The sequence below is a fragment of the Cupressus sempervirens genome, chromosome 8 (genome assembly GCF_028749045.1).
Source record: "Cupressus sempervirens isolate cs-2001-9-10 chromosome 8, ASM2874904v1, whole genome shotgun sequence".
NCBI lineage: Eukaryota > Viridiplantae > Streptophyta > Pinopsida > Cupressales > Cupressaceae > Cupressus > Cupressus sempervirens.
Window position 1 is genome coordinate 202,591,926 of NC_143125.1, and position 288,358 is coordinate 202,880,283.

The window sequence follows — 288,358 nt, forward strand, 5'->3', positions numbered from 1 at the left end:
CACAAAAGAACAATCACTTAAGGATCATCTCTTGTGAGATCCCTCAAAGGTCCAAAGGGAATGTATTCCCATCAAAGCATGAATGCATCTTGTTATATACTAAACTTAGGTTTCTATATGACATGTACAAGATATTATCTCTCTCGATTGGGGGGAGACTTTAGTGGCAAGACATGTGGAATAGTCTAAGGAAATGTAGAGATTATTGAGAATAATGGTTCACTTATGACATGATCAATGACCCTCGATTAGTATTTTGGTCAGGTCCTTCTTGTGCAATGGGTATGAATGTGAGCTTATGGGGGGATACATCTCTCTAGATGTAGGATGTACATGGGTTATACTAAGGTTGACTTGAATGATTATAGAGGATGTTTATATTGGGTGAGCTATAGCATAGGGGCCTTTAACACTAGAAAATTTATATATGATTTGTACATAGTTTTTTATCATGAAGGTCAGAACATAGGTCATAGTTTGGGGTTCATCACACTTGTATAGATATGGTAATGGGAACATATCATTTGCATACATCGAGTCAAAGACATGATAATTTGTTAGAGAAACTAGTGTAAATTTTGGAAGGATCTCTTTATTATGTGCATATAGATGATGTTAACCATTAGACATTGGACAATTTGAGAGGCAATGTTACCCAAAGTCCATACAAGGAGATGATGGGATGGGTGAAGGGTGTTAGGAATACTACATTATGATCACTCTGATTTACATTGGTGGAGAGATAAAATTTTATATTGATGAGGTGGTTTGATTTCATTTAGGACATCCCTAGCCTTAAGCACAAGTTTAGAGGGTTATGCGAGAGAGAGGGAGTTTGGTCTAGCTTTGCACATGGCTAAGATATCAGAATAGTGGGGAGTAATCCCTCTAGTACACTAGAATGCTTGGAAAAGTACAGCAAATATAGGTGTCAGTAATGAATATATAGTATGGTTCAAGATTCCTAGAGGATTGGATAGATTAGGAGTATCTCCTTTGAGTGTCATAAAGAGGGAGGTAGCAATATAGTGGAGGAAAGTGGGGGTGTATTATCTTGCATAAATGAGAGTGATAGAAACCATTATGTAAGGGATAGGGATATTATACGAGCTAGAGAAGGATTGGGGGTGAAATCTAGATATACGATTGTCAAAGGTGTACAGGGATGAGCTAGAGGAGCAGGGAAAGGGTCTCTAAGAAAAAGGATGAGAAGAGTGGATACAATAGCTACAAGGCCAAAAAAAGGAAGGTAAAGATGATCAATATCAATGATGGGGTGTAAGGATGTGGGGATGGATCATATAGAAGATAGGAAGGAGGGGTTGTACATGATATTTGTGTGTAGAGCATAAGGGCTCAATTGACAATACTAAATGTGAGGGTGTTGGAATTGCACCAACATCCCTCTCAGGGTTCATCACATGGTTTTAATGTCACTTATGAATTATATAGGTCTAGTGGTTGCATATAACATTGACAATTTGATCTTTTAGTGAAACAACCCTACTTGTAACAAGTGGTATCAAAGCTTAGTTACATGTTCACATCTCCTCCATGACAAACACAAGCTTATATGGAGTGGCATTGGGGGTATTTTTGGTAGTATGCTAGTGTTCCTCATGGGATTTGTGGCATTGTTTAACCACCTCCTATGGATTTTATAAGTCTAGAGGTTGTATCAATATTAATAGGTTGATCTTTTGAAACAACGAAAACCACACTTGTAACAGGGGGCACATGTACCACCCCCAACATAATGTGAGGAAGAAGGACACCCACATAGGGGAGAGGTACTACAACATTCCAAATGGTATTATCACATGTGTCAATGAAGAGATATGAATAGGTCTATGAGAGAGGATGAGTAAGAGATATTATTTGCTTTGACAATGATACATGTTGTAATAAGACAAAGATTTTATGGATAGGTACATAACTTATTGATAATATATGTATATGTATATGTAGAGAGGTGGAGGGCGGGGGAGGGGGGGCGGGGCAGGGGGGGAGCTATGACAACAAGAAGATATTGTACAAATAAAGAGGGATAATTTGTAAAGGGGGAGACTTTTTATAGTGTAAGAGGGTTCTGACCTAGTGTAGGAAATAGGAGATATTTGGTGTCAAAATGATGACTTATCATAGGAGGGGAGTACTCATCTACAAGAGATGGAGGTGATGAAGAGAAACTTAGATAAGGTTTGTAAAGAGGTGGATGAGCTCTGGATAGTTAAATATGTTATGGACTCATCCAAATGGAAGAATGTAGAGAGATATAACTTTATAGTATAGAGGTAGAGGAGACTTAGAGAGAAAGTGGAGGACGAGGGATATAAGGATAAGGATGATGGAGGAGATCCTAGATTTGAAATGGGTGGGATTTTACAATAGAGCATATTGGTTTGTTGTACCATCATACAAGAGGGAGATGTATGCATCTTATTAGAGGCCTACTAGTTCCATGCATGAGGGATTAAGAAGATACATAGGTAGCTCAACTAGGATCACCCACTCATACTAAATAGGGAACAACCATAGGCCAACTTAGCTAGTGGGATTCACATAGGGTACACAAGGTCAAGTTTAGGGATAGGTTCCAAGATAAACATGTGGAAAGAGGGATACATGTACCTCAAGTTTTTGGGTGTTCCATTTGAATATCTCACATATTCAACTAGACAAGGAGAGGACTTGCTAGGAACTAGTTGACATCCCAAAGATTTATGTATTGATCATTTTTATTCTTATTATTCTTTTGATGTAATATACACATATATTTTATTGATTCATTGATAGATATTATGGACTGTGGATTTTGTTTTTCACACATCTTTGTGAGATTGTTATATATATGGATGGAGAGTTAATGGGGGATCATGTGCATGTGTACTTTTTTAATGTTTTAGGTATGATGTGTGGATGCATAGATATGTGTTGATGCAATGATATATTTTTTATGAAGGATGTATCAAGCATATAGTATGACATATATTATGTGTCATGCACATGAACCATTCATGATACATGAGTAAATGATACAAGAGTTGATTGACAAAATTACACTTCATTGAACCTTCAAAGTATGACAAATAGAAGCTCCCTTTTTGTGGGGTTGATGCCTCTTGGAGATGAAGCCCAAGTAGCCTTATGCCTATATTAGGGAAAACACATATGGTGAATATCTTCAAATAGGCCTTATGTTCTCTTGTACCATGAATAATGTACCAAGGATAATGGGGTGGCTTGCTATAATTAGTTTTTAATAACATCGGTGGCATCCTCCCAATTACTAGTTTGATATCATTCTCTAATGAGGAACTACTCTTAAAAGAAAAGTCTCTCTAGAAGTTCTCCTAAAGTTGTTGTGAATGGCCTCGTTAACAACTTTTTGATGTGCACGTCATGTCATTAAATGGATCTGTTTGCAAGAAAATAAATGAACCCATAGAAGTTTTGACAAACACTCCTTTAAATACACCAAAATGAGTTCATTTCTAAATTGATGATTAATTAATCCTAAATTTTTTCTAGTTTATGACCGCAAACACTCGTGATTAGCTTATAAAATTCTTTCATGAAAAATGAAATTGCACGTTCTTGGAAAGGGAAAGTCTGTTTATAAAAAATAAAAAGTGCTACTCCCTTATCATTCAAGATTTGATGAGTTCATTTTAATCTCCAATAAAAGATTTGATCATTGCATTATTTGTGATCCTTTAGCATTCAAGACATTGTTTTGATTGATTTTAAACCCAATTTTGAAGTGTGATGTGAGTGCATACAATGTTCTTTTTAATGCCCAAAATTTGAGTGTGACAAAATGTGTGCCATGAAAACTAGTAATGAAGAATACAAGGATAAACCAAGAATTCACAAAACTAATGTCAAAATAAATAAATATGGAAAGACCTACAAACTAGAAAACAACAAAGGCAAAGAATATGCAAACCTTGTCCTCTGAAATAGTCCCAATGTGTAGATGATTTTTCTGAGATGTATGTGTGCTCAATAATTTTTCTTCAAGCTTCAAATGTGGATGCAATGATGGAAAATGAATGTAAATTTGGGTATATAAATGGTGTTTTGATAGTTGTTGGCTCTCAACACAACATAATAACTTCACTCAAATGATGGATGATTTGTGAAGGATGCAAGGTTCAATTTATAGGCCAAGGGTAAGGTAAACAGACGGCTAAGATGCAAAGTAGAAAGATTATGAGTCAGGGTTAGTATGCAAGGAAAAATTAGAACATGGATTGTGCTTTCTCAAATCCATAGCCTCATGATAAGTGTTGCAAGGAGCATGAGTGTGAGGGGATAGGGATTCTGGAGGGATAGTTGAGTATAAGAGGTGTGAGATGGACTTCAGTGCTCTTCAGCGAGAGGGGAAAATGTGGCATGAGAGTGGACTTAGACTTGAGTCAGAAAGACTTAATTTGTGCTTATAATTATGAGAGTAACCTGAAGGAGGTGATTAGTCCAAAACAAAGGGGGTGATGTAGCTAAGGTAAGAGGGTGATGTGGCTTAGATAAAATGGGTGATGTGGCTAGTGAGTGGGTTTGTTAGAGAAATGTAAGTGGAAAGATTAGTTAACTAACTTGAGTTATTTAATTAGTTAGGCTAATTACTGGTGCATGGGTTGGATTAAGGTAATTGTTGGGTTGAGGGTTAATTAACATTTAAGGGATTTTAGGCAAGAACCTACAACACAATGATAAATCATGAGCCTCTTATGTGGGAGGTCTTGGGTTTGAGTCTAGTCAAGCTTAATAAATAATAATAATAATTAATCACAATACATAATAATAATTAATCTTCACTTTGGCCTCTTACCATTTTAATTAGTTGAATTAATTAATTAGATAGGGACAATTTAGAATTAAATCAAATTTTTTGTACAATATATTTAATTTAATAGAGGAATGGGGATTTAATTAATAAATTAGACCATTGGTTGTCGTTTGATTATTCATTGGACTTTAGTTAATTAATTAAATTAATTAACCAAGGGATAACATTAATTAATTAAAGATTAAATATTTAATTAATAATACCTTAGAAGAATAAAGCAAAAATGTGGACTGTCATTTCTCTCATGGTTGATACCTAGATGTATAATGAAGTGAACTCTTTGAAAAGAATGGTTGGGGATTTATAGGTGAGTCTAGACGCAAAGAAAAATAAAATGATGGAGTTGGAGGCCAAGGTTGGTGACATTCTAGGTAAACTTCTAGATTATGAGGCCAAACTTCACCAACTTGTTAAGAATAATGAGGAAAATATGAACATGGTGACATTTAGTATTTGTGCTTATGCGACCAGACATCTAGGCAAGGGAAGTGTAAAGGAAATTGTGTCCCCTATTGTTGTTGCTTTAAGTGGAGGACCAAGCAAGTGTACCAGGTTAAGTACAAAGAAGGCAATTGAGGCATCTCCTAGCTCCTAGTTTGGTTCTTTACTTCTTTTTTGGCTTTTTGGTTACTGATCATCTGGTTTTTGGTCATTTGTCCTAGTCTTTGGTCCTGGTTGTGTTTGTTGGTCCCTTTCACTTCCAACAGTTTCTTTTGTCCCTTTCCGTGGGATTTTGTTCTGTGTTTTTATATATTATTTATTGAGGTTCCTGGCCCTTGTAAAACTTGGTTTTATCTGTTGCCTTGATACTATGAACTGAATCTGTATTTCATGGTATTTTTTTGTATGGGGTTTTAGGTCCCCTCAAAACCCATTTTAACATGAATCCAAAAAATAATACCTTAGAAGATGACTAAATATGATTACATAATTGTGTGATCAGATTTAGGTGTCTACAAAAGCATTTAAGGTTGACAAGTGGATTAGTTAACTTTTATTAACTAGGTTCAATCAAAAGCATGGGTTAATTACTAAAGTTAGATTAGGTGAGGGTTAAAGTTAGGAGCCATGTGCTCAAATATAATTAAACATATTATTTAATTTTAGGTGGGAGATTTGGGATAAAATAACTTATATACAAGTAACTGTATTTATTAAAATTAATAGAGGAAAGGGGATTAATTAATTTAAATGGCTATAGGTTTTCATTTAATTGATTGAATTAGAGCTTAAATAATTGAACCATTTTAGCTAGAAGACTAAAATAAATTAATGAAATAATGTATAATATTTAATTAATAATGTGCATGAGAGAATTAAATTTAATTAGAATTAGTTAATAAAATTTAGGTTTGTATAATAATAATATAATCTATACATATAAATAAAATGATTAATACTTATTATTCAAAATATATAATTATTTATAATATATATTAGAATTATTACTATGAATACTAACATGTGGTATTAATAACTAATGATATAAGAAGTTATTATATGTCTATTGTCACTATTATCATACAATCAGTTATTACATGTATAATAATACACTATACTAGTTATCATCATCATTATTATTATTATATTTAATTAGTTACCAAATATCCAATTGAATCATTCATACAATTTTTATTAATAAAAATATTATTTGATTATCAATTTCAAGATTTAGCCAACCCTGAAAAGGCAACCACTTCCCAAATCCTTTTGTTTAGGATGAAGTCCAAAATTAGCCAATCTCATAGACCTCTCTCTTGGCTCCATCTTTAGAGCGTGAACAAAGTGTTATATCAAAGGTTCTACCCTATTTCGATTTATTTTCCTTCTTTCCTTAAAAAATATGTCATCCTTCCTCAAACTTAGCCATATCCTTTTGCCATTGCACCAAAGCTTCACCTATGTTTCTCCCATCCATTTCATGATGAAGAAAGTCACCTTTCATAGTTCTCGTAGTATCAAAACTAGATCCACCAGTGGCATGAACTTTACTACAATTTTACATTCCTCCTTTAGCTATATAAGAAGCATCAAACTTACCTTCTTGTATCAAAATGTGGGTTGCATCTCAGTTCATTTTATCTCCCATATCTCAAACCTAAAAATAATTTGTTAATCTTTTCATGGATTTTGATCTATAGACCTTGATGACCAATTCTAGACATCTATCCTAAAGCATATTTTGAGACAATTTGAACAATATTTTCTATACTCATCTCAAGGGTATATTTCCCACTCTCAATATTTATTATCTCCTTATATACATATGAGAGGAACATTCTTTTTGCCATGTTGTTTGTTTATGAAAGATCCTTTTTTTGTAGTTGGCTATAACATGATTGGTCTACAAACATTTTGTACAACTAAATGCTATTCCTTCATAATCTATAAGTTGTACCCAAACCTCTTTGGTCAATTTTAAAGAGAGACCAGTTAGAGGATGTTTTTATAAATCCATCTCGACAAAAATATGAGAAAAATTAATATGTGATAAATCTTGTGAACCCTCATCAACCCTTAAAAATCTAAGCAAAGTATTCCTAACAACCTTAAAATATGAATCTTACCAAAACTGAAGTGGGAGATTTGGGTACCAAGGCTTCAACAAGAACGCATTTTTTTCTTGATAAATAGGAGATAATTTCCACATCAAGTAAAATTGTGATATTGCTATCAGGATTTAACTGTGTGATTTTTGAGTCAAACTCATTGAACCATGTTTCATGAGTAGTGATTCAACATGAATCCATCTCTCATGAGAATAAATGGAACACTTAGCACTCATTGGATCCAGGTGATGCTCGTAGGGGTGAAGCATCGAGACTTCTTGGGAGGTCACCCATCCTAGTACTACTCCAACTTGAGCACGCTTAACTACGTAGTTTCCTCCATAGTTAAACCCAAAGCTTGCAACCCTATTTGCAAAACCTTCACCAAGTGTTGTGCCATATGAACCATTCATTAGAAAGCCCCTTAAGCTCATCAATTGATAAGTAGGAGATAATTTCCACAGCAAGTCAAATTGTGATATTGCTCTCAAGATTTAACTATGTGATTTTGAGTCAAACTCATTGACCCATGTTTCATGAGTAGTGATTCAACATGAATCCATATCTCATGAGAACAAATGGAACACTTAGCACTCATTGGATCTAGGTGATGCTCACAGGGGTGAAACACTAGGACTTCCAAGGGGGTCACCCATCCCAATACTACTCCAACTTGAGTGCACTTAACTACAAAGTTTCCTCCATGATTAAACCCAAAGCTTGCAATCCCATTTGCAAAACCTTCACCAAGTTTTGTGCCTTGTAAACCATTCATTAGAAAGCCCCTTAAGCTCATCAATTGATAAGTAGGAGATAATTTCCACAACAAGTCAAATTGTGATATTGCTATCAAGATTTAATTGTGTGATTTTTGAGTCAAACTCATTGACCCATGTTTTGTGGGTAGTGATTCCACATGAATCCATCTCTCATGAGAATAAATGGAACACTTAGCACTTATTGGATCTAGGTGATGCTAATAGGGGTGAAGCACCGAGACTTCTTGGGAGGTCACCCATCCCAGTATCCATGGTTAAACACAAGGCTTGCAACCCCATTTGTAAAACCTTTTCTCCCAACACTAGTAAGATTCACAAAGGATTTTCTTTCTTTCTAATATGTTGTAAAAAACTACTACGAAAAATCCTCACACCCAAGGATATATTTGCACATCTTTATTCGTAATGGGGCTTCATTTTATCGATATTCATTTACACAACTCACAATGACTCAAGCGAAAATATTTTAATATTTGAACCAAGCATTTCTCTCTGAAAAAAAAACCATTTTTGGCCACCTGTTCTTCAGTCTCTCCTTCTAGTAATACCATTGGTCTCTTTTCAAGTTGTTCAATCCACTCATTACCCCAATCACGAGTGCCTTTTTTTGTGTAACATCCACATTTGGCAGAGATCTAGTACAACTTTCCTTATCCCTAAAATAATATTTTCTTGACTTCTCATTAAACCAAAAAAACATTATGTTCCCCTAATATAAGTTTCACCCTTTTCAAATCCCTTAAAACTATTCCTCTACATTCCATTATTGAGAAGAGGATCCTTGAAACTACCATTTTCATTATTTGGAATTCATTCAAACCCTATGAAATCAATGAACAAGATCCTTTTGGAAAGCATTTTCTTGACTACATTACATGACACACCACCCTCTATCATTCTTGACACCCAACTATGTAGATTGGGGGAAGCATAGTCATGCAAAAGAGTCCCTTGTCCTTCCAAAAAAGTTACCATCACATTGATGAACAAGATCAGATGTATAATTGTATTGCTAAAACCTCAAAAATGACATCATGTAATAGCAAAGGGTCAACTCCAATGATGATCATGATGTTAAAGTGGGGTTGTTGTTGCACCAAAAGACTGATCTATCAATGCCCGATACAACCACTCAACTTATAGTACATAAGAGGCGGTTAAGCCCTTGTTATGAATCCTAAGGGGAGTACTAAACAAATTTCCAAAAATCTCCCCCTTAGTGTTACCCTAGGGTTTGAGGATTCGAACCTATGACCAAGCTCTGATACCACTTGTTAAAGTGAGGTTGTTGTTGCACCAAAAGACTGATCTATCAATGCCTGATACAACCACTCAAATTATAGTACATAGGAGGCAGTTAAGCCTTTGTCACAAATCCCAAGGGGAGTGCTAAACAAATTTCCAACACTTGACCCCTTCCAATTGCTATAAAAATCGTAGTTGCAATAAGAATCAACATCATAGCTCAAAATCAGGGATAACTTTAAGAAACCCCTCCCGAAAAAAAAGCCTAAAATGCTGGCGAATCCAACATCTTGGGGGCAAGAAAATTTTAATATCAAGGGCGATTTTTTTGTTCCATATAGGGAAATAAAATATTATATGTTGGAAATTTGTTTCTTGCCCTAGCAAAAGTCATTTTAAATGTGGCAAATTAATTTTTTTTTTCACTGACGGATATATAAATGATGGCTATTTTTCCCTTGCCAAAAATAAATTAATAATGTCAAAGGCGAATTACTTGTTTTGTAAAAAAATGAATAATAATGGTCTTGGCTAATCTTCAGTGGTAAACTGAAAAATTGTTTAATCTGGAAGCGAAATTTGCACATGTATTGGTTAGTGACTGTACTGACTGCTCAGTAGTCACTTTCAAGTTTCAACTTGTGTACTGTGTTAAGTGTGTTATTAATAATGTCGTAACATCGTTACATCAGTGTCACAATTACCAAGTCGACTATCGTCACTTTTGTTACGTTAATAGTAAATACAATAGTTTTATTGACCGTTGATTAGTTAGAGATCAATGATAGTAGATGCATCTCAGGGCCACTCGCTTGAAAAGACTTGGAGTCCCACGTAATTTTCCAAAATGGAGACACGTGGAAAAGTTTACATGGAAATCATTAATCATGTCAGGCACTATTGACTGTCCGACATTAATGTCAACACATTTCGGCGTTTTACACACTTGAAAATTAATAGGAATACGAAAAGATAAGATATGGAAGATCGCGAAGGCCGAAGAATTAGATGCAACTAGGGTCTGCCATTAAATAGGCTCTTCAATTCCTCTTTCAATATCATTTCTCATATTCTAATTTCTTCAGTCTGAATTTGGTTTGTAGTTGCACTTTGCAAAGTTTTCAGTTTCTTGAATCATAGTCATGGATACGCCAATTTGCCTAAAATGCACTAATATGGCTCTGCAAAAGCCCTTTCTGGGCAAAATTCCTAATGATGTCCTTGCCATGGTTTACAAGGTAGATGGTCGAAGTCCTTTTATCTGCCATGCTATATGCATGGTACTCAGCGATGAATTCTTGAGAAATGATAAGAGGTACCATGTGTCCACGGATATTACCTCCCGCTTCCTCGTGTCTCTTCTCGACGTTGGAGGCAGGCAAATAGACATGTTGATGCTTCTGCGTAATGTTTTTAAGGAAACATTTTTAGAAGATGATGTCAAAATTATTGTATTGGCCAAGCAGGTACTGGGGCCAGGTATTGGCATCCCTTTTGCAGATGTAGCAGACAAGTGCTGGGAGGAAGGCATAGGGTGCATTATACATAAGCATCCTTTCTTGCTCGGCATGAACAAACGGCAACTGACTCGCCATCGGAAGTGGGCGCAGCTCGGAAGGGATTTTCTACAGAAATGGTTGTTGTTGGATGATGACGTCAGCGAGACGAACTTCACATGGCTGGACGAGTTCACTGACAGCATCTTCTCCAATAGATTCCTCGCAAATGGAATTGAAGACCTTTCTGATTAAAGGCTTCAATCCCTCGGCCCTTCAGCCCGCTCATGCTTCCAGCCTCCTTGGTTCCCTGTTCAATGTTCCCTATTCCCTTGGCCCTTTAGGGCAAAACAAATGTTTTGATTAGGGCAAAAGTTTGCCAAAAAAATGATTTCAAGATATCTGTATTTTTCTTTGGATTGGGCCCTGCCCTTTTTTGTAAATTACGAAATAGTAAAACCAGGCTGATTAGTGATTTAATAAGCTATTTTGAATATGTAAGCTATGAATCAATATTATGTACATTGTACAGTCTAAAATATTATCAATGAAAATAATAGTTTTTGGCTTCTCAAATCGTTGTTCTTCTTAGTCTACGACTTTGTAAGTTTGTTTCAGATTTATGTGTCAAATTTTTATTTCATACCTATCTTGTCACCTATTCCTAACTTTGTTTTCATTATGAAATCTTTTAAATGATGAATAATAGTTTATAAACAATTATCAGAATTTTCAATATATGTTCAATTTTAATAATTTATAGATATTATAACTATATTATATTTTAATTTTGAAACTAAATAATAAATATGAATAAAAATAGAGCATTTGCAATTATATTTTTAAATTGTAATTATAAACATATCATATACATATAATATAATTAATTATACTATACTATAATATAATTATAATTTATAACCATATAATATTTATATAATATAATAATAATAACAATGAGTATGACCATCTCAGATAATCGTAGATTTCGCGACACGTGTCACGATTCCGGATGAATCTGGGTAGATGGGAAAAGATTTTCCAAATCGCTCAAAATTCATCCTGGGCCGTTGATCTATCAAACTGAGTCTACTGTCTAAGATGGTCATTATATATTTTATTAAATTGATTATTATTATTATATTATATTATATTATTATATTATATTACATGGTTATATTTATATTTTATTATATGATTAAGATTATATCATATGGCTATAATTATATTATTTTATATTATAGTATAAATAATTATAGTATATGTTCTATTATATAATAAATAACTATAACATATAATATTTATATAATATAATAATAATAATAATAATAATATACCATATAATATTTATATAATGTAATAAAAATAATGACTCGAGTCATCGACGAAATTATTATTATTATTATTTATATAATATAATGATATTCTTATTAATAATATTTATATAATAATAATATTTATTATTATAATAATAATAATATTTATAAATATTATAATAATAATATTTATAAATATTATAATAATAATAATAATAATAATAATATAATATTATTCTTATTATTATACCATATCATATTTATATAATGTAATAATAATAATAATAATAATGACTCAAGTCATCGACAGAATTATTATTATTATTATTATTAACATTTATATAATATTATGTGATTATTAATATTTATATAATATAAATATTATTATTATTATTATTATTTATATAATATTAATATTATATTAATAATATTATTATTAATATTAATATTTATATAATATTATGTCCAATAATTCCATCGATGAGTCGAGTCATTAATATTATTATTATTATTACATTATATAAATATTATATGGTATAATAATATTATTATTATTATAATAAATATTATTATTATATTATATTATATAAATATTAATAATAATAATAAGAACCATCGAGTCATCGATGGCCCGGGAGGAATTTTGGGCCGATTTGGGGAATCTTTTCCCATCTGCCCAGATTCATCCGAAATCGTGACACGTGTCACGATTTCGGATGAATCTGGGCAGATGGGAAAAGATTCCCCAAATCGGCCCGAAATTCCTCCCGGGCCGTCGATGACTCGAGTCAATAATTATTATATAAATAATAATAAATTAATAATAATAATAATTTCGTCGATGACTCTAGTCATTATAATAATAATAATATTATATTATATTATACAAATATTATATGGTATTTAATAAATAATATTATATATAATATTATATTAAATAATATAATATAATAACAATAATAAATTAAAAAATTTAATAACCATTTGATAGTCTATAGATTGACGGCCCAAGATGAATTTCGGGCCGATTTGGGGAATGCTTTCCCATCTGCCAAAATGCATTCGGAATTGTGACACGTGTAACTTATGTACATCAGTACATTATTTAATATTGATTGTGAGTCTTGACAATTTATTATGGTTAGATGTACATTGTACATAAAAGTTAACACCATTAATTTCTTATTACTTTCATTTTAACTAATAAACTTCAAGTATTACCTTTTTAAAGTATGAAGTTGAGGAACTTAAGATGAGAGTTTGATTATCGATAGAATAGCCATAGGGTTTTCAAATTTTAAATTTTCAAAGACTGGTAGTTGTGTTCTAGTTTCTGAAGATTGAAAGTGTGAAACTTGGGTATCAGACGACAACACCAATTATCCAATCTCAATTCCAGGTATTTAATTTTTTTCAAAAAAATTCCATTGTGATTTGCAGCAATAGAAATCTTGATTTTAATTGTATTAGGTTTACACTTTACAATTATTTTGAATAGGGTTTGAAGTCTAATAACCAGTAGCAACTAGGCATGGGCAAAACAAAGTCAAAAACCTCCCAAACGAGTGCACCCATAAAGGAAAAGAACACCATTATAGAACTCGGACAAGTGCTACAAACTCCAGGTTTCACCGATGAATGTCATGATATTTTTGATCCTGTTATCCATGGAGATTCTGGAATCATGGCAATTAGACATTCATTGTTTAGTAAGTGGAAAGATCCCCAGAAGGGGAGAATTTATTACAAATATAACAACAGTATTGGTGCATATACAAATAAACTAGCTGCTCTGGTTACTAGATTAGCAAACCTTGCTCTACCTGAAGTATTCCCTTGCCCTGAAATTGTAATGCTATGCGCTCAGAATTATGATGAAAATAGAAAGGCAATTGTAAACCAAAACACTCGGGAGGAAATTTTATCAATAACTGAGAGTGAATTTTTCACTCTGTTAGACCTAGGGTTAGGGTTTAGAACAGAAAGCTCTAATGAGCGCATTGACTTGGATAAACTAGCTCAAGCTTATGACAAGCTGGAAAGAAGTTTTCAAGATTCATATATTAAGGGTTTAATACCCTCAGCGTCCACTAGTAGTGTTACTGTTACACTGGACAAAGACCATAAGCCTCCTTATTAGTATGATATTTTTGTGCCATGGGTTCAGAATACTATTTCTTTGTTATCATTTTGCCTGGGATTGGACAGTAACAAGGAAGTGGGGGCCAGTGTTCTTGAAATGATTTATAATATCCATTGTCGAGGTTAGCCAGTTGACAATGTAGAAGTAAGATATGATTTTGTTCGGTACATTGTTGAATCTATGCAACAACAATTAGTAATAATCAAACAAAGTACAGCTACAAGCAAGATGAAGACATTTAAGTTCACAAGTTACTTGTGCTACCTTCTTTTAGCAAAGCATCACCCAATATTTGAGACAGAGAACAACAAGCTTGATATTGAGGTCTATACGTTTGATGAGAAAACCCAAAAGAAATCACAGACACCAAGTCTAGTATATGAGTGGACACATAAGATGAGGATGACTGCTAACAATAAAAACTACAACCATTTTGTAGACTTCTTTTTGGCACCTATTTACCAAAAAATCACAGGCACTACAATGCCTAGATTGTCTGTGTCTTGTAAAGATTGCATTCAATTGGGAAGTCAGATTCAATTGGCTGACTGGTTCTTCATGGAAGAGTACACTGTCTTAAGGTTTTACGGTTTAGTGGTTGAACCCTGCAAACTTCCAATGCATGTTACAGAAAGGGTTTTTGCACTAGAATATGTAAGGCAGATGGAGAGCGTAGATGAACTTTTCAGTGGACAAGAAAAGAAAACGATATTTCCTTCCTTGCCTTTCGCAATTGGAGGCCTCACATTTGAGAGAAAGGCTTTCAAAGTGGCAAATGAATTGTTAACTTTTTTGGCTTTCATTTTGTTAGTCATTGGAATTATGATCCACTGAACATAATAAAAATATGACTTATTGCCAATGGGAACTCTGCAAGCAAATATCAACACCAGGAGATGCCATTGATAGAAAAGTTAAAAAAACAAGGGTTCGTGGGATGAGGTTAAGAAAGAGATGGAGAAACATGCAGCAGAGAATAATATTTCAATGCAACAATTGTCATCCCATATTACGACATTGCACATATTGGAGTCACACAAATCAGGGCCTCTGACATACTTAAATTTCTAGGAGAAAGCACCTGAACCTTCTAAGAAGTCTATGCCGAAAGCAATTAAAGAGGCATGCATATATGAAATGTGGTGTCAAACCAAGATAACTGAGTTTTGGAAAATGAGGCAAAATTTGGGTGAACTAAAGACATCAACAAATTTTGAGGAAATTGATGAGGATGACCTTTTCAACACTTATTGGGATAAAGAGCATCCAACTGTACTATATCAACTTGAGAGTTGCAGTGACACTGATATTCAAAGACAGGAGGACCTCCAGTCTAATGCTGACATTCAAGGTATTGAGGATTTCGGGTCAACCAGGGGCAGAGATATTATTAAACTTCAAATGAGTGATTATACTAAACAAACATATGGTAAAGGAGCAACTATGATACAAAAAATGGGTTATGCAAGTATAGGGCCCATTGGTGCAAGTGGTGATGGGATTTGGAATCCAGTTCCAGTACCAGACCCACCCAAAAGAGGAAGTAAACCAATCATTGGAAGCTCCGAGATTGAAGATGATTCATCTAAAAAGGGCAAAAAACATTATACTTCTGCTTCTAAAGGTCATCCCAAAACATTATTTATTAAATCTTCAAATCCAGTTGTAGTTGATCCCACTGGCACTAGCATGGATGAACCTTGTGCAAAAAAGAAAAAACTTATGACAATTACACCGCAAGAAATGTCAGTGGTTACTTCAGCAATGTATGCACCAGTGGCTTCTGTACAAAACCCTGAAAATAGTCCTAAAACGCCAGGATTTGGAATGGACCATCTTCAGTATGTTGGCAATCCTCAAAATATAGTTGTAGGTGGAGTAAGTTTAGCTGGAGATGGAGGAGCATCAACATTCAACAATACAGTTGATAATTCACCTTTCAAACACTCAATTGTGTTAGAAAACGCGGATTTTAGTTTGAACGAGTTTGCATCAAAGTTTGAATAGACAAGCAAAAGAAATAGGCAAATTATGAAGACTTTGAAAAGTGATGCAGTTGCCAAATGTTAGGGATCTACTAACAGAATATTTCCAACATATGATCCAAACAATGAAATGATGAACTTCATGGCTGTTATGCCCCTGGGTAGAGATAATAATCCACCACAAAATTTAATAAATCATAACGATATATAAGTTACCAGTCTTCAAATGGATTTGTCAAAAGTGAAAAATATTGACAAAATCAATATATCAAAAGAGAACAACAAAATGGTCTACTCTACACTTTTGAAAGCGGAGAGGGAAAACAAAAGGCTTACAAAGCAAATAGAAAAGTTACAAGCAGACCTTGATAATGTGAAGGTGAAGGAGAAAGCAGCAGACAATAGGTTCAAAGAATTGCAAAACAGGATAAAGAAATCTTCTCCTATAGAGGCAATTGTCCAGCAAGAAAAGATGAATGAACAAGTGCAACATTTGACTAAAGAATTGGATGAGTGCCAAAAAAGACTTAAGAATGAACAAGCGTCTACTACACAATTGTTCAAGTCTGTAGAGAGTAGTGCACAGGTCATGAATCAATTGAAAATTGAGCTGGAATCTGCTGCCAAGGAAAATAAAAATTTGAAGGATGAATGGGAGAAGGAAAAGAAAAAAATGGAGTCTAGGGCAAGTATGATTTTTAATTTGCAAAAGGAATTGGGGAATGAGAAGAAAAAAGAGGAGTCTACTGCAAAAACAATCCATAATTTGAATAACCAATTGGAGAATATGAAACAAACAGAGTTGTCAACTGCAAAAACTATCAGTGATTTGAAGGAGGAACTGGAGAATGCAAAGAAAATAGAGTCTAGTGTTACTGCAAGCACTAACACAATCCAAAAATTGAGGAGGGAATTGGAGAATGCAAAGAAAAAAGAGGAGTCAGTTGCAAAGCAAAACCTTGATTTGAGAAAGGAATTGGAGAACACGAAGAAAGAGGAGTCTACTCAAAGTCTCCATGATTTGAAGAAGGAATTGGACAGTGTGAAGAAAAAGGAGTCCACTTCAAAGACAATCCATGATTTGAAAAGGGAACTCGAGGAAAACAAGAAAAAAGAGGTAACTACTACATATAAAATCCAAGATTTGAAGAAGAAATTGGAGGATGAGAGGAACTAATTGGCAAAGGCAACTAGAGGAAATGCAAAAAAAGAGTGAAAAAGAGATGTCTGAAATGAAGAAAAAAGTGGAGAATGTAATAGCATAAAATAGAACGACCTCTTCCGAAGACCATCATGTGAAGGATACTATAATAAACATAGTTAAGCTTATGAAACAAGAAATTTGGGACAAAATAACGACGATCAGTGATGGTTTGGTTGAATGGCTTGATTTAAATAGCAATCTCAGAGTTGTCTTTGAAAATGCAAAAATTGATTTTCAGGGTAAAAGACAAATCTTCACCAGTTCCTTGAAAGATCTTTCTGACCAAGTTCTCAATAAACTAAAGAGATCCAGTGACAGGGATTTGGCAAACCATGGAATAAACAAGCGCTTGGATGCCTGTGTAATGGTCATTAATGTCTCTCAACATTGTGAAGAAGTAACGTGAATTGGTGAATCGCTCAATTCTGCTTCCAAAGAGTTGATGAAGATGAATAACACCATAGTGAACTTGTTGAATGTTGGATTACCAAATCTTGCTAACTCAGAAAGCACATTAATTGGAAACGAAAATTACATAAAAAAGTTGCAGGACAGGATGAATTCTCATTTAGGGGAATTGCCTAAGGAATTCACTCCGGAGGGAATTGCAAGTTGCATCAAACCACTGTCAACAATGAGTGATGCTATAGATAGATTCCTCCTATCATATGATTCTATCTCTCAGAAGTATTTTTTGTTGACAAGACTACAACCTCAAAAAAATGGGGCTTCCAAATGATGTAGAATGGAGCGCCCTAAAGAAATTCAGTGAAGCTGGGTCATCTTCTCAAACTGTTACTATTGCTATCAGTGGCAGTCATAGCTGATAGCACTAAGTAGTAACACTCTAACAACTTAGTAAGTGATAGAACTATAATTATTTTGTTACTTGTTGCTTTTTAATTTCAAATTTTGGATTTAATTTCAACTTTGTTTAATGTTAATTGTTACATATCAGGATAGTTGGGCAGCCAGGCACTAGCATAGTAGCATACTATGGCATATCAAGAATCAAGAGCTAGCATATCTGATCATATATACAATTACAAACCAACCTACAACTATTGTTGCTCCCTTGTATCTACAAAAGGGAATTCATAGTCATTGCAATTTGACATTGAGTCATTTGCAAAGGGTTGTAATTGTTTGTAATTGACAATCGTTATGTTATAGGCTGATTTGTAATTATAAATTATAATACAATTTTTTTTAAATGGAGCTTATTCTGTTAAATGCATTATGTTACAATTTCTTAAAGAAAAAATTAGAATCAATGAAAATCTCAACATTTTAAAAAAATGCAATCAATGAAAATCTCCACATGTAAGTACTAAGTTTGTAACATCAACATGTTCAAAAATAAATAAATAAAATTAAGCATCTATAAAGGGACAGTGAATGAAAGCTATAAATTAACTTCTACAAACATGTTACATAATTAATTAGTAGGTAGAGTCTTAGATCAGAGCTACTAGCCTACTACTTGACTCGTGTGGAAGGTTGAGAAGCTGCTATAGTTGCCATTCTGCCTGGACCGGCTCAGCATCACTATCATCAGAATCCTCCTCATTTATTACATATAACATTTCATTGTTTGTTGTGTTTTCTTCAGATTCACTGTCAGCGTCAGACTCACTATGCATGCCAAATTCAATATCATCTTCATTACTTTGACTTTCAATATCACGATATGAACCACTACCACCGCCACTATGACTGCCACTTGTGTTTGAAATGTTGTCAATCCCTCTTCTTTGACATTGCTTTCTCCAAATACTGATAGCCTTGTCATAAGGGAAACTTTCTACCTCATACCTAAAATTATAGAGCCTCGGACAATTGTCCAAATTTTTGTCTAATTTGTTTCTAACCTTTGACTTAAGGAAGCCCAAAGTACTGAAAACTCTCTCATCTTCCACTGAACCCAATATCATTGTCAAACATAAATTGGTAAGCTTGAAATATTCTGGTATTGCCTCTCTCAACTGATTGCTCTCACCAAGGTTTTTCCAAAGCTTTGTTACCGCTCCCTCTTCATTGGGTTCTCCATAACAACATATTGTTCCCTCATTATGTTTGCAAAAGATTATGATTGATCTCTCAGTCGAGTTTCATCTAAAATTTCATTTATGATGACTCCATTGATTACTTTAGGTGTGCAAAAATGTTGAATCAAAGTCTTCATCCTTCTTCAAAAATCAGTTGGACTGTTTAGAGACCAATATTGTGGAAAAACAATTGACATTGCTTCCAGCAGTTCCTTTGGAGGGAATCTAAATCTGATTTCTGACGACAGATTGCAGCAAACTCGCTTGACAGAGTCAAGCATAGAGTCTTTGATCTTCTTGAAGGCTTCACTTGTAACACGTGAAAGTACCTTCTCTAGTTTTGATTCAACTTCACTTCCTGCTTCGTTGGGGTTGACGTGGGCATAGTACTGCATTGGTATGTCAACTCCACGTACCCTGGCATATACCTCATTGTTTGCACCAATATGTAAAAAGTTCCTAGGATTGTTCAAATCTAAGATTTCTAACCACTTTGCAAACTTTGTTTCATCTAATGGTAATAATCGGTACAGAGTATCTAGGCTACTACATGTCATTTTACGCAGCTTATTATATTTTGCAATGTACATAGCTCTTTGTTGAACCTTTTTTATAATATTTCTCATGTCCTGTAGCATGGGGAGAATAGCTGCTAAAGTTAAGAGTACCTTAACATTAGTTAGGCTTGAATATAGCCGAGGGAATTTGTCTCGCACAGAGTGGATTAGTCCAAGCAATGACGGGTATTCAGACATTACTCGATGCGCTGGTCCATCCAAAGAGATCCATCTGGTATCATTGTCTTTAAGAAGCTTCCTCCCATCAGTAAGTCCTGCAACAAAGTGTTGAAATTCTCGGACTCATTTTGGACTTCGACAGAAGTATTGGTAAATCTCATTGATCAGAGATTCCACTTTACTTACACAACCAAAATTGCTGACAATTCCAAAAGCTAGATTCATTCGATGGGCCATGCAATGAATGGGAATAGCATAGGGTGCCAAATCATTCTTGATCTTTTTGCAAAGACTGCCTTTATGACCTTGCATAACTGAAGCACCATCCGCTCCAACACACACCAACTTTTTGACAATCTCCATGCTATTTAAACCTCCAAATTCAATTATAGTAGTCTTTAATAATTCATATAAGTTTTCAGCTGTCGCACTACGATTCAATTTAGCAACAGATAGTAGAAATGGTTGACGACAAAGATTGTTTACAGTATAAACATGCATGCACACCCAGGAAGTATTATCAATTGTTGTAACTTCATCTAGAGACAATGCAATGAAATCTGAGTTTTTTATAGATTCCTTCATATCTTCTATTTCAACCTATACAAGACATTTAGCCCATTCCCACCCGTTGTTTACTGACCAGTGACTGTTAGGATAGTTTTGAGTTTTCAAAAGATGCAATAATGCAGTCATTGTAGGGTAGTCCATCATAGGGCATCCTCTACTCAATATATAAAAGACCCCACCTAATTGAACTACTTTTCCCATATTTTGCACTTGTGTTGCTTTCCCAATGAAATCTTCAATGGAACCTTTTACTGCAGAACGCTTCTCTCGCATTTACCGGTGTAACTCGTATATTTTAGCATTCCTAATATGTAGATAGTTCTCCTTTGTTTTCCAAGTTAGCATGGATTTTTCGACTCCATCTATAATTTCCTTCTTGTAAACTTTACCGACATGCTTTTCTATGGTATCAATTTTAAGTTACACCCTCTTCTCCTTCTTTGTTATCTCTGTGCAAATCTTACATCTGCATTCTGCAGGAGGCTCACCATCATTCGGATTGGGCACTGGTTCAATGAACCATTACTTTTCCACTGATTCTAACTGAAGATTTCTTTTGGACAGATCCCAGCGAGATCGATCTTTCTTTGATTCCAGTTTTCTTTTTTTCCCCTTTTGTGCATGAACCTGATTTATGGAATCATTTTTGGTTTTCTCAACCGATTGGTTTGGGAATGACTCCAACTCTATAATCTCAGTTTGTGACTCCCTACTTGGGGGAAGTTCCTCCGGATCTTGTTCAAGTTCATCCTCAACTGAGATATCAGGTTCACCAACTTGAACTTCAATACTGTCTGAGGGTCCAACTTGTGATGAATCTCCTTTTTCAGTAACCACTGGAGATCTAACTTGTGAATCTTGTAGGTTTCCAACATTTCCACCACCAAAATATGCCACTATGGTTCTGCGTTTTGGTAATGGTGGCCTCTCTTGGATTTCAGGGATCGAACCCCTCTTGTTTGACATGGCAAATTGATAAGGCCTACAAAAAAATATCAACTTAGTTGTTGAACAAAAGACTTAACTACTTAGACTACATATAATAAAAATAATATGATTCATTCTCAAAAAAAGGGTACTTCTACTACAGTAGTCTACGGTACTACCCAATATAATTCGCAAACCTAATACTTATAGGCTATCTTACCATGTGAGATGTCCAGTCATCAGCAGACACTGGACAGTGAAACTAAAAAAATAACCAGTACCACTTACAAAATAATTTAAAAATCACTTGCCTTTTACAAAAACCAGGTCCACGAGTCAATGGCCAATGCACTCAGCACTCTGAAAGTTCGACAGCAATAAGAAATGCTAGTCTCTAGACCAAAAAATAGCGAATTGTGTAGAATAATAATTTCTTATACTCCAATATAGGTTGGCGAATTAGGCAAGATTAACAAGCGGGAATGTCAAATGCAGGCGAAATGCACCTTTTGATGCAAGCCTATAGTAGGAAACGGTTGGCTAAATGGGGTGGGTGATTGACACACATCGGTAAAATGGTTGGCGACACCCAACCCAAGGAAAAATTAATATGGTTGTAGTAATGGCGAAATAACGTCAGCCAATAAGAAACAACATGCAAAGGCTGGCGAATTGTTTAAAATAAATGTATCCAAACTATATATCGCATTGGCGATTGCACCGATATTTTTGACCAACCATGTGATAACTAATGGGCGACCACCCCGGGCATTGGACCCAAATATGATAAATATCCGATGATGCGGTTGGACCCAAATATGATAAATATTCGCCAAATGACGATTGACCCGTCAGACGGGATTGCCAAAGGGCGAAGATTTGCCGCTAAAGTAATCCCTGCTCAAAATTGTTGTGACTATAACTTTAAACATGATAGTCATTGAATAATTCATAATTATATCATATAATAATCAATAATAAGTAGAAAAATATGATTAATAATTAATATGACTGTAGAGTAAAAAATTACACACCCCAATGTGCAATGTAGGCCACACTTTTATAACCACTTTAATGTCCATTACATTAACATTTGAAGTACATCCATTTTAGCCCTGCATTATCCTTTTCCCTCTCAAGATGCTCAGCCTTATCCACATTTATATTTCAAAATCATTTTTTACATTCATCTACACGTTTCCTTCATTGCCTATCACTTTTTTAGGGTAATTCTCTAGGACACTAGAGCATCATGCAAATATCCACGCACCGCAAATTTTTCCATTGATATCTCAACATTCAAATGCTAGTCTTGTATGTGTCTTCCACTTATCACTTACTTTTGTCGATGGGAATCTTCTAGAATTTCCCACAAGCCTATTTGATAATGTCCTACTATCTCACTTGTATCTTTGAGCATCCTGTGAGTGATCACATCTCCATCTATCAATATTATTGCGTCATTTCATCTAATAAGGGTTTTCCTCCACTAGCAGTCTTTGTTTCTATTTTTCTACATCATATAATGGGGGTTCTCCTCCATCAAATGGGGTTCATTTCTATTACATTATCATTTATCAATTCGTCTTTTTGATATATCTTTCTACATGGTTGTTGTGGATGTGGAAACACCAAAGAAGAGACTTAACTAAGGCAAGTCTCCAAACAACTCCAAATATTTTTCCCTCTCTTGCATTTTCATAGGTTCATTGGAAGTGCTCAACCACATAGAGGTTTTCTTGTACTTAAAAATCTTATTTATTTATTTTTGTCTTTATTATATAGTATTTATATTCATATTTCTGATTCTATATATTTTGCAAGTTATCCAAAGCATAATCTTGAATTTTTTCCATATTTGGGGTATTTTCTATCATGGCTCATACATGACTATAAATCACCATGCAAACATCTGCACACTGCACTAGCGTCTATAGCCAAGATGCTTAGATTTGGACTAAAGACTCTTTTTTGTCTATTCCTCCCACTTTTGTAATTGAAATATTTCTTCTGTTTACTTATAAAGGGGGTGTTTCCACTAGTTTATCTAGTGTGGAAGCATCTAAAGGTGTGTTGTGAATCTGGTTCTCAAGGGAAGATAATTCTCATTTGGCAGGGTTAAATATACACCATTATAATGATTACTTTTTTTAATCCACAAATGCTTTTGATTGGAGCTATGAACTAGTGGTATCACATTAGGGGACCCCATTCTCATAGTGGTATGGACAAGTGATAAGACAATAATGCCTCTTAGATTTGTCTCATGTTGATTTCTACATTCTTCTCCTTATCAATTTGGTCAACCAAGTGCCTCATTATCTCTCCTTGACTCCTTAACCCTCCATGACCATCATCTCTCAATCACTTAGATCATTAAATTTCCTTATATATATCCTTCTCATCATCTAAAATCCTTTATATTGTCGATAATCTCCCTTATGTCTCCCAAAGCACTCCCTCCGTGATGGAAATATATCTCTTGACACTTCTTCACAACTATGTCTAAGAATTTATACATGCATTTACTACATCAGTGTTTGTGTTCAATCAGGTGCGTCAACCTAATGTTAGTGGCAACCAATATTGATACCATGTTTTTGTGTACATCATCTAACCTTTGACCATTCTCGAGTAAAAAATATTATATTTGGATCTTTTGTTTTAATATTAGACTCTATTTTTGAAAAGTCATTGCTATATATATCTAATTTTTGTACCAAGGATACATAATTATTGTTACAATGTTTTTTAACTAAGCAATATATTATATATTTTACTAATTGAGTGGAATTAGATGCAATGCATCTTTTTTTTGTTTACTAAGAAAAATATTTTGAGTTTTAATATTAAAATGTAATTGATTCAAAGTTAAACTTTTCTCATTACTAATTGTCAAAATATTTCCAATATTATTACTATGATAACTCCAACTTATGATTTAACAATGTTAAGATTCTAATATTCTTACTACAACTTACAACAGTTTCAACTTCAATACAAAAACATTATGACATGAACATGATGTAAATGTGTCAAATGCTACTCAATGTATTTTCTAGGTTTTGAGTGGAACATATTTAGCAAGGATAATTCAAGAATGATTTTTATACTTGGAGGAGATCTATATTCTTTTAAGTGATGTAAAAGAAAATGATCTTGATTGCTTGTTTTACTTTGAAATATATCTACCTCATAGTTCACATAGAAATCAAAGGAGACAAAATGTAATAAGGAAAGTGATATTTATGCAACATTCTTCCTCAATTTTTGAGTCAGTTTGAATATAATATCTTTTATGCAATTAGTGGTCTACAAGTGATTTTTCTTGCACATATTGTTGATTTATGACATTGTCCTATCCTAATCCCATTATCAATTATCTCCAAAGATTTATCTCTAATCCCAAACCTACAATTTAATTTATCTCTAATCCCAAACCTACAATTTATTTCCTAGACCACATGCACACACATTTACACACTTACTTAACGCCAATCATGTATACAATCATAGATCTAAAGCTCAAAAGTTTAAAATGCAAAAATCATAAACTTTTTCACTAGCCATTGATAGACAACCTAGCAAATGCTTCATTTTATAACATATCAAAATCATCGTTCATTTAATATGACATTAAAATAATCCCAAACAAGTTAAAAATCAATGATGACATTTTATGGAAGCATCATGTCAATATTATCAAAAAATATATCAACATACATAATTCTACATCCATTGTATGGTTTCAAGTGTTATCCTCTACACTAAATCGATCAAACTAGAGGTACAATGAAGAGAGCATAACCTTCAAAATTTTAGCAAATTATCCCAAGGTGTGTATGAACACCATTAGTCCTTAATTTAGTTACCAAAAGATCAAGGTAAGGAAGTTTCAACAATCATTTTTCAAAGTTTATTCACACATATCATATTCAACTCTACAAACTAATTCAATTTCATATATATAAAGATAAAGTCTATAGGCATAAATCGTAACCAAAGAAAACATTTAATTTATAGATTTTAACAAAGTGGTCTATATCTTAGACATACAAATCAATTGTACTAGCACACGTTTGAAACAAAGGGAAACAATCAATTTATAAACAAGACATCTAAACAAAAACTAAAAATTCAACATTGTAAAAAATCAATTTCTAACATTTAAAAAAAAAAAAATCGGTAAAAGGCCTAGGCCTTGATATCTTATTATGTAAAATTGCAAAAAAACTTCACAATATGTCCTTAGTTAGAGCACATTATCTCTTCACTCCTCTAGGACTTGTTTCCTTTTAGGAGATTACAATAACTATTTCATTATATAATCGTTCCTTGTTTATTTGATTTCTAGCTTCCATCTTATCTTTGAGTCTTTTGTGCATTCAAATTGGTGTGACCTCAATATATTGATATGTTCATTATATCTTGCAAAAACTCAATCACTTGATCAAGATCATTGTTAGTCCATTTGAAACCACTATAAATCTTTAAATGTTGTACACATGTTAATGAATGAAACTTTTTTTTGGAACACTATCCTATAAATTAATCCTTATTCCCTTTGAGAGTTAATGAGATCAAACCTTCTTCGCTATTCTATTCATTGCTTGTAATATACAAAAGAATGAAGGCAAGGAAGCATCTTTATAAAGAGGAAGAGATAACTAACAAGCAGATGAACCTATTCCATTTAAGTTTAGGGGAATAATTGAAAGTACTTAGCTTTTGGAGCGAGAAAGAGTAACTGATTTTACTTTATCATTATAATTACTAGCATCCATTTAGCCATTTAGGTTTCTTTAAGTGAATTTGATTAATTATTTAAATAAGAGTGCTTAGTTCTTTTTTAATGAGTATTTCTACTCCATCCACCCCTGCATTTGCTAGCGAGTCAGCTTCCTTCTCTATAAATGTGTTGGATTTATATGTCCTCAAATCTGTCTATTAATTTAAGTGCATGCTCTAATTTGGAATTGAGTTATAAATTAGGAGTTCCATGATTTCTAATTACGTTTAAAGTGATTTGAGACTCTCCTTCAATAACCAATTTCCTAATTCCCAACTCCAAACTAAGGTGTAAACCTTCAATTAAATTTTCCACATTATTTGAGACCTTCCCTATTAAAAATGCGTCCTAATTTCTAACATCTTCTATAACATCATACCACTTTAAAATTAAAAAAAAACTAAATGATATATATATAAATTTATTTGAAATTAAAATTTTCCAATCAAATTTAAATGGCTTCAACTATGCAATAAAGTAATATAAGAGCTAAGCATATTTAAAAAAGAAAGTCAATAGTAAACAAAAACAACAAAATAACATGTATATTTAAAAGAAATACATTTCATTATAAATTATTTTAATTTTTTTTAATATAAAATAAATACCTACAATTTTTAAATTTAAAATAACTTTATATATCTATAATCAATTTACAATTATTTCATATTCAACTTAATGTCTCTTGTTTTAATTACTATAGGCCTAACTCTCTATTTTAATTACTTTTAATTACAAACATAATTTCAGTGCCTCACTTTAAAAAATATTAAAAAAATTGTTTCTATTTATTATTATTTTAAATAAATCTTTCATTGAAAGTTTCTCGATTAAATTAATACAAAAACTTTAAATACTGTTATAATGGTTCAAGCTCTATTTATATTTTATGTAATGTATAAATACCCTTACACTAATTGATCTTTTACCGCATATGCCCTTAACCTCTAGGCAAGAAACTGGTCCGGGCCGTGTGAAAATCAGGAAAACATCAATTATTATTTCTCAGAGGGTCATGATAAATGAATATGATAAAAATTCCTTTTTAACAAATTATAGTACAGATCGCTCATCAAATTCAACTACTCTGAAAAAACCAGATACCACGAGATTCGATCCTGTGAGCTCTTCTGCACCAAAAAGTCGCAGGAAGAACTCATTTCCCCAGCCAAAACACAGTTTTTTAAAACCTCAGAGAATTTGGTCTACAGGGGAGAAAATCTAGGATCCTTAGCCACTGTAGATTACAGTAAAATCGAAGTTATTCTGAAGCTGCAAGCAAGCATTTGATTTAAAAAATACAGAGATTGGAGTTGTTTTGAAGTGAGGATATGGAGAGAAGAAGCGTAGACAGTAACCCCTTGCTGGAGACGAGAAGCAATAGTGATAATAACAATAATAACAATAGTATGAGGAGAATGGCAGCCTTACAGGGGGCGGCAAGGTTCATACGGAGGCAGAGCAGCAGAAGAATAATGAGAGAACCATCGATTATGGTGCGCGAAACGGCAGCCCAGCAATTGGAGGAAAGGCAGGCAGATTGGGCACATTCGAAGCCCGTGGTGATATTGGACCTTCTCTGGAACCTTGCATTTGTTGCTGTTTCTGTTGCGGTTTTGGCTTGCAGTGTGCATGAGAGTCCGTCTTTGCCTCTTAGGGTTTGGATTGGGGGGTATATTCTTCAGTGCTGTTTGCATATGATTTATGTGCTTTATGAGTTCAGGAGGAGGAGACGTAATCGACAACGGATCGATTCCGAGGATGAGCCGCCAACGGAAGAAACTAGCACGTAATTCTTTCACCCAATTTTAGCGTTGAATTTTAAAGATTTCTTTGTTTCGATAATAATTTTTATTATTATTTCTAAAATTTAAATTCTGATATATGGTACCTTCAGAGATGTAAATAAGGTAATTTGCCAGAAATAAAAGTTTGAGTTTGTCTGATTATATTTTTAATTACTTTTTTTTCCTTTTTAATTAATATTACTCAATTTAGCAAACAAGGCTTCTGGAGGGATCTGTGGATGAGATTGCTCATCTAGTCTCAAATCATCTACTCTGGTTTGTATTTTATCATAAATGATCCACGTCAGAGGTCTGTCCAGAAGCATTACGTCCAGAAGCCTGGTTATGCTATTGCCATTTACTCTGGGAGCTTAATTATTTAAATGTCGTTTGTTTACACTGCAAATGAAGTGATGGGGAAGAACACTGAAATGAGATTAGGGGATTGCAGAATTGGAGTGATTGATGCATGCAACTGTAGGGAATACTTGAAATTTGTGTTGACTAATTACATCTGGAGATAAATTTTAGGTTAAAACTGCAGATATAAGTGACGTGAAAGGTACATTTTCTGATCGTATATAGACCTGCCTTGTAGGTTTAATTACAGAAATAAGTTAAAAATATTGAAGAAAAAATCAAACGATAGTGATTAATTTTGAAATTAAATCTTCACGATATGCCCATGTCTTAGATGGATTGACAAGGCGTGATTAATAACAAGCTTGATCAAAGGACTGAAACCTACACGGATACAAATTTGAGCAAAATTAATAAATACGGTTTTTACAAATTTATCTAGGTCTAATCAAATAGTCAAGCAACAACTTAAATTAAATCTAAATTAACAGCACTAAGATTGGAATGTAAATGTAAAATGAGAAGAGGAAAGAGTGAGCTGAGCTCTTCTCGTTGTTTGCTGATTATGTTTTTTTGGCTGTGATCAACATTTGGAACTGGAAATCTGATTACAAATCTGTGATCTGGAGTCTATGACAAAATTTGGACTGACATCTAGTTGATACAAGACTAAGCTGCGACATGTGGCCTGGTCTTTGACACATTTTCTGTTATTCAATCTCTCTGCCACAGGTATGTATGGTATGCCTTGCACTCCTGCCTTGGATACCTCTCTATGGAAAAGAATAGTGTGCTGAAAAGAAAAGTGAGGTTTGTTATGGCAAGGGAAGATCATTTCCACCTCCTTGATAGCAGTCAAACCTCGCTGCCGATTTACAATATTGAAGACATGCCACATGCACAAATGCAACTTAGGATGCCATACTAACATAGTGGAAAGGGAATGGTTTCTAATGAGATGTTGTAAATGCTTTCTTATTATCCAATGATAACTTATCATATAGGATTGTCTATAAATGCATGATCCCAATTGTTTAACTTGAAGCATTTGACATGCAAGTCAATGTAGTAATGGTCAAATTCTGGAAGAGTTAGTTTCACAAGTGCCAGATTTGAATCTGATAGATCAGGCTGTAGTGCAGCCCAGTACGCAGAGCACAACTATGGATGTCATTGAATGGAAGGGCAAAATTCTTATGGGGTAATACTAACTTTTAACTAAGGCAGTTGTAACCAATTTTTGGTAATAGGTTTACAATTGGGGTCGGTTTGTTCACAGAAGGAGTTGGGCACCATAACCATGCAATCGTGATAGTACCCAAACTGGTGTAAAATGAAGGTACAAAAGTTTAGGGTATGCACTTTAATGTATGTTTTACCCCCAATTTAACATGCATGTGAAACTACATGTATTATTCATACAAAAGTAAGATTTGAAGAAAATGAAATGGCAAACAGATGCAATATGCAACAGTGAATTGAGACTCGCTGCAAGTCACCCTAGTCAGTCAGTCAGGTCACCCCTGCCGGGTCAAAACAACCTGAGACCCTGATCCTCCGAGTCACAATGGCTGACTCGGCTGGCTCTCCTGGCTCTCCTGGCTGACTGGGCTGACTCGCCTGATTTTAATTTTAGTTTTTAAAATATTCTTAATAGATCTAAAATTTACCTCTGTACTTACGTAATCGATGTATGTGATCAAATCATCAAACTACCGTCTATTTCATGATGTTATTGTGCCTTTAAGCTTTATTCATAATGGGTGCATGGAATGTTCTTTAAATATTAAAAAGATCTCTAAATTTCGATGGCTTTGTCACTTTGCCGAGTCACTGCTGAGTCCGAGCCGGTTCACGAGTCGAGTTACACTCACTGAGTCAGAGCGGGTCCGAGTCTGGGAACTATGACATGCAATTTGTAGATGATGTCTTGTGATTCTTTGTGTACGGACAGATCAGTATTCTCCATACTATTCATCTGCAAAGGCAGATAATGTGTAAAATGTGATGTGGAGTGAATTCCATTGTGTATAAGTCAGTGTAGAGTTGCGGCTGAGTTGGACCTTTAAAGGTCTAAAGTGCACAAGTTGTGAAAATGAATCATGAGGCATGAGGCAATTGTGTTGTTGTGACCAAGTTGGCTTCCACAAACACATGCAAGCATCAAACCTTGTAAAAATTAAGCTATAAATGGAATTGCAGTTTGTGAGGGAATCATTGACTTGTGAACTTGTTGACCACAAGACAAATACAAACATGGAGCTGAATAAATCTGAGACAAAATTGAAGTATGATGCATAAAGCAATAGTGGAGTTGTGACATGTTGTCTGCTAAGATGTACTCAAGCAGCACAAAACCATTTAAAGATGAGAATAAATCATGATGTGTAAGGCAATATCATTCAATTGTGACCGAGATGCTCCCCAAAGCACATACAAGTGAGAAATCATGTAAAATTGTGATAGCAATAAAAGTAATGTGTTTCCTCTCAAATTGAGTGCATGGCACTGTTGTGAATTAAGGAGACGTGAAAAAGTTTAAGGCTGATTTTGTCAATGTGATGGCCCGTGATGTGGTCATGAGAGATCATTTTATGGGAGACAAATGGTTGCACTTGATGTGCAGACAAGCATGGTTATAAAATGAACAGCCACATGTCAAATGTCATGTAAAATCAACATTAGTAGCAAGGTATAAGATATTATCATGTAGACACAGTATGAATGATGTAATGCAACATAATTTTACATGAGACATTTGTTGGATGGCATGATCACAAAAGCACTATAGAATATATGCTATGTAAAATAATATCTTCATTAGAAATACAATGGCAAGACATACCATGTCAAATGGAATCATGTAAGGGTGCAAAGGAGACATAAATATAAAATAAGTATACAAGGATAACAAAGGTGTATGAAGAACTAATTGTTGATGGCAAAACTTATGCAAACTATAATAAAGATCAAAGTTGTGAATATGAAAGAAGAAACAAGACATTAAAACAAATCCTAGCAAGATGTGTAAAATAAGTGAAGAATGATGAGAATGAAAGGAGAAGCATAACAAACGTGGCATAATTAGAGAGGCCAATCATTAAACCACAAAGCAAAGTGGTCTATGTTTGTGACCAATATGATAAGTGTTTTGAGGAAACTTGCATTGCTTTCCAACATCCCAATTCCATAAGGGTCTGTTTGGTTCCTAGAAGATGACAGGAATTGGCTTTTTCAAAATCCGGATTTGAATTTTTTTGCGTTTGTTTCAAAATTGGCAAAATGGAATTAGCATACCGGACTTTCAATTTTGCCTCAAAACCAGGTTTTCCAACTTCCCACTAGCAAGTAGGAATTGAAAATCAAAACCTGGTTATGTTTTTTAAGGGGTGTAAAAGCAATAGATTGGACTAATTTTTGAAATTTGCCTTCAACTCCAAGCTTACACATAAAAAAGTGTCTTCACACGCATCTTCTGAGTGAAACAAACGGTTCAAGTAAAATCCCAAAAATCGGATTGAAGATTTGCAAAACCTTGATTTGGCTAAACCAAGGTTTGTAGAAATCCCGATTTTTACAATTCCATGAACCAAACAGACTCTAAGGGAAAAGCACAAAGCCGAAAAAATATAAAGAAAGGGTGTAAAAAAAAGCAAAAGGGCGAATGAAACAAAAGAAATATTCATGACATCTTTTGTCAACGTGCATTGTAGAAAGTGGCTTTGCATCATTGACACAGTTTCAATGAACATAAGGAATAATTGACATGAATGCAAAAAGTAATAATGCATGTGAAGTTATGTCAAACGAGACATTGAGAAGTATTAGTAAATTGTAAATAGAGAAATCAACCTAAAAAATGAGTTTAGTCATCATCTCTTAAAAGGTCATCTTCTCAATCCAATGATGAGAAGCCATCTACATATTCCTTGTATAACATGGTTTGATATTTTTCTTCTTAAGTTTGTAGTTTTTGAAAATTTTATATGCATTCTAAAGGAAATGATGTTGTTGATTTGGTACCTCTTTTAGTTTATGAATGAGTGTGCCTACAGTAAAATTTCATTTTTCAATGTGGTTGATATGGACCTAATGGAATTGTAATTACTTTACTTTTATGAGTGAATTTTCACATTGATGTAATATTAAGGGAACAACAGCCATGCTATTTCTTTTAGATCTAATATTAATGGTAAATGAATTTTGTTCTCTCCTTTTGTCAATTTTCAAGATGATACACCAATCACACTTTGTGTTTTGTGCAACTTTTATTTAAGTGAGCATATGATTCTTTATGCAATTGACAATTAAATATGAACTCATTTCATGCATGCATTAAATAAGATCCTAGATCTTCCCCTGATGGGCTTTTTCCGGAGATCTCCTTTGACATAAAGATAACCATTATCACGGATTTCAGAATGTGAGAACATAATGAATGGAGAAGAACATGTATTAGATTGATCATCAATGAAAGCAATACATTCTTTGTAAGAATATGGTGGAGACTAAAGATTCATCTTTTTTTTCATCTTCCTTAATGGTCTACTTATTATTAGATTGGTTGTTTTTGTGGCAAGGGATTGGTAGAAATTTAGAGGTTTTCTAGGAAGGAGCAATAGAATATTTTCCTGCATCATTTATCTCTTCTACCTGAATCATGTTGTTATCTATTATGTCTTGGATATTTTTTCAAAGATAGCTATCATTGATTATTATGACGATTAACTGTATAATACTTATAAAAGCATGCTTGACATCCTCTACGGATATATTTGGATTTACTAATGGTCAATTTGGCAGCAAACTCATCATTTATTTAACAATTTATGAGAGAGATTTGTAGGTTCCTCACCCAAAGAAGTAAAAGATTACAAAGAGCCAACATGAAAGGCTTGAAGAAAACCAAACAAGCTAAGAAGTATGACAAAGAGAGGGCCATCATAAAAAAACAGAAGCCCGGAGCTTAAGCCTATGATCTAATATTGTGTCAACCTGAACATCTAAGATCTGAAGACCATTTGAGTGGAGGTTTGCTTTTTTGAAAGAGCATTACAATAGGAGACAATTCATCTCACATCCTTGACTGCATTCCTAGCAGAAATACTACCAAGAACAGAAGAGGAATCTCCAATATCCACAGACAAGCTTTTAACGGCACATGTATGAATCCTAGAAGGCAGACCAAAAGGAAGACCCCTAGCAGAGGGGAAGTTGACAAGAACAATATTATCTAACCAGCAATAGTGTTGAGGCAGGGGTACCTATAACAAGAGTCCACTTCACTTCTTGGGAAGAAAAATGCTCTTGCAATGCTGCTGAAGGTTGGGAAGATAAAAAACCCACAAAAGGTAGGTCTTAGTAGCAAATATGTGACCACTGCCATAGAAAACATGACAACAAATTTCATTTTCTTATAATCCAACTTTTCGATCAAAACATGTAAGAACCTCAATGATTCTACCTCTGAACTACTGTCACTGGAATGTATTTTTTTGCAAAGTTTTATGTTTTTTGTGCTTTTTTGCTTTTATTTGGATTTTTTGACAATATATGGAATTACAAAGGACGATGCTTGGAATTCAAATATTAATGATGACTTGTACACTTAACTCTTAATTCATTAAATACCCAAATTGCAGTTATTGACAATGCTATTTTTTTTGGATTGATAAAAGGAATTTGCCATTATTTTACAAACAATGCTAAATTTAAATGCATCAACAACAATTTTACTTTTATCTAAAAAACCTGGAAGTCTGTGTTCGCAGCTCTGAGAGTTGGAGCCTTTCTTGATTCCTAAGACTGGAGTCCTTAACGTTGGCACTCAAGAATAAAAAAATGAACCATAATCTTCAAAGGCTGACGCATGAATTATTAACACTGCCCTTAGAAACTGAGTGTCGTCCCTCTCTAGAAGACTAGCGGCTGCTGTTTTTAGACTCCAATGCTAGCTGTAGTGGCTGCCAATAAAAATGTATGCTGGACTTTATATCTGTTTCCCAAGTCTGAACAAAACTATAACAAAAAACTTATTAAACTCTTGGAAGTTATTTCATTCATGACCCCTGAATAGAGCTATTGCAAATTGGCGCAAACTGTTGGATGTTTCACCATTTCTGAGTGCTTTGGCAATGTAGAATTTGCAATTCCACAAGCATTCAAATACTGGAACCCTTCTCCAAATCTCCTACCTAGCTTCTCAAATGCATAATGATAGGTTCAATTTCCTCATGCTAAGCCTTTAATAATTCTCCAAAGAGAAATTGCCCATGAGGCTTCATCGTTACACTTCACATAACTTCAAAATATATTTGCTTTGACGGCAAGGCTTTTGTAATATTTGAAATATGATATACTATTAATTTTCCCACCAACATTTATGTTCCCAAAGTTAATTCACTAAAATAATAATTAAATGCAATTGTCACATTTATAATAAACTCCTATTTATTAATAAAGCATAACTTAATTAATAATTATTAAACAAATAACAAGCTTGTTAATTACTTTGTATGATCAACTCCAATTCAAGATGTACACTTCTTGAACCCGACGCCTAGATGCTTTGCCACAAAAAGCAATTGGCTATAATTGACCTACTATAAATAGCAAGTCTCAAAATGAAAGCTTTGTTGATGTCACCATGACTTACTATAAACGGCAAGTCTCAATATGAAAACTCCATGTTGTTACCAATTGTTGAAGTGCCTTGCTAAGGATAGTAACCTTGACTTCCTTGGAGTAGTTAGTTACTGTAAAAAGTAAGTGTACCAATTTGGCTCAAACAAAGAGCAATCTTGAACATCCTTGACCTCTAGAGTGGGAAAATAGCCTTTGGCTCGACCAACTGAGACCCTCTATCCAATTGATTAGCCTATGAGGATCACTGATAGGTTAATCATTGCTCTAACCCAAGGTGAGCTAAAATGGGGACATTACAAAACACAATTTTGCACTAGGAGCTTAATCTTTGCAAGTAGACCCTTGAACAAGTCTAGCTCAACCAAACCCATACAAAGGTAGGTTGAGAAAGATAATTGGTTTCAAAAGAATTGGAAATCAAAGAGTTAACAATGTTTCCAATAGCTTCCACACATTAGTCAATCTAAAATTGTGGAGGATTTGGAAATGTTACTAAAGAGGAAGAACTCAAAAATAAAATGGAAGGGGGCTGAAAGTCAGGAACAAAGAAGTAGCTTTACTGAAAAACTAAGGCCACAATCCACAGTTGCCTCTCTATTTTAAGAAAACTTGCAAAGGTGATGAAGGAACCTTGTGAACAAGGAAAAATGCCTATTTTGCTCTATAAAAAGGGTTAATGCAAGCACATGGTCAAATAGGAGTAAGAGGTACCACAAAAACTCTACTTATGACCTTCACAAACAATGTCCCAAGCAAGTTATCAAATTTTGCATGGACCATACTAACACGAATGCCAACAATTAAAGAAAGAATATTTGAAGCTGTTGTAGTTTCCTAAGAAATAGGTACTACTTTAGAGAGGGTGGCCATTGCTAAAATTTTAATCAGGCTATCAACAAACTTATCATATTGGCTACTAAGATAATTTGCAACACCACATCAAGGGTATAGTCAAGACTAGTAAAGCATCTTTTCATTTTAGGTTTGATTGTGATAATATTCAAATCCTCTTGATATTCATTGATATGATAGATCCGAGGCTTTGCTTATGGACTTTTAAAATTATCCTTCACTAATCTTTTTAAAGTTTTTTAAATTGAAACTTGGAAGGATGAGAAGGTGAAGTGTAGGTGAAGTGTCCAAGGGTATTTCATTTAATGGCAAATTCCATGTTGTAGGCACCTAGATTGCTTTGAATTCAAATCTTCAACAATAATTAAAAAAAGGTGTAGGAGAGCTGACTGATTTTTATTTCAAAAGATTGACATTCAATAACTTGGGTCCTTAGCCCCTTCCACTAGCACACAAGTCCGAAAATGATGTGTAATTGTTAAAAATCACTTCATTTTTTATGGCTGGAGAATGAACGACCTTTGTAATTCTATCAGATGGTTTGTAGTTCATTTGGCAAACAATGTTCAAAATCTAAGCATATTCTTATCGACATATTCCTTTTTAATGTCCCCATTATATAGGGTTAGCTTGGGACAAGTAATACCTATGAAATAAATGTTAGAATTAGACAGTAACAAGTCTAAATATACTATTCTACCCTCTATCTGTCATGTCCCCTATTTTCCTCTAATAGAATTTAATAATAAATGTAATAAAATAATAATAAAATGGATAAAGAATACTTTACTTCGAGAAATTAAACATTACAATATATTATTATAATATTATAAAATAATATAATAATAATAACAATAAATATGATTTTTACATTAATAATCATAATATACAATAATTAAAATAATAATATATAGTATAATTAAAGTGATTATAATAATGATTAAATAGTAAAATACTATTTAATGAATAACAATATTAAGAGATAAATCAATACATTATCTATTTTTATTATAATACCATTTGATATATAATCATAATACAATTTATTATTAATAATATAAACAAGATTGTAGAAATATATAATGATATCTAAGATTGGTATATATATTAAAGACAACTAGACTTAATACCAATTGCTAGTCTTTTATCTATTGATGGACTACTGATCTTATAATTAGCGATAGACATCAATTATCATTCACTAAACTATACAATAGGAGACACTTTAGTGAATAGACGCGTCTTTAAAGAAACCACCCTAACATCATATATATGGAGGAGGATTGGAGAACAAGGGGGATATTAATGAGGAAAATCCCAAAACCGACTCAGCTAGCGTGACATGTATAAGTTGCAGACCCAGACACAGATAAGAAACATCGATGAACCAGAATATAGACAAAACACCAGTCATGAGCAAGGAAGGAATGCATATGTAAAAAGGATAACAACTAATCTTAGTCTACAGCTGTCTAAATATACAGTGACCAGTATATCTGGAGATATTTAATTGCAGGAGATTGACTAATATTAAAGGAGACATTAATATCAGAGACTGATTAATAGTAGACATCAATTCATACTGGGGACCGATTAATAATTACAGTTGGAGTCTAGTGCAGTCATCTATGTATAGTAACTAAAATTTCCAAGGAGCAGATATTACAAGAGGATATCGATAATTATGTTATAGCCATCTATATTGTATTGAAGATGTGAATTCAAGTCTTTATAGTGGACCAAGTGTAAGTGTTTTTGGAGGGAGTATCAAACATTGTTTCGTAGAATTTGAAGGTACGTAACAAGGACTGCGACTGAGTGATAATAAGGAAAAGAGTGGAACAAAGGATTCTTGTGAATATAAGCACACCCCAGCAAATGACATCAGTCAATACATATAGTTGAGTCCTGGCCATGGAATGACATCCCTAGAATCGAACAACTTTATATCCCAATCAGAAAATAAGGAAAAGGAAAAGAAGGCACTGAAATCATGAGATAACAAATCCAAGACATCATTACTCAGCATATATATTAAGAGAAGAAAGAAATGTTTCTTAAGTTCTAAAATAGTAAGCGATTAAAATTTATAAGGGAGACAATCAGAAAGAAGAGCATCCATTCAGTACTCAGAATCTGCAATTATAGAAGCTACACGGGGAGCGATCCAGAGGAATTAGCACCACTATATAGAAACACCCAATCACTGGTTTGGTTAGATACCTGAAGGCGTGGACAATAGAAAAGAGAATAATCAACCAACTTCATAGTATCCAAAGATGGCTCAATAGCTAATACTTAACCGGCATCCTCTCAAGCAAATATAAATTATCTTTTTGGATCAGAATAACACCTTTGAGAACAAGGAGTAGTCAATGAATAAGGAAGACAAGAGGGGTGTATGGAATGGAATAGAACAAACATATGTTCATATTTGCTATACTGTTAGGAAGTCAAGCCAGATAGAATTGTATTCTTTTAATATGGAAACAATCTCTATTCCTAGGAGTGAATGAAGGAGAGATTCTATCAGTACTGATATTGTTTCTGCAATTTGGAAATGTTCACACTAAGGGGACATTACACTATCTTAACCCCAAGCCTTAAGGACGTCTCCAAATTGGGATTACTAACCCTCTTGAGGATCTCTAGGTTCTGAACAATATATCATCGATTCTAGTACCATCCTCAGTAACTTCTCTGTCTTCTCTGGAGTGCTCCATCTAAGGTTCTTCCTCAAAGAGGTAACCTCTATCCATGGCCCTTAGCACATATGCATATATTGACATCATTAGAATACTTTGGCCATTATATTAATCTTAGACATGTTAGTCAGATGGAGATTATATCAATCTCACATACCAACATTATAGAGATGATCTTAATCTTAGGCATGTCGGTCAAATGGAGATCGTCAATCACACATACTGACAATATAGAGATTCTTTAATCTCAGGAATGTTGGTCAGATGGAGATCATTGATCTCACATACTGACATTATAGAGATTTAGCAATATGGTTGTGTTATTCAGATGGAGATTATCAATGTCTCATATTGGCACGGTTAGAATTTAAATCAATCATTTTGCTTAAAGGGGCAGTGAAGTAAAACAATCCTATGACCTAGAATTATATCCACTTGTTCAAGCATTAAGAAAATGGAGGTATTACCTATAGCCTCTGATATCCCTATTTTGAAATAGAATTTAATAGTAAGTGATAGTTAAACAAAAGAACTTTATTAAACAAAGAATAATACATGTAATAATCCTTAAATTTATAATATATTATTCAAATGAAATATCATTAATAGTTACTATATGCTGAGTAAAAATAATAAAATTGAAATAAATTATATTATAATATAAGGCAAGTATACATACATAATAATAAATAATGTCATTTTATCATAGTCATAGTAAATATTCATTACTAATCAAGAAATGAAATATGTTTGCAATCAACCAATTAAAAAATATATATATCTACATATTAAACATAGACTAATTATTTGACTACAAACTATGCATTAAGTCGGCAACCCTCAACATAGGAGAGGCACGACTATTGGGAAGATACAAAAATAGGTGTTACACATTATGTAGAGGCATAAGGAGAATTATGAAGAATATGGGAGGACTATTTCAACCTTATGTTTAGGAATGCAATGAAGGGACATCCATGAATTAACTCTCCACAAATAGGGGGAATAGACACGTCGACTTCAAGCCTCAGAAAGGGTGATAACACAATCAAAAGCTTATACAGACGACAATAATAACTGAGGAATTGCGCTAAGATTTGTGGCCTGGTCGTAGACTGGTAAGATGCCGAACATGAAGACATAACAGTAATTGGTTGCCTTTGATAGGGGATATATCAACTGCCGGAAACATCAATTGCAGAGGACATCAAATCACTGTTTCAATATCTTGGAGAGTGAGCACAAATTCTTGCCAATGATAACTGTCAAAAGGGACAATGTGAGTCGTACGAATTGAGATGACCCGGGCATGGGATAAACATGGAAATGATAAGGAAGAAGCTCTACAAAGAACATAATAAAGAATGGTACTAATGATCTAAGGAAGATATTTGATAAAATCTTTGCTATCTGCTTCATTGAAGACTGCAAAGAATAGAAAATGAAAAATATTTCAAGATAGATCTTTTACTGGATATCGAAGATAAATATTATGGGGAGGCTCAAAGTAGTGATGGTACAGTCAACATCATTGGATAGCAAAGGTCTTTATCTCAATACATCATTATCTTATGAGTGTATTGCAAATTCCACTTACCGTCTGATTGCATGTAACTCCTATTGGTACTGGGAAGTTTATGTCATTGTAGCAATGTTTTAGCAAGAAGACAATGCTTCAATATTGCCAATATTGTAAGCATTTGGACTGGAAAGAGATTACATGAGAGAACCTAGAAAATCACAAACCTCTGATCAATGAGGACTTCAAATAATTCTAGCTCTATTTGCAGCATACACCAGTAAATAAATTCCTGGTCAAGGAAAGACATAATAAAACACAATACATTACTGTCAGGGGTGACTCAGGAGGTAATCGACAAAATTATAGTTAGCTTGGCAAAGGAATATGAATTGACTTTAAAAGAGTGATGCTCATCAATTATTACTTCAACTATTAAAGCCATCACTTAGCTTTCAAGTCAGCCAAACTATTAACTCCTTTGGGGAATAGATTATATTGGGGTTAGTTATGAATGACTCAACATACATAAAAGAAGGATCCTTAAATCATTGATACATAATCAGAAAAATGATTGCATCTCAAAAATAATTATATCATATGAATTGACTTTAAAAGAGTGATGCTCATCAACTATTACTTCAACTATTAAAGCCATCACTTAGCTTTCAAGTCAGCCAAACTATTAACTCCTTTGGGGAATAGATTATATTGGGGTTAGTTATGAATGACTCAACATACATAAAAGAAGGATCCTTAAATCATTGACACACAATCAGAAAAATGATTGCATCTCAAAAATAATTATATCATATAGTAGATTAATAGTTTCTTCCATGGGAGTTTAAATGATCTCCATGTTATAGGAAAATACTATTACCAACTTGAGAATAATCCTTATGGTTAATAGTAAAAATCCCTCCATTAAGGCAATAGACACGATAATTGGGTTTTCCATTTGTCCGATTTATCAAAGAATATTGATAGCAAGCTCAACTACAAAGCATATGTGATACACACATATCTAATAAATAAAGAATTTTGTGCAAGCATTTATAGAAGTAAGTCTTTTTCATTGAAGTTTAGAAATCAATCACAAAAATTGAAAGGATTACAAATAGAGACATTACATTGCCTAAGCAATTATTGTTTATACTGATAACCAAGCACTTATTTTTCTCAACTCTCAAGATAAGTTGAGTCATAGGCAGATCAAATGGATGGAGTATTTGCAGCCATATACATTCACAATTAAGCACAAGAAAGTGCAATGTAATAAAGTTGCTGATGCTTTGAGTAGAAGGCTACTGACGGTTCAAGAAGTGCAGTTGAAAAACATAGTGATTGAAAGCTTTAAGGAGCTATACAAGGAGCATGAAGACTTTGCAGAAGCCTGCAAGGTATGTCAAGAAGATTTTAACAATCATGTCCATAGTGAATATGCATACTTAACAATACAAGGACTCTTGTTTAAGGGTGGATAGTTAAGTGTTCCAAGAGGATCAATGAGGGAAAACTTGATCCAAGAAAAGCATAATGGCAGCTTGAGTGGACACCTTGAGTTGAATAAGACCTTAGAGTTGGTGCATAGATTTTATTATTGGCCTAAGATGCAAAAGGACATAAGGAGGTATGTTGAATAATGCACCATATGCCAAAAGGCTAAGGGGACTTCTTCAAATGTAGGAATTTACAAACCTTTGCCAATTCCCAACAGACCATGGAAATGTGTAAGTATGGATTTTATTGTTGGTTTGCAGAATGACTTTGATAGTATTTATGTCATTGTAGATAGGTTTAGCAAGATGAGCCATTTTATTCCTTGCAAGATGACTCATGATGCTAGTCAAATAGCCAATCTGTTTTTTAAAGAAGTGATTAGGATTCATGGATTACTAGTCAGTACAGTATCTGATATAGACACAAAGTTCATGGGACATTTCTGGAAAGGTTAGGCACAAACCTATCATTTGGGTCTTCTTACCATCCCTAAACAGATGGGTAGACGAAAGTGGTCAATAGGATGCTTGGTAACCTTATGAAGTGCTTAACAAAGGAGTATGGACAAGTTTGGCATCAAGCAATTCACCAAGCAGAATTTTCCTACAATGACACTATGAGTAGAAATACAGGGAAGAGCCCCTTTGAGGTTGTTTATAGATAGCATCCCAGAGGTGTGCTAGAGCTTAGAGACCTTGGAAGCATGAAAGGGAGTGGACATGCTGAAGACTTTGCACAATCCACGAAGGGAGTACATGAGCAAGTCAAACAAACATTGAAAGAGGATACCAAAAAGATAAGGGATAGAGTTGATGTCAAGAAGAAAGGTGTAGTATAAGGTTGGAGACGTAGTCATGATAAATCTGAACAAAGCAAGACTTCAAAAAGGAGTGCCAAGTAAGTTATAGATGAGGAGAATTGGTCCATGTAAGATACTGGCCAAATATGGAAACAATGCCTATAAGGTAAACCTACTAGAGGGCATAGCTCTTTCCCTTGTCTTCAATGTAGCAGATTTCATACACTATAAGGGTCCTAACACTGAGGAAGGTAAAGGAATTCGTGATGTTGCAGAGGTGATCACTAATCTAACCTTCCCTCCCCAACCCAAGCTACGAGCAAAGAAGTTACTTGATTCAAGAATTGCAAAGAAGGAGCATGGAACTTACATGGAGCACCTGATTAAGTGGAAGAATATGCTTGAAGCTGAGGCCACTTGGGTCTCTGAAAGTGATTTCAAAAAGTTGGGTATTGATCCCAAACTCTTGTCACCTGGTATGACTTGACTTCTTTTCTATTGGGGGAGAATGGTGCAAGAGCATCTAGGGGTTAAGTGCTATCAACCCTCAAATTTTTATGTGCAAGATCCTATAAGGGTCAAGTTGAGAATAGACTATCCAAGAGTCCAATAGGTGTGTTTGCATAGGTTGGAAGGTGTTTGTGTGTCATTGCCAAAGTTGGGCAAAGTTTGTCATTGTATTGGTCAAAAGTTGCCATGTAAGCAAAATGTGGGCATAGGAGGCAAAATGGCACAAAAGTGCACAGAATGATGTATATTGATGAACATGTTTCGGGGGTGATTTCACATCGGTGTACTCCAATAGGTGTCAAGGTTGTAAGGAAAAATGAAAAGTTGCACGAAGTTGCAAAAAATTTGTCATGACAACATTTGTAACTTTGCAATGTTGCATGACAACATTTTGCAAGAAATTGGATCTTGTTGAAAATTAGTTAGGGACACAAACCAACTGTTGGATCTCGATGAGGAAACTTATATAAGACCTTCCCTGGCAAGTTACATACTACAGAGGTTGGATGATAGTTTTAAAGATTGAATAGTAGAACATTAGTACAATTTTTGATCAATTTATCATAGTCGTATTGCATATGTTGCATTACTTGTTTAATGGATTGAATAGAGAAGTTTGTTTCCTTGCATTGTGCATTTTGATGTTTGATCTCGTACGATTTTAGTTGCTTAAATAAAATTTAAACTCTTGAACCCAATTTACTAGTTTGTACAAGGGTTGATCACTTCAAATGGCTCTACCTTGAAACTCCACTGTGAGCATTTCATGACCATTGGAGGTCTGAAAGTAGAGCCAACGTACTTTCGTTTCTCTTTTGTAGAAGGTCAGATTCTATGGCTTTCTATTTTTAAGCTCTTGCCCTAGGCGAGCTTTGTCATAGCTCGACTATAGGAGCAAAGAGCAAGAAAGGATTGAAACTTGCAGGAGCTGATTCATTTAGCCAATCTAATGGCTTCTAGGTGTGCATGAGATGTATGCAGAGCCTCGATCAAGAATTGAAGAGTTGATGAATTCATTTGGCTGGTTTTCCATTTGAAAGTTTGAAACTAGCTTATTTCCTTTGTAAATCAACACAATTAGGGTTTGGTGTTGTACAGACAAGATTGGAACCCAAGACCTCAAAAATCCTTGAGTTCATTCAAATGGGCATCTCCAATGGAGGTTTGTTTGGGGACATGTTTGGCACTTTTTCAAACCAAAGCCCCAAGACCAAGACCTATTTAGGAGGCCTAATTGAGACCTAATAGGGCCAAAAGGCCTAAAAATAAGGAATTTTGAAATCGGTAGAAAATTGATGCAAAGAACCAACATGAAGTGTTTGGTGATTAAATTGATCAGTTTCCATGCCCTAGGCTCCTGCAAGGTGATTGTGATAAGGCTAGGAATTTGGTGATTGAGCTTACCCTTGTGAGCTCAAGGTAGGAGTTGATGCGCATTGAATTGATTGTGAAGCCCTAAAAGAGAAGGAAGTGAGTTGAATCCCCCTAAGAAGGTAGAGTTTGTCACTAGGAAGAAACCCGAAGAGATCCTAGAAGTGGCCTAGAGTAGAGCCAAGAGTAGCTCATTAGAGAGCCTCCCTATCAGGCACCAAGGCAAATCGGGCTAAAGGCGTCATAGTGGAGTTTGTCGGTTCACCAAAAGACCGATCTATTAATGCCCGATACAACCACTCAACTTATAGTACATAGGAGGCGATTAAGCCCTTGTCACAAATCCTGAGGGGAGCATGAAAGATTTTTCCAACATCCCCCTCAGAGTTATTCGAGGGTCCTAAGGATTCGAACTTGTGACTAGGCTCTGATACCACTTGTTAGATTGGAGTTGTCATTGCACCAAAAGACCGATCTTTCAATGCCCAATACAACCACTCAGCCTATAGTACATAGAAGGTGATTAAGCCCTTGTCACAAATTGCGAGGGGCACGCTGAATATTTTGCCAACAAAAGCCGCAACAAAACTCACTAGAAAAGGGGACATGATAGTCCTCCCTTCCCAAAAATTGCTGCTCCTAAGCAATCTGCATTTGTAAGTTGGAACCAAATGCCTGGATCCTAGATCTGCCTCAAAGATGATACTCCGTCCAATTGTTGTGCTATTTTTGGTGCAAACACCTCTAATCCCAGAGTCATAAAACAACTCAACATGTACCCAAACATTGATCAACTGGATATCCATCATCCAAAACATCTCAAGTGTATACACAATCGAGACAACCTACCATGCAGTACTATCATAAAAGGAAGTGTTTGCTACCCAATTGAGTATCTCACTCCACTTGTAACTGCACACACCTCTAATATCATGAGGTGGTAGAAGCTCAACAATATACTTATTTCATCGAGAATGGAATGCAACAAATCATTCCTCCTAACTCCTTGATCTATAACCATCCTTGTAAAAGCTCCACCTGGATCCCAAGTGAAGACTTGTGTGATATCCCTGATATTACCCACTAACTCCTATAATACTTGTGCCCATGAAGAGGATAATATTTGTCAGACTACCTCATAAACCATACCACCATGCTGGAAGTTGTGGAGTAATCCAATAGTAGGTGTTGCAAGAGTGAACATCTCAAAAGAGAGCAACTCAGAAAGCCATCCTATCTTGCCTCCCTCAATTGTGTAAGGACATACACCATACCAACTATTTAAATTTTGCGTATAAGAAGAATCCATCAAAATCAAACATATCAAAGAAGATCATCAGACTCATGTAGCGCGACTCTAACCTCATCTTCACCATGCTAGGATTGGTGAAGCCCATATAATGGAGCCCAACCAAGCTATACTGCAAACTCTGTCAATACTCGAGTCTGAAAGAAAACCTCTGTCGCATCCATTGTCCATAAGGAGATACAAACCATTGAAGGAATCTACAATCTCACATCACAACTACATCCAACCTCTGCAAGACTCCTATAGATTTGTTGACCCTACACATAACCCAACTGGCAGCAACTGGCCCAATAACTACCCTATAAACCTGCATCTGCATGAGACCTTTGTGACATATATGTAACCAACCCCTTTAGATACAAATCACTATAGTGGAAAAATGACTGGTGCCCTTGTAAGTGATCTCTAATCATCACCTGATTCAGATACATGCAGCCTTTAATCTCAACTTGTGGAGATGGAAAACCACCATCCCACACGGATGATACCAACTCTGAGCCAATCCACATCTGCACCTCATCAAATCCTCTACGTATGGATCAAACAAAAAGTGATGAGAACTCCTCACCATATATTCACTATAAATAACTCCAACCTCTATCAATGGCTCATCAAAAATTATAATCTGCCCATTGGAAGTGGATGAATCTTGCTCAACCTGGTCAGCCCTTGTGCTATAATCCATGACAAACTTCTCAATGGTCATATCTGAATGTTGGGCTGGATTAGAGCGTGCCAAAACTGATTTCTGATTTAACTCAGCAATCTGAGTTTCTGCTTCATGAAATGCCACCAAAGTAGCCTCTAGGGTGTCCTTGGCATTTATGATATGCATCTACTTCTACTTCCTTCTTTCTGAGTGCTTCTGAGTAAATCTGTGCAAGATCAAAGAGACTATCACGATCTGAAATGTAGGTAATCTGATTTCATGGTTTTGAGCCCTTCATATTTTTGAGCTCTGATTTCATGTGCATTTGAGGTGGGAGAATGTGTTTCATCAAACATGCCCTCATCATAAATGTCACCCAACTGTGTAAAGGAACTGGGGGCAGCACTATGTTCTAAATCAAATCATCACAAGAAGAATTCATGCCACATGTAGAGACCATTAAGTCTAATTCAAAATCAGCATCAACACTCACAAAAGATGTTGTGTCCCCATCATTGGCTGATTGGATAGTCGTCTACAATGTGTTATCATCATGTTCTTCATGAATACTAGTGTAGGCAGCCCTGCAAGAAACCTCCACCTTCATACCAATCAATAAACCTGTACCAAATTTAACATCTTTTACATGATCATGAGAAGGCTGCAAATCCGTGGAATTTGGTTGGTCTTCTTTTTTCAAGAGCACCTGTGAGCTGATTTTTGTCTGCTGAAAACTTCTCATACAAATTTTGCAGCTGTCTTTTGCTAGAAGATCCTAGGCCAATTCATAATACTTATTTTTTGCCATATCATTTTTGTTTTGCAGCTTTGGATGAAAGTCCACATAATCAATGAAGTATAAATCACTCTAAACCCGTGCTCAAAATGTGTTATACATATCATATATGTTGAGTATTTCAGTTCTTGCATCGGATTGGAAATTTTGGGCTAACTGCTGTTGTATCCTTACAAGATCTTTCCTGACTTTTTCCAAACTGTGTATCTTCCCCATAGCTAGATACTACTAATCTATGCAAGTGAATGTTCAAACTGTTTGGAATGAGTTGTTTTAGTTTATTCAGGTTTCATACCATAAGTCTCAAACTGCAGTGAGCTGCGCTGTTACAAGAAGCTACCTCTTTCCCAAGGAATTAAATATGTAAAGAATGTTTCACTTCATATTCCAAAATCTGGTTTGATTGAACCGCTTGTCATACAGTTTCTCAATGGTAAATGAAAATGGGACTGTTTTGGGTAGTCTGTCAAATGAAAAAGATATTGATTTCAGTAACTTGATAGTGTGAGAATTGCACTTCTAATGATTCAGAAAATCCACAAATTCATCTAGCATCTGCTCAACATTATTTGCAAAGTCTTGATCCTGCCCTTTATCACATGCACAGGAGTGCCATTGAAGTTGAAGGATTCAAATACATTGGCAGCTACCTTTAATTCAATTAGCAAATTGAAATTGGTATTACCAGTGCTCAGAAATTGTTATACCAGTCTAAAGTAAGATAATCAGTGGTCAAGTAACAAACAGCAGCAATTATTGGTACATTCCCCTTGCATATAGTACTGGACTGTGTATTAAGCCCATGAATTGGAGAATATAAATCTGTGTTGACAAGTGTAGATATCGATCTGAATGTAATGTCCCCATTTTTAGCAGGTTCCTGTAGTTGGCCAGGTCAGTTCACCATTGCGACCCTCACGAGCTGACAGTAGGATTTGAGGGTCTTAGTTGTGTGGTTATAGGCTTTCCAATAGCCTATGGTGTGTTTTGGCTCCGTTTGAGGGACTTACTATTTATAGTAAGTCAATTTGTTGGTTCCGATGAGCTCAGTTGAGTCAGAGGAGTTGGAGGATGCTCTCAATTTTTATTTCAAGTTTCCGGTTTGGGCTCCAAGAATCTTGGAGGGAGCATCTATTTATAGTTAGTCACCCCATCATGTTCATTCATCATCTTTCATCATTAGGATCACTTTGGTGTTGTCAAATTTCAATTCTAATGCTTCTTCAATTGTTTTCGCAAGACGAGTGAATTATTATTATTATTTATTATTCATCTAAATATGCTGAGGTTGTTATTTTTGTTAGTGTTGTTGGTTGGTCACCTCAGTATCATAGCTCGTTGGAACTGAGACGAAAAGTTTTAAATCATAGGAACGAGAAACAGTGGCCTTACATGTTAGAATTTGAAGTTATGGTGGAAAAGGTCATTTTCGGAGCCAAAAACAATTAATAAATTAGTTTATAATGGCACTTTATTATGTTTTAATGTTGTGTGTGGGAAGCTTTTTAAGTGAAGTTCATTTGGGGAACTTTGTGCCATTTGGAGATTATAAATATAAGCCCATTTGATGAGTAAAGCATCTGATTGACTATACATTTGATTTTGTGCCTTTGTGGCTTTTTCCTGGGTTCTTAACTGTATGCCCTTGCTTATGTATAAGGGTCTCTGAAGTTTTTGATGTTTGAAGTCACCGCTGACGTGTGGTGATTTCACTTTCTAAATCTCCTATCTGTGTTTCCCATGTCTGGGAGATTGTTCTTGTAATATCATTGCAAATTGTGCTTTTATAAACAATTTGCCAAGTCTCCTTATTGTAATCACTGTGGCTATGGAGATTGATCTTTTGAAGGAAATCAATTGTATTATGTTGCATATTGGCAATCGATTGATGAAGTTTTGAGGAAGTTGGTGACTACTGAGGTTGGTGTTTGAGATTCCCATTAGCTAGACGTCAAGCTGAGTATTGGTTGCTGCTGGATTTATGAGGTGACAAGGATAAATAACACATAGGGGGCAATTTGCATTGTTACATGACATTCCTATACAACCTACGTTCTACAACAAGCTAGGCGTCATTCCTTTACTGGCCGTAATGTGCTATAGGGGCATTCCGCAATAGCTACAAACGGTTTGACAGTGTCTTCGGCCTACATTTGTGGATATCATTGGAGATGTGTGTTGAGGAGCTGCCATGGGACTCATATTCTGGTCTTCCCTTTCAGTTGGCAAGCACATCAAATTAAGCTATAAGGAAATCAGGTTCCTTACTCAATTAATTGGTGGAATTCGATATATGTTCTTTGTATTTCCTTTATACATAAAGTTATGAAAAATGCTGAAGTTGTGTTGTTAGCATTCCTCTTGCACTTTTAATGTATTCTGAAAATTAATTCTAATAAAAACAAGAAACCTAGCAACATTGTTCAATTGGCATTGAAATTTCTATCATAGCATACATAGAGTTTTTATAGTGGTATTAGAGCGATTTCCTGCCAGTCTGCAGGAATTGGGCTCAGTTTTTATTTTGTTCGGTGCTAACTTTGAAGATTTTCAGATCTGATTACTAGAGTAACTAGCACTTTAATTTCTCCAGTTATGGACAGACATTAGGACTGACAGTTCTAAAAATCAATGGAGTAATGAGGAAGTTAGTGTAAAAATGAATGCTTTGCAGGAGAGTATGGAGAAACTTAAGCTTCATCAACAAAGGTTGGCAGAGAGCTTGTCGGAGCCAACGATAGTTGAGAGGGCAGCGAGGTATATGGTTTCCGCCTTTAGAAGGCCGACATTGAGGTTGCAGGGAAGGAAGCTTGAGTTTTCTTTGACAGGTGTCCATGATGCTGATGTTCCTTCATTTAGTACGACACCTAGTAGTCCTATCCATAGTATTAATGATGGACTAGTTTCACAGGGACGTGGATATGCCCGTGATGGATAGCAGCACTGAGCTTCAGCAGATTGAGGCTTTCAAAGTAGTTGCTGTGGTTGGTTTAGAGGCAATTGATGATGTAGTTGTCACTGACTTGTTAGACTCATTGGAGGGAGTTGTTATTGGCGACTTATATGTCAGCTACTATTGTGTTGCTTCAGTACAAGAGGCAGTTGCTTCCTTAGGTGGGACCAAGGCACATATGGAGTCACCCAACTATGATGTTGGTAATATAGGTGTTTAGCGAAGTCGGGAGATGTGGATGCAGATGGTATGGACACATCTGATGATACTTTGAGCTGCACTGGGTATGATATCCCTTATCAAATATTAGGTGATGACTCTGAGGAGGTTTTTGATGAGTCCCAGGATCGATGTTTACATGATCTTACGATTGAGGTGGAAGCTGAGACTTGTGAGGAGATTGATATTGCGAGGGCTTCCATTTCTTTGGATGAGGAGTTGTGCGAGGATGATGGCACATGTATGAGTGATCTTGTGGTGGCCAGTTCTAATTCAGTTTTCTATCACAGTGTCATTAGTGAGATAGAGAGATTGCATAAGAGCCAGGGGTTACAAAGACATCATGTGACCAATCAATTGAAGGTGAGTGATAGTGACATTTCTTCAACTCTTGGGCATCATGATGCTGTCCATTAGATGCTAGCTACATTTGGTTGGGGTGCTCCCATGTCTGATGAGTGCGGTGATAGTACTCTCTCTAGTAGAGGTTCATGCGCTTTGGGAGGCTGTCAAGATCTTGAAGCATAATTACTTGTAGCTAGTTGCTGACCGGAATTACCTTCTGGAGTGGGGTAGCACCTGTCATGAGACATTGTTAGAGAAAGAGGAAGAGGTGGTGGAGCTCACCCAAGAGCTTGAAGTGACTGTGGACTCTCTTCATTGTACTTAGTTGGCTCTTGAGGAGTTACAGTCACGATTAGATGAGGTGATTGACTCTCTTCATTGTACTTAGTTGGTTCTTGAGGAGTCACAGTCACAATTAGATGAGGTGACTGTGGAGTTGGAGCATGATCGAACCAACCCTAGATCCAGTTCAATTGCATATTCTGTTTGCTAGTGTATTTGCTTCTACGGTTGGGGATGATGGACGTGATGATGTAGCTGACACATTCGTCCAAGATATGGGTGTCGTAGGTACGGATGAGATGAGAGTGTCAGGGGAGTTGGGCTCTCATGCTGATTTGCTTCCTTCTGCTGGAAGCAAATCTATTTCTTCATCTCATACAACTGATAGCATTGGATAGTTGGTAGTGCCACATTTTCAGAGGCATTAGCTGTGGGTCACAGGGGAGCAGGGTGATGCTTCCACATATAATTTTTACTGCACAGAGTCCTTTATGGAGTATCTGTTGGAGAGTTCGGATGTGAGGGAGGATTCTTACGGAATGTCTGAGGGTACTCTCATCCAAGGCACTCGTTCTATTCAGAGGTTGGTGGGAGAGATTGTAGAGACTCTATCTACTATGCTTCCCCACAGGGATTTTGAGGTTGGGTTTGCTCAGAGGGTTGCTCAAGATCTTGCCCGACCAATAGTTTAGAGTCAGAGATTGAAGCCATCTTCTGATTCCCAGTTTGATTATGATGAGCCCTTGATAGAGATTGGGAGTTTTTTATCGGCATTACACTGTGAGGAGTGCTCATCATTTTTCTTTTCACCCACAGGTAGAGGATTTGGTTTCATGTCGGTTTGGGTTGGCTCTAGTTTCATGCCATCCATTATGGGATGGGTTAGCACCATCTTTTGCAAATGGGATTGATAACTGCAAATTAGACCCCTTGCAGTATCTACACACCCAAGACAGTTTGGCAGAGGTTGGAGTTGGTTGTAGTGTTTCAGATACCTATGGTTGTTACCATCTACACAGTGCAGTTGGGTGAGTATCAGTTTGATGGGGACTCAGGTGTCGATAGAGTTGGTATTTCAGTTGGGTTGAGTTTCGATGAATTGCTGCCTTCATCAGCGCCTTAGGTTAGTTTAAGATGATTTTGATGTTGATGTCCGTTATTTGGGTGTTGGTGCTATAGGAGTTGTTTGTACACAGTAGGGATAGTACACAATTCTACCTTTGGAATCTAGGTGGATTGTGATGTCCATTTTGCTCCAGGATTGCTTGGGGACAAGCAATCTTAGGGAGGGAGGACTGTAATGTCCCCATTTTTAGCAGGTTCCTGTGGTTGGCCAGGTTAGTTTACCATCATGACCCTTGTGAGCTAACAGTAGGATTTGAGGGTCTTAGTTGCGTGGTTATAGGCTTTTCAGCAGCCTATGGTGTGTTTTGGCTCTATTTGAGGAACTTACTATTTATAGTAAGTGTCAATCTATTGGTTCCGATGAGCTCAGTTGAATCAGATAAGTTGGAGGATGCTCTCAGTTTTTATTTTGGGCTTCCAATGTGGGCTCCAAGAATCTTGGAGGGAGCGTCTATTTATAGTAAGTCACCCCCATTAGGTTCATTCATTGTCTTTCATCACTACGATCACTTCGGTGTTGTCAGATTTCAATTTTGATGCTTCTTTAGTTGTTTTCGCAAGATGGGTGAATTATTATTATTATTCATCTAAATACATTGAGGTTATTTTTGTTAGTGTTGTTGGTTGGTCACCTCAGTATCATAGCTCTTTGGAACTGGGACGAAAAGTTTTAAATCATGGGAATAGCAAACAACAGCCTTACATGTCAGAATTTGAAGTTATGGTGGAAAAGGTCATTTTCGGAGCCAAAAGCAATTAATAAATTAGTTTATAATTGACACTTTATCATGTTTTAATGTTGTGTGTGGGAAGCTTCTTAAGTAAGTTCATTTGGGAAACTTTGTGCCATTTGGAGATTATAAATATGAGCCCATTTGATGAGTAAAGCATTCCGATTGACTCTATATTTGATTTTGTGCCTTTGTGGCTTTTTCCTTGTCTCTTAACTGTATGCCCTTGCTGATGTATAAGGGTCTCTAAAGTTCCTGATATTTGAAGTCATTGTTGATGTATGGTGATTTCACTATCTAAATCTCCTATCCGTGTTTTCTGTGTTTGGGAGATTGTTTTGGTAATTTCATTGCAAATTGTGTTGTTATAAACAATTTGCCAAGTCTCCTTATTGTAATCATTGTGGCTAAGGAGATTGATCTTTTGAAGGAAATTGATTGTATTATGCTGCATACTAACAATCGATTTGATGAAGTTTTGAGGAAGTTGGTGACTGTTGAGGTTGGTGTTTGAGATTCCCATCAGCTAGGCGTCAAGCTGAGTATTGGTTGCTGCCGGATTTGTGAGGTGACAAGGATAAAAATGCATAGGGGGCAATCTGCATTGTTACACGACTTTCCTATACAACTTGCGTTTTGCAACAAGCTGGGCATCATTCCTTTACCGGCCACAATGTGCTATGGGGGCTTTCCGCAATAACTACAGAGGGTTTGACAGTGTCTTCGGCCTGCATTTGTGGATATCCTTGGAGATGTGTGTTGAGGAGCTGCCGTGGGACTCATATTCTGGTCTTCCCTTTCAGCCGGCAAGCACATCGAATAAAGCTATAAGGAAATCGGATTCCTTACTCAATTAATTGGTAAAATTCGATATATGGTCTTTGTATTTCCTTTCTACATAAAATTATGAAAAATTCTGAAGTTGTGTTGTTAGCATTCCTCCTGCGCTTTTAATGTATTCTGAATACTAATTTTAATAAAAACAAGAAACCTAGCAACATTGTTCAATTGGCACTGAAATTTCTATCAGAGCATACATAGAGTTTTTACACTGAAACAGCACTGTCAAGTCTTCAGCGTTAGCAACCAATAAGTTGTGATGGTGGTTTAGCATACCCTTTTCATGCACCTGTTCTCAAATAAGGATTCCGCAAACACAACTTTGAGAAAAGTCTCAAATTTGTTGTGGCATCTCCAAAATGCCCGATAAAGAAATATAAATGCTACTCACATTGAAATATAACATATGCAAAAGAAACCACACAAACACTTTGAGGCAACAATACAACCAATACTACTGTCTCATGTTGTCCTGTACTGCTTTTCTCTGATGTTTACTTCTCTTGTTTACTTCTAGACTTTTGTTATTTTGTAAAGGTTTCAAGTCCTTTAAAACCTTTTTTTACTTAATCAAAACAATACACCCGATAGCCTTAAAATATTTGTTCCCCCACTTGGCCTTTTTAACTATAGTTTGAACTAGTATATTATAAATATATATTATTCTTGCCTTGTGTTATTTGGTCCCACACCATTGTTAATCTCAGTGGGGCTCACCATATTGAAACTTTCATTCCAAATAATCAGATGAAACAGACCCAAAGTGATATACAAATGCATATATGCAGTCACCAATCTTTAGACCTTACCACAAACAAAACTCCATCCGGAGAACCCATGCCTGAAGGAGATGTTTCAGGGCAGATTCCTAACTGGAAACTCTAACGCCATGCTCAACAATATACTGATGCTCAAGCAGCAACCACAACATGCATTGATACTCCAGAATATGGCTCTCTTAACAATAGCCAGCACATTGAATTTTTATGGTACCCCAGTAAGTTGTATGCAACTGCCTGCGACTTTGGCCTGAATGCTCATACCTTCCAGTAAGTTGTATGCAACTGCCTGCAACTTTGGCCTGAATGCTCATACCTTCAAATGTATCAGTCAGGCCCACAAAAATAGTTCTCTTCTTGGATTGCAGAAGAACGGGCTCTGTCTGTGTAAATTTTGTTCAAATGCTGCTGGTAATGACCGCCCAGACGAGGAGATGAACCACTCTCAGACACTGTGAAAACTATAGAGTATCCAGATATTTCTCTGCTCGATTTTCTCACGATAATTAAAATCTATGTATTTGCAATTCAACAGTCATGGCCGAAAATATTAATAAATCCTGACTATGGTCTTCGTGAGATCATTGTCCACTTTTTTATTTTCAAATGACATTTGAGCTTTAAGTATAAGGTTGCCTTTATATTGCCCAATAACTTGGTAACTGTCGGGCATGCAAATAATTTACAGCTGCACTCTTAACAAATATTTATCAACAACAAGCTTGAGCTTGAATATTTGGTCACCCAAATAATTCAATCTCGTAGCTATTATCATATGTTGGTAATATATGGAAACAAATAAACTTTTATTTAATACCAATGCCTATAGTCCCTTAAAATAATAAAGTGGGACCTGATTAAAACATTTATGGAATACGTGGTCCTTGTCAATAAATTTTCTAATGCTCAGGTTTTAAAATAAATCAAATGGAATAAGCTGATCAATGTCATTCTTTTATCACATGACAGTCTATCAAAACACTTCCATATTAATTTAATATTTGCCACTTAACCATTCACGACAATAAATCTTTTCCGTTATAACTTCACAAGAAATCGCCCAAGGCTATAGACAACTAAAATAATATTTGGTCTGTATATCTTCTGCCAATATTATCACTAACGTCTTGTAAAATAAATATTTCTGGTATAAAACTTATTTGGTACGGAAGAAGGTAGAAATATTATTCATGCTACTAATATTTGGAATTAATTTAAAAATAATTCAAGACTTCCCAATTTCATCCGACCTGAATAATGACTACTGGCAGAATACATGGGTTTGATAAAACCCTTCTATAAATTATTAGTAATGGAACTTTAATAGCAAAGGATTTGCTCAAAATCTCATACCCAACAAGATGGCAGGTTCCATGTTCTTAACGCCACTGTAATATCCCTAAGTGGATACTTTCTCAAAACCATTAACAAAATCTCAGAAATCTTTTAACTAATATATATAGCAATGTATTTTAGATTTCACCACCAAAACCCAATAAACAACCGCATAAAAAGATGTTAAAATATTATTGTATAAAATCTCCAGCAGAAATACATTTTCAAAAATAATATTTTAATGAAGTTCTTCTGAAAAATCAGAATCAAATCCAATCGTAGATATGGAAATTACAACAAGATTGGATAACAGAAAAGATGAACCTAAAATAAAATGTGAAACACCTACGTGATGTCTCCAACCAACAATGGGTATCTGTCCACTGCCCAAGCTTGAGGGCTTCCGTCCTCTCACCTGCGGAAAGATGAAGTTTTCAAAAATAACTCTTCAAGAAAGAAAGTGAAATCCAAATCACAAAACTGATTTTGTTGGAAATGAGCTCCTGTTAAATACAAATCGGTGACCCTTCGCATTCCCTTTTTGTTTCTTTATTTCTTTTTAAAAATAATACATTTCCCTCACTTGAGGAAATAAAGTGCCCATAGACAATAAAGTGACATTATAAATATGAACTTAAATTATGATGTCACTTTATAATAAATTAGTTAAATCTTTAGGCATTAAAATCTTTAACCAAATGGACTTAGATTTCCATGTGTGATAGCTTGTCAGGAAGCTCTGGGCAAGATGCTCCTAGTCTAATCCTTCTATGCCAAGAATGCTAAGCTTTCTGACTTACTAAAAATAGTAAGTGTATGGAAACCACATTGAAGCAATCCCAATTAACCCACAACTGAAATCGCCTAGGCCAAAAACTACTCTGATCATATAGAAAACTTGGTTTGCCCATGGGACCAAGGTGCAACAAAACTCGATGGCTAGAAAAGGGGACATGACAACGAGTCATTTCATTTTTCCTTTGCATTAACCACGTATTTAAAAGCTGGAGTATCCAATGATTCCATGAATAGAGATGGATTGAACCGAGTGTTGTCAAATGGGAAAGCATTATCTTGGGAGCTGCTTTGGCATACAACTTTAAAATGGACCAAAATAAAAAGTTGAAATGACAAAAGAAAAATCTCAGACCTGAAAAATAGATGAGTAAATTCAGAAAGTATCAGATTTGGAAATATGAAAGGAAGAACAAAAACCTTGGGCAAAAGCTGTGGCATAGGATACACTGGGGTTCACAATAATGTAAAGAAATTAATTGATCCTTTACAAACCAATCTAGATTTAATCTAATACCAAGCAAAAACTGAAGTCTGACCTTATTGATAGAGCAGAACTGAAATGTAATGATAAATTGAAAAGAGGAAACAATGTGCTCGGCATTTTTGGAATTAATGTTATGCATGACGAGTCTTCTGTTTAGTTGTGATTTACTATTGAAATTGGAAATCTGATATTGAATATGTGATATGGATTCTGTGATGAATGTGGACTGAGATCTAACTAATGTGGGGCTAGGCTACATTACCAGGCCTGGTTTGGGATGCTTTTCTCCTTTGCATGATCCAGTCTTTTTGATACGGATTTTCCACTACTTGGATGACCTTGTGCGCCACATTCCTGACTTTGGTACTTCACTTCTGTAACATAAAGTTGTCCTGAAAAGCAAAGTTGATTATGTTGCATGGGACGGGGAGGACCATTAACTTCTTAGATAGCAGTCAAGACCCTTTCTCAATGTGCACTATATGAAGACATACTCCATAGTCAAAGGTAATGCTTGAGATGTCATGGTGATATGATGGTTTACTGTAATGTTTTGTAATGAGATGTTCTAAATGCTTTCCAATTATCCCACAATAACTAATGACCTAGGACTATCTGTAAATAGTAAATACATGGTCCTAGTCATTCAACTCAAGTCAATTGTTGGCAATGGGTTCAGGATAATGGTAGGCTTGTGTGCCAAACAAGTCGAGCACTATGATGCTATATCCAAAGTGATGTAAATATCCCTTACAATAAGATAAAGGCAAAACTACTCAAACTATCTCTTGTAGCCTTCTATAAGGATTTTCGTTCTACAAATTGATTTCTGTTGACAACCTAAAGAAATAGACCTTTAATTTTATATGCCATTTAAAAACAACCATCAGGTCAAGTTATGGAAACAGAAGATTGAACTCTGTTTCAAAATAATCATGTGGTAGTAAATAGTTCTATTATTAGATTTGTGCATTATGTTTTGCATCTAGATTAAAATATATTTTAATTTTTCTATCACAATTTTAGATACAAACCATAGGCTAAAATTTGAGAAGAAACTGTGAAGAACTTAGGCAATGAAATAATTGGGCAATTACATTTAGAAACAAAAAGCAGGTAAAATGTTTGAAATAGTTGTAAATACAAATACTAGTTTAGAAAATTGTAAAGGACATCAAAGTAATGAAAACTATTGGTTAAATCTGGCAAAAGATTGCCTAGCTTTCAAACGAGTTAGGGGTATTTGTAAATGTTGGCCATTTACATAGAAAATGAAGCAGTAGACAATGTTTGTGGACTTAGATTTGTACCTAATGACTTTTTAGAGTTGATTAACTTCTTATGGGGATCATGGGTGGAAACAAATAACAGGTTAATCTTGGACAAAATAGCTAAATTTTTAAAAAGATGCAGTGATAGCAAGCGATTCGCAAGTTAGGTTTAGGCACCTTTCTTGATAAGAGTGGACTCAAATAATTATGGAATTAGGGTGGTAGATTATGTCATTAGATTAGATGATTTATGCTCTGAATTTCTGAAATGAGTGTTCGACTTAAAAAGTTAAATGTAATCATATTTTTGAATCTCTCTTATTATATTCAACTACACAAGTTAGGTTTGGAAAATAGATCATGCAAACTAAAGAATGTATGATTCTTTTACTGAATTTTATTTTTCACTTTTACAAATGAATAATGGATTAGCTCTTGAAAAATTATGTTACATTAATAGAATTTGCAAGCAGTGGTAGTCATGAAAAAAAGTTAACTGCATTCAACAGTACAAAATCAGCATAATATTTACTCACATTTTTATTTGAAGAAATTAAAATTTAATTGTTCAAAAGAGGGAATAAATCCCACAATTCCACAGCCACCCAGAAAAAAGGATGCCAAGATATAAAATCTATAGCACAGGCATCACAGCTATACAAAGCATGCCAAGGTCCAGAGTCCAGAATCCTTGTATTGACAAACAAAGAAAAGCACACTAAATTGTTGTAGACAAATGCACTACAATATTTGAGAAAGTAATGCCAACACTGACAAAAGAATTACATTTTAGTCCTTTCAGCTTCACCTTGACAAGTTAGTTTTGAACTGTTAAATCAATCAGGTACATGCTTCTGTCCACCACATTAAGTGATTAAAGAAATTTCAAAAGTATGCAATATTAAGCTTGAGATGTGATCTCTATCTATATGGGTGTGTGTGCATGACTCCTCCCCTTCCTCTAATTTAAAGGTAATGAACTTGCCTTAACAATACTTTTAGAACTCGCAAATGTAGTGTAAATCTAGTTATTTGCAGGGTCTAATTTATTACACGGGAAAAAGTTGGAATCCCTTGATATGTAAGAAATGTAAGATCATATAAAAATGAATTGTTTATTTCCCCAATTATACTTCAAAATATCCTTTGATGAATTGGAATCTTCTGAGTTTTATACTATACTGTTGAATCTCATTCTGTTCAAGCTGTTTCCATTTTTTAACTTTTATATCTTCTTACATGGCAATTCAATTGTTACAGTGTAATAAAGCGGCTAGAATCTGTAAATACAATGTTTTCATTTTTTTGGTGGATTGTTGGATTTTACTGGATAATTGCTGGTGGGAAGTCTCTTTCAGAAGAAGCTCCTCGACTTTACTGGTATGTGAATCACTGTTTGCCATAATTTTCTACCAATACATTCTTGGAACTAATAGATTTTATATGCATTTACATTGCAGGCTTTGTGTTGCATTTCTAGCATTTGATGTATTTTTTGTAGTATTCTGCATTGCCCTCGCTTGTGTAATCGGGATTGCAGTCTGTTGTTGTCTACCCTGTATTATCGCAATTTTATACGCCGTTGCTGACCAGGTAGGTTACTTTCATTTATAAGCACAAATTTGAAATTAAGCAGATTCTCTTTTGATTCCAAAATTTGCAACATCTTTCTTTTCTCATATGCCCTAAAATATATAGGGATGCTAAAAGTAACACTTTTTAAAATCATCTTGAATATAATGCTGATAATTATGTTTTTCCACTGTTCTTCATCTCAAGAATGAGAGGTATACAAAAGCTTGGACTTTCTGAGTTCATTCTGTTGGTATTTTTCATTGATATTTGTGTTGTCACTATGGTTATGTTGCTGATGTGATACAAGTCTAGATTCTGTCTGTTTATATCAGAAGACAATATTCTTATAACAAGTTAGTATATCCTCTCCAATGATCTTAGTCTAGGTGGTGCTGCTGGTTGAGGGATGCTGACTTGGGCCACATGGCACAAATGTGGAATATCCCCTGTGGATAGTCTAGGTGAGCATGTTTGCAGTTTGGTCAGGCATTGTCAGTTTGCACATCAGTTATAAAATGCAAAGGAATCGTCAGGTTAGGAGCTTTATTTCATGACAACAAAACATAGTGGCATCACCATTTGTTATTGAGACAATATATCTTGAAAACAACATTTATCATTATCACTCTTCATTGTCCCCATTTTTCCCAGCATTGGAGTTTAAGAGAATTAGCCTATTATTGTGATCCTCGTAGGCTAATTATTGTGGATAGAAGGTCTTCTATGGTAGTGACTTGGCTTGGGAGGGTCTTATCTTCTTCACATCTCAGTAAGCTTAAGGTTGGTTAGACTTTGTTTGGGCATAGTTTTGTGTACTTACTATTTGTGGTAAGTTGGTGTTGATCAAGATGGACCCTTTGTATTTTTGGAAAGTGTATTTGGTCACATAGAGAAATAATAGGTACGACTCCTATTTCAAACAACATATTTAAATGATGAGTATTTTAGGAGTTAATTATATTTTTAGTGGCCAAATTATTATTAATTATCAAATGACTTATTATAAAGTTATAATTTAACTTTATAATTTCACTTGACAGTTAAGTTATCATTGGAAAGTGCCATATATTATTAGTTAAGCCAAGTGAAGTGAGAGAATTTAATGGAAGCTTCTAATTAATGTTGTGTGGTGAAGATTCTTGAGTGAAGTTGCATTTTGGCAACAAAAGAGAATTTGGAGGTTTTAAAGACAAGCCTATTTGTTGAGGGAAGCACACTTGAATATATATTTGCTTTTGTTGCCTTTGTGGCTTTTTTTGAGTTCTGATATTTTGTGGCCCTTGCTGAAGTATAAGGGTTGAGCCTGAGAAGTTCTTGGCAATTGTGATGTAGTATACAATTGGCCAACATCTCCTACTGTATTTGCTGTAGCTAAGGAGAATAATCGTGATTATTATATTCTTATTGAAGCATCTGGCTTTTGTGGCCCTTAATGAAGTATAAGGGTTGAGTTTGAGAAGTTCTTGGCAATTGTGCTGTAGTATGCAATTGGCCAACATCTCCTACTGTATTTACTGTAGCTAAGGAGAATAATCTTGATTATTATATTCTTATTGAAGCATCTGGCTAAGGGTTTTTGAGTTTTCTGAGAATTGCTTGGGATTTGTTGCAAATTGTTGTTGTGGTATAACAATTTGCCATTCTCCTACTGTCTAATCTGTGCCTGAGGAGATAGTTTTGATTAAGTAAAAACAGGTTTTAAGGACCTGAAACCTTTACATCAACAAAAGTCTAGAGATAAGCATGAAAATAGAACAATAGAAAGAAGTATCCTAAAGCAACATGAGACAGACCTCCAACAAAAACATCCAAGAGATCACAATAGACAGCATTGGGAAAAACAACAAAAGTATAGCAAAGGAACAACAACCAACCAGCTAAGAAGTCTTTATCAGGTCAACAGCCTGATCCACCAGAGTTTGCATGTTATCAGTAGTAACCTTCACCTCGTCCTTCTTACTGATCTCCTCATTCTTCTTAGAGTGAGCACGGGTACGTTTACTTGGTCCTTGAGTATCAACCCCTGGAGGGGAATCTTGGCCCTTATCAGTTTCATTCCTCTTCAAGAGAATACTCACATTGTTCACTAGTTGTTTAATCAGTTTCTCCATATTACCCATCCTAGTTTCCAATTTGGACACCTTTCCCTAAATGCTGCTAATATCCTTATCCACGACCCTTTGTTTAGCTTCGATCACTGGGAACTTATGCATGAGATTTTTCACTTCTTCAGCATTCCCTATAACCTCTAAGAGCTTGTCAATATGTTGTCCTGAAGTTCGCTCCCCTCTGGAAGTTTTGCTCGATTGTTCCATTTCCTTACCTAGCAACTGCATTTGTTGCTTGAGGATACCAATCTCCTTCAGAATAGAACTTGGGTTGCCGAATAAACCCTTAGAAAACCCTCTCCCACCTTAAGCTTTATCATCCAAATCTGACATATGCCCCTGTTCTCCGTCATCTTCATTCTCTGATTCCCCATTCTTCTTTGTATTATACCTATCCTCCTGTCGCCTTAAGGGTTTTCTTTTCCTCTCAACCGTTGAGCCAAAGGCTCATCATCAGAAGGAGGAGAAACCCGCTCATCTTGACAGCCTTTGCCCTTTCCTTTGCCACCACTCCTCTTATTGAAATGGTCTCTAACAATTTCCTCCACAAAGTCACTTTCTCGGACACGGTCAGAATCAACATCCTCAATAGTCTTTTTCTTCTTTTTTGAGCTTCCACCTGAGCCCTTTTTCGGGCTTACCATACCCCCTTCAGCTTCATCTTGCGTCTCAGAATCATAGCCCTTTTCCTCGATACTCCCGTATCTTGATCAACCCCTTTCAAAGTCCTAGGTTTTAAAACTTTTTTGGATTTTAACAAATTCATAATCAAAACCATGAGACCTGCATGGCAAACATGCTCTCCATTCGGGTCATTTTGAATGGCCTGGGTAGAAACACTAAGAGACTACAGAAGATAAAAAGGAAAATTGATCCTAACATCATGTCGGAAATGATTTGCCAACATAAAGTGATTACCATACAATTTAGTGAATCTCCCATCCAGAGTCAAGTATTCCATAATCACAAAGAGAACAAAACACCAAGGACGAGAAATAGAGGCCAGGTTATAATATGAGTTACCTATTTTAACCAGCCGATTTCTCTCCTGTTCTGTCTCAACAAAGTCATCAATGGCCTTATCCGAGAGCTTCCTTTCCCTATAAAAATTTAATCCATCCATATCCAACCCTGTAGCCTCCGCAATGACCTCTTCGGTAACTTCCATGCACTGGTTCCCGACCATCACAGAGCCGTCTTTCCATGATTTAATGAACTGGTGTTTAATTGCAGGGTTATTTCCTCTGAGCCTTTCCATGTAACCAGTGAAGTGACCATGCCTTAAAATGTCCCACACCTCTAGCTTGTTCTTCCACTCCACGCAGCTAGCTGGCTCCACCCTTTTCCTCTTTCCCCCCCATAATCACAGAGCCGAATTCATTGGTTAAATTTCTCTGTAAACCCCAAAACTCTTTGTGAACACCACAACCGAAAAAAGAGAAGGAAGAAACAACCCAGAATCCGTGCGAAATGCCCACCTTTCTAAAAATTATAACCCACCTCACACCAAAGGAGTAAATCTCATAATTCGCTGACAACGTCATAATTAACGAATTTTTGCTGAGATCTCCATTTATCATGATTGACATGATCGCGGTCATCTGGAGGTAAGGTATCATATGACTCCCAAATGATCATATGAACATTTAAACACGCCACATTCGAAGCCCAATCAGCTAAACCATTGGCTTCTCTATAGTTATGAGATATAAAGCAGTTTTGGAACGAATTAATAATGTTAAAAGCCTTGGAAATAATATTACTAATAGTCCACGAAGGTGGATTAATTTTATTTAAACAATTAATTATGTTGAGGGAGTCACCTTCAATCCATATATTCTTCAAATTCTTACCTTTGGCATAAATAAGACCATGAAGAGCAACAGGGGCTTCAACAACGTGATTAGTTTGACTCCCTAAAGGTATAGCCATACCGCCAACAAAGTCACCATTCGAATTTCTAATAACAACTCCGCATCCTACAGTGCCTGGGTTCCCTTTCGAGGCCCCGTCAAAGTTAATCTTAAACCAATTCAGCGGAGGACAATCCCATCTAGCATTATCCCTAGGGTTAGGATCCTTTATACTCGTACTCAAACTCCTTATATTCTAGTTATTAAGCATCCCATCTTCCCACTCATTACAAGGTTGCTGTCTAGGACCGCAAATTTTAATGTCTTCAATCAAAAGGACTTTGACTTTGTGGAAAACCTGAGCAGGATTGGATTCCACTCCTCTAAAGATCCTATCATTGCACTCCTTCCAGATGCCCCAACACAGGTAAGGAAGGATAAAGTCCCACAATTTAATTATCAAAGCATTCTTGGAAGGAGCCTTCCAACTAGAAAAGAACAGCTGGATGGTAGCATGGGAAACCCAATCCACATTCAGTAGACTCCAAATTTTCTCCCAAGCCTTCTTTGTAAATGGACAATGTAGCATAATATGATCCATCGATTCCCCATCATTCTTGCAAAGAGCACATCGATTAACAATGATGAAGCCTCTCTTCTTAAGATTGTCAAGAGTTAATATTTTATTTTGCAAAAGAATTCAAAAGAAGATATTAACTTTGGGGGTTAGACCTTTCACCCAAGCCCTAGCCCAGCAAGGTTCATCATGATCATCAAAAGAGTTAGCAAAGGCTGAGGCAATAGAGAACATGCCACTGGGATCAGTTTTCTAGATCACAACATCCTCTTCATGGTTAAGAAAGCAAGCATTCAAGCACTTAGCAAGCTCAACCAAATTCTTATCCACCCTCAGAAGATTCACCCACAAATCATCCTTCCAATAATCACTCACAAAAGTACCATACTAATTCTTACACTGCTCCATATACCCGTTCCACCTTGGATCATCACAAAGAGGGTAATCCAGAATCCAAATGTCTTCCCAAAAAAGAACTTTCCTTCCATTTCCCACCTTCTATTTAACCCCTCTCCTTAAAATATGTTTAAATTTCTGAGCATTCTTCCAAATCAGAGAACCCCCTTGATCAACATCAGAAGAAAGGAAGTGTTGAAAATCAAAGTGGTCCCTATTATATTTATCAGCTCAAATATTCCTCCACTCTCCCTCTTCCTTGTACCATCTCTAGAGTAATTTAGCCAGTAAGAGTTCATTCATTGTTGAAATCCTATGCAAGCCAAGCCCCCCCTTCCCCCTAGGAATACACACATTCTCCCAAGCAATAAGAGGAAGTCTATCTTTAGTCTCCATGCTAGTCCACAAGAAAGTCTTTTGAATTTTCTCAATAGCAAGGGAAAACTTTCTCGGAATTTTAAAAGCACTCATAGCATAAAGCGGGACACTTTGAAGGATAGGTTTGAAAACAATAACCTTCGCAGCCTGACTGAGGAGAGAACCCTTCCAACCAGCAAGTTTCAAATGAATTTTATCAATCAGTGAATTCCAAAAGCTGTCAAGAGGAGACTAGCCCAAAGGTAAACCCAAATAGGTTCCTGGCAAGGATCCACTCTCACAACCAATAATCCTTTTAATCTTTATTTGTCTTGCCTCACTAACATTGATAAAGTAAATCACACTTTTACTCCAATTTATAGTTTGACCAGTAGCCATACCATAATCAGTCAACGCCTTCTTTATGTTCCTAGCATTCCTCATCGAAGCCTCCCCCATGACAATAGAATCATCAACAAATTGTTGGTGCGAACACACAAGAGCAGAAGAAGGGTTGAGGCCCACAAAGTCCCCTTTCACCACCATATTATTCACAAATCTCCCCAAGCATTCAGCCAAGATAACAAAAAGAATAGGAGAGATCGGGTCCCCTTGTCTAAGGCCCCTAGAAGCCTTAAAGAAGGATGTAGGGGAACCATTAACAAGCACTGAGAAAGAAGCCAAGGAAACTAACATGAAGATAAGGTCCCCGAATCTTTTATTAAAACCAAATGCTTCCAAGCCCCTGAGAAGGAAATTCTAGTCCACTCTGTCATAGGCTTTAGAGAGATCAAGCTTAAGAAGAAACCCTTCCTTCTTAGACACCACAAGAGAATGTATATCTTCATGAACGAAGATGATGGAATCCAAGATCTGTTTGCCTGGAACAAACCCATTTTGCTACTTTGAAATAATAGCCGGAAGAAGGGAAAGAATTCTAAGAGCGAGAACTTTAGATATGATCTTATAAAAGAATTACTCAAACTGATAGGCCTAAATTGATCCATTCTATCAGCACCCAGCTTATTAGGAATAAGGGCAATAAAGGTCCCATTTACTTCTCTTAGGATATTTCTGGTGCCAAAAAATTCCTTCACACCATTACAAACATCAGTCCCAATGATATACCAATATTTATGAAAGAACAGAAGGGGAAACCCATCCGGACCAGGGGCTTTATCACCCTCAAAGGAGAAAACAGCCTTAGAAATCTCATCCGAAGAAGGAATGGAAGTAAGAGATAAGTTCTGGGCCTTTGAGGTGCAGGAAGGAATGCTCTCTAGGAACATTTTCTACTTATCTAAGTTCAAATCAGGGTCACATTGCAGCAATCGACCAAAGAATTCCACAGCCTCCCTTTTGATTATCTCTTCATTATCAGTCAAACCTTCATCCGTATTGAGTTTGGAATCCTGTTAGCCATCCTATGCTTTAAGGTTGTCAAATGAAAGAACTTGGTGTTCCGATCTCCTTCCTTCAAAAAGACCTTTCGGGAACACTGTCTCCAAAACATCTCCTTGGTAATAAGATCGTGAAGTTCAACCAATTTGCAGCTTTCCTCTTCCCTAGAGACCTCCTCATAACCATCAGCCTGAATCCTATCTTAGATGTCTTTAAGCTCTTCCACAATCTTTTTTTTGTTCTCAAAAATGTTGCCAAAGGTATTTTGATTCCATATGTTAATATTCTTCTTAACATTTTTCAATTTGGCAGCCACTCTAAACATAGCTGTACCCTCAACTTTGATATCCCACCACTCCTTAATGAGGCTCTCCAAATTAGGATGAAGAGTCCACATTTTTTCAAATTTGAAAGGAAAATTCTTATGAAAAATAATTTTGTCAACAATAAAGAAAATAGGTTAGTGAAAAGATCCTACACGAACTTGAGCATTGAGTGCACATTTGTAATTCAGAAACCAATCATTACTAATAAGAGCACGATCCAACCTGACTTGAATAAGATCCTTACCAGCTCTTCTATTCATCCATGTGTACTCAATCCCATGTAAATCAAGGTCATGGAGAAGATGAAGATCAATAAAGTTCATTAGATCTAATCTATTATCCAGATTGGTCTAATTACCTCCCCATTTTTCAGAATCTTTTAAAGGGGTATTGAAGTCCCCCTATAATCAACCAATTATCCTCAGCAAAAAGCTTTCTCTGATTAGAAATTTCTTCCCACAAAGCCTTCCTTCGCCATTTGGAACTGGGGGCATAAACATTAGTAAGGACCCAACTAAAATTATCTTTAGAATTGAAAAAAAGAACATTCATCATATTTCTGCTTTGAGAAATGAGTTCCCCCTGAATCCATTTGCTAATCCAAAAAACTGCCATACCATCTGAAGCTCCATCAGAATCACTACCAATAATCTTTCCTCCCTTAAAAATAGAAAGGCATTCCACCTTGCATCTTAGTTTCTTGAATAACAAAAATGTCCGGCCTATTATCCCTAATCATATTTTTCAGAATGTCATGTTTATGAGGGTTATTAAGCCCTCGAATATTCCAAGAGATTATCTTCATAATTAAAGAAAATGTTTTGATTCAAGGATGGTTCTCTGACTACCCTCAACAATGCTCCTGTTAGCCTTAGTTGTTCTTTGGTGCAGATTGGAAGGTCTTCCAACTGAAGATGAAGAAGACCCAACATCACCATTTTTGAAATTAGCTCCACCATTCTTAGACGAAGAACCAAGTTTACCCTTAGAAGGTTTTGAATCCCCATTTTTGGAATCAACTTTGGTTCCTTTCTTGTTATTTTTCACTGGAACAGAGTCTTCATCTTTTTTACTACCTTTCTTCCTACCTTTTGACTGTTTCCCAACTACATTCCAATTGGCCTCAGAACTATCCTCTTCCCAAACTACTTCCTCAACTTGAGAAACAGTAAGAAGGTCCTTGACTTCACCACTAACAAAGTTATGATCCTTCATCACAAGATCCAAGGTTTTTTGTACCGAAGGCAAAGGCAAACCTATCTCCTTTTGAGATCCTTCTTCAACAGAAACCCTACCCTCCTTAGAAATGTTCACCATATCTTCCTGATTCCTCTGCAAGCTGTCATTGTTAGGAATCTCCAGTAGGACCTGGGTAGAGGTGATCACACCAGACTCCTCCAAAGGTGAGACTACACCAAGATCTTGAAGGGGAGCATTATTAATCTCAAGAGGTTCACTCGAGACCTTCTCAGGAACACTACTCACCTCATCACCCTTAGAGCACTTAGATTGGTCCTTTGGGGGAGCTGACACATCAACATCCGCCCCCACACGCTTAGAGAGATCTTTCTTGACCCAAACTTTCTTAATCTTCTTATCCTTTCCTTTCAGAGAAGGACATTTCTTAGCCCAATGACCAGCTTTCTTGCAATGGTTCTCTGACTACCCTCAACAATGCTCCTGTTAGCCTTAGTTGTTCTTTGGTGCAGATTGGAAGGTCTTCCAACTGAAGATGAAGAAGACCCAACATCACCATTTTTGAAATTAGCTCCACCATTCTTAGACGAAGAACCAAGTTTACCCTTAGAAGGTTTTGAATCCCCATTTTTGGAATCAACTTTGGTTCCTTTCTTGTTATTTTTCACTGGAACAGAGTCTTCATCTTTTTTACTACCTTTCTTCCTACCTTTTGACTGTTTCCCAACTACATTCCAATTGGCCTCAGAACTATCCTCTTCCCAAACTACTTCCTCAACTTGAGAAACAGTAAGAAGGTCCTTGACTTCACCACTAACAAAGTTATGATCCTTCATCACAAGATCCAAGGTTTTTTGTACCGAAGGCAAAGGCAAACCTATCTCCTTTTGAGATCCTTCTTCAACAGAAACCCTACCCTCCTTAGAAATGTTCACCATATCTTCCTGATTCCTCTGCAAGCTGTCATTGTTAGGAATCTCCAGTAGGACCTGGGTAGAGGTGATCACACCAGACTCCTCCAAAGGTGAGACTACACCAAGATCTTGAAGGGGAGCATTATTAATCTCAAGAGGTTCACTCGAGACCTTCTCAGGAACACTACTCACCTCATCACCCTTAGAGCACTTAGATTGGTCCTTTGGGGGAGCTGACACATCAACATCCGCCCCCACACGCTTAGAGAGATCTTTCTTGACCCAAACTTTCTTAATCTTCTTATCCTTTCCTTTCAGAGAAGGACATTTCTTAGCCCAATGACCAGCTTTCTTGCAATGGTTCTCTGACTACCCTCAACAATGCTCCTGTTAGCCTTAGTTGTTCTTTGGTGCAGATTGGAAGGTCTTCCAACTGAAGATGAAGAAGACCCAACATCACCATTTTTGAAATTAGCTCCACCATTCTTAGACGAAGAACCAAGTTTACCCTTAGAAGGTTTTGAATCCCCATTTTTGGAATCAACTTTGGTTCCTTTCTTGTTATTTTTCACTGGAACAGAGTCTTCATCTTTTTTACTACCTTTCTTCCTACCTTTTGACTGTTTCCCAACTACATTCCAATTGGCCTCAGAACTATCCTCTTCCCAAACTACTTCCTCAACTTGAGAAACAGTAAGAAGGTCCTTGACTTCACCACTAACAAAGTTATGATCCTTCATCACAAGATCCAAGGTTTTTTGTACCGAAGGCAAAGGCAAACCTATCTCCTTTTGAGATCCTTCTTCAACAGAAACCCTACCCTCCTTAGAAATGTTCACCATATCTTCCTGATTCCTCTGCAAGCTGTCATTGTTAGGAATCTCCAGTAGGACCTGGGTAGAGGTGATCACACCAGACTCCTCCAAAGGTGAGACTACACCAAGATCTTGAAGGGGAGCATTATTAATCTCAAGAGGTTCACTCGAGACCTTCTCAGGAACACTACTCACCTCATCACCCTTAGAGCACTTAGATTGGTCCTTTGGGGGAGCTGACACATCAACATCCGCCCCCACACGCTTAGAGAGATCTTTCTTGACCCAAACTTTCTTAATCTTCTTATCCTTTCCTTTCAGAGAAGGACATTTCTTAGCCCAATGACCAGCTTTCTTGCAATGGAAGCATGCAAAAGGGATAGATTCATACTCAATCCTTTGGTCCCAAATACCAAGTTTAGATTTCAAAGAGATAGATTCAGGTAGATCTACACCATGGAAAACCCCAACACAGAATTTGGCATTGTTCAATCTCCTCCTAGAAACAGTCACAGGATTTAAGGAGAGGAGTTCCCCAAAAGTATTAGCAATGCCCTTGAACACATCTTCCACTCAAAACTCAAGAGGGAGGCCATGAAGTTTTACCCGGACAGGGGCTTGAATATCAGAATCATTTAGAGAGTAAAGGTCAGGGGTCCATTTCTGTAGCAGCAAGGTATGTTTCCCCATAACCCAAGGACTACTACAGAGGATATCCCGCTTATCCTCCTCACAAGAAAAGCAAAAGGAAAGACAACCTTTTGCCATCGCAAAGACATCAACTTGGCCCTTCAAACACCATTTTTCTCGAACAAAAGCTCGCACATCTTCAATATTGGGTCTAGGTCCAATGAAATGCCCAAACAAAGTAGAGTCCATACAGGAAATATTTCTATCAATAATCTGGTCAGGGATTTTGATTGAGAGCTTACCTTTATCCTTCGCAGAGATATCTTTAACCGGCGGGAAAGCAGACTTTCCGGTAGGTTGTACCCCAAAAAGACTGGACCATTTTTTATTCTGCTTGGGCCCCCCTCCCGAATCTGCCAAAAACCTGCCATCATCAGCATCCCCAGAACCAGGTACAGAGGAATTCAAATTCTGATTCCCGCCCGAACTCTCCCCTCTCCTGCTCGCCATATAGACATGCAATAATGCCAAGGAGATAGTTGTGTTGAAGGTTTTCTGTGGATTTTTGTGAAAGAATCATTGTGGAAGATTGCCAATTTGTTGTGGCATTGAAGGGTTTCGAATTTATTAATTTAACAATTGAATGGTTGCAGATTTGCATTTGGAAAGCAGCATTTGATGGTGGAGGGCTTGATTGGCATTTCCTAAGCCAAATCGATCTTCCTAGAGGCTGGACGGCTAGTGTTTTAGGGCCTGTGAATTATTCCTGCCCATGTGGAAGACCTGTTTGCAACCGCAGGTGTCTCAACAGGGCCGCCAATCATTTCTTCTCAGTCTGCAATCTGTTCTTGGGTCAAGCGATCAGCTAGAGGGGGTCTGTGTTCATCATTTCACACCTGCGAATTACCTACGGGAGGGTGCTTCTACAGACCTGGGCATTATTGTGGGTTTTGGAAGGCAATTAAAATACTTATGATTTGCAATCAGCACTTTATGTAATCAGTTCGAACACTTGATTTAGGGGCTGGAAGTCAGGGCAACTTGTTCTGTCAATTCAAGAATCAGGTTCTTAATTGCAGATCTTTATTTTCAGAAGTTCATGTAATTAGTTTTTGGCAATTAGTTTGTGTTTTAATAAATTGCAAGTTGTTTATCAAGTTGGACTGCATATATCATTTCAGAATTTGGTTTCATTGTCTATATCAAAAGAAAATCAAAGTCCATATATTGAAAGATTGTAAAGTGAGAGAGGAACACATTTACAAGAATTAATATTATCATCAAATTGAGCTGTGAGAGCCAGTTCGATTCATTCCAGTAGTAACAGTCTCCTTGCCAAGTGTTTGACTAAATGTCAAACTATTGATTTAGCAAAAGAAATTGATGTATGATTAGTCATAACCAGACAGGGTTATTACACACTCCCAGATAACCAACGCCTGGTAATTCCAGCCTGCAGTATTCTTGTTATCTACTTCACAAAGGTCGAACTATACTGATAATGTGCAAATAAAATTGTTTTTTATATGGATGGATGTGTGGATATTATGAAGGTTCCCTATGTTTTTGGAACATTCTATTAATCTGTAAAAAAATGCATTTATATGTTCTGAAGCTGAAAAATGATTATTATACACAGTGACAGCAGGAGTTATCATGAGAGAAAGACAAACAGTTTTAAAAAAGAACATGACAGATACGGAAACATAGATCAAGCTTGAAGTGGTAAAGTAATGTTGCTATGATGGTTGGTTGATCATTCAACTCTGAGAAATATGCCTGTGTGTGTTGAAATGGGCAATAGATTTTGTGGTGGATTATGAGAGCAATATGTCAGCTCTTTGTAAGTGTTGCTGTTGTGTATGACAGGTTATGAAGGTGAATGGTTAACATTCCATGAGCAAGACCTAATAAGAAGCACGGGAAATTTTGAGGTTGCTGTTCGTAGGAAGAGAGACAGATTTAAGAATGGTGTGTGGAAGAATGTTGACTTAACCATTTTAAGCGGTGCTGAAGACATTGTTTGAAGACTTACGCAGATGTTCGTTGTAGTTATGAAGACTGAGTGTGTCACCAGTCTAAAATCTCTAATATTTTATCCTTTTGTACTCTTGTGCTTGAAAGAAGTAGTTTTGAGTGTTGTTGTCTGAATGGTTGCACCCATTTATAGTTTGAATTGGAGTTCATTGGCAGGTTGGAGCCCGAGTCTGATTACTGTTGAATTGTGGAGTTGAAGCTCTTGATTGTATTGGGTTATAGCCCATTTTGATTACTAGTAGACTGGTTTTTACCCAAAAGGGTTTTCTGCATGATAAAACCTTGTGTTGCTGCCTTCATCAGTTTGTGCAATCTGTTTGAGTGTTTTTGGGGTCTCTATTGAAAATAAATTTTAAAAGACAAATTCACCCCCTCCCCCTCTTATATTTTCATTTTGTTTTCAATTGGTATCGGAGTGGGTTCTCTCTTCAAAAGCTTAAAAGCCTGAGAGTTAGTTTATCATGTGTCACCATGAGTACCTTAGAAGGTCTAGCCACAAACCATCCTCTTTTGGATGGAACAAGTTATGCCTTTTGGAGTGTTTGTATGAAAACCTACATTATGTTTCTCAGTTTTGATGTTTATATGGGTCTGCTCAATGGATATACTATTTTAGCCCAGCCCCCTACTGATGTTGATGGGAATAAGGACTTCGAAAATAATGCGAAAGCCATGAATGCTCTTTTATCATTTATGTGGTTTCTCTGAATTAGAATTAGTCAAACTAATGCATTGCAATTCAACAAAAGACATATGAGACAAGCTGTTCAATGCTTATCATGGTGATGATAAAGTTAGGAAGGCAAAAGTTTAGACACAAAGAATGATTTTTTAGGGCATTCGTATGAAAGAAGATGAGAGTGTTGCTGCCTATATTTTCTAAGAGTTGATGAAGTTGTGAATGCTTTGAAAGGACTTGGTAAGACAATTGATGAAAGGACCATTGTTCAAAAGATTCTACGCACTCTTCCTTTGAAATTTAATGCCAAAGTCTTAGATTTGGATACACTTACTATGGATAAGCTGGATGATATCTTGACTGCATATGAAATGTGGACAAATGTTGAAGGGCCTTAAAAAAGAGGAACCTCATTCAAGGCTACTAAAGGTGGAAAAGAAGAGCAAAAGCCAAGTAAAAGTTTGAAAGAAGATTCAAATGATGAAATTGCTTATCTTGTAAGGAAGTTAAAGAAAGGACTTGACAAACACAAAGTAAAGTTAGCCTTGAAATACTTTAACTGTGGTAAAATCGATCAGTTTGCTTCAAAGTGTCCTTATGAGAAAGGAGATCACGACTATGATGAAAGAGGCTCAAAGCTTTGAAGGTAAAAGAAAATTATAAAAGGGAATAGAAAATCTGATAAGTTTAAAAATCTTACTCAAAGGATGACAATATTTTTTCTAGGGATCTTAGTTACCGATTCGGGATACGAATCCGATTTGGGCACATGAATCAGATCAATGGATTTGCAATTTCTTTTTTTCCCAATTAGGATTTGTGGAGGATATATATATATATATATATATATATATATATATATATATATATATATATATATATATATATAGTTTTAGAACTAAGTATATTTCTTTCAGTTTTTAGTATATATAATATAAAAGGGTCATTTTAGGATTAGAAAGCAAAAAATATATTTAAAAAAGTAATATTAAATAACTTAGACCCACTCAAAACAGTCAATCCTTGGGGATTCGTGCAGCTTTGAGCAGGATCCTTGTTTTACACAGTGGATTCGTGGCCCGTGAATCTGGATGAATCCACTTATGTAAAACAAGGATCCTGCTCGGATCTGCACAAATCCAGGCACGCATCCAGATCCAGCCTCTAGGGCACGAATGCGGTAACTAAGACGAGGATGATAATTAGAATGATCAAATTTTGTTTATGGCTAAAGATGATTTGAATTTGAAAGACCATGCAAAATGTGGATTTCCTAAGTTTGATGGTACCAACTTCACTCATTGGAGTTATAGAATACTGACTTATATAAAATCGCTTGGTTTTGATGTTTGGAATTGTGTTAAAGCTGATTATGTCTCCTATAAAGTTCTTAGATGATGCCAAAGAGAAGAGAGCCTTCGACAATAATGCAAAGATAATGAATACAATTTTGAGTTGCTTCGCAGATTTAGAGCGTGGAAATATTTGCATTATTGTACAGCTAAAGAGATTTGGAAGCAACTACAAGCAACATATGCCAAAAATCTTCAGGATAACATTGTGTCTATTGCCAAGAAGAACGCTCAAATTGACTACCAAGACGATTTTGAATAAACTAGGCAAGGACATGATGATGTGGAAGTTGATGAAGTTGATTTAGAACTTAAATTAGTTGCAGCCCTTACTAAAATTAAGAGACTTAAGAAGAAAAACCAGAACCTTACTGAATTGTTGCAAGTTGAAAGTCAAGAAAAGATGAAGACAACTATGACCCTTTGTGAATTTGAGAGACTTCCCATTGGTTTAATAATTCAGAAGATTCAAGAGGATTTGGAGAACCAAATTAAGATGAAAGAAGAAAATATTGGTAAGTTGAAGCTGAAGTTGCCTCATTTAGGAATATTGGCAAATCCTCAACCTTGTAGGATCAAGAAGTAACAACTCAAAAGAGTTGCATGTCTTTGAATAACCTACTTGCTTCTCAAAAGCAACCAATTAGAGAAAAAGTGAAATTGCACTAGAAGCTGGTCAATGTTCTATATCACAAGGGATGGTACAATAGAATACAAATGGAGAGCAGCCTCCTACTTCTAATCAAGATTACATGAATATGTCTAACAAAACCTTCTTTTATGGATATTGTTTTGCTTGTAATTACTTTGGTCACAAAGCTACTAACTGCAGAATTTTTGCTAGAAGAAAATTCTATTTCTCTAATAGGAGCACCTTTGGATATTTTGGGAACTACAATGTTATTTGTTATAGATGCAATAACTTTGGTCATGCTGCAAAATTTTGTATGAGTAACATTGCAGGACCTAACAATGTTGAAGCTAAGAACAAACCAAATATTGTTGAAATTTGGAGAAGAAAAGATGAAGAGGTATCTCTTAAATTTTTAGTTGTCCAAACAACTCTCCTAGCACGAAATGAAAAAGATATTTGGTATGTTGATAGTGGTTGTTCTAGACATATGATTGGTGACATAATTTTTGTACTCTTAAGAAAATGAATGGTGGACAAGTTAGATTTGGAGGTACTTCATCTGCTGAAGTTGCTGGTATAGGTACTCTTCGTTGAATAGTGGTGAAACTAAAGATGAGAATGTGCTATATGTCAAAGGTTTGAGACATAATTTGCTGCTTTGAGTCAGCTTTGCGATCAAGAATATGATCTTTCTTTTAATTCAGAATTTTGCACCATAAGCAAAGGAGAAGAACTCATTGCAAATGCCACAAGAGCAGCAAATAATCTTTATATTCTTGATGGTACTAACAATGAAATTTGTTAAGTCAAGCTGATGAAGCATATAACTTTGGCATGAGAGACTTGGGCACATCAATTTTTAAAATCTGGTTAAGATAAAAAAGAAGGAAGCTGTTAGAGACATTCCTTTGTTGAGAAAAACCAACAAATATCACTTAAAAAAATTGTCCAATGGGAAAGAAAACAAGAAGAATCTTCAAACCAAAAGAACATTCCAACTCCAAATCTCTCGAGCTAGTTCATGTGGACTATGTGTTGTGAGGTTTTCACATCATCGCCCCAAAATTTTTGGGGACCCCTTTTTTCGTTTGCTTAAGCAAATTTGGAATGGTCCAGAGGTTTTCGTTTTAAAAAATTTTACACCTTGGACACCTTCGGTCTAGGAGAGGATTTGGTTTGTTTTCAACCAACGCGAAACTTGATTTTCCGGAACATGTAATTTTATCCTTAGGCCAAATAGGTTTTAGAAACAACATTTTTATCAATGGTTAAAACGATATCTGGCAGGATAAAATTGCAAATTTTTGGACTTAGACGGATTTTGAAAATTTGATATAATTCTGTAAGCTTGAGCATTTTCAAAATGAATTTGTTAGATTTAGTCATTTTCGAAAATCTTGATTTTTTTTTTGTGAAAAGAATTTTTGATAGTGAAATTGGATTTAGAGTTTGAATCTTGATTGCCAGGAAAAGGATTTATTTTTGTTAAAAATAAATAAATAAATTGCATTGCAAAATTGAAAGTGGACTAAATTGCAAAATTGCATTAATTTGATTGAAATTTTGCCTAGAAGATTTTAAAATGATAAAGGAATTTGGTGAATTGGAATTGAAAATTGATTTTAGCTTGCTAGATTCGATTTTAATCATATTTTAATTGCCAAAATATTATTAAATGAAAATTTTGACATCTCCTAGGCTTACCTTGTTTCTATTTTGCAATTTCTGATCAAAACTAGCAATTAAATGGGCCAATTTCACTATGGGCTAAGTAATTTTAATGTTGCATTTAAATCTAGGCCATTAATTAAGGAACTAATTTAATTTTGTTTTACCTCCAAGCAGGTTGGCCCACTTGGAGAGGCAAAAATGGTATAAGAGGGGTTTTCCCCCCTCTTATTTCCTCATTTCTTTTTCCTCCTCCATGGATGTGCAATTTTCTTCTAAGGGAAGCGAATTTCCAGCTGGGGTGATTTTTCTTGAGGCAGATTTTCCATTTCTTGGCAGTATTTTTCTCCTTGTTTGGGCGAATTTCTGCCCTAGGGCGATTTTGGAGCAGATCTGATTTTTTTCCAGCTTGGGCGATTTTTTTTGAAGTCTGATTTCTTCATCTTTGGCAATGATTTCTCTTCCAGCTTGGGCAATTTTATTTGGTGAAGAGCCTATATGATTTAAGGTCTGATTTTTGGCAAGTGTGGGCAATTTCAAGGAAGTCAAAATTCTAATTTTTGCTAGGGCATCATCATTTGCAAGAAAGCTTGAAATTTTTGAAATCTGATTCAAATTTGAAGAGTGCCCGGTTACTGGTAAAGTCAGAATTAAGGTAAAATTTTATTCATTTTTAGAGGTGAAGATTGGTTTTAAAGGCGGATTCTATTCATTGTTCTTGTTTGGTTCGTTTTCCTTGTTTTCTTCTTGCACAACTCATCCACCATTTCATCATTCCATTGATAGGCTGAAGTTGGGAGATATAAGTGTAGATTTCATGATAGGACACTTGGAGAGGCAAAAATAAGCTAGACTACCCTAGGTTTGAAGATGGGAGATATAAGTGTAGTCCATCCTAAGGTAACGAAGAGGCAGAAATAAGTGGTAGTCCCACCCTTAGGAAAGAGGTTTGGAGATTGATAAGTGTAGAGATAGGACTTGAAGAGGCAGAAATAAGCTAGACTCCATCGATAGAAAGGTCAGAGATTGATAAGTGTAGTCCATATCATTTAGAACGAAGGGGCAGAAATAAGTGTTTAGGATGGTAGATGTTAGTGTAAGCAAGAATCCAAAGGGAACGAATACCAAAAAAGACAGAAGACATAATGCCTAAGACCACCTTCTCGAAAGTGAGGCAAATATGTGATACCAATATCGGTATGGTGAATATGATATAGTTGAAGGACAAATTGAAGGAAGGACAATCCCTTATGGTGAAGATCTACAAGAGCGAAATTGTGCACGCGGTAGCTTTCCCTCCTACCTTGCCTTGTTTAGAATTAGTAATGGAATGTGCATCCCGGTTTGATATTGTTACTAAGTCCATTTTTGATGAAGGGAAGAGAGTGTTAGCCAACATCAACGGACAAGTGGTCGAAGAAGTATTCAATATTCCCCAGCATAACAGTGGTAATAATGGATCAGGTGGCCAAGTTATTTTCAAGTAACCAAGAGGCCTACTTCATTCATCTAAAGCAAAATTGGTTGCACGAAGGCAGGAAAGGAATTACCAAGTCATCAAAGCTCACTAAGTCAGATTTCAAACAGGATTATGGCGACCTTATTGTGCTTCTCAGCCGGATCATGGGCATGGCTCAAGGTATGCAATTTGAGAACTGGATGTACTTCTTTATTGATGAAATTGAAAATAGAAAGAGAAAATTTGATTGGGCTAGAATCATAAGTGAAAATTTAGAGTTGCAACTTAGGACAGTGCAAAATCAAAAACAATTCTACATGGGATCCTGTATTCTCTATTTGATTGCGAGACTGTGAAAATCTTGGACTTAAGGCCTTAGGAGTGATTGGCAATGGGTCGGGGCAATGTTTGGTGCATGAGTGCTATCCACAACTTCATTTGCACAACACCAAAGATTATAAGATGTGTTATGACGCCTTTTTCATGAAGACGGTAAGGATATTACAAGGGACCACTGCTAGAAGGCTCTCACCGGAAGCAGAAGTTAAGAAGTATGGGAGTTGGTTCATCCAATTTCCGCAATTCACATACATTAGAGTAGCAGGAAGTACAATTTTTCCGAAGAGACTTCCAAGGTACCCACCCAACAAGATAGTTTTGATGGAGTTGGCTATGCAACTCGAGCATTATGACAAAATGATGAAAAAGGTGAGATAGGGATTACCTTCTCAGTTGGAATAGGCATTGATACTTGCCCGAATCCTGTCGCCTTTGTAGCTGCGGAGAAAGAATTAGAATGGTATCATCTAGGATGGTACAGAGCAAGACAAGGATTCGATCCTAATGGTCTTATCAAGGCATCTCACGAAAACACATTCAAACATATTCCTACTATAGAAGATTTTTGGGCCAATGCATAGGATGATTTTCATGCGAGGAAGCTAGTTTTCTCAAGATTGTCAATGGGCATGATGAGGGCAATCAGATGGAGAGGCCTTAATATTCCTGATCAACTAGAAGATGATGAAAATGTGCTAAGAGAGGATTATGATACGTCAATGAGACAAAATTTGGGTCGAGGTTGGATGAGTTGGGGAAGGTTGCCATCAAGAAGAAACATTTGGGCACCCTTGCCTCCCTCAATGCCTTTATCAGATATGCGAAAGAATATGAGAAGGATCATGAGAAGACACTGCAAGCAACATGATTAATTCAGCTGATCTCAAGATGAAGCACACGCTTTGCCTTCCCATGATGGAAGTTAATGACGGGATAGCCAAGCTCATTGCCTTGGCTAAAATGATGAAAGAAAAGGGTAGAATTATATTAGAGGATCATTTGATGCAAGCCCAAGTGGCAAATTCTCCTTCCTCTTGGGTAGGATAGGTGTCCGATTCTGATTGGCTACCATTTTGGTGCCCTTCTCATTGGTTGCCATTTTCCTTTTTTTTTCATTGGTCCATTGATGGGTGGTGCCTTCTCATTGGCTGATGGGGTGGAAACCCTAATTAGGGTTTTTGGGATCTGATTTGGATCGTTGATTTTGCCTCTTAATCTCTACCATTGGTTGTAATTTTGGCCCCCATATAAGGCCATTTGCTCTCATTTGTAAATGGTTGAAGAAAATTATTGCTTAAGATAATACCAAAATTGCTTCTCTTTATCATTGTTGTGACTTGCATGGTGATTGAGAACATTTAGTGTTATTGCATGGTTTCTACTTCCAATAGTTAGAGTTAATTTCATTGAAGTTGTTAAAGTAGATTTTATTTCAAAAAAGTTGTTAAGCGTAAGAGTAGATAGATAGCTGCATGGTGATATTAGTGGATGTCTGATAGGGATCTATAAACTAGGCCACTAGCATCCTAGCAGCTGGTTAGGAAGCCTTGCGTGGTAATCTAGTCTTTTTCCCTTGAATTATTGTATCTATGGAGGTAGAGCTACTGGTAAGCTTTCATTAGATTCGATCCCCATCCATTTGCTAATCTTTCCATTCACAGGAGTAGGAGTAGAGCATCAAGTAGTATAGTAGTTAGGAGAAGCATCATTGGTAGACATACCCTCCATCATCATCACCATCAACATCATTTGGCACTCATATACATTGCAAAGCTAGATTCATAACCATCACTGCAAAAGTCCAAGTTATCTTCGAATGAATAATGTAAGCCCACCTACGTGATTAACCAAAAAATCACATTAATATAACTGAGTTAGTATCCATAGGTGTAAGGAATATTGGAGTTTTTCTCATGTCTTCATGAGTATTTACTTTTCAAGAGAGGGATTGAATGTTTGATGTTCCATGTTAAATATTCAATTGCTATATGTTATGTAGTGGTACAAAATTGACATCAACACTATGTGGGCCAACTAGATTAATAAGTCTACAAGGCAAAAGGTACTTTATGTTGTTGATTAATGATTTCTCACGTATGACTTCGGTTACATTTCTCAAATAAAAATCAAAAGATCTAGATAAGTTTAAAGCTTTTATGGTCTTGGTTGAAAATGAAATGAAATCAAAGATTAAATGTTTACATTTGGATAATGGTGGTGAATTTACTTTTAATGAGTTTGTAAGTTTTTGTGAGAAATATGGAATCAGAAGACAAGTTTCAGCCCCTAGAACACCACAAAAAAAGGGTGGTGGAAAGAAAGAATAGAAGAATACAATAAGTGGCTCGTTGCATGGTGAATGAAGGCAAAGTGAGTGACCTTTTGGAGGGAAGTAGTGCATACAGCAGTATATATTCAAAACAAAAGTTTACTAAGATCAAGATATATTAAGACACCTTATTTACTTTGGAAAGGTAAACCAACAACTGTTAAATACTTTAAGATCTTTAGTAGTCCTTGTTATATTAGGAGATGATAATAAACAACAAACAGCTGCTGCTTAAAATTGTTGAAAGTGTGAATGTGAAAGTTCATTAAGTTACTAATGAGTCTTGTGAGAACGTGAATGATAGCAACGATGGGCAAAAGGAAGAGACCAACATTGTTGTTCATCCCTCTTCTCCATCATCACAAGCTGGGATAGCAAACAAAGATAAGCAAAACACTCAAGAAAAGGGATTTCACAAAGTGACAATAGTTCTTCTGCCAATGTTGAAGCTGAAACTACAAACAATCCTTCAAGTATGTGCCACAAAAAGTAATTGGTACAACTTCTTCCAAGGCTCCTAGATTTGTGCAAAGAAATGACCCTGTTGAATAAGTATTACCTGAAAATTGAACTAGAGCTACTAGAAAGAAGGCCAATTACTATGAAGCTGAGAATGTTTTGAAGAGGCAGTCAAAGATAAGCATTGGAATGCTGCTATATAAGAAGAGTTAGAGCAGATTTAAAAGAGTAACAATTGGAATTTGTGCCTAGACTCGAGGATAAAAATATCATTGACACTAAATGGGTCTACCGCAATAAAGTAAATGAAGAAGGGCAACTGGCAAGAAATAAGGCATGCCTAGTTTGTAAAGGTTACGTGAAGGTTGAAGGTGTGGATTATGATGAAACATTTGCAGTTGTAGCAAGGTTAGAAGCAATTAGAATTTGCCTCATTTAAAGGATTCAAAGTTGTCAAATGAATGTTAAATTGACATTTTTAAATGGGGACTTGAATGAATAAGTATACGTTGAACAAACCTGAATGTTTTAATTTGTCTAACAACTTTGATTATGTTTGTAAGCTGAAGAAGGTATTATATGAACCTTAAACAAGCTCCACGAGCTTGTTATGACAGGCTGGACAGGTATATACAGCAAAAGGTTTCAAAAAGGGATTTGTGGACAACTTGTATGTAAAAGAAGGTAACAACATTCTTATTGTTGTTTTTTATGTGGATGATTTAATCCTTGTAAGTGGTTGAATTAACATGACAAAAGAGTTTGCTGCAAGTGTGGAACAAGAATTTGAAATGTCTATGTTTGGTGAGCTCTCTTATTTTCTTGGACTACAAATTCATCAATTAGAAAATGGAATCTTTTAATATCTCAATCGAAATATCTCAATGACAAAAGAGTTTGCTGCTAGTGTGGAACAAGAATTTGAAAATTTGAAATGTCTATGTTTGGTGAGCTCTCTTATTTTCTTGGACTACAAATTCATCAATTAGAAAATGGAATTTTTTTATATCTCAATCGAAATATATTAGAGAATTGCTGAAAAAATTCACAATGGAGGATTGTAATCCAGTTAGCATTCCAATGGAAACTGGTTGTTAACTAAGTAGAAAAAGATGAATCTCCATGTGTTGAAACATTTTACAGGTCATTGGTAGGAAGTTTATTGTTTGTTACAGCCACTAGACTTGACTTAATGCAGGCTACTGGTTATATTGCATGATTTCAAGCTAGTGTCAACATTACCTTTGGCATGGGCATGAGTTTATATTCCACTTCTGTTGCAACAGATTAAGTTCTAATTATTCCCATGGCATTCCTACTTTAGAGGAATAGTCTGTTTGATCATTGTGATAGCAGATTACTAAACTAGTTTTGGGCATCACATATGAGTCAGTTTAAATGGCAAAAATGATAGAGAGCCAATCATAGAATCTGTAGATTGAAGTCAGCCTGTAAAAAGTTCAAAAAATTTCTAACTGTGACAATTTTTCTCAGCAATTATATAAAGCATAATGACATGGGGATGTGTCCCACCCCTTTTTGCCCCATGTCTCGAAGACTGGGACACACCGAGGACTTGGGGTCTCTATTCCCCGTCCCCAGTGATGGCACTAGATTCCACCACCTCCACCGAGGATGTGGGAACCTTCCGGTGTTGACTATTTGTTGATTTAACTATTTATGTTCAATATTCGATGTTCCAATTCAATGCAGTGCTCAAGTATTTACTCTTACATCGTTATATCTTATATTGCAATACATCTTTTCATAACTAGCATTTTAAGTACCATATGTATAGTATATACAACCCTTCCCATCCCCTGCCATCGTCCCCTCTGTCCCCCTGTCCCACTGTCCCCTAGGGTGGTGTAACTATGTATAAAAGAGTTTATGTACCTTCTTGATCACAACCCAATTTATAAGATATTAGAAATAATAAAGATGTCATTAATTTTGTTATCTCATGACTCAAATATGCATTCACTTTCAGTGAAATGATTTGGTCATCAAATGTTATATAGCTCAGCTGTTAACGAACAAGAAGTAATTTTTCTCATCTTAATGTCAAAACAGAATGGTGCCTCTGAAGCAGATCTTAGCCTTCTTCCAAAGTATAGGTTCTGCAGGGCAGGTCCTTCTGAGAAGATAAGTGGTGAAAAAGCTCGAACATATGGAGGAATAATGAGTTTAACATCAGGAGAAGCTACATCTGAAAAACCTCTTGAACCAGAGGATGCTGTAAGTGCTTAAATAAAATAATTAAGGCAGTGCAAGGGAATAGGATATTTGTTTTCTTTTGTTATTGGTGGTTCTTAATTCCATTCATTGGGTTTAATTCTCATTAGTTTCTATCTTTATCTTTAATCTTTTAAGTTTTGCAGAAAGATTTGGATACATGATTGGCCTATAGTCTAACCACTGTCTTTATGATAATTGGATATCTTAATATTTTGGATGAATACTTGCAGGAATGCTGTATTTGTCTTTCTGCTTACGAAGATGGTGCCGAATTGCATGAACTTCCTTGTAGCCACCATTTTCACTGTGCATGCATCCAAAAGTGGTTGCGCATGAATGCCACATGTCCTCTCTGCAAATATGACATTGTGAAGAATAGAGAAGAATGTAACGTGTAAAATCATCACAAAAATATCACAGCTCTCAAGGATTGACAGAGCTCAAAATTGTCAACTCAGTGACCTGATGTGATTCATAAATATTTATTACTGTAAATGCATATGGGATTTTAATTTAATGTATAGTTTGTAAATTTTGAACACTGCTATGTTCCTTTCTTCATTATTTCCTTTTGGTATCAAATGATTCATGAAAGAATCACAGATATTTACAAGTATCTTGTGTTAACATCGTGTATATATTTTTATTCCTTTGTGCAAGCCATGCAACTTCTGATGCCATAATTTATAAGGATAATTATGAATGACTTAAAAAAATGTATTAAGACATTGCACCAAACTCGTTAGATGACAATATTAAGTGATGATAGCCATAAGACTTTGCTTGCTTTTTATTTGCTTAATTACATGTTAAATTCGTCTTTATCTGCAATCCGTAGTAGTCCAGACAATGCCTGTTTGTAGCTATAGATATATTGTTTAGTTGTTTCTGCGAAAGATTTAAGCTGTAAGTTTGTGGCACATTCCTACCTCTTAGGCTATCCTCATTAAATTGTGTCATGTGCAGAATAAAATGTTGTTGATGAGGGATAAAATTAATCGAGGCACACTTGTAAAAATGGGAGACTTCGCACTATCATTTATATTTTCCTGTGAAAATATAGTTTTGCAATTGGAAAGGATTTTAGTTTTTTCTTCTATTATTTTTTGATACAGATTGAAGTCTGAAGATCACAAAAACTGTTTTGTTATTTTTCTCTCGACCTTAGATTTCAAAAAAAGGTGGATGTAGTAAATCATGGGGGTTTTTAAACATTGTAAGGTTTTTGCTGATCCATAAGATCTGTAGTGGCTTTTATATATGGATGTGGCTATCCTCCACACAAAATGCATCATTGACCAAATTTCAAAAAATGGAAAAGACTGAATTTTTAACATTTGTTCTTCATGATCTGAATATTTTGTGGTAGAAAACAACCAAAAGATTGAAAAAAAATCAGTATTTCCACAAATCTGAAAAAAATAAAAAAATTTAGCTTTTGTTTGTCTTTGATACATTGTCTCAAGATTAGTCAGTGCTTATATATATGACCCAACTTTATTGACATTACAATAGGTTGTAAATTGTTTTGGTAAAGAGTAGGTTATTGCTTATATATAAGTCCACATTTTTTAGCATATGAACCTATTGATTTAGATTCCTCAATCATAATTTTTTAGGATTGCGTAAAATGTGTGACTTGTGGGCTAAATATGACTGGCTTTCAGGGAAAAGACGTTTTTGATTGTTGTTTGAAATTGACTGATAATTATTTTGAAGATTGATAGATTGTAAACTAGATGTCATAGCCTTTGGAATTAAATGTCTTCATCGAAGTGGTAAATACATACTTTTGGGAATTCTCTTTATCTATTGGAAGAACTCTTCAATCAAGATATATCTTTTATTAGTCAAGCTCTTTAGCAAAGAATTTATGCAAGTATTGTATATGTTATAGCCATTCATTGGAAAGATTCTACAAGAAACAAATATTGTTAGTCGAACACTTAATCAACCATATCACCACTTGTTGATTGAATAAAAGAGTATTCTCCCTTTTGTGGACTAGGCCACTTAGACTCATACCTTCATCCTTCCCTTTGTGTCAACAATTGTAATTACTTAATCATGCATTAGAGAACATTTTTAATCAAGGGAACCCCTCTCTTATTAGTCATTGAAAATGTCAAAAGTCTTCTCTCCTTCATGATTGGATTATTTTCACTTGTACTTACTTCCTTCCTCCTCAACACCCAAGATACTTGTCTAACAAAATTATATTTATATTTATATTTAGAAAAAGATCTCTACAAAATACAAACATTGAGTGGTCTTCTACATCATATCAAATTCAATGGAGTGGTGTTCTACATGCATATCAAATTCAATGGAGAGGATACATGCAGATCAAATTCAATGGAGAGTATACCTACATTTGTAGGACAAATTTTAAATAGTTGCATAATATAGAAAATTGTATATGGAACCCTAAAAGAGACATACCAATATTTGTGCAAGAAAAAGAAATTAAATAGTTAATTTTCTTGTGCAATGGTGTCATGCTTTCTAATAAATTTTCCATGGAATCTCTTTAAATAACATATATTATCCAATAATAACTTCAATTTTCATAACTCAATAGCTAAAACATAGTTATATTTATTAAAATTGAACTAAAGATAATTCCTTAGATAAAAAATAATTTCATATTCTAAATTATTGTTAAGGTTCGTAATATATATAATATTTTGATTATAAATAAAAAAGGAAATAAAATGATATATTAAATTTACCATATCATTACTTAAAATATAGAATTTGAACTTACTGTAAATTATCTAATTCATAATTTTAATTTATTATTAAAATGAAATAAATCAAGTGTACAACAACATCATATTTAATATTAGCATCATTAAAAACTTGCATTACGATGGTTTAGAAGGCCATATAAAACAAAACAAAACAAAACAATTGATATTATAAAGCATTTATTTGAATCCCACTTGTAATATTTTTCTTTCAAAAATTAACATAACAATAACATATTATGACTTGCCATAGCTTTGTGCCCCTTTACTTTTTTATTAGTTTTAAGCATGGACATAATATAGATTATTTTGTGAAGCAAGCTACTAATATTTAAATAATATCAAGCTTTGCTATTTTGAATAAATTACAGATAAAGATCATTAATACATTTTGATGTTAAAAATTAACATTATTGTAAAGACAATTGAAGTGCATTTGCAAATTGGGTGTGAAGCTCATGGCTTGCCTGCAAAAAAATAGACAATGGTTAATTAATAATTCAACTCCAATTTACTTCTAGCAAAATGATTACATGACTATTTGATATATCACAAAGACAAATCAATCAAGTGTACACACCTTGGTTGATTTGTTACGTTAAACATAAGAGATGTTTTATACAAGTTCATTGTCAATGTAAAAAATCAAAATATATCGTTATACTCCAAACTCTTTAGAGAAACATAGATAATGTTGTCAATCTATAAAATACACATTTTAAAGATATAATAAATAAATAAAAGATAAACTTGAAGAACGATTTTTTTCATTAACAAACTTTAACAATCATTCTAGTAACAAATGTGTAAAAATGAAATGAAGTCTTAAACAAGAATTTTCATTTCACTTCATTTGTCAATCTAAATAACTTGGAAGGGTCTTTCCTCCCTAGCCAATCTGCCTTTTAAAAAAATTTCCCCAAAATCATTTTAGACGAATAGAACAAAATCCTTCTAAGTTTTCGAAGGAGGTTACAATAGCTTTGTTTCAAATGCATCTTGATAAATCTCTAGGGTCGTGTGGGTCCCTTGCTTGCTTTTTTCCAACAATGTTGGCATTTTTTAGGAGATGAAATTTGTGAGGTTCTAGATTGTGCTAGAAATTTTGGAAGTCTCCTAAAGGAAGTTAATCATACTTTCCTAGCCCTTATCCCTAAGCAAGATTCAATGGAAAGTTTCAAGGACTTTAGACCTATAGCTCTCTACAATACTCTATATAAATTACTCTCCAAAACTTTGGCTAATCGCATTCAGAAGCTCCTCCCATCTCTCATAAGTGAGAAACAAATTGGATTTGTCCCTGACAAGTCTATTTATGATGGTATCATTCTTGCCTGAGAAGCTATATATTCTCTTCAGATAAGTGGTTTCCCATGAATGCTTATAAGACTAGATATCATAATGGTTGCTAAGTACATCGGTGAGCTCGATGTCGAGGTTGTGTAACTCATTGCAAAGATTGTTAAGATTCTATGAACATTTCATATTTTCATATGCTTTATGTAGAATAGTAGTATGAAAGCTACATGTAAAGAGCATGTATGTTGTAAGTACATGATAACATGTACATGTGTAATCAACTCATGTAGTTAAGTTGCAATCGCATTAGGCATGTAACTTTGAATAAAGTCAAAGTAGTTAGTTAGAAATAAGTCAAGGTGGTTGAGCTTGATCCACTTTTTCCTCCACCTTTCTCTCTTTGTTTTTCCTATATAAAGGAGAGAGCTCATTGTAAATAATCATTTTTTGCTTTATAGGAGAACGTTGACTTGTGACTAGAAGGCTTTGTATTTCTTATTGTAAATCTTTGAAGTGAATAAAGATGCAAGTTTTTACAAAACTTTGTGTTGTGATACTTGGAATTAATCTTTGTCTCTTGTGTTGCATTGATTGATTCATCTTTGTTACTTCTTTCTTTGTGAAGCATTTGAGTATTTGATGTTGATTGAAAGACTTTGAGCTTTCATATACAAGATCAATTTAGTTTGATAGTGACTGCAAGTACTAGATTTAAAGACTTTGAACTTTACTTCTTCGTATATTATTTCATATTTGAATTGTTGAGCAAAGACTGAGTTTGTTAGATGTTTGTCCTTTTGCTTCAAAGAGATTGCTTGTAGGAGACTTTGGATTCTTCCTCTCAATCACACAAGTTATAATTGTTGTCTTAAGGTTATTCTTATGTCAATCCTTAAGCCACTAGTATTACTATAGCAGTAGGTTCCTTTTGTTAAATTACAAATAGTTGTTGTTAGTATAAAGATCATTCCTAAAAAACGAGGAATTAATCCTGCAAACCACCTAGTTGTTAATTCTAGTTAGGTCTCTGTTGTAGCCACCTACGATAAGAAGGGAGCCTCCTTTATTGCTGAGAGGAGAGATTTGTCTCACTACACTATTGCCTCAAGTTCCCATTTCCTAAGCTGTGGTTATTGTGGCTTACAAAATATTTAGCCCACAATATTTTTTAATATTGTCATTTGCTACATGTTTGATTTTGAACAATCATTTAGATTAAACTATTGATTTATCTTTTGGTATAGGGGCAATGTCCCAAACATTGTTCTTAAGAATAGATCGATATTCTTTTGTCATAGATTATTGCAAACTTGATGTTCAAGAGCTTCCTCAACATTAGAATGTTACGACTTTATAATTTCACTCATAAGGGCAACATAGTTGGAGTATCTACGTGGTCTTTTGCCTTCCTTGAAAGTAAAATTTTGAGCGCCATAATTTTGAACCTCTTGAATCATTTTTCTTGCCCAAAAAGGGCTTTCAAAATTTACTATAGTGTTTCTAGGCTCACTAGTAGAGTCCATGGAATCATTTTGATTGTTGTCTTCCATATGTTCAAGGGTCTCCCTCTAAATCTAGTATCTTCTTCCATATTTTGAGAAGATTCTTGATCTTCGATGTCCATTTCATGAGAGTTTTTGGATCTTTTGAATGCAACATCTTTTTCAAAGATTTTATCTCTACTTAGTCCAATGAATTTTTGTCCAAGGATGTAAATCCAACTTTAGATGTTTCACTATACCTCACAAATATTCCCTTTATCACTGACGGCTCTAGCTAGGATTTGTTTTCTTTGGGTACATGAATATAAATAAGACAGCCAACTATTCTAGTGTGGCTTATATTAGGTTTTACTTTTGTAAATGCTTCTTTAGGAGTTTTGTTATCCAAATGGGAGTGAGGACATCTATTTTGAATATAGACAACAATATTAGCAACCTCAACACGAAGAGAATTGTTAAGGTTTTGGCCACGTAGCATGGCTTTGGCTACTTCTAAAATGGTCATATTCTTCCTTCCCCTTACCCCATTTTGTTAAGGATTGTAAGGAAATGTAAACTACCTGTAACTTCATGCATTATTACAGAAGATTTTTAAGTTATTAGATATGTATTCCTCCTTATTATCGGATCTTAGGATTTTTATTATTTTACCCAACATATTTTCTACTAGAGCTTTGAACTCCTTAAACCACCTAGGGACTTCATCAAACTCTTTACATTTCAAAAAATATATCCATGTTTTCCTTGAATAGTCTAAAAAAAAAAACATAGTACAAAAATCCCCCTAAAGAGGTTATTGGCATTGGTCCACATCAGTTTGAATAAACAAGTTCTAATACAACTTTTGATCTATTTTCACTACCATGAAATGTGCCTTTGGTGTTCTTTCCGAAAGCACACCCTTTGCAAGTTCCTTTATGTTGTAGTTTAAATTTAGGTAATGTTATCGATTTCTCCATTTCTTCTATGCCAAAATCTCACTTGTATTTGAGGACTCATGAGTTAATGCTTGAGAAGGAGATGCACAAAATTTGTATCAACGTTCATGTCAAACTCATATAGCATGATCTTTCTTAATGGTTGAATTTTTTGGTCAAGCTAGAACTTTATCATTCATGAAGGTAATTTGATATCCTTTGTCTTCAAGGGTTTAACTGGAGAACAAATTTTGTCCTATACTTAGTACAATAATACACGTGTTAGTTGGCAAGAGATGCCTAGGTTCAATTGTACAGTGTAAGTTTGAATTCCTTTCAAAAGATAGATAGAATCATCCACAATGGTGTCCTTGTTTGAATCTTCTACAAGCTATCTATGTGTTCTCTGAATCCTGTTATGTGACGAGATGCTCCATCATCTATGACCCACGTATTTAGACTAGCGGTTACTTGATTTGAAAAGGTTGAATAGAACACAAGTCTTTCATAGTCCTTATTTGAGCTCACTCTATTAACTTCAACTATAGTAGCTTGAGGTTTAGGTCTGTCTAGACACTTCATTGCAAGATGGGCTAAATTCTCCAAATTTAAAGCGCCATATTTTAGATAGGTCTCTCTTTCCCTTGAATAAGCATTTCCACTTGTATCTTTTCCTTTCTTCCTCTTGAAGTTAGTTTTCCTTCCTTTCTTGTGAGCATGGGAGTTTATGACTTGAATATCTTCATTTTGAGAGTTCTTTCCAATACCTCTAGTTATAAGCCTAGACTCTTCTTGAATGCGATCGGTTTTCAAATGATCAAACCTAGAAAGTTAAGATTGAGTGCTTATTCCTTGTATAAAGGATTCCCAAGATGTAGGGAGTCGATTGAAAACTAACATCATTATTTTTTTGTTATCAATTGTATGACCAATAGTGGATAATTGGTCTCTTAAGTCCATTGTTCTCATTAAGTATGATGTAATAGTTTCACCTTGTTCATCTTGACATGATGAAGTTGTTTTAGGGCAAGAGCTCTACTCACATTACTTATCTCATACACGTTCTCTAAGAATGTGAACATGTCATATGCAGTATCTAGTTTTGATTAGTTGGAACTATATGATCCTTTACAACATCCACTAATATCTTCATGACATTTTTATTGTTTTTCATCCATTGATGTTTTCCACTATCTTCACTTAGTATGGAAGTTTCTTTTTCTACAAATGATGTTTTCTTCTTTCAAGGCAAACATTATTCTAAATTTCTAGGATATTAAGTTTGATTCTCCTTCAGATTGATCTTCAACTCTGACACTATTCATCATTTTATATATTTGAAGAATTCTAGAGGCAGTTTAGTGACCTCTCTATAAATCTGATACGAAACTTCCTTAGGCTAGATCTGATATTATGTCAAATTTTAATCATATTTACATCGTAAGAAATTTTTGTTAGAAACTGATAAGATTAATAACCCAGAAAACTAGTGCAAAGAGTAAATATCTAAACTATGAATGCAAATGATACAAAATCAAAATAACATCATAGAGCTAGTCTCCAAGAGAGTAATGCAAATGCTGGAAGCAAAATAGCATTAAGAGGATGCAAAAACAAGAGATGCAAATACAAGCCAGGTAGCATGCTTATATAGGCTAGGAAGAGGGAGGAGGTGGCAACACCAACCAATGAGGAGCAACCATCTATCGGACTAAAGATAGCAAAGTATCTTCTCAAGATAGCTAATGGATGCTCACATGTAGGAAGGTGACACATCACAACCATTCACCTAATAAGACATGCTTTATTAACTTAAGCGAGATTATTAAAAGTGTAGGAAAAACCTAGCAAAATAGGAAAAATAAAAAAACTACACTAACACCCCCCATAAGCGAAGCTTAGGTGGATGCTAACCTAGCAAAGCTATGAAAGTAGGAAAATGGGTCCCGGCAATAAGGCCTGATCAGGTACCTAATACAAGAAAAAGAACTAGATGAAGGAAACTAAGCCTCCAATCTAGGAAATGTCCCAAAGAGAGGAACAAAAAAGAGCATGAAGCATCTCCGAAGCATGAAGCTGCAAACACTGTCAGAAGAAACTGCTGGAACCCCCACTGAAATAGTGCATGACCAGGTAGAGAAGACAAAGTCTGAAGAGCTGATCAATCGAAGAGGTGACCTCCAAAAGTAGGAATGAATGAGTGTCTATATAGTTGATGAACCATCTCACCGAAATGCATAGGTTCCTAGCCACTGCATCTACCTAGTACATAGGAACAAAAATTGAATACGTAGATCACTCAACCGAACCAAGGAAGCAAAAGAGCCAACAGGTGAACCCCCCCATAATGCTGAACAGGGAGAGGGGTGACAGGAACGCTGAAATGCAATGCCAAAAACATCTGCAAGAAGAAGAATTAGGAACACCAATAGTGCAATAGAAGTACAAGCATAGGATAAAGGGCGGTGTCACCGACACACTGCATGGGCTAATGTTGTGGAAGAAAAATTCACTTGACAAAGGTGGATGAGCACAAAATGGCAAAACATCATGACCCCCCATGGCACTTTATAACTGAGTGCGAGTACAAACAAACACAAGGTGTACAAGATCCCAGATATGCAAAAGCAGGCACTTTATCTCAGTGCGTTTACAAAAAAAGGAATGCAACAGAATAGAAGCATACAATGCTCAGAAGTCAGAAAGAAGAGTGAGCCAAAAGAATAGAAGAAGAGATTCCAGGACCTGTAGAATCCAAGTAATTCGCCAGAGTGCGAAAGTGAAAAACTCGAAGGAGAAAGAACCTGGAGCAAAATCTGGATAAAAGACCTCTGCAACTGAATAACTCATAGAACCAACTTTCCAACGATATCTGGCGAGCCCAGAAAAGAGTCCGAATGAGCGAGATATGACTCCTGAAAGGCAAAATAGAACATTTGGCTTTGACTGCCAAAATAGGCAACCAGACTGCAGCAAAAATCAAAAACACCTGTACCATCATCTCCGTCTCGAAACCAGCTTTTCGATGCATTTTTTAGATCGAAAAAATATGTCCGTATGCTCAAATTACGATGAGAAAACCAACAGGGCCTCCTCATGAAGAGCATATCCTAAAAATGAAACTTGAGCACAATAATCAAGGAAAAAATAGCACCACTGCGATCTACTCGAAAAATCATGCACTTTCAAAAAAAGAATCGCCTCGATACGAGGTCGTATGAGAAAGTTATGATCTTCCGAAGTTTCCAAAACGATAACTGTGCACAATCACGGTTGAGAATCTGCAATTTCTGAAGAATTAATGCATGAAAATTTAAAAAAAAACTCCACTAATGGATAGAGCACAAAAAAATAGCGAAGTTCATAACAAGAATCATCAAAATCGGAGTCCGTATGAGCAAGAATGAGACATTTGAAAATTGCGTTCAAATCTGCGACTGCCAACAGAGAGGGGTATGGCTTCATAACAAGAATCATCAAAATCGGAGTCCGTATGAGCAAGAATGAGACATTTGAAAATTGTGTTCAAATCTGCGACTGTCAACAGAGAGGGGTATGTCTGTAGCTTTGCATGCTCGATTCTGCAAAATATACAGCTTGCATGCAAAATCTAAAAGATACCTAAATAGTTTTTCGAGGCTGTGAACAAAACCTAGAAAGCGTTTTTTTTGCTGATGTACAGAAGATGTTGCTGTAGTGTAAATCAAACGCCTTTAACAATAAAAAACGGCTCCAAAAATCAAAAAATGAACCCAGCAACCAAAATATGACATGCAAATGCTGGATCAGCTTCTTAAGTCCATCAATGGCATGCTGGAATCTGCAAAACTGATTGAAAACTTGGTTGTCAGATTTGAGATTGAAACCCCAGAGAAAAACCGTTTTTGTCAAAACTTTTCTGATTTTCAGGATCATCCAAAGATGCAAAGAGAAGAGCATACTTCATTTAAAAAAAAATATAATAAAGTTTATTTGCCCCCCCCCCCCTCGAATCTCTCAATTAAGGAAACTCAAATCTACTCTTACACATAAAAAAACTCTGATACCATGTTAGAATCTGATAAGATTAATAACCCAGAAAATTAGTGCAAAGAGTAAATATCTATACTATGAATGCAAATGATACAAAATCAAAATAGCATCATAGAGTTAGTCTTCAAAAGAGTAATGCAAATGCTGGAAGCAAAATAGCATTAAGAAGATGCAAAAACAAGAGATGCAAATACAAGCCAAGTAGCATGTTTATATAGGCTAGAAAGAGGGAGGAGGTGGCAACACCAACCATCTATCGGACTAAAGATAGCAAAGTATCTTCTCAAGATAGCTAATGGATGCTCACATGTAGGAAGGTGACACCTCACAACCATTCACCTAATAAGACATGCTTTATTAACCTAAGCGAGATTATTAAAAGTGTAAGAAAAACCTAGCAAAATAGGAAAAATAAAAAAACTACACTAACAATTTTAACAATTTATTTCAATTTATATTGATCTCAATACAATAATAGGTATATAGAATAAGAGCTCAATAAGTTTTATTCTTTAATTACAAAGACACTAATATTGTAATCAATATAACGTTGCAGAACTATGATAAAAGTTCAAACTAATCTGAGTATGATAATATTTATGTCACTTGAGAAGGTAAATAAAACTGTTGTTGTATCTTGTAATTGCATTTGTATGTTTTTTTGTACTTAATATGAACGCACAGATTTCAGAATCTTTATCGATTTCACATAATCAATGCACAGTGATCATCTATCTTAATTGAGATAAATTTATACACTCTGCAAAGTGTGATATAGAAAATTGTTATGATGTACGAATATACCTTTTTCACACACACAGAGATAAATCGACAAATATTATTTATTGCATAGTAGATTAGAATGGACTGATTAAATTATAAATATGACCGACTATCTAGTTGATGCTTTAAGGCATGATTAACTTTGTCTTGAAGAGGAGTGACGTGGAAGTCACACACCCTATGGGACGTGACTCCCAACCATCCTTTTATAGAGGGGGATATGTTCTGCAATAACACAATAGAACACATACAATCCATTCAGTCTTCTTAGTGTTATTTGCAGAAATTAAAACGCTCAAATCACATATTCATGTTTAAGTTGCTCTGCTAGTTCAATATTACAATTTGCAGAGTTAACTAAAATATAAGCAAGTGCATAGATAAATATTCATCAAGAATATTAAGAGAAATATATTTCTCATAGTTCAATCTCTGAGAAAATTAGCAAAAGATAAAAACGAATAATCATTGATATTGGAGAAATCAGCGTACAGGGAAACAATAAAATTTGGTCTTACAATTTTGTGTATGATGAATGCTTTTACTCTCAGAAATTGAAAGAGTTAAAAGATTTTACAATTCATTGGGTTATTAAATTTAAAGAGCTGAAAGATTTTACAATTCGTTGGGTTATTACAACAGTTCTGCGAATACTATTTTAATTTGAAATTTTGTTTGATACGCGATGGAGCCATTGGAGTCTTCTAATGATGATATTTTTAAATATCTTGACATAGCTGAATAACATAAAAGGAAGAAGATATATTTTTTATTCTTGTCTAAACGCATGAAAGAGGAATAAGACTGGTTATTAGTACCACTCAAGCCACACGACTTTGGATAAGACAAAGACAAAAGGGAAACACACACCATGCCATCCTTGTGCCACGCAAACATAGGACAAGAAGCACAACGTCCACAGACTGAGGTAATTCAAGAGTGGCTCCATCTGTCTGGAAGAGAAGGTAACTGAGCCAAGCGTAGCCATTGGAGATAGCAGCCGAAGAGAAGCCTTGGAGTAAAAAGGGCCTCAAAGATGCGACACTCGTTCTAAAATCTTCAAGCACTAAATATCCCTTGGTGGTCTCCCTGGTGCACATGGTGCAGTACTGAGTCCAACACGTGTATCTAATGGTGATGCTATTTCATTAATGGTGCACACATTTGTGAAGGCGACTCCACTGTCATACCAATCTGTTGTCTTGAGTTTGTCAAGTTTTAGCAGATTATCAAGCACACGTAAACAACATTGCCTTCTTGCAAAGATAGTCCTACCAAGGTACCAGATGTCTAGAACACTGCCAATGAATGTTGGATACTTGTATAACCAGAATCACAATCACATCATCACAGCCATGCTTCTCGTGAATGACATTATGCATCCATGTAAAATGAGCAAGTGTATTTGACGGGAGAAATTGAATAAGTGAAAGAAACCCATTATTATGATCAATAATTTGAGATATGCGTTCATGGGGAACATCAATTGGAGTCTATCTACTCAGCTACACAGTCTACTCGGCAATACTAAAAAAAATAATTAAATGATTGTAAAGGAAGCCAAAAAATTTCATTAATACATGATTATCTACCTTAATTGAAATATTGTGATATAAAAAGGAAAGTGTAGGAAAAGCCAAGCTTTCACATATTGAGCACATATGAAAATGTTAATATTGTTGTAATAATTCAATATATACTTGCGAAAGTGATTAGAGATATTGTTTTTATTGTTTGAAGGGCTTGCATCAAATATTTGCAATGAGAGATTAAAAGATTTCAATTATTTGTGAGCACCTATTTTGACTATGATACTGCATTGTGATAATACTAAAGTTGCGGGAGGAGATAGTTTGGTATCTATCAACAGAAAGATTTAGAACCATATTGAATTAAGATTTTCTAAAGTTGGACAATATCCGAGTTCACATTGCAACATTGATCCTTTTGACATCTAGTGCTACAAGGAGACTACCGCATGATGACACAATTGCTTTGGAATAATGGAGGATGTACTACTGAAATTGATGGGCATATGTTGACAATAACAAATTGGAAGTAATATTGTGATTTTTTGCAAATTGATCAGGTCTCTAATTCATTTCAGACATTTGTGGCCTACCTCAGTGATTCCTTAAGGAAGACTGCCGATGTACTATCTCGATGATCACTACCATTACAATTTGTTCTTCAACTCATTAGACTACTAGGAATGTATATTTCACTATTGTGGGGTCTTTGCAAATAAAAGGAAACATGCAGCAATTAAAGGGGATTAGTAAGATTGGAGAGCTCATTTCTTTGGGGATTCCTAAGAGGGTCAGGTGTGGATTTCATATTATTACAAATGCCAACTAGTTTTTGCATAGCATTGAGCTGAGTTGCTAGAAAAGTCTTTCACATACATCAAAAAGAATGTTGTTGATTGTTTGCTCCAGATAAGTGAGATAAGTATTCTCTCTTTGAGTACTACGTTTTATTATTTAGTTAGCCATGTTAAGGAAGTTTAGATCTAAGATAGATTTACAATAAATTTAATTTCTTTCAATATTGATGACAATTCGGGTCTAAGTTCACATCCTTGATTCCTCAATATGAAAAACTTAAATCTAGTCCTTTACTAGATAGTATGATTATGTGATTGTATTGTTGAATATTCAATTTACTATGAATATTGTTTGATGTGTGAGATTATGTATGTGTGAGATCGCAGGAGGTACTAATATTATTCATACTGTATATATGATTGTATTGTTGAATATTCAATTTACTATGAATATTATTCGATGTGTGAGATTATGTATCTATGAGATCGCAGGAGGTACTAATATTGTTCGTACTGTATATATGTTCTCAACAGGCAATGTCCAAAACTAAATATTGGTTTGAATGGTCATATATATATATATATATATATATTTGTGTGGGGTATATGATTTATTATGCTCTTGTTCTTTTTCCTTGGTCCCCAAGGATGATTCTTTACAAACAAGAAAAAGACGAACAAAAAGAAGTCTTTTATAATTGATGTGATGCAAAATTGTTCAACGATATAAGAATGAGAATTTTACATTGGTGGGGGGGATGGGGGAATAATGAACAATGTTCTATTCCTATTTAAAGTTTAAACTATCTTTATAGGGGAGATGTCATAGAAGAGACACCATCAAGGATGTTCTTCTAGGAAAAGAAAATTGGTACACTAGACATGCTACCAAATATAGTCTAGGACTCAAATCTTAACAAAGTAGCTCCAAAGAAGTTTTGATCTAGGGTTCATTAGTCATCTGATGATCATGAGGCTATTGAAGCAAGATATCCTTGATGATTGAGATTGTGGGTATCCTTCTATATCAAGAGGGAGCCAGACATTTCATTAGAGGCAACCTTGGACAAAGAGGTATGCTTTCGTGACAGAGGGAGAAAATAGAGGATATGTTTCACTTGACTATTGAGGATCTTGATCATATTTATTTAAAGGGAGTAGACCATGTTGAGATGGATTCTCTAGTAATCAAGAAACTGTAACACTTAAAGAGGACAATGATTCATGAATTGAAGTTTCATATGTGTAGACTAAAAGGTCTTTATGTGAATGCCTAAACAATAGATGGATACTTGTTGAACCAAGGAGCATGACACAACTTACTGTCTAAAGGTTAGAAGGATGATATTAGAGTTAGAGGAAGTCTGACACTTCATCAGAGACAACCTTGTACTAAGACATCAAAGAAGTTGATATTAGATTGAGAGGGAGTTTGACTTCATGTAAACTTTTGATGTCATGTGTGTGACTACATGATTTTAATGGGCTCGCCCCCTGTGTACATCATGAGGAATTGACAACTTTCAAATGATCATCACTTGTATTTGTAGAAGTTATTGAAAGGTGACAATCTTACAATAACTTAATTTTTTTATTGTGATAGACAATCTATAACATCGAAGAAGATCATGATAGATTATATCTTGAAAATCAACAACCAAGTGATAGATGTCATTACATTGATAGTCTATGAAATGTTTGTATAGATTTGGGAGGCCATTCCTCAGAATACTTGGCGAATATCTCGTGTTTATATTTAGGAGGCCATTACTCATGATATCATACTAAATATCAAAATGGTGGATATCTTCTGATACAAGATATTCTTAAATGTTGTCATTTGTGATATTACATTGGGGTCATATCTATTCATATGTTTATCCTTCTAAACTAAGAAAGTGTTAATGTTATAGTTCAGTTGATAAAAAGTCATTGAAAAAATATATACATATATATCATATATAAATATTATTATTATTATTAGGCAGTAAAACAAATTATACATATGTATGCATGTATTATTATATGTATATACATATATATATTTTACTAATTATTATTGTGAAATATATGTATTAATTAAATGATGATTAAACCTTGGAAACGTCTCTTCAAGAGACATGTCTACTCCTCTCATATTTATATGAGATCCAAACCTTCATTTGGAACATATCAATTACAATGACCATATTCTTACATTTGCAGAAACGATCCATGTTACTTAACATGGTAGCAGAGCCTAGCTGCAAATGATTAAAATGGAATTGCAAATACGCCTCATTATTCACTATTCTAAATAGAGAGTACGAAAAACCAGTAGGAATGTCTACGTCCAGAGACATCCTAACAACCAATGCACACGATTAGAAACAATCAATATTGATTGGCAAGCTGAGGAAGAACGTTGGCAAAGGGAAATGCAAAGACGTGATTCATGGGTGGAAAATGCTACAGTCCACAGTCTGGAAAAGTATGGGGATTCATACTAGAAGACTCCTCATTGGTCTGCATACACTATTCACCAATCAGTTCCATTAGCATCAAATGCAAGAGGCCCTTATTTATATTCATCACACTTGCATTTAGAAATGGATAGGAAGGAATGTGCAAGAAGGATAAGATAGTTTCTAAAACTACCCCTTGATTTTACATTCAGCTAATGCATACAGATTATATTAGTCAAACCCATTACATTTCAAATGCAACTTGTACCATCGAATCAGGGATAACATTGGTGGAGATAGCAAACAGCAAAATCAGCATCGAAGGAATTCTGAGTAAGAATATATATATATATAGGGATCATAGATCAGAAATAAGAATATTATTCAACATAAAGCATTGAAGGACCACTCACATTTCCCTGTCAAGGAAGACAGATAATAAGATATGCTGAGAATTGAAACAAATAATAAATCTAAATTAATCACCATTATATTGGTCCAGTGTTTCATGAGGAGCACGATCTCATTAGAGAGTATTAACCAAAGTAGATGGGAGTATAAATAACAACAGAGAAGTCATCTTCAATAACATCTCCACGTAACTTGAAACCCATATTCAGAATTATTAAATATTTAAAAAATTATTCACATGTCATAGCTCCTAATCATATATATATATTCAATTCACGCCCAAGGATAGAAGCACAATATATGAGTCTAACTACAAACTATAATAGGAGGAGGATTTCAAAATTAAAATTCAGATATTACCTGATTTCAAACTAGGCAAGCAAAGGACAGCACATGAAGCAATTCACATTGCATATATGTTGATTGAATCAGACATAAAAATAAAAAATAAAAAATAAAAGATTGTGATCTCCTCAAGGCATGGGATATGTCTCGTGCATAGAAACTCTTCATGAAAGAGGAACGATATATGAAGGCTTTCCAACAATCATTCAAAGGGAGAGATAGTCACATAGAAGTATTCCATGGTCCGCCATCGAATTGACCACATTGTTTGCTGGACAAAGATAGAAAGTACAGGTTCGGACATCAGTTTGCGAAGAAAAGAAAAATAGTGCTATGTTTGTAGAATACATCACCACAAAATGTGATGGGTTTTTTAATTTTACAGATGTGTGAATTTTCTAAGTATGTTACTCGTAGGAAACTGGGCTCAATTTGGAAAACATGGAAATGATCACACATGATGTAGTTCCAGCGATCTTTTCCACAAATTGATGTCACTTTCCTTTTATATTCCGTGTTATGAGTTCAATCAAATCATCCACTATTCTTCAAGCACCTTCCATTGCATGCTCATAACAGTCACATAGAAGAAATGACAAATGAGAATATTAAAAAGGCGATTGAAAAGAATTATAAGGAGTTCTATTTCATTGGAAATGATAAAGAGGACGGGTTAGCATAGGCCAAGGGACTTTAATGTGAGAAAGGAAGATCAATATTACCACACTCACTTGAATCACCACCCATCAACTAAAAGAATTGCGGTAAGTATAGGTGATTCATTATTTAATTTTTATACTATTATGAAATGTATTATTCCTTACACTATCAATATGTTAATAAATTTAATTTTTATACTATTATGAAATGTATTATTCCTTACACTATCAATATGTTAATAAATACACTAGAACATATAAAGATAGAAAAGTAGATGAATGCTATTTTTTAATAATGGTATAATATAAAATTGTTGTGTAATAAGGATAATAATCTTCAACGATAATATTTGATAATCTAATATTATTAATCATAAAGAACTTAGTGGGTACATATCAAGATAGTAATACAACTTATCCGTATTATTGTGAGATACCAATATTATTATTGGATACAATGAGATATGAAATTTATTTATGGACAAGGAGAAGTATTAATAATGAATAAAGAAGTCATCTGAAGAGCATTATCCTTTGACTACATGAAATAAATATTTCCTTTGAGTATAATTTCCAAGTATTGCATTCTTAATACAATAAATTTGTCATTTTTACATTTGTATAAAACTTGTGCCTTAATCTTTTCCTTTGAGAACGTTATTACAAGAAGAGAGAACGAAATTTAGAGGGAGACTGACATTTGAGGCAACCTTAAAAGAGAGGGAGCATATAGAGGATATGATTCAGTCAACCTTTGGTGATCTTGATCATATTAATTCAGTGGGAGTAAACCACATTTGATAGATTCACTAATGATATATATATAGATTGCAAGATGTGCGTAATTGAGTTGTTGTGAGACGTTAATGAAGTTTTAAGAATTCATTTGAACTATTTATGGGTCTCTCTTTGATGAATAAAGCTCAACATATGAGTTGTAGATTCATTCATATGGCACAACTATACTCAATGTAGATATTGGCGTATAGTGGACGAGTCTGAGAAAATGGAAGGACATGTTTGCTTCTACTGTTAAGCTAAATGAATGTTTGGACCTTCAATGGATGAAAAGAGCAAGTTGGAACTTAGAAAGGAATTGTCATATTTGATACAAAATTGTTCAACAATATAAGAATGAGTGGAAATTTTACATTGTGGGGGGAATATTAGTCAATGTTCCTTTCCCACTTGAACTCTATTTAGAGGGGAGATGTTCCATTCTCAAATAACCTAACAACATAAGACATACAATCCATTCAATCTTCTCAGTGTTATTTGCATAAATTAAAATGCTCAAATCACATATTCATGTTTAAGTTGCTTTGCTAGTTCAGTATTACAATTTGCAGAGTTGCCTTACTTAAATGAAAGCAAGTGCATAGATATATTCATCAAGAATATAAATTAAGAGAAATATATTTCTCATAGATAAATTTGATGCATGTATGAAATTTAACAAAAATGAGTAATAGCTATTTATTTAACAATGTACATATATGTGTGTACCTAAGTGTAATCATGTATTATATTAACAACACTCAACACAAATTTTGAGTAGAATATAAATGTAGGATAGATAGGGAATACTAAAGGCTGATTTCATCAATTCAACTAGTCTGACCGAAACTACAAATCATTAACATTTTTTGCACTCATAATAAAGAATATAATTTAAACAATTGGTATATGTCTTGGAGAATGCAATTGTGGTCTCCCTATAAATTAGATATATCCTTTCCAAAAATATTCTACCAACATTTTGATATAGTCATTGTATCTTGTTGATATCCATTTGGAACAACTATTAGCCAACATTGTTATTTTATAATTGTATCAACTTTGTAATCACTTACATAGAACTATCCCTAATTTTAAGGATAGCCTTTGCACTGCCTAATACAAAGATTACCATATTTGCCTCAAGACACCTCCTTTCTTGCATTATGTCTATCTACAAGGAAACATTCCCAAGAATGAAATAGAATGTTATAAAGGCCATTATCATATAAACACAAAAGAAGGGAAAAATAATTAAAAATTGCATGCATGTTTTAATATAGAATTCAAAGTTATAAATATTTAGATAAATTTAAACTCTACCCTTGCAATAATCACACCATATGTGAAGAAACATAGTCATGGTTAAGAATCTATATGTTGATATCAATAAGGTGCTTAACCTAACTAGTCCACTAGCAGGCCTTATTCACATGCTTAACTTAGGTCTTAGGAATCATTCTAGACTATATTAATTGTCAATTAGATCTCATCTTATCTTTTGGCATCTACTTCTTGTGTCATAGGTCATTTAATAATTATCAAGCTAGTTGTGTCATTGTATAGAATTAAGACACATGTCATGACTTTCTCTGATCCTAAAAATCAACCTTTCCTATATAAGAAAGGCACCATATGTACATTTTGTGATGTAGTATCCAATTTAATCTAGTCCACTATGCCCACAATAACACATTATTTTGCTCTAGTAGCTCTCTTGTGGAAGGCATGTTTTGATTTTACAAGTGACCCTAGAGGAGGGATCAAAGTTTCAGATCTACAAGCCCCTTTTAAGATCTAGCATGTAATCAAGCTTGACTTTTTGGTTGTGTACATGATATAATTTGGACCTCACCATTGTATTTAAAGCATCTAAGAAAGTCATTTTTCACCTTTTTTCATCAAAATCCAACATAGAGGGCAAAATCCACGAGGATTTCAATGTGAGTTGATGGTTGCAAATCTAGGAGACAATTGAGATTTTAGGCATTTTAGGCTGAAACAACCTATCATCATGTCTAGAAGACCCAATAACCCTAAGATTAATTACCAAATCATTGAAATATAAGATTTCTGTCAAGGTCCATTAGCATAACTTTATGTTGTTTAGTCATTGTAGAGAATTCGTAAAATCATATTACTCCATATCATCACTAGCATTGACAAATTTTGTAGTCAACATCATGATAGAATATTCTTAGTCCATAGGCTTCTCCATGTAAAACCACCATTGTTATCCCTGTACAAGAAGGTAAAGTTAAATGCATCACACCAACTCTCTTTGTACAAGTATGATCATATCATAACACCGAGGGGCTTATTTTCACATAGCATCCAAATTTTGTTTAATGCCAATTTTATCGTTACAATGATATCAAAGCATTGAGGAGCTCATTTCCTAGTGATAGAGCACATGCGACATGACACTTGACTGTTGTTCACACACCATCGTTGCCTAGGTGGCACCATTGCACTTCGTGTTGGAGTTTTTAAAGGCCTAGCAGGGCAATCAATCACATTGGTGACCATATTTTTTGTTGAATTGGTTATTTTTAACTTTTGAAGGCCAAATAGGGCTATTATGTTTTCACCATCACTTTGCACCAGTGTCAAATTTTTGCAAATTATATGTCAACAAAAGTTTGTAGAATCACTTCACAATGGTGCAAGCCATCTTTATTGATTTTGTTTTAAGTGCATTTAATTGTTGTTTGTCAAGCTTATAAGTTTCTGCCTCAATATTCCTTTTTTGTGATTCTTTTGATATTGTAAAGTTATCAAGGAGCTCTATCAAACCACCCATGGACTTTTTCCAATTGAATCCCAACAACATTTTATTCAATTTTTTTATATTTGCATTCTAGAGGAATACTTGGACATATTGGTATATGGGAAAGTTTTATTTTTAAAAAAACTTTGTTTCAACCTTGTTTCATGTGTTAGTGTCCACTTTAATCATTTGAGTGTATTATTGATTGTAATCACTGGTTATGGAACTCATCTTTCTATAATCATTGTAAGACAGATAGTAATGAGTCTTTGCAAAAGGCCATCTACCTAATTTAATTTTGGCATGATCATCTACCAAGGACTTGGAAACACATGAGAAAATTTTAGAGACACAATCTTCATCCATTTGAGTTCTTCTTACCAATTCCTTTCAAAAATTGGAAGTGTTCTTGAGTTTAAACTTAGCCCAACTTCTTCCCACGAGGAGAAATGCGGTTGTTAAGCATTCAATCTTTTTGACAATTACACAATCTCTCATTTTCTTTCCTATGGAGGGTAATTGATTTTATTATCAAGTCAGCCATCTCATTGTACAGGATAAAGATGTTGATGTATAGCATCAGTTGAAGCAATATTGTATACATGCAAATACGATTTGATGAATTTTGTATATTCTTCTGTGAAAAATATATACATATATATATATATATATACACACACACACACATGTGTTCAAATATTCACAAAAACAGAGTTCATTCATATTGGGCTTATGCAGTGGAATTATTGGGGCTTTTGTATCTGCCTTTGAATACTAATTAAACTGCCGCCGACTGCCATTGGTTATGTTAGACAGTGATTGGTTAAGTTTAGTTAGTCATGCCTACATAGAGGCATGACCCTACGTGACCTTTGGTCACATAGAGTCATGTCTCTATGGAGATGTGACTTCTCATGATTATATAAAGATGTCAAGAAATCGCTGAGAACAATATTAATCTAAGGCATACAAGTCCCAGCAATCTACTTCTCCTCTCTGCAGATTATAACAGTTAAATTGTTGATACTCCATTGGTGAATATTCTGAAGATTATTGGACAACAGTCGGATTTGAATATTGAATTATCTGAAATGTAAAGACAAGTTTGAATCATTCCTTCTATAGTACAAAGATATCAAGTAAGGATAATTCAATTGTTACATTCTGATATAGTAGTTTACTTTGTTAGTGATACTTAAAATTAACATGTTATCAAGGCCATTCTAATAAGAAACTCTATTATTCAGAATTAAATCTATAGTCTCAAATTTATAAAATTTAAATTACATCCTTACATCAAAATGGTGAATCATGTAAGAGGATAGACTTGAGGGAGCATCAAATTTTTCATCATGGAAAATTTGAGTCATGATAATATTAAGAGAAATGGAATTCAAGGAGTACATAGAAACAAACAAATCTATGCCTGAAAATGATCTTGATAAAATGACATGAAAAAGACACAATAACAAGGCAATGAAAATTATAATAGATTCCGTGAAAGATCATATTCTTCCTTCTATATCCAGTCTTAAGACTGCATTTGAGATGTTCTCTACTAGCAAAGACACATTTGAAATCAACAATACTAGTAGACTGCTCACCCTAAAACAAGATCTATAACTATACATAAAAATGAATAATAGAGAATCTATCACATCCTATATTCTAAGAATTTTTGAATTAGAAGATCAACTTGCAACAATGGAAAATTGAGTTGATGACAAAGAACTAACATGATAGCATTAAGAGGACTTCCTCTATCTTGGGAAATATTCGAGGTCTAAGCTCCCGACCTAAGCTTCCTAAATTTGAATTACTAAAAAATGAATGCACACAAGAAGAATCAAAATTAGTCTTAAGAGGACTAAGTATAAATCAAGAGGGAGACATTCAAGCTCTTCATGCAAATTCAAACAAGAAAAGAAAATTCAAACGTAATAAAGAGGAAACTGACAAATCATATAAGAAATGTGATTGGTCCAAATTAAGATGTTTCAAATGTAATAAAATTGGTCTTTCTCATAACTTATGCCCTCAACAGAAGAGAATTCAAGTAGTTGTAGCAAAAATCAAAGGAGAGGAAGTAGAGAGAGGAAAAAGAAAACTATGCATTTTATTTAGCACTTTCAAGTGAATTAAACTCAAACCAGAACACTTGGATTATAGATAGTGGACCATCTCGACATATAACAAGTTTTAGAGACAAATTTGAAAACTTCTCAGAATACTCCTCAGAAGAATCACCATTGGAGATAATTCTACTCATCCTATCAAAGGAATTGGCTCCTGCTCAATTCACCTAAATTCAAGAATTACTCTCCAACTCAAAAATGTTTTATATGTACCTGGTATAAAAATGAATTTGGTCTCTATTTCTAGTCTTGTTGATCAAGGATTCAGAGTCACTTTTCAAGAGGACAAAGTTCTATCTTGGCCAAAGAACTCTAATATCAAGAAAACTATTTCTATTAAATTTAGAGACGAAAGTCTGTATAAACTTTGTTATAATCAAAACTTAGCCTTAAGTTATGAAACCTCAAATTTTACTGAAATTTACCATAGAAGGCTAGGTCATCTTCACTATCGTGCATTATCATCTATAGGAAAAATTGTAAAAGGTTTACCTAGTCTCAAAATTGATCACTTAATCATTTACAAAGGATGTGCACTAGGCAAAAACACAAAGCAATCATTTCCTAAAAGTGTTCACAAATCAAAATCCATACTTGAATTGATCCACATTGACCTTTGTGGTCCTATGTTTGTACCTTCACTAAAAGGGTGGTCTTTTATGTAATTTTTATTGATGACTATTCTAATAGAACTTGGATCTACTTCCTAAAACAAAAGGAATCAACTGAAGTATTATCAAAATTCATGGAATTCAAAGCTCTAGTTGAAAACTAGTCAGGACAGAAAATAAAAATACTAAGGTCAGACAATGGAGGTGAATACATCTCCGAAATTTTCAAAAACTTTTGCATTACTGTTGGGATTAAGAGGGAGTTTTCTGTATCATATAATCCTCAACTGAATGGAGTTGCATAACGAAAAAATAGATCAATTGTTGAATCAGCCAGAGCAATGATGCACGATCAAAACCTTCATACTTTCTTTTGGGCTAAAGCATCTAACACTGCAGTCTACATTCAAAACAGATGTCCACACTCAGTATTAGAGAACACCACTCCTAAAAAAGTATTTATAGATATTAAACCAGATCTAAGTCACCTAAGAATATTAGGGTGTCTTGTTTATATTCACATTTTTAAAAAGGAACAAAACTAGAACCATTCGAAAAGAAGGGTATACTCATTGGATACAGTGAAACAAACAAAAGCTACAGGGTTTTTATTCTGGGTCAAAGAACAATTGAGATTAGTAGAGATGTGAAATTTGAAGAAGATATTGCCTTCAATATTTCTAAAAATAGTGATGAATCATTTATAGAACCTGTTCCTGAAATAGATGAAAATCACACGACAAAAATTGAGAGGGAGAATGATATTGAACCATCTTCTACCACTACATCAAATCATGGAGATTCTGAAAATGTTAATAATAAAAAAAGGCCACTTTGGGCTAGGAAAATGATAGAAGAGAATTATGTTGAACCTAATGAAGTGATTCGAGAAAGTAAAAGAACAAGAAATCAGTCATGCTATGTTGCATTATTAACTGAACTTATAAAAACAAAACCTTCAAATGTTAAAGAAGCACTATCAAGCCAACCTTTGAAAGAAGCAATGATTGAAGAATATAATTCCATACTAAAAAATGATGTATGGGATGTTGTACCCAAACCTAAAAACAAATCTGTTGTTTCTTCTAAGTGGTTGTACCAGACAACAACATTGGAAAGTACAAAGCCAGATTTGTAGCACGAGGTTTTTCACAGAAAGAAAGTATCGATTATGAAAAAACATTTGCTCCAATTGTTAGATACACTTCAGTTAGAACTATCTTGACTATTGCAACATCTAGAGGATGGAAAGTTCATCAAATGGATGTTAAACAACATTCTTAAATGGAAAAATTAAAGAAGTTTATATCGAGCAACCAGAAGGGTTCTACACTCATAACAGTAAAACTCACGTATGGAAGTTAAAAAAAGCACTATATGGTCTCGAACAGGCTCCCAGTGTGCGGTATGAAAGAACAGACAACTATCTAACAAAGTGAGGATATTCTAAAAATGAAGCTGATCCTAACGTATACTTCAAGGTAAATGGTGATGATATGATTATTCTTGTGTTATATGTTGATGATTTGTTGGTAACAGGTGAAGAACATATCATAAAGAAATGCAAACTAGAACTAACAACAGAGTTTGATATGAAAGATTTAGGTCTTCTACACTACTTCCTAGGATTGGAAGTCTAGCAAAAGGGTAACTACATTTTTCTGAATCAGGGAAAATATAAAGTTGATATTTTAACAAAATTTGGGATGATGGAATGTAAACTAGCTACTACTCCTATGGAAGTCAATCTACACAAACTGAAGGATGATATGATCAAATCTGAATCTACGGATCTTACTTACTACAGGCAAATTATTGGATCCTTAATGTATTTAGTGAATATTTGTCCTGACATATATTATGCGACTAACACCTTAAGCCAGTTTATGTGTGCACTGAAGAAGATACATCTACATGCAGCTAAATACATCTTGAGATATCTAAAAGACACTATTGGCATGGGAGTTAGATATGATCAAGTAAACATCAACCTTAATGGATATTCTGATTCTAATTAGGTAGGTAGACCCACAGTTGGAAAACTCGCCAAGCCCCCCAAAAGTTTAATTGGGAAAAACTCAGCGATTTAAAAAAAAAACTTGAGAACCTAAAAAACTGCTGAAATTTAATTAAAAATACATTTATTTTGCAAAATTTAATGAGAAGATGCATCTAATAAGTTAATTAAAGACAATACAAAAGAAGCAAACAGAGTTTAGATATATATAAATGCATAATGCGTACAAAATTGCATTCTCATGCAGAATGCTCATGGTAGGAAGCAAAATAGTCAATAGTTTCAATCTATCAAACTAGAAGTAAATACTAAAAGTCTAAATACATCAATACAATGTTAATGACTCAATCACATCTTCCTCTTTCCACTTGCACTAGCAAGAAAGCGAGGGGGTCTAGTCCTAGAAGAAGTGCCTTGCACTGGGATAGGGCGTGAGTTGCATGATTGTGAACTTTGTGGCTGTGCCCCCTCGCTCGACATCCCTACTAATTGGCTCGGCGTCCTAGAAGAGGATGCATCTCCTCCTAATGGTAATGCCTGATCCTCGCCTGAATCATCATCATCCTCGTCCTCGTCCTAATCCTCAATGTCATCCATAGTGAACTGAAAATCAGCGTCAGCCTCCCCCTCCATGGCCTGCCTCTCCAAATCAACGATCTCGTCTGGTGCAAACAATGGACCTGGCTCTTGTGCTGTCCAATCAGAATAAGGATCTATCTCATCTAGATCAAGTGGATCAGGTAGTTCTAAAAGTTGTGCCTTTTTTATGCACAACTTAAGATTATAGTGCACATAAACAAGGTCATTAAGCCGTTTTTGAGTCATTCTGTTTCTTTTCTTTGTGTGGATGGACTCAAATAAGCTCCAATTGCGCTCACAATGGGATGAGCTACAAGGTTGGGATAGGACTCTGAGAGCAAATTTCCTTAAATTGGGGGTATTGCCACCCCAACTTGCCCACCAAGCATCTGCAAAACAAAATAAAAAAGTTATAAAGCAATAAAAAAAAAATCAAAAGCACAACTTATCAATTAGATAAAGTTTTAAAGTTTGACACTTTACCTGGTGCTTGAGTAGATCTTGCTCTCTTTGCTAGCATAGAAGAGAACAAAGGACCCCTCGATTCCACATAGATTTGTTGTTCGGTCACAATAAGGTCTCTCTCCTCTTCACTTGATATCATTCTCTCAATGCATTTAGAGAGACCTTCCATGACCTCTCCATTAGGATTTGAGTAGGAATCATCAGCCCTAAAACAAATAGAAAATGATATCAAGTCTTACTACACAACCTTAAAAAGTAAAGTAAAATAAAATCTTAGTAAAATCCCAACTTCAAAGACAATCAATTATCATAGTACCTGAATTTGGGATTGAGGAAGTAGCCTGCTGCATGAATAGGTTGGTGGAGCATATTGTTCCACTTCCTATCAATTATTTCCCAAATGGGGTCAAATATGAGATTATCCCCATGATAGTAACTTCTAACAGCCTCTTTCGCCCTATCCATGGCCTCATAAAGACCTCCCATTGGGGATTGCTGCCCATCACATATGTGCAAGACTAGAACCAGGGACAGAGACATATACATTTGAAATTTGAAAAATACAAATTAGTTAATAACATAGTAAGTTATGAATTGATAATGAAACTTGAATAAACTAAAAATATAATGTTTTGATTTTTGAAGTTACTTCCACAATCTCCTTAGCCTTTGCAAAAAAGCTATCATCAAAGACTATCTGTCAGCACACACAAACATTTGCTTCAAAGCCAATATGTGGTCAAGAATACTTTGCAACATCAAGAAGACCGTTGAAAACCTTGTCATAGCAGGTCTCATCAAATCTTTGCCTTTAGTGGCTTTTCTCATCAAACTGAGAACCCATGGGTGATTATAGATATATTTCATGACTCGCCTAGCATCTTCCACAAATGGACTCACCCAATCAAGTTTTCCTATGTCCTCCAAAAGAAGGTCAAGGACATGTGCTGCACAAGGTGACCAAAAAAGTGTGGGATGCCTCTCTTGGAGGATTCTACCTGAAAGATTAGCAAAAAATCAATAATCAGTAACAAACTTTCCATATTTAGTATTTACAAATTACATCAAATATAAATTGAATAATACCATAGCATTACATTCATGATTCATATTGATTCGAATATAAAAAATTAAATTTACCTGCTGCCACATATGCTGCTGCATTATCTGTTATTATTTGCACCACATTCTCTATTTCCACCTCCATGACAACATTCTCCAACAATAAAGCCAATGTGGCTGCATTTTTCACTTTGTTAGAGGCATCGACAAATTTCCAAAACACCACATCATCTTTGCAAGCAACCAAGAAATTAATAATGGTTCTACTTCTTCCATCTGTCCACCCATCAGATAAAATGGTGCAGCCATACTTCTTCTAGTCTTTCTTTTGGTCTTCTATCAATAATGTTGCCCTACCAACCGCTTTGTCAAGCAGCCTACAAAATTTAGGTGTAATATTAAATAAAGTGTAAGTGTTAGTAAAAAATAGGAAATAAGTTATAACAATTAAGATTTAAAATATAACAATGAACTAAAGTGAATCACAATTATTTACAATTACTAAAATTTAAATAGTAAAATACTAACCTTCCACTCATATCCTTGCGATTAGGCGGCTTGTACCCTTTGCCTGATATTGTTATTGCATTCACCATATTGAAATACTGTTGAAAAACCAAAAATCAGATGCTGCAATATCAGTTTTCTCATGCACCTCCTTAAACCATGCAGTGCCCTCTAATGATGGCTATGCTCCAGGTGTGTTCCTGGGCACAAAATAACCCCCTATCCCTGATGGGGATCCGGATGGTGATGAAGAAGTAGGAGATGTACAAGAAGCGAAACCGGTAAAAGAGAAATTTTGTTTGCGGATCCGTGGGCCACGAAGAGATCCTGGTATGTTCTCAAGTGCTTTTTCTTCCTCTTGCATATCAAAAGGAGCTCCTTCAGATTCAACTATGGCTGCCCTCATAGCTAATTTTGCCCTCCCCCTATTCAATTTTTTCTCTTCAGCAGCTGCAAGTAGGGCATTGATGAATCTTTTTTCTTCATCAGTTACCTTGAGACAAGGATTTGAATCATGTTTCTTTATGCCTGCAAGGTGGTATTTGAGGCGGTTTATGCCTCCAGAAATAATTCTCTCACATGGAATGCATATCACTTTCCCAACATCATTTGGAGCTTCATAGGCCAAACCGCCATGTCTTATCTCTTGCATTTTTAGGCCGAGTGCCTATATATTCAGATGGGCATGGTGTTTGTGGCCACTCTTCTTGCGGATTTGTCATTTTTTTTTATGCTTGACCGCTGCCCTACACATAAATTTATAAAAAAATGAATAAACAAAGAACTTAGAAGCTAAAAGTTTAGAACAACTAGGGTTTCAACTTTCAAATGATTTGAAATCATTTACAAACAACAAAAACAATATAAACTTTGCTTAAAAGTTAAAACTATAAAAAGTTTTCAAACAATGATAAGATGAACATACCTGGAAAGAAATTTCTCTTCTAGATCCCGTTAGAATCCTCCAAAATCCACTCCAATCTGCCTTGAATCACTTACAATCAGCTAAAACCTTCTTTGCTCCACACAAATGAAAGAAACAATGCATTTTGACCTATTTAGGCGTCACTGGCCGCGGGTTCATAGAAACGCGAGTTTTTAAAAAACACTCGCCGATTAATCGGCCAGTTTTTGGCCCATTTACTCGTTGTCCTAGAATACTCGACGAGTGTTTAAAACTCGTCGAGTAACCGACGAATCTTCCATCTATGGCAGACCTACAGAACATAAGAGTACTTTTGGATGTTGCTTTAGTCTTGGATCTGGAATGGTTTCTTGGTTCAACAAAAAATAGTCTTCAATTGCATTAAGTTCTACCGAAGCAAAATACATTGCCTCTTCTTTGGGAGCTAGAGAAGCTGTATGTCAACGAAAATTGCTAGTTGATTTGTTCAAAAGACCTTTGAAGCCCACTGTGATTCATTACGACAATCAGAGTCGTATCAAGCTCTCAACTAATCTAGTCTTCCACAATTGTTCCAAGCATATTGAAATTCCTTATCACTACATTAGAGATATGGTGGATCGAGGAGTCATTCAACTAGAGTACATCAGTACTAATGAGAAAAAAAACATATATCTTTACTAAGCCTCTTCCTAAAGTGAAGTTGGAACACTTCATAGGAAAACTTGGTATGATCAAATTGTAATATTGGATATTGAATTTAAATTTTCAATTTATACGAGCTTATGCTTCTATTGTTGTTTAGTTGCATTAGATATGTAATGAAAGGTGACGATCTTCCATAGATATATATATTCAGAAGGTAATCATTTGTGAGGTGATGATCATACAAATAATAGGCCTGTTCTCATGAAAACTCTAGATATCGTTTCAAACAATTAGAGGCCATTGCTAATGAATGCATTATGATTACTCTAGATATTCTTTCAAACAATTAGGGATCATAATATATGTTATGATAGTGTTCATAGCATGGTGATTTAAATTATTTGACAAGTCACTATTTCAGAGTGTTAAAATCAGATAATGTGTTAAGTACAGTTTTTGTACTCTGGTGACTATTACAGAGTTTTATTACTTCACCCTTGCTAAGAGGGAGTGTTGATGTATAGCATCAGTTGAAGCAATATTATATACATGCAAATATGATTTAATGAATTTTGTATATTCTTCAGTGAAAAATATATACACGTGTTCAGATATTCACAAAAATAGACTTCATTCATATCGGGCTTATGCATTGGAATTATCAGGGCTTTTGTATCTGCGTTCGATTACTAATTAAACTCCGCTGACTGCCATTGGTTATGTTAGGTAGTGATTGGATAAGTTTATGTTTAGTTAGTCATGCCTACGTAGAGGCATGACCCTACGTGATCTTTTTAGTCATGTCTCTACGAAGACGTGACTTCTCATGATTATATAAAGATGTCAAGAGATTGTTGGTAACTATATCAATCTAAGGCACACAAGCCCCAACAATCTACTTCTCCTCTCTGCAAATTATAACAGTTACATAGTTGATACTCCATTGGTGAATATTCCAGTGTTACCTCGGCGCGGGGGACAAGTTTCGGGTGCGGAAAAAAAAAGCCTCAATTTGGGGATGGCGGGGGAGTGGAGGGGGGGGGGAGGAGAGAGAGTGGGTTGCATAGTATATATATAATATTATTAATATATATGATTGAAAATGCTAATTATGAAATGATACTTCAATATATTATATAACAATGTAACATTAACATACCAAATATAGTTGACTACAATGAATAGAGAATTAAAATGCGATTCACAAACCATAAGTTCAAACTTGATTCTTGAAACTTGAAATTTCATAACCATTACTATTACTAATGACCATTTGACAAATTAACTTAGTTCAAGATGCAAGATTCAAAATTCATTGTTCAAATATGATTTTATGAATATCATATATCATAAAGATGCTCATGATGACAATGAGCCAAATAGCATGAAATAGTGAAATAATAATAATGTATCATAGCCATATCAAAGTGAGTATAATCAACAAAATGACAAAATGCCAATAATGAGAATGCACTTGAGATGATATCATGATTCCATTCTCATTATTGGCATTTTGTCATTTTGTTGATTATACTCACTTTGATATGGCTATGATACATTATTATTATTTCACTATTTCATGCTATTCGGCTCATTGTCATCATGAGCATCTTTATGATATATGATATTCATAAAATCATATTTGAACAATGAATTTTGAATCTTACATCTTGAACTAAGTTAATTTGTCAAATGGTCATTAGTAATAGTAATGGTTATGAAATTTCAAATTTCAAGTTTCAAGAATCAAGTTTGAACTTATGGTTTGTGAATCACATTTTAATTCTCTATTCATTGTAGTCAACTATATTTGGTATGTTAATGTTACATTGTTATATAATATATTGAAGTATCATTTCATAATTAGCATTTTCAATCATATATATTAATAATATTATATATATACTATGCAACCCCCTCCCCCCACTCCCTCTCCTCCCCCCCCCCCCCGAAACAGTGAACAGTTCCAAGTTCAAGATATATCATACTCGAAGTGTTCCATCATCGCCGAATATCGAGAAGCAGTGAAAATGTGAATAATAATAATTTTTTAAAAAAGTGAAAGAAAAGGAAATAAAAGGAAGAACAGTAATCGTACGGTATCTTAAATGGACCTAGAAGGCATTGTACAGTGGTTTCCATTGTCGTACGACCTTTGTTAAAAGCTCCCCATACCCAAACGGATTTTGAAGATTAAGTTCTCTGTTGGGCATGTACGGATTTTGAAGGTTGACTTCTCTGTTTGGCACTGTACAGATTTTGGAGGTCGAATCTTCTATTTGGCACTCTACGGATTTGCAGGTTGAATTTGGCAGTGTACGGATTTTGCTCAGGTAGACACCATACGGATTCAATTTCACTGTATATTTTTCATGACCGTATGGAAGCAACAAGGCATCAGTGATAGCAGTCGTACAACTTTTGAAATAGGGAGATAGTTCTGCTGCTGTGATCGTACGGATTGAAGGATCGACAGAGAGCTTTCAGAAGGTATTTCATAGTCGTATCACACATTATAACTAGACATTAGCACCGTACGACGATCTTATTCAGTGTGTGTGTTTCAAGTACCCTCACCGTATGGCTAAATGCAGGTCATTTTATACTATTTCTGGGGCACCATATGGTTTGCGTAATTTGTGTCTGAGGTCTGGATCGTGTATGATCAATACGGTTTTTCTAAATGCCTGCACATTGTCTGAGGACCCAGTCAGAAGAGGAGCTAAAAAAATAATAATAATAACCTCGCTGCCCCTCGACCCTGCTAGACCCCCAGTCGATGCAGTTATCAGTCGTGGGAAGTGTGACCAGTTGATGAGACCTGGAGTTGTTGCAGGCATAGTGTGCCAGAGGTGGAAAGATCAATAGAGCAAGCCTTTCGAGAGGGGTGATACACTTTGAGGCACTTGGAGTAGGTGTTGGATGTGAAGCTGTCTTGGTGGATGTGTAGAGAGCTCGAGAGGAGCTGATCATCCAATTGAAGGCAGTTCAGCAATACTTGGTTCAAGGCACCCGGGAGTTGGAAGCAGAGAAAGCAACATGGGTGGCTATCAAGGTCAGCTTGATTAAGGGACAGTATTGTGTTAGCAGAGGCTACTGATGTAATTTGCAGACCAATTTGGTGCAGGCATAGGACGAGTGTGAAAGTGGTGTGACAGAAAGAAATCTATTTTGTTGTAGTTAGTCAGTTGATGTATTATGTTTTGTTAATCTGTCTCAGATATTTTGTAATTGTTGTCCGGAGATGACTTTTTCTTTTGGGGGGGATGATGTCGTCGGTAAAATTGTATATCAGCCGACGGAGGCCTTCAGCAAGGTTTTTGTTATGTAGTCGATGGGCCCTTCGGTAATTGTCATGTAGCCGACGGACCCCTTCCGGAAGGTTCTTTGGAAAGTATTTATACAGCCTTCAGGATCATTGTAATCATCATCAAAAGCATAATGTAATGTCTTTTGGCATATGCAAATAATAAAAGGAGTTCTGTTGTTCTTGTTCATTGTCTATGTGCATTAATCTATTTACCCCATGCGGTAAACAGAATCTACCCTGAGAATAGAAAGATATTGGATAAAAAACTGTATTCTCCATTTTTTACTATAGTTCATAGCAGTTCTCTTGCCTTTATTTCCAATTTTGATTTCTTTTTCCATGCAAAAGATCATCTTTTTTGCATGTTTTCCAACACACCCTCTTCACTACACTTTCTAGTTTTGTGAGCTTTTTACTTGTTTCATGTAGCTTTTATGACAATAGTCCTGGTATTTATGGTGTACTTTCCAATGAAGCTTTTATTTCATGAACCTAAAATGCCTTAGATCCTTATCTTCATCTTTTAAAAGCTTTGATAAAATCAAATTAGGAGACTCTAGTAAAGATACTTATTCTTAGGTGCAGGGCCCACCACCAACTACATAGGATTAACAGGACACTGGCACAAATTATCCAGTTAAGTACATCTGACAACTTCTACATGGTGCACAATTTGTTGAAGGGACCATTGAGTTAATGAAGGTTACCAATCGTGCAAGAGTTTGAGTTGTACCTCTAGCAACATTTAAAAGTTTAAAACAAGTGTCAGCCATTAGATGAATTCTAGACTAGGTGATTGAAATGTTGCTATGTGTTTGGGTGCTCTTTAAAATAGTTTCTTTCATTCTCTAACTGCAAATCGTTTGGAGACTACACATCTCTTCACCATGGTTGTGTAGATCTTCTCATGCCATTTTTACAATATCTACGCACCATTGTTCTCTCACTCAACACTTTTCTTGGCTATGTTAGAATTTCACAACTGATAGCTATGCTATGTCTGCAAACCATGAGGCTTGAGTTTGAAACTGGACATGGATGTTTGTTTATTGTTTGAGCAACATTTAACATTGCCTGAAGCTTTGTTTATCCTTTGGCCTACACTATATTATTTGGCAACTCCCTATTTGGTTTTTTGGTGTTTTCCTTATATGACCAATTGTTTTTTTTTGGGGATACGAGATGTGGGGATTTTTTTTGGATGCGGATGCAGGAGGAAATGTATATATATATATGCAAAGAAATGCAAGAAATATAGAAAAAACAAATCATTTAATAGTATGACTATGAATCTATGATAACCTAAAATTGCAATTACAAAATGTGTTGAATGGGCAACTTTAAGTGTTTTAAAAAGTTTTTTAATGTCTTTTTTCCCTTTTCCGGCCACTGGGCCCACGAATGCTCCTGAATGCGTTTGGAAGCCCTGCAGATGCTAGCCGGAAGCCAACCACAAGCTCTCGGATACTTGGCTTTCAAATGCATCCGTTCGCATTGGATGTGGAAGCCTAGCCTGCAGGAGACGAATAAGTATCCTAGCTTTTTGGCTACATTGGCAATGAATGGTGCCACACATAGTGGCCACCCTTTCTATGATTATTATGGTACTACAAAATCTTGGTTAACATACCTTTGAAATGCATCAAACTTCCCAAGATTATTCACATTGTGAAGGAAATTTGACCTATCAATATCCATCCAACCACAATACACCTCATCATTAAAAACATGTAATTTCTGGCTATGCCTACCATCTTACTAAGTCTCTTCAGGTCTCCTTTTTGAGAAATGGTACAAGACATTTTAGACACTTGAGCTAGAAAAACTAATATTAACCTTCATATCATTGTCGATTGTTTAAAAAATACAAGCTCAACACATTTCTAGGGAGGATTTCTATCGACTCTTCTAGCTATGTTATCAATATTCAAGAAGCAATATTTTAAAAACATTAATGATGGTTTCTCTAAAAGATCTATTTCAGATCTTATAATGGTAGGTTTCCTAGTAGAGATGAGGTTTTATCAAGCTTACTACCTAATGAATTGAGAAAGGCATTGAAATGGTATAAAGTAATCCTCCATAGGATTGTAAATGTCTTGCTTAATATTGCCCTTTCCCAAAATTGAAAGTTGACTGTTCCACAATCCTATACAGTTCAAGATTGAGATTTAGCATCAAGATGAAGTTCAAAAATATTAAGAGTTGACTATTGCTCATGCCTGGACAGTCTAAGGCTGGGATTTACCATGAAGATGAGTTTGAAAATACTTATCCATCAAAGGAAGGAGAATCTCTTTTGAGAAAAGGATTCTTCTTTTGGATGTTTGAAATATTTACCATGTTCATTGCAAACCATTCGTGCTTAGCTAATGACTAAATTTTGTACTTCTGAAAACTACATTGTGTTGCTGCAATTTTTGTCTAGTATGCTTGAGCTAATTTTAGGAATTTTCCTATGTGTTTTTCTCTAGTATGGTTGAGCTAACTCTAGGAATTTGAAATTCATACTTGGCTATTTGATTGGTAGATCTTTTTTAAGAAGGCCTGGTCTATTTTGTGATATTTAGTAATCCCAAACCAAGCAACCATATTTATGACATGCTATACATTCAAATATGATAAATTCATAAGTAATTGGTTGGACCTTGTAGTATAGCAATGAAAAAAGGTTGAACTTTATCATATAAGAGTTTGGAAATTGTTACTGGAGAGGCAAAATAACGCAAGACCCAGTAAATGACAAAAATATCTGTGTGGGAGCTTAGGATGCTTTGCAAGTTACAACCAGCAAATGATGGCTAGAAATTTTGACTTATATCCGCTTCCAGTACACCTTATAATTGGATGAGTCACACACTGTTTTCTGCTACTAACATAGACAAAATAAGACAGAAAGGCAAAGCAAATATGGAACAATTATAGTTTACAATGGATGGCAGAGTCCTTTAGTGATCAAAAGCAATCAAGTGATTTGAATGAAAATAGTTTAATTTATTAAAACTACTTTATACTCTTGAGCAAAAAATCTACTTACCTCTATGAGTTTTAAAAGTCAACAAGGATACAATTACAATCCTTTCAAAGAGTATCACACACTCATTTTACAGACAATCTCAGTGTCCTATGCAAGGTAGTTTAATTTTCAAAGCCTATCAGTAAGAGGGAAGAAATCCAGGAAGATTATTTCACGACGCATGTAAACCTACAATTATCAGGATAAATTTGAGAAGAATACAACTACCATCCAATCAGAGGAAATATTCCAATCAGACTTTTCTTGAGCAGCATAAACCTACAATTAATAGTATAAATCTGAGAAGAATATAACTACCATCCTTGGGAGGCCCCTTATATTGCCTTTATTACCCTACTAAACATCCTCTCCAAAGGCATCTGATTTTGCCTGAGATAGTCAAGCCTCATAAATTTATACAAAAAGTTTCATTATTATAATTTTAATGAGAGTACCCAAGGGGGTCTTAAAGAAAATGGTTTTCAACTATTTTCTGCAATGTCCCTTCTTTGGGCACATTAGAATTACTAAGAGGAAACGAATTTACAATATTAAATTTGACTATGTAAGCTAGAGTTTTATTACTAAAGGTCAAGTTAATATGCCATGTGGTCACAAGAGGACGAGGAGGAATAAGACAATTTATCAGAAATAAGTTGAAGAGTCACAAGGAATAGGACGAAGACCAGAGGGGAGCCGAATACTCTCAGAATTGTGTATTAAAAGAGGAAAGAAGTTCATAGTTGGTATGCTTAATTTATTATTCAGATTTTGAGCTCTCTTGTGAGAGTCATTCAGAAAGCTTCAGCTTTCAACCCGTATGAGGATGTAGCCTATCGTGCAGGCAAGCAGTGGACGCAAACCCATAGCCAGCGGAGATATCAATTCAGGTGTCTCAGTTGTGCTTACAGGTTCTTCTCTTAAATTTTCCAATCTGACTGTAGAACTGTTTTTAAGATTGAATTTATAATTTGTTGGTTATTGTATTGCTATTCTATAATACAATAACGTTTTAAGAGTTATCTAAAAGTTGTTGGTTATGGTATGACTGATATCTAATGCAACAACATATTTCCAAATTGTGGGAAAGTTACTGGTTTAGTACTTTGATTTGTACTGCATTTTCATATGCTTGCAACTTTAATGCCATTTTGAAGAAGACAGAGTGATTGGAGTAAGTTCTGGCCTTTATTTGTTGTTCATGTTTCTTCTTCATGTGTATGTATTTCGGAATATTATATTTAGGAGTTGCAGAAATATCTTTCCGGGTTATCATCTGTTGTTCACCTTTGTTGGTTATTTGATTAGAGGGTTTATATTCTGGGGTTAGCATTAAGGGGAAAACAAAAAAATCTGGTTCAAACATTATAGTGTTGGTTCAGGTCATTGCAGTGGTATCAGAGCCATACATCCTGCCAACCTGTGAAATTATATTAGCAATTAAATTGTAGAAGGAATTGACACGAAATTTGATGAACTCAATATCAAGAAATTCTGGTTGCTTGAATGTGACTGGGTTGGCTCAAGGACGAAAAACCTTGGGGAATTAGAAGCTAGACATAAACCCAGACTTCTTGTGATTTCTTCTTCATTAGTTGAAGTTCGGTTGGCCCTCAAATTTTAGAACACACGAGTCAGAAAATGGTTGAGTAAACTCTTCCGATTACTTGACTCAGGAGGAATAGTTAGATACAGTCTGGAGCAGGCTGAGGTTGGTATCATACCACTAGGACAGGAGGGAAGTTTCAGTTGATTGCTACACATTAGCATAGTGATAAGTCGTGAATAGCCCAACGATTTATACGAGAGCAGTTAGGTCTGCTAACGACCTCACCATAAGATTCAACATATGGGATTTGCCACCCGTACCTGCAGATTGGAGGGTATTAAGCAACAACACGAGAAGAACGTATGTGCGTGGAGGACGGCGTGAGCTCACACAGGGAGGTAGGTACATCCGTGGCCTGCAAAACTGACTTCATTTCCGCCAATCATGCTTTGGTTTCATACGGGTTGCAGTGAGGGTTAGCATATAATATGCATCCAGAAAGGAATATTACATTGTTCATGTCATAAAGCTTAAGCAAAGTATCAAGAATCCTATAAGGATAGAAGATAGTTAAGGCTCTCCAAGCATCGATACTTAGTCATTACTTTTTTTGAATTGCCATGAATAATTTTTTTTGAGTGCTCGATCATGGATTGCTAAGGCTTGGGCAAACATTATGTTCTGCATGGGAATGGGAAATATTATGGATGTCCGCAAAGATTGAATAGTCAAGGTATACGAGATATTGGTAATGTTATCTTAAATCTTCTTATTTTAATTCAACATCCCTATGAGTTGACTAGTCTTCAAGAAGCATCTCCAAAATCATATTTTCAATTGTCCTGAACTGATTTTCCAGAGCAAAGAAATTACGAAATTGACTAGGAAAAAGAAAAAGAAAAAAGAGGATCGTAACAACGCTCTTCAGGGGAAGTTTATTAAACTGTTAATGTTTAATACAAGCAGACATTTCTTATTTCCTGTGTATTTGTAGAAGGTTATAATTGCCAAGATGACACGTTTGAGCAAGTTACAATACTTTTTCAATAATTGGACGGGTCACATTTTTGGATAACAACAGTGTCGACCAAATTCATCTTTCGGTCAGACCTCGTACACAGATACAGGTGACGTGCTCAAAGATTAAATTCTTTAGTTGAAACGGTGGAACTATCATATCCAACCCGTGTGGTAACGCCCATCATTAAAAGGATTGTCGAAGGAGGGAGTTTTATAACTTGTCGAATTTTTGCCACAGGTGTATTACATGTTGAATAACAGCCAAGGCAGATAACGTTAAGTAGAAATTTTTATTTGTTGTTGCTTTTCCTGACGGGCATAGGCAGGCCTCTACACCTAGCAATATAAACAAACTATTTGTTGCAGACACCAAGGTAATCGTGTGGTTCCCGGCCAAGGACGTTACTCATTTGATTCGATTACCAATTCGAATTAAGTGACAGGTGTCGGGAGTGCTACTTACCGAAATTGTGAGTGGATTCTAAATCATTCTATTTGGCAAAGAAGCTTGTATTTTCCATATAACACGTGAAGGAGGAAATTCGAAAAATCAATGTTTGGAGAGCATTCGGAATAGAGCTGAGATATAGTGGAGGTGATTGTCACATCAATCAAGCTTTTATGAAAAAATTGTCTCGGGGAGTTGGCTAGCGAACAACAAAATCTAAGATCTCAAGGAGTGCAATATCAAATTGGATACGTAGAGCTTAGTGATCGTCTCCAACTAAGTTAGCAAGGTTCATCGAGCAACCCAGTGACATCAAAAATATATATTTCTAGGGTGACATCAAACATCAACAATTTTCCTATATTCTGCCACCATTCAGGATTGCGATTAGGCATCTGCATATTTGTACATGCAATCACAGTATCATTGGAGGTTGTGATAGAGATTGTGAATGTCAGGCACATATATCAGAGGTCGTGGGCATATATTGTGCTCATTCATCAAGGCATCTATCATTCTCATACATCAAATATTGTAGCTTGTATCTTGGTGATATCACCTCTACAATATTCACGACACTATCTTGTCTTGGCATGATACATACATACATCTGGTTACAACATCATCAGACTGGTTGGCAACTTAGCTTCAGTCATCAAGAGATTGTAGCATAAGCATTGTGAACAGTATTTGGGAACTCTCAGCTGTGTGCATACTTGGTGGAGACTATTGAATAGCTATTTAGAGCTAAGGTGTGGCTATTTATCATTCGCAAGTGTTGTAGCTTCTATTGCAGTCTGATACGTGCATTTTTGAGCATCATTGGAACATTTGCACATTGATTTCAGTTATTAAGTCTAGCTTTGATTTCAGATTGCTATCACGTACAAACTGAGTGCAACAAACAGGTTAGGAGTAACATTGTGACTGCCATATTCTTATTGTGTGCATTATTGGTATTAAGCCTGCAACCTTGTGTGCTTTCTCTATTGTTATTATGCAATCCATTCAAAATAAAAAAAGAAATCCATATCAAACTGGAAAGCATATATATACCTGCACATTTGCAGGAAAATTGTTTGCGAAAATGTATCAGAGTTGAAATTGCAGAAAATTTAAAGAATATAGGGTGGATCACTGTATTCTAGGCCCTATGATATAACTGTGCAGAAGGGTAAAAAAAACGTTACAATCAGATAGTACCATTAAGAGTTTAGCGCTGCTAGATTGCAATTGGGTAGTTACTATCAAGTTCGAAAAGCAGATCAGACTGCCTGGATTACAAAATCAGGAAAGGAATTGGATATTATCAAGAGAGCTACTATGAAGCCACAAGAATTGTTAGTCCGAAATTTAGATTCCATTGTAAAAGTTGAGTTACTCGACATTTATGGAGAGTACAAAGGATTTCCTATCCGAATTCAGAACAATTTATCATTCAGCAACTACTTGGATTTTTATCTAGGTCAGCAAAATATGACTGATATGGAAAAAAATAAGTATCTGGAGTGGGCCTAGGATCTCTTTACAAACGACACACAGGGGTGTATGAAGAAATTCCAATAGGCCAAAATTATCATTCGGATGATCTTGAAATTGAAGAGCAGACAACGATCAGAGATGGGTAGCCTTCTCGTGATCACATAGAAGATGTTACATGAGGTACAAGTTTTATTGTTGGTGAAATGGAGGTGAGCGTTGACAAACAGGTGGATGAGGGTGGGTGCACTCGAGATTATTTATCGAGATGACCCTGCAAAACAATGAACCGCTTCAAAATAACAATCATGAAATGCACACCTTAAGGAGTTAGCTGAAGGTTAATGAAAATAGTATTTTGACTTCTCTGGTACGTTATGACAACACTCATAAGTTGGTGGAAGATCTATACAGAAGGGTTCAAAGGGGAGTGGAAGGAGATTGGCTTGTTGCTGATTTGCAGGTGATCATAACAGCTCTTGAGACCATGAAATCAGATTATTTGTATTTTCTTTCCGACAAGGATAACATTCTTAAGGTTGCTGAAATTCTTGTTGATCAGCTGGGTAAAGAAAGGAATGAGATTATGGATCTCACAAGGGAGCTTAAGGATACTCATGAGGCATTAGATGATGCTCGATTTTCTCTTCAGGAGGTAGAAAATCAGATTAGGATCATGAATCACTCTCAAAAGCAGGAGGATAGAGAGAGGCAGGAGTTTTTCCTAGAGGTAATTGATGAATATGAGAGCATTCAGCAGATGTATGATTTGGGTAGCTGCCCCAAACGGTTAAGTAGCAAAGCTTCAAAATGCTTTCAGCTTGTGACAACCCTTTGTTTGAAGTTGCTGCTGATTGGACATCCGACAATCCTCTTTTTGTGTTGCATGATGAATCTTCTCTTGTTTTCCATGAAGAGGAAGAGTTTGATTTCAGACTTTGGGATCATGGCTCAGATTCTAGTAGTGAATCTGAATCTCAGCAAGGGAATGAGGAATCAACTTCCGTTGTTTATCATTTGATCAGTCCCAACATAGTTTCTGATTTCATTTCATTCAGGAGTTGGGTGAATTTTCTTCATCAGCCTCTGAACAATTCTCGTGGAGTATTTTTTTGAGGGTTGCGGGAAGATTTTCAACATCTTTCATACTCAGAGCACCTATGCGTTTGAGAATTCTCCAGTACAAACTTTGATATCCATGGGATGATAGTTTCAGCGTTTGAGCAGTTCATTTCTTACATCATCTGCCTAGGTCAAGTCTTCACATTCTACTGGATTATACATGGACCCTGGATATATTTTTATATCATCATAGCAGTGAGGCAACATAACAGAGTTTGGGATCTAGGTGTTGGTAGATTGTATCTATGGCTGGATGAGGATTTTATTGTGGTTCTATTCAGTTTGAGGCTAATTATGGTGATGATCAGTGTTGATCAGTTTATAGGCGCAACATTTCTTCAAAGAGTAATATGGGACCCAGGAATTTGGTTGAGAGGTGTTTTGCAGAGTTGTATCATGGTTCACAACTTGCCCGTGTTTGTTGTCGGTTTGGGCTACTAGATTAACTATAGAATTATATGGGATCTTGGTACATATTGCTTGAGGGCAAGCAATCTCAAGGAGGGGAGATTTGTAATGTCCCTTCTTCGGGGGCATTAGAATTACTAAGAGGAAACAAATTTACAATATTAAATTTGACTATGTAAGCTAGAGTTTTATTATTAAAGGTCAAATTAATATGCCATGTGGTCACAAGAGGACGAGGAGGAATAAAACAATTTATCAAAGAGAAGTTGAAGAGTCACAAGGAATAGGACGAAGGCCAGAGGGGAGCCGAATAGTCAAAAAATTGTGTATTAAAAAAGGAAAGAAGTTCATTGTTGGTATGCTTAATTTATTATTCAGATTTTCAGTTCTCTCTTGTGAGAGTCATTCAAAAAGCTTCAGCTTTCAGCCCGTGTGAGGACGTAGCCCCTCGTGCAGGCAAGCAGTGGACGCAAACCCATTGTCAGTGGAGATATCAATTCAGGTGTCTCTGTTGTGCTTACAGGTTCTTTTCTTAAATTTTCCAATCTGACTGTAGAACTATGTTTAAGATTGGATTTATAGTTTTCTGGTTATTGTATTTCTATTGTATAATACAATAATGTTTAAGAGTTATCTAGAAGTTACTGGTTATGGTATGGCTGATATCTAATGCAACAATGTATTTCCGAATTGTGGGAAAGTTACTGGTTTAGTACTCTGATTTGTACGGCATTTTCATATGCTTGCACCTTTAATGCCATTTTGAAGAAGACAGAGTGATTGGAGTGAGTTTTGGCCTTTATTTGTTGTTCGTGTTTCTTTTTCATGTGTATGTATTTCTGAATATTATATTTAGGAGTTGCAGAAATATATTTTTGGGTTATCATCTATTGTTCACCTTTGCAGGTTATTTGATTAGAGGGTTTATATTCTGGGGTTAGCATTAAGGGGAAAACGGAAAAATCTGGTTCAAACATTATAGTGCTGCTTCGGGTCATTACATTTTCCAATTGCTTATGATAATAGTTATCTCAAAACCCATCAAAGATACTATATTACAATTTACACATAATATTACTTGCACATGCTAAATACTAATATAATACTAAAACACCAAGTTTCCAAAACCTAAACATAAGGGTACTAAAAGGCATATCAAAGAAGTGGTCAATATATGTACAATCTTGTGTTTGTGTGTTCAAAGTGAAAGTGTCTAAAAGAGCTACCAACCTTAAAAGCAATTATGTGGGCAACTGGAAGGCCCTGATGACCATTTCGAGCACATAGAGAAAGATCTCCAACAAGATCTAATATTTTATGTCGGCATGGCTCATCAGTAAAGCGCAATGGTGGGTTCAACCAACCTTTGGTAGCACTGCAAGCAAAAAGGGTAACTTAAATTAGCATTATACTTTTCTGCTTTTGTACAAAGGACTTTTAAAAGTAAATTTTTAACTTTTCCAATTGTATTTAGTTGCTTACAATAAATTTGACACACATATACACTTATATTCTATGTACAATCAACCTTAGAAACTATTTCATGTACTTTACAATACAAATATAATAATATTTTAAAGAAACCATAGTTCCACGGAGTTTCCTAATGGGGGGACACAGGGACAAGAGAATGGGTTTCAAGGGCCAAAATTTGGGGACACTAAGGGAACAACGTGAGCAAAGCAGAGGTGAATTAAAATCTTGTAGAAAAAATCTGCAATATAACATCTCTGCTAGTGCCTAAAACGAAAAACTAGTTTTGATTAAGTTAAAAGGACACAATCAGTATGTATGGCATTTTCCATCAAGAATTAAACCCAACAACATCCCCAATGGAGGTAGAATATAAACATATACAAAAATAAACATAATATCAAATTGTTTTATGCATAAAACCCATAAAAAGAGAACAAAGAAATAAACAAAACCTTATTTAATTTATTATAGCATAGTTCTAAGGGGAGTGCAGGTTTGGATGATAAGGGTAAATATTTGTTACAAATGCACGAGGTTGGTTAAGTTTAGGTTATGTTTTAAGTGATTCAAAATTACAGGTTCACCATTGAAGAGCAGCTCAAGCACTAGGTCCTTATTAGATATGGCTTGGAATACAAAAGAACTAAAATCCGACAAAGTATCAACCAAGATTAGTGGTTTTCCTTGCTTCAAATTGTTACTCACAAACAAAACATTGGTTTCACACCATAAGTGGCGTGAATGTGGTCCTCTTAGGATCTTGAACCAACTGACTATTTAATGCACCTCTAATTGTCAAAGCCAACCATCGAGGACTTCAACATTCAATTTTCCTCAAAACACCAAGATGTCAAGAACGACTTCTTGGAACATATGCTCTGATATATATCCCAAGGCATAGTTAGTATATTAGGAATCACTTCCTTTTCTCAATTGATTAATTATTCTATTAAACTAATTGATATATTATTTTATTTTATTTTATTTCTTATTTGTGAATGTGGGCAAAAGCTTGTTCCAATTATTTATGTATTAGAGAATAAACATCAAAATTACTACTTCAAACCCTTAACAATAGAGCATAACATTTTCAAAATGATAAGACCAACTACAACGCTAGTGAACTAAAGCCAAGAACCACCAATCTTCTATCAAGCTTAGGCACTCAAGCACCACCTAAAAGGGGAGGCGGCCTATCCAATGTCAATTGCCTACCCACCTTTCTTAACATAACTGGGGAGGGATCATTGAGCACATTGCTTTAAGCATGTTGAGGGTAGGTTTCTCCCATTTTGAAAAATCTTTTGAGCCTTCAAAAACAACATCAAGATTCATTTCCAAAGTCCTAACCAAGAAAAGGTGTTTGGCCGTAGAAAGGCAATGAGAACTATCTCACACGCTTGCTTCGTTCCATTGGCCTCCTATGCCTTTGAAATAGAATAGATTCCAACGAAAGGAGTTTGGAATCATTTAGAAAATGGTTTGGAGCAATAATTAGCCACTTAAGTCTACCCCTTTCCACCAAGTGACTCTATAATTGATTTGATCCTTGTATCCTTACGGGAATAATTTGGACAAAGATCTACTAAATGGGCCATGGAGAAACACAATCTACACCAAAGAGACAATACATTTAAATATTAACATTAGTTTTTTTAGATTTAGGGAGGAAACCTATATAGGGACCCTCACCTTGTAATGTAACAATCAAAATACAAAATACTAACAAAAACAATGAAACCCTGTTGGGTGGATATTTTGCAACTGATAGTTTTGGATAAAAATTCAGTCGCAAAATAGGATGACCAGCCAAAGCATGTGAGACAAAGTCTCTCCTTCCTTAAAGGGCAAGTTCCCCCTTCTCACTGTTTCTTGGATCAACTCAAGGTAAGCAAGAAGTCGAGAGATTTTATAAAATGGGTGTTACCAATATCCTTTCTTCTTATCTTTCAAGAAAGAATCCACTTACTCGTGGAGCGAGTAATGGGCAGGGTGAATCTCTAACTACACTTCTATCAAGAGCTAGAAACGGTGATACCGATAAGCCTTCACTAACTCAAAGGCTAGCTGAAAATGTACCGGTTTGGCTCTAAGTCCGACTGTACTTCTATAAAAGCTTTGAAATTAGGGCACAAAGACTCTTAAGAGTAAGAATAACTTAACTATTTTGCAAATTAAGAAAGAAGTATAAGCTACAGACAAAGCTTCTAGCTATATATTTCCACAACCGCTCCCAGTCAAAGCTTCGGCTCTAATTGCTTCTTAAATCAATGTGATCTATTATTGAACACACAATAATAACATGAATCAAAGACAATAGGCACAAATTACAGTCAAAGCTTCTAATTTGCTCTATCACAATTGCTTCTAGACAAAGCTTCGAATTCAATTGCTTCTTTTATTCACTTTTCTCCCATATTCATACTATACAATCAAAGTTATGCTTGCACAAATGTGGCAAAGCTTTCTTGCATACAACAAAAGATGATTTTTACAATAAGGAGGCACTTATTTATATAGGCACAGGAGTTGAGAAAACGGTGGAGGAAAAAGTGGAAGAAACTCAACCAACTTTGACCTAGTCTAACTAGAAGAGAGAAAAAAAGGTTACATGCAACTCACATTACATCTTTTCATGTACATGTAACTCGAATTAAATGTAATTACACATGTAAGTCGTATTACATGTAATTGCACATTTTCATGTAATACATTCTCACATGAAAGAAGAAGAAAGAAGTTGAAAGAGAACTGAAACAATCCTAGGGATTGTCCTTAAAGGCCTTGTACTTGATGCAATCTTGGAAGATCACAAGATCGAAAGTTCCTATATTTTGTGCCACTGCATTCACCTTGATAACTATGGTGTTGTGTCTTTTGATAACCTCTAACTCTCTTTGATGAATTGTCCGTTGTCATTTGAAATCTTGATATGATCCAGCTTTCCTTGCTCAAGTTGTCGTGAACTCTCCTTTGGTAGATTGGCACATTCTGGATTCTCTGACTCTTTGAAAACTTGCTTGACGATGTTCGGATGTAAACTCGAAATAACTTTCCATCAATATCTTTAACTTTTTTTTTCAAGCAAAGTGTTTGGCGCATGGGAATGCGTGCAAATGAGAAATTTTGACTTTTAGAAAGTGACTTGGGCTTTCAAGATGTCATTGCACAGAAAATGGATTACATGTAATGAGGAATGAAAAGTGATATGACATGCAAATGCAGATGGAGGATGCGAAAAGTGAGGAGTGAAAATGGAAGCGGAAAATGAGATTACATGCATGTGCGGATGGTGAATGAGATAAAAAACGTGTAGTCGCATTTGTCGAATGAGATGTGAGATGTTGTGGCATGGAGACGAAATATGGAACGCGATGATGCTTTCATATGAAGTGAAGCAACAAGTTCTTGGGAAAGAACTTGTGACTTCTCCAAAGTGGAGAAAATCGACAAGCAAGCACAAATCACAAAAACACAAAAGAAAAATGTACCTTTGGAAAGTGACTCAAACATGCCAAGATGCAAAGTACTTCAACACACAAATTCGAAATTTGAACTTGGGAAAGAACCAAAATCATGAAAATGAACAAATTCTTCATTTTTAAAGGAAAAATGCACTTTCTATGGCATAGATTTCAACAAGTGGCAATCATCAAGCAATTATGTACATAAAATCAACAAGATAAACACAAATTAAATAGCAAGAAAGAAGAAGTCCACTTACATGAAGATTAAGTGCCAAAAGTGAAGGAGAAATATGCTCCAATGTTAAAATATTCTCCAAAAATGCTAAGACTTTTTCCAACTTTGGAAATTTGAATGGGAGAGGGCAGCAAACAAGGAGTTCTTGTTAAAAGGTGACAAAATGTGCCCTATTCATGCTCCATAATACAACGCTTTTGGATATGCATGCTCATGGGACGTTTTTGGTAAAAAATGTGTTTCACCAAGGAGCATGAGCAAATCGATTTGGTGTTTAAACATCAATCATGCACCAATATGCAAGGCAATCACCAAATAAGACCAAATCGATTCAGATTGGAGCAAAAACATTGATAAAAAATGGATGTATTTGGAGTTTTCTTCAAAAACGTGCCCTAGAATAGAGCTTCCATAAACAATTTTTACCATAATAAATCCATTCTTGATGCAAGAAAACTCATTGCCGAGCAAAAATGCCTTCAATGGAGAGAATCTCATGCTAATCCATCAAGAAAATCTCCATCAATGATCAAAATCGAGCTCTTGGAAGGAAAATACATGCATTTCTTCAAAATCAAACTTTTTGAAGGGCAATACACATTTTAAAAGATGCTTTTAGTAAAAATTGGACCTTTTTGGGTGCATAGCATGTTTTAAAATCTTTCAACAAGGCAAATCGGACGTTTTGGAAGCAATGACATGTTTTAAAATGTGCAAGTGATCAAAATCGCACCTTTTGGAGGGAAATGCACATTTTAAGTTAAATCTCACATTTTGGATGCAAAGACATAAAAACTTACCTTTTGATGCAATGACATCAAAAAGGTCCACTTATGTTTACAAGTTGAACTTTATATGTAGTGACATCAAAAAGGTCCACTTTTGATAACTTAAAGTCATTTAATCAACTTAATTTCATAAAAAAATGTTGCTAAATGAGACATAAACAATATTTATCTATCATATTTAAAAATACAACACATAAATATCATTTACAAAGTTACATTTAAATGAGCATTTGAGTTAAAAATAAAAAATTAAACTGAAACTATATAGTTATATAGTCACTTTAAGTGAAAAATCAAAAAGTAACTTAACTTAAAATTATAACATAAAGTGCACTATGGTGACTTTAAGTGAAAAATTAAAGATAAAGTAACCTAAAAACATTTTTAAAAAGTGAATTTTAGTTATATTTTTCAAAAAGTGAAAGTGAAATTAAAAATATAACACGACACTATCATTGGACAATTTGAAAAAAAGGGACTTTTTTATCACAAACAGATGTTATCTATGCAAAGGAAAAGAGAAGAATATCTCACCTTTTCCTTGAATGCCCATATACCCTAAAGATTTGGTCGCTGGCGTCAGAGAAATTTGGACTATGTTGTGTGTTGAAGGAGAACTTAAGTCAATTCGTGGAAAATTGGGACTGTCCCTTTTATCATCCCAAGCTAGTATTCTTATGGAGAATTGTCCCACCATATATTTGCTAGCACATATGGAAACAAAGAAACAATAGAAACTTTCGAGAAGAGGAAAGACCTTATAGAAATTATGGTGAAACTGTTGAAAGAAAATATAAGGATTGCCAAATGTAAAACACCGAAGGAAGAACCAGGAAGGAAGGAATGCCAAATGGCGGAAAAGTGGGGTATTCAATGGAATTTTAACCAATTTGATAACTCTAAGGTAATAAAGAGGTAGCAAACAAGATGGAAACCACCAACAATAATACAGCTTAAGCTAAACTTCGATGGTGCTGCAAGAAAGGGAATAGAGGCGGCGAGTGGAGTGCTGAGGAATGGAAATGGTGATGCGCTGCTAGTCTACTCTGGGAATGTTCGTCGGGGAAGTAATAATTTGGCTAAAGTGATTGCTCTACTTTGGGGTCTACAATTGATCAATGAAATGCAAATAAAAGAAATAACTATAGAAGGTGACTCCAAATTAATAATTAATATGGCGAAGGGAGCTTCTCAGCCCAGCTAGAATATCCAATATATCATCACAAATATTAGTCATATCATAAACGGGATGGAAAAAGTCTAGTTGCAGCACATATACAAGGAAGGTAATTTAGTGGCAGATGTTGCGGCTGCCATGGGGTTTGAATTAAAGGAAATGACGTGTTGGAGAAGCATGGATATCCTAAAGGAGGAAATTAAGACCCTGATTTGCAAGGAAAGGGGGGAACCAAAATTAAGCATGGCTAGACAAATAAAGATCAATGCCAATTTTGGCAGTATTATATCTAGGAAGGCAAAATTTGCTAAAATTAATAGAAAGTATAAGAGAAAGATGACGAGACACCGTCATACAAACTGGATAATAAATAGATGCAATTTGAGATATGAGTTACTTCACCATTATGGTAACACAATGCGAAAGTTAAATTATTTCCTTTTTGAAAGTACGAAAGATATAATTACGGATGTTGTTAGAGATTTCAAGGATGGTAGAGTAATGATGCTAAGTACACACGAATCCCATAATGAAAATGAATGAGATTTTGAAGCGCCCCGAAAACTTGCTTGCGAGAAGTTTAAAAATCCTATAGAGGTTATTTGCATCATTGTTGTGTTGTTGATGTTTAATAATATCATTGTCGACAGAAAGATTGACGACAAGAAGGTTTAGATGCAAATTACTAAAGTTGGTAGATTAGGAATTAACAGGGAAGAAATGGGTGGAGATTTGAATTGACTGGAGCCAACAAAGATAGAAAATTTCAAAGATAGGATGGCAACTTGGTTCCTATTAAAAGAAGGGGGATTTCTTCCTTATATGCAGGCAATGGCGAGGTAATGACAAAAATTGTTATCTTCAGTTTGTGAACAGATGGAATGACCGTAGGGTTATCATAAATGGTATTACGTTCCAAGTTAATGAGGATGTTATTGCAATGGCTACTGGGTTGTCCATGAAGGGGAAGAAATGGAAGAAGGTTACAAAAATAGCAAATGAGGCCAACATGAATAGTTTTTTTGCAGAGGATGAAGAACTTGTCCACTATCGAGGAGGCTTTCGAAGGGATAAGCTACTAGCTCCGTGGGAAGATGTTTGTCTGGTGATAATGAAGTACCTCACGCTCAAAGGCAGGTTTGGAGCTTATTATTATTATCACTTCCCCCTCGTGAACCATTTTAGAAATAGAGACTTCATTTCTATTTTGTTCTTTCTGTTACATTCCCTTGACGATATGATTAGTGATGTTAGGGAGAAGAGAAGTAAGGGTAATAATTTTACCATTATACACCAGGGCCTGATTTTTAGAGTCTACCAGTTCTATCTTGCCCTTTGCCTCCCTAGGGTTGTTGTGGTTGACAATCAGCGCCACCACCATAATTCCTCGCTGAGGACCAGCATTGGTACCAGAATCCACACTCCGTGCCCTTCCCCTAGCAGAGAAAATAAGAAAAAGAAAAACCCAAAACTGGTTATTGAACAAAAGGGTAGTTAAAAAATCAAAATTGAAAAACCAGTGGAGGTGGAAATTGAGGATTCAGACGAGGAAGGAGGTTGAAAGGGTAGGAGAAGGTCAGGAAGGCTTGCAAAAACACAGGCAAAGTATAAACAAAAGGCTAATAGATTTAGGGTTGATGAGGCAGAGGAGGAGAGTTCAGAAAATAATGAAAGAGAGTTGGAGGAGGAGAAACATTCTGACTCCAAGAGAGAAAAGGGGAATGAGGAGAAAGAAAAAAGTGAAAACTTTGTTGATAATACTTAGGTGTCTTTTGGTAATGTCAATACCACCGAGACCACACGTGTCGGCGGGCTTTACCCTTTAGCCTATTACCTTCTATGAGGACAGCAGCAAAGTGAACACTTCCCCTATCACCATCTCCTCTCCAGTTAAGGAAAAAATCAATGTTTTTACCAACCCTCAGGTTTTGTAGGATGAGAACTAGCCATTGACAAAGACTAAAGAGGTGTATAAAAATGATTGAAAAGAAAACAAAGAGAAAGAGGAGGAACAAAATGAGAAGAAGGCACAGATAGAAAAAAGGGTCAAATCCTTAGAGGAGGGATTCTACTCCTCTAAATTTGCACTGAAGGTTACCCATGCTGTTGCTACCACCCTCCAATTGCTGGCGTAGGAGAAGGACGAAACGGGGCTGCACATGAAGGATAACAAGCTCCTTTATAAGTTTCTAGCTAAGGATTGGGCAAGGGTGCTCCTGGCTCGGAAAGGAAAGGAAAAGGATGAAAAATAATATGGTAGCCTTTAAGGGTTTTATGACCCTAGTTGTTTTTTTGTTTTCTGCTCCTATCTAGTTTGCTCGTTTACAGTTGTTACTCAGACTTGGGTTGGCTTGTTTATGCCAACGGTTTTATATTTTGAACTTTAATAGTATGATTAGTACTATAGTCTTCAATACTAGAATAGATGTAAATGGTAGTGTGTTGTTTCTAGGATGGGTTGGTTTGCTTATGCCAACAACTTATGCTTTGAACAATCATAGTATGGTTAGTACTATAGCTGTAAATTTAGTTTGGTTAATTCTCTGCTAGCTGGCAGTTTCTTGGTTGTTAGTGTAGTTCTCTGTTGCAGTGATGCCTCCTGCATGTTTTTGTTGGTAGTGTGTTGGTTGCCACCATTTTGTTTGTAAGGGCCGACCCCCTTGTTTTGGTCACTTTATATTTCAAAAACATGATATTTTTAATTTGTGTTGTTGCACAAACAAGGTCCACTTTTGAGGCACTAAAACGGGCATATCTCTTGACTGACAACTCCGATAGAGCTCTAGGTTAGACCGAATCAAAGGGAAAAACGAAATGCATGACATGAAAACCAAAGGACTAAAAACCAACAAACGCAAGCTCAAAAGCAAAGAAAAGGACGATGAAGGCTTTAAAAAATAAGCAAAGGCTCAACAAAAAGGAAAACAAAGAAGACTTGACGAAAGCCTTCAATAAAATGATTTGATATACAAATTGAAATTGATCGATCGATCAACATTAAACAATTGAATATCAAATTAAACTTAGAGAGACGTGAAACTAGTTTGAAAAAGTTTCGTGTTGTTACCAACATTTTGTGGTGACAAAATGCAAGACAACAAACCCAAAAAATACAAGGCATCAAAACCATCAATAACAAGAGGCTACAACATTTATATTATAATCCAAAGTCTTCACGAAATATGGTGTTATCTATAGAGAGAGGACTCCATTGCATAAGAGATTCACAACTTCCACTCAACAAGTATGTATTTGCAATGCACAAGCTTCTTCGGCATATAAGACTATGATAATAAATTCTAATAATATTTCACATAATAAATCTCTAAGCACCTCCCGACACTTTAGTCAACTAACTTCTCTCACAGAGTTGGTACATAATCGTCTCCCTATCATTCGTTCAATTGATGCTGATGGATTACTATATAAAATTATTTACTTGGTTTTATTTTTTATTATTGATTTATGACTCTTTCATTTGATTAAATCACTGACTTGTTATTTTTAATGGTAACTTTTCATACTAGAATCCGCAATCATCATATGTTCATAGAGTTATTTGTGATCTCTTGTCTCTATTTTCAACTACTTCTATTTCCCAACATAAGACATTTAATCTGTTTTTATATCATCAATCTATAAGGGAGTGAATCTTAAGTTTGATTCTATTCCTTATTTACTCAAATCCCCGTTGACTCAAGTCAATGTACTCACTTTGACTTCATTGAATTATAGCCTTGCTTTCACATGTGATCAAGCTACTGGGATGCAATTAATGTAACATTCTTTGTCATTAAACTTAGACGATAAAGTCCTTCAATAATGACTTGGCTAACATAACTTCTTTTCATTAATGACAACTAATTGTCTGTGTACCCTCACCATCAATAGCAATTTCACTTTTACCTTTGACATCAATGACAATATTCTAACAATGTCAAACACAAACCCAAGGTAAAAAAAATTACCAAACATGCATACACGAACCTATGTCAAGACTAGAATCAATAAATCAGCAATTTACATCAAGCACAAAATCAGGAGGAGTCTGCTGATCAGCATAGAACTAAGCATAGGTTTCAGTTCGAAGACATGGTGTACTTGAGATTACAACCTCATAGATAGTCCTCTCTTGAGAGGAGTGGAGAAGCTCAAATGTAAACTTTATGGGTAATTCAAAGTCATCAAGAGGATTGGAGAGGTTGCTAATGAGATTGAGTTATGTATCAGCAACAAAGTTCATAATGTATTCAATGTTTCCAAGCTCAAGAAGGCACAACGGCATAATGCAACGCCATCTTCTAAGTGACCACCATTGGATGACGAGGGAAAGTTGATTCTAATCCCTAAAGCCATTATTCATACCGAAGAAAGAGTCTCTGAAAGGATAAACATCACATTGTATCTAGTCAAATGGAAGGACTTGTTTTTTTAGGACGCAACATGGGAGAATGAGTGGGAGAATATCCCCAGTTGAGATTCCTTGAGGACAAACAATTACAGGGAGGGGATATTGGAATATCCCGTTCCTAAGCCAATTTGGGAAGGCAAGATCATTAGTCTATTCATTAGATTCTCATAGGCTAATGAGTGAGTTTGAAAAATCTGAGAGGTGACAACAAAAGCAATTTATTATTTAGATGAGTATGAATGTAACACCCTTTTTCGCAGCCTTTTCGGGCACTTTCTCATACACTTACTATGTTTAGCAAGTCAATGGTGAGCAACATAGTTCCATGACTCTCTGTGAGTCAAGTGAGTAGTCCGAGTCACCAAGCCGAGTAGACCTAGCCAAGTTTTTTTTAACTCAACCTGGGTCATGAAATATGATATATAATTTCGTATCTATAATTATAGAAGTATATAGCTTTAAAAGGTTTTTTGTTTTTCTTTTCTAGTCATAGGTGAGTCGTGAGTCAAATTGGCCTTGCTGAGTCTGAGATGAATCCGACACTGGGAACTCTAACCACTGACGTAGCCAATTATTTTTTTACTAAAGTCAATGCAGTTTGCTTTGATGTTTATCATGTGCTTTGATATAGTCTTGGGGTTTTAAATTAAGTATTGATAAGTTATTTAATTTTAATTTAACTTTATTACCTTATCAATATCTAACGCATTATATACACAAAATATTATTAGTGGTGATTTATATGAAATGGATGGGCCTTTATTATTTAGTGCTACAATGGGAGATAAAAATGGAAGGTGACTCTTATTAAATAAATGTGTAAACAATCATTCCTAAAAAAATACCAAAAAAGAAAAAGGAGTGCATTGTCAAATAGCAGCAAAATGGAGAAAAAACTTCCTTCCCTTTCCCCCCCCAAAAAAAGGGCAAAAAATTAAATCAATTTTTTTTAAAAAAGCAACCAAAAATCTATAAAAGGAGAATTTAAGCTCTTATTTACATATATGTTGAATTCGGATTTTGATATTGCTTTTGTTTTGAAGGAGATAACTTCTTTATTTTTTGTTTGTGATGTGAAAGCCCTTGTAGGTAACATTCTCTAAGTTGTTGATAGATATAGTTTGAAAAATATTTGTTAATTTAATTCAAAGGTCACATTTGGGCATATTGGAGGGGTTTTCAAGTGCTTATTGCAGAATGAATTTGAAGATAACATGTTTGGACAAGATTGAAGAGGATTTACTTTTATTCACTGGCCATAGCTTTTTCCGAGCTACTTCTACCATTTCCTACCAACCGTAGCACTTCTTGAAGGGCTACATGAGCTTTATAGGGAATCTGTTGGAGTTTCTAAAAGCAGGAATCTGCATTTAGTGGAGAGCATTGTTTATGTTTGTCATTTTAGACCTGGCCATCCATTTTGGAATCATTTTGACACCTTCAAAATGCATATTTTGTGAGCAGCTCCAATTATTTCTGGACAGCAATTCATGGGTGTGCGATTTTGATATATTATGTCATTTCAGGAATTGGGTTGCCATTGTATTTGAGAAATGTTGAAAAATCAGGCAATGAAGTAATTTGGAATTTTCAGAAGTGCCATTTTTGTGTTTTGTACATTCTTTTGAGTTTGTATAGGTGCTGTAATATTGTTTTTTTATTTGCACTATCATTGTCATTTTCTATATTGCAAAAATAATTCATTACACAGTCAAAATAAAATTAGAGCACAAATAGGGTTGCATACTACATGTATACACACCAGACATGTAAGGAATGAAGCAATATATAAAGGCACAAAACATACATGTGATACATTCCCATGAAGTAAACATGCTGAAGTCTATCAGTAATGAAGCAAACACAAGGCATATATGTGAAGATCATGCATATAAAATACACAAGGAGGAAGCATTTATATTAGACACTAAGTAGTGAAAGGCACAACATATAGAGATGCAATGTTGGCCTACTTAATTTTATTTTTGACCTACTTCTGAGGAGGTTAAATAGCTAACACTAATTAGACAGCAGTTAAAGTGGATGTTGTGTTGTAAACACCCGCCCCAATGCAAACAAGGACCCCCAATTTTTCACTTAGTTGCTTATTTTGCTTAGCAGTTTGTTACAGCTGTCTATTTTTTAATCAGTGTTTGTTATAGTTGTGTTGTCTTGGAAGCAATTTTGGCAAATCCTAGATGTGGATGAAGTAGAAAACTTGAACAATGTAGAGGTGCATGATGAGAAGAATTAAAATCTTGTGAAAAATCGGAAGCCATTAGTTCAAATGAGCACATTTTTCAAGCCGAAAATTCCTAACATAGGTCTGAACTCCAACCTACAAGAGCAAGTTGTATAAGTTAGTTACCTGGAACTTATATACATTTTTCTCAAATCATCTAAGAGTGAAGTAAATTTTGATGACATTCCTAAACAATTGCAGAATTCCAACCCAATTCCCAACAAAATTCCTAAGGAATGTCTACAACCTGACCTGTCTTGTGCAAAATCCAAATAGATGCCTGATTTCCGATTACCATTTCATGGAAAACCTAAAAACATGGTGGAAATCTGACAAGCACATGGGTGAAAGCTCTTAAGGCAAGGGTGAAATCTGGCTGTTGTTAATGAAAATTTCAAGCATTTATCAAGGATCTAACCATGTTGGGATACATTTATCCAAGCAAAAATCCTACTTCCAACCAAAAAGGTGCACTTGTCATGATCAAGGAAATAATTCCAATCTGTACTTTGTAATTATTTATAAAAGCACTTTGCGAATTCCAGAGCTGCATATTGATAAGAAAACCCCATGGCGATTTTGAAATCTGATTGATTTGGGCAAAATTCCAAATGCTCACCCAAATTTGCCCATATCTTAAGCTTTTCATAACATAGGTCTAGTTTCCAACCTAGGATAGCACAAATTCCAAACAAAGGTCCAATTTCCAACCTGATTGAGAAGAAATTCCAAACGAGCATGCAATTTCCACCCAGCAAGATGAAAATTTGAACAATGTACAACGAAATTCCAACACAAAGCAGTTTTTTTTGAAGTGAATGTCGATGAAATATCCACAATAGCTCGGAAATCTGACCCGCCTTAGAAGAAATTTACAATTTTACATGCTAGACTGGGAATCTGACCTGACTAGGAATAAATTTCCAACCATGGCCAGAATTCCAACCCTTGTTAGGACATATTCCCAAGAGCATTGTGAAACTCAACCAACCTATGGAATAAAAGTCTTGAGAGAGCTGAAATCTAGATGTTGTTATGAAGTTTCTAAACATTCTTGATCTAATCACCATGCTTAAGCTCAAACAAATTTCATGTCTTAAGAAAACACAAGAAGAATTCAAATTAAAATGATAAGCTAATTTGCATTCGGAAAAAGGAATTCAAAGAAAGGAACAAAATAAACAAAATCTGAGATTTACATGGCGAAGTTTCAAGACTTGACAGTTTGCTAAATTGACCTCAATGCAGGAGTTCTAAGAGAGGTCAGAATTCTGACATCCGTTGGAACAAGATTCCAAGAGGGATAAGAACTTTGTAATTAATTCCCAAAAGACTTCAACAATCCACCCAGCCTCAAGATAGATTTCTAAAACGCAAGATGAATCAGATGAAGGAAAAGGTGAAATCAGATGATGGAAAGAGAATTTAATTTTCCAGTGCAAAACTTTGAATCAAGAAGATGGAATTCAACATGGCTTGGAAACTTGCAATGCAATTTCAATACTTAAGACAAGAATTCAAACGCCTGAGATGAGAAATCTGAATGAGATTTGACCCTAATAAATGAAATCAAACAATTGGAAGCAGAATAAAAGCAAAATTGCCAAAAAAAACAGAAAAAAAGGACAATTTTGATTTGCATATGTAAACAATCTAGATGGAAAAAACATAGATTTTGATTTGCAAGCGTAAAAATATGAGTTGGGCAAAGTAAAATCTGACTTGTTTTTGAATTGACATAGACTTGCAAGAGTTCCAAGAGGTCACAATTCCAACCTCCCTTGTATAAAAATTAAGAAGGGTTGGAATTCCAACCACCCTTGGAATTAATTTGAATTGCCACTAACCTTAAACTTATGCGATGACTACTAGAAGCTATGCAAGATACAAACTATGTCGGCAAGTTAAGGAAGAGGTGATAAAAGGAATCTTAATGCAATAGGATCACCCAATAGATATAAATATTTTGCAACAATGAAATATCCCCTATCAATATCTGCTCCAAATTTTTCGAAATTTTCCACAAGAATTTAAGCAAACAATTTGCATGCAACTGATTTCTATTCATCCTGAAGATTATATTGAAATCATATAATATCAAACTAAAAATAGAGATCTGAAATTAAATACAAATATTGTCATCAAAAAGATAAATCATTTCAACCTTATTTTCTAAACAGATATTCATACCTCTATTCCTACAAATTTGTCTTCAGATAATATTTTCACAAAATTTTCCCAATAATGAACTCCATTGTAAATCCACCAAAGAAATGAAATGGGTTTCCATCTAATCCACCAAGAAGTCCTGAGGGTTTTTGTCCTCGTGTTTCAAAACTAAATGCCAGAAGCTCCCAAAATCTCCAAGAGAATAATAAGTCGAACATGCCCAGAGTGAGCCTCTCAATGTTTTTAGATAACACATCCCGGGAACTCTTCGTTTTCCCTCTACCTATCTCTCTGTATTCCTTTCCTTGACACTACTAATTTTCACTAAGCGCCATTAAAGTCATTTTAATACTTTATTTAATAATTAAATTGTCATTAAATATGATATAATGCAGCAATTTAATTATTTGAATGACTTTTAAAGTCCCCAAAAGGGGACATTACAATCCTCCCTTCCCAGATTTTGCTTGTCCTCAAGCAATTTGCATTTGCATGCTTAAACCAAATGCTCTAATCCCATATCAACCCCAAGAATGTTGCTCTGCCAATTTGTTGTGTTCATCTAACGTAAACATTACCATAACCAATGTTATGAAACAACTCATCCAAATCCCATTGAAATTATTTACCATATATACCACTACTAGGATGCCAAACCATTACATTGTTACAACCATCAAACATGAAGAGGTAGCAATATCTCAAGGACCTATCAACATAAAAAAACTCTCCAACTCCAAATGATTTCCCATAGAAAGTGCAAAACACCCAATATAGGCACACAAAAAAGTCATATCAACCCATCCTGGTCTCCTAATGTAAACTAGAACTCCCATCGGTTTGAAAACTACAAGAGAGCTAAAATCAATGCCACACAATATATCCTGCCAAGGTAACTCAAGAAAGACAACATCAACAAACTCCCTACCAATTATGATCCACGGTAATTGAAAGAAAATCCCATTCAACCAAAAATAAACAAACTTTGTATCTCTTCTCATGAAATCCCAAACAAGAATATGATCCTTCATTGTCAAGGGACTTGAATTGACCTCAACATAAAAAACCCTGACATCAACTAACCAAGTATTACCGTTTGCAAGCTTTGGGTTTAACCATGGAGGAAACTCCGTAGGTAAGCGCGCTCAGGCTGGAGTAGTACTGGGATGGGTGACCTCCTGGGAAGTCCTGGTGCTTCACCCCTATGAGCATCACCTAGATCCAATGAGTGCTAAGTGTTCCATTTATTCTCATGAGAGATGGATTCATGTTTAATCACTACTCATGAAACATGAGTCAATGAGTTTGACTCAAAAATCACACAGTTAAATCTTAATAGCAATATCGCAATTATAGTTATAAGTTAAATGTTTTTGTGTTATTTGTTCAATGTAACCCTAAAAAGCACTTAATTTGATTGTATTGCTAAGAAAAGAGAAGTGTGAGGTTAGAAGAAAAACAAGAGTCCAAAAAAGTGTAACCAACAAGGATGCAAAGCTAAAAAATTCAAACTTTAACAAATCACATTGGGACAATGAAATACTTCTATTTGGAGTTTCACTTTGAATTTGAAAGAAGTATCAAGATCCAAGAATTGACAAGTTTTAAAAACTATACATTTTTTTCACAAACCCTATTTTTTAGTATTAGTTTATAGAACACAATGAACAAATGTTAATTTTTTTAATAATTGTCTTATTGTAGTAGCCTTGACATTTTGAAAACCATATTTTTTCCTAATGTCTATTCCTACTACATCTAATCCTAAGGCTAAGAAAGAAATTCAAAAGGATGTAGCTTGGAAGTATATTGAATAATTTCCTAGTAGAACAAAAGGACAAGTGAAATGTAAATATTGTAAAGAAATTAGTCCTAGTGGCATCAATGAATTTAGATAACATAGTGTTCAAGATACATGGCCATCATATTGAGACATGTAAAGAAGCACCTCCCATACTGCTTGTGCATGTTATGTGGCACTAGAAATATTTAAGAAATTAAAGTTAACAAAGAAGAGGCAAAGAGAGGAGTTAGTGAGTATTTCTTTTGATCAACCTCATTTATATGTTGTATTAGAGAGGGTTCTTCCATGCTTCCATTTCATCCTAGTTATTATTGTAGTGTTAGTGATTCTACATCTCCTTATTCTGGTAGCAATGTTAGCTTTGGTCCAAGAGTTCGAAAATCTAGGTTGGACAATTATTATGTGTAACGTACTACTCTTAGGTCACAAACCTTATTTGAAAGCATTCCTTGGAATAGAGAGGTCCACAATGCTACAAAAGGAATTTGCAAATTTTGGTACTTTTTGCAACATTCCATTTGTTGTAGCCAAGTAATTCTTTTTTATTTGAATGATTTAAATTTAAAATTTATAGTTTGAACTTTGCTTTGTCTAATAATTTTTAATAATTTTCTTGCACATTCTCATTTTATCTATTTGTGGCAAGTTTCCATACTGACAAGGCATGATAGATGTAAACATTTGTGTGGGGTGGTTTAAAGTCCCGATTGATGTTAAGTGGACCCCTTTTGTTAGAAATGGTTGAAGATATAAAATTTAAATTTGATGCACCTGAACTTTCTTGCGAAGGTAATTTATCATTCTACTTTCCCTAAATTCATTAAACAATTTAAATTTAATTTAGTGATTAGAATATTTGAATTTTGTAATTCAAGATATAGTGATTGATTATTATTTTGTTTTATTTTCAAGATTTGTCATGCTTCTTAAGTCCATTGATGCTTTCTCACATGTCAAAAAATGCCACATACTTATGTGAGGCTACTGAGGAAGTCATACATGAGGTGGGGTAAGAAAATGTAGTTCAAATGATGATGGACAATGCAGCAAGTTTTGTTGTTATGAGTCTACTTTTGATGAAGAGACACTGTAATGTCCCCATTAATGGGGTTATTTAGGGACAAGTAATACCTACAAAATCAATGTTAAAATCAAAATAATAATAGAATTAACTATATTATTCTACCCTCTAAGTTAACCTCAATCTTAAGGACGTCTCCAGATTGGGCTTCTTAGCTCATAGCTACCTCGCCGTCAACCCGGAAGCGCACCCCTTAAGATTCTTCTTAGATTGGCATCCTCTATCCAAGGCCAATGACATATACATATGTTCAACATCAGAATATTTTGACACATAGATTGTTGGCCATAGCGGACAATTGAGATCTTAATATCTCCATGCTCCATGCTTCGATATTGATTTTTGGCTATGGCAGACAATGTAGATCTTAATATCTCACATGCTCCATGCTTCGAGTTCACATTGATTCTCGGCCATGGCGGAACAATGGAGATCTTAATATCTCCATGCTCCATACTTCTAGTCTCTTTAATATCCATGGTGTTAACCCCATGAGCTAACACAATACTATCCACAAGTATGATTCATAAATATAAATAAATACATAAACATAATTAAACAAATATAATCCATAAACATACCTTTCTTACCTTCTTTTCAAGAGTCACAACCTTTCATAATACAAATCCTTTGGAAAGTCACAACACTACATAGTTATAATCCTTTCGAAAAGTCACAACACTTCATAACTAAAATCTTTTGGAAAAATCTCAATACTTTATAATCACAATATTTTTGAAGAGTCACAACTATTCATAATTATGACCCTTTGGAAGGTACCCATTCTTTCAATATCATTCAAATATTTTCAAAAAGTCACTTCCTTATTTTCTTGATGATATTACTTTTCTCTTCCATTTTTCCTTTTTGAACTCCTCTCTTCTCCTCTCCCTTTTTTCCCATCTAAAATAAACTCTCCTCCCTTTTATATCTTAATTTTAAGGAGTCATGTCTATTTGTTAAATCTCTCTTGACTTTTCATTAGATTTAGTTAATTTATATTATTCTATGTTATATTATTTATTTTCTTACTTATTTGTGTTTATTATTATTTATTATGAAATTATATTTAGAAAGTTAACACACTTTCTACAATATTGTCTCTTGTATTTAATTTTATTTCTTTATTTACTTTTTGAAAATTTATTATTTTTTAATTATTTAAAATATCATACTAAATATTATTTCATTAATAATATAGATTAAATAATAATTATTTCATAGTTTTATAGATATAACTTTATTATCATTATTTATTTAATAACATTTTATTATCTAATTATTATTAAAATTATATCTTAAAATGGGGATATGACAGACACCCAAGTAATTTTATCTCCATGTGTGGCCCATTGCCTTGACCTTGTATTTGAAGATATTGGCAAACTTGAATGGGTCAAAACATGTGTTGATAAAGCCAACAATATTTGCAAGTTTATTTACAAACATGCATTGGTCCTTAAAAAATGAGGCAATATACATGGAAGAGAGAATTGGTTTGAAATGGAATCACAAGATTCGTCTCAAATTATATCACATTAAAATCATTGATGTGGTCAAAGGAAACTTTGACGCACATGTTTTTTGATAAGGATATTACAATAATAGATAGTCGTCTATTATTACTTAATGGTAATCTATTGTAAATATCTAGTTAGCTTTACTTTACTTTCACTTTTTTAGCTTTCTCTATTAGAATAGAATGTTTCTATTCTTTAGGATCGTTTCCCAAGGAAATATCGTCTTATTCTTTTGTATATAATGATCTTTCGGTCTCTGTAAATAACATACAAGTATTTTACCAGTTACTTCCGTAATATGGTATCAGAGCCAATACTTGAATTTTTTTCAAAAACTTATAGTTTCTTTTGAAATTATTTGTTCGTTAAAATTTTTTGAAATTATTTTTGAGAATTTTTCACATAAACTTGGCTAGGATTTCTATTTGTTTTTTGAAGAATTACAATCATAAAAAATCAAACCAGCATTACACTTGGCTAGGGTTTTTTCAGCGAAATATAAATGCAAAGGTTTCCTGATCAAATCGTGAGCCTAGTCTGGCCAGATATAATTTGGCAACATTTTTGCTCGGTGTTGTTTTGTCTCTGCCCTCTGCAACTCCACGCATGCAACTGACTATCTCTGATCAAGTTGTGATCACAGGGCAAGCATCCAAGCAGAGTTGTTCTTCCTTGTTATTGATTACTGCTCGTGCCTCCAGTCACTCTCTGTGGTGTCGTTTTTGGTCCTCTCAACCATTGATGACCTCAAACCGGCTTTGTGTGACCACAAATCGGGCATCTTGTTGCCTGCAAAACACCATTTTGCTGCCATTTCGATCATTAATGGCCACCAGCTAGGGTTTTCTTCAAAACCCTAATTTTTTAGCTCGAAAAAATATTTTGATTTTAGATTCTTGGTGAGTTTTTTGTGATCTCCATTGGGTTTTCATTTGATTTTTCTAGGTGCCTCATTTTTTGAGCCTCAATTCTCGAGCCAAGAGATCAAAAAATGACAACATATTCCTTCTAGTTTTTTCGAGCTCTCTTCTGGATCACTCTTCAAATTTTCTAAGTCTTCCTTTTTTTTGCCTCAAAGAATGTGTCTTTACAGCTTTGCATGTCTTTTCATTGAAAAACATGCCATGGCATCTCTGATAAGCATTCTGCTCGAGCACAACTCCAAATTCAATGGTCGAAAATATCGCACTTGGAAGCAATGGATCATCACAGTTTTTGAATATCGAAACACCCATCAACTTGTTCTAGGTGTTACAAAGCATCTGACTTCTCTTGGTCCTAATCAAGATACATGGAATCTGAATAACTGAGAGGCAGTGATGCTTCTCAAATCATCTGTGGCTGATGATCAACTTTCACAGATTCCATCTGGCAAGACAGGTGCCGAGATCTGGACACATCTCAAAGGTCTTCATGAGACTTCTAACAAAACCGAAGCTTTCTTTTTGAAAACATTGTTTTCTATTGTCATGGACTAGGATACCGATGCGTCTGGGTTTTCGTCTGGTGCAGATGCTGATGCGCGAGGATGCACGGCTGCATTAGGATGCGCAGCAAATGCTTCCAGGAAGCGTCATCCTCGCATGTGGATGTGTGCAGGGTGCTCCAGAGAGCATCTAGACACATCTCTTGAGCGTCCGACCTTTTCAACCGTCCAATCACTTAAGTGACTCAAAAAACATGTGTTTTAACTAGTTTTTTATTTTTATTTTTCCCCTCTATTTGCATTAAAACTCTAAAACGGCCCTTGAAGAGGCCATTCATTGCCCATTCTTCCCATTTTGTTTTCAGTTGGGCTCTCTTATCATTTGGTCTCCATTGTGAAATTCTGAAAGCAAGGTCATTGTTTTGAAGAGGATCATTCCTAGGGTGTCTATTGAGCTTCCACAAAGGACGAATAAGCATCTAAGGTAAGCATCCAATCCATTTCATGAGTTTTTTTAGTGATATTTTTTTAGTTCATGAATTTTTCAAGTTTTTTGAGAAATTTTTCAAGAAATTTTGTTTTTCTTTTTTTTTTAAGAAACGAAGGAGTAAGTTTTTTAAAACATTTCTAAGTTATTTTTTTCTATTTTCTTATTAGATTTATAGCTGCTATCGTGCAAGAATGGCCACTACTGATAGTCAAGGTTCAGCAACAAGGCAAGAATGAAGTGATAACTTCAAGATTGATGTGGCATCTCCATTATGGAGACACACAAGATTATCACAGGTTTCCGGAGGTGGGTCATACATTTGGAGATGCAATATATGTCATAGTAAACCATTCAACAACTCATATTCTCAGGTCAAAGCTCATTTTATGGGCCCTACTAGTAAAGGAATAGCATTGTGCAAGGGAAGTAAAGATGGAAAAAAGTTGAGCGATGCACAATTCGTCGGATTCATAAAAGAACAAGAGGCTACTAATCGTTTAGTGAGAAAATCAAAAACAAGTTTTTACAAATCTGCATCTACAAAGAGCAAAGTGAATGTACCCCCTGATCATGTTGCATCCTCCAAACATCCATTCTTCGAAGTGGAGGAGGATGATGATGAAGTAGAAGTTATTACCCGCAAAAGAGGTCAGTAGGATCAAGCATTCAAAATGGAGGCAAGAGAGATTGTTGATGAAGCAATTGCACGTTGCCTTTATGCCAATGGTCTTCCTTTTCAATTTGGTAAGATCGCTATATTGGAGGGAAATGGTTGCAGCCATCCTTAAAGCACCAGCTGATTACACTAGCCCCGGGTATGAAAAGGTGCGTACTACTCTTTTGCAAAAAGAAAAGATTTCTATAGACAAAGCTCTTCAACCAATTAGGACATCTTGGAAAACTTCCGTCATAACAATAGTATCTAATGGATGGAAAGACACAAGAAACCGACCATTGATAAATGTGATTGCAATGTCCCCCAAAGGAGCAATGTTTTTGAGGGCTATTGATTGTGAAGGACAAGTTAAGAATTCACAATTCATTTCTAGAATTCTCATTGAGGCAATAGAGATGGTGGGTAGTGAGAATGTGGTCCAGGTGGTCACAGATAATGCCACAAATTCTAGGGGTGCAGGTGCTTTGGTTGAGTCTCGATACGACCATATTTTTTGGACACCATGCACCGTACACTCTCTCAACTTGGTCATGCAACAAATTGGCACCCAAATAGATTGGGTGAAGCAAATATACCAAGAGGGAGAGGAGATACAAATGTTTGTAACAAACCACCACATGTCACAATCTATATTCAAATCATTCTCCAAGTTGGAGTTGTTGAAGGCAGATTTAAAATTGTTATTATTTAGTTTCATTTATTTATTTATTTTGAATAAGTTTTATATTCATGTTCAATATCAAGAAATGTTTCTTGTTTATAACTTCGTTTTATAATTGATCATGATGTCATATTGTCAACTTCCTTATAGGTAGCTGAGACTAGATTTGCATCTCATACTATTGTTCTGAAATGACTCCTCAAGGTGAAATCAGCATTCAGCCAAATGGTTATTTGTAACCAATGGGCTATATGGAAGGCTTCAAATTCAGAGAGAGCCTTGAAGGTTAGGGGTATGATCTTGGATGAGCACTGGTGGGCTCGTGTGCAATTTGTGTTGGATTTCACCGAGCCTATCTTGACTATGCTACGCTTTGCCAATATAGATGCACTTTGTTTGGGGGATGTGTACAATGGCATGGACACCATGGTAGAAAAGGTAAAGCTCTCCATACAAGCACATGAGTCTAACCCCACAAAATGTGAAGCCTTGTGCAAAAAGGTAGAGGATATCATTCATCATTGTTGGGAGAGGATGACTAATCCATTGCACCTTCTTGCATATGCCTTATCTCCAAGGTACTATAGCCAGAAAATACTTGCTATGCCGGATAGAATTGCACCATATGCGAATGAAGAAGTTGCTACTGGGTGCTGCACTGCATTTGCAAGACTCTTCCATGATGAGGAAATGCACAGAAAGGTGAGGCAATAATTTGGCTTATTTGCTTCAAGATCAAAACTTACTCCATATGCAATAAAGGACCAAAATGACATGGGAGGTATCACATAGTGGTACATGTATGGTCAACCATTCAAGCATCTACAGCCTCTTGCAATCAAGATCCTCTCACAAGTAAGTTTTCATTTATTTATTTATTTCTAGCAATTGTATTCTACACTTTAGTGTTTAACATTCTCTAATTTGTTTTTAAAATTTTATGAACACTATTCAGGTTGCAAGTTCTTCTGCTGCTGAACGGAATCAGAGTACATACTCCTATATCCGTTCAGTGAAGCACAACCGGTTGGGCTCAAAGAAAGCTGAGGACTTGGTTTATATACATACCAACTTGCATCTTTTGTCATGTAAGGAGGATGGGTACAAGGTCAACCAAGCTTTGGGATGTAGCCCCTGAATGTGCAAACTTGGATGCAACACTTGAGGATCTTATTGTGATGACGGATGATGATGTTGATAACATCATAGCACGTGCATCTAGCACAATTGAAAACATGCATGGTTCAAAGGAATTTGCAAGTGTTGCAGCAGCAGGAGATGATGAGAATGTGGATTTTTTTGAGAATCCTTACGATTTGAATAACTGAATGTGATTTGTGAATCTTCAGCATTGACTCTTGATTGATCAACATTGAAGTTTTGAACCATGAACTATGTTTTGATTTTGTAATTCAAACTACATTGGAATCTTGATGTTTTGATTACTATTATAATTTATAACGTATTTCAATTTGATTATGATAAATTATAATGATTCAATGAATGGGTTTATTTTTGTATTATTGTATATTTTATATTTTTTGTATTTCTTTGCATACATAGTCATAAATTATAGTTGACAACTTTACATAAATATATATGTATTAATATATATATATATATATATATATATATATATATATATATATATATATATACTCATGTACGGACGCACCCAAACGCATCCAAAATCCCAAAAAAAAATCCACGCATCAGCATCAAAATCAGAATCGGTAACTTAGGTCATGGATCAGCGCACCTTGCTCCGAGCACACCTAAATCAGATTCTAGAAATTCGTGATCAATTACTTGCCATCGGTCGCAAGATGGAAGAAGACGATATTGTGGTTATCACTCTTTGGAGATTACCAAAATCCTATGAGCATTTGATAGACTTTGAACATCACATCTTCTAGTGTTGATTTGAAATTCATTAATCTCTGCACCTCGCTGCTTCAACAAGATCTTTGGAAACAATAGTTCAGTAGCAGCTTTGGTTCCACCTCCACAGAGCAAGCCTTTGTTCCAAAATCCTTTCAGAAGGATAAAGGCAAGTTTCAGCAGCCATCTCAGTAGAAGTCTTCTGCTACTGCATCAACTGATTCTCGAAACAACATTCAATGCAACTACTGCCACATGTTTGGACACAAGAAGGTTGAATGTCGGAAATGCTTAGCTGTACAATTCAAGCAATCAGGTTCGCAGCCCAAAGCGACCAATGTAGAGCACTCTGAGCAGTCGAAATCTACCTTTTACGCCTTCATGGCTAAAAGACTTACAGATCTTGTGAAGTCATCTACTTGGTACATTGATTTAGGTGCCTCTCGTCATTTCACTCACCGCAAAGACTGGTTTACTGACTACCAACCTTATTCAGACTCTGTTACTTTCGGTCGCAAAGAAGAGTACACGGTTGTTAGCAAAGGAAACATTCAGATTAAGTCTGCTAGGAGGAATCTCATATTCCTTGATGTGTACTACGTTCTAGGGATGGAACTAAATCTACTCTCAGTCAATCAGTTGCTGCAACATTCTCCACACTTGGATGTCACCTTCGATTCACATCAGTGCACAAATACTGATCGAGTGACTAAGTTTACTATTGCAATGGGTATTGAGGATCATGGTCTTTTCAAACTCACTGATTCTAGTGATTCTCAGGACTTAGCTATGGCTACTCAGCAGTATTCTGCCAGCACACTTTGGCATCAACGATATGGTCACTTAAAGTGCATTATCTCTTACAGCTTTCTCGGGATGAGCCTGTTCATGGATTGCTAGAGATTCAGACTCAACAACTTGGAGTTTGTGATGCGTGCCAGGCTGGGAAGCAACATCAAACACCTTTCACCGGTGGCGATTCATGGCGAGCTTCTCAGGTACTTCAACTTGTTCATACCAATATCTACGGCCCTATGGCCACTCATGTTCTTGGGTCCAAGTATTTTCTGTTATTTGTTGATGATTTCAATAGAAAAATGTGGGTGTATTTCCTTAAAAAGAAATCAGATGCACTTCCTGTATTTTAGAAGTTTGCACATTTAGTTGAAAAAGAGTCTAAGAAATCTATTATTACTCTTAGATCAGACAATGGGGGGGATTTTTCTCTAATGTTTTCTCTAGCTTCTTGGATACACATGGCATCAAACAGTAGTTAACCACACCCCACATACTACAACAGAACAATGTAGTTGAACGTCGGAATAGGATAATCACCGAGATGGCTCGATCCATGCTCGAACATAGACATGTTCCGAAGAAGTTTTGGGCAGAAGCAATTAACACTGCAGCTTATCTGTTGAACAGGTCACCCCAAAGTGGCGGTCAAAGGTAAAACTTCAAAAGAGGCTTGGTCAGGTTGCAAGCCTAGAATCAATCACTTGAAAGTTTTTGGCTCCCTTGCCTTTCTTTGGATCCCTGATGCGTCACACACCAAGTTGGATGCCAAGATACAGAAACTCATGCATGCTGGATACAATAGTCTTCACAAAGCCTACTGTGTGATCAACATTAAGACATCTTGTCTCATCTACAGTCGTGATGTAGTCTTTGATGAGCAACGAGGACCTTTCATGCCTATTTCTCTTGTTCCTAATCCAACAGACCAGCCTATGAAGGCTAATGATTTGAGAGTTCGGCTTCCATTAGGTCCACCTGATGAGAGGGCTATAGTAGCTCCTGCAACTCCAGTTATACCAATGACACCTATATAGACACCTCTAGCTTCTCCTGCAGGATCGCCTCGCTTTGTAGATGCTTCACCTGAGTTTGATCCAAATTCTTCTAATGAGGAACCTGCTGATCACGCATCTACTAATGTTGGTCGTTCTCCTCTCTGGCCTAAGTGGTGGGCTAAGACACTTGCTGATCTTCTTGATGATGAGCTCATTGATGGGAGAACTGCTCGGAAAAAGAGCAAAACTACATAAGTTTGTTAACTTTGCTCTCATGGCCAACATTCATAGTGTGTTTGAGCCACAAACATATTCGGAGGCTAACGGAATTCCAAAGTAGGAACAGCCCATGACATCTGAACACCAGAACCTGCTGAAGAACAACACCAGGGTCCTTTCTGATCTTCCACAGGGAAGAAACCCATTGGCTGCAAATGGGTTTACAAAATCAAATACAAATTGGATGGTACTTTGGATAAGTACAAAGCTCGTTTAGTGACGAAGGGCTTTTCTTAGCATTACGGCATTGATTATGAGAAGACCTTTGCTCCTATGGCAAAGATGAGCACCATTAGATTAATCCTAGCCATGGCAACACAGTTTGGCTGGAAGGTCCATCAGATGGACGTCAAGAGTGCTTTCCTGAATGGTAATCTCTATGAAGAGGTCTATATGACGTGGCCTCATGGTTTCAAAGTTGCTGGTAAAGACCATCAAGTTCTCAGATTGATAAAAGCTCTCTATGGCTTGAAGTAGGTCCCTCAGGCATGGTACGTAAAAATTGATAAGTACCTCAGTGATCAATTCTTCAAGAGAAGTTCTTCAAACTCAAATCTGTACATCAAGACTACTGACAACTGACAATGACATCATCCTTCTAGTTATTTATGTGGATGATTTGATCATCACTAACAGTTCAACATTTTTGATTCAGAGAATCAAATAGAATTTATGCCAGTCTTTTGATATGATTGACCTTGGGCTCATGCACTATTGCCTACGTGTTGAAGTTTGGCAACAGTCTTCTGGTATATTCATCTCTCACTCCAAATATGCCAAGGCCCTGCTAGACAAATTTCATATGTGAGATTGCAAACCTGCATCTACACCTATGGAGAAAGGTCTCAATTTATCCACAAAGTTTGATTCTCCTTTTGTTGATGATACTACATACAGGCAACTAGTAGGCAGCCTCAGCTACCTCTCTTCTACTAGGCCTGATATCACCTTCACAGTCAACTATATTTCACGCTTTATGACAGCTCATAAGGCTGATCATTGGATTGCAGCAAAGCATGTGCTTCGTTATGTGTAGGGCACTTCAAATTATGGACTTCTGTACTCTTGAAGTTCTAATCCTAAACTCAATGGGTTCATAGATTCAAATTGGGCAGGCTCTATTGATGATAAAATATTAACTCTGGATATGTGTTCAGTTTGGGATCTGGTGCAGTCACATGGACCAGTAAAAAGCAGCAGGCAGTTTCTCTCTCCTCTATAGAGGTTGAATACAGAGGGACTGTTAAGGCAGGATGTGAAGCTATTTGGCTTCGTCGGATGCTTGGGGATATGCAGATGTCACCAACAAGACTGACTACTCTGTTTGTTGATAACTAAAGTGTTATCAAGTTAGCACAAAATCCAGTCATCCATGAACGAACCAAGCATGTGGATGTTCACTATCATTACATATGACAGCTGGTCGAAGATGGGACTATAGATTTGCAGTATGTTCCTACCACAGATCAAATTGCAGACATTCTCACCAAGCCTCTTGATCCTGATAAGCTTGTCAAATATAGAGGACAACTTGGTGTTCTAGATAAATTAACCATTAAGGGAGGGTATTACTATAATAGATAGTTGTCTATTATTAGTTAATGGTAATCTATTGTAAATATCTATTTAGCTTTAGTTTGCTTTCGCTTTTTTAACTTTCTTTGTTAGAATAGAATGTTTCTATTCTTTACGATCGTTTCCTAGGGAAACATCGTTTTATTCTTTTGTATATAATGACCTTTCGGTCTCTGTTAATAACAAGCAAGTATTTTACCAATTACTTCCGTAATAAAGCAGTGGACTTCTTCAACCTAAGATATGACCACTACAAGGGTTCATGTTGGAGATTGCATTTTTTTATGAGGCAGTTTTTGCACCTCTTATGCAAAGATTATGCAAATAATTTTCTTATAAATTCTACATTATGCTTAAGTATCTACTTCTAATTCATTTGCATATTTTTTCTTTTGTTTGCAACTTTACAATTTTTCTTATTTTCATTCACACTTAGCTATTACTGTTTCACAATGTTTATATGTTGCAAAGCCCTTGGTAGTTTTCCTATGAGTTGTTGATGGGGAGAAGCCCGCTACAGACTACATATATAAGGCCATGGATAGGGCTAAGGAGGACATTCAATCTATATATAAAGGAGATGAGAGAAAGGATTATCTCATTTGAATAATAATTGATAGAGATGGCACCTCAAACTTCACAAGCCCATAAGTGCAGAAACTTATCACCTCAATTCAGCATACCATTTCTGCCCTAATTTCAAGGCGGATGACGAGGTTCTTATAGGGCTCTATCAAATGACAAAGAAGTTATTTTCTACTGATACTAATATCAAAGCTACAACACACGAGCTAGAGGCATTTGATAACGCAAAAGGGGAGTTGTTCCATAGTCAAATATGCAAAGTGGCTTGTACATAATCGCAGCGAACTAAAAATATATGTTAATTGCATGATTTGATCTTAAAATTTAGTTTTAAAGTTGGAAATGAGGCTGCTTTTTTTTTCCTTATTTCAGATAGACGGTGGCCACTCTTTGGGCCTAATGCCCTAAACCTTCAAAAATTTGGCATTTGCATACTAAGCCAACCATGCAGTGCTTCAAAGTTAAGAGTGCAATTGGATCGTATTCAGGCATATTCACTTGAAAAGGCATAGTAGACTGTTTATGGAGAGGTTGAATGATCTAGTATCTGTTCATTACAACCTGCGTCTTAGAACAAGATAAATTATGGGTAGTGACTCTAACTTGATCATGCTAGAGGAGGTCAATCTAAAATCGTAGTGCATCATTGATCTTGTCTTTACTGATGAAGACCTTGAGTGTACTACGTAGATAGAGAAGCGGATGTTGTGGCCATGGCAAAGGAGAAGGAATAGAATAGGATTAGGAACAAGCAGAGATGCAACTGATGTTGGTCAGAGTGACGTCTCACAGGCACAAAATATGGTTGTCCGTTCATCCAAAACCTACCTTAAACACATTTGTAGGAGGGATATAGGCTACTCTAAGACTAAGGTTGAGTCATAGACTTCTTTTTGTTTTGATACATGTTTGAAACATTTGGTGATGGATTTCATATTCAATGTGTTTTATGTACATTTCAAATATTTATAATTTTAAATATGTACGCTTTCTATTTCCTGCAGCTACAATTTGTGTTTAAACTTATGTGGTCAATATATATTTATTATTTATGTGTGTGATTAAATTTGGGCCAAAAAAATTTCTCCAAGTACCCAATCCACAAGAGTTAGGAGCATCCAACCAAGACTAGGACCAAAACCATCTCTTGGAGTAACCAATTCACAAGAGGTAGGAGCGTCTAACTAGGACAAGGTCCATCTTTTGGAGTAACAAATCGACAAGAGGCATGAGCCTTGAACTAGGAGAAGATCCATCTTTCAAAGCAATTACTTCATCATAATGCCCCTCAAGCTGGCAAGAACATGCTCTAATAGCACTGGTAATGTAGCCCTTTTTGGATTTCCCTAATTAAGATTCTTCAACACAATTGCAAGAGTTAGGATTAGGAAGTTATCTTAACAAGTAGGAAATCTCTTTCATTATGCTTTAAGTTGAATATTGTAACCATGAAATAAGTACATATATATATAAATGACTAATTAAATTGTCAATATCTTGTAAATAAATCAAATATATAGAGATCAATTAGCATAATCATAATATACTTGGGCATAGGATAAAAAAAAAATCACGACATTTCAATTTTTCATGAACCATAACCATACCAAGAAATGAATAAGAAGACATGATGAGGTGCACTTTTTGTCACACCCCTAGGCCAAAGGGCGGATACAATGTCCCCCTGGGCCCCATACCTCAAGGGATAGTCTACCTAGCAACATTATTATGCCATTCTCCATCACTCTACCTTATTCCCTCCACATGGCTATGGTCCTTTAACTATCTTATAAACTCTACCATATGAATTGGGGGAAAGGTCACAATAGGGTGTCCCAACTCAACCCTAGGCCCAAGAGAAAAATATCTTGTCCCTCTTAGTCTCATACTTTATGAGGCAGTGCACCTCGTGAGGCTTCACCACTCTCCCATATTGCCTTTTTCCTCCCATCTGAATTGGTAATGGATTATGTCTACTTGATAAATATACTTTTATAACATGAAAGTGAAGATTTCAAATATGTATCCTAACTATATGTTTCTAATTACAATATGTGAATTATGTGTTCTTTTTGTACTTTATGAACACCCATATATATATGCCATCCGATTAGTATCTAGACATATGTTGGTATATATACATTTTACCTAGATTTAAATCAAACCAAATGACTTAATTTCTATGCTCCATTGAGTTTCCAGGATAGGGACGTTTTAGGGGATGATGACGTATTTTTGGTACAAGTATGGGTCGAAGCCAAAATTTAGGGGACGAGACCTCAAGGACGACAAATAAAAACAAGAGGTATTTATTATGTATAGAGACAAAATTCAATTATACATATCATACCATTGATAAACCATTCACCATACACATTTTAGAAGATCAATACATGGAATATTATCAAATGGCAAATACTATGTACTTCCATTTTAACAATATCACATACATATATAGCAAATATCAAAATGCGTAAAGACTCCAAGTATCATGCATGAAATCATAATGAAATAAAGAGAAGTTCAACTAAAATAGTTAGTAAATACTAAATGCAATCTTTCCTCACTACTGCTACTGCTCTATGTTTTTTTTCCTTTCTCTTAGCAAGAATGTCAAATCTGAAAATGAGTAGAAGAGTTAGTGTTTTAGTGTTCTAATGGACCAAATATGGTTTGCATATTTTAATTATGTCTTTAAGATGACTAGGGGCCTGCACAGACAACAAAAAATATTTAAGAAAATATTTTGGGGGGGTGTTTTGCCTTTACTAGATTGGCTGGGAAAAAGGGGAATGCCAGAAGTTTCAAGGACAAATAGGGGACGACAAAATGGTCCCCAACACTACTGGTCGTCCCCAAGTTTTTTGCCAAAAGAATCTGGTCATTTTGGGGACATTTCCAAATTTGCCAAAAGCGGGATAACACAGGGGATGATGAAATTCTATCCCCGGGATTGGTACGACCCCAAAACGATAGGGGATGCATCCACATGGAACACTGCTTAATGTATATCCAATACTTAATGATGTGCAAACCCACTATATGTACCGATAGCAAGAATGAATACCTGGTGACTGTGTACACAAATAAATAAATTGTCCTTGTCTTTGATTGTATGTTTCCTTGACTATATCTCCTCTTAGCAGTCCTGCCTTAGACTTTTTTGTCGTCCTCTTTTGATATCGTATTTGATGCTTTTCCTTGTCTTTTTTTGGATATATTATTGCTGACTCTACATACTCTGATTGGATATGTAATTTTCTTGTCTTTTATTTTCCAGCTTTTGGTGAATGAACAAGGTGACAACCTTTGGAAATCTGAGTTACACCACTTTAGCCACATAAACAGATAGATGGTTGATCATTCACCTTGAAAATTGTTTATATTTCTATTTAGATGTTTGTCTATTATAATGTATATTTTATTAATATATATTTCAGATTTATATAAAAATATAATATATCAAATAGTTATATATTAAATATATAATATTCATATTTTGACGATATATAATGTTTATATTTATATTAAAATGTATGCTAAATTAAAAAATTTATATTATTATAAATTATAATAAATGATCGAGGCAAGAGCCTACAACGCAACGGTAAATTGTGAGCCTCTTATTTGAGAGGTCTTAGGTTTGACTCCACTTGATCGTAAAAAATAATAATGATTAATCTTGGCTTTGGCCTCTTAACCATAAAAATAATAATAATACATGATAGTATATAATATATGATAAAATAATAATTTGGTAGGTTAATAGAAAGGATTTTTAGCATGGAGGCAAGGCAACAATTGGAGCGCCTTATTCCCAACCATAACAACCTAGACCCGCAAGCAAGGACACCGAACAAGGGCCTCATGCACATAGGAGTGAACGACCCTTATAGGTCCAATACGAAAACACCAAGTATGGATGACCTGCGTGGGTCGAACACAAGCCATGAGTAGAATCTGCCAAGGAGAATCTTGATCCACGAGCAACACACACCTACGAGGCACACTTATCCCACCATGCAACAACACTCTCCCTCTTACGTATGATCTAGTTACCATACAATTGTTTGGCAAGATACTTTGTATGATGCTGTATGGTATATGATATCCTTCTCTAACACCTGTACACTCCACTATACTTGTCGTACAATGTATGATTTAGCGTACAAAAAAAGACATTCGCTTCAAGATGGAAATGCAATGATATTTCCCACCAAAAAAAGGTATTATGCAAGCCTAGGTTGGATCACTTAATTGAGGAAAAATCTATATTCTCAAAATAAGAAGAAATTAGATATGAAGAGTCAAACATGTAGGCAATTAATATTCAATAATGTAGCACTTCAAATTACAAAACCTCAGAACTGTTAATGTTGTAGCTTTAGTCAGATTGAATTGTCTTGGAGATAAATCTTTTATGGTTATTGATAAATCATCATTTAGAAAATACTCTCATGTCTACTTATATATATTATATATAGATATAGTTATATACATATGTGTGTGTGTGTGTGTGTGTGTGTGTGTGTGTTATTGTTAATATATTATTTAATGATGATTAGCATATGACATGTCTCCTCCTCTCATATTAATAAGTCAGTCAAATCTGCATTTTGAGCATATCAATATGATGATAATGTTATTACATTTGCAGAAATGATCCTCTTTACACAACATGGCATTAGAGCCAAGTTGTAAATGAATGAAAGTGATTCATATTGCGAAGAATAGAATCCCACTCCGCTAGCATCTGAGGAACTTGTATTCGAAATCTACAAATATATCGTTTCCGAAACCAATCTTCATGCTACATCATTTCCTTTGATCAAGTTCATCAAAATAGATGTTTATTTGGATGAGTGAAACATGGATTTAAGAGAGGATACATTGTGCAAAGTATAACCACGCAAGATGGACCTTCATTCGAATTTTAGGTATCCTCGAATTTCTCTATCCCGTGATGATAGAAGCTCCAAGAACAGAAATGTGAAGTAGATGGTGGTAGTCATGTTTCACATAAAAAGACGGAATGAAATCACATTGAATCAGGCACATGGCTTACCATCTTTCAGGATTAAAAAGAGCAATGATTCCATATTATAAGATGACTATTGCATATTGGTTTGGCATGTCTTTGATAGTGCATCCTGTTCGTACCTTTGCAATCAAAGACTTGCCCAAATGATAAACTAACATTAAATTCTATACAATACATCTTACAAATATCCGTGGAAATGAATTTGAATGAATGCCATTTCAAATTCCCATAGGACAAATACATCATTGTACTTGTGTTGAGCAGACAACATCTCGGATGTCAGAAGGAAGACATCTAGGTTCTAAAATTGCGTAGAAGAAACCATAATTGTCTCTCGTAGATAATACTTGGAAGCAAAATGTAGCAGAACAAGGAAAGAACCTGGAGGAGTTCTGATAGCTCATTGAAAGAACCATTCCTTGAATCAGAGATTGTGGAGATAAAAATAGAGGACAATAGAATTTGTCAGTGTATACACTAATCTAATGTGCTAGAAATACTAATCTAATGAAAGCATTTACACATTAAACTAACATAACATATAAGAGAGACAAAGAGAAGACAAACTCAAATGAGAATGTGAGCCATGGATAGGCTCTCTCAATGAGATTTGTTCTCTTGTTTTTGAGATGTGTCTATGCGTAGATTGGGGATGTATGCTCAAATGCTCAAAGTTGCTTCAATGGTGGAGATGGATAATAGCAAATTGGTAGCTTTGTGAGCTCTCAATTTGGCATTATAAGGGTATGGGTATGGCTTTTGGCTCTCAAAAGGGCATGGTAACTTTAGCTCAAAGATTGTTGATGAAATGGCTTGGGATGGGATTCAATTTATAGGCTAAGGGGTAGAGGGATGGAGGGCTTAGATGCAAGTATGGATGAAGGCTTAAGGAGGGCTAGGATGCACTCAAAGGAGAGCACATGGATTGTGCTTGTTTAGCACCAAAGGGAAGGTGACACTTGTCACAAGGAGGATGAGTGTGAGAGGGTAGGGTAAAGGGTTGGTTAAAGGCATGATGAGTGGGGTTGAGATTGTTGACTTTCCTTGGCTTAAGAAAGTCTTAAGCTTGTTTAGGGAATGTGACAACATTAGGGGGTGGATTAGGCTTGGGTTTAGGATTAGATTAGGGATGTTAGAGATTTGCAAGTGGATGGCATACATGAGGGTGGGTGAGTTAGTGACTAAGCTTAGTTAGTATGGGTGGATGGGGTGGATTAAGCTAAAAGGAGGGTTTAGGAATAAGTTAAGGGTTATTAGATTTGAGGGTTTCATTTATCAAATAGGTTTATTTAATAAATGGGGATTTTGGAATTAGATAGAAGAATAGGATTTAATTGATAAATAATAGGTTATTTGATTTATCAATTAGGACTATAGATGATTAATTAAAATAATCAGCTAGGGGATGGCAAAGGATTAATTAAATAAGCATTTAATTAATGATGCCTTTAGATATAACTAAATAGGATTACCGAAGCAATGTAATCAAATTTAGGTGTCTACAGTCGGTTGGAGTCATTTTTGAATTCCATATTGATCTTGTTGTTTCTACTCTCGGTTCATTGTTGTTACTTAAGACTAGGGAGGGCTTGTAATTTAAAATTGACTTTAGAAGTTGTTGTGTTGCACTTGATCAATTCAGGAATTCTAGAATTTAGCGTGGGCATTGCTAAATCTAGCATGTTGTAAGGAGTTGTACAATATAGTTGCATTGTTCCTGAACAATTGATTTCTATCTAAGTGTCACATTGTGTATTGCCTTGTGGACACCCAATATTTCTATAAATGATTTCACTGCCATGTTCAAAGATATGGTGGATTTTGAAATATCCCCGATGGATATTTACCCAATTTCTTTCTCAGAATAATATTCAGAACATAAACATATGAAGATGTATTATAAATCAACAATATAAAACCGTAGATTCTAATAAAATCCCTTGAAAAATGCTATTGCATTATACATCAACAATACAATAACCAACATTAAAATCCAATCTTAAACACAATTTTACAATCCAATTGGAATAATAAGAAAAGAACCTGTAAGCACATGCAACACACCTAATGTGATGTCTCTACGAACAATGGGTTTGCGTCCATTGTCTACTGGCACAAAGGTTTACGTCCTCCCACTGGATGAAAGTTGAAGCTTTCTGAGTAGCTCTCACAAGAGAGAAACTTTGAAAGTTGAAGCTTTCTAAGTAGCTCTCACAAGAGAGAAACTTAAATTTGAATCACAAACCAAGCATCCCCCGAATGAATGAGTCTCTCTCCTTTTTAATCCTCAAAGTTGTGACTCTTCAACTCCCTTCTTGTCTTTTCATCTTATCTCTCCTTGTCATATTTAGCCCACTTTATAATACTAAATTGACCTTTTATAATTTTAATCCACGCTCTTATAGTCAATTTTAATATTATATGAATATGTCTTTAAATTTTCTAATGTCCCAAAAAGGTGACATTAAAAATCTTCCCTCCTTGAGATTGCTTGTCCTCAAGCAATCAGTACCAAGATCCCATATGAATCTGAAGGTAGCTCGAGAGCCCAATTTGAAAACAAATCCTGCCACACTGCGAAGCAAGGTGTCAAAATGCAACCCATCCATCAACCAAATCACTGGATCCCATGTTAATCCATGAGGTATTGTTGCATATGTAGGTTGTACAACTTTGGTCATCATTGCATCTAGTCTCAAACTGTGTAGAATTACAACAAAATCCTCAAAGTGTCATAGATACATATGCTCAACACTTGGATCCCAAACCATCCCGTGTGCATGTTCAGCCAGCATAACTTGACGTGTGCTACCATCATATACAAGAAGATCCTAAATCCATCTGAGAATCTTACTCCAATTGAGATCACTAGCACCACTGTGGTCGAATAATCGTGGGAACTCGACTATGTTGAAACCTACTCCTAGAAACATTACTAACCATGGGAATGTTCCCTCCAGGATCCCACAAACAAAAGGGCCATCCATCTTCCCAACTATCTGTAATATATTGCTACTTTGTGCCCATAGTAAGTGGAGTACTCCAACTGCTCAACTATCACAATGCTACCCCTCTCACTGTTTCCACTCTAACTATACTACTCACCACATCACTCTCCGTTTGTCAAGGCAGCAACCTCTTGGTTGCAACAATTGTCAATCCAGAACTCCTAACCAAAATCAATGGGTATACCATCATCACACTCGAATAGCGGGTTCTCCATTATCCAATCAGCATCTACTTCAAACAAAGGGTTGTCTACAAATTGAATGTGATATTGAGTTTTGGTACTTGGTCTTTTGGGACAACTATCCAAGTCATAAGTCTGTTGAATCTATCAAGTTCATTAATTATTTCTTGGAAAAACTCCTGCCTCTCTTTACTCTCATGCTTTTGACAATGATTTGTGATCCTACATCCTACCCTGATTTTTTGCCTCCCGAAGAGCAATTTGTGTATTATCCAATGCCTCATGAGCATACTTAAGCTCCTTGTTGAACTCCATAATCTCATTCTTTCCTTTACTCAACTGATCAAAATAAATTTCAGCAACCTTAAGAATGTAGTCCCTGTCAGAAAGCAAACATAAATAATTTGATTTCGTAGATTCAAGGGTTGTTTTGAGTCTTGACTACCTGCAAATCAGCAACAAACAAATCTCCTTCTACTCCCTTTTGAGCCTTCCAATGGAGATCCTCCACCATCTTGTGAGTGTTGTCATAACATACCAAAGATGTCACAACCATGTCTTCACTAAACTTCAACTGGTTTTTTAAGGCATGCATCTCGTTATTATCATGTTGATACAACTCATCATCTTTTAGTGTCATCTTGGACTATTCATTGGAGTTAAAATCAAGCATATAAGAAACGTATGGTTCATCGTACCAAGACTCCAACAAGTTGTTACTTCCAATACAACTAGCTTCATCAACATGTTTGTCAAGGCTAACCTCTAAATCACCAACGTAGAAACTTGTAGCCTGTGTAACATGATCACAAGAAGGTTGCAAATCAATAGTACCTGACTGCCCTTCTTTTTCAAGATCATCTATTAGATGATTTTGGTTTGCTGAAAACTCCTCATACAAATTGTTGCACTTGTCTTTTGCAAGGAGATTCTGGACCAATTCAAATACTTCTTTTTTGCCATATCAGTCTTGTTTTGAATGGAAGTTCATATAATAATAATAATCACTTTGAATTCGTGTTGGAAATTTGTTATATTCATCATAAATGTTAAGTATATCTACTCTTATATCGGATTGGAAATTATGGGTTAACTATTGTTTAATTTGAGCAAGGTCCTTTGTAACTCTGTCTTGATTGGGCATTTTCCCCAACTAATATTTTAGACTCGACTATGACCAAAACTTTCCAATTTGCTCAAATAATTCTGTCAAACAGTTGGTGGACATACAACGTCAATAGATTCCTTTAGCAACACCACAATCCAACTTTCAGATAGACCTAAGTCTTTTGGTGTAAGGAATTTGTACATCATACCATCACTCTTTCGGAAAGAGATGCCATAGGTGATTGGTGCTAGTGATCCAAAAATAAGGTGAGAAAGTATTGCTATAATCCATTGAACCAAAAGCTATGTCTGACTGTTTCTGTGAACTCGCTTTGGCGAAAGTGACATAGATAAAAAATATTTGTTATGATTAGAAAGAATTCAACAACCAAATTTGCAATGCTATCAAATTTTTTGCCTCCCCACCAGCTGCAAATGAAACAACTCCAAGGCTTGTAATCGACATAGTCAAACCACCATATATAATACTTTTGAGCAAATCCCAATAAGAAACTGATGTGCCTGTATTTGCTGGTTGAGAATCCTCTGATTGTGCAATGTTTATCACAGTTGTAGCCCTGCCATCACTTGGGTTTCGAGAATCTGGAGTGATCTTTGAGTTTTTGAAACATAATCATATACTTTGTTTAGCAAAATAGAATCACCGAATTTTCTTTGTTCAATACTTGCTAGATCATGTTGTGTCATTACCTCATTTTCTTCCAAATTTCTCTATCATGTTGTGTCATTACCTCACCCCTCTATGTTATAATGACCACTCATTCAGTTACACTCCTTCCCTCTGCCACTCCAACTTTGGATGAAGAAATATGGAGTATTGCAAAAAGCGTTACATGTAACTGTTGTTGTTTGTTCCTACCGTTTTATAATGACAAGTAACGTGTTATAGTTTTATGCGCTCAGGAGCTCTGCTTAACCCGAATACATTCAACATGCAACTACACTAGGCTAAAAGAAATGTAAAAAAATCAACTCCACCCTTTGTCTAACTACTGGTGGTAGTCGTAGCACAGTGGATACTTCCAAATGGGATTCAACACCAAGTTACTTTGCAGAGTCATTCCTCAGCTTGAATTCGACGATTACCACCATTTACTGTATTCCAATACCAAGGGGATTTGCTCAGAAATCTTCGAATGTTGCCATATAAAAAAAAATCCAAACTTTATGGTGCGATTATAGAAGGTCGACTATATGATGTTGTCGCTAATGGAAAAAATTCAAACATCTACCTCACTAATAAAATTTAGACAATTCTCAAAAAAACTCCTTCACAGTAATAATTTGTAGGTGCGCTCAATATACTCAGCAATTTTTTTTAAAGTTATCACCAAGACTATAAACAGCTTGCAATATGTATTTCAACGGCACATTAAAATTTGGAGGAAGCCGCGGCAATAAAAAAATATATATAATTTTTTTTATCTCCGTAAAGAATAATCATATAGCTTCGACCTTACAATGTATAGCCTGCCAAGAAGAATAATCGTTTTCCTTTGTAATTGATTCAAGGGCTTCCGCATCTGCTAGCAAAGTTCTTCAATTGCTAGTTGGTGCACACCCGACAGAACACCCAATTAAGAAGACGACAGACTCCAGTAATTCCCTTTCAAAAGTACCAAGACTCAATTTTTTCAGTCAAAATATTGAATCTGAAGATTATTCCAATACTAAGGGCTTGATAGATATAGATTCCTTCCGACACTTATTTTCCAGAAATAGACAATCTTCAACACTCCCTTAAAGTATATTTTTTAGAAACTTTGATAATATAAATTTTTGCCTTGCGCAATGAGATTTAAAATTCAGACTATAAATAACTTCATTACTCATGAAACTTCTAATTGGACCCAACAAGATGGCAGGGTCAATGCTTTGATACCATTGAAATATCCCCAATGGATATTTACCTGATTTCTTTCTCAAAATAATATTCAAAACATAAACATATGAAGATGTATTATAAATCAACAATATAAAACCATAGATTCTCATAAAATCCCTTGAAATATGCTATTGCATTATATATCAGCAATGCAATAACCAGCATTCAAAATCCAATCATAAACACAAGTTTATAGTCCAATTGGAATACTAAGAAAAGAACCTATAAGCAAATGTGACACCCCTGATGTGATGTCTCCATAGACAATGGGTTTGCGTCCATTGTCTACTGGCATGAAGGTTTACCTCCTCCCGCTGAATGAAAGATGAAGCTTTCCGAATAACTCTCACAAGAGAGAAACTGAAATCTAAATCATAAACCAAGCATCCCTCGAATGAATGAGAATGTCTCCTTTTAATCCTCAAAGTTGTGACTCTTTGACTCCCTTCTTGTCTTTTCGTCTTATCTATCGTTGTCATATTTAGCCCACTTTATAATACTAAATTGACCTTTTATAATTTTAATCCACGCTATAGTTAATTTTAATATTATATGAATGTCTTTAAATTTTCTAATGTCCCAAAAAGGGCACATTACAGATTTTCGCTCAAAATAGTGTCATTCTGTATTATGCATGTTGTCACAAATGATTCCGAAGAATTATTAGTGTCATTGTCTCATCAACCGTATTCCAGAGGTCGGCTAGGTTATGGACAATATATTCAATCTATCTTGTGATTATCATCAAAAGTCAGCAAACAACAATGTATATTAATGTGTGTCAAGCTATCGATAATGATATTGCTAGTGATATGGACACCGCTACTCTCAGCAAATCTACAATAATGTAAGCCGTAGAAGCATACAATGGTGAAGGAGTAGCAGTATTGCATAAATGGAATCTTTGGTCATAGATATTTGGTTGAACTAGTGAGTACTTTAGTTTTCTAGTTTAAATTTAGAGAAATAGTACATATACATATACATACTTATATGTATATGTTAGAATTACTTCACATGCTGATATCTCATGCTATTTGATATGTTATGATCATTCCCTGATCGAGCTATATATAAAAATATATATGCTGTGACAGTTCGTCTCATCGATTCATGACATTAATGATACTATATTTGTTGTTATTGTTCTATTATCATGACAGACTAAATTAAATTGTTGTCCCGAAATGTGCCAGAGATCATAACAATAAATATATCATGACAAACTACATTAAGTTGATGTCTCGGAGTGTGCCAGAGATCATGATACTTGTCATGATAGACTATATTCAGTTGTTGTCATAGAGCGTTGGATATCAAATAACACACATCTTTCCAAGATAAAACATATTCTTTTGGTAGGCATCAAGAATTTGATGCCAGTGCACATACCAAAAGAATATAAATATGATGAATATAATATGATTGATATTTCTTGTTGAGTCATACTTTAGATTATATTGAAAGATAACATCTAAGTTGATGGATATATTTTGATATTCCTTAAATATGCCATTCCAAGAATATCATACTGAGATGATATCTCTCCATATGCTTGAGAGCATAATGTGCTCTATAACAATCCTCCCTAGCTAAGAGGGAGTGTTAAGGTTGTAGCTTCAATCGGATTGAATTGACCTAGAGATAAATATTTTATGGTTATTGGTAAATCATCATTTAGAAAATACTTTTATATCTACATGTGTGTATATATATATATATATATATATATATATATATATATATATATATATATATATATATATATAAGACATGTCACCTCTCATATTTATAAGTCATTCCAATCTGCATTTGGAACATATCAATACGATGTCAATGTTATTACATTTGCAAAACTGATTCTTATTACTCAACAACATATTAGGGTGAGGATTTATGTTAATATTAGTGTAGTTTCAATCAGATAAAACACACTAAAGATATATATATATATATATATATATATATGAGATACATATTTAATTAGATATATGGATAATGGGAGATATTCCATATATATATTATATTATATATGTTATATTTTTATATATGCAAATATATAAATATTTGTATTAAATAACAAACTATTATTTTAAATACTAAAGAATAGACATGTCCTGATGAAGAGATGTGTCTATCCATATTTCATCTAATATAAGAGAGATGGTTGTCATTTGGACAGAAAAAATCAAATACATGGCAGTGCTATTACATTTACAGTGATCCCAAAAATCAACATAATATCAGAGCTGAGCTGCAAATCAATCAAAAAATAATGAGTATAGCGATGGTGGTCTTCTCATACAAGATTGATTATACTAGTAAGGTACATGCACCATATGTTTGACTATGAAAGCTACCAACAAATGCAGATGCAATGCTAGTGCAGTCATGAAATGGCGCAAGCACTAGTAGAATGCCACTCATAGACACACATGGAAGATGTGGAAGTCGTTTTGCAAGGCGTACCACTATTTCACAAGGTTTTTGATATTTGATGCATAAGCATCCTGGGTGTAAGAGCAATCTTGCATCAACCAAAAATATTTCATTTCAGTTGTTTAAATAATGGTTGTCTTAATGCAGAGTTGTTGTCTGTGAAGGGTTGCTACTTAGTAAGTCAGTCATATGAGCTCAAAATGTCCTAATTTCAAAGGTGGATATTCATCTTGGATATATCAGCCTACCAACTGAGGCTTAGTTCCATATCATGCGTATTAATGGATTTATTGCAGATTTTTGGTGTGCAATTTTGGTATAAAAACATTAGGATAACTGATGAAATCCTAAATGTGCTCGGATGAGGCCTAAAAACTTGACGTATGGGCGCTTGAATGAATTTGAGCTTGTTGTTCAGAAGCTAAGCTTCTTGAAAAGTGATCATAATAGCCAATCAAAGGAACGATTTACGAGATATGGCCTCAAAACTTCCAAAATAAATGTCAAAAATGTATTTGGCCGACTATACATGTATTGTTAGTGTTTATCAGGTATTGTTAGGGTCTGTCGGCCCTAGGTATTAAGTTTGAGTGTCTAGAACCTTCCCAAGTGGCATAAAATTGCCTATTTAAGAAATGCCTGAAAATTGTCTAGGACAATTCTGGGTGATAGTTTGCAGCTTTGTCTTGCAAATTACTATAATAAAGGCACGCATGTGGGTTAGCATATTGTCATCCCGAATTCTATAATTCTGCATTTGCGGCGAAGATATTCAAAAGAAAATTCAAGCATTGCAAGAACAAATGCGCAGAGGATTGAATCTTGCCCTAGGCAGTGACGAAAGTGAGAACGAAAGGGAAGAAGAAGGAAATGTTGATCAAGCAATAGAAGATGAAGTTTTGAACCTAGAGGAGGAAAAGCTTTTCAAGGCCATTTCTAGGATTGGAAACAGACCTAAGTTTGATGTTCACACATTTTTTGGAAATCTTAACCCAGAGGAATTGATTGATTGGATTAATGAATTAGAAGAGTAATTTGAATATGAAGATATTGAGGATACTGATAGGGTCAAGTTTGCAAAGGCGAAATTGAAGGGACATGCGAAGATCTTGGAGCGAAATAGAAGAGGGAAAGACAAAATCACCAAATTGGATCAAATGATAGCTAAAATGAAGCAACAGTTCATTCTCATGGATTATGAGCTTGATTTGCTGAAGAAGATGCGAGGGTTGAAGCAAGCGGGAAGATTTGTTCAAGAGTATATCGAGGAGTTCTACCAAGTTCTTATAAGAACCAGTTACACGAAAGCTGACAAGGAGAAAGTTGCCTGTTATATTAATGGGTTAAAGCCAAGCATTCAGGAGGAGCTGAGCCTGGTTTGAATGACCAGTATTGAGGAGGCATACAAGTTTTCGCTAAGAGTTGAGGAGAAGTTGAGCCAAAAGTTTGACAACAAGAATAGTGGAAGAGTTTGCAGTGGAATATCCGGCGCCCGGTCTTATGGAGGCCGAAATAATGATCAAAAGAACAAGGATGAGGCGAGTAGTAGCAGTCAAAACTAGAGAGGAAACAATTCCAATCATTTCCATGCTCTGAGCAAAAGAGTTTAGAGAGGAAGAGGAAGAGGGAAAGGATCTAGAAAAGGAAGTTTACGTGGAAAATGCTTCCACTGTGAAGAAGAGCATAGATCATTTGAATGCTCTCAGCACCAAGCAAGGATAGATCGAAGAACAGAAGGCCAGGCGAGAGTTAAACATGTTGATGAAGATGCTAGATCATCACATTCTGAAAATGCTGAAAGAGGAGAAATCCTAGTTAACAAAAGAGTTCTGCTGAGTGGTGAGAATGAACCTGATCAAAGGAGTTTGTTTCGCACTAGGTGAAGATGTGAACATAAGTGTTGTGATGTGATTATTGATGGTGGAAGCACTGAAAATTTGGTGTCAGAAAATATGGTCACAACGTTTCAGTTGAAGAGGCAACAACACCCACATCCATACCGTATTGCCTGGGTACAAGATGACCACAAGGTTATGGTTAGTGAGCAATGCTCAATGAAGTTCAAGATTGGAAGCTACCAGCATGAGATGTTGCGTGATATCATACCATTGGAAATATGTCATATGTTGTTGGGTAGACCATGACAGCTTGACAAGATTGTTGTACATGATGGGCGAGCAAATACCTACACTGTGACAAAGGATGGAGTGAAACATAAGTTGAAGCCATTGAAGGAGAAAGAAGAAAAGGTATGTAGTGTTGCTAGAATATGTTTTGTTGATGGGAAGGAATTTCTCCAAGGTATGAAGCATGAGCATATGTGTTTTGTTGTAATTCCAAAATATGGTAAAGAAGAAGTAGATGAGGTACTTGCAGAAGTTGTAGATTTATTAGGAGAGTATCCTGATATTGTATCAAGTAATGTACTTGAAGGATCACCCCCTGTGAGGAAGACCAGTCACTAGAGCGATTTGATTCCAGGAGCTAGTTTTCCAAACAAGGCAGCGCACAAAATGACACCAACATAAAGTGAAAAGTTGAACAAAGAAGTGCATGAGTTATTGCAGAAGGGGTTGATTTGGGAGAGTTTGAGTCAATGTGTTGTACCAGCAGTATTAGCACCAAAGAAGAATGGAGGATGGAGGATGTGTATAGATTGTCACGCTATCAATAAAATCACAATCAAGTATAGATTTCCATTGCGAAGGATGGATGATATTATGGATTGTTTGAGTGGAGTTTTGTATTTCACAAAGATAGATCTGAAGAGTGGATACCATTAGATTCACATCAGAGAAGGAGACGAGTGGAAGACTGGCTTTAAGACAAGGGAAAGATTGTACGAGTGATTAGTCATGTCTTTTGGGCCAACCAATGCACTGAGCACTTTCATAAGGCTCATGAATGAGGTACTAAAGGAGTTTATGGGTAAGTTTGTCATTGTTTACCTAGATGATATTTTGATCTTTAGTAAAACATTGGAGGAACATTTGACGCATATTCAAAAGGTGTTAAATAAGTTGAGGGAAGAAAAGTTGATGATAAAACTAAAGAAGTGCAGTTTTGTGAAGGAGTTGGTGTACCTAGGATTTGTAGATTTTGGGAATAAAATGTATGAATAACACAATCTGATATAGAGCTCAAGCTATGTGAATGGAAAAATATTAAAAAAACTTGTGTTGAAACATGTATTGTTTTACTTGATGAGATGCCTCTAAATAATGAAATTGTTGAATGCATGTTGAAGGGATCAGCATGGATCCTATGGATTGGTTAGTTTTGGTAGATGCTCTGAATCAAACATCTAGGTGTTGGCCCTACCAACTATTAACCTATAAAACAAACATATTAATAAATTCAATTAATCCAAACTTCACTAGTCTAAAAAAAAAATGTTCTCTCGTTTAATTGACACAAAACCCAATTTCAGGTAACAATCTTGACCCAAGAATACTTAGATCTAATGTACATATCAATGATATCATCAAAAGCTCAAAATGAGACCTATATTTTAGGTGTGTAAAAAATATATGAAAGCAAGAAACGGGTATCAATGGGGTTAGTTGGAGGGTGAATTTTCATGACTTGAGCCTACAAGAAAGGAACCAACAATTATCAATCTAGTTTCCCATAATAAATCTGAATATAGTGTGTATGCTTGATTCATTGCTAGAGGGAAACTCAAAGTTTTAATATAATAAAAATAAAATCAAATGTATAGGAAAAATACATTTCTCTACGTAGGTTACTATGAATTATTATAGGTTACAGCAAATCCATCTAAGTTTAACCCTAACAAGCCCACAATTTTTTTCCATACCATGGTCAAATACCCTCCAATAACATGATCTTCACCAAGTTAAAATAAACCTAAATCCAAGCATAAACTCGAACAAACGAGTACAACAAGATTCACTCCAAGAAGCCTACTCCCTAGCTATTTTTAATGTTAGTTTCCATCAATTTGTCTCACCCATGTCATTCATTTCCCTCCTCATCAGTGCACAAAGAGTGCTTCAACGCTAAACAAGCAAAGAGAACAACAATTTTATTGCTGAAGAAAGATTCTAGGATCTTTGCAACACCCACCTCATGCACTAGCTATAGACATGACGGGTTGACTAACACTAAATATTTACTCCTTCAATGGAGTTTTATTTTCAATTTTGGGAGAGGGGGGGTGGGGGGGGTTTCCTCCCCGTCTATCTTGCGTATCATTTGAAGGTGTTTTGTCAAATTTCTTTGTTTTCCTATTATGATCTGAGTTTTTGCCTCCCCAATCATTTGGCCTATAAATATATGACAAATATATAATAACTCATTGATATACATTAAATTCTTTTTACCTGAAGCAATGAAAGGATACGGCAGAAATGAGGGACCTTATCCCCATTTAACAAAGATATAACTAAAAGGTTTGAACCTTGGCTGGCACAACAACACACTCAATTAACTAACACAATCAAAAAAATTAAAATGACTATATTATATTATTTTCCATTCATCTGGAACAAAAGGTTTAACCTTCAAGTGCAATGTGAAGCAAACCAAATTGGCTACCTGCTCATCAAGGCTTCCTAAAACCAAACTTTGATGACACATCCTCTAGTAACCATGGTGTCTTTAATGTTGGTTCTATAGTTAGAGGTAGAAAAGGAACTTTCATATGCGGTACTTCTCTAAAGGTTGTCCAAGGCACAAATAGTTAGGCTCAATCTCAAGCAATTCTTGGGATGAATTTAGATTTGAGATTTTGATAAACAACTATATCTTGAAGGGGATTCAACGGTATCTTAAATGCTATTCAAAAGAGAAGCTGTGGTAATTGACAGCTAGAAATCATCTTGGGGTCATTATGACCCTTCATTGATTCATTTGATACCTTTTCTTTTGGACATTGCTTCTACAAAGAAAATAAGGACGTACACTTCTTAGCCAACTTTGGAATTGACTAGTCAACACTAAAGGTGGCAAATTCAAGCTTAGATAATCAACCAAGCCCAATGGACCTTTTTGTGGAGGCAGATTTGAGGTAATCCCCTAGATGGCAATCTAGGCCATGGAACAAAGGTCATGTGGTTTGATTTGATGATAAATATATCATAATCATTGCTCAACCTCATATTTTAAGCCCATTAAACAATTTGGATGTGGAGGGAGATATCTCCACTCTACTATCTTTTTGATATCACTTTCACTTGAGATGTCAAGGTTGTTTTAAGTTAGCACCACCACTTTTCACATTCTACCAAAAAGATTAGTTGGGTGTATGTAGTTGATGAGGTGGTAAGTGAGATTTGTGCAGCTTGGTTAAAGTTATTGCTATTTTCGCATTTTTGTTATTTTTCAGTTTTGGGTTTCTTCCAATGACATTTGTGGAGTTAGAATTATTTTTTCTATCCATGAAATAAATGAGATGGATTTCAAGGAGGAGATAAAATACATTCAACTAGACAAGATTTTTGTGTATTACACCAAGGAACGCATGACTGCCCTCAAGGAAGTACTTGGGGTCAATTATTTAGAAGCAAATGTCTTGATCAAAGTCAACTCAAAGATTACATATGTGTTTTAGCCCAGTTTGTACAGGTGTCAATCCATTAAATAAATGAGATGGATTTCAAGGAGGAAATAAAATACATTCAATTAGACAAGATTGTTGTGTATTTCACCAAGGAAAGCATGACTGCCCTCAAGGAAGTGCTTGGGGTCAATTATTTAGAAGCAAATGTCTTGATCAAGGTCAACTCAAAGATTACATATGTGTTTTAGCCTAGTTTGTTAAAGCTTGACACTTGTACAAATATTTTATCAATAGCCAAGATGTTTGCTATAGTGGGGTTATGTCAAGCCTTGGAGGCTATTTTGGGTTCTTTATAGCTCATCCCAATTGATGTTGAATTTTTCACAACCTAGCTTCCTTTTGTGAATTGGAGGCTTGTTTCCAAAAATTTAGAAGTAAAACAATCAACATTCAATGTGGCGGGAGCTATAGTGCACCTGTTAACCTCAGAAAATTAAGGAGCATGCTATGCCCTGACACCCAACCCCACACATACCCCAACCAAATTGGGCAGGGCCCTATTCTCACTATAGTTGGGGGTTCAAACCCCTCAAATCTAAGGTAGGTAGTTTCCATTAATTTGTCTAGCTCACATCTTCAATTTCTCTCCTCGTCGGTGCACTTAGAGTGCTTCAATGTTAAACATGCAAAAATAACAGTAATTTTATTGCTGAAGAAAGATTCTAAGATCTTTGCAACACCTACATTATGTACTAGTTTCTAGACTTGGTGGGTTGACAAGCTCTCAAGCTTTACTCCTTGAATGTTTTTTTCGTTTGGTTTTCCTCCCTATCTCTCTTACATATCATTTGAAGGTGTTTTGTCAAATTTCTTTGTTTTCGTGTCAAGAGCTGAGTTTTTGGGCCACCTCTCAACATACATACTTGAAATCTAAACTATATTTTTGATGGTTGATACTATATACTTGAAATCTAAACTATATTTTTGTGGTGCAAAACTTCAAGACAAACTTGAGATTCCAAACCTAAATCATGACTACTCTACCAAAGATGGTCGAGGGATATTTGTTGGGATTGTTTTAAGGTCCAAACTTCTGCGCTATTCACACAAAGATCACCATATAACCAAGGGCATTTATCTTAGTTACCATCACAAGTGATAGTAACAAGGATTAGAATCTCACAAACATTTACGAAAAACCAATTTAATATAGTTTAGCTACAATTTAAAGCACATTATTTTTAGGGATAAAAACATTTTATGTGATCTTGGATGAGGGCCCTCTCAAATCTCCCCAAGACAGTTGAGTGGCTCCTAGGAAAACCCTATCCATCCCATACATGAGATACTACTACATAGGCAATAGCCAAGGTTCTCCCCTTGTAAGATAAGAAGTCCCAAGGATGTCTTGTCTGGTCAAAACTAATGGCAGGTCAACATGTAGACATCACAAAGCAATGGTAAACCTGTTTTACTTTTCTTTAAGACAATCATCATAATATGCTATAAATTTTGGAAATGGCACAAAAGAAACAAAAAGAAAACAGCTGAAATCTTTATTATTTTAATATGTTGTGTGGCGATGGCTAAGTGATCAAAACTACAATATAAAACATCATTGTTTGCAGCTCACTAAACAATAGCCTGGATCATTGGCGTGAATCTTTCTTAAAACTGCAATAGTAAAATACCATTTTACAATTTCCAAGAAGCATGCATGACGATTACCAGTTTATTTGTGTTATCATCTCTCCAAATGCTATTACATGTAGGAAGATTGACTAATAATATAATAGATGATTCCAATAACAAAGAGAATATTCTTCATCCATTTTAAGTTAAGGGTTCAACTGGAGCATCTTTATTTCGTTATATCCATAATGTTAGATATCTGTATATATTATTCATGAAATATCATCATCTGGCTTCTTTAACATTGTGGATATAGCAGAATTCAATTTGCTCACCTGCATACCAAGGCATTGTCCAAAGACCCTCCCTTTATAAGTCCAGCTGTCCGTAGTTGTTCAATCTGCATATGATAAAACACCTAATCATATATCATACGATTATGCAACATCATGTTCAGTGCAAATCAGAATGAGCTTTTTCAACAGGGAGTAGTCTATTATTGGTTCAGTCTCTACTAGCCATCCGTGCACAAAAACTTATGGATACATTTAAGAGTAGTTGTCTCAAGGTCAGCAATGTATAATTGTTCTGCAGTTTCAGATCTCTCAACACTTGTTAATGTTTACTTCTTTAAATTTTCATTTACTGCAATGAGTAGCAGTTGAAGTGAAAAGACACACAAAAAAGGAGTTTTAATATTTTTCTGTGTTGGTGTATGTTCAATGTTATCAGAATCTAAATCTAAATGGAAGTGTCTTTATAACTGATGTGTGCATCTTTGTAGGTAATTTTGGAAGGATATATTAGCCTGGAATCTAAGAATACTCTTGAAAAACGAAGGCTGTAGACAAACTAACAAATCTCTCTGTCACTCAGGTGCACAGTCTTTCATTCCTGTTTGCCTATGTATAATTGAATGCAAATAGATGGTTCCTTACAGTCAATGTCTCTTCCCAAAATAGACAGACTTCACTTCTCAGTTGTATATGGATGGGAGTTAAGTTTTTACTCATGAAGGCACAAATCACAATTAAGTTTTATTGATGTACCACCTGTATATTAGTTTAAACTACTTCGATGTAGAAACCTTGTAGCCATTGCCCTATGTAGACAAACTAACAAATCTCTCTGTTACTCAGGTGCACAGTCTTTCATTTCTGTTTGCCTATGTATAATTGAATGCAAGTGGATGGTTCCTTACAGTCAATGTCTCTTCCCAAAATAGACAGACTTCACTTCTCAGTCGTATATGGATGGGAGTTAACTTTTAACTCATGAAGGCACAAATCACAATCAAGTTTTATTGATGTACCACCTGTATATTAGTTTAAACTACTTCGATGTAGAAACCTTGTAGCCATTGCCCTCTCTATGACATTTTTGACATTTTGCATGCAATAAAATCCAAATCATCTTAGCAACTACATTTCTGGAAATACTTTTTGAACAAAAAAGAATTGAAAAATGAATTTATGTTCATACTGACTTGAAAGATCTGCTGCAATCTGTCAAATATGACCAAATTGATTTCAAAAGCAATAATGCATTAAAAAAATTGTGATTGGTTTCCTTTGGAGTAAACTCAAAACAGTGAAAAATGTTACAAATGTAAATGGCGGAATACTTGAATGAATTAATCAGAGATCAAACTGATCTATATATACAAAGAGGAGAGTTGAATAGAATAGAAACATTCTATTCTAGACTACACCTAAATATTAGAAACATTCTAATATCAAACTGATCTATATATACAAAGAGGAGAGTTGAATAGAATAGAAACATTCTATTCTAGACTACACCTAAATATTAGAAACATTCTAATATTTACAGAGATATAATAAGATACAATAGTGAGCATTAAAAAGAAACATGAAGGTTATTTTAATAGCCCCCCTTAATGCTCAATCTATTTACTACACCAATAGATCCCCTGAATTTAACAAACTTGTCAGGACCAAGAGGTTTTGTGAAAATATCTGCTGATTGCTCTGAGGTAGGGACATAGCGTAACTGAATAGATCCATCTTCTAGTAATTGTCGGATGTAATGGAAATGAAGCTCTATGTGCTTGGTTCGTTCATGAAACACTGGGTTCTTGGCAAGTTTGAGTACGCCCTAATTGTCTAAAAACAAAGAAGTCGGACCTGCTTGAGGAATATGCATATCTGCAAGCATCTGCTGGAGCCAAACTGCTTCACAAGCTCCCTTGACAGCTCCTCTATATTCTGCTTCTGTAGAGGAGAGTGCATGTGCCTGTTGCTTCTTACTAGTCCAAGTAACTGTTGCAGATCCGATACTGAACACATAGCCAGAAGTAGATTTCCTGTCATCAACTGAGCCGGCCCAATCGAAATCGGTGAATCCACTGAGCTGAGGAGTAGTACTCCTTGTGTAAAGAAGACCATAATCTGAAGTACCATGTACATAGCGTAACACACGTTTCGCTGCAATCCAATGATCAGTCTTGGGGTTTGTCATGAACCGTGAGATGTAGCTGACTGCAAAACTGAGATCAGGTATAGTAGTAGTAAGGTAGATGAGACTACCTACTAGCTGCCTGAAGAGTGTTTCATCTACAGGAGGAGAAACAGATTGTGTGGACAGTTTCAGACTAGTCTCCATAGGAGTGGAGGCAGATTTGCAATCCTGCATTCGATACCTATCAAGCAAACTTCTGGCATACTTGGACTGAGACAAAAAAATATTGTTGTCAGTCTGACAAACCTCAATACCTAGACAATAATGAAGCAATCTGAGATCTGTCATATCAAAAGTTCTGCATAGATCCTATTTGATTTCTGAAATCAAATGTTCTGAATTTCCAGTAATGATCAAATCATCCACATAGAGAACAAGAAAAAGAATATCATTACCAGAGTGTTTAATATACAGATTACTGTCCAATAGACTACGCTGAAATCCTTGACCAACCAAGTAATGATCAATCTTTATGTACCAAGCCCTAGGGGCCTATTTAAAACCATAGAGGGCCTTCTGGAGTCTACATACTTTGTGTTCTGAACCGGCAACCTTAAACCCTAGGGGCTGTGTCATGTAGACTTCTTCCTGTAATTCACCATTGAGAAAGGCGCTCTTCACATCCATCTGATGAACTTTCCAACCATACTAAGCTGCAATTGCAAGAAGAATGCAAATAGTGCTCATCTTGGCTATTGGAGCAAATGTCTCCTCATAATCAATGCCTTCGCGCTGGGTGAATCCTCGAGCAACAAGTCTAGCTTTGTATTTGTCCAAGGTACCATCTGCATGGTACTTAACCTTATAGACCCATTTACAGCTAATGGGTTTCTTCCCAGGGGGGAGATCTGAAAGAACCCAGGTGTGGTCCTTTTGAAGACTCTAAAGCTCAGCATCCATTGCTTGTTCCCATTCTAGAATTCCTTTGGCCTCTGCATATATTTGGGGCTCAGGGATACTATGGATGTTGGCCATAAGAGCTATATTAACTGTGTTGTGCTGAAGGATCTTATTTCTGGAGGTTCTACCCTCAATGAATTCATCAGGACGAAGATCACTTATCATTTCAGCCCACCATTTTGGCCGAAGAGTCGAGGAGCCAATATCAGATGTTGTCGAAATAGCTGGATGAGAAGCAGGAGCAAGAGTTGTATTATCTAGAAGTGACTGAGGTGGTGTATCAATAGCATCAAATGACTCATATAAAATAGAAGAACCCAAGTCAGAGATTGTTGAAGACTGAATCTCGAAATGTGGTGGGGAGTCAGAGAGCGGAAATTGTCTGAGTTCCTCATCAAACACAACATCACGACTGAAGATTAAACGATCAGTATTTACATCAATCAGTCTGTAGGCCTTATGTGTGTGACTGTATCCTGTAAACATAAGTTTTTGGCTTTTGGAATCCAACTTAGTGCGTTTGGCATCAGGAATCCATACATATGCTAGAGAGTGAAAAACTTTCAAATGGTTGATCCTAGGTTTGCGACCAGACTAGGCTTCCTCAGGAGTCTTATGATTAACTGCAAGGGTGGGTGATCAGTTAAGAAGGTAGACAGCTGTGGATATTGCTTCTGCCCAATATTTTCTAGGAACATTTCTATGTTCTAGCATAGCCCTAGCCATTTCTAGGATGGTATGGTTTCGACGCTCTACAACACCATTTTGCTAAGGGGTGTGAGGTGTGGTGAACTGACGTCTAATGCCATGAGTAGTACAGAAGGCAAAGAAAGCAGAAGAACAGAATTCCCCCCCATTATCGGTCCTAAGAGTACAGATGGAGGAACTAGACTCTTTTTCTACTAGAGCTTTAAACTACTGAAATACAAGAAAGGCATCTGATTTTTGCTTAAGAAAATATACCCACATTTTGCGACTGAAATCATCCACAAAGAGTAAAAAAAACCTGTTCCCAGTAATAGAAGGAGTATTCATAGGACCACATACATCAGCATGGACCAGCTGGAGTACTCTGGATGCCCGCCATGAATCACCATTCTTAAATGGTGTCCTATCTTGCTTCCCTGCTTGGCAAGCTCCGCAAACGCGATGGTTCTGGGTTTGAATATTAGGTAGGCCATGGACTAAATTATCCCGAGCAAGTTGTGCTAGATATTGAATGTTCAGATGACCGTATCGCTGATGCGAGAGACTGCTAAGAGTGGATGATTTGGCGATGAAGGCATGCTCAAGGGAATCGCCTGAATCTACAAGCCTATAAATACCATGATCCTCAAGATCGAAAGCAAGGGTAGTGCGAGAAGCACGATCAATAATCGAACACTTATTTCCACTGAAAACGACATCCAATTGAGGAGAGTGCTTCATAATCTAACTAACAGACAGAAGATTATGTTTCATGCCAGGAACATAACATAGATTGAGAAACATGAGTTTTCTCCCTCCAAACTGAATCTGAACATTGCCCTTGCCGACAATATTGTATTCTTCGCCGCCTCCAAAGATTACTAAGTCAGAATAGGCAGTGAATTCAACAAACCAATCACGCCTATGAGAGGCACCAGAATCGATGTACCAGGCAAAAGATTTCACATGATTTGCAAGTATGTTGGCCATAAAGGCATGGTAGATAGATTCTTTCTGCTCTGAGTGTTGGGCAGCATTGGCTTGCTGTTTAATTGAGTCTGACTTCTGATGCTGCTGATACAAATGCTTATAATATGTGAATATTTCAAATGGCACAAACTTCGAGGTGAGAAAATGAAAGACCCAAAAAAATTGGAGAAGTACCCCGAAAAGAGCTCGAAAAACCCAAAAATAAAATGTTGTCGAAATCTAGATCCACTAGCTCGAAAATTGAGGCACAAAAAATGAGGCACCCACAAAAATCTAATGAAGACCCATTTGAGATTTCAAAAAACCCACCAAAAATATGTGATAAAAAAAAAATTCCGAAGTCAAAAAACTAGGGTTTCGAGCAAAATAACAGTCGGCGGCCAAAGAGGTCAAAAAGGCAGAAAAATGAGGTTTGCAGGTAAAAAATCAACAAAACCCAACAGCAGAAACGCAAGTAGAATATCCAATAGGGATAGACAGACCCGTTTTTGAGAAAAAAACCAAAAAATTCCCACTTTTTGAGATCTAGGTGTGAACAGATTTGAATAAACGACCTCCAGATTTGAACAAAACGACCTTCAGATTTGTGATTTATAGACTAAGCCACGGATTTCCAAGAAAAAAATTGGCAAAAAACAAATCCATGATTTTCCAAGAACACCAGTAGCTGAAGGCACAATTTTTCAGTCGATTTGCACAGAGGGTTTGAACCTTAGCTCTGATACCATGTTACAAATGTAAATGGCAGAATACTTGAATGAATTAATCAGAGATCATACTAATATATATATACAAAGAGGAGAGTTGAATAGAATAGAAACATTCTATTCTAGACTACACCTAAATATTAGAAACATTCTAATATCAAACTGATCTATATATACAAAGAGGAGAGTTGAATAGAATAGAAACATTCTATTCTAGACTACACCTAAATATTAGAAACATTCTAATATTTACAGAGATATAATAAGATACAATAGTGACCATTAAAAAGAAACATGAAGATTACTTTAATAAAAAATTGCAAGAAGTATTTACCTTCTGGCCCATCACTTATCGATTTCAATAAATGGATTATGATGTCATAAGCATGGCCTTTTGAAGTTATGAGATTTATAGGATCTCCAATTCCATCTATCAAGAGAGTCAGTTCGTAAGCCAACCAAAATAATTTAATGTACCCTTTTGGGATGACCCTAGATCTTGTCCTAACATCACAAATTCAACTGAAAAAAGGAACGCAATATAGTTTATCAACATAAACCTTGGTTTTGATCTTGCAACTATTTTATATGATATTGGAAATATAATGCATAGTACTAATTATTTCTATTTTGGGTTAATGATCCCAATCGGTTCAATTCAAGCCCTCATATAGCAATAATTATCTTATTCTATTTATTGTAAATCACGCAATAACCATCCATTGTTCCATTTCCCATTATCATATTTCAGGTTTGGAGAGGAAAACCAAAAAGGGTACCTTGTTATTGTTCAGCGCAATTAAGCCCAAGAGCATGCAGTACCAGAACAAAACAACTTGTGCAGTACTAGACCAAGACAACTTGCACCTTGGCCCACAAGCGGAGGAACATTTCCTAATGATTCAATTCCTTGGGGTGGGCTGCTTAATTCATGGGAACATGGTTATACAGCAAGATTTTTCAGCCTGTTTAAGCCCAAAACCATGCCGAACCCAACCAAGGAAACTCAACCCTTGGCCCACAAGAAGAGGAACATCCCCTAATGGTTTAATCCCCTAGGGTGGGCTACCTAATCAGAGGGAACCTATTCCTACCAGCCTTGCCTAACGTATTTCCTTCCATTACTTATATGATTGTTTATTTCACTTCTCACAACCAACCATCATGGGGAATAAATACAATGACAAAGAGGGGGCATGATGACGTCCACTACTAAGCCCAAGGACACAGAGCATACAACCAAGACAACTCGGCCCCTTGGCCTTCAAGTGGAAAGAACTTCCAACCAAAACAATTCCATTCAACTTGTGGTGGGCTACTTAGACGGGACCTTATATCGATTTTCCCATATTGATCACCTTCATCAACCACGTATGATTGCTTCCTTGGGAAATAAATAGATAAATAAATTAAGGACCCAAATTGATTAGCATTTGATATATTTAAATATATCAAACACATGAGAGATAATATGTTATTAAATATCTTCACCATGCATATACAAAGCATATATCTCATGCATACCACAATCAAACAAGAATCTTGTTGCCCATGTTTTTGATTGTTGATATCTAAGGAACTGATCTACTATTTATGAGCGTCGATGGCTAATTGAAGCCCTTTGCCTCATTGATGCCTTTCTTCCAAATGAACTTGTTCCTTGCATAGCCCTCAAAGAGGACAAATAGACACCTCTCTTAGCTCTTCCAAATTGAGGTTTCCTCTTTCAAATAGTCAGTATCATTCAGATTAGTAGTAATTAACAATCCCACTTCCCTCTGCCTTCTTACTCATATTAGGTCACCTTGAAATCTGTTTATTCTACTTTCAAATATGTTCAACAGTGTATTCATATGTCAATTGTAATAAAAATGTTTTTATTTTTATCCTCCTCTCCTTTCCTCCATTTCTATTATCATTTAATCTTCTAACCATACCATTGCAAAAGCTCAACAAGTGCGACTATATGTAATGAGGCAACCATTCAAGTGAGGTCGGCCTTCCCAACATTTTCCTCCCCTTCTAAAAGAGGCGGTTGTTCCTCTTAAAAGAGGTGATTATTAGATGCTCCAATTGATTATCTTAGAATTCTTATCATTAGCCAAATTTTCAATATACAAATTCTAAGGTCAATGACCAATGAGCAAGGATCAATCAAAGATTGAATGTCTCTTGCACTTTAGGCTCTATAGCTCCAAGGCGGATCTCCCTATACACTGTCTAGAGATCTACGGCATTTTATATGCGAACATTGCTTTTTATAGCATAAATATACCAAGAACCAAGAACGATTGATCAACCCTAAATGTGGCTTCACCCTTGGTTGTTCATGATTCAATCAACAATTGGAAACAAATTTCTAAACCTACTCCTTATTAATTTGTAAAATAAATGGATGATATATTAACTAAGAATGAATCATTCTTATAGAGATTACAAGAGAGATGTTTTGAAAATGAAACACACAAATAATAGAAACAATCTATTATACAAGATATTTAAAATATCTAGAAGTGAGTATTAAATATAAAAATAGTCTTAGGAGGTATTCTTTTAATAGCCTCCCTTAATGGTCAACCTATCAACAACACCAAGCTGCCCCTTAAATTTGACAAACTTTTCTGGAAATGGGGACTTATTGAGAATATCAGCAGCCTGATCTTCTATAGAAACAAACTGCAAATTCACGGATACATCTTCAAACAACTAACGGATAAAATGACAATAAATCTCAATATGCCTAATGTGGTCATGAAAGATTGCATTTTTGGTTAGTTTGAGGACCCCTTGATTATCACAAAAGAGGGGAGATGGGCCTATTTGAGACAAATGGATGTTGTAAAGCATCCTACGAAACCAAACTACCTCACATCCTACTTTGATTGTCCCCTAATAATCAGCTTCCATTGAGTTAAGAGATATAGTCCATTGCTTCTTACAAGTCCAAATGATAGCTCCAATGCCCATACTAAAGACATACTCAGATGTAGAATTTTGTCATCAACAGACTTTGAGTCTATGTAACAAACGAGTTTGGGATCTTTAGTTCATCCATAGAGGATACCATAATCAGAAGTGCACTTGACATGGCACAAGATGTGCTTCGTTGCAGCCCAATGCTTTGCAGCAATTGTTATGAAGTGAGCTATGGAACTTATTGCAAAGATGAGATCAAGTCTAGTGGAGGTGAGATTGATCAAACTACCCACTAGTTGTCTAAATGCAGATTCAATCTTAAAAGGTGAACCTGGATTTGGTCAACAACTTTAGACCAAACTCGACAAGTCTAGATTGATGTTTGCAAACCTGCATTCTAAATTTATCTAGTAGAGCTCGTGCATACTTAGATTGGGAGATAAAGATGTCATGTGACTACTACCAAACCTCAACTCTTAGGCAATAGAGTAAAAGTCTACGGTCAATCATGTCAAAAGAAAGACATAGATTTTGTTTGATTCCCAAAATTAACGATTCTGGACTACTAATTATAATCAAATCATCAACATATATAACCATTTTGATAATATCACTACAAGTAGTCTAGACATACAGATTTGAGTCAGAAGGACTCCATTGGAAACCTTGATCTCTAAGGTACTTATCAATTTTTCATGTACCATGCTTGAGGGGCCTTTTTGAGGCCATAGAGCGTTTTCACCAATCTGAGTACTCGATGTTCTTTACCAACAACCTTGAATCCAAGAGTTAGCACCATGTACAACTATTCCTTTAAATCATCATTGACGAAATCACTTTTGACATCCATTTGGACCTTTTAATCACACTAAACTTCCATGGCGAGGACTAATTTGATGGTGCTTATATTTGTTGTTGGTGCATAGTTCTCATAATCAATCCCTTTACGTTGAGAGAAGCCTTTCCCAACAAAATGAGCCTTGTACTTATCTAAATTACCATTAGCTTTATATTTGACTTTGTATACCAATTTGCATCTAATGGGTTTATTTCCTAAAGTAAATTTATTCTTTGTCAATTGACTATGATACTCAGTTTTCATAGCTTCTTCCCACTTAGGTATCTCATTCGCCTCTGGATATGTTTGAGTTTCATACACCCAGTGAATGTTGGCCTCTGGATATGTTTGAGTTTCATACACCCAGTGAATGTTGGCACGAGAGCAAAATTTAAAGAGTCAGAAGGTTTTCTCTTCTTTCAAGCAGTTCAACCATTGATGTGTTTGTCATCATGAAGATCACCAATCATCTTAGCCCACCATTTAGGTTGGAGAGTAGAAATACCATCATCATCATCAAATAAAAGATCCGATGAGTCTTGAAGAAAATTAGGTGGTTTGGTTGCATGTATGGATGAGCCTACAAGACAAGGAATTAGTGGAAACACAAGAGTAGAAAAAGCTAGAGCCTTCTTAGTTGAAGCCTTCCCATCAGATGAACCTAATGGAAGACGAATACCCAAGTCTCGAGCATCATCCTCTAAGTAGGTTGAATGCACAAATTTGAATGTGTTGATTACAGAGGTAGGTACAAGCACAAATTACATGTCAATTTGTTTGCACAAAATATGAGGCACAAAATATTAGACACCCAAAATGTATGAAGACAACCCAGTCGAGGCTCCAAAAAACCGCCAAGAATTTTTAAACAAAATAGGATTTTGACCTAAGCTGAAGGGTCAAGTCCCTAGCGGAAAGTTGTAGAAACCCTAGGCGGCCATAAATAGACCAGATCAGTAATAGAGCAAAACAAATTAGAAGAAACATCATTTTTTTGTTGTTTCTAAATAGATCATGTACTCAAAGTTGAAGGAAGCCCTCAACCACCTCACACGAGGGTGTGACTTGCAGAAAAAATTGAGTTAAATATAGTTGTCGACAAGCATTTTGGGCATTACAGGTGAGAAAATTTTGACTTGAAGAATGATCACATTTGTGCACAAAGAATTAACACAGGTGCTTTTAGACAAACACAAAGAGAACAAGGTCAAATTGCACAAACAAAAGAAGCACAAATCACACAAAAGGAAGCATGAAAAAATGCCTGCAGAAAACACGAAGCGTGGGTAAGTGAGTTGCAAAGATGACAACCAGCAAAGTAGGTGATGAAGAAAAGAGGCGACAAGAAAAGGAAAATTCCTAGTCACAGAGTCATTGCGCGTATTAGACAAAGGTAGAAAACCGTTCACAGATGGCTAGGCATAAAGACAAAACACAAGCAAGATGTTTTAAGGGCCACGAAAATCCACAAAAAAATGGAGAAATAGATGCAGAAAGTGACGAACATAGGAACCAAGGTTGACAAAGAAGGAACTAAAATAATTTAGAAAATTCTCACTTGTTGGAGGATTACAAAATAATAATTAAAAATTACCTATTGCTCTAATACCATATCATGTAAGTAATTGGTAAAATAAATGAATGGTCTATTTACTAAGAATGAATTTTCTTAAAGAATTACAAGAGAGGTGTTTCTAAAAAGAAACATTCAAACAATAGAAAGAACATTTTATATGAGGTATTTATAAAATCTAAAAGTGGCAATTAAATTTGAAATTATTTAAATTAAGATATATTATTTTACTACTCCTAGCAACTAGAAATTGAAAGATATGAATTATTTATGAATCAAACATCAAGACTTCAACAAACCAATGCCCAAGTCTTCGGGTGTAGATTCAAGCTTTAAATCTTAAACAAATTGATATAACAAAGTTAATTCTAATCACATGGACTTAATCATCCATGCATTACACAAATGAATCCTCTTAAGCAATTACAAAATCCTACTTATAGATTAATACAATTCTCTCAAATTTACAGTAATTTGCGTATGGAATTTTATTTTTTACTTGAAATAAAGCTATACACATATTGCCAAATTAAAAGTAACAAATCAAATGTACTTGACATTATTAATTAGTATAAATCTTAAGAATACAATATGGAGACAATTTTGTAAGATTTTCAGTGATCTCCATAAATGACTATAACTATCATATATGTACAATACCTACAACTATGCTCTAACTCTAATACTAGACACTATCCTCTATCTACCTAACCAAAAATAAATATTAAAAACCCTTTAAAATTATCGTGCAATCCCATTTATAGCTTTAGGGATACAACAATCTATAGGCCATTTAAATTTGTTAAATTTTGATTCAACCTTCAAAAAGATCAAATGTGCCTTTAATATCTGTCCTTTCACATTAAGACAAAAACCAATTACAAGCACTAGAGTTAAAAATTGGCCTAATTGGAGAGACGTGACCTTTGATGACAATCTGTCATTTTTTTCCTATTGATTGGAAAATAATAAGAATACCAACTGAAAAAATAGGAAAGGGATAAAATGATCAAGGCATTGAAATCTAATATCCAACTCAAATACATTCAACTCCATTTGATAACTGTATGGTACTCGTGATCAAATTTATCTAGCAAGGTGCTTCTCTAAGATAATTGAAATGTAATTTGCAGCTAATGCGGGTGTGATATGTCATGTCTTAATAACTACTTGTCAATTCAAGTCCATATGCAGGTGTGAGAATCAGCGGCGTTGATATGCACAAATTTTCTTGGGGTCTTGGATGCATTTATGTGTGTAAAGAAATGCTAGAAATATACAAAATTAAATCATTTGATAGTATGATACTTCACCATTGATCAAGATATCTAATAGTTCACAAATATTCAAATTAAAAGAACTAGTAACTTAATAGGCCATATCGGATACGTCTATGTTCACAATTACAAAAATAAAATTTAGTTCATGATTCAATGTTCATTGTTCAATACTCAAGTTTCACTAATCCAAATCAGAATCATATGGATTACCAAAATAATCCTCATCATCTCCAACTTTTGCAAGCTCAAGATCATTTAAACCCAGAATGGGTCCACCTGTCCCATATGCACCATGTGTCATGATGTTATCAGCACCATCACCTATGATGGTAGTAAGATCTTGAACTATTGCATCCAAGTTCGCACACTCAGATTCTACATCCCAAAGCTTCATTGCCCCTTATAGTGATCCTCCTTGTGTGACAAAGGACAAGAGCTGGTATAAAAGTAAACCAAGTCTTCGATATTTTTGAGCCCAATAGCTTACATTTCACTGAGTGGATTAAGGAGTGTATACTCCAATCACATTCAATAGCAAAAGACCTTGCAACCTGGACAATGTTCACAACATTATACATAAAAGTGAAAAGCAAATTAAAGAATTATAGAATACAATTGGTAAACAAACAAAACAAAAATTGATTGTTAGATGACTTTAGTTTCAAGAGGTTGTAGATGTTGGTTCCTCAAATTGTTGGTTGGAAAACCTATGAGCCTTTCTTAGTCAATGTTGGGTAATGCAACACAATTTGGCCAATGACTAGGATTGATAACCACTAATCAAATCCTCTTCTCTTTAGGCTCTGCTAAACTAGGTGGGTATAACTTATGGAAATTGTTCAATGTTACTTTACACAGATTTCATAGATCGGTGCTCTTGAGAAAGCAAGTGATTTTGGTTAACACACCAAAACTTACACCCGAATCCCAAGGTCTTGAAACTTTAGCAATTTTGGAGTAACATGAGATCAATCAAAGGTGTGGGTTACCTATAACTTAAATGAACCTTCGGGTTCTAGGTTGGCTCCTATATGATTGATTGGATGATTTCACCTATCCTAATCAAAACTATAAATATTTGATGGAAAAGGTGATGAAGAAGGAACCTTTACTCTGGAGAAACTTAAATAAAATGTAAAAAAGAAGGTGATACACCAAAGTAGTAATGCAAATCACTGTTATATCCTGACACAATGAACAACTTTAACAGATAAACACTAGAGACACCTTGGAGAATAAGTTATAAATATAAGTATTTCAAAAGGAGGCTCAAAATGACTCTTTTGAAAGGAAATTAATCACATTCGAACATATCACCAAAATGCACATCTCTTGACCTATGAATAACAAATATCTAATATAGAAGTTGCAAAAATGAGACATTACCAGAAAGGCTTATAAATGAAACACAATCAAATAGTATCAATCACCAAGCATACAACCAGATATATCTCCAAAAGTTGAGTCAGGAAACTATATCATGCTCAAGGCCAAAAGAACAGTAGATCAACACGTGTACAACCCAAAGAATGAAGAAAAATGCTAAGGACAAAAATTTGTCACAACTACATCAATCTGCCCTCCAAAACTCAACCCTCCCTCAATCAAAATGAGAAGTATAAAACAAACTCCAAACTCAACAACTTTCCTTAAAATCAGGAAGTGTAGGTCGGATATTAGAGAACACTGTTCCTAAAAGGACTCTAGGAACTCTGAATACATGTCTCAATAATCTGCAACTCTTCCTCCACCAAGTGTTCATGATTACAACTACAAGAGAACTCCAAAATCACCCAATAACACTCCTAAATTGACTCAAATGTCATCAGTTAGGACTCATGGTCTAAAACAATCACTAAGACACATGGCAACTCCAATATGCCAACATTGCCAAATCAAAGAAGGAGACTTCAACTTACAAAATTTTCACACGCTTATGTCCTGACGCCCATGGTTCTTTGCACTTGTAACATAAGCCTTTCTTCATTATGTCCTCTTTTTGCTTGAGGGTGCCCAATACTCCACTGATCTTTACAAAAATAACATGTCTTTGCTTTATCAAATTTTCTTGATTCTTCTTACTCATGATGTGCCTCTAAGTCAAAATAATCTTCAATCTTTCCCTAACTATATCGGAATCAATTTTCTTTGGCTTTTTGATGGTATCTTTAAGTCTTCTATAAACATATAAGTAAGCCTCTTTTGTGAAAGATCTAGAACCATAACCGATATACCTTAAAACTCACGAATGAATTCTTCCACCATTTCAGTTTGTTTGAGTTGGGCTAGTTTTTAGAAATACCATTCAAGGTCTCTATCATCAAATCTACTAATAAACTTTTGGGAAAATTTCCCATAGGAATTCATATCTCGGTGTCCTAGGGAAATAACCCCATGATGCCACCAAACATGTGTTGCCCCCTCCAAATGAAGTATTGCAAACTGTAGTGTGTCGTCTTCTATCATGCGTCCTAACTCTTAAGGTGAAGAATGCTTTCAATTTCTATAACCATGCATGAGCTGTGATTTTCCCTAATCCATCAAAATTTGGAACTGTCACTTTGTTTACTTTGTGTTTATGTGCCTTCTAGGTGTCTCTCGTCTTTTGTCTTCAAAAAATTCTCTAAATAATACAACCTCTCTAATGTTGGCCTCAAGATTTGCATAAGCTCTTGCAATGTCCTCAATGCTACTCAGTGATTTTGTATTTCTCAATCTCTTCTTGATATTTATTCTCTAGGTAGAAATGGATGTTGGGGTACCCAAGTGCCCGATGTTACATTATTATTCTCTGAATGATTTGAACTAGTATCTCTTCCTTGGTTGGGGTGCTTTGTAGACTGTTGCTTGAGTTTCCCATATTTTGTAATGCTTGGAGAAGGGCTTGATTTGACTTTTCCATTCGACTTATTAAAGTTTGGTTTGTTTACTCCATATAAGACCTCATCTCACTGGCTAGTTTGTTCATGTTGGTTCTCTTTGCTCTTCTCTCATAAGTTTGCATAAGCTTCCACTCACAAGATGGTGGGATTATACTTAGATGCCACTGTAATAACCCCTTGGCAATTTCTTGTATTTTTGACAAAAATGTTCTATGATTAGAAATTGTCAAGGACTTCTTGTTATTTGTAATTTCTCTACTACTCTTTTATTTGGTGCTAATGGTATACTACACTTGGTATATGCTCTTATTTAATGAATTAAAGGAAGAATCTTGTATCTTAATATTAGGCAAAGACTAAACTATTGATTATGTAACTTTTATATTCCAAGTGCTTGTATGCAAGATAACTATCGATATCATAGATACTAGTTGTTAAATAAAGTCATGTCTAGTGCTACTATTCATGGAAGACATAATCTCCTATTTGGTGGAATAAGTCTTGTTCATGGACGGGTATATAGGTAGAAACCCAATACTAATATGTGACTATTCCTTTAATCTACGTGGACTACTAGCTTCTTGTTACAGGACCTAAGTATTTCTTAGTAGCTTTGGTTAGATGTTCTTCATGACTTCTATGATCGACAATGGTTTTTGTTGTTATGGTGACTATTTTGCTCCACAAATGTCATTGTGTTACAGGATGGTTGTAATGGAAAGAGTTTATGTTGAATTTTCATTGATTTGTTGCAAATGTATTAAGCACTACCTTATTAGGTTTGTGTGCTCCAAATGCAACATCTTCTTAGATTTATATATATAGAAAATAGGCCATGAATAGACATGTCCTTGTATAGGATTGTTGGAAATTTGTTTAGTGATTCCCTCGAGATTCGTGACAAGGGCTTAACAGCCTCCTGTGTAAGATGAGTGGTTGTATTGAGCATTGCCAAATTGGTCTTTTGGTGCAATGGCAACCCCATTCTAACAAGTGGTATCAGAGCTTGGTCACAGGTACAAATCCTCATACCCTTGGGTAATGCAGAGGGGGAGATTGCTAGAAATTTGTTCTGCGCTCGGGCCTAACTGCCTCTTGTGTACTATAAGTGGAGTGGTTGTTTCGAGCATTGACAAATCGGTCTTTTGGTGCAATGACAACCCCATTCTAACAAGGACATGCCAATTCATTAATCAAATAATTAATATAAAAATAAATTTAATCATATATATATATATTATTCTCATACAACAACCACCTTATATCTCAAATATCAAGAACACATATAATAGGTTTATCCGACTGAAGCTATCAAACATCAATAGTTTATATTAGTCTTACATAATTCATTCTCTACTTTTAGAATTACAAAATGTTGGATGTCATTGTATAGTCACCATAGTAGCGAAATCACTTATTTGGATGTTGACTCGGGTCTCCATACTTTTCCTAAAGACCACACGATTAAACGGAGAGGGGACGGGGGTGAATTAGTATAATAATAACTTTTCCAATTAAAAACTTTTATCCACACAACAACTTCAAATACTAAAACAAACAATTATGCACATCAACACAGTGACACAATGATTTATGAGGAAACGCATTGCGGGAGAAAACCATGAAAATTTTTTGTTTTATATAAAACTTGTTCCTTTACAATGATTTCTAGGCACCAACATAATAGAGGTTGCAGCATTTATGTTTATGAGCACCAAGTCATTGGAAGCACCAAACCCCAAACTTTGCGATCACCGGCACTGGAAGCACCAACTCCCACTGCTTGTCTCCATACCAATGCATACACACAGACACTTAATTTCCACCTTGGCAATGTTGCTGAGTCAATTGATGATGGATATCTTTAGCACACAATTTCTCTTCGTATATCTTGTTTCTTTACATTCAACCTCAGGTCCGGATATTCTTTCTTTCTTGATTTGTATATACCTGTTCTTTTATATCAGCATATATGTCTTATTTATATCTTTTATATCCACTTGCAAGTTTTATGATATTATTTGTACTTACTCAATACACTCCTTATCTCATACCTCACATGATTTCTTGCATTCATATTTTTCAATTATATATACAATTTTATTTTTGCTTGCACGCTCTTTCATTACTTTATCATTCTTATCCACTAGTCTTGCTCTTACACTATTTCTTATCTTTCTACATTTCACACACTCAATTTAAAATCATTTCTTTTACTATATATATATATATATATATATATATATATATATATATATATATATATATATATATATATATATATATATATATATATATATATATATATATATATATATGTCTTTATATCCTTTTAGAAAAGGCATGGCTTATCTTAGACAATTACACCATTTAGAAAAGAAAAATATTTGTTTATTAACTATAATTCGCTTCTGACTTATTTAGTTCTAGCATGAATGCTCATGATATTCCTATGGGCGTGTTTTCTAGCATTGCTGGAGAGTTGTTACAGTCATCATATGTTGCATTCATGACTGTGTTTGTCATTAATGTTAACATACATGTTATTCTGTAGACATTGAATGAGCAACACACAGAGATTGAGGTCTAGCAGTTCGAGCATTAAATATGAGGCTATGCGCAGTTGAGGACATGTTCAACTGATTCTCCTAATGACGTGGATAAGTGCGCATGCGGAAATGTAAAGACAGATTAAAGTTATTCAAGATTTATTGAAGATTGCGTTCAAACGGAGTTCCTGAGAAGCAGTTGATAATGTTTTGATTATAACTTCTAGCAGAGATAGAATCTGGTTAAGCGAAGTTGTACAAAGGTGGATAACATGTTGAAGATGGCGTGGTTAAGTGAGCAAAGTCAGATGTGCATCGAGTAAAGAGTTATGAAGACTATGAGTCGACAATTTGCTTATAATTGTGAAAAGTTGTAATATTGTAATGTAATGTGTAATTGTAATATCCTAAGGTGGTCCTATATTGTGATTGTAAATTCAGAAAGCCTTAAGGCCAACTAAATAATTAGTTTTAGGACTTGGTATAAAGGAAAGATTATTTCCTTGAGGTAGTATGTGAAAATGTAGAATATGTGAGATCCAATATGAATATTTTGTAATGGGAGTATGTGAACCTGTAGGTGAGATCCAGCAAACCTGATATTGAATATCTTTTGATGAGATAAGTGTTTGGTGCGGTTAAGGCACTATGAGCAGACAGAGAGACTACATTTGGCAAAGAGGTTGTTGTTGACAAGTTGTTTATTGGTATTATTTTGAGAAGGATGGTACTAAGGCCAATTGGAGAGTGAGTTAAGTTGTCTTGCACCTAAAGCTATTTGGACAGTGGGTCCTTCTGCCTTTCACAACTCCTAATAGGTTTGGCACAACTCCTAACAAGGTTGGAATCTCCTCAAATGGATTCAAGGTCTCCTAATAGGGACTGATATGTATTAAATGTTATTCACTGACCCCTAATAGGGTCCATCCTCTTCAAAGGAAATTTTATATTAGTCCATCATTTTGTGGGCACCATCCCCATCGAGGTTTTCCCTCTGATCAAGGGTTCCCTAGTTAAAAAATCTGGTGTTATTGTGTATGATTATCTTCTATGGTTGTTGCACTTGTTGGTTACATGTTTTAGATTTAATAAGGTTTATTAGAGTTGTTTTAATCTGATAATTGATTCACCCCCGCCCCCCCCCCCCCCCCAAAGTTATCTTGGTGGACTTTAGTTTCTAACATTTAGTTGCTGGTTGCCAATATTTTTACCTTTGTTTGACTAACTCTTCCATTGCTGACTTTATATTTGCTTTGTTGGCATGCATATATTACTCCATGTTGACTCTTGCATTAATTGCCATAAATGGCAATGCTTCTTCTATGTCCTTCATTTCCTTATCGTAGGATGGTAATGTGTTTGCATAAGTTTTATGTTGTCACAATCACACAGAGATTGCTACTCTATATTCATTGTTTATATGGCATCTTTGCTTGTCATTTATCGACCATGTTGCTGCCATCTTTGTATTGCTATCTTTGTCTTTGTATTGTATCGCTCATATCTAAGGAATATGTGTCACTATTCTTCTTTAGAGTTTATCAAATAGTGTCGTGGCTTTGACTTGTCCTTGTACTGGGATGGGTGACCTCTTGAGAAGTCTCAGTGCTTCACCTCTGTGAGCATCACCTAGATCCAATGAGTGCTAAATGTTCCATTTATTCTCATGAGAGACGGATTCATGTGTGAATCACTACTCATGAAACATGAGTCAATGAGTTTGACTCAAAAACTACATAGTTGAATCCTGATAGCGATATCACAATTTGCCTTCTTGTGGAAATATCTCCTACTTATCACTTGATGAGCTTAAGGGGCTTTCTAATGAATGGTTCATAAGGCACAACACTTGGTGAAGGTTTTGCAAATGGGTTGCAAGCAGAGTGGGTTTAACCATGGAGGGAACTCTGTAGTTAAGCGCACTCGAGTTGGAGTAGTACTAGGATGGATGACCTCTCAGGAAGTCCCGATGCTTCACCTCTGTGAACATCACCTAGATCCAATGACTGTTAAGTGTTCCATTTATTCTCATTAGAGATGGATTCATGTGTGAATCACTACTCATGAAACATGAGTCAATGAGTTTGACTCGAAAACTACACAGTTAAATCCTGATAGCAATATCACAATTTGACTTCCTATGGAAATATCTCCTACTTATCATCTTTCTTATGTCAACTGATAATTAGTCTCTCTAACAACTTCTACATTAATGAGAACATAATGAGAACTCTTCAACAATATGCTTTGACATCGACAACAAGTTTTCTACCATTGACATCAATATTAATACTTCTTCATTTGACATCGATGACAATACTTCCATCACTTCTACCTACTCGTTCTCTTGTTGAATTCCTAACAATAGGATTTTTGTATATTTTCACCAGTTATGGTTAATGTTTAATGTTTAATCATAATCCTACAATGCTTTATCATTTCTCCCTATTTGCGCTTGCTACTCCCACCAACTTTATAAACATCGTGTTCGATTGATGTTATTTCAATTTATTTGACCTTGGTCGCTCTTTGATGTTTGATATAGGTATTGTTGATTATAATATTAACAAATATTTGTATTAATAAATAATATATTAACAAAAGTCTACATTACTATTTAGTATTATATTAGAATATATTATAGATGTTATTTATATATTACATGTAAACAATCTATTATTATAAGGAAACATGATAGTTATCATATTATAAAAATAATATAGTAGATGATATTATTCAATTGTATATATATATATATATATATATATATAACCAATGTTCTAGTAATAAGATAAATGAAATAATATCAATTATTGATATTATTATAACAATAAATTATTATATTAATATTAATTATTAAATTATATTATAGAAATGGTGGTATTACACTTTTTGGTTCCATGCCCCTTCCGCCTTCACAAGTTGCCTCATAAGAATAGTATGAGATGCAAATCGGATCTCAACAACCAAAGCAAGTTAATAACAAGATGTGAATAAATATCGAAGTTATGTAGAATTTGATTATTGAACATGAAATAAAATTTATTAAAAATTTAATTAAATTAACTAAATTAGTAATTATAATTTAGCTTCAACAACTTCCGATTTGGAGGATTATTTGAATATCAATTTTGACATTTGATGGTTTGTCACAAACATTTGTATATCTTCACCCTCTTTGGATATTTGCTTCACCGAATTTGTTTGAGTGCCAATTTGTTACATGACTAGGTTGAGGGAGTGTACGGTGCATGGTGTCAAAAACCACTTGCACCCCTACAATTTTTAGCATTGTTTGTAATCACTTGGACCACATTCTCACTACCCACCATCTCTAAGGCCTTAATAAGAATTTTGGAACGAATTGTGAATCTTTCACTTCTCCTTGACAATCAACTACCCTCAACAACATTTACTCTTTGGGGACACTGTAATTACATTAATCAATGGTCATTTTTATGTATCCTTGCATCCATTAAAAACAATAGAAACACTCAATGGTTTCCAAGAATTTCTAATTGGTTGAAGAGATCTCTCTATAGAAGTCCTCTTTGTTTGCAATAGGGTGGCACACACCTTTTCAGAAGAAAGGCCCCTGTAATTAGTCAATGCCTTATTGATGATTGTCACAATCTCCTTCCTATATGGTGATCTCACCAAGTTGAAAGGAATACCATTGGCATTGAGGAAACATGCAATGGCTTGATCAGCGAGCTCTCTTGCCTCCATTTTAAATGTCGTAACCAATGGACCTCTTTTACGGATGGTAATTTCTACATCTTCCTTTTTCGGTATAAGTACTTGGAACAATGGATATTTGCAAGATACAACTGGATCAATGGGTGATTGCATGTTCTTTTTGGATGGAGGTTGATAAGAAGATTTTTTATCTCCTAACCAATTTATAAGCTTGTTTTTGTTCTCTTATAAATCCTTCTATTTGTGCATCAGTCTCCCATTCCCAACATTGCTTCCTTGGTACATTTTGTTAATGTTTTATAGCTTCAGTTAAATAATTTTTATTATATATAATTGTAAATAATTTTAACTATATATATACTAACATTCAAATAGTTGCTATATCCATCGGATATCTATGTGAATGGTCTCTAAGTATTTGTGCACATTCCACGCTTTAATATACTGCACGTGTGGACATTAAAAGGCTGAGGAAACCGGTGTTTATCAAACAAGTTATGATGACTAGCCCTATCCACATATGTTTGGGTGTTTCCTCCAACGTCGTTCATACTAGATAAACGTGATGTGTTTGTTATCCCAAGTTTGATCGATATAATCAATTATCGCTAAACCTTGATCGACGTGTCAGCTCATGTTAGTTGTATGAAAGTAAGGGACCACGTCCTTGTATTTCATGCCCCCCCACTTACTATATAATAGAGTTTTTGTTAGTCATCTTAGGTAATCAATAAAAAACAATTTTTCGAATAGGTACAGTCTTTTAATAACAAACAGTTACTTCTTCAACATATGCAATTCACGTCATCGCACTTTTTGTCATTGAGATATGACAGATAATATAGTCTACTATAAATATTTAGTACAGTTTGCCATATCATATATATGATAAGTAGTGACATATAGTAAAGTATAAAAGTTGTATCAACATATATTGATTACAAATATTCGCTAAGTTTGTCATATATGAGATCTCATAGATATTATATACAAGTAGGCTTAAGAATCCTTGTGGATAAATCAATGGAACAAATTGAATAAATCTGATAGACAAATATAAAATGGTATCAGAGCCTAGTTAAGAGATGATCATGATCAGATTTATCTAATGCAATCAAGTTTCTTAAATCCCACATTTGTCAAAATGGTGATTCAGATTTTGCGGGATGGAAATTGCGAATGAAGTTAAATGTAAAAGAGAATGGTTCAAAAAAATTCATTGAAAAATATGAACCACCACCCAAAGGAAGTAATAAATTGGGAAAATGGGAAAGCGATAACACCAAAGCCATGAAGTTAATTGTGGATGGTGTTAGGAACCATTTGCTTCCAATCATCCCAAAGCTAGAGACACCACATGAAATGTTTAAAGCACTTCAAAAAATGTTTGAGATAAACAATAACACTAGAATTCTAACTCTGAAAGACAATCTCTCCAACATTAAAATGAACAAAGTAGAATCCATCGCTTCATATTTCATGAGGATAATAGAACTAAGGAACCAACTTTCAACGATTGGTCAAATCTATGATGAGAAAGAATTGACCATGATTGCTTTAAAGTGACCTTCACCATTATGGAAAACCTTTAGACAAGGAGTATACGTTCATTCCAAGCTTCCTAAACTTGCTCGACTAGGTTGATTGCTTACAAGAGGATGCTATGTTAATGTCTCAAGATGATACTTCCATTGGATGTGATATTCAAGCTCTCACAAGCGAAGTTGATAAAATGAAGAAACCTAAATTCAAAGAGAAAAGGAAGCATATAGATTACTCTAAAATATAGTGCTTTAGATGTGACAACAATTACGAAGTAATTGGCAAAATACTTGCTTGTTATTAACAGGGACCGAAAGGTCATTATATACAAAAGAATAAAATGATGTTTCCTTAGGAAATTATTGTAAAGAATAGAAACATTCTATCCTAACAGAGAACTAAAAAAGGAAAGCAAACTAAAGCTAACTAGATATTTACAATAGATTACCATTAACTAAAAATAGGCAACTATCTATTATCGTAATACCCTCCCTTAATGGTTAATCTATCTAGAACGCCAAGCTGTCCTCTGAATTTGACAAACTTATCAGGACCAAGAAGCTTGGTGAGAATGTCTGTAGTCTGATCTTTGGTAAGAATATACTGCAAATCTATAGTCTCGTCTTCAACCAGCTGTCGTATTTAATGATAGTGAACGTCTACATGATTGGTTCGTTCATGGAAGATTGGATTTCATGCCAGCTTGATAACACCTTTGTTATCAACAAATAGAGTAGTCGATCCTGCTGGTGACATCTACATATACCCAAGCATTCGACAAAGCCAAACAGCTTCACATCCTGCCTTAATAGTCCCTCTGTATTCAGCCTTTGTACAGGAGACAGAAACTGCCTACTACTTCTTACTGGTCCATGTGACTACACCGGATCCCAAACTAAGCACATCCAACAGTTGACTTTTTATCATCAACAGAGCTTACCCAATTGAAATCTATGTGCCCAATGAGTTTAGGATTATAACTTCGAGAGTACAGAGGTCCATAATCTGAAATGCCCTTCACATTACAAAGCACACGCTTCGCTGCCATCCAATGATCAGCCTTAGGAGTTGTCATAAAGCATAAAATATAGCTGACTGCGAAGCTAATATCAGGCCTAGTCGCAGAGAGGTAGATGAGGCTGCCTACTAGTTTCCTATATGTAGTATCATCAATGGAAGGAGAATCAGACTTCGCAAAGAACTTGAGACCTTTCTCCATAGGTGTAGATGCAGGCTTGCAATCCTCCGTACAAAATTTGTCTAACAAGGCCCTAGCATATTTGGATGCCAAACCTCAACACCTAGGCTATAATACATGAGCCCAAGGTCAGTCATATCAAAAGAATGGCATAAATTCTATTTGATTCCATGAATCAAGGATGTCGAGCTATCAGTGATGATCAAATCATCCACATAAATAACCAAAAGGACGATGTCATTGTCTGTAGTCTTGATGTACAGATTTGAGTTTGAAGAACTCTTGAAGCCTTGATCATTGAGGTGCATATCAATATTTATGTACCATGCCCAAGGGGCCTGCTTCAAGTCATAAAGGGCTTTTACCAATCTGCGAACTTGATAGTATTTACCAGCAACCTTGAAACCAAGAGGTTGCGTCATGTAGACCTCTTCATGGAGATCACCATTCAGGAAAGCACTCTTGACATCCATCTAATGGACCTTCCAACCAAACTATATTGCCATGGCTAGGACTAATCTAATAGTGCTCATCTTTGCAATAAGAGCAAAAGTCTCCTCATAATCAATACCCTGACGCTGAGAAAAATCCTTCGCCACTAAACGAGCTTTGTACTTATCCAAAGTACCATCCGATTCGTATTTGATTTTGTAAACCCATTTGCATCCAATGAGTTTCCTCCCTAGTGGAAGATCCAAAAGGACCCAGGTGTTGTTTTTTAGCAAACTCTAGTGTTCAGATTGCATGACTTGTTCCCACTCTGGAATTTCTTTAGCCTCGGAATATGTTTAATGTTCAAACGCACTGTGAATGTTGGCCATGAGAGCAAAGTTAATAGAATTTGTAGTTTTGCTCTTTTTCTGAACAGTTCTCCCATCTATGAGCTCATCATCACGAAGATCAGCAAGTGTCTTAGCCCACCACTTAGGCCGGATAGGAGAATGACCAACATTAGTATCAAGAGATGGTTGATGACCAAGTTCCTCGTCAAAAGAATCTGAATCAAACTCAGGTGAAGCATCTACAAAGCTAGGTGATCCTACAGGAGAAGTTGGAGGTGTCTGTACAGGATTCATTGGTATAACTAGAGCTGCAGGAGCTACTGGAGCCCTCCCATCAGGTGGACCTAATGGGAGTCGAACTCCCAAATGATGAGCCTCTATACACTGGTCTACTAGATCAAGAATAGGAGAAGCGGGCATGAAAGGTCCTCGCTACTCATCAAAGACTACATCATGACTAAAGATGAGATGAGATATCTCAACATCGATCGGGTAGTAGGCTTTGTGAAGACTATTGTATCCAGCAAACATGTGTTTCTGACTCTTGGCATCCAACTTGGTGCCTGACACATCAGGGATCCAAACAAAAGCAAGGGAGCAAAAAACCTTCAGGTGACTGATTCTAGGCTTGCAAGCTGACCAAGCCTCTTCCAGAGTTTTACCTTTGACCGCCAATGTGGGTGACCGGTTCAACAGATAAACTACAGTGTTAACTGCTTCTTCCCAAAACTTCTTCGGAACATGTCTGTGTTCGAGCATGGATCAAGCCATCTCGATGATTGTCATGTTCCGATGTTCAACTACACTGTTTTGTTGTGGCGTTTGGAGTGTGGTTAACTAGTGTTTGATGCCATATGTATCCAAGAAGCTGGAGAAAAAATTAGAACAAAATTCCTGGCCCCATCGTTTGATCTAAGAGTAATAATAGATTTCCTAGATTCTTTTTAAACTAAAGGTTTAAACTTTTGAAATACAGGAAATGCATTTGATTTCTTTTTAAGGAAATACACCCACATTTTTCTATTGAAATCATCAACAAATAACAGAATATACTTGGACCCAAGAACATGAGTGGCCATAGGGCCGCAGATATCAGTATGAACAAGTTGAAGTACCTGAGAAGCTCGCCATGAATCGCCACCGGTGAAAGGTGTTTGATGTTGCTTCCCAGCCTGGCACGCATCACAAACTCCAAGCTGTTGAGTCTGAATCTCTAGCAATCCATGAACAAGCTCATTCCGAGCAAGCTGTAAGAGATAATGCACTTTAAGTGACAAAAGGAGTGGCCATAGGACCACAAATATCAACATGAACAAGCTGAAGTACCTGAGAAGTGTGGCATGAATCACCAATGGTGAAAGGTGTGCGATGTTGCTTCCCACCCTGGCCTACATCACAAACTCCAAGCTGTTGGATCTGTATCTCTAGCAATCCAAAAACAAGCTCATCCCAAGAAAGCTATGAGAGATAATGCACATTTAAGTGCCCATATTGCTGATGCCAACGTGTGCTAATAGAAGACTACCGAGCAGCCATTGCTAAGTCCCGGGAATCACCAGAATCAATAAGTTTGAAAAGACCATGATCCTCAAGACCCACTGCAATAGTAGACTGAGTCGCTTGATCAATGACAGTGCACTAATGTGAACTGAAGGTGACATCCAAGTGTGGAGAATGTTGCGGCAACGGACTGACTAAGAGTAGATTTAGTTCGATCCCTGGAACGTAGTACACATCAAGGAATATGAGATTCCTCCGAGCAAATTGAATCTAAATGTTGGCTTTGCCAACAACCGTGTACTCTTCTCCGCCACTTCAAATAAAAAAGTTTGAATAAGGCTAGTAGTCAGTAAACCAGTCTCTGCAGTGAGTGAAATGACGAGAGGCACCTGAATCAATGTACCAGGCAGATGACTTCACATGATTTGCAGGTCTTCTAGCCATTAAGACATAAAAGGCAGACTCTGCCTGCTCAATGTGCTTTGCATTGTTCGCTTTGGGTTGTGAATCTGATTGCTTAGATTGTGCAGCTAAGCGTTTCCGACATTCAACCTTCATGTGTCCAAACTTGTGGAAGTAGTTGCATTGAATGTTCTTCTTTCAAAAACCATTTAATGTTGGAGCAAAAGACTTCTGCTAAGATGGTTGTTGAAACTTGCCTTTATTCTTTTGAAAGGATTTTGCTGCAAAGGTTTGCTCTATGGAGGTGGAATTGGAGTTGCTACCAAACTGTGGTTTCCACCGATCTTGCTGAAGAAATAGGGTGCAAAGATCAGTGAACTTCAAATCAACACCAGAAGATGTGATGTTGAGAGTCTCGATAAAATACTCATAGGATTTTGGTAAACTCGGAAGAGTGATAACCACAATATCCTCTTCCTCCATTTTGCAACCGATGGCATGTAACTGGTCACGGATTTCCTGAATCCGATTCAGGTGTGCCTGGAGTGAGGTACGCTCATCCATGACAATAGAAAACAAAGTATTTTTTAGAAAGAAAGCTTTGCTTTTGTTAGAAGTCTCTTGAAGACCTTTGAGATGTGTCCAGATCTCAATAGCTGTCTTGTCGGATGGAATTTGAGAAAGCTGATCAACCACGGATATCTTGAGAAGCATCACTGCCTCTCGATTATTCAGATCCCATGTATCTTGATCAGGACCAAGAGAAGTCGAACGCTTTGTAACACCCAGAACAAGTTGATCGGTGTTCCCATATTAAAAAATTGTGATGATTCGCTACTTCCAAGTGCCATAATTTTGACCATCGAATTTGGATTTGTGCTCGAGTAGAATGTTTGTCAGAGATGCCATGGCACGTTTTTTAATGAAAAACTATGAAAATCTATGAAGGCACATTCTTTGAAGCAAAAAATGAAAGACCCAAAAAACATTGGAGAGTGACTCGAAAGAGAGCTTGAATAATCAAGAAGGAATATGGTGTTGTTTCCTAGATCCCTTGGCTCGAAAATTGAAGCACGAAAAATCAAGGCACCCAGAAAAATCTGATGACGACCCAATTGAGCTCTCAAAAAACCCACCAAAAATCTAAAATCAAAATAATTTTCGAGCTCAGAAATTAGGGTTTTAAAGAAAACCCTAGCTAGCGGCCATTCATGGTCAAAATTGCAGAAAAATGGTGTTTCACAGGCAGAAATATGCCTAATTTGTCATCACACACACTAGTTTGAGGTCGTCAATGGTTGAGGGGAGAAAATACAACACAGAGAGTGTCTAAAGCGTGCATGAGGGATCAAACCTGCAGCCAAAACGTGATCAGCTACCCAAGTTTTTCCTGTGATCAGTTGCGAGAAAATGCTTACAGTCATGAATAACAGAAAGAACACCCAAGGAAACGCTCAGAATAAAGGTTAGTGGCAAACAAATAACCAACTGAAAATCACAATTTGCAAATCGCCTCAATTTTTAGGTTGGAAGCAAAATTCGCGTTTTTTTCTTTCAGACCTGCAAGCCCAAGCCAAGATCACAAGCAAAACGAACACCCTAAAAAAATCAGAGATTGTTTGAGTTTTAATAAATTAGTGATATTTTTCTCTGAAACCCCTAGCCGAAAATATTGTAGAATCTCCAAGATTCGTATGGATGAAAGTCTTCACAAAAAAACAAAAAGTGTAGTCAGGTTCATGTGAAAATCTCAGAAATAATTTCAAAAAAAATTAACAAATAATTTCACAAGAAATTATAAATTTTTCGAAAAAATTTGAAGTATTGGCTCTAATACCATATTACAAAGTAATTGGTAAAATACTTGCTTGTTATTAACATAGACTGAAAGGTAATTATATACAAAAGAGTAAAACGATGTTTCCTTAGGAAACAATTGTAAAGAATAGAAATATTCTATTTTAATAGAGAAAGCTAAAAAAACGAAAGCAAACTAAAGCTAACTAGATATTTACAATAGATTACCATTAACTAATAATAGACAACTATCAATTATCGTAATAACAACTATGGTCACTTAACATCTCAATGCCCTGATAGTCTGAAACATCAAGCATCCTTTCTGGATATAGATTCAGAGATATGTCTATTCTAAAAGAACTTCAAACTATCCATAACATGTGTGAAATATTGAACTAAGAGGGAGTTCTCTATTTCTTCTTATCATCTTCATCAAACTGTGAAATAAATTTAAAGCGCTTTCAAAGTGAACTTGGCATGCTTACAATTTCTAAGATAGAATCTTAGAATACCAAATTATTGTAATATTTTTAAATAAATCTAACCTTAAAATCATGTTTATTTGTTTGAATTTTCAATACATACTATAATAGTTATGTGCCTTGATTTTTTCTTCTGAGAATGTTATTCTAGGAATAAGGAGTTAAAAGCAATCTTAAATGAAGAGCTCAGATGATTTATATTTAGAGGGAGTTAAAAGTCTTTGTGAGCGACTATAGTTTAAATGGGCCTCTCCCTGTGTACATCATGAGGAAGTGATGACTTCCAAATGATGTCACTTGTATTTGCAAAAGTTATTGAATGTTATTCCAGGAACAGAGAGTCTGATACTTCTTCAAAAGCAATATTAAACAAAGAGCTCAAATGATTGATATTCAGAGGGAGTTAAAAGTCTTTGTGAGTGACTATAGTTTAAATGGGCCTCTCCCTATGTACATCAAGAGGAAGTGACGACTTCCAAATGATGTCACTTGTATTTGCAAAAGTTATTGAATGTTATTCCACAAACAATGAGTCGGATACTTCTTCAAAAGCACTCTTAAATGAAGAGCTCGGATGATTGATATTCAGAGGGACTTAAAAGTCTTTGTGAGTGACTATAGTTTAATTGGGCCTCTCCCTATGTACATCATGAGGAAGTGGAAACTTCCAAATGATGTCACTTATATTTGCAAAAGTTATTGATAGTCTTACAATAACTTAACTTTCTATCATAATGGATATCTTACGATGTCTATGCAGATCATGATAGATTATACCTTGCATGGTGGATGTTTATATGTAGTATTACACCGGCATGGGGGTGCACCAGTGCGAGGGGACGAGTTTTGGGTGTGGCAAGAAAAAGGGCCTCAATTTGGAGATGGTGGGGGGGGTGGGGTTTGCATAGTATATAGATATGACTAAAAAAGCTAATTATGAAATGATACTTCAATATAACATACCAAATATAGTTGAATATAGAAAATTGAAATGCAATTCACGAAATAAGTTCAAACCAGAAACTTCATAACCATTACCAATGACCATTGAACTTAGTAAAATACTAAAAATTTTAAACATAATGATAATAATGATAATGATAAATGATAAATATAAACCACACATAGTACCATGTTAGGGTTCCCTTGCTAAAAGAAACAATAAAAAACAATTGCAAAAAATGTTTTTTTTTTTAACTTTTAGCCAACATGCCAGCCGCACCCCATGCGCACCCTAACCACACCCCACACAGACCCAAGTGTGCACCCCGCACCCCGAATGCACCCACATCCCCACATCCCACCCGGGTGCTCCAACTGGTGCAGTCGTGGTGCGGCTAAACTTTTTGTGTGGTTGGGGTACTCGAGTGCGTGACGTACCCACACCAAGGACTTATAAACACCCGATGTGCTAGGTTTTTGACCTGGGTGTACACATCCAAGTTACACTGCTTATATGGTAAGCATTGTGAGAATGCGTGTGCACATACCTTATAATTTATAAACATTTTTAAGTATATGGCAAATGTTATGTGAATTGATGTTCTAGAGGCCATTACATAGAGTACGTGATGAATATCATACAACTTGATATTCTGGAGGCCATTGCACACAATACTTGGTGAATATCTTGCATCTCATTCTGGAGACCATTACTCAAAGAGTATTTGGTGAATATCATATGTTGATATTCTGTAGACCAATACTCGAATGTGATGGTGAATATCATATGTTGATATTCTACAAACCATTACCTTATCGAGTACATGGTGAATATCAAAAATTGATATTCTGGAGACCATTACTCAAAGTATTCGATGAATATCACATGTTGATATTCTAGAAGACCAATATTCATGATATCAAATGTGATATCACATGGTGAAAAACTTATGGGATATCAAATAAGATATCCTTAAATTGTCATTTGCGATATTACATTGAAGTGATCTTTATTGTTGTGTTTATCCTCCCCAATTAAGGGGGAGTATTAATGTTTTATAGCTTCAGTCGGATAAAACATAAGATATAAACATAAAGGTAAACTCTTAGATTAAATATTATATATATATATATATATATATATATATAATCTCATGATATTCAAATATATATATATATATATTCTTCTCCAAGATCTATAATTGTAAATCAAAAATTTTATATGTATACTAACATTCAAATAGTTGCTATATCCATTGAATGTCTATGTTAATGGTCTCTAAGTATTTGTGCATGTTCCATGCTTTAATATACTACATGTGTGGACCTTACAAGGCTGAGGAAATTGATGTTTATCAAACAAGTTATGATGACTAGTCTTATCCGCTTATGTTTAGGTGTTTCCTCCAACATCGTTCATACTATGTGAACGTGACGTGTTTGTTATCTCGAGTTTGACCAATATAATCAATTATCACTAAAACTTGATCGATGCGTCGGTATGTGGTTACATCAGTTGTATGAAAGTAAGGGATCACGTCCCTATATTTCATGCCCCCTACTTACTATATTTTTGTCAATCATCTTAGCTAATAATAGGAAAACATTTTTTCAAATTGGTACAATCTTTTAATAATGAACAGTTACTTCTCCAACATATGCAATTCAAGTCATCACACTTTTCATCATTGGGATATGACATAATATAGTCTACTATAAATATTTAGTATGGTTTGCCACATAATATATATGATAAGTAGTAACATATAGCAAAGGATAATAGTTGTATCAACATATATTGATTACAAATATTCTCTAAGTTTGTCATATATAAGATCTTATAGATATTATATACAACTAGCTTAAGAATCCTTGTGGATAAATCAGTGAAACAAGTTGAATGAATCCGATAGACAAATTTAACACATTTGTATTCCTTTGCCCGAAGGGCCCATAAAATGAGGTTTGACCTAAGAATATGAGTTGTTAATAGGTTTACTATGACATACATTATACCTCCAAATGTATGACCCACCTCCTGAAACTTGTGATAATTTTCTGGTGTGTCACCATTAAGGAGATGCTACATCAATTTTTAAGTTATTGGCACCTTGCCCTGCCACTAAAGTTTGATCACTGGTATCAGCCATTCTTGCACAGTACAATCTAATTTCTTGCTATTATAAAATAAAGGGAAAAACTAGGAACATCAAGTATACAAGTGCAAAAAAGTGATACAGAAATATTAAAATAGATTGCTAAACTTGTTTCTATATTTCTTTAAAAAAAATTATAAAATTTCATCCTACAGTTGAAAAAAATCATGAAAGTCTCAAAAAATTAATTGAAGGACTCAAGAATGGTATCAAATGTTTATCTTAGATGCTTAGAACTCTTTTGTAGAAGCTATCTAACACCCAACAAACAATCCTCTTCAAAAATAATAACCTTGCCTTCAAAATGCCAAAACATAGACCAAATGAGAAGAGAGCCTAGCTGCAAACAAAATGAGAAGAAAAAGAATGAATAGCCTCTTTTAGGGTTTAGGAAAAAAAATAGAATTTATAAATTTATTTAACACATGTTCTAATGTGCTTTAAGTTGTTTTCTCATCCCAAAAGTGTCAGCTTTGACGTTGGGCCGATGGATTCATTTAATAGCTCATGGATGCCAACTACACATCCATTGAGCATTCAGATGCCCAAGATGCGCTTATTGTGAGCATGCACAGGGCATCCATCACTACATCCACATCAAGACACATCTGCCTCAAAATGCAAGCCAGAGTGCTACGAATCAGAAACTTAGTTTATTAACAAAATTTTGGACAACGAACTACTGATCAATCTTGTCTTTGTGTGTCATATTTACAATACTATTTCACATATTCTAATTCATCCGGCCATGTGAATTCTTGCCCTTGTTGCATTTGAGCTAAACTCTCTTTTCACATGTTGTCTAGTCTAGACTTGGTACCAACAATAAACCTTGAATATCTAACCTCTAGTGCAATAATTCTAGCCATAGCAGCATTGAAGATTCCCATTTGTAGTTTCTATCCATCATCTATTGACAGAAAAATGATTGGTGAAACCATATCAAATTCTTCCAAACATTCTTTCAAGGCTTCAAATTGTATCTACCCATTCAGAATTCCACGAATTGACCAATGCTATAATCTATGAAAAGAACCAATCTTAGCTATAATTGATTACTCCCTATTTTCAAAATATCGCAATAAATCCATAGCTACCCTGACCATATTGTTTATGGACCTGAGGAATGGGGGAACGATGTAATTAATCATAGAATTCACATAGTGTATTGTCTTGGCTGTCATCGTCCCTATATGGGCTTTAAGATGGGTATGATTTCTGTACATCTATGTGTATATACTAATATGTTAGCAAGAAATACTAATCTATTAAGAGAATAAAAGCATTAACTAACAAGATCAATATAACATATATGAGAGACTAAAGAGGAACCCCTAATAAGGAATGTGAGCCAAATGAATGGACTCTCCCAATAGGAATTAGCTCAAACTTGCTCTATGTTTCAATGGTTGGGATGAGTAACGGAAAATTGGTAGTTTTGTGAGCTCTCAATTTGGCATTATAAGGGTATGGTTGATGGCTTTTGGTTCTCAAACTAACATTATAACTTTAACTCAAAGATTGTGATGAAATGGCTTGGGAGGGGATCCAATTTATAGGCTAAGGGTTTGAGGGTTTGAGGGCTAAGATGCAAGGATGGGGAAAATCTCATGGAGGGCTTAGATTGCATGAGAGGAGAGCACATGGATTGTGCTTCTTTACAGCCAATCAGAGAGTGACACATGTCACAGGGTGAGTGGATGGAGGAAAGGGCAAAGATGAATCAACAAAGTAGGCTCAAGGGATAATATCTTCATAAAGACCCTTCATAATGGCTTTTAAGAGCAATGAATGGGCTTGTAAGAGTCTTTTATGGCTTTGTAAGAGCATTGAAAGCTTAGTGGTTGGGATATTTTGGAGGGAGTTGAGATTGTTGACTTTGCTTGGCTTAGGAAAGTCTTAAGCTTACTTAGGGAATGTGACAAGGTTAGGGGTGGGATTAGAGGTGATTTAGGATTAGATTAAGGATGTTAGAGATATGCAAGTGGATGGCATTTAATGAGGGTGGGTGAGTTAGTGGCTAAGCTTGGTTAGTATGGGTGAATGGGGTGGATTAGGCTAAAAAGTGGGTTTAGGATAGTTTAGGGGTTATTAGATTTGAGGGCTTTATTTATCAAATAGATTTATTTAATAAATGGGGATTTTGGAATTAGATAGAAGAATAGGATTAATTGATAAATAATGGGTTATTTGATTTGTCAATTAGGACTATAGATGATTAATTAAATTAATCAGCTAGGGGATGGCAAAAGGATTAATTAAATTAATCAGCTAGGGGATGGCAAAAGGATTAATTAAATAGGAATTTAATTAATGATGCCTTTAGAAATAGCTAAATAAGATTACCGAAGTGGTGTAATCAGATTTAGGTGTCTACACTATGTAGAGGCTACAACACATCCTGCTAGCTGCCATGTACACCTCCAATTTGCTCTTTATCTTTTCAAATCTATATTGAAATACAGTGCTCAAGGCACCTGAAAACTTGTCTTTAGTCATAAACCTTGATCTTACCGAGGCTTCTTCTAGTACTTCAATTCTGCCAGAATATTTGTCTGATTTTACCTGATCCTCAACATACCTAGTGCTGCATGAGTATGGCCTGCTAACAACCATGCTTAATTAATCTCACATTTTCCATTTACAGAAATCTCTACACCATTCTTCTTCAAATTCTCATTCTCTTCAAAGAGATCTTCTGTAGCTGCTTGACTAAACATGAGCAAAGAAATCTCTAGGGCTAAAATATTTTTTTAATTTTTGTTGATGGGTGTATCGCTCATCTCCTGAGATAACTCTAAAAATTTGGCTTCTTAGATTTTGGGTGTACCTCTGATCTCTTCAGCTAATGAATCTGCATTGAGAGGTAAAATTTGCAAGGGCAAAAAAGTTAAAAACACAAGGAACATATACTCATTTCCAAAAACTCGGATACCCGTCTTTTCAAAAATGGAAACTTGCACTCTGTTGCTGCTAATTTTGTTATATTTAAATTAATGATAACCCCACAAAAATTTTAATTGAATTTTCGATTAACTAAGCATGTTTTAATTTTCAAAGTTTTTGTAAATACTTTTAAAATAAAAGCCTTTTATTTTTATTTAATTTTTACAAAACTTTATTTTATTTTGAACAAGGTTTTTGTTTTACTTGTGCAATATATTGCTTTACATCCAAAATATATAAATTTATATTGCCATTTAAAAATTTTGAAATATCTAAGTCAAGTCTTTGTTATTACATTTATAAGTGTAATACAAAATGTTTTGAAGTGTAACTTACCTTTAGTCAGGCCTTTTGTAGGATAGTACATGTGATGTCATATCAATATGCATATGAATTTTATTTTACTTTGAATCTCTACTGATATAAGTTTTCAGCCTTTTACCTATACATGACATATTTATATGTATGATAAACTTTTACGAGCTTTTCAAAGTCCAGACTTAACTATTATTGGGCTCTTTACTGTATATTGCAAGTTTTTAAACTCATAAAATGTTTTCTCAAACCCGATTTTTGCTTAAATAGATGCATTTGGACTTCATTACAAACTTGTAACAAAGCAGTCAGCAAACATTATTTATTATCTTATTAATTGGGCCCCCTTTATTAATTAATTAAAGGTCCTTAATAATTAACCAACCTAATTAAGACACTTAATGAAAATTGGGGACATTGCAGTCTATGAACTGGTGTTTTCACTACCACTTAAGTCACACATAAACAAAAAGTATGATGCAAAACTAAAACGAACCTGTTCATATACACAGAATGTCCTTGAAGGTGCAACTTTCTCCTTGTATGTCATGCTGTCCACAGGAGACCAAGAGAACCATTGGCAACCAATCGCAGGTACCTGCACGATAAAAGGCCATACCATTAGTGAACCCAATGTCAATCTGCTTGTAGAAACTACTCCAAACCTACAACAATAAACAACAAATAACTGAGCTAAAGTTTTAAAAACTACCCTCCTACTCGACAAATGCCAAATATTGCAAGTCCTAGGAAACCAAAACAATGTTTCCCTAGCTTTTCGGAGAGCAAAAAGGAATCAAGCAAATACAAAATCAGATATTATTCAAGAAATGACACAAAAAGGTAACTATTGAGGTAAAACTTAATGTGTTAAAAAATCTAAGTTGATATGTACCACCCTCTGCAAAGGGTAAGTCTAACAAATTAAGCATTAACGCATCATTTCATGAAATGGTTTATGTCAATGCAAGACTAATACAGTTAATTTTATATATACATATATTGTAAATATATTGAATGGGTATCGATTGGAACTTGTTGATGACATAGAAGCAATGAAAATGTAAGAAAATCAAGTAAAAGGAAATGGAAGTGTCTAATGAAGCTCAATAAGTGTTATTGATGAATTAGGTCTAGAAGATGATAGAGAATACTATTCAATAATGAATACTATTAAAAGGCCCCAACGATGACAAATAATATGTTCAAAGGTCTAGATTAATTGGTGTAACAAAAAATACTCATCAATGCATTATCCTAGCAATTAAGACAACAAAAAATCGTCCATAATCATATCACTCTTTTAGGTATTATTTTGATTCACTTGCCATTGCTTGATGTCAAACTAATTGATCAGAATTGCAGGGAATGTTTGTAAACAACACATCAATTATAAGACTGATATTTTACATAGTGTGAATATTAAGTGCAAATATAATCGATAAATAAATTTCTAAAAGGGTTAATAGTGAAATTCTACTAAGTCAGCAAAGGACTGCTACAAAGAGCACAAGAACCAGAAAAAAAAAAGACATGAAAGCTATATATATCTTAGAAATTGTATAATGTCTTTGATATGTATTTAGACATTGTAATCTAAAATTCTGGTAAGCAGAAATGGTGTAGTTCACTCTATGGACTTTAAAATCCAAAAGGAGACTTTTAAGACTCTAATCTCCCCATTTTGGGATGATATACCCGTCACTTTTACTATCATTGTATATTTATCTATTAGACCCTATCAGGTACTTTGGTGTACATGTTAGCTTTTAGTAATCTTTAAAATGTGATACTATGATATGTAGAGTATGTTACAAGATTCAAGAATTGGTAGATTACCGGATTTCCGGATGATTGATTGATTAACAGAGGAACAATTGTGTTCCTTATAAAGAATTACAAAGACGTTGTTTCTAAAAGAAACAACGTAGACTAAAGATGAATTTAGAAACAAATCTAAAGACAGGATAGGAAACATTCCTATCTGGACTGAAGACAAAAGAGACAAGATAGGAAACATTCCTATCTAGACTGATAGACGGACTACAAACAAGTAGTTGACCATTATAGAAAGTATTTAACTAAGGAGATAATATCTTAATAAAGATATTAAAAATATTATCTTAATACCCTCCCTTAATAGTCAACATATGGATGTCAGAACATTCTATGATAACTGAGACCCTCCTTGGATCTACAGAATGCTGAAACCAAGAAGCTTTGCCAGAAGAGTGCTATGACTCAAAACAAATTACAAAACTTCGTTTTTGTGGAAAAAACAGTAAAACCCAGAATCTCACACAACCTTGCATATTACAAACAACATGAAATGATTTTTGAGGAGAAAATCAACAAACCCAAAAAAAACAAAAATAGATTCAGAAGGCGAAAAATGCAGCTTCGCCTTGATCAGGAAACTCGACAACTTGTGTTGTTGGCTAGGAAGCATTTTGCCTTGCTTGGGCAGCCAAACATTTTCGACACTCGAACTTCATATGGCCAAACTTGTGACAGTAATTACACTCTACATTTTGCTTCGTAAAGCCATCCAAGGATTGAGCAGAAGGTTGATGATAGAAAGGCTGAGAAGATTGATGGTTGCCGATGTTCTGTTGAAAGGATTTTGTAGCAAATGTTTGCTCTAAGGAGGCTGTAGTAGCACTACTGCCAAAGTGTTGTTTCCAATGATCCTACTGCAGAAGTTTGGTGCATAATTCTAAAAACTTCAGATCAACATTAGTTGACGTGATGTTGAGTGTTTCTATGAAGTGCACATAGGACGATGGTAGACTTTTCAGAGTGATGACTACCATATCCTCTTCCTCCATTTTCCAACCAATAGCTTCGAGTTGATCGCGGATGTCCTTAATCTTTGTCAAATGCTCTTGCAAGGACATACGTTCATCCATCATAATGGAGAACAACTAATTCTTCAAAAAGAATGTCCGACTTTTGTCAGATGTTTCATGCAGCTCCTTTAGATATTTCCAAATTTCTACAGCTAACTTGCCAGAAGGAATCTGTGGTAGTTGATCATCGATAACAGAGAGCTTAAGAAGCATAACAGCCTCTCAATTGCAATCATCAAACTTGTCCTGTCCTGCTTGGTCGGAGGTCGAACGAGTCTTTGTGCCTAGAACAAGCTCATCCAAATGACGATATTCGAAAATGGTTAATATGTGCTGCTTCTAGTGATTATAATTGTCGCCATTGAATCATAGACTACCCTCCAACATCAAATTAGTCAAAGATGCCATTTGCATGAAGTTCAAAGCAATGTTGAGGCTAACCCAAAAAAATGACAAGTGCCCAAAAGATTAGACGGAAAACCCGGAAGGAATCTGCAGTCACAATGTAAATCCACCAGCCCAAAAATCAAGGCACGAAAAAACAAGGTACCCAAAAAATTCTGACAAAGACCCAGATGAGGTCTCGAAAAACCCACCAAGAATTTATAAACAAAAAAAATTTTCGAGGTCAAAAACTAGGGTTTCGAGCAGAATAACAGTCGGCAGCCAGGGAGGTTGAATAAGTAGAGAAAATGGTAATTTCTTGGAAATAAATGGTTGTTTTTTCTTTAGAGTTCTACTAGAGGCAGAGGCCGCACTGAAGATTGGAGTTTTAACTCCACAAATGGCCGAGATTGCAAGTTGTAGGTCGCAAAAGATGTTTGCACAAAAAACACAAAAAACGACCTCCAAAAATCACGAGTTTGCAGATGGAAAATGACGATTTTGAAGGCAAAAAACTGTTGGTTTGTGTTCTAGATCGCAGCTACAGGGATGAACGCAAACGACGACGCTTTCTTTTAGTAGAAACACGGCCAAAGAAATGACAATTTTGAAGAATCGAGCGCACCAATGATGCCGCGAGTTGCAGACACGAATTGAGCAGGAAAGGACGTGGGTTGCAAATTGGAGACACAACTGTTCTAGTTGCGATATGCAAAGGGCAAACCACCAAAAAAGACACCAAGAAATCGCGATTTGAAGCTGTTGAAACAGTCGTCGTTTCCAATCATGCGATTTGTGGCTGCGATTTGTAGATGCAAAATAAAACATGAGCAACCTCCAACGATTTTGTTCAGAGTTCAACAGCCTCCATTTGCAGATCCATAAACCCTAGCCAAAACTTAGATGTGCACAGATAAATTTCTCAAAAAAGTAGACACCCTGGACGGGCTATAGAGAAATCCTTACAAATAATTTCAAAAAATTTAGAAGATAATTTCGAAAGAAATTATAAATTTTTCGAAAAATTCCTTATAATGGCTCTGATACCATGTTACAAGATTCAAGAATTGGCAGATTAACAGATTTCCAGATAATTGATTGATTAACAGAGGAACAATTGTGTTCCTTATAAAGAATTACAAGGACGTTGTTTCTTTTAAAAACAATGCAGATTGAAGATGAATTTAGAAACAAATCTAAAGACAAGATAGGAAACATTCCTATCTGGACTGAAGACAAAAGAGACAAGATAGGAAACATTCCTATCTAGACTGATAAATGAACTACAAACAAGTAGTTGACCATTATAGAAAATATTTAACTAAGGAGATAATGTCTTAATAAAGATATTAAAAATATTATCTTAATCGAGTAATGGATTATATCAGTTAGTAATTATTACTTACTAGCAGGAATGATGCTTTAATTGCTCCTAGTTAATAAATATAAATTACTTCCATGATGATGCTATATGATGTGTCTTCAAATGAGGGTTACTATATATTCATGATGATGAGTTCTTCATATTAGAATTTGATGCTATTTATACTCGTGAGTACCAACTCATACTTGCATGTGTACAGTGTGTGTTTGTTTTACATTTATAACTGATGTGCCTGATGTGTCATTGCCTATTTAGTTTTGATATATATGTACATGTATATGCTCGTCTTTTATGCAGGTTGCAAGTACCAGACATTGACTTCCCTGAATTGTCAGGATGAGCACACCCTATCGCAATAACTCAATGGTAAGAATGGGGAGATAATGTTAAGGTCCAATCCCAGCCAAGGCCTAATTACTTGTCCTAAGGAGGACATGTATCAAACAACCTACCCTTTTTCAACTGGTTCGTTTATGTTTGTATGTGTTGTTTGATTTTGGAATTTTGTCTATTTTGCTTGTATGTTTTTACGTAAATTTGGCTGTGATTTATTTGGTAAAAGGTTTAATTGTGATATTTGGATTAATCATATAATATTATAATTATTTAATATTATTTAATTAAAAGAAAGAATTATAATATCATCATATTTAATTAATTGTGAATTAATTAAATATGTGATTTTAATTTAAAAGACTTGATTTAAAAAGATTAAATGTGAAAGTTGGAACAAGGAAAAATTAATAAATTAAAGATTAAATATTGATTTATTATGAATATTTAATTGATGACAATAAAATTAGAGTTGCACATAATTAGTGGGCTTTAATTATTATTAATGCTTAAAATAATTATATGCAATTTAATGCACTTTAATTAATAAATTAAAATAAGCTTTTTTGTTAGAAACTTTAGTGGGGAATAAGTTATTTAATTTTAGAAAAAAGAAAGTATATTTATTTACCTTATTATAAAAAGATAATATCTATTTTGTGAAAAGAAAGCAAATAAATAAAAAACATTTATTTATTTAATACTTGAAGAAAGGGAAAAAAGAAATTATGTATTTCTTTTCTTTTAAAAAAAGGTAAAATGGTTTTTTTTTTTTTTAATTAAAAAAATAAAAATGAATATTTTATTTTAAGTTCAGTTGCCTTCTTTTTGAAGTTTACTCATTTTAGAAACTTTAGTTTTATTAGTTTTTTAATTTACATTGATTTGAGGAGAGAAGTTACAAGTTATACAGTTGAGTTTCGTCCTAATTATTATTAACAAATCAACTTGGCGTTTGAAGGTAGGGGTTTCCAAATCTCTTTGCAATTTATGTTGGAAAGATTGTCTTCTTTACGCTTTCTTGATTTTGAATTCAGCTTTGAGTTTGAATGAAGACCTTTGATTTTTTTACAGATAAAGATTTGTAAAGTTTTCTTGTAAGTTGTGTTTATCACATAATTGATACTTTGAGAAATTTTGTTGGACATATAAGCAGAGAAGATTTAAAAGAAATCATGGTCTTGGTATTTATAATTATTGTTTGACCATTTTTTCTAAATTTTATTAAAATAAGATGGAAGAAGGGGGCTCTACAACTGTATGACTTCTACAACCATACTTGTTGGCTCCTTGACCTCTTTTGTTAAGGTTGTAGCTTCAGTCGGATTGATTTTACAATGAGATACATTGTTGATAGTAAATCATCATTTAGATAAATATCTTATATATAATATATATTACATATGTAATGTAATATACATTATATATTATATTATATAATAATAATAATATATATATATATATATATATGGTTATTTATATTACTAATAAATTAATATATATTAACCAGTGATGATTAACCGTAGAGACATGTCTCATTTCCTCTCATATTTAATAAGCCTTCAATTTGCATTTTGAAAACAATCAATACAATGGCAATCGTTAGTACATTTGCAGCGATCCTAGAAACCAACATGGTATCAGAGCAAGGCTGCAAATGAAATGGAATTGCTTGTAATCTAAGATGGCGATGTGTTTGCAATCAAAGATTGGTATGGTACATAGGTATCTATGAAGATTGCAAAGATAAAGTTTTAAGAGACATACTTTCCTGTGACATATTCGTCAAAGAAGAGATCATTCAAGTGATTGAAATATTGATGGTGTCCTTGTCAATGGATGGTGTTCCATAGTTTTCTATCAGGCCGTATAGAATGGTGACTGTATGATGATCTTATTGGTGCAAATATTGATGTTGTCTACAAATAAAAACCCTCGCAAGTATCAACTCAAAAAAGATAAATGTGTTTGAACACCAATTAGTACAAACCATTGCCACTGTGATACTTCTTCGCACATAATTATAATTCTGGGTTGGCACAATAATCTTAAAGCATGGATAAACAAAGAAGTCTTTACAATTATATATCTATATATATATATATATATATCCACTCAACAACGAGTAGCATACAAAATATGATCTTTACTTCTTATCGTTTATCGATGCATACAAGACAAATCCAACTATTTGATTTGAATGAGATTGAAACACAGTTCTTTTTTAATTTGTTTGTCTTTTCCAAGACACGTGGGCAGTAAACTTATTTTGTTTCATTTGCTTCATATTATGTCGTGAGACTTCAGAACAAGCTTGGAAACTAAATTGATGGTCTTCTATGTATTTTTTTGAATCACGGTATCTACAATTACCAAAAAAAATAATAATAATAATTTATCGAGGAAGATAGGTATATGACCTTTTTGTCTTTCCTTCATAGCGAAATAGGAACTATTTGTCCCTCATGAAGTTGTCGTGAGCCTTCCTTTGATCACCACCACCCAACCTTCGTGAGCACACGAGCCCTTACCGCACTATGTAGGGGAACTCTCTAATAGAAATATCCACACCAAGTTGTGAAGACTACCAGCACTGAATAAATTGTGCCAAGTTGTGAAGAGATGTCGTCTTGCAACCGGAAATGATTGTAGTGCACAAAACGACATTGGTTAGATTACAAAACAAAAATCAGAATTATTTCATTATCAGCGGCGTTGAGAAGACACTCGATAGCTTTTCAAAACTATTACAATCTGCAGATGTAAAGTCAATTCTAGAAGCCATGTTGACATCCAAATATCCATTAAATCTAATAGGAGATTATATGAGTGGAGGAAGTTCCAATTATATGGAAGAATGAGAGAACATTAATATTTTATTGCGTGTTTAAATTCAAAAGTTTGTGGTGGCAGATATATTTGTCTTCATTAATCACAAGTCAAAGAGAATAGTAATAGTCTCACACAGAGATCATAGTCAGAGCATGAAAAAGACAATAGATAAGCCATTCTCAATGTAGTTGGGACCAAGAAAATAAAATAAAGCAATGATAATATGGTGTACATTGTCGGTCTCATATATTTGTCGTGTTTGAAGAAGTTGAAAAAAACTCAAGTTTCATATTTAAGACAAGGTCAACATATTCAAGACAATAACCCATCATCTATAATTATATCCTAACAATTATAATATTTAGCAAGTCTAAAACATTCTTATTAAATATTGAATTCGTATATCCTTATTTATTATCATTGTCACTTTATAAACCCAAAATTATAATCAAAGGAGGGTACCACTCTTTGGATCAAGGGCTTATAGAAATAAAAAGGCGGTGGCCTTTCAATGTTTGCCCCTCTTTATATATAACATATGACATGGAGATTAGGTAGGACAAAAGCAGCATTCAAAAAAGAAAGGGCAGAGAATAAAGATAGTTGTTGTCCTGCATTTTGTCACCACAAAATGTTGGTAACAACACGAAACTTTTTCAAGCTAGTTTCAGGTTTCTCTAAGCTTGAATTTGATATTCAATTGTTTAATGTTGATCAATCCATCCATTTCAATTCATATATCAAAGCATTTTACTAAAGGTCTTTGTCAAGTCTTTTTTTTTTTGCTTTTTGTCGAGCCTTTGCTTGATTTTTGAAGCCTTCATTGTCTGTTCTTTGCTTTTGAGTTTGCATTTGTTGGTTTTTTGTCCTTTGGTTTTGCTCATGTCATGCCGTTCATTTTTCCCTAGGTCAATCGAAATTCTCAGTCAAAAGATATGCTCGTTTTGGTGCCTCAAAAGTGGACCTTTTTAGTGCAAAAGCATGAATTAAAAATATGATGTTATATTTTCAATTTGACTTCCACTTTTTGAAAAATATAACTTATATTCACTTTTTGTTATGTTTTTAAGTTACTTTAACTTTAAATTTTTAACTTAAAGTGACTATAGTGCACGTTATGTTATAATCTTAGTTGAGTTACTTTTTAATTTTTCACTTAAATTAACTATATAGTTTCATTTTAATTTTTGGTTTTTAAAACAAAAGTTTATTTAAAAATGTTATTTTTTAAATGATGTTTATATGTTACATTTCTAGATATGATAAATAAATATTATTTGTGGCCCATTTTGTAACATTTTTGTAATTTTAAGTGAATTAAATGAGTAAAAGTCTTTAAAAGTGGACATTTTATATGCAATTACATGTAAAATCCATCAAAAGTGGACATTTTACATGTCACTACATATAAAATTCACTTTGGTGGACCTTTTTAAATTCATTACATCAAAAGCCTATCATAAGTGGACCTTTTTGATGCTACTGCATCAAAAGTGAAGTTTTCATGATTTTACATCTAAAAAGTGAGATGCATTTTAAAACATGCATCCTCCTCCAAAAGGTTCGATTTTGCTTATGAACATATTTTAAAACATGCAATAGCACCCAAAATGAGATGCACATTTTAAAATATGTAAGTGACCCAAAAAGGTCCAATTTTGATCAAAAACATATTTTAATATATGCAATGACACTCAAAAAGTCTGTTTTTGAAGATGAACATGTTTTTGCGCTCCAAGAACCCAATTTTGATCATAAGTTAAGATTTCCTCAATGGATTTGCATGAGATTTCTTCTATTGAAGGTGTTTTGGGTTGGCAATGATTTATCTTGCATTCAAAATGGATTTAATAAGCTGAAAAACATATTTGAAAGCTCTCATCTAGGGCACGTTTTTGGAGAAATCAGCAAATAAATCCATTTTTGCTCCATGTTTTGGCTCCAAAGCAAATCAATTTGGCTTCTTTTTGGGATTGCATTACATATTGATGTATGTTTTGGTGTTTAAACACCAAAACATTTTGATCTTACATTATGGAGAAATACTTTTTTTACTAAAAATGTCCCAAGCATGTATTCTTCCAAAACGTTGGGTCTTGGACTGTTTTTAGGACATGTTTTGGTATCTTCTACCAACATCTCTTTGTTTGTTGCCTTCTCTCATTCGAATTTGTGAGAGATTGAAAGTTTCAAACATTTTTGAAAAAAATTTCAAACTTTGGAGCATCTCTTCCCTTTATTTTTGGCACATGTAAGTGGACTCGTTCTTTCTTATTTTAAACTCATGCTTATCTTGCTGATTTTATGCATGTAGTTACTTGATGGTTGCCACTTGTTAAAATCTTTGCCATGGAAAGTGCATTTTTCCTTTAAAAATGAAGTTTTTGTTCATTTTCATGTTGTTGGTTCTTTCCCAAGTCCCAATTTCAAATTTGAGTGCTGAAGTGTATTGCATCTTGGTATGTTTGAGTCACTTTCCAAAGGTACGTTTTTTCTTTTGTGTTTTGTGTTTTGTGTTTGCTTGCTGGTTTTCTCCACTTGGAAAAATTGCAAGTTCTTTTCCAAGAACTTGTTCTTGCTTCATTACATGCAAAAACATCATCACATTCCACATTCCATTTTCGTGTCACAACACCTCATCTCTCACTCAACAAATGCGATTACATGTTTTCCATCTCATTCGCCATCCGCAAGTGCATGTAATCTCATTTTTCGTTTCCATTTTTCAGTCATCTTACTTTTCGCAGCCTTAAGTGTAATTGCATCCAAAAGGTCCGATTTTGGTTAAAAATCACATTTTGAAAATTCAAAAAGATGTCATTTTTATCTTCCATATACTTTGACTTCCCCTTTTCACCAAAAGTGACTATAAAACTCATTATCTCTCTTCCATTTTCCATTTCCATCCTTCCTTATGCATTTGCGCCTCCATGAGCAAATACATATTTTCGCTTCATTCCATGCTTTTCATCTCACCCTCCATTTGCACTTACATGTGAAGTGCATCCTCCACCAACGTTCGCATCTCATCTCACCTTCTATCTCCCGTTACATGTTGCACTTACATGTACTCATTTTAAATCACTTTTGAAATCATCAATTTTCATTTGCACACATTCCCGTGCCTTTCTTTATCACACTTTCGCATTTCATTCTGCACTCCACTGCATATGCATATGCGTTCTCTTTCAAGTCACTTTGTTGGATTTGCAAAGTCTCCAATCCATTTTTTAATCTGTACTATTGATCTAGAATCCACTTGTATGGAGATTCCTTTTGATGATGTATTTGTGTTTTGGGATTTTTGTGTTGCAGCACAAGCACAAGAGATGTCCTCGCCATCAAAATCCAAAGGCAAAATGAAATATCAATATGATAAAGAATTGGCTCATGCAGCTCCTTCTTCAATCATATCTATTTTAGATAACGTGTTGGACACAAAGAGAGGTCATGTGGATGTGGTTGATTTTCTACAAAGAGTTGAAGCTCTAGCTAGTTATGAAATGAAGTGCATTAAGAGAAGCAACATTCACATGGTATCTATATTTCCTATGGCCGCTATAGAACCTGACTTCATTTTTCGATGTGCACAACGGTTTACTCCAAAGACGAAGACTATCATAGATGTTGATGGCAAGGTTATCATTAGCCTTGATCCTGCAGTCATAGAACAAATCTTCAAGATTTTCCATAAAGCAGCATGTGCAAACTTGACTAAAGAATCATCTTTGGCATATTGGAATGAGCAAAAGGACAATTATCAGAAATATGTCAACCTTTACTAGTTAGACAATAAAATAAGCAATTTCTTCAAATAGTCGACGATTGTTCATCGGTCAAATTTCAAACAAGAATATAAGGATCTCATCATCCTTCTCAATAGGATTTGTGGCCTTGAAGATTCTACTAATTTTGAGCCATGGATGTATAAATTCATGTTGCAAATTATGGAGAATAAAGAACACATCTTTTGGGGAGAACGCATCAGTACTGCACTTTGCCAATAGATATGCAATGTGAGAACATCAATGCCCTTCTACATGAATTCTTATCTTGTTTACATTGCTACTGCCATGGGATCTTTCTCTAGTCTTTCTACTAAGGGAGATCGTCTTCAAATTCCTATTTGGGATTACTATGATTAGATCACTTTGGCAAATAGTAAGTTCCATTATAGAACAGTTCAAGATGCTTTCTTTGGGCATTTCCGATGCTTGTTCAATAAACAGTTATTTGTTAAAAAAGTATCTGATGCAACATGGGAAAGGTGAATCAACGAGGCTATATTTTTATTCAGTTTCCCGCTTTCACATACTTAAGAGTTCGATATTTCAAAAGTGAGTCATATACCTTACCTAGGTATGCTACAGATCGAATTATCTTGATGGAGCTAGCTAGACAGCTCATGGACGTGCAGAGTGATCAGCATGCTTTGCATAGGCATGGTTTCAAGATTAACTCAGCTAAACCTTTGGGTATTGGCAACTATTCAATCATTTCTGTACCTAAAGCAAAGAACATGGAAGTAGAGTTGCAATTGATCACCTTAAAGAAGTTAAAGGCCAGATTTGATTTTGACTACCAAGAAATGAACTCTCAAATGAAAAGAGCCTACACTCATGTTCATCGCATCGAGGACATTTGGATTGATATGAGGATAAAACTTGACATCATGAAGATGGACTACTTCAGATTAACCTTGCAACAGATAATTGATCTTAACATGTTGGAAATCCTTTCAGATTTCCAAGTTGAAGATGATTACAAGCCAGCTTTGATAAGAAGTACCCTTTCCTATTCAATGGCAACAAAAGGAAAGTACATCTATCATGGACAGATTTCAATCCATCTTAGTAAACACCAACAAATGGTTGAAAAGCAAAGGCCTTAATAGAGTAATTCCTAAGATGGGCTTGGATTGTGGGAGTTTTGGTCCTCCTGGCAGGAAGTTGCAACTGGAAACCACAGGGAAAGATGGTGCCTCATCTTCTGATGCTAAGGGTTCCCTCAAATTCAAATTGAAGGGCAGAAAAGGAACTAAATCATCTCAAGTTCCTAAACCAATTCAAGAATCAATAGAAGAATCAGAAGAGGAATTGGAAATAGAATCTAATAAAGGAGATTCACATGAAGAAGGGGAAACCATGATCATATCCCCTCCAAAGCCTGTATGTCTTCTATACATGAAGAGTCTCTTTTCCATAAGGTTGATGATGATGTGGATTCATTCTCGACTGTTTTCACTCCTTCCATTCCAGTCTTAGAAGTTAATACCATGGCTCTTCTTATTTCCTCTGATGCTCCTCACATTACTGCAGATGAACAATACGATCATTTAGCAAATGTGTTTGAAGATTTTCCAATTCTTACCAGTGGTCAAGTTTCCCAACTTGATACATCTATGACAAGATTTGAGCTTTTTATGACGGAATCTTCCCAACATGTTCCTATGCCTTCAGTTGTACAGACTAAATCTTGCTCAGTCACTATGGAAATACAATCTGGATCAATGCCAATGGTTTCCACTGTACTTGCTTCTGCGGATGAAAGTTTTTAGCCTCCCTGCATGGTTGAGCAGAATAAAAACAAAGAAAAGGAAAGTGGTTGTTCCTCCTGACAATCTTCCTGTTAAAACGACCAAATCCAAATCTTTGAAAGATAAGATTGTTTCCAAAATTTTGGTTGATTCTGATAAAACTAAATTTGTTAAAGTTGTTGAGCCCCTGGTAGACAAACCTGTTGAGAAACTTACTCGTTATGATTACAAGTTTACTAAGGTTGAAATCGGAAAACAATCACGTTTGAGTTGTTTGCAAGATGCTCAAGATTGAAATATCCCAAATGGATATTTGCTCTATTGCTGCTATTTGTTTAATTATATAAATTATATTTTCCTATGGATTTTTCTTTGATCTTATAGAACTAGAAAAAAGTTGCAGAAGAAGGTTGCTTCTTTTTGTATTTTTCAGAATATAGGTATTACGATGAATAAATAATAGTAACTGATAAAATAGAAGTGATAGAAATCATATGCAGCAATACATACTATTCTGGAAATGATTCTAAAACTGTACCAATAGAGTCTGATTTATTTCAGAATAGTACCAATATAGATGTACTTCAAACAAGGTTGACATCCACTGAAGATGGGAACTAGCTACAGCCAAACAAGTTCAAATGATAGACCCCAAGCTGCTACAATAAAACAACTCCATTCTGCTGCAAATAAACACTGTAGAATTCCTCCTGCAAGCTGCTATAAGGAAAAGCCAGGCTCAAATGGATATTTGCTCTGCTAATGCTATTTGTTTAATTATATAAATTATATTTTCCTGTAGATTTTTCTTTGATGTTATAAAGCTAGACAGACGTTGCAAAATAAGGTTGTTTCTTTTTGTATTTTTCAAAATATAGGTATTACAATGAATAAATAACAGTAACTGATAAAATACAAGTGATAGAAATCATATGCAGCAATACATACTATTTTGGAAATGATTCTAAAACCGTACCAATAGAGTTTGATTTATTTCAGAATAGTACCAATACAGATGTACTTCAAACAAGGTTGACGCCAGCTGAAGATGGGAACCAACTACAGCCAAACAAGTTCAAATGATAGAGCCCAAGCTGCTGCAACAAAACAACTCCAGTCTGCTGCAAATAAACAACTCCATATTAAGGTAGGAGAGGCTCTGTCTCACACGCTATGGCTGATCATCCTATTTTGCGACTGGATTTTTACCCAAAACTGTTGGTTGGCTTAGCATCGGATAAGGTGACCGACAAGAAAGTGGGGGAAGTAACCGTCAATTTTAAGAAAGAAATGCCTTTGAAAAAGTACAAGGGCATTGTTAAAAGCAAGGATCGAAGCATTAATAATGGGAGGATATAAGCATCGAGAGGAATATAAAAAGAACAAAGCATGAGAAGGTACAAGAAAAAGGATCAACAAGGGTTAAATACATAAGGTGACCAAAAAGGTAAGAAAGTGAAGGGAGGTCAATAAGGTAAAGGATCCAATTCATTAATAAGAGGGGTATGAAAGTGAGTATTAAGTGGAAGAGCAAAGTAAGGGGAAAGAATAGGGGACAAAATAAAGTATATTGATTAAGTTACCACATTATTAGGAGAGATCTATAACATTAAATACACTTTGCTTTGTATATGGAATTATTATCTTTCATGTATGTGCATGTGTATATGGCTAGATAGATAGATTATTCAAGAGCTTGTATACCTTTTGAAGTGAACATAGACTTCATATATTTCCGAGTGTAAAATATATTCAAGATCATTCATAGTATAATCTACTCCAAACCCCAAATCAAGAATTTTAATCCATAAAACGGTAAACTCCAAAAGGGACATTACAGTGCAGCACAATTCACTACTCTTTAGAAACCAATTAAAAGTGTGGATGACACAAATTCTAAAGCCTATCTCAAAAAAAAAAATTCACAAAACATGCATGCAAGATGATAGCTGTTTGACTCCATTCTTGGCATAAATAATCTCTTACTAAATTGAACAATTGTCTTTATTCTTATACCTCTGGCTGCAAGCTTCATGACTTCTCCCAAACAAATTTGAATTCGTCTATTGCCTTTGTCCCAAACATTTGAACTTTATAAAACTTAATACTGTCTCATGATATTTCACGGCAAAGGGACACATAGTTCAAATATTTGAATAATATTTTTTATTATAATTCCTCCCCAAAATAAAGAGTCCAAGAAACATGTAATAAAGGGTCAAATAAAACCTTTAGCCATTACTTGCAAAAAGCCTCCATTTTATTATTATTAAGTAAACTTGATTAATAATTATTAAATTATTTTAATCCCCCAATTTCACTTACTCGTAATATTTTGCAATAAGCTTAAATTTAATCATTCATTAAGTAGGACTTAATCAATGATTATGCTTCCAATTAGATCCTGACACCTAGATGGCATGCCTAACAAAGCATCTGGCTCAACCACTAAGACCTTATAAACCTCTAATTAGCCTACAAAGGTCGTTGATAGGCTAATCCTAACTGCAACACAAGGTGAGCTAAAATGGGGACATTACAATTGACTTCTCGTATAATCATTGTTGCCCATCTATGGGTGGCATTAGTCAATGTGTGTCTTAGTCATATCTGATCTGCTAGTTTGATACTCGATATTGCCCTTACGTCAATGTTTATGATCAATGTCATTGACTCGCTGATTATCGTCTTTTTGGTTGATGATATTGGATTAAGGAAAACCAGACACAAGCCCCCCTTTGTCTAGATGCTTAATCTTAAAATACTTAATTGGCATTATTACTTCCTTTCAATGCTCTTGTCGTTATTACTATACTTAACACATCATAATTGAAATCTTCAAACCATCTTTCAGAAATATGTATGGAATGATCGGATGCTTATGGGATAATCAATTGTTCAATCCTTCTCTTTGTTGATTGGTTGTCAACATCGTGTCTCTTCATCAGATGATTGTTCTACCATAATGGTATAACATCAAGGCTGCACAGGGCAGGGGAACTTGGGTATGGGTATGGCTATTTTCCAAAATAATCGACAAGGGTACTCGGGTAAGTCATTTTTTTTAAATAATTTAATATTTTATAGAAATTCTGAAAGTATGAGTCATGACAATGAACATTCAAAACAAGAACAGTGATAATGTCTGCAGACATAATGAACTGTTTTCAGTTTCAGATTTGCAATATGTTTGTGATAATTATAGATGCATAACAGAGAAGGCAAACTTTAAACATGAACAAGAAGATTGTGACTTATATAACAATGGCATATTACAAATGATAAGATTCTAACTTGAACAGTAATAAAGTTTACTACTAAGTGTTGTATCAAAGTTTCAAACTGATTACGTATTGATTTAAGCTTGATAAACACCAAGCTGGTATGCAGACAAAAATCAGAAATTGTAATAAAGGTCCTTAGCTACGATGCTCTCCACTGAGAACTCACTGACTACCCGGTACTTGGTTACATGTACCAGTACCTGATATGCATCCCAGGGGTATGGGTACGAGTACCCATGCAACATAGTATAACATTAATATACCTTGTTGTGAAGCAGCTTGTCGCGCTCTTCCATCTTTTATGTATAGTTGTACAATATGAACTATATAACTGAATGAAGTTAAGTATGCTCTCAATACTTGGTGTAATAGACATTTTTCTCATCATCACTTTTGGAAAGGCTATCATCATTCATCTTTGAATTCTATCTTATCTCCTATATCTCTAAGAAAAATCATCTTAATCATAAGACTTTGTGATTTTCCAAATGCTTATATCCTTCCAACTATCAACTTGCTTTGTAAATCTACTTCTGCTAACTTCTAACTAGCTATAGGTGTTCAAGGTCAGCCACTCCTGACCATAAAATGTGTTTCAGTGCTATTATGTTTTAGGTTAAGGCTAGGGACATCAAATCCTCCCCTCCTTGAAAATGTTTGCCCACAAGCATTCTTAAATCATCGTTCATGGATACCAAACTTTTGAAACATAATCTTGTTGAGTAGCCTTGTGAAGATTGTCAAGAGGCAGAGTATTCTTATGCTGCACATGTTCTTTAGAAGATTGTCTTCACAAAGTTTTAAACCTTAACAATTAACAAACCATTCTGTTGCTATGCAATTAACAATCTATAATAATCCTAGTTAGTTGAGAGATTTTATTAAATAAAAATTTTAATTATTATTTAATAAAATAGTTGTATGCTCGACCTGTGGGCAGTTATTTTGCTTAGGCTGATCTTGCACTAAGTTTGGTGGATTACTATGTAAAAATACACGTGCTTTTTCAAGGAAAAGCAATGAAGAATTTTATTTCTGGAATGCACTAAAGGAATTCTACCTCTTCCAGATGGGAACCTGGAGGGAACCGTTTTGGTAAGATGAAATCAAGGGAGTTTGTTGAGGACTTGGACGCCAATCTGAATCCCTCCATTGAGATGTGATTCACATCTGGCTCAATGCACTGAAGAAGGAGCTGAAATCATGTGCAGCTTTAGGAATCCATGGAAGCATTATCTGTCTGTGCCTCTAAATGCAAGACATTAGGCAGTTATCAGCCCAATCATTATCAAAATCATCAGAGGGGATTCTAGCCCATAAGGTATATTAGTTACAGAGAATACCTTTGCCAGGTCAGATTACAAGAACTGTAACTAGTTATGAAATAATTCTAGAATCTAAGTGATAAGCAACTTCTGGTCTGTAGCCTCAAAAGTGTATCGAACTGGTAAGATCATGGAATTGGGTAATCTAAGTTTATGTATTCAACATTTTCCCCATTGCTTACATAGACAGAAGCTTTATATATTGTTTCATTATCAAGGCTGGCACTGAAATCAATTTGAGTTTTTAAATTATTTGTTCTCATTAGAATCTGGCAAACAATTTGTATTTGCAAGTAATAGATTTTACTGCACTGAAACTATATATCTGCAAAATAGTTTGATTTTGTCTTGTTTATGGTGTTGGAATCTAGAAGAACCAACCAGGCCTCACGATCAGAGCTTGGCATTCTGCCAGCCCGTGGATTGATGGGTGAAAAGGATCAGAGATGACAAAAATAAGGCAAATTCCCCAGAGTTCATTAATGAGAATAGAGGGATCCATACCAGCACGAGGGATACCATGAGGGAGATGGTTCAGTTTTTAGAAGGAATGAACCAACAACTAAGTGTTGATAGGCCAGTTCAAAATAATGTTGAAGGTAGCAGTTCTGGTGGAGGAAAAGCTTCAGCTACTTGTAGGAAAGCTTCAATTACCTCCAGGGCTAAGTTATTGGACAAAGAAGCACCAGTAAGTGTTGAGGAAGAACAACCTGATTCAGAGGAAGACATGACAAAACTTCATAATGCATACTATGCCTTAAGCCTTGCCATACGCAGCAATTTTACCTTCAAAGATTTTTATGAAATCAAGAAAGCAACTAGGCATGGAAGGAGAAGGTGTGAAGAGAGGAAAGACATTCAGCAATGTTTGAGAAAATCGCTACTCAGACTTTTGATGGTGCTGGTAATTCCTCAGCAAGCACTTGGCTATACAAATTAAATACATATTTCTCATTGAACCCAATGCTTCAAAAAGAGGCTATCAAATTTGTCATCTTGCATCTTGAATGGTTGGCTCAGAAATGGTGGTACCATGGCATGGTAACACAAAGGAATGATTCAATGATCAATCACCACATTAGAGGATTTCAATCAAAGTTTGATAAAAAGGTTTGATAGCAAGAATCAAGAAACTCATTGTAAAGAGTTGGCACAACTAAATCAAGATGCTGAGGTGAAGGATTATGTCACAGATTTTCAGAGGCATTCACTAATGATTTCCAATATGTCATAGAAAAGGCTTATAGTCTTCTTCATGGAACACTTAGCTGAACCACTTAAAGATTTGGTAAGGGTTTTGAGTAGTGCTGGGATGGACAACCTCCTGGGAAGTTCTAGTGTTTCCCCTTTGTAAGAATCACTAGATGCAATGAGTGGTAAGTGTTTCATTCATACTTGTGAGAGATGGGTTCTTGTGAGCCACTAGTCATGAAAACTGCGTCAATGAATTTGACTCGGAAACTACACAGCTGAATCCTGAGCAATATCACAATTTAACTTCTTGTGGAAAATATATCCTACTTATAAGGGCATTTGAGCCAAACTCATTACAACACACTATTGAAAGGGCTTTGAGTTTTGAAGATTCGATGACTAAATGTGCATTGAGCTCCAAGCAAGCAACTCCTATGCTATTGAAGAAATCTTTCAAGAAGAGCACACTACCACCCAGGACAAACCAAATACAGATACTAAAAACAAGACCCAAAGGAAAAAGCCATGCTTCACATGCAGAGAACCGTAGCAAACTAGTCACAGGTGTTTGGTTAAGGGACAAATACACTTAAGCAACATATATAGGTAGTCTTCAATGAGGACATGAACAAGGCAATTGGGGAAGATGTGGACCCAAATCTGCATATTCTTGAGGGCAAGAAACATCCAGGATGGGCAGACTGTAATAATCCCGGTTAGTTGCCATGTCAGCCTAGCTTTCTGACCAAAATTTTATTAAATAGACTAATTATTAATAAAAAAGCAGTTGTATGGCTAACCTTTAGGTGGTTATTTTGCTTAGGCCAACCTTGCCCTGACTTTACTGGTATAGTTTTGTATAAATATGCATGTACTTGGTGAAGAAAAAGCATACAAGAATTATATTTCTGCAAAGCATTCAAAGAATGCTACCTCTTCTAGGTGGTACCCTGGAGGCAACCCTTTTGGCAGGACTAAATATCTCCTGATAGCTCTGCTCGTGCTTCAAGTGAATTTATTGAGAGCTTGGACACCAATCTGAGTCTACCTTTGTGATTCACATCTGGCTCATTTCACTGAAGAAGAAGAACAGATTGTGTGCAGCATTACAAATCCGCAGAAGCAGTATCTGCTTGTGCCTCTAAGCACAAGACATTAGGCAGCTTTTCCCAGTCATTAAAATTGTCAGAGGGGATTCTCGCCTGTGAGTTATATCAGTTACAGAGACAACCAGTGCCAGGTCAGATTACTGTGACTGTAACTAGCTATAAATACCAGAATTATAAGTGTCACGCGACATCTGGTTTGTAGCCTCAAAAGTGTATTAATCTGGTAAAATTGTGGAACTGAGTATTCTGGGTTTATGTAGTCAAGGTTTTCCCTATTGCTTGATTAGACAAGAAGCTATATACGTTGATTTTCTATCGAGACTGCAACTAAAATCAATCTGCGTTTCTTTGATTGTTTGTTTTTATCTTATTTATGGTATTAAAATCGTAGAAGAACCACTAAAGTCTCTGAATCATTTCAAACCTTTATGACAGTGTTGGACAAAGCCTTAGATTTCATCTTGTTTGGATTAAAAATGCTGAGTCAATATCCTTAGAGATGACGTTTGACCAAAATATTTGAATGCTACAACTGAATTTAAGAAGAGAGTATCTGAATTGTTGCTTCTCCAGAAAAGATTTTAACACCTTTATGTGTCTACATTGTATATCTTCTGATCTATAGAAAACTGGGAATAAATAACCAATTTATGATTTTGGAACATAGGGATATAAACTTAACATATGATTTTAGGATATATCTTAAAATCCTATGCCACATACATGTTCTCTGATGGCAAGAAGATAGTATTCTATATCTTTTAGTGATGCAAAATACTGTGAATCCTTTTGTTAGTAGATCCATGAAAAATATGCCATGCTTGGGCACCTTGGATTAGAAAGGCATACTTATAGGATTCCCATCATTGATGATTATGGGTAATCATTTGCCCTGTTACAATCTCATTTCTGGGGAGAAAGCATATAACCATTCAAGGATATTGTTCTGCTTTGCAGTTAAAAGAATTTGATATCTTTATAAAAGTTTTGGCAGAACATGTTGTATCTAGATTGAATATGATTAAGAAAGAAGTTGATTGGTGATTCAAAAGCAGAAGTGCTGGTTTTTTATCTTTTACACAGGAACTAATCCCAAATCTCAAATGTCTATGTAATTCTGTCATAATTTATGAAGTAATATAACATGCATAGTCTATGTTAAAATAATAAATCTACCTGCCTGTTCAAAGTCAACACCATAAGTTATACGGGTCGATGGTGCAGGATAAGCTGCTACAAATGATTCGCCCTTGATCACATGGCATGGTTCACAGACTACAAGAGCCATCTTCTCCACATCCATGCCAAAATTGTTCTTTGCAACACATGTACCAACTTCCTCTATCGCTTCTACCCATTCCAATGCAGATCCATCCAATAAAGGCACCTACACATCAGTCAAAAGTAGATATCATGTAATTCAATTTAATTATAGAACCCAGATGCTAATTTTTAATTTACAAAAGAAACCATTTGAATAATAATGCCTCCACTTAACTGAGATGCAATCTACCAGTTATTTACACCTTATATGATCATAAACTGTTTAAAAATGAAAGAACTCAAGATATTTGAAATATTAAACCACTGCCTGATCCTTGCTCCAATACTTACTGTTATACCAAACCCACAATGTGGAGCATTACATAATTTTATACTACACCATGAAAGTTTCAATTTTCGAACAAGTTTGAAATGCCACCATTTCTGCATTAAAACTTAGCATGTACTTGATGACAGATGTCACCGAGAATAGAAATGCAAATGTTTACAAGTCACATTAACCATTCAAGTTTTTGACATCAAAAGGGGAAAGGCAGAGATAAAATTGCCATTTAATGCTCATCGTCTGAAGCAAAACTTATAATTTTACATGGAACTAAAAACGGAGAATAACACCAAAAACAAATAACATGTGTCACTTTTATATTTTTTAAAGCACTTACTTTCTTAACTTTTTCTACAAATTGAATACCATCTTCTTGAGCTTTCTAGTTCTGCTTCTCTATCCTGATGATGGATCACAGAGTGTGATCCAAAATGTTGACTAAAAATCTGAACACAATCAATACCAAAAGCATCAAAAATAACTCCTATGGATTGTGGCAAACTGATATGCTTAATTGAATAAAATGTATCAAATTCTATCAGTTCTATGGGGTGGTTCATTTTTCTGGTTTCCGTCCCAATCCTCTTCACCCATGTGAGAGTCAACCAATGTTATGCATGTCAAGTAGATCAATCAAGCAGAGAGATTTATTCTCATGAAATACTATTAGACACAATCAAATCATTGAAGAAACTTCTTGAGTATCCGATGCTCTATTCAGTTGATCCCAAAAAATCAATAGCTAACAGACTAAAATTTTGTTTATAGGGAAATATAAACAGTTGTGCCCTAAGCTTGATATAGTAACAATCTAAGCTGGTTTAAAGGGAAATATAAACAGCTCACTAAAATAAATGGATAGACCAATCAAATTACCTCATTGCCACCCTCGATTTCAATGCGGCAATTGTCAATGCCCATCCCTTCCAAAGCAGATAGCAAGTGCTCTATGGTACGCACACTTGTTCCACCTTTCCCGACATGAACACTCAGAGTGGTATCAATCAAATTCACTGTAGAAGCAGGAACCCTGACCATATATTTATCAATAATGAAATATCTGCCCTCTCCAGCCATAGCCGGTAAGACTCTCACAATAGCTTCATCTCCAGAATGAAGTCCCACCCCAGCTTTACTAAAACCCCTTGAAATTGTGCGCTGAACCTGCCCTGTCTGAAATTTGGATAGGATTACAATGAGTACAAGATATAAAGCCGATGGAATACATTATGATACACATTTCTTTCTAACATGCACACTGCACACTATGTAACAAGCACAAGTGAAAATGAAATTGCAGACATAGCCTTTTCCTTAAAGATTGCAGAATTTAAGCGCCAATAGAAACAATGTCTTTTCAGCATGTTCCCTAGATAATAATATTCGAAACAATGGATAGTTATTTGCAGTACATAAATCTATGTATTAATTTAAATCTTGAGAAATTAATTCAAAATCCCTGTTTCATCGAGCGCCCTTCAGAGGAGGTAATGAAAAACAAGGTCACACAAAAAGGAGAAGCCTAGAAGGATAAAATCTTAGAATCAAATAATTCATCAGGAAAATAGCATGGGGAATTGCGAGGCAGATGCAGGGTATCAAGAGGACGGAAGTTCACCACAGATTATAGTCTACTCAAACCCCACAGAAACAATCTTGTAAACAACTGCCCATCCTGATATGTTATACTCATTGTGAGCACATATACAGAGTTTTGCGACGTGTTAAAATAGCGTTTACAGTATAGTAACAATAAACAATTATTTCATTTTTCAAAATTGAACAGAATCGCAGCCGATAGATGTCACATGGGTACTGAAGTCCATGAAAACCTACATTTACTGTGAAATTTTCGAAGTCATATCGGAAACCCTCATTCCTCTATATTTTCAGCATGGGATTTTTTAATTTTTTTTAGCAAACGTCAAATTAACTGATTGCATATGAAAAAGGTGAAAAATAACAGTAATATTCATCATTGTCACAAGATTTATTGATAAATACGAGATCAGAACATCAAACTATTACCTTCTTCCATGCCACCTTTGAAGAAGTCGCACACGATTTAACGGGTAGTATCGGCTCATGTGCTGCTACAGTGAATCTGCGCATACATGCAAGATATTTTGAACCAAAGAATTGCATTGCTGTACATAACTTAGAAATCCTACCCATATTTTATCAGGTTTCGAGAGTAATATAGCCGATAAGCCAGATTCGCTTGCAGGAAGATGTGAACGAAAGAATACAGGAAAGAAACGCGGGAGGGAAGAAACGCATGACGCTTAAACGGTCGGAATTTGAACTCTTATTTCTGCCTTTTATTATTATTATTATTAATTATTCTTGATCGAGATGGGAGTCGAATTTAAAAGTTTTTTACAAGAATGAATCAAGGTATTTTAATGACGTCGTCGAGATCATTTCATGTACTTTCGATATCGCGCTTTCTTTTATGAATTTGTACTTTCGATATCCCCCTTTCTTTTATGAATTTTTATTATTATAAAATTAGTGATTTTATGCAAAGCGGCAATCTAAGGGTCCGTTTGGTTGCTAGAATATGATTTGAGGATTGGCATTCGGTATCCTTGATTTGGGATTCTGGAACTTGTAATCCAAATTATCATTATGGAATTTGATTTGGGACTGTTTGGTTCACAATGGATTCGTTATAAGAATACACTTTTCCTCCGTTTGGTTGCACATTTGGAATTGGAATACCAACCAGAAAAAAAAAATTTAATTAATTCTTAATTTTTAACATAAATGAAATGTCTTTTTAATTTGTCGTTTTATTGAGATTTAAATGTAAAATTGCAAGATTGCAAAGACTTTTTATTTATTGTCATTAACAGAGGGAAAATATTAACTCCAAAACAAAGATCTTCATTAATTTATAAATTATATACAAAATACAAATATATCTCTTTATTATGCTCATTTTTGCATAAAGATCCAACATAAAAGCCCAACTACAATGCCAGTCGTAACACATTGAAGGTAGCATAAAAACATTATTTTAGCGTCTCGTGTCTTGCACCTTTTGCACTCATTTCTTTCATCATTTATAAAAGCTTTGGTTGTTGAAGCTATCTCATCCCTGGCCACCTCTTGTGCCTTACATTTTTTCCACTCACATCCTTCATCATGTGCAGTTGTAGAGTGTACACTATCAAGCCATTTGAAATGTCCGCAACTGTTATTCCCCTACAATACCAAATATTAGTATTAGTATTAGTATTAGTTAATACTAAAGAGATTGCATATCATTAATTTGGAACATAAAATATATAGCATGTCATTAATAACCTTTTTCCCTTTGGGGCAACACCAAAAGAGGCATCGTGGATTTTTCTTTGTGCACGACATTTTGACTAGGCATGGCCCAACACCACATGGGCAATCATGAATTGGAACATCTCTCAAAGCCATCAATCCTATATCAATAAACAATACACTATAAAAACTTATTAAAATGCAATACAAGAATCAATCTTCTATCAATAATTAAAGAACAAATATACAAGACAGTACATAATAAACAATAGCTATTCGTATAAGCAATGAATAAATGAATCTTGATTCAATAAATAAACAACACAAACAAGATACTACATGATAAAGGATAATATAAGGATTGATGGAAGAGATTGTTGTAAGAAGGATGATATAATGATTGATGAAAGAGACTGTTGCAAGTACCCATAAAATCTATTGCTGCATTCCTTAAAAAATTGAAAGAAAATAAATAACAACAAATTCAACCAAAATTAGATAAATTCAAGATAGCATACTAACAATTACCGATTATCCTAAATGGTGTTTTCCAATTTTGGTTTCTCTTTCTCAGATCTAACTTTGACTAATCTGATTTGTTTTTGAGTTGTTATCTCTTTTTCTGAATTTTCTTTCGTTTTTTGAGGTTACTTCAATTTTTTGTGTGCTTTTGAATGAATTGATACAATGTGAAATAACAAAATAAATATTGGAACACTAACTTCAGCAACTAACGCCACAGAATTGGAATTTCCTTAGATTTATTCAATTGAAAATAATGTCAAGAACATCACAACAAGTGTATGGTCTGATTCAAAGCAATGAGAGTTATGTGTTCTTTTAGCATGTCCCGGAAATGCTTTAGCATCTCAATGCTGATATCATTAATTCTAATTTTTTACAACTGGTATTGCTACTTATGCCTGTGAAAATGCCTAGATCTACAAAAAAGCACTGAGATAATTGATGTATGATTGGGAGTGGTGCCAAACCTTGTTGTGTAGTTGTGCAGACGCAATACGGTGATCCAATTGTTGAAAATGGCTGCTAATCTGCTTATATCTGCAATCAGTTGCTACCCAAGCCCAGGCTGGGTCTGAAACAACATATTCCAGTTTAGAACATATAGCCTTTATATGTGAAGATTTTAGTTCAAGATCCTCTATTTCAAATCAGAAAGACAATTGATATATTTTTAATTCAAGAGCTCTCCTCATGAATGTTGGTGAAAACAATGATTTATCCATATAAAAAATGTGATGCAGAGTGCCCAGGAAATTCAAACATTCTCATAGGATCTAACTGATCCATCCTTCATTTTATCCTAGACAACTCCTTTAAGGCATATAGCACCCAACCAAACAGTATTCCATTGAAGAATAACAAACGCTTACAATTAGAATGAAGATCTTAATTTGAGTATTCACTCCTAAGTCAAAATACCCTACTATCAGTTAAAAATAATCTGTCAGCAAACTCTGATACACAATGTGCTTTTGCACTAAAACCCTGTAACATAAGCTATGGTTTTGCCAAGTGAACATCTCATTTTGTACAGTTCTAAAGCTTTTACATAGAACATCTCAGAAACTGATTGAGTAAACATTTTTGACCATCAAGTTGCAGATATCGAAGCATTCAGTCAAACTGCCAGCACACAAAATTAGATAGATTTGCAAAATAGGCTTGGCAGATTTTACAATATAGTATATCATTTTTAACTTTCCCACAATACAAAATGCCAACACATAAATAATAGAGAATTCATGTCATCTACAGGAAAGATATGGTAAATAAATCACTATTAAAATATAATTCCATAAAATGGGATGCGAATCACCAAAATATAGTAGCATCAAACACTTATAAAACTGATCATAAAAGTATGTGAGCAACAGGTACTATAGTAGAAACTTTATTCAAACATATTCTACTCTCTCCTCTTCATTCATTATCAAAAAACCTTTAGCTTTCTAAGAATCAGCCACAAAGGTGTCAAATGCTGCAATCAAAGCACTAGTACTAAGTTTACCAGTGGCTTTTAGTGCAACATAGACATCTTCTAAAGCTTTTTGATTATTACACAGTCAATTTGATTACTTGAGGCTGAAGGAGTCTCGCTTAGTTTATCAATTGAATGAGACATGCCATCCATGGAACTAGCCATGCTGGCCTTCTTCCTCTTTGGCCACCTTGATGATGATGCTAAACGAGCATGTTTTGCACTTGTTGCACTACACTAATTAGAGATAGGAATATTCACATCTTCCTCATCCAAATCAGCAGTAGCTTGAACAGGTGTATGAACATCCTCGTAATCATCATCAAGATCTATAGTGTAATCCATATTGATCCCTTCTTCTGTTTATTGGGGTGTTGCAATGTTGCCACCCTCAGCCATGTCATTCCCCGCGATTAAGGCTAAGTCATTAAAGTACTGAAATGATTGTCTTTTAAATACTTTGGCATTTTTAAACTCCTTCCTTTGCATGTTCACATAAAGATTGAATTACTTATTTGACTATCATTGCTATAAACTTAGATTTAAGTAAGGCCAAACATTTAAATGGGCATGTTACCTTCAAGAGCTCTTCCCAAACGTTGTCCTCAGCATCCATAGATTGTGTTAGCTCATTCCATGCAAAACCACAAGTATTTTTTAGCTCCTTCATTATTTTGTACCCTATCTTCCAAATTTTCATCTTGTTCTTGAAATTATCCCTTGTCAAATTCATATGCAGTTCTACATTGAACTTTCATTCAATGGTTGTCCAGGCTTCCTTTTTAAAGCCTCCTTCAGCTTTCCTTCTGAGAGTGACTTGCTCATGGAGCAAGTCTAAAAATTTACGCTCCATGAGTGGCTTCCAAAAAACCTTTTTAGAGGAAGAAAGTATTTCAGCAACTTGATTCAAAGGTGTTTCAGCAACATGAACTTCATCATTGTCCATGCTCATCATCAGTGTTGTGTATGACATTAAGAATGTTGAAAAGCAAATGGAACAAAGACATGACATTATCATATCATAATATCAAAATCAGCTATACGATACATTAATTGAGTAGTTAGAGAAGATATGTTGTAACAGTATAGTAGATATGGTACAACAGAGAAGTATCCAACTTTGTAAATGGAAGCTTCATGACATAACAAATTGTTAAACCGAACAGAACATAACAAATTGCTGAATTGAATTGAACTGAACCGAACAGAACATAACAAATTGTTGAATTGAATTGAACAGCAGAGAAATATCCACTCTCTCTTTCAAATGCTGAACTAAACAAATTGCAAGGCTTGATGGACAATAAAGACCAATGTAAGCATAGATCGTATAACCAAAACACTGTTGAACACAGATCTATATCAAGACAGAAGATTGAACCAAGAAGTTTCCATGATAGTATAACATTAATGTAAACATCAACTACAGTAGAAAGCTGAATAGCGAATATTTTAAGATTTTTTCCATTTGTTTTCCTTTCACATTAATCACCAATTGTTCAGCTGGTAGATCCCACTATTTTTTCTAGTGCTTGTAAAAGAAATTGATCAACATATATTCATAATCCTTCGTAGTGCACAAGGCCGAATGGTAGCCTTATCATAATTCAACGCAATTTTGACAAATAATCTACTATATCACAACCTATTGGACATGTGAAATTACTGGTGCTCGTAGGCAGCTCATTGTGCTCAAAATGCTTTGCAAGTAAATAACACATTCAATAATTCATCAAATGGTAGAAAACGTGATTCTAATAAATCATTTTTCACACTAGTGTATCCAACTCTATCATGAATCAGTAGATCACTGTATGAAGCAAATACTTTTTTCAAACAAGGAACAATTTACATCCACCATTGTGTTGCTAAATTTTAAACTAATTGCTAAATTTTCCACCATTGTATAAGCATTTAATTAAGCATAAAAATTGCACAAAAAGGCCATATAAACATACTTTAATGAGACATTGGACACTTGGGCTCCTTGCTAGATACCAGTGCATGTGTATAGCATCTTGGGATTCCTCAACATTCTCATCCACATCACAACCATGCATGAGTACTAGAAGAAACATACACTCTATAAAAGACAAACAAAATAGAGTCTTTACTTAAATGTCAAACAAACAAGATGCAAATAGTTTACAACTAAAACAAAATATAATCTTTAGTTAGATGTCAAACAAACAAAATGCACATAGTTTACAGCTAATACAAAATAGTATTAGCTTTCACAACCAAGATCAGGATCTGTAATCATCCCACATCATTTTTGCTATTTCATCTCTAAACTTCCCCGAATCCTCTCTATCACGTTGAGTCATCTCATATGTCTCAAGCATTGGTACGTTTATCTCGTTGCAATCATCTTCTTCCTCAATGTTTACTTTGGAAGGAATGCCATCTTCTACAGTAATGAAGTTATGCAATATGCAACATGCCAAAACAATCTTCATTTGGGTCATGATTGGATATGATGTCGCATGCCTCAAGAAAGGAAAGTGCTACTTCAAAATGCCAAATGTGTGTTCTATTGCATTCCTGAGTGAGGAGTGGCACTGGTTAAACAACTCTTTGGGAGTGTTTATGGGGTTTGCTCTTGAGAACTCTTTTAGGTGGTAACATGTGCAACGATAAGGTGTGATAAATCTAGGTACATTGGGATATCTAGCATCGACCAAATAATACTTACCTACATAAAATAAAAGTAACTTAAATTAAGTTTGCAACAATTGTGATGTGCATCACTATATAAACATATTTGACATACCTAGGGGAACTACTAATGAATCAACTCTTGATAGAGCTGATGCTAAAACACGACTATCTGCAGCAAACCCTTCCCATCCAGCAAGGATGTATTGAAACTTATAATCAAATGAAGGCACACCCATAACATTCTGCAATAAGTTCCCTTTTCTATCGTGATATGGAGCTTGCTTGTCGATATCAACAGTGACTAGAATATGAGTTCCATCAATTGCTCCCACACAATCCTACAATATGAAAATTAATAACCCAAAGGACATGCAATGAAATGATTTATTAGAGTCTAGAAAACTAAATTGCAGAAATAGGATATCTACCTTGAAGTATGGATGAAAACAGTCCCTCCCACTAATTTTAGGAGGCGTAGATGGACCAAGTGGCAAAAGATAATCAACATGGAGAGCCAAGATTGTTGTCAAAAACTTGTGGAAGTATCGGCTAATTGTCTCTCCTGAGTGACCAAAGTTATGGGCAATCTTACGATTTCTCAAATTATGACCAAGCATGTGGAGAAACATCACTAGTTGTTCTTCCAACATTAAGTGCACCGTATTTGTGATGCTTCCTTTCTCCCTAAGAATAGTTGCTAGATGGAAGAAAGCCCCTCTACTCATTCGAATCTGATCATGACAATCAGTATCATTCGAGTAAATAATACGTTTATAAAAGGGAATGTCACCTCTTTTGCGCTTACATATTGCTTTTCTACCTTCTTGTGCGGACGCTACTATAGATGCAACAAAGGTAGCTAGAGCAACTACAAGAGCACAAATGACTCTTCTCTTCCTAGCAGTAAGTCTGATAATGTGTTTATCTTTCAGTTTATCCATCCATGACCTAAAACCATTGTAGAGACAACAATAGAATTAGTATATGGAAGGTAAAAAATAAAAAATAAAAATCTTCTTATGATATAATACCATATTTATTTAACACCAAAAAATGCATTTCTCAACCAACGCAAGCATTCTAAGCTTTAATATATTTAATGGTGACAGTTACCAAAGAGCGACAATACATCTTCAATACAGTCAAGGCAACATGCATAGTGACCACCACAATAAAAGGAAGAACACAAAGGAATAAGAGTTGGCATAGTAATTATTGTGACTATTATTTGGTTTTTGGTGTTATTCTACAGTCTGTTCTCGCACATTGTTTACTCTGCATAAACATATTGGAGTCATTACAGCAAACTGATGAAAGACAAAGGATGTGGCTTTCTTCTGCAAAATGAAGACCCAATGTATCTACTGCTTTGGATGGAATACAGATTTGAGAAGTTAAGCAACAAACTTTCTGTTAGGAAATGATGTGCTAACACAAGAATCTATACCAATTGGCCATGGCAACAAATGGCAACATTTACCACAATTTTTTTTCAATCCCAAAACAAATATCAATACATAACAATACGCAACAGACAAACTCTGATACCTAAATCATGGTTCTACATTAGGCATCTGCAACACGTGATACATGTGTCAAATCTATAATAAGTATATCTACAACAGGACAAAACTTTACCAACATTTATAAAGAAAAATGTCTTTGAAACATGTTGATTTTATTGACGCAACTATATTAGCAGTAAGTGCCATTCTGCTGATGGTGGGGATTCATTTGTCAAATGCTGACTTGAATTCTTACCCAGTTTGTTTAGTAAATGCTATGCAATTCTGTAGAATGAACTATCAATAAATCTAAGCAAGTAGACATTTGTGGGATTCTGGCTTTGCAAGAAGATCACAACACCTATAACATCATTGTGGAAGAAGAGGAAAGCAGCTGTAACATCATCTTGCAAGTCAGGAAATGTGGTTCCTAACATGTTGTTATTGCTTGTCCTAGCTAACCACTTATGCACTTCTAGTGATGTACTTTATAGTCACTTTTTCTTAAGGAAAAATATGTAATTTGAACACTTAACATTTTACTTTTACACAATTTCACTTTCAATTACTTGTATGTTTGCACTTTGCCTTCCATAGGAGATCAGCGGAGGCAGTTACTTCACAGTCTAACACTTTCCTTGCCACAAATTTTCTCTCAATTACATATGGTAAGAGTAAATAGATTCGTTACTCTAATAGTAGAATAGTGCAATTTATAATCTCTAAAAGTGATAGGAAAATTTGTTTTTTTCAAACAGCTACTTCATTATTATTTTGAAGAAACAGAGAAAGTTGTGGTGCAAAAGCAAATGGATGTTGCCAAACAGAATGCTGCTACAGTTACTATAACTCTTAATGATGTAAATGCATATGTAGAATGGGCCCCTATCCCACTTCGAGGGAGTTCTCATCTAACAGAAGTTTAAGCTTTAAACAATATTGCCAATTCCAGTTCCATATACTTCTAGTGGCAATCCTATTGTAATGTGAATCTAAGCATGTGCATTCCTTATTTTATAAGTGTGGACATCTTTTGCGCTATAATGAATTTTGTCTCATTGCTTGTGAATTTTTTAAGGTGATTGCTTCAAGGTATGCTAGGAGATTTGCCTTGTTCTTGTTACTGGTGGAGATAAAATCGTTTGAGATTGATTTGTGTTCTTCTTGTGTTCCAGGCAAAGGCCATCTGATGAAACTCTTTTTTATTTTGATTCAACCATGACTTCTATCTTTGATATTTTTATGGAATCTGCAAGAGATTTTTTGGACTACTCAGCTTCGAGAATCTGTTATTTAAATGACAGTGAAGTTGAATTTGTTGAATGAATATGCCAAACTATGGTTGTTTTAGGGTGTAATAACTTGCAGTGCATTGTTGGACGCGAAGGAAGGCTTTCCTTATATCTGTCAAAGGTGAGCGTTTTCAACATGCCAAAAGCTAAAAGTCTTACTTCTATTCTATTCACAAATATGAGGAACTGATTATTCTACTATAGATATTGGAGAAGGCATTTGATTGGGTGTAGAAGAGGAAGAATGTGTAGAGATAAGTATTCTTTCTCTGATACAAATTTTGAGCATTCTATGTTTGCATCTACTGAAGGTCTTCTCAGGAGATGGAAGAATTATCAAACAGTGAGCTCCTGTTGTAGCAACAAGAGAGTTGTTGTTTTGGTGGATGAAGGGAGAGAAGCTAAGGTGGCCCTCTAGTGGGCTCTCTCCAATGTTCTCCATAATCATCACACCCTCACATTGCTTCATGTTCTTGACAACAAAGATGTTGCCTGCTCAGGTATTGTGATAAATAACATGTTTTTTTCTAATATGAGGAGGTATCTCCAAGGGCAAGACTAGTGACCTCTTCAATCCAAAAATACTTTTGAATCCAAGACCATAGAGAACTACCCACAACCTCAAGTGATTGCTACCAGTGTGATTAAGAACCTGTTAGAGTTAGTATATTGAGGTTTAAGCAATTTCAAAGGGCAAAGCCTAGTTGGGTAGGGCAGGGCTAATGTAGAGGTGTGATGGCTACCATTGTTTTTTAATTATTTATTTGTGAGTTAATTTTGGTATTTCATATGGGAATATGAGTTTATGTTAATATTGCTTTAATCAGAGATTAATGGTATCCATTTGACCAAAATTATCTGTGATATGTTCTTTAAACTTGTCTCTATATATGATTCTTCCCAATGTTTTAAAACTTGATGAAGGATATCAATCTGGACCTTGTTTTTGCATATCATTCTTCCCAATGTTTTAAAACTTGATGAAGATGTCATTTAAAAACATTGAATATTAAAGTCTTACCAAATTCAAATCCCAAGGCTCAATTGGGTAGGGCAGGGCAAAAACAAAGGTTTGCTGATCACAGTGTTTTGTTTTGTTTTTTTTTTTTTTTTTATTGATCATTCTTGGATTAATTTTGGTACTTGATATGGAAGCAGGAGTATATATCAACATCTTTCAATTAGACATTAAGAGGTATCTAAGTTATCTAAATTTTTTAGTGAAATCTCTAGAGATTAAGAGAGGTATCTATTTCATTAAAATTGTTTAGAATACAATTGTAGTCTCATATCTTGTGTCAGCAATGAAGAAAGATATAGCCCAATTTTATATCTATCAGAGATTAAGAGGTGCCTATTCCATCAAAATTGTTTAGATTACGGTTGCAGTTTTATTCAGTTGTATATCTTGTTTCAAAAATTAATATTCCATAAGAATCGTCTGCTATTTTATCATTGGATTAAGATTTGAAACTTGGTGCCTTAGTTCAAAGGGCGGTTGCGAAGAACCTCTCCAGTATGGTATATACTCTGGTTACCAGACTGGAAGCAATCCAATGATCCTAGATTTAACTTTACACCAAATCATGCACCTACTAATTGTGTCTAGTTATCAGTTAGATTAATCTGCTCTCTTAACCACATGGTTAATCAAGGACAAAACCATGTTTTGTGGCTTTAATTGATTTTTTTGTTGAGCACTTATATAAACATGAGTTTTGTTAGTCAAAAAATAATGTCTTTGTGAATATGTGAACTTGATATACCACAATGAGTTTTGGAATCTAGCTATGAAAGCTCTCTATCTGCGATAGATGAGTAGGGGGAAGAGCCTAGACCCATTACAATCTAGGACTACAATCAAGACTAATCTGACAAGAAGTGAGATTGATAAAAAAGAGAATTTGGAAAACAAAAAGGCTTGTTAAGGAAAGTGAAACTAGCCTCATGGGAGGTTAGATTTAATAATATATAATTGTTAATACATTTTTAATCATATCAATACTGACATGATGAGAAGCAACAACAATTATCTAGAAAGACAAATTTTGGACACAAAATCTACATGTATCTGACAGTACTCAAAATTACCCTAATTTCATTCAACCTCTTTACTATTCCAAATAACTTTTGGTACCAATCTCTTTGCAGGGATGAGCAGAGAGCTAAACACCATGTGATATTCCACATAGGTAGGAATAGAACCATATCAAAAAACCACACACAAAAAGCCACTATACCCTATAATACAAAGCTTTTTTTGGTGCAAAAGAACCACAAATGACTGAGCAAAAAGCAAAAACGTTGTGTTTTATCTGTCATTTGCTTGCTTTTCTAGAACAAGGGTACGCAAACATGAAAGAATCCATCACATTAACCCAAACTGGTAAACATGGTGATTACATAGAATACTGATAACATCACTTACTACTACCAAAACTGTAGTACCTACCATTTCGTGCTAGGAAAATGACCTTTGTAAGGGGATGTCTTCTCCACGACAGAATGTAAGGTAAACAAAAAAAAGTCATATGCAAGATCAATAGGGTAATGCAAAATAAATACGAAAACTATGCAAGCCATCACCTAAAACAAATTGAAAACTAGGCATTTAGGTAAAATAAGCTAGCCTTAGCTTTACTCGCTCCTCAAATAGGCAATAATGCATACAACTCCTCAAATCTACAAAAAAAATCAACATGAGCAAAACCCAAGTGGAAATCTGCAAAATAAAACTAACATGAGCAAAACCCAAGTACAAATGAAAGCTCCAAAATGAAGAAGACACCTGTGCAGAGGCCAAGAAGAGAAAATGCAGAGGCGGCAATGGTTGAGTAGGGCAAGAAAGGCTAAGAAATAGTCACGTCCGGCTGAGCGGGAAAAAAAAAGGTCACATCCGAACCTCAAAAATTTTCCATTGTACCTTTTCTGTAATCCTCATTTTGGCAAGAAATGGAATTAAAATGAGGATTAAACCAATTCCATCTATTTAGATGGAATACCAAATCTTGGTTTTGTGGGGTAAATGGGCATATAGGATTCCACTTTTTCTCAATTCCAATTCCATTTTTACATACCCAAACAACGAATTAGAAAATATTTGGAATTTTGAACCCCAATTCCATTTTAATTCTAGCTACCAAATGGACCTTAAATTATTTATTCAAAGAAGAGCAGTTGGGCAAAACGACAAATCTGATTATTGAAATCCATCTCTGAAGAGAATTAATCAAAAAATTACAACTATTTTTTTCTCTTTTAGGATGTGTGATGATTGCAATTTCCATAGGTTGTTGTCCTCTTGTGGATATTATTAAAATCTTTCATTGCATTTCATGTAGTCTTGTTTTGTCAAAAAATTGATGTAGAAGCCCTCCTCAAAATGATCTTTCTATTGTTTCTAAATATTCTAGTAGGCAAAACACTCAAAAATAAAGTGTCACTATATTTCAAAGCACTCTTTTCTCTAGAAAATGCATGTTTTTCTTCTCAAACCTCCTTGAGAACCATCCATTTACCTATTGGGATCTGGTTCTCAAGTGCACCATTGAATGAATGAATAAAAGATTTCTAATGACATCCACAAGGCCATAAGCCTAAGGGATCCACATAAAACTCCTAATCAGTCTGATGTGATTTCTCCAGCATGTCTCTTTTGTTGTTAATTTGCATAAGTAAAATGGCCCCCTTGAGGAGTCTTGGTCCTTCGAAAAGATATTTTATGTTGTTCACTTTTAACGTTTCTTTATGTTGGCTCCGACTGTCTTGGTATGTTGTACAACCCTTCAGATAGTGTCACTCTATTTCCACCACACCCTCGTTGCAAAATCTACAAATTTTGTCCTCCCACTCTTCCTTAGGGACATTCCATCTACCAGTTTCACATTTCAAACAATGGGAACCAGTTATCAATTGAGCAATTAGGATTTTTACCTTTCCTTTGATCTCGGGTCCTAAATATTATTTGTCATCATGTTTACATGTAGGATTAAATTCTTTGGCATAATAGGATTTTTTCCTACCTAACTAGTTTTCCCACATGACCGATCTGATTTTTCCTGCCCCCCATTTTTTTATTTCAAAATTTTTTTCTAGGCACTCTTGGTAGTCAATGTTCCACTTGTTTAACTATTTATCATTTTTTTTCTTCCATGTCTTCTTTCGACGAGTCAATTCTCCATCAACCATCCTACTAGGCCAGTGTTGTGCATCCATTTTACTCTTTTTTTTTTAGATAGCTCAACAATCTAACAATTGTCGAGGCTTCCACTGGGAACATGCTTGCCTCTGCTAAAATAATCTCATATGGAACTGTGGATTTGATTTTGAGATTAGTTGTGATGAAGTGCTTCTGAATTCTTTCAATTTGTCACCAATTATGGTTTGATCCGCTGCTCCACCATACCTCATTACCGTATGAAATAACTAGTATCACCAGTAACTGAAAGAGGGTTTTCTTTGTCTTCCAATCCCATAACTCTGTTGTTCTGCACCTATTTTGAAGAAGATAAAAAGCCTTCCATCCCCCCTGTATCCTTTTTGATTGGCATGTTTCCTTACTGAGCCGATAATAGAAATCTATCCCCAGATACTTGTATTCTTCTACAATTTCTAGCGCTTTGTCATCAAATATGAAAGTGCATTGTTGTTTTCTCTTCCTCAAGGAAAAGACCATGATCTTGGTCTTAGAAGTGTTGACCTCCATCCCTACTTCTGTGCAAAATGTTTCTAAGTTCTTCAAATGTTCCCTAAACCTCCATGCTATTCTAGCAATGAGAATGAGGTCATCAGCATACAAAAGCAATGTGATCACATATTTAGCTAGTTGAATTCCCTCTCCATTGGCTTTATTTAGCCATTCAGGACTCTAACTTGTCAATATAGAGGCCAAACAAGGTACAAGATAATAGGCACCCTTGTTTGACCCATATGTCATTACCAAAACGTTTTGACATGCCCACTTTGGTTCTGATTTTTTCTTTAACTTGTTTGTAAAGTTTATAAACAATAGCTCTATACTTTGTTGGGGTCTCCAATTCTTCCATCCTATTCCATAACTTATCCCTAGGGATGGTGTCGAAAGCTTTCTTAAAGTCAACAAAGAAAAAAAAAGCCTCTTCCCCATGTTTTTCCCATGCTTTTTCAATGAGGAACCTTAGGGTAATGCAGTGATCAATGGTGGAATATTTTGGTCTAAAACCCGCCTATCTCATAGCTCTTTTCCCTTCTTTTTCTGCCCATCCGTTGATTCTCTTCTCTACCATGCTCCCGTAAAGTTTTCTTAATAGGGGGTTCACCATGATGGTGCGGAAGTTGGAAGGGTTGTGTACATCCCCACTCTTATGGAGAGGAATGACTACATTGGTGGTCCATTTCATGGGAAAGTAGCCTTGCGTGACCATATTAAAAATGTTCCTGATGTGTGGAGTCAACAAATATGTCCCCCACTTTATAAATTCAACTTGCAGCCCATTAATATGCTGAGCTTTTCCACTCGCTAATCTCCTTAATTCTAGAGTAATGTCTTTATCAAAAAATACTTTATCTGAATTATTGGTTGTGGGGAGTGAAGCTTCGTCCTCTGGTCTCTCATAAAGAGACTTTGCAAACTCTAACCATTGAGAATCTGTGATTTTATTTTCAACCTGTTTCATAGCTTGTTGTAACTTCCTCGAAAGATCTCTAGGATTGTGATTTCCTAACATGATTAGCTCCTTCCTCTGATTAATCACATATTCTTCTTTTTTGTATTTGATCAGTTGTTTGTATTCTCTTATGGTTGTTTTATTTTCCTTTCTCCCTTTGAATTTTCTTTTTGTGGCCTTGCATTCTTTGCCATACCATGGGTTAGTCGGAAAGGTGTTTGAGATGCTCTTCTTTATCTTTCTCTTACAACCCTTTAGTGCTTCCTGAATTAATGGGATTAGTGAGTTGCTACTAATGTGACTTTTCTTATCATTATTTTCCTTGATATTCATGATGTCATGATGCATTTGGATCTGTTGTTCAAGAGCAATGCAAAGTATCTTTTTATTTTCATTGTTTATAAGAATCTTACCCTCTTTATTTCATTTTGTGCTTTCATTTAAGACCTAATCAATTTTAAATCTTTTGACCTTCATATTATATTTAATACAAAGAGGTATATGGTTTGAATTTAGCTCTATAATACATTGTTTAATTTTGAAATCAACTACTTTGGTGATGGTTGATTACAAAAATATCATATAGTCTACCACACTTTGTCTATTATACATTTTACAAGTAAATTTATTTTTATTTAGGCCACATCTTCATACCATTACACACAACTAACTCGTGGAGGTTGCATACCCAAAGTGAGACACACCACCTTTCTCATCCTGAGAAGTCTGTTTGTTGATATTGTCATCATCTTCTTTTAGCTACAAGGGATTACTATCCTCTATTAGATCATTACCCAACTGAATAGCCTGGTTACTCATTGTCCTAGAATTACAATCTCCTAGAAGGATTGTGTTATCAATTTGATTAAAGGAAAGCACATTTTTCTTTAAAGCTGCAAATAGATCTTCGTTATCTAGATGCCTCTTTTTGTAGAATTTAGATCTTTTTGGTGCGAAATAACATGCTGCTAGCCATGTGCTCTCCTCATCATCTTTAATCTTCAGCCATATAAATTGTTTATTTGGGTCCTCTTTCTCCAATTTTATGTTTTTGTTCCATGTATCTTTTATCAAGATAGTAATCCCTCCATGACCTTTACTTGTCTTTGTTTCTTCATTCCACACGAAGACTTTATGTACCCTTTGAAATCTAGACTCCTACACCCCTCATATTCATGTGTTTCTACAAGACAAACAATGTCTTGCCCCTTGGCTATGGGCCCCAACCCTGGTCCTCTTCTCCACGAATATCCTCTACAATTCCAACTCACCATGCTATACTCTCGTGGGGCCCTAAGTTCTTATTTTTGATTTGTTGATTTGTCAGCAAACTATGCTTTACCATTTTTCATCCAAGCCCATTTGCTAGCAACCCTTGCTGATTTTACTTTCTCACACTCCTTCCTCCTTTCCTCTTGTTGGTTAATGGTTAAATCCTCATCTAGGTATATTTGAGTGTCTTTGAGTAGCCCCTCATTCTTCAAGATTGTGCTCTTATCTTCTATGTTGTTGAAAGTAACTCTCACATGTCTATTTTCCCCCATTCCCATACTTCTCCCAATTCTATTTGCTTGCCAAATTTTACCCGTCCATTTTAGTTTGTTCCTAAGGAAGTCATGTATCAAAATCTTTGTTTTCTCACATTCCCCATAGTCTTTTAAGTCTTTGATAATGATGTTTACAACCTTTTCTTGTATTTCCTTCTCCTATCTGATTTATCTCCTAAATTTTTTTTGAATGACTTCCTTTTGTTCCATGGATGGTTCATTGACCACTTGTGCCCATGATTTGGCTTCTTTTATTTGCTCTTTTAGTTCATTTTCTCTTAGCACCATACCTACTAATGTTGATAGATTGCTTGAACTAGCAATCTAACTTTACCATTGATTGCCATTTGTAAGTGGTATTTATCTTTATGACCCCAATTGGGACAAAACTCTTAAACATAGTGGATTTTTTTTTGCTCCCTATTCACTTTGTCCACATGACAACCTTAAATTCTTCTAACATAACTATTTTTATCTCTTCGATAATGTTGGGACATTTTTTGTAATGTCTTTGATAGGATGATTTAGGAATTTGAAATGATTTTTTTTTAATCCTTTATCCTTACTTATAAACTTAATGTAATTTTTAAGATATAGGCAAGGATGGTGTCATTTTAACAACAGTGTGATAATATAATATTTACTTGTAAAATAGTTGTCTCTCGATATATATTTAATATTAATGCAACTTTTATTTCTAATGAGCCAACAAACTTATTCTATGAGCAATTAGATTGTTATTTTATATATTAACTTTAATTACACATGATGAAGAACTAATAAGATTTCTTATACTGAGCCTTGCAACTATGGTGCCTTGTCTGATTCATATTTAAATGTTTGTAACTGCTTTATGTCCACTAGACAATGTTGTATTTTGCATATTTAAAATATATAATGTAATAAGTTTTTCCTTTATTTATTGAGTAGATCTAATTTTTATAATATATCTTGCAATGTGAATGGATCACACCTGTTCATGATCAATGAGACACATCCTTCCTCATCTTCCCTAATCATAAAATATATCAATCAGCGTACAATAGTTGTTTTTAATGACTAATCAACAATATTGGTATTAATTTGAGTGATCATTGTCACTTATTTAATTTGTGCTTCGTAAAAAAATCAATCAATATTTGGACAAATGATATTGATTGTTATAATCACTATATGTTATTTCTTAATCATTTTCAACTAGAAGCATAACGATATTGAATCTCCTTATGTTGTCACTAATCATTGATCTAATCAAATTGACATTTTTCTTATTATTGTTGACAATAAAATTAAGGGATGTCAACCCTTCAAGTCACTACTTTAGCAATGTTGACTACATTTCTTAATTAGACTCCTTATCATGTCTCGATGCTTAACAAGACACTTTCTAGACTTCATCAATTACTTCCTTTCAATGCACAAACCTTAGCAAACCTGGTTACTAATCATTGATCTGCAATAGATATCTTTGACATGTTATTCATCAGTCTTCAACCATCATTGATATATTGGTTACATGTATGGTTAATCTATCCATATATTAAATATTGATCTTCCCTTAATAATTTGTCTTAAAGATGCACTAGTGATTGCTTAATATGCTTTCTTTATGGCTAACAACATTGTGATTGAAGATCATAGTGGTTTCCTTATATGTCAATGGATGGTGATTATTATAAACTAACGCTTGCACCTTTGAAGGGTGCAAGCTTTAAGCCTATAGTATTATATACTTTTGATGATGTTCTTGAATATTTATTTATAAAATCTTCCTATTTACTTCCTTACCTCCATCTTTATATCTTTCTTATTCATGCATAAAGACACTCCTTTCTCTCTCCCTATTTTTATCTTATCTAAGTGTTCCTTTTTACCTTTTTATCCTCTATATCTATATCATAATTCATTTATTTCTCTTTGATATATTCTATTATGTTTATCTATTCACTATCCATTTATCACCTCATATATATTTATCATTATCTCTCTTTATTTTTATCGCCTCCTCTTCCTATTTCTCTCCCTCCCACTCCCTTCCTCTTTGACTCTCCCTTCATAACTATCCTCTACTTTGATATTCAATTATGATCCATCTATCTACACAAGTTGTCTCTCCCTATGTTTACCTACCTATCTTTATCTCTAGCAATCTTTTCACCTCTCTATCCCTCTTTTTTATTTATATTATTCATTTTACTTGCTTCCCCCTAACTCTCTCCTTATCTCTCATTATAATTATCTATCCCTTTAACTTTTATTTCTTATACAAAATGGACAACCTAGCTATTTAAAATCAATAATTCAAAATTTTCCCTCTCTCTCTAGACCTTGCTATTTCTTTGTCTATCATGATTGTGTGATAAATACTTTCATGAATAAAAATAGGAAAAATCATGATAAATAATAACCTAGAATCAACAATCTTCAATAAGTGAATGTTAAATATTAAATATTTAATAAATCTACAAGTATATAGACAAAGTGGTTATGCCAATACTGAAATATATATCAAATGATTCTCAATGCTATCATTTAAAAAATTCTAATACCAATAATTTATTACTATTATTTAAACATTAATGATAATTCATTTATTATGAATAAATGTTACATTTTTTATAATAGAAGTTTTCTTTTAGCACTCCTAGTCTCTTTCAAACCTAATATATTGGATCCTTTTCACCTTACTAAAAAAAGATATTGGAGAAATGGGAATTTTTTCTCCCTTCGATTCTTATGCAAGGGCATATTTGCCTACTTTTTATGTTTGAGAATATTTTTTAGTGCAAAGTACATGTTCACTAGTGATGATATTAAACATCTTAAGTGGAGATTCATAGTGTTCTATAGCACTCTAACTAGAACTACACTTGATAGCTGACTCTATCCTTGGGCAATTATACTTTTGATAGGACTATATGCTAAAAGTTATTACTATTATCATAATAAATTATTGATCAAATCTAAATATTATTGTTAAATTATTTTACTAAGGTTACAAATTCCTTTCCTTCATTAAGATTCATCTATTCACTCAGTTTAATGATATGAGATTGACGAATTTTTGAAGAATGTATTTTTATTGGTAATTGGTCAAAGCATAACTATTTATTATTTGTTGCAATTAATTATTCTTATGTATTAAGTTTGATTAGACTCGAATTCAAGACCTCCCAGATGAGAGGCTCATAACTTACCATTGTGCTGTAGGCTCTTGCCTAATTTTAAAGAATTTTTGTAACATAATATTTCTATAAATACTTCAAAGAAGTTTACAATTATTTTATTTATTTGGAAGAATTATTATTTTTTATCTTTTAATATTATTTTATTTATTATATAATCTTTTTGTTTATTTTGAAGAGTTCTTACATTTATGTTCATAAATACTAATTTCTAAATTTTAAATTTAAGAGTAGCAAATATCATATGTTAATATGTAGAGTAGAGAGAGAGAGAGAGATCATAGGATAGAGATAAAGTGATATTCAAAAGAAAGAGATAGATATGTACATATAGACTTATTAATTTTACTTACATACATTAGTATAACATTTGCCTTCTACTCTTTTAAGATGAATTAAAAATATAACTTTTTTTTAAGATTGTAATACCAAAATGTTTCTAAGTACACTTTTCATTTTAATGAAGTTGTACATTAACTCTCTACAATATTGACTCTATTCCTCAATCTTCATCCTGTATATTATTCAATGTAAATCTCTAAACCTTTTTTTTTGGTAGAGATTAAAAACGAACAGGTTACACACTCTCTAGAAAAATAAATGAACATTCCTTTCTTTATGCAGCAACAATTTTGATAGCATGATTTCATGTCGCTAGGTTGTTGACGTTGTCCTTCATAGCTTTCTAGATTTGTATTCAAAACAATCATAAATCTACACAAAATTTTACCGGGGAGATCGATCTAGAATTCTATATTTTCAATGATCAACTATCTTTTTAAATAGCTAGAAATATAGAAACTTTGTGCGAGAATCATAGGAAATGAGATATTTTTGGCTTTTAGAAAAATGTTGCAGGGGAAACTCATTAATCATAATATCTAGTCAAAATATTTATTACAAGATGTAGATACAAAGTACACAGATGATTAACAATAAATGAAGCTAGATGTAGAATATGATGAAACCATCTCATGCTTAGCCATAATCATCCCGCCCTTGGCCTTGTTGAAGATAAATATGATCGCCCAAATATGCCATAATACCATAATATGATTGAACCATCCTATAGTGGCTTGAATCCTCTCCCAAACTAATTGAATTAAATCAAACCCATGAAACCCTCCAATCATGGGTCATAAGATTTTTTTTTTATGATACATGTCAACGAGAAATGGCTTATGCTTTCCTCGGAAAAATACCAGTACTGCAAACCAATAATCTGATCGTTCACCTAATTATATGGTGTTCAAAAATGTTAGTTTGTCACAACATTCTAGTGGTAGCTCTATCAGGAATAAGCCTATTGAAGTAAATATAATATATCATTAGTAGATCTTTATAATGTTGGCATTAGTCTTAGTATCATTGATCACAACAACCATAGTAATCTATTACTAGTAGTTGTTCCTTTGAAGGGTGCAATATTTACATCGATACTAAAATATATATTGAACAATGATATTGTGGTATATTTATATATCTTTATCCCTCAAGTTATTCTATATTCGTGTGTGTCTCTCTAACCAACACACTCTCTCTATCTACCTCACTATCCCTACCTTTATATCTTTCTTACACACATAAACAATTTGTACTTTTACCTCTATCTACATCCCATTTCCTCTATTTCTCTTTGATATATTGTATCAATCTATCTATCTATCTATCTATCAATGTATCACCTTGTGTGTGTGTGTGTGTGTATCTCCCTCTTAATCTCTTCCTCTTTGTCTCTCTCTTCATAACTATCCCTCACTTTTGTATTTGATTTTTATCCACTTACCTGCATCCTACCCCCCTAATGATTCTCTGCATGTTTTCATCGCTCTCTCTCTCTCTCTCTCTCTCACACACACACACACACACACACACACACACACACACACACACACACTCATTTTACTCATTCTCTTTTCCCTCCTCCTCCCCCCCTTTTCTCTCTTTATATTTCCATATTCCTCTTACTATTATTTTCTATATGAAATGGATAACCTAGCTATTAATAATTAATAATTGAACATTGTTTCTATCTCTTCCTCTCCACCTTACTATGCATCTCTTTATCTTTTCCTCCCCATATCTCATTCTCTCTCTCTCTCTCTCTCTCTCTCTCTCTCTCTCTCTCTCTCTCTCTAGACCTGTATTTGTATATCTATTTGCATCTCTATCTCTATTTATCCATATATCCCTTTGTCTTTATCTCGCTATTTCTTCATCTACTGTGATTGTGTGATAAATGATGTCATGGATAGAAATAAGAGAAGTTGTGGAAAATAATAGGTGAGTGTATGATGTCTCAAAGGAAATAAAAGCTTCAAATTAGATCATGAGAAAGAAATGAATGGCTAAATAAGAGTTCAAAATTGAATTTTTATTTAAAATAATTAAGAGAAATTTTGAAATGTAGAATAATATTAAATTTTGATTATTGTTTTTTAAATTGTAGTTGTCACATACAAAAGTTTCATCATAACTATAATAAATGAACACACAATCAAAGCCTCTATCTATTCAAAGGTCATGGAAACCTTTTATATCTCAAAGTTGTTTTATTTTGCATTACAACTCCAACAATTTTAGACATTTCAAGAAAAGATAAATATATTGATTCAAATTTACTTTAAAGTTATTTAACACATTTTTTTTATGAAACATTTTTCATACATCAGTTTTAGACTTTCAAATTTACGTAAAAGCTTGCAAAACACTTTTATATTCTAATTTAAAATTATAGATCATTTAATTGCATGTCATTTCTATTTAGAAATTCATACTTCTAATTTAAATTCGTTAGCAAGAAAAATTTAAAATATATTCCACTAAGCATCACAAAAACTTATGAACTTTAAGAGATGCACATTACAACCTACATGCTTGGAGGTGACTCATTCCTCCCAAGAAATTATCTTTAATTTAATACAAGAATTTTATAATACAAATACTCAACCAAAAATATTAAATATGATGACATCAATAAATCTTATCTAAGTTGGTTTAATTTTAGAATTCAAGATTTATGTACCTAATTACGTGAAAATCGACAAAACCTTTGTTACCAATCAAATCTCTTTTTTCATAAATAAAATCATATTGAGAATAATTTAATGGGAAAGAAGAAATTATTTTTAATTAAAAATAAATAAAATTAAAATTTACCTTTCGTTTATTATCATTAATTTTTGAATGAATTGATTCAGTTAAACAATAAAATAAAACTAATAATTTAATAATGTTTATGTATAATTCATTGACTTAGATCTCTAATGTAATGAAGCAACAATGAGAACTCAATTAATTGGAACAAAATGAAATTAAATGAAACATTCTTTTAATTGATAATTCTCTAAAACAATTTATCTTTCAAGTTTATAATAGAGATCACTACATTGATGATACTCACATCAAATGGGCATACTAAATTTAAATCTTGATATGGTAAGAAATTGAAACTATTTTTCTCAGTAATATGATTGTGGCATATCAAGAAATGTAATGGCTTGGTATACTTAATGTTATTTTTCTCTGCTTGGGCTTATGTATAGCACAATTCATTCCTAAAGAACCATATAAGAATGAATAAGAATTATCCTATCTACCATGGATAAGTAGTAAAAGGATACAAGTCAAGGAAATCCACATATGCCACTTGTGAATGTGGTGTAACAATTAGTTATGCTCCCACCCTAGTTCCCTCTAGGGTCTCCTTAGGTCTTTCTTTAGACCTATAGGGTTGCTAGTTACCCTACTTTCCTCAGTATCCTATCCATGAGGTCCTAGTCCATTCAACTAGTGCACACTAACTAGGTAGAACAAACATTCATTTACTACTTCCTAGGCTTGCTTTAACCTTATTGCTTCCTCTTCATTAAATCCACAATCCACCTCAACCTCACAACTAATTAGAATAAAAATATGGATGAATAGGGTTTGGAATAATGCACATGAAAGAAACTCTAAACCCATATTTTAGACATACATTTTGTTATATTGTGGTGACTGATCAGGAAAGTATTGTACATTTATCAAGAGTTTGGGCTGACATGTAATTATTAATTATAAACCTAAAGTAGATTAATACTTGTATAGAATTAGGGTTAGGGACTATTTTATAAGGTGATGCAAAAATTGGTTCTTACGGTGGTATTGAGTTGTAAGGGATTACATATTGTAATCACTTGATCGTAAAAATATTGGACTTGCTATTTGGTGGATGTAGCCCAGGGTTTGGGTGAACCATGTTAAATCTCAGTGTCTTGTGTTCTTTTCTATGTGATCTACTATTTTTTGTTATTGGTTATATTTGCATGTAATTGTTATTTTTGTCTATGGTTTAATCCTAACACATTTGAATTGTAAGAGGATGGAATGTAAATCTAGAAATGTTGATTTTGAAATGAAGAAATGAAAGTACTTACCTCCAAAAAGAACATGTTGAAAAGCTTGTCAAATAGTCTAAAAAACTATTGATTTTTGTATACCTCAGCCAAAACTACAAGATCTACAAAACCCATAAATCTTTTTATTTTCTGAGCCAGGTAGTGGGGCACAATCTTACCTTGGGGCACTATTGTGCCCCAAAAGGTTGACCTTGACTTGCACTGCTCTGACAAAAATTTTTTTAGTAGAGTTCCTAAAAGTTGGACGAAATGGGTATCCAAATCCGCACTTTAATTCACTGTCCCATGTTGGAATTCACAAGTGGGGAGACTTACTTCTAAGGGGGGGGGGGGGGTGAATCAGAAGTAGCTAACTTTATCCTCTTAAAATTTTAATTGAAATTAATCACATGCATCCAACATCTTCTAATAAATATGAAAGTAAAGACATGCATGAAAATAGATAACACAAGATTTGGTCACCCAAAAACCCTCCAAAATGAGAAGGTAAAATTGGGGTGAGGATGACACCCACAACTTATCGCTATAGGTTTATGTAACTGGTTAAGGTTACAAAGTTTGACCACCATCAATGGTCTGCCTTGTGAAAGGCTTGCCCTGTTAAAGGCTTTATACCCTGTTAAAAGTGACCTATCTAAAGGATTTACAAAAATTCACTTGGAATGTCACCCTGTTAAAGGTTCTACAAAATAGCTATTAAGCCAACCTATCTTCATAGGATTTTCATTCTCCTAATACAATGGTTAGAAAGTATAGTACAATGTGTTGACCTGATGACTTATAATCTTCAATTGCTGATTCCAAATCCTTGTTCTATCCAATCTAATATAATCCTTCCTGATCTGATATAATTCTGCTCGTAGTGCTAATGCTCTGTTCTAATAAACTTGATTCTACAATGCTATACTTCCTCTAATTCCTCACACCCCTTTCACTTCCTTCACAACTTCACTTGTATTCTCTCATGCATTCCATTATGACTCTCTTCCACACTTGAATTATGGGGTTTTGACCTCCTTATAAAGGCTTTGAGACTTAGGGTTAGATATGAATCTACGATCGAGATTCATCCATCTTTTTTCACTCAATTCTTTGTATTTTTATTGATTGGTTGCATGCTCTCTCCATTTTTCTGATTAGATGTATCCTGATTGCATAGGGAATATAATAGATTCGATCTTATCTTTTAGATCCTTCAAGATTCATCTTGAGTCGGCTCAAAAATGGTTTACATATGAGTTTGTGAAGGCACAAACTCTTATGTTGATTCTGTGTTACTCGACACTTACTATGTGCTGATGCTTGGCACATATAAGAATTCTGTCTTGCTCAGCACCTATACTTTACTCAGAACATATACTGGCTCGAAATCAATTGTCACTCAACACTTGAACTTTGTTCGACACATGAATAATGCAACACTTGTTGAATTTCTAGCTCAACACATACTGCAACTCAGCATCTATATTATACTCAGCATTAACATTATAATTTTATTAAGTGTGTTGACACTCAATTATCAAAACCAATCTGAGACCAACAATCTCCCCCTTTGACATGAGTGTGAAAAACACTTAACTAAACATTATGAATCTGATCTCTATGAGTATAATATACATCTTGTTTGGCATATGTACAAAACTTCAAAAACTTGTTCAAAATTTTGTAGAAGACTATATACCTTAAAACTTGTAACTCCCCTTGAGCTGATATGCCATTTCTATATCCAAAATTCCTTATGTTGGATTTGACTCATGTTGTTTCCATGCTCTGCCTTATCATTATGGTTTGCTCTATTTTTACTCTATTTTTGCTCCCCCTTTCACACATCTTCCCTTGCAGTTTTTGTAACTTTTTGGCTTTATCTCCTTATCTCCTCAAAACTCAAATTTTTATTATCTCCCCCAATTTATTATATCTCCCCCTTTTTGGGTATCTCCCCCTATTGGGTATCTCCTTTATTAGCTTATATCTCCCCCTTTTTGACACTTATGTCAAAGGGTTCTAAGAATTAATTGAATATTTAGCCAAAAAGGATTTTTTTACCTCCATAATGATTTTTAGAGTAGCATCCCAATTGTCTAATTCAATTTCCAATGCTTTAAGCTAGATGGTTGTCTCTGTTGCAAGATGTACTAGGCCTTCCAATGTAGAAATATTGAGATCTTTCTTCAAGACATTCTCTGCATAGGCCATTTCTTTGTGCAAAACTTCCATGTGAGGAGTTATGGTAGACTGGATTTGTATTAGCTTGGCCTTGGTGTTTGCCTCACATGTTGTGAGTACAACTGATTCTTTTCATGTGTGAAGCGTTGTAGCAAAATGTTTCACTTTGAGCTAGATCCTTTGGTAGCTGCATGCTAGATACTTTAAGGTTCCTTTCCAAGCTCAATATCCTCTGCCTTGTCTCTTGTGTGAAGTACGAGGAATCACACAATTTGGAGTATAGTGAGAATATATTCTCAAGTACTACTTTCACCTTCTCTATCTTCTTTACCAGTTGTACTTGAGAAAGTGCTATTTCACCAGATATTTTCTGATTTACCTTCATCTGGAATTTCTTTTTAGACCATTCAAGCAATTTGGCATTGGTGTCTAGGTCTTCATTCTATACCTAGTCCACTATGTTGGATAATTGCTCCATTATGGGCTTTGTCTCATCAGGTACTTGTAAGTTGAATGCATCAAGAAAGATGTCTTTGATTTCTATCAATGCTTGCATTTTCTTATACTCATTCCTGAGTATCTCTTGCTTTTTCTTCCTCTCAAGTGCCTCTTGCACTTCATTTATCTGATCTATGTTCATATTTTCATAGTCATATTTTGGAATGACTATCTCTTCATCAAGTGCAGGGTCTCCATGGTGAAGTACCCTTGCTACCTTAGCAGAGCTTGAGCCTGGTGCTGATATTTGCAGTGGTACTACATTAATGCTTGGCTTCTGAGTTGTTCTAGTGGAAGTCCCTATAGTAGGCAAATTAACCAATGTTTGTATTGCCTCTTGTTCTTTCTCCTTAGGGCTCTCTTTCTTGTTCTCTTCAACTCTATCTTGATCAATGATTGTAATATGAGGAGGCCCACCTTGACTTTGTGTTATAGGATCAAAGATATCCTTCTGTCCTATTTTCTCTTTTGCTTGCTCCTCGATAGTTGAAGTCACTGTAACTATGGAATTAACCCTACCAAATGCATCTTGTGTTGGTTGCTCTTGTAGTTTTCCACTTATATCTATTGGAGTTTGTGAAGGTGGTTCTTATGGATTCAACTTCTCCTTTGTTATCTCAACTACTGCCTTCTGTAGTTCCTCCACACTCGCCAAAACTCAATTGGTACATAGCTATTATTGCAGAGTAGTTTGGTGAAGGATCTTTCTAAGATCCTTTGTAGTTAGTGGGTTGATGTTTTGACTAGAGGTGTCAGGAAAATCCTTCACAATTATTGTCTCTGCAGTTGTGGGTGTTACATGTGGAGAGCTAGGTGGTGGCATTTGTGTGTCTTGCACACTCTGTTCCTGTTGCTACTCCTAAACTGTTGCCATATCACCCTTTTGTGTTTCCTTCTCCAATGTAACTTATTCCTTTCCTTTTTCTCCTTCTTCTTCCTTGTCATTCTCTTCTTCATTATCTTCATCATTCCTTCCCTCAAAGGGATCTTCTTGTCATTTCTTAAATGTTTGGAGGCCATAAATTACTTTCCACATGAGAGTGAAATTCTTCACAACATCTTCAATTTTATTTTGCAAAATACTGACTGCTCTATATTTGGGTGCAAATTTTCTCCCATGCTTCTTACTTGCCTTACTTATTTGGCCTTTTGTTAGTTCAGGCATCACACAATCCAATGTTGACTCTCTTGTTTCTTTCTCCATATTTAGGCAATAATGTCATTTATTTGCTACAATGGAATATAGCTCCTTAGGCATAGTATTATCCAATTCAAGTGGAGTGTTCTTGAACTTTGCCATCATAGTGTATACTAATTCTTCCAGTATGTTTTGCTCTTCCCTACTTAACTTATTAAAGTCAATACTTTTCAATCCAGACAAGTCTGCATTATCTCTTATATTGTTGTATATATTCTCTAGATCAGACTTAGTGGTGTGACTTACCGCTTTGAATTGTCCATTGTCATCTGACTCTATCCTCTCCTCATCTGATTCTGGAGGTGCCACATATTTTCTCCTTTTTTCTTTGCTGGTCCTCCTTGTTCTGTAGCTTTCTTCTTTTCTTGTTCTTTGACCACCTTTGTTGCAGTTCTTATATTTTCCCTAGTGGTAGGTTTTACTGGGCTTCGCTTTGCTTTCTTCTTGCCTTTAGGTTGTGCAGTAGGCTATTTCTGTGCTTTCCTCTTCTTGGGCTCTACTTTAGGTGCTTCCTCTTCCTACTCGACACCTTCTTGTTCCTCAACATCTTCACCCAGGCCTTGGATTAATGCCAGTGGCTCTTGGCCCTGTTCTTCTTCTTCTTCTTCTTCTTCTATAAGTAGAGTTGTTATTGCTGCAAATGCTTCAACAATATTTATCTCATACCCAAGTGGTCTAAGCCATCTGACCCTTGGTATGGCTACTTGGATGTAGGTATAGTCAATATCAACAAGAAAAGAAATGTCATTTATGTGTTGCTCCACAAGTGAGACTGGAATCCTAAGTCTCTATTTCATTGATTTCTTGAAATCTTCAAAATAGCTAGTCATGATTGTCTCAAAATTGGCTCCTATTTGTTCAATGTATTAATTTACCTAGGCTAATATAGACTTGTTAGTTTTCCAGCTTATCTTTCCATAGGAGGGGAATTCATTCTGTACATAGAAAAATATGCATATAAAAATTGCTCTGAATTTGCATTGAGCTTCCTTTGTTCTTCTTATAGCTCCCAGATTTTCATTGATCTGTTGTAGTTGCAGTTCTGCTAGATCGTAGGTATGATCCTTTTTAACAAGTTTATAACAAACATCTACTGCAATATAGGAAACACTGTTGGGTCTGCTAGATTGGTAGAATTTGTGGGATATGACTTTGATAGCAAAATCAACAAGAGGATCCTTAATGGTATCTATGGTCATGCCTCTCTTGTTCCACTTGGCTCTAGTATTCTTCTCAATAGCTTCTTTGGAGTCACTCCGGAGGGTTTTAGGCCAATCTAGGGTTGAATAATCCTTTTCGATATCTTAACTGGCACATCTTCTAACCATAAGATACCATCATGTATCCTACTGAGTACAATTCTAATCCATTCAGTCTTTAAAATAGTAGGGAATTCTAGGACACGAGTTAAGCCCTTCTTCTCAATAATTTGAAACTCTTTCTTCAAGACTCCATTCTCACACAATCTATCATATGCCTCACTAATTTCCATGTCTCCAATAGCACCTATTTTGTGGTTGTAACATCTCCTAACAACTTGAACCATTACAACCTTAGGAGGAATTGCAGATAGGGCTTCGACAGGGTCATTCTTGTACGCAACTTTAGGGATAGGTTAAAAATCAGGCTATTTAACTACATTTGACACTAGCTAAACTTCAAATGACTCTTTATCTTAAGGTTTTCTAGAGCTGGATACCATTTGTGCAATTTAGGGTTTAAACATGAAGAAATTTTGAAACTGCGTAGCTCGACACTAGTATAAATACCTTAAAATCAATGAAACCGTGTTGAATCTCTATTGAAATTTGCTCAAATTCTTGGAACACTACTTGGAAATTTTTTTGCACTCTTCTCATCTTTTTCTCTTTGTTTGCAACGGTGAAAAATGATTCAAAATGCAATCATATACCCTTATTTCATAGCATTTAATGCTTAGTGCATTTACAACTATCCACTCGACTCCTTAGGCAATTCTGCTTTACTCGGCTTCCATTGTCTTTCAAACACTCAACATTCACTACTAACTCGGCTGCAACTAACTAATTAGCTTCTATTGACTTTGGAAGACAACTCAGCATACACTAGGATTTTATTCAGCATCTGAAGGTAGCTTTCCTTACTCAGCAACAATTGTGAAAACTTGAAGTTTTAACTTTGCATCTCTATTCATGTTGATCTATCCTTTTCAATACTTTCTTATCTAGGAATTGATGTATTATAAAGCATTGTATATCAGTTCCACATACCTTCTTTTGCTTAGTTGGATGAACTGTGACCACTTGACCTTCTAGGTGAAGTGATCCCTTCATTGGATGTGCTGCCTCCATCTTTCTTCTTCCATGATTTATTCATTTTTCCTTTGATGTGTTCAACATCAACCTTCCCTTTTCCTTTGTTGAACTCTAAGTTGGGTGCCTTTGACCTTGTTGGACAATTTTTGCTGATGTGACTAGTCTTCAAACAACTAAAGCATCTAGTTTGGCTCAACCATCTGTTGTAGTTTCCACTAAAATGTGTTCTTATGCAGTTTTCAAGGATGTGTCCATACTCCTGACAGTAGTGACAGATCTGCCTACTGTTGTAGTCCCAATTGTAGTGATGTCCATGACTTTTGGTCTTTTCTGGTTCATTTGGTGTCCACATAGGCTTTGATTTGCACTCAAAAGCTCTATGTCCATGTTTTTTGCAATTGTAGCAGTGACCTTCAATCTTGGTGTTCTAATGGTCCTAGTTTTGTAATCATGTGCATGATGTCCTTGCTTGTTGCACTTGTGATAGTGACCCATGTTTTTGGGTTTGTCAAGCTAGTTGACATTCTCACTCTTGCACACATTAGAGGTATGTCCCTTTTTATCACAAAAATGACGAGTGGGTTTAGTGTTCTTACCTTTGTCACTTCTTTCTTCTATAGTCTTGGACAATTCTGCCTTTTCAGTGCTAGTGAATCCTAGTCCTGAAGTGTCATTGCTGGCTCTTGGTGATTTTAGAAGTTATTCAAAGTACTTGATAACTTCATTAGGTTCATTGAAGCTCTCTGCAATTTCATTCTCTCTTCTCAAGTCATTTTTTAGTTGTTCATTTTGCATCTTCAATGTGGAAATTCCAATTTCCTTAACATTCATCTCATGACGTGCATTCATCATCTGGCTTAGGGTGTCTACCTGCATGTTGGAAATTCTTGCAAGCTCAATTGACTTTTCCTCCAATCTGTTGGTAAGATTTCTCTTGTCATCTTCTATCATAGCCTTAGCTTCAATGGCTCTTTTCTTTTGTTCAGTCACTTCACAAAGCATCATGGCTTGTGATTCTTGTTCAATCTTGAGAGTTCTGATATCTTCTACTTGAGCTCTATTCTTTTCCATCAGGTATGCTATTGCTACATTAGACTCCTTGGAATCTCCATTTGCAAACACTTTTGAGGTGTCAATCTCCTTGTACTGTGTATCATTCTTAGCTATGGCAATCTCTCTTCTTCTCTTTAAGGATTTCCTTAGTTCTTCCCTGGCTTCTTCAAAAGAATGTAGAATGACATGTATCTCAATCTCCTAGTTTTCTATGATCTTCCCAAGTTTGTAGACTTCCATTTCTTGATCTTTTTCTCCAAGTTGTAAGGCTTCTCCTTGTGAAAACTTAGCTCTGATACCAATTGTTGGAATTTACAAGTGGGAAGACTTACTTCTGAGATGGGGGGTGGGGTGAATAAGAAGTAACTAACTTTATCCTCTTAAACTTTTAACTGAAATCAATCACATGCATCTAACATCTTCTAATAAACATGAGAGTAAAGATATGCATGAAAATAGATAACACAAGATTTGGTCACCCAAAAACCCTCCAAAATGAGAAGGTAAAATTGGAGGTGGCGATGACACCCACAACTTATCATTGCAGGAATATGTAACTAGTTAAGGTTACAAAGTTTGACCACCATCAATGGTCTACCTTGTGAAAGGCCTGCCCTATTAAAGGCTTTACACCTTGTTAAAAGTGACCTCTCTAAAGGATTTACAAACATTCACTTGGAATGTCACCCTATTAAAGGATTTAACACCTTGTTAAAGGTTCTACAAAATAGCTGTTAAGCCAACCTATCTTCATAGGATTTTTATTCTCCTAAAACAATCGTTATAAAGTATAGTAGAATTTGTTGACCTGATGACTTACAATCTTCAATTGCTTATTCTAGATCCTTGTTTTATCCAATTTGATCTGATCCTTCCTGATCTAATATAATTCTGCTTGTAGTGTTGATGTTTTGTTCTGATCAACTTGATTCTGTAATGATGTACTTCCTCTAAGTCCTCACACCCCTTTCACTTCCTTCAGAACTTCACTTGAATTCTCTCATGTATTCCCTTATGACTCTCTTCCACACTTGAATTATGGGGTCTTGACCTCCTTATAAAGGCTTCGAGACTTAGGGTTAGGTATGAATCTACGATCAAGATTCATCCATCTTTTCCCATTCAATTCTTTTTATTTTATTGATTGGTTGCATGCTCTCTCCATTTTTCTGATTGGTTGCATGTTGATTGCATAGGGAATATAATAAATTCGATCTTATCTTTTAGATCCTTTGAGATTCATCTTGAGTCGGCTCAAAAAAAGTTTACATCTGAGTTTGTGAAGGCACAAACTCTTATGTTGATTCTATGTTACTCGACACTTACTATTTGCTAATGCTCAACACATATAGGAATTCTATCTTGCTCGGCTCCTATAGTAATTTGTCTTGCTCAACACCTATACTTTACTCAACACATATACTAGCTCAATAGCAATTGTCACTCGACACTTGAACTTTTCTCAGCACATGAATAACTCAGCACTTGTTGAATTTCTGGCTCAACACATACTACAACTTGGCATCTATATTATACTCAACATTAACCTTAGAATTTTCTTAAGTGTGTTGACACTCAATTGTTAAAACCAATCTAAGACCAACATCTCGCACTTGTATCTGCAAGAAAAAGAGTTTTTTTGTTTGGATGAGGGGTTTTCCTTGGTCAAACCTCAACTTGGAATCAACCTTAATAATGAAATTGAAACAAAGAATGCTAGCAAGTAGTAGAAGTAGATCTAACAAAAAAGATATGATATTCAATAGATATGTAATTGTATTTAAATTCTAAACAAGGATGTTGATAAAAAAAGCTTGAACATAACATTAGCAAATGTAAATCAAAACCTCCATGATTGTATGCTTGGAATCAACCTTAAGAGAAGAATAAATTGATCTAGAAGATGAACAAAGGATCTTGAAGGAAGATCACACCACCATGATGGATAGATCTAGGATTTGAATGATGAATCTTGAATGCTTTGAACCAAATCCCTTCAAAGGTTTGAATGCTTGAATCCTTGATCTTGCTTAAAATAATGAATCGTTTGATATATTGTAATGTGTCTTCTAGAAAAGTAAATAATAGATAGATGTCCAAAATGAGGGAAGAAGGATTCCTTATATAGATATTTGGGGCACAAACTTCTAGAGAAGGCTGACACATTAGTATTAAATCCCAATTAACCTTAACCCCTAAAAATGAACCTAGATTAAATGCAAATTTTGAGTTTACTATTTCAAAGACCAAAATAGCCGACCTAGAAGCAAGAAAAAATTCTTTCCAAAGCCCAACATTTGGAAATCATGGAACTTTGAAAGTTGGACCTAGGGTTAGGGACGAGGTCGACCCTACCCTAGGTCAGGGTCGAGGTCATCCATGACCTAGGTCAAGGTTTAGGTCAACCTTGACCCTTTAAGTCATCCTTGACCCAGAAAGTCAAAGTCTTTAGTTTCATAGAGAAAATTGTTAGAAATAGGTTGGAAATAAGGAGAGAGAAGAAAAATAGGGAGAAACAACTAGATCTAAGAAAATACCTACTCAAGGTGCTTGACATGACCCCAAACCACTTACTCAGAGGGCTAAATGCTCTTAACATGGAAGTTATTCCATTTTAAGATAATACAATAGCTAACACCCCAAATGAAGGTATGAACATCTTAGAAGACACTAGGGTACTCTCCAAGACTTACTACCACAATTGGGATTGAAACCCTAATCAAGTTCCAAGAAACACATAAAATTGCTCAAAACTACTTGCAAAAAGGCTACAAGCAATTAGCCCTCCATTTGCTGAATAAATGGATTGACTTGCAAAAATACTTAACAAGGGGTTAAGTTAATCATGGATTTAGAAACCCTTTTTAGAGTAATAAAGGAGGCTCCTAAGAAATTTGTACATTATGACCTACTTTCATGCCTAAAAATTAGGGTTTTGAAAGAAATTGAACCAGTCTAGAAAGAATAGAGTTTTAGCCTCCATAGACCCTTCACAATTGCTTCCCACCTTAGTTGGGGCTTCAACACACATCCTTATATCAAAATACAAGATTTTATTGAAGCATTCCAAGCTTTCAATCCATCCTAACACCTTTGTTGCATACTGTGATCCCTAGTCATGCATCATTAGCTCTCCTAGGGAATCACCAAAAAAATACTTCCCTTGATCTCTAGGGCTCCTCCTTCACTATACAATATTCACAAGGAGTCATCTTCCTAATTCCAAGAGCTCGTATAGATCCTACAATGGGAAGAGGAGTTATGACTCCATTTTTCTCAGTTGCCTGATTCAAAATAGCAAGTAGGCCGAACACAAAACAATTTCAAAACTAAGAAGAACTTTAGAAAATCACAAACTACTAATCTATAGAATCTTGCAATGAACACCTCTAATACTTCTAATTATTGAAAACCCAAATTCAATCCATGAAAGTTCCAAAATACTCAAAAAGCATAAACTATAATTATGTTCTATTGATCAGTTCATACACATCAAAATGCCACAAACTTACAACCCTTTCAAAAGGTCAAGGATGGACTTAAATACACATCCCAAGTCCCATTATAACTATTTTAGATAGTTACCAGTTCCTAACTTCAAAGTTGCTTGAATGCAAAAAAAGTTGTCAATGTTTTGGAGTTTGGCCCTCAAACTTTTTGAGCAACTTCTACATGTTTTGGAGTTTGGCCCTCAAACTTGTTCTAGAGCTTACCAAACTTTTCCAAAAGCCTTAAAGTGACTTAATACATGTAAAAAGGACCTTATATCAACTATTTGGCTATCCTACCCTCCAAAACACAAAAATGCCTTATTTTACCTAGGCATGCAACTATGAGCAACTAAGGCCACATAAGGCTTTTCAAACTTAATATACCTCAACTTAGGACTAGGCCGACCCTATTATTCACCTAGTGGTGTGGCTAGCACCACTACAAGCCAAAATAACCTAGGAGCCCTAGGTCTTCCATAAGCCTACCTAGGTGCCCTTGCATCATACTCCCCCACAAAAGAAAACTATGTCACTCCTACAATAGGTCTTGGGGAATGCCAGCTTTTTTGAAGCCTGCCTTAGCAACCCAAGTGGATTTTGAATCTAGCTTGTATTTCAACTTGATGAGGCTATCCATGTCACCTTGTGTTTTGTGGCCTTCTTATCTCTTGAGTCAAACACTTTCTCAACTTGCAACTTGCTAGATGAGGGTACCATTGTAGGTTCCAAATCAACACTGACTCCTTGACTGCTCTAAGGTAGGGTACCCTTGAATTCAACCAAATCTTGCACATTGAAAATAGGAGAGATGCCTAAATTTGATGACAAATCAATATAATAAGGATTGGCTTCATATTTGGCTATGATTTTGTAAGGCCTCACTCTTTTCATTTATAGCTTAGTTGGCACGCCTTTCTGCAACCTAGACTTGTTCAAAGGTGATGAAGGGTGCTCCCCTTAATACCAAAAACTCATAATAGAAACAAAGAAACAAAAAAAAATGCAAGAACAAAATATGGAGTTCTTATTTGTGCCATAAATGCAGTGTTACATAATTCACAAGTATAATATGCTAACCCACACGGGCACCTTCGTTGCAATAATCTGCAAGACAAGTTACGAACTATCACCTAGAGTTGTCCTAAACAATGTTTGGGCCTTTCTTAAATAAGCAATTTTATGCCACCCGAGAAGGTTCTAGACATTTAAACTTAATACCTAGGGCCGATAGACCCTAACAATACATAAAGAGTTGGCCAAATACATCTTTGACAATTATTTTAGATATTTCGGGTAGCCCAACTTTGAAAGACCATAACTCACCAACCATTGCTCTGATTGGCTATCACAACCACTTTTTGAAAACACCAACTCCTAATCTACAAGCTTGGATTAACTCAAGAACCCTTTTATTAGGTTTTCAAACCTCATCTGGGCACTCTAAAGCCTCCAACGGTGAGCTTGAAGATTTTTCTACAAAATTTTACACCAAAAATCTGCAATAATTTCTCTGATACTTAAGTTGGATCAATGAGATTTGTATGGTACACTTACAACTCTAAAATGAACCTTACTGTAAAAAATGAGAACATTCTAAACTCATATGGAAAACTTACTAAAAATAGCAAGTTTCCATAAATAGTAACCACCCTATCTACTAATCCTTATTAAAATAGAAAAGATTGAAAATAAAATATTTTTGGGTGATACAAGATTTCTCTTACACCCGAGATTCTCCTGCATCAAAATGCACCATGACATAATGTCTAATAGCAAAATGAATGTCTTTCCTTCTTTTATCTACTTTGGCTTTCAACTTTTGGGTGCTGTCTTGGATAGTTTTCTTCATTTTCTCTTGGATTTCTTTCATGGTTTGAGAAAAATATTTAGCATGTCCAATTCTATATTCCATTCTTCCAAGATCACTCAACTCACATACACCCCTTGGATGCACCCCATACACAATTTCAAATGGGCTTGTAACTGTGGTGCTATTCTTACTGTCATTGTAAGCGTACTCTTCTTGGGGAATGATCACATCCCATGTTTTCCCATACTCCTTAGTTAGGTTCCTCAAAAGGTAACTGAACACTTTATTAACCACCTCAATCTGACCATCAACTTGAGGATGGTAGGCTGATCCAAATGACAGGTTTGTACCTAGTCTACTCCACAAAGTCTTCCAAAAGTGGCTCATGAAGTTTGCATCTCTATCTAACAGAATGCTTAAGGGAAGTCCATGAATCCTCACAACCTCTCTAAAGAATAAATGTGCAATGTGACTAGCATCATTGGTAGTCTTACATGGCATGAAGTGCCCCATCTTATTGAATCTTTTAACCACTACATAGATACTATCATAAACCTATTTTGTCTTGGGTGAACCTACTATGAAGTCCACATTGACACACTCCCATGGCTTGTTGGGGATTGGTAAGGGTTGATATAAACTTGAATTACTCATTCCACCCTTAGCTTTCATACATACCATGCATTGCTCAATATACCCAGTCACATCCCTGACTAGTTTAGGCCAATAGTAGAACCTTTGGACTAGTTCTAGAGTTTTTCTCACACCAAAGTGTCTACTTAGATTCCCATTATGCTTTTCCTGAATTAGATTCTCCTTTATTGATCCCCTTGATACACATAATTGATTTCCCTTGAATAGAAATCCATTCTATAAGGTAAATTCAATGAACATGCTATGGAAAGGGTTCTCAAAGTTAGAACATACCTTATATGCCTCTGCAAAGTCTTCATCCTCCTCATAGAGACTCTTGAAGCTCTCTATTCCAATGCTATGTAACTGAACCTCTTGGACAGTTAACAATCTCCTACTTAATGTATTTTCCACCTTGTTCATCTGCCCTTTCTTATGTTTAATGGTGAAAGTGAAATCTTGGAGGTACTCCATGCATTTCAAGTGCCTATTACTCAACTTTTATTGAGTGTTGATATAGTCAAGAGTTTGATTTTTAGTAAATACAAAAATTCCTTAGGCGGTAGGTAATGTCTCCACTGCCTACGAGACTGAACTAAGGCATAAAGTTCTAAATCATAGGAAGAATACTTATTTTTGGCTTCATTTAGTTTTTCACTAAAGAAGGCTACTGGCCTACCTTCCTCTCAACAGTCCTCCTCCTACTAGGCCACTTGCATCACACTCTATGGTGAAAGGTTTAATAAAACTGGGCAATTGCAAAATAGATAAAGTAGCTACTTGTTTCTTTAGCATCTCAAAGGATTTATCTACTTCTAGAGTCCACTTGAACCTAGAATTGACTCCGCCCTTAATGGTATCTAGAAAGGGTGCACATATGCCACTAGAATTCCTAATGAACTTCTTATAAAACTAAGCTAGACCATGAAAACTTCTTACCTCAGTAGATGTACTAGGTGATGGCTAGTTGCAACCTTCTCTTGATCCATCTTCAAGGACCCCTTTGACACCACAAATCCCAAATACACAAGCTCTTGTTTGAAGAAGTAACACTTCTCAAGATTGATGGCAAGCTTCTCCTCATGTACCTCTTCAATACTACTTCCACATGTTTGATGTTCTCCTCCTTTGTTTTGTTTAATATTAGTTTATCATCTAGATACACAACCACAAACCTTCGAGTGAAATCCTCAAGTACTTCATTCATGAGCCTCATGAATGTGCTAGGAGCATTTGAGAGACCAAATGGCATCACAAGCCATTTATATAACCCATCTATTGTCTTGAATGTTGTCTTCCATTCATCTCCCTCCTTAATAGTAATTTGGTGATATCCACCCTTCAAGTCCATGTTTGTGAAGTACACTACCCCTCCAAGACAATCCATGAGATCTTCAACCCTAGGTATGGGTAACCTATACCTGATTGTGATCCTATGTATAGCCCTCAAGTTTTTGCATATTATCCATTTTCCTCCTTTCTTGGATGCTTGTACAAAAAGGACTATACATGGGCTTACGCTTTTCTTGATCAAGACTTGATCCAAAAGTTCTTGCACTTGTCTTGCTACTTCTAAGTTTTGGTCTAGAGTGAGCTTATATGCTACCTTGTTTGGCAACGATACACTAGGAAAAAAGTCTATTTGATGGCTTATCACCCTTTTAGGAGGTAAAGTGGCAGGAGTTCCATCACTCACAGTGTCTTTGTATTTTTCAAGCAACGCACGTACCTCTGCAAGCAATGGGTCTTTGACTGTCTTGTCTTCTCCCTTGGACTTCAACACAATTGAATAGCCTTGGCTCTCATAATCTTTGAGATTGTTGACAAATTGTTTTCCACTGCATAGCAACACACTAGGCACCTTAGACTATGGTTCATTTCCCTCCAACAAGGACTAGATTTTAAAAGTTTTTCTTCCTTTCTTGAATGATATGGACTTTGCCTTCCCATCATATACCGCTTTTCTATCAAACTTCCAAGGCCTACCTAATAGTAGATGGAAAGCATCCATGGGTAAGATATCACACAATATCCTATCCTTGTACCCTACTATGGATAAATCAATCCAATTCTATTCATTCACTAGTATAACTTGACCCTTGTTGAGCCAAGTTGGCTTGTATAGATTCACATGGGGTATCTTGGTCAACTTGAGCTTGTTGACTGCCTCATCTGATATTATGTTATTAGTAGATCTTGAATCCACCACCACTTTACAGACCTTCCCAAGAATCTTACATCTGATCCTAATCAAAGCTCTCATATGCTTAGGTTCATCAAGAGCCGGTTGCTTGATCAATAGCCTTCTAAACATAAGGTTCTCACCTTTTTCCAACTCTATGTAATCCACTTCATTCTCCTTGCCACTAGAGTTATCCTCTTGAGCATATGCCACTCTTTTGTCATGGTTTGAAGAAGAAGGCCTTTTAGGGCATGTATATGTTGGATGGTCTAGTTGACCATAGTTATAACATTTCATACTAGCAAAGTAAGAGTTACTTCTTCTTGATCCTCTACCTCTTTATAACCTTGGTTACCTCTTCCTCTACTATAACTCCTCTAGGGATGCTTTTAGTGGCTTGCTCAATGAGCTTAGTTTCATCTTGGTTCCTCTTCTCATTACATCTATATTGATATCCTCCTCTTTGTCTCGTCTAATTTTGATCCTTTCCTCTATCCTTGAATTTAGATTCCCTTTTCTTTCAAGTCTTCTCTTCCACCTTTAGGGCTAGTTGATGACACCTTTGAACAGTAATAGGTGTCCATAAGCTTAGCTCCTCTTGGATATTCCAATTCAGACCACCCAAGTATCTAGCCACTTTTATTGGCTCCTCTTCTTGCTTCTTGGACCTAAGGCATAACCTTTGAGACTCCTTTGTATAAGAGGCCATGTCCAAGTCTCTCTATTTCAATCCTTTTCTCCTCTTGTGAAGTTGAATTTCAAAATCCTCTGGTAGGAAATTCTCCTTTAGTTTGGTTACCATGGAATTCCAATTGGCTATAGACTTCTTGCCCATCATAATCCTCTCATATTGGACATATTTTAACCATGTCAATGTTGATCCTCTAAGTCTTGACTTGGCTAATTTGATCTTTTGTGCCTCTGACACCCCTTCACATTCAAAGTGATTCTCCATCCCATCTAACCAATCAATCACTACATCTATATTCATCTTCCCACTAAATAAGGGTACACCTTTCAAAGCCTTCCCTCCTAGGGCTTTTATAGATTTCAAGAAAGTATCTTCATTCAAGATAGGGTCTAGCTGAGGGACAACATCTTCTTTTGCTATCTCCTTACCCCTAACATTGCTCTCCTCTTCCTTTTTCTTGGTTGCATCAACAACTGCATTCAAATTTATCTTCACCTCTTCCAAATATTCTTCAAGGACTCTATTCTTCTAATTTTTCTCATCAACCTCTTTGGATAGCTCTACATTTGTCATTATACTTGATTCATCCACTGACTCTCTAGTAACTGTAGACATACAATAACTTCCCAAGTCTTTAACTTGCTCTGATACCATTCTAGTGTAACAATTAGTTTTTCTCTCACCCTAGTTCCTCTAGGGTCTCCTTAGGTCTTTTTTTAGACCTATTAGGGTTGCTAGTTACCCTACTTTCCTTAGGATTTTATCTATGAGGTCCTAGTCCATTCAACTAGTGCACACTAACTAGGTAGAACAAACATTCCTTCACTACTTCCTAGGCTTTCTTTGACCTTATTGCTTCATCTTCATTAACTCCACAATCCACCACACTTCATAACTAACACCCCAAATGAAGGTATGAGCACCTCAGAAGACACTAGGGTATTCTCCAAGACTTACTACCATAATTGGAATTAAAACCCTAACTGAGTTCCAAGAAACACATAAAATTGTTCAAAACTGCTTGCAAAAAGGCTACAAGCAATTAGCCATCCTTTTGATGAAAAATTGGATTAACTTGAAAAAATCCTTAACAAGGGGTTAAGCCAATCATGGATTCAGGCACCCTTTTTAGAGTACTAAAGGGTTCTTGGGGTCTAAGGATTCTAAGACATCCATACAATATGACCTACTTTCATGCCTAAAAATCAGGGTTTTGTAAAAAATTAAACTAGTTTGGAAAGAATGGAGTTTTACCCTCCATAGATCCTTCACCAATGCTTCCCACCTTAGTTGGGACTTCAATAGACATCCTTCTATCACATTCCTAGCTTTTATTGAAGCATTCTAAGATTTCAATCCCTCCTAACACTTTTTTTGCATATTGTGATCCCTAGCCATGCATCATTGGCTCACCTATGGCATCACCACAAAAATATTTCACTTGCTTTCTAGGGCCCTTCCTTCACCATATAGTATGTACAAGGAGTCATCTTCCTAATCCTAAGAGCCCAAAATTATTTTGTTGCATATTGTGATCCCTAGTCATGCATCATTGGATCACCTAGAGAATCACCACAAAAATACTTTGCTTGCTTTCTAGGGCCCCTCCATCATTGTACAATATGTACAAGGAGTCATCTTCCTAATCCCAAGAGCCTATACATATTCTATTGCATACTGTGATCCCTAGCCATGCATCATTGGATCACCTTGGGCATCACCACAAAAATACTTCACTTGCTTTCTAGGGCCCCTCCTTCATTGTACAATATGCACAAGGAGTCATCTTCCTAATCCCAAGTATCCATACATATCCTACTATGGGAAGAGGAGCTATAACTCCATTTTGTTTAGTTGCCTGATTTAGAACAATAGGCAAGACAAACTAATTTTAAAAACTAACAAGAACCTTAAAAAAACACAAACTAATAATTAAAAAAAAAATCAATGAACACCTCTAATACTTCTAATTACTAAAAACCTAAATTCAATCCATGAAAGTGCTAAAATACTCAAAAAGCATAAATAATCACTGTATTCTTGTGTTCAGTCCGTACACATCAAAATTCTACAAACTTCCAACTCTTTCAAAAGGTCAAGGATAACCTTAAATACACATCCCAAATCCCATGCTAACTGTTTCAAATATTTACCAGGTTCTAACTACAAAGTTTCTTGAATACAACAAAAAGTTGTCAATGTTGTCAATGATAACATTGACAATTTTTGAGCAACATCTACATCTTTTGGAATTTGGCCCTCAAACTTGTTCCATAGGTTACAAAACTTTTCCAAAAGCCTTAAATTGACTTAATACATGTAAAAAGGACCTTATATCACCTATTTGGCCATCCTACCCTCCAAAACACAAAAATGCCCTATTTGACCTAGGCATGCAACTAAGGTCACATAATGCTTTTCAAACTTAACATACCTCAACTTAGGACTAGGTTAGCCCTATTATTCACCTAGTGGTGTGGCTAGCACCACTATAAGACAAAATAACCTAGGAGCTCTAGGTCTCCATGAGCCTACCTAGGAGCCCCTGCACCAGAATGCTACTTTCAAACCAAGCACAACTATAAAGCACATGAGATTCTAGCTCAACACATAATGTATTCACTTTATTGTTTGGGATTTGGATTTCTTGTGTTGTGTCTTTCCACACTAGAAACCAAGAAAATTGAAGGCATTAGTGAGACTTTCCACCAAATGACAACACGAGATAATCAAAACAATCTAGCTAAAAGTCTCCCAAAAATACGTGTATTGGCTAATTATATTATAAATAACATAATGTATTGTTCTATTATTGTTGATCATTATTATGTCAATATATTAATATTATATTATTATTACATTAATAATAAATTATTTTTAAGTATTACTTTATTATATTAACAATAAGAGCATAATATATATATATATTTTTTATTTGTTCACAAATTTATTTTAATTGTTAGTTACTAAATCTTATTTAGGAGTGGGGACATTACATTTCTGTATGTCATCCCATTTATTTAACCATTCTTTATTATGCCTCATATATGTCTTCTTCTTGTGGTCTAATGTATCCTCAACCACTAACTTGGATCAATGTTGTTTATCCACATTTTCAACTTTTTTTTAAAAATAGGTCAACAAACATATTGTTGATGAAGCTTTCATCAAGAACATACCTACTTCAACCAAGAGAGTCTCATACAAATTTTTTGATGATACTTTAGTAAAGATAATTTATTTTTTTACATTTAATTTGTTTCTATTTGTGGTTAGAGAAGTTGCTCTTACAAACCTCACAACCATATAGTACAACTAGACTAATTAAAGTGCATTTTCCAATCCCGTAGTTTAGTTTGTCTACACCTATTTTGTATTTGAAAAGAAGCTCTCTATCACCAAGGTGCAAATATTTAGTTAGACATGTCTCCTAATAGAGCATGTTATGAAAGTCAATTTTTAGATATCTAAATTCTTCATGTCATATCCCCATTCTAAGATAGAATTTTAATAATAGAATATTATTAAACAAATAAGGATAACAAAATCATATATGAAAATGAATATTAAAATATAAAAAATAAATAATGACAAAATATTATTATAATATTATAAGTAATATCATTTGATATGATTATCATTCTTCTAGTCATGCAGTCATGGGGAGGATTTTTTTTAAACCATTTTCTTTCATGTTAGACTAGGGTTTGTTGAGATCCAACATGGAGGGGTTTAAAGAGAACAAATTTCCATAATCCATTGTATTGCAATGAAATATTTACGAATTCAATTGCGTTAAGATTTTTACCATCAACGTTTTGAATCACCCTACATGATCCATCATCAGGATGAAGAGCAAGAGATGTAAAACAAAGTAAGTTGCAGATGATGGCTAACCCAAAAGATAAAGGGACCAAGGCAAGAAAGATTACACACACACCAAGGTTGAAGAATAAAAATAAAATAAAAAGAATAAAAGAGTAATAGTTGGACAAGGAGCCATAAGGATCACACTCTAAGGACAAAAGAGAAAAGAATTAGAAATAAAAAATGAGCACCAATAAAATAAAGTGTTAATTTTAAAAATATTTTATCATGTGATAATATCAATATATAAGAACATATAATATATGATATAACTAAAAGAGTGCATGAAATTATAACTAAAATAGTGCATGGAGGGATTTTTTTTCTTTTGTATACACGTTTTGAGAAAGAAATTTGTTTTCCGTGGAGTGTAGGATAAAGTTGAGGAGATTGATTTTGGATTTTTGGAGGAAGATTAGGAACCTTAGTCTAAAGTATTTCTTTGTTTCAGCAGTGATTCAATTGAATCTGGGGTTTTTCCAGGTGTAAATATGACTTCTACAACTTAAAATGATGGCTATGTTGAAATTTATAGCTGATAGAGTTATTTAATCTATATTTCTTTGAAGATATGGGAAAACTCTAAATCAAAGTCACTGTCTTATGCGTTCGAAGAGAAAATCATCAAAGATGGAGAAGACTTGAGAAAGAATTACAATATAAAATAGAGTTTGGAGCCTAAAACTATAACAAAATTATGTTAGGCTTGTAGGCACCAAATATGTGTAAGGTTTCAACTCCAATGGCTAATGCTTCAACATGATCTTCAACTTTGAAGCCCTAGTAATCATCTGTGTGGATGCACTCAACCACATTCAATGTGGTTTTGAGTTATTTTATGGAGAGTAGTGATCAAAAGGGAAGTTTTAGTTTATTTCTCAAGGAATCATTAAGATTCATAGTCAATTATGGAGGAGATTTAAGCTTTTTTGCAAAATCTTGGTGTAGATTTATAGTGTTCTTTGTGATCCAACCACATTGAATAGTTAAATGTGTAATTTTGGTAGAAATAAAAATTGTCAAATTTTTGGTTTATTGATGTTTTGGACAGACTTTGGTTTCAAACATGGAAAGAATGTTGACACTCAAATGTGAAAACCATAAGTGATAAGATCAAATCTTTTCTATTTCCTATGCAATCTACATGCAATCAATAAGAAAAATGGAGAAGGCATGCATCCAATAAAAAAAGTGAAAGGAATGAGTGGGAAATAGAGATTCAATATGGATTGTAGATCCATATCTAACCCTAAGTCTTCGAATGTCTTTATAAGGAAGATAAAATCTTATTGTATGTGTGATAGATGAAGGAGTGGATGGGAAAATTATACTAGAGTTCAGAGTAAAGAGTATAAAGACTTAGAGGAAGAGAGTAGCAGTAAAATATTCAGCTGATTAGAACAAAGTAAGGGATACAAACGAGTATCAGATCTCAGAGGATCAAGATCGGAGTAAGCAGATCAGGTGCTTGTATTCAGCAATCAAAGGATTGCAAGCTATTAGGTTTATTATGTCTAATACTCTCTAGCCATTGTATTAGAAAGGAAATCCTATGTTGATAGGTTAGCTTAATAGTTATTTTGTAGATCCTTTAAATAGGTGATTAAATCCTTTAACAGGGTAACACTTCATGTAAAGTGTTTGTAAAGCCTTTAACCAGGTCACTATTGACACAATGTAAAGCCTTTAACAGGGTAGGCCTTTAACAGGGCAGACCATCATAAGTGGTCAAACATTATTGCTGCAGTAATTTTGTGGGTATCATCCCCACCCTAATTTTACCTTCTTATTCCTGGAGGGTTTCTGGGTTACCAACGTCTCAAGTGTTATGTGGTGGTACATGTTTGTTTTTCATGGTTGTTTGATATGTTTATATGCATGCAATCTACTTTCAGTTAAAAGTTTTAATGGGTAAAGTCCAATACTTTTGATTCACCCTCACCCCCTCTCAGAAGCATTCTTCCTATTTGAATATTCCAACAAAGAAAATAGAAAAGTGAAGTATTTAGCAATAGTAGAAGAAACCTCAATAGATTTTTGTTCCTTGTAGTGTTCGCTATTGCAAGCTAGGATTTTCTTAACTTTTGATCTATTTTTTGAAAGACAGTGGTAAAATTTTATTCAATCAAAAAATAATAATTACAAAGGGCACCATGCCCAATAACTCAAGAGAAACACCACTACAACTAGTCAACTCTATCCTCCCCCATTAACTGCTCCAAGATCCCTAGATAATTAACAACAAACCTATTCTTTCTTGTAATATGCCAACCAACTTCATTCTTTGATGCTCATTTAGCCAACACATCAGTCACTCAATTTCATTCTTTAGGAATATGACAAAAGGATGTGTCATCTAGATACCTATACATGTACAAAATCTCTTTGAAAACATAGGAGAATTTTGAGTTAACATCATCCACCCTCAGGTTATTTAACATATCCACAACAATCTAAAAATCTGACTGACACATAATCCTCTTCCATCCCAAAGAACAACCCTTCTAAATAGCAATATTTATAGCAAGATCTTCCATTAGATTATTAGAATGCACATCTTTGTAGATAGAGAAAAGAAAGATAAGCTCTCCATCTTTACCTCTATCCATGCAACCAATACCTGAAGGGCCAAGATTCCCATGAGCAGAATCATTACTATTAATTTTTAGGGTATGAACAGGGGGTGGCCAGCACCTCCCATCTCTACAAACCTCTCTCTTGATAGGATGAGATCTGTTGCTATCCACTCTCTTATCCATCAAGTCCAAGTTCTTCACTATATCATGATCTCTTAGATTAATATTTTCAGACATATCTCACTTGGCATAAATAGTCTCCTAAAGCCTTCTCATAATCTACTGCCACAATTGGGTGAATCCCAAATTGGAATTATAGAAAATCCTACAACTTTCCTTCAACCAAAGATTCCATAAAATGAGAATAGGCTCAATAGCCCAGGCCACATGAAGAAAACAAGATCTAGCAAGAGGTCTACTGTGGCTTTTCCATAACTTAATAAGGGAGGTAGCATGGATGCAACCATGATGCCACATCTCCCACCACTTACACCATGTTTATCTTGAAAAGGGGCATAGAAAAAACATGTGGGAGACACACTCTTCATTATGAATACAAAGGACACATAGAGAAGGTCTCTAAAATCCTCTCTTTTAAAGGTTTTCCCAAGTAAGGAATTTCTTCTAAGCAACCAACCATAAGAGAAAATTACATTTAGGCCAAGAAGAGCTATTCCAAACCTTATTCCACCAAGGCACTTCAACCAATCCATGTTATTGTATATCTAACCAAGCATATCCTTGAGCAATGCTAAATTTTCCTTTAGGGCTTAGAACCTAGGCAAGAATGTCCTTATCTCTAATGGAATTTCAAAACCTACCTTTAAGGATGCTAGCAAGCTCAACCCAACTCTCCATAGATCCCCCTAGAGGTCACTCGCGTTATTTCTTCCAATAGGTCACTTCCACTAGTCTACAACATTTGATAGTCTTGAAGTGTTTCGCCTTAGTCTATCTAGCCCCAATAAAAATGTGGCAAAGAGGGTGGAGATGGGGATGACTGGGAAACATGGGAGGATGTCCATAGCAAGAGTCCTACTAGAATAAAGTACTAGACCCATTATTACATATCTAGAAAAGGCCACCCTTAATAAGCTAAGCTCCCTTTTTAAGAGTGTCCCAAATGCAAGAGCCCTTTCTAGACAAAGCAAGTCTTGGGATCTCTTGGTAGCCAATCCTTGAAAAATACTAATGGGAAAGAATTTTGGCCAAATTCTAGTCCTAATTATTGCACAACCTCCAATATAACTTAGTTTTCAAAGCCTTAGCAATAAGAGCCTACGCTTGATACCTAGATTATCGACAAATGACTAAACTCCACTTAGAAGAGAGAAGGTTGCCTGACCAAAGAAATTTTTGAGATAGAGCATAAAATTATTTTATACCAAAATCTTTGGGAACTTACATAAAACACATGTATATGGGAAGTGCTTATAACACCATCTTAAGGAGGATCACTCTCCTAGTAGAAGAGAGCCACATATATGTCCAATGGCTAACCTTACTCTAAAATTTCTCCAAAAGATCTTAGCAGTAATCCTTGTGTTGAGTTCTCAGAGCCAAGGGGACTCTATGATACATCAAAGGAAGAGAACCAATCTAAAATCTTAGAATCTTAGCAATCCTATTCTGAATAGGCTGTAGAATGTTAAAGAAACAAATTGAGGACTTATCTTCATTGATCTTCTTCCTAAAAGCTTTCAAATAGGTGTATAAGGCCCTTATAAAACTCCCTACCTCACTAATTATAGCCACACCCATCAATCAAGTCTCATCCATGAATTGAAGGTAAGAATATGACACTAAATTATTATTCCATTTCTAACCTTGGATGAACCCCCGTCTAATCTAAAACTTAAATCTTCCATGGCCCTTTGCCATAATGATGAACAAACAAGGAGACAAAGGATCCCCTTGCCAAAGTCCTCAGAAAGTAGAAATAGTTTAGTAGTTTCACACAACTGAGAATCCAATTTGCCCACTCCCCCTCAAAACCAAAAGCCAAAATAATTTTTCTTAATAAATCCCAACTTATCTGGTCATATGCTTTAGCCAGATCCAACTTGGTAAACACGTCCTTTTCCTTGGGTGTGGCCATAGATTGAATAACTTCCATTGTGATGACAACACCATCAAGTGTATGTCTATCACCAATAAATAATCCTTGTTTCTTAGATTTCAAAGTACCCAAAAGAGACTTAAGTCTTTCAACAATCAATTTGGTGATAATTTTGTAAGTAACATTACATAAGGCAATAGACTTAAATTGATCCAATCTATTGGCTCCATCAATCTTGAGTATGAGAGCCAAAAATGTTGAATTCGAAGACTTGAGCATTTGTTTGTTTCTATGGTATTCCTAGACAACTTCCAAAAGCTCAAATTTAATAATCTCCCAAAATTCTTGAAGAAATTAAATAGGGGACCCATCTAGGCTAGGGTCCTTACCTTTCTTCATACCAAACACCACTTTCTCTAGCTTAAGTAATGTTATGGGTTTTAAGAGAGCCACATTCATCGTGTTAGAAACTAGTTGGGGAATACAATCTAAAATGGCCCTTGCATCAATCATAGAAATGAGAGTATCCTTGGAAAAAAGAGTGGAAAAGTAATTGATGATCTCTCCTAAAATATCTTTCCAAGAGGAGAGTTGTTCTCCAATAGTAAAGATGAGAGAAGAGATGGATTTTCTAAACCAAAGAGCCTTAACCAAATTATGAAAGAAGATAATATTTTTGTCTCCCTTCTATAGCTAGTCCACATGAAACATTTGCTTCCAAAAAATATCCAATTGTATCTCCCATTCCTCTAACTTCTTAAGCACCATAGACTTAGCATAACATAAATCAAAAGTCATCCCCTAGTCTTGGATTTTCCAAGTGACATTGTCCAGCCTAGATTGAGCCATAATATTTTGAGTATGCAAGTTCCCAAAGCACTATTCTCTTCACCTTTAAACCTAGATTTCACATTTTGAAGAATCTTCTTAAAAGTGAATATAGCGGTACCATGTGCAGGCCTATCCTCATACCACCAAATTTTCATAAGATCCCATAAAGAATGATCTCTTAACCACATCAACTAAAATTTGAAAGAAGGATTTTTAGTGACCTTGAAAGAAGTGGTTGATAGTTTGATAGGCTAATGATCTGAACTCCTTTAATAAATAATTCCTAATCTAGTAGACCACCTATCATTCATCCAATAATAGGAGACTAAGAACCCATACAACCTTTCATAAATAACCTCACCTTGCTTCCTCCTATTATTCCAAGTAAAGTTGACTAGTTTAACATCAATAAGATTCAAGATGCCAATGTTATCCCTGAGCATATTTGAGGAAGGATCCAACCAAGAAACCCCACACTCTTTTTTCATCTAGACTAGTAACAACATTATAATCACCTGATATAATCCATGGGAGAAATAGATCTAAGGAATAGGAAAAAAGTGATGTAGGTCCAAAGGAGAAATATATTTTCCAAATCATTAGGAGCATAAATATTAGAAAACATGCACCTTTCTCTAGTCTCAAAGTGAGAGGTAATCAAAGAGATAGAAGACCTACTCAAGATCCTCCTCAAAGGTGATACCTTATTTGAACCCTAGAAACAAGTAATAACACTAGAGCTACCTTGGGTGCCTGCTTCCTACCAACAACCTTGAGGTCACATCTTTGGAGTTTAGTTAGATAAACAATCAACTATAAGATTATTTTCTTGAATGAAAACAATATTTGGAGACTAAGCCTCAATTAATCTACAAATATCCTTTTGTCTAGGGATGCTATTCAACTCCCTCACATTCTAAGAAAGAATAATCATTTAGGGGGTTGGGAGAAATGGGAATCAATGGGTTTAAAAAACTTTGACTCAACTAAAGTCTCCCCCATCATCTTAATCTTCTCTTGATCAGTCTTCCTTCCACTCCTAGATGGCTTCTCTGACAACTCCTTTTTGAAGGGCTTCTATTGCAATTCTAAACTGGGTGAAGCTTTAACACCTCTTACAATATTTATCATCCCCTTTTGGGAAAGGGGATTAGAATCTAAATTACTCATATCTCCTATGAGTTGTGCTTCCTAGGAACACACCTATCCTTCTCCAAAGGTGTCTTAGTCATAACCATGTATTCATCATGTTGTCCTTCTGGTGGCTAAACTAGATCCCTTGTCTCCTCACCTTAGGATTCCTATTGAACCCCTATCCTAGAAGAAAGACTAGTTGGGATGCCTTTGTTCCGAACCATTTCATCAAGGACATTAAACCTGTTAAAATGCCTTCATTTTGTTTGTCCATCCAAGTTCTATTTTCCCCTTTGCTCTTATTCTGAGACTTCACTAAGATAAAGCCCTCCTTATCTGCGAGGCCATCATGCAAAGGGGTGTTACCCTTATCCTCCCTAAAAGAAGAAGTAGAAATTTCAAAGGAGGGTAAATATTTATTCTAGGGTACTTACATTGTAAATGTCCATATTCGTGATAAATTCTATATCTAAATATAAGGGTATCATAGTCCAAATTTTAAATCCATGAGATATAACCCAAACAAATTTCCATAGAATATGGAAATGGATTATTTAAATCTATCTCAACATAAATGTGTGAATAAGATATTACCTTATAATCCTAAGTTTTCATTGCTGAACCAATTGGTTTCCCAAGTAGTAGCAAGGTGGAGCATATCATCTCTCTAGAATTTCAATGGTTTACTTGGAAGATGCACCCACGCAGGAACCCAAGAGGGGATCTCTTCTGTAGATTTGAAGCCTACGTGCTAGGCCTTGATGAAAAGACCCACCTGGTTAAAGAAGTGAGGAGTTTCTTCAAACACCTTACTTCTATCTATCATAGTTGAAAAAATAACTTGGAAATAGTTATTAGCTACTACAAGAATCTCCATATCCCCCCAGGGTTCCATGATGTGCCCATGATTCCAATACTAGAAGAGAAAGGAAAAGGTCCAAAAACTTATATATGAGGGCATGCTTTCCCCAGTATTCCACATCTTTTAAAACTTTTTCTAGTTGGATGATCAAAATTGGTAGATCCTCTGGTCTCTCTAAGCACCCATTTAGTGTTTCTTAACTTTTGATCTTTAATGCCTTGGATATTCCTTGATTAAATTTCCTTTGAATGATAAAATTTATTCTAATAATTTTTGGCTATTTTTTTGGTGTGAAAATGAGATGAAGATGGAAAAAACTTGAGAAAGCATCGAAGTACAAAATATTGTGAAGTTTAATAATTTGACAAAATATTTTTGGGCTTGCAGACCCTAAAGTTACTAGGGATCATCAATGCCTGCAACACAAAAGTTTCATTTTAAAATTATTGTATGCAATACAACCTATGGAAGATCCAAAATGGGAAGCTTTAACCATAAGAAATAAAACATTTCTTAGGAATGTTCTGCTGGACAAGAACATTGAATACTATGTGGCCTATTTTTCTTCATGAAGGGTGTTTTTACGTGTAAGAGCCCTAGTTTCTAGGCAATTACAATGTTAAGGGGGGAAGTCAAGGTTGTAGACCCTAAGACAAAAATACTATGGTGGTCACTTGTAAATTCCTAGAAAGGGAGTGATTTGTAGGAAACAAAAGAAGATGACTTGGTAGAGAATAAAATCAGAAATACCATGGTGCATGCTCCTTCAACACAATGGAAGAATGATCAATTGGATTTATAATCATTCATTCCTTCATGAAAAGAGATAAATAGTAGAAAGAGACACCTAAAATAAGCATAAATAAAATAAAACTAGAAAGATGGAGTTCCCTAGAAGGAGGCAAGCATATAGAGGACAATGGGGGAATAGTTGATACTTCACTCTAATTCAAAGGAAATGGTAGAAATGAATCAATAATAGGTAAATGGATTAGATGTTTGGAGGAATAAATCCTAAACTTATCCCCATTCTCCCAACCATGAAGGAGGGAAGACCCTTTAACACTCCATTGCCAAAAATTACTTGGTCTCAGTTACATTGGCAATCTATAACCAAAGACAAAGTATCCTACATAGTAACTTTTTATCATCATAAAAAAGTGTTGGATGAAGAAACCATCATATTCACCAAATATATTTGTTACTTACCTTCAAATAGAAAGGGAGGGATCCAAATACAAAGAAACATATAATCGAGATCGGTAAATACCAAG

At 35.1% G+C, this 288,358-nt stretch overlaps 4 protein-coding genes across 11 annotated transcripts; 1 reads left to right on the forward strand and 3 right to left on the reverse strand.

Annotated features, from left to right (window-relative positions):
- Window positions 1–27,567: 27,567 nt before the first annotated feature.
- LOC149542220 (E3 ubiquitin-protein ligase At4g11680-like) lies at window positions 27,568–84,488 on the forward strand. Its single transcript, XM_089797231.1, has 5 exons — window positions 27,568–28,429; window positions 59,865–59,984; window positions 60,065–60,197; window positions 83,783–83,947; window positions 84,178–84,488. Exons 1-5 carry the CDS (start codon window positions 27,972–27,974, stop codon window positions 84,343–84,345), a joined length of 1,044 nt encoding a protein of 347 aa, XP_089653357.1. The 5' UTR covers window positions 27,568–27,971; the 3' UTR covers window positions 84,346–84,488.
- A 2,361-nt stretch (window positions 84,489–86,849) lies between these two features.
- On the reverse strand, window positions 86,850–236,633 carry LOC149542221 (putative UDP-3-O-acyl-N-acetylglucosamine deacetylase 1, mitochondrial). Of its 7 annotated transcripts, none has more exons than XM_089797235.1 (7): window positions 236,252–236,631; window positions 235,100–235,396; window positions 233,795–234,001; window positions 212,881–212,982; window positions 177,153–177,217; window positions 127,473–127,617; window positions 86,850–87,164 (listed from the first exon to the last, which is right to left on the reverse strand). In XM_089797235.1, the coding sequence occupies exons 1-7, from the start codon at window positions 236,396–236,398 to the stop codon at window positions 87,108–87,110; spliced, it is 1,020 nt and encodes a 339-aa protein (XP_089653361.1). In that variant the 5' UTR covers window positions 236,399–236,631; the 3' UTR covers window positions 86,850–87,107. The 7 variants fall into 7 exon arrangements, with proteins under 7 accessions (XP_089653361.1, XP_089653363.1, XP_089653359.1 ...); XM_089797233.1 differs by lacking the exon at window positions 86,850–87,164 and adding an exon at window positions 94,927–95,455 and having other exon boundaries at window positions 236,252–236,633; XM_089797232.1 differs by lacking the exon at window positions 86,850–87,164 and adding an exon at window positions 103,040–103,366.
- LOC149542222 (uncharacterized) lies at window positions 109,910–110,974 on the reverse strand. Its single transcript, XM_089796178.1, has 2 exons — window positions 110,788–110,974; window positions 109,910–110,693 (listed from the first exon to the last, which is right to left on the reverse strand). The coding sequence occupies exons 1-2, from the start codon at window positions 110,936–110,938 to the stop codon at window positions 110,302–110,304; spliced, it is 543 nt and encodes a 180-aa protein (XP_089652304.1). The 5' UTR covers window positions 110,939–110,974; the 3' UTR covers window positions 109,910–110,301.
- LOC149542223 (uncharacterized) lies at window positions 111,425–113,271 on the reverse strand. Of its 2 annotated transcripts, none has more exons than XM_089796179.1 (3): window positions 112,360–113,271; window positions 111,910–112,208; window positions 111,425–111,767 (listed from the first exon to the last, which is right to left on the reverse strand). In XM_089796179.1, the coding sequence occupies exons 2-3, from the start codon at window positions 111,974–111,976 to the stop codon at window positions 111,463–111,465; spliced, it is 372 nt and encodes a 123-aa protein (XP_089652305.1). In that variant the 5' UTR covers window positions 111,977–112,208; window positions 112,360–113,271; the 3' UTR covers window positions 111,425–111,462. Both variants share the same exon structure in this region; 1 of them encodes a protein (XP_089652305.1).
- Window positions 236,634–288,358: the final 51,725 nt, after the last annotated feature.

What these genes read in the sequence shown, in the direction of transcription:
- LOC149542221 (XM_089797233.1), bottom strand. Translation starts at nt 236,398, where the DNA reads ATGGGTAGGATTTCTAAGTTATGTACAGCAATGCAATTCTTTGGTTCA. An exon ending in GACAATGCCTTGGTATGCAG is followed by an intron (nt 127,618 to 177,152) that starts GTGAGCAAATTG and finishes TTTTGCTTGCAG; the next exon opens with TGCTACCAAAGGTTGGTTGA. An exon ending in CCCACATAATTGCTTTTAAG is followed by an intron (nt 95,456 to 127,472) that starts GTTGGTAGCTCT and finishes GTGTTATTGCAG; the next exon opens with AACATATCCCCCTCTATAAA.
- LOC149542220 (XM_089797231.1), top strand. Translation starts at nt 27,972, where the DNA reads ATGGAGAGAAGAAGCGTAGACAGTAACCCCTTGCTGGAGACGAGAAGC. An exon ending in TATACGCCGTTGCTGACCAG is followed by an intron (nt 60,198 to 83,782) that starts GTAGGTTACTTT and finishes ATGTCAAAACAG; the next exon opens with AATGGTGCCTCTGAAGCAGA. An exon ending in CTCTTGAACCAGAGGATGCT is followed by an intron (nt 83,948 to 84,177) that starts GTAAGTGCTTAA and finishes GAATACTTGCAG; the next exon opens with GAATGCTGTATTTGTCTTTC.
- LOC149542222 (XM_089796178.1), bottom strand. Translation starts at nt 110,938, where the DNA reads ATGGAAGGTCTCTCTAAATGCATTGAGAGAATGATATCAAGTGAAGAG. An exon ending in AAGATCTACTCAAGCACCAG is followed by an intron (nt 110,694 to 110,787) that starts GTAAAGTGTCAA and finishes TTTGTTTTGCAG; the next exon opens with ATGCTTGGTGGGCAAGTTGG.
- LOC149542223 (XM_089796179.1), bottom strand. Translation starts at nt 111,976, where the DNA reads ATGGAGGTGGAAATAGAGAATGTGGTGCAAATAATAACAGATAATGCA. An exon ending in AGCAGCATATGTGGCAGCAG is followed by an intron (nt 111,768 to 111,909) that starts GTAAATTTAATT and finishes CTAATCTTTCAG; the next exon opens with GTAGAATCCTCCAAGAGAGG.